General features: G+C 47.7%; 4 protein-coding genes across 9 annotated transcripts; 1 reads left to right on the top strand and 3 right to left on the bottom strand.

The window, feature by feature from the left end:
* Window positions 1-30,618: 30,618 nt before the first annotated feature.
* Window positions 30,619-110,984, bottom strand: tbc1d2 (TBC1 domain family, member 2). 2 transcript variants are annotated; one of them, XM_072517364.1, is made up of 13 exons: window positions 110,040-110,984; window positions 87,470-87,617; window positions 65,410-65,545; window positions 62,944-63,083; window positions 58,628-58,827; window positions 56,059-56,439; window positions 53,079-53,189; window positions 48,283-48,467; window positions 45,926-46,429; window positions 40,746-40,866; window positions 35,495-35,680; window positions 33,720-33,841; window positions 30,619-31,610 (listed from the first exon to the last, which is right to left on the bottom strand). In XM_072517364.1, exons 1-13 carry the CDS (start codon window positions 110,424-110,426, stop codon window positions 31,355-31,357), a joined length of 2,877 nt encoding a protein of 958 aa, XP_072373465.1. In that variant the 5' UTR covers window positions 110,427-110,984; the 3' UTR covers window positions 30,619-31,354. The 2 variants fall into 2 exon arrangements, with proteins under 2 accessions (XP_072373465.1, XP_072373466.1); XM_072517365.1 differs by lacking the exon at window positions 45,926-46,429 and having other exon boundaries at window positions 110,040-110,983.
* Window positions 110,985-126,339: 15,355 nt separating this feature from the next.
* Window positions 126,340-205,269, top strand: elp1 (elongator acetyltransferase complex subunit 1). 5 transcript variants are annotated; one of them, XM_072517361.1, is made up of 38 exons: window positions 126,340-126,417; window positions 126,868-127,055; window positions 128,493-128,659; window positions 130,254-130,406; window positions 131,226-131,307; window positions 134,556-134,636; window positions 136,421-136,506; window positions 138,183-138,282; window positions 139,758-139,848; window positions 141,573-141,696; window positions 149,460-149,565; window positions 150,519-150,749; window positions 152,452-152,622; window positions 154,226-154,325; window positions 156,987-157,163; window positions 158,176-158,282; window positions 159,409-159,518; window positions 161,018-161,071; window positions 161,186-161,291; window positions 161,614-161,729; window positions 164,316-164,389; window positions 166,116-166,194; window positions 169,045-169,124; window positions 169,504-169,635; window positions 177,300-177,385; window positions 178,900-179,048; window positions 179,498-179,621; window positions 181,529-181,626; window positions 184,232-184,433; window positions 185,099-185,160; window positions 189,161-189,223; window positions 192,515-192,575; window positions 192,886-192,999; window positions 193,107-193,218; window positions 196,787-196,914; window positions 201,893-202,047; window positions 203,078-203,156; window positions 204,868-205,269. In XM_072517361.1, the coding sequence occupies exons 3-38, from the start codon at window positions 128,510-128,512 to the stop codon at window positions 204,927-204,929; spliced, it is 4,005 nt and encodes a 1,334-aa protein (XP_072373462.1). In that variant the 5' UTR covers window positions 126,340-126,417; window positions 126,868-127,055; window positions 128,493-128,509; the 3' UTR covers window positions 204,930-205,269. The 5 variants fall into 5 exon arrangements, with proteins under 5 accessions (XP_072373462.1, XP_072373463.1, XP_072373464.1 ...); XM_072517362.1 differs by having other exon boundaries at window positions 126,345-126,461; window positions 159,415-159,518; XM_072517363.1 differs by having other exon boundaries at window positions 126,345-126,461; window positions 177,306-177,385.
* Window positions 205,270-211,672: 6,403 nt separating this feature from the next.
* LOC140429865 (actin-like protein 7B) lies at window positions 211,673-213,105 on the bottom strand. The gene has a single exon (XM_072517358.1). It carries the CDS (start codon window positions 213,056-213,058, stop codon window positions 211,820-211,822), a length of 1,239 nt encoding a protein of 412 aa, XP_072373459.1. The 5' UTR covers window positions 213,059-213,105; the 3' UTR covers window positions 211,673-211,819.
* A 9,625-nt stretch (window positions 213,106-222,730) lies between these two features.
* On the bottom strand, window positions 222,731-224,201 carry LOC140430105 (actin-like protein 7B). The gene has a single exon (XM_072517621.1). The coding sequence runs from the start codon at window positions 224,134-224,136 to the stop codon at window positions 222,871-222,873; it is 1,266 nt and encodes a 421-aa protein (XP_072373722.1). The 5' UTR covers window positions 224,137-224,201; the 3' UTR covers window positions 222,731-222,870.
* Window positions 224,202-247,709: the final 23,508 nt, after the last annotated feature.

Here is a 247,709-nt window from a genome sequence, read left to right as displayed (position 1 = left end):
GCGGCAGGGGGGCGCAATGGTTAGCACTGCTGCCTCACGGCGCCGAGGATCCGGGTTCGATCCCAGCTCTGGGTCACTGTCCCTGAGGAGTTTGCACATTCCCCCCCGTGTCTGCGTGGATCCTCACCCCCACAACCCAAAGATGTGCAGGGTAGGTGAATCGGCCACGCAAAATTGCCCCTTAATTGGAACAAAAAGAATTGGGTGCACTAAATTTATTTAAAAAAAAGAAATGCTGGAGTTACATTGTAGGCGACACAGGATTTAATTTTTTGAAAAGGAGCAATCACCTGGCAGTGCTTGAGGCGTGACGGGCGGGATTCTCTCAGCCCGGGGCCGGGCCGGAGAAACCCCGCGACCGGTGCGAATCGCGCTACGCCGCCCCTACGCCGGCCTCTCTGGCTGGGGGCCTCCTTTCCTACGCGCCGGCCCCTGTAGGTGTGCGCCATGTTGCGTTGGGGCCGGCGCGTTGAAGGGAGCCGCTGCGCATGGGTGCGTTGGCGCCGGTGCCACTGCACTTGCACGGATCCCGCGGCGCCCAGTTCACAACAGCGGCGTGGACCGCTCCAGTGCCGTGCTGGAGAATTGCTGATCCTGAGGCCATGTTGACGCCGTCGAGAAACGCGATGGCGTTTCCGACGGCGACAACACTTAGCCTCAGTATCAGAGAATCCCGCCCCTCACGCCTGCGACCAAATTTGCTTTCAATCTGCCATTTGTTTTCATGGTATTCACGCTGTAATAAGTTACATATTGGACAGCATTAAATATGGCTGAATTGGGAGCTAGCATGGATTGGGCAGGCCGAATGGCCTGTTCCTGTGCTGTATATTCTTTGTGATTCTGTTTAAAGCAGCAATCCAGCACATGTTTTGCCCTGGATGGTGATGGAAACTGCAGGTTGCCCTCCAGAGGTCAAATATGTTCGCTGATGTCGGTCTCCTCATTCTTGCTTCACGATTAGACCCGGGAAAATGAGAAGAGGCTACAAGCCTGATGGTACTATTTTAAAAAGGATGAACAAAAACTGGGACTCACTGTTATCACCTGACAGGAGGCCCAGCAATCTGCAACCTCCGAGTCCCTGTGGCCTCTCCTGAGGACGATCTACCCAGATGAGGTGGGGTTAGGCTACCCCCTTACATCAGAGACTGCTGGGACATAAATACCCCGGCTGGGCTGGGCGGGGGAGATCCTTCGGGGAGTAGGAGGTGTAAATATATAAGGAAATGATTCTAACTGTCTCTACAGTCATTGCTTCCGAGTGATGGCTTGCCTGAGATTTTACATTTACCAATTCATGTACCCAATCCTATATTGGTGACAGGAGAAATCTGACGGAGCCATGGAAATATTGGGACAGGTGGCTTAGTTAAAAAGATAGGCCCTTAGAAGAGAAGGGAGGTTTAAGACACAGTTGCTCATGATGGAGAATGAAAACCAGGGACAAGCAAGAGGCCAGAATTGGAGGAACACAGAGATCTCACTGGGTTTATATTATGACACGGGGTGAGGCCAATATTTATTGTCCATCCCTAATTGCCCTTGAGCTGAATCGCTTCCTCGGCCATTTCGGAGGGCAGTTAAGAGTCAACAGTCACATGCAGGCCAGACCAGGTAAATTTGGCAGATTTCCTTCTCCTTAAAAGGAATTTGTGAACCAGATAGATTTGTACAATAATCAATTATGGGTGAGACCAGCTTTCAATTCATTAACTGGGTTAAAATTCAACTAGCTGCCATGGTGGGATGTAAACCCATGTCTCCAGATCATCAGCCTGGTAGTAATGGCCACTCCCATACCACTATCTCCCCAATAGACTGGAGGACATTACAGATATAGGGGGGGGATTCTCCGAACCCGGCGCCGGGCCGGACAATCGCAGCAACTGCTCCCCGACACCCCGACGCCGGCGTGCGATACTCCGAGGTGCGGACAATCGGCGCCATTTGCGCCGGCGCGTTTGGCGCGGCGCGGGCCGCTGGAATCGGCGGGGCTGCCGATTCTCCAGCCCGGATGGGCCGAGCGGCCGCTCCGACACGGCAAAGTCCCACCGGCGCCGTTCACCCCTGGTCGCTGCCGGTGGGAACTCTGCGGGAACGCTCGGTGGGCGGCCTGTAGCGGGGGGGGGGGGGGGGGGGGGGGGGCTCCTTCACCGGGGGGGGGGGGCCTCCGATGGGGTCTGGCTCCAATCGGCGGGCCGGCCTCTCCCCCCCCCCCCCGGGACTACTTACCGGCGCGGCCGGCCCCTGAACACCGACCCCATGTAAGAAGTTCCCCACGCATGCGCAGGTTGGCGCGACACCCATTCAGCACCACGTAAGGAGGCTGGAGCGGCGCGAACCGCTCCTGCACCGTGTTGGCCCCCTGTGGGGGCCAGAATAGGTCGAGCCCAGGCCCTGTTCGCACTGTCGTGAAACACGACGGCGCGAACAAGTGGCCGCCATATCGGAGAATCGCCCCCAGGGAGTGGGTGAGGCCGTGGACGAAGTTGAAAACAAGAATCCGAATTTTAAAACCCAAACATTGTTCAATAAAGTAAAAGGCTGTCACTACGAGCTTCAGAAAAGGAAGAGCAAATGGGATTTGACAAGACTTTTTGGATGAAATGGACAAATCCAATTTGCATGTCATAGAACATAGAATTTACAGTGCAGAAGGAGGCCATTCGACCCATCAAGCCTGCACCGGCCCTTGGAAAGAGCACCCCACTTAAGCCCACAACTCTGCCCCATACCCGTAACCCAGCAAACCCACCCAACCCCTTTGGACACTAAGGGCAATTTATCATGGCAAATCCACCCAACCTGCATGTCCTTGGACCGTGGGAGGAAACCGGAGCTCCCGGAGTAAACCCACGCAGACACGAGGAGAAGGTGCAGACTCCATGTCAAGAGGCAATTGTCTAACTGTGCGTGCCATAAAACAATCCCCACCATTGTCCTCTGACAGATGAGTCCCACATGGTTATAAAGTTATGTTGCTAAGTCCACCTTTAAAGGTCTCTTATCAATTATCACCTATATAGGTAACTCAAACCTTCACCCCGATTACACAATCTGAGTGTTTCTATTGGGTTAGGGTTAGGGTTAGGGAAATCATTCATTTACCATCAGCTTGCCATTTGGAGAGTAGGTCAACTAATAAGGATTTTTTTATTCATTCGCAAAAAGAGGATGCCGCTGGCCGGGGCAGCATTTATTGCCGATTCCTAATTGGCCTCTAGATGGCGGTGGCGAGCTGCCTTCTTGAACCGCTGTGGTCCATGTGATTTAGACGGGGTTTTCCCAAATTCTTTCAGAGTGTCAGCAGGCTCGGACTAAGACTCGGCATGTTGCTCTCCCGCTGCCCAGCTCAGTCTTTAGTCCAGATTTTCAGGTACACTGAGTAATAAAATGAGTGGGCGTGCTTTATGCCGTCAGTCTGGCATGGCGGAGCCTTATTGAGCCCAGAGATTGGGGCGCTATCTTCAAAAGGGCGCCCTGATTAACCCCCTCCCCTTCCCCCACCAGCCCATGGACACGTAGGACTCCCATCAGAAGCATCAGGAGAGACCGCCCATCCCACTATCACCACAGCACAAGCAACAGGGCAACGCCCACCCCCAACAATGCTAACATTGGGTATCGCCACAACGCCAACAATGGTACATCATCCCCGCACAACACCAACATCGGGGCAACCTCCCCCCTCTGCTCCCCAGCCCGGTGTCTCAAGTGCACGCTCCCCCTCCCCCCCCCCTCACAGGCATCAGCCCCTCCCCGCACATATAAGGGGAACCCCTCCCATGTGGCTGCCCAAAGGCCCACCCGTGACACTTCCCCCTGGCACTGCCAAGGTGGCATGTCCCTCACTCCCCGGAGGCTACGTGTGATGGGCCAGAATAGACGCAGAGATTGAGAAGTTAGCAAGGCAATGCACATGGTACCAGGAACACCAAAAGCTCCCCCCAGCAGCTCCACCTCACCCATGGGAATGACCGGACCGGGATTTTGCGGGGCCTTTTCAAGGGCCGATGTATCTAATCATCCCCGGGGCAAGGGTTCCCCTCGATTAATTCACGTATTTAAATAGCTGTTGTGAACCTTGCTGACATGGTATGAATATTCACTTATCAGGGGATCATGTGGCAGGAGGGGGCTCGCTAAATATTTGTAAATGTATTAAAATGTATTACATGCCCTTTGTGAACATTACATTCTCCGCTAGTCTGGGAAACCCACGACCATCTGCGGGCAATGGCGAATCCACCACAAGGACTATAACCATTAATATTTAACTGAGGACCCCCTGCATTATTGGAAAAAATACAACAAACTCAGTCCAGCAAAAAGTCAGATGTGTTTATTTCTAGGAATGATGGCTCTCCTTTCGCAAATGTAATTTATATTCAACACATATTCAGCAGTATACATCGCTCGCTATGCCCATGAAACCGTACCCAGTCATTCAGTGTTGGTGGCACTCATGGTTCTACGTTGTGGCAGGCTCATTAGATTCCCTGGAACTGCTTCTACACCACACTGCGTCTAAAGTGTAGACAAACCAAACACAGACAGACCAGTGATAAGGTTTGAGCTGCCTCCTTGTATCAAAACACAGGCTGCAGTTTGAATAATGAAGAGCTTGAATCGATACGTTCTCACGTTCGGTTTAGGTCTGTTATCTGCTCTGCAGTCTCTGCTGATCTTCAAGCACTCTCTCTTTGGCAGAGTGCAAATAGAAGAAGTTCCTGGCGTGTCCGATGTGTTCGGCAGTCACAGCTCTGATTTGAATCAGTAATTTATGCGGCTGCACCTTCTTCACTAGAATGCAAATTGCTGAGATTGTCTATATCTGCAGCGTACCTTGTTCTGACCATTATCAATGCAAACAACAGCACGACCTGTTATCAGGCCTGGAGCACCAAGGAAGTGCTACCAAACTTGAATAAATCACTGATTAGGCACCGGCTGGATTACTGTGGCCAAAGTTCTATGATGTGGAGATGCTGGCGTTGGACTGGGCTGAGCACAGTAAAAAGTCTTACAACAGGGGCAGCACGGTGGCGCAGTGGTAGCACTGCAGCCTCACGGCGCCGAGGTCCCAGGTTCGATCCCGGCTCTGGGTCACTGTCGGTGTGGAGTTTGCACATTCTCCCCGTGTCTGCGTGGGTTTCGCCCCCACAACCCAAAAGATGTACAGGGTAGGTGGATTGGCCGCGCTAAATTGCCCCTTCATTGGAAAAAATTAATTGGGTACACTAAAATTAAAAAAAAAAAGAAGTCTTGCAACACCAGGCGTGGTGAATGTAAATACAGTTAATTCACCAGTTATGTTCTATGTTATTAACCCTGTGGGTTTTATCTGTGGGCCATTGTATGGCTTCACCCACAGGAGGAGATGTTGGAGGATGTTGGAGCATGTACTGGCTCTGCCCATGGCTCCGCCCCTTTGAAGGAGTATAAGAGTAGCTGGCCTGTGGGGCTGTCCTCAGTGTGTACCAGTCGCAGGCAGGCAAAGTTGATGGTTAATTAAAACCACTGTTTTACTCCGACACGAGTCCTCGAGTGAATTTATGGTCGCATCACCAGGTTAAAGTCCAAAAGGTTTGTTTCGAGTCACTAGCTTTCGGAGCACTGCTCCTTCATTCACCTGAGGAAGGAGCAGTGCTCCGAAAGCTAGTGAATCGAAACAAACCTGTTGGACTTTAACCTGGTGTTGTAAGACTTCCTATTGGGCCATAATTCTAGGCACTGCACTGTAGGTAGGAGACCAATGGAGGGGTGGGGGAGGAGATTTTTTTGTTATTAATTCATGGGATGTGGGCGTTGCACCCTGTGCCAACATTTATTGCCCATCCCTGAGGGCATTTAAGAGTCAACCAGATTGCTGTAGGTCTGGAGACACTTGTAGACCCAACCAGATAAGGACGGCTCCCTAAATGAACCAGATGGGTTTTTACAACAATTGGTTAATGCCATGATGGGATTCGAACCCATGCCCCCAGAGCATGACCCTGGGTGTCTGGATAACTAAGCCAGTGGCAACACCAGCTCGCCACTGCCTCCCCTAATCATTTGCCAGAATGATACCAGGGATGACGGACTTCAGTTACATGGAGGGATTGAAGAAACTGGGATTGCTCTCCTTAAAGCAGAAAAGGTTCTGGGGGAGATTTGACAGAAGCGCTCAAAATCATGATGTAGTGATCTCTGTATGTGCATGTACATAAAGGATTAATTTGTAATCAGTAGCACCAGATGATCACTAGAGATCCGGACCAACAGAGGTACAACACGTTGTGTGTCGCTCTCTCTTTTGGATGTACTGTGACCAGAACAAAAGTATCAGATTAACTCAGATCTGTAGTTACGCATAGTTACTGCAGATAGATCTTGTTAGCCTTATCACTAGTATCAATGTTAAAGTAAAGAACTCACACAATTATTTTTATAGTTACTCAATAAACCTTTTGTTACGACTGGACGAGTTTGAGTCTTCTTCATCAGTAGATTCAGAAGACCTCATCAGTAACCAAGTTTGAGTAACGCATATTCCACTCCGTATTGTATCAAAACACAAAGAGAAGTGTAAGCAAAGATAATACAGGAGCGTAATAAAAGACATGAAGGGTCTTTGATCGAGTAAATAAGGAGAAACTAGTTCTGTTGGCAAGAGGGTTGGTATCCAGTCCAAACAGATTGAAGATAATCGGCAAAACAGCCAGTAATGATAATGGGGAGAATTCTTTTTCACACAAGAGATTTTTTCAAAATTTAGAGTACCCATTTCTTTTTGTTTCCAATTAAGGGGCAATTTAGCGTGGCCAATCCACCTACCCTGCACATCTTTGTGTTGTGGGGGCGAAACCCACACAAACACGGGGAGAATGTGCAAACTCCACACGGACAGTGACCCAGAGCCGGGATTCGAACCCGGGACCTCGGCGCCGTGAGGCAGCAGTGCTAACCCACTGCGCCACCCTGCAGCCTTAATTCTCAGTGATGTACTTGAATCACAATGTTCCTGTTCACCCTAAGCTCATTATAACATGAGGGTATTAGTCTGCCAAAATATATTCTCGTTGCCAGTGATAGAAAGTTCTAGAACACTAGTCCTCAATTTTGGAGGATCCGTGGGGGCATCTAAAATTCATAAATCGTGGCCAATTCTTTCTTCATTATAAAGGAGTGCTTGTTCCAATCGACATAAAATCATGAGGGGGCGGGACAGAATAGATGTGTAGAAACTGTTCCCATAAATTCATTGCAGTGTTAATGTAAGCCTACTTGTGACAATAAAGCTTATTATTATTATTAAAAGGGTCAAGAACTAGAGGGCACAGATTTAAAGCGATTTGCAAAACACCCGCGGTCCCAGCCGTGTTTGGTTTGAGCGCTGGGCACTGCTGGGCCTACAGCAGGAAACATCTTTCTGTTCATGGACTTTTGGAGAGGAGAGAAATCAGGGTGGGTTAAATTAAACCCCCCTCCTGCCCCCAACACGAGACAGAGGAAAAAGAGAGGAACAGAAAGAAGGGCTTGTGAAAGGCACCTTCTATAGCGTTCTGCTGCTAAGAATGAAAGATTTCACACTTCCTGGCATTAAATTTCATCTGTCGGTCGCCCGCCCATTTCCCCAACCTGTCAATGTCCTCTTCAAATTCCTCCCCGCATTTCACAGTTCACAGGTCGCACATCCTTTATCCAAAAACCTTGGGGCCCATTACGTTTCGATATTCAGACTTTTTCATTTTTTGGATCTATCGCATTGGGCCTGAGGCCTACTTATATTATAGCGTAGGCTAGCTGTAGTCTGGGGGTGGCATGGTGGCGCAGTGATTAGCACTGCTGCCTCACGGCACCGAGGACCCAGGTTGTGTCCGTGTGGAGTTTGCACATTCTCCCGTGTCTGCGTGGGTCTTCAATTGACCCCGAGGTTGCCGGCGATGCGGAGCGGCGGCGGGTTAATGTTCTCCATACTTCAGGATGCCGGAATGCTGACTAGTTGCAGGTGGGTCTCAGAAGTGCTAGTATGCAACCACTCCTTGTACCATGATGTGTTGGGTGTTCTGGATCACAAACAGGTCACCAACACTGGAAGTGGTGCAACTCTATTTTATTATAAGGTTAACTATATTAACATACTTGAATTGTGGGTAAATGCAATACCAGCTTTAACTGTTGACCCTTGCCTAGTCCTAACCAGGTGATGCACTCAGCACATGGTGAATGTCTGTGTTGCAGGCTGTGAGCTCTGTGCTCCGAGCTGGCTGCTACTAGGAAAAGCGGGAACTCTCCTGCCCCCTGTCTTTATAGTGCATGTGCTCTCACTGGTGATTGGCTGCGGTGTTGTGTATGCTGATTGGTCCCACTGCATGTCCATCAGTATGTGTGGGTGTGTCTGCACCATGATATACTGGTGTATATTATGACATTCCCCCTTTTATATAAAGAACATGTGCCTGCGTGACAATAAATATTGTGTAGTGAATGTACCTGATGATGTGTGTGCGTGTTATTGACATGATTATGTACATGAGGCTAATCTATTTACACGGGAAGGTGCCTGGTGCAGAGAAATAGGGTGTCACACCAACAACGGAATGAACATTATATACAAACTACTGGAACGATGAAACAGGATAACAGAACAGATCAAAGAGTCCAACATCGTAAAACTCATAAGTCAAGTCTCTGAGGTGGGCGATGAATTCTGGTTGACCGTCAGGGTGGCACACCACTTGTCTTCTGGATCAATGCTGTGCAGCGACAGCGGCTGGTGGTTTTGATTCGGGGACAGCCTGGTCTTTGTTAAAACAGCGACTGGAAAAGGCTCCCTCGGGTCCTCGGTGTCACTGCTGTGCGGGAGGTCGGAATCGGACTCGGTGAACGTGGGTTGAATTGCCCGAACGTTCCTGCGAAGCTGGCTGAAGCGATGCGAAGTGGCAGGCTGAGCTGCTCGACAGCAGGCAGCATAGTGGCCAAGTCTGCCACAAGGGCAGCACGGTAGCATTGTGGATAGCACAATTGCTTCACAGCTCCATGGTCCCAGGTTCGATTCCGGCTTGGGTCACTGTCTGTGCGGAGTCTGCACATCCTCCCCGTGTGTGCGTGGGTTTCCTCCGGGTGCTCCGGTTTCCTCCCACAGTCCAAAGATGTGCAGGTTAGGTGGATTGGCCATGCTAAATTGCCCTTAGTGTCCAAAATTGCCCTTAGTGGTGGGTGGGGTTACTGGGTTATGGGGATAGGGTGGAGGTGTTGACCTTGGGTAGGGTGCTCTTTCCAAGAGCCGGTGCAGACTCGATGGGCCGAATGGCCTCCTTCTGCACTGTAAATTCTATGAAAATCGTAGGCATTGTCGCGATTTTGCAGGACATTGTCGCTTTAAATGGGCGGAGCCACAGTTGGCGCACATCGTGACATCAGTACACTCGGTGCGCCACCGCGCGTGCGCAGTGTGGTCCTGCATTGTGCGCGCCTGCGCATCACGTTCCTCCACGTCACCGTCCCCTCGTTTGGCGCGTACAAGCGCGGGAGGCTGCGAAAAGCGCGCGAAATGGCCGCCCTCATCTAGGCTGCAGCCTTGGAGGTGTTCAATTGTTTGGATCCATTCCACCTCGTGGGGACCTTGCTGCGCCGTTTCAGCCGCCTGTATGTGGAGTACCGGCTGGTGGCATTTTCATGCAGGACACAGGTCTCAATGGCAGTCACTAGGGTGAGTTGCTTAATTTTGAGGAGCTGCTGACGTAGGGGGTCCGACAGAGCACCAAATCCGATCTGGTCGCCGATCATGGAGTCAGAGATGGGCCCGTAGCTGCAGGACTGCGCAAGGATGCGGAGGTGTGTTAAAAAGGATTGGAAAGGCTCGTCCTTACCCTGCAAGCGCTGCTGGAACAGGTATCTTTCGAAGCTTTCATTGACCTCTATGCTGAAGTGGGTATCGAATTTGAGGAGAACCGTCTTGTACTTTGTCTTGTCCTCGTCGTCTGCGAATGTGAGGGAGTTGAAGATGTGGATGGCGTGTTGCCCCGCCGTGGAGAGGAGCAGAGCAATCTTCCTGGTGTCCGAGGGGTTCTCCCTGTCCGTGGCTTCGAGGAAAGCTGGAAGCGCTGTTTAAAGATCTTCCAATCTCCCCGAGATTGCCGGCGATGCGGAGCGGCGGCAGGTTAATGTTCTCCATACCTCAGGATGCCGGAATGCTGATTAGTTGCAGGTGGGTCTCAGAAGTGCTGGATTGCGGCCACTCCTTGTACCATGATGTGTTGGGTGTTCTGGATCACAAACAGGTCACCAACACTGGAAGTGGTGCAACTCTATTTTATTATGAGGTTAACAATATTAACATACTTGAACTGTGGGTAAATGCAATACCAGCTTTAACTGTTGACCCTTGCCTAGTCCTAACCAGGTGATGCACTCAGCACATGGTGAATGTCTGTGTTGCAGGCTGTGAGCTCTGTGCTCTGAGCTGGCTGCTACTAGAAAGAGCGTGAACTCTCCTGTCCCCTGTCTTTATAGTGCGTGTGCTCTCAATGGTGATTGGCTGCGGTGTTGTGTATGCTGATTGGTCCCACTGCATGTCCATCAGTGTGTGTCTGCACCATAATATACTGGTGTATATTATGACACCCCCCACAACCCAAAGATGTGCAGGGTAGGTGGATTGGCCACGCTAAATTGCCCCTTAATTGGAAAAAATGAATTGGGTACACTAAAATTTTTTTTTTTAAGTACTGACCCTCTAACAGTGCAGCACTCCCTTAGTACTGACAGTGTAGGGGCTGTTTAGCAAAGGGATAAATCGCTGGCTTTGAAAGCAGACCAAGGCAGGCCAGCAGCACGGTTCAATTCCCGTAACAGCCTCCCCGAACAGGCGCCGGAATGTGGCGACTAGGGGCTTCTCACAGTAACTTCATTTGAAGCCTACTTGTGACAATAAGCGATTTTCATTTTCATTTTCAGTGCAGCATTCCCGACAGTGCAGCAGTCCCTCAGTCCTGACCCTCTGACAGTGCGGCACTCCCTCAGTACTGACCCTCTGACAGTGCGGCACTCCCTCAGTCCTGACCCTCTGACAGTGCGGCACTCCCTCAGTACTGACCCTCTGACAGTGCGGCACTCCCTCAGTCCTGACCCTCTGACAGTGCGGCACTCCCTCAGTACTGATCCTCTGACAGTGCGGCACTCCCTCAGTACTGACTCTCTGACAGTGCGGCACTCCCTCAGTCCTGACCCTCTGACAGTGCGGCACTCCCTCAGTACTGATCCTCTGACAGTGCGGCACTCCCTCAGTACTGACTCTCTGACAGTACAGCACTCCCTCAGTACTGACCCTCTGACAGTGCAGCACTCCCTCAGTACTGACACTCTGACAGTGCTGCACTCCCTCAGTACTGACCCTCTGACAGTGCAGCACTCCCTCAGTACTGACCCTCTGACAGTGCGGCACTACCTCAGTACTGACCCTCTGACAGTGCAGCTCTCCCTCAGTACTGACCCACTGACAGTGCTGCACTCCCTCAGTACTGACCCTCTGACAGTGCAGCACTCCCTCAGTACTGACCCTCTGACAGTGCGGCACTCCCTCAGTCCTGACCCTCTGACAGTGCGGCACTCCCTCAGTACTGACCCTCTGACAGTGCGGCACTCCCTCAGTACTGACTCTCTGACAGTACAGCACTCCCTCAGTACTGACCCTCTGACAGTGCGGCACTCCCTCAGTACTGACCCTCTGACAGTGCGGCACTCCCTCAGTACTGACCCTCTGACAATGCGCACTTCCTCAGTACTGACCCTCTGACAGTGCTGCACTCCCTCAGTACTGACCCTCTGATAGTGCAGCACTCCCTCAGTACTGACCCTCTGACAGTGCAGCACTCCCTCAGTACTGACCCTCTGACAGTGCGGCACTCCCTCAGTACTGACCCTCTGACAGTACAGCACTCCCTCAGTACTGACCCTCTGACAATGCGCACTTCCTCAGTACTGACCCTCTGACAGTGCTGCACTCCCTCAGTACTGACCCTCTGACAGTACAGCACTCCCTCAGTACTGACCCTCTGACAGTGCGGCACTCCCTCAGTACTGACCCTCTGACAGTGCGGCACTCCCTCAGTACTGACCCTCTGACAGTGCGGCACTCCCTCAGTACTGACTCTCTGACAGTACAGCACTCCCTCAGTACTGACCCTCTGACAGTGCGGCACTCCCTCAGTACTGACCCTCTGACAGTGCAGCGCTCCCTCAGTACTGACCCTCTGACAGTACAGCACTCCCTCAGTACTGACCCTCTGACAATGCGCACTTCCTCAGTACTGACCCTCTGACAGTGCGGCACTCCCTCAGTAAGTCTCCTTCCTCGCCAGGGCAGAGTGTGCTGTCCACTGAGCCAGACCAGGGTGTAGGTCAACACGGACGACTTCATTATCAGGGAGGTTGAGAATCATAGAGTCATGGGGCGGGATTCTCCAATCCTGCGGCAGAGTGTCCACGCCTTCATAAACGCTGTCGCGTTTTACGACGGCATGAACGGGCTGCTCCCACGACTAATTCTGGCTCCTACCGGGGCCCCGCACGGCGCTGGAGCGGTTTGCACCGCCGCAGCTGCAGTTCCCGGCACGAACTGTGCGCCGTGGGATCCACGCATGCACAGTTGCACTGGCGCCAATGCGCGCATGCGCACTGGCCTCCTTCAACACGCCGGTCCCGACACAGGACTACAGGGGCCGGCGCGGAGGGAAGAAGGCCCCCAGCCTCAGACTCCAGCCCGCCAATCGGTGGGCCCCGATCGCAGGCCAGGCCACATCGGAGCACCCCCCGACCCCGGGGTCGGACCCCCCCTCCCCGCCCACCCCACAGGCCGCCACCCGACCCTTCCACGCCGCGGTCCCGCCAGCCCAATGTGGGTTAGAATGGCGCCAGCGTGACTCGGCTCTTATCTTACGGCCGCTCGGCCCATCCGGGCTGGAGAATTGGCGTGCCGGCCGCATAGAGCGGCCCGCGACTGCTGCCGCGCCAACGACGCTGGCACCAACGGCGCCGATTCTCCGCTCTGAGGAGAATTGCGTGCCGGCGTGGGGTCGGCGTGGCCCGTTTGTGGGGATTCTCCGGCCCGGCCCAGGACTGGGAGAATCCCGCCCATAGAATTTACAGTGCAGAAGGAGGCCATTCGGCCCATTCAATCTGCACTGACCTTTGGAAAGAGCACCCCACTTAAGCCCACTGCTGCACCCTATCCCCGTAACCCAGTAACCCCACCTAAACTTTTTGGACACTTAAGGGCAATTTTTCATGGCCAATCCACCTAACCTGCACATCTTTGGACTGTGGGAGGAAACCGGAGCACCCGGAGGAAACCCACGCAGACACGGGGAGAACGTGCAGACTCCACACAGACAGTGACCCAAGCCGGGAATCGAACCTGGGACCCTGGAGCTGTGACACAACTGTGCTAACCACTGTGCTGCCGTGCTGCCGTGCAACCATGAAGGTGAACACCCAGGAATCATTAGCAAACAGCCACACCCTATCCCTAAATTGGTGGGAAGGCCACTGATGAAGTAGCTAAAGCAAGCTCAGTCCAAAATCAAGTCCTTCACCTTCATCACGTAGCTGCGATCACGGACCTGAGACCACGATTCTGGTGCAACTGAATAATGTGATTAGAGAAAGCATGCTACTGGGAGAATGTGGGGAAAGGAGATGGACTGGGCCTGGTTTGAGTCATGCAGTCAATCCTCGTGGCTCATTGACTAAAATGAAAAGGATTAAATAATGACGTGCAAACAGTGATGTCTGTTAGTTTGAATTTGAATTAAATTTGAATTAGTTTGAAATGGTGGCCACCTGACATTGGAGTGTAGCAAACAGCACCACACAGTGGCGAAAATGCATTTCCTCTTTGTAACTCAATGATCGGAGTACACACCCTCAGTTGTGATCCCGTATAAAAGACACCAAAGACAAGGCACTCATACAATAAGGATCAGGGTGGTGTGAGTGCTGGTGGTTTGGGGCTTGTGGGGGTGGGGCAGGGTGGTCTCATTTGCAAGGTTGGGTTAATGTCCCACTGCAGAAGACTGAGCATAAAGTGGCGGCTTGCACTCCCAGTGCAGTGCAGAGGGAGTGGTGCACAGTCAGTGATGCCGTCTTATCCATAATCTGTTAAAATGAGGTCCTGCCGACTGACACAAGTGGACTAAAAGATCCCGTGGCATTATCTTGAAGAAGAGCAGGGGGAGTTGTCCCTGATGTCCTGGTCAATGTTTATTTCTCAAATCTCTAAAAGTAGAGAGAGGTAGGGCAGCACAGTGGCACAGTGGTTTAGCCCTGCTGCCTCACGGCGCCGAGGTCCCAGGTTCGATCCCGGCTCTGGGTCACTGTCCGTGTGCAGTTTGCGCATTCTCCCCGTGTTTGCGTGGGTTTCGCCCCCACAGCCCAAAGATGTGCAGGTTAGGTGGATTGGCCACGCTAAATTGGCCCTTAATTGGTAAAAATGAATTGGGTACTCTAAGTTTATTTTTAAAAAGTAGATAGAGGTGGCATGGTGGGGCAGTGGTTAGCACTGCTGCCTCACGGCACTGAGGACCCGGGTTCAATCCCGGCGCTGGGTCACTGTCCGTGTGGAGTTTGCACATTGTCCCCGTGTCTGCGTGGGTTTCGCCCCCACAACGCAAAGATGTGCAGGCTAGGTGGATTGGCCACGCTAAACTGCCCCTTAATTGGAAAAATATAATTGGAGGCTCTAAATTTTTTTTTTTAATAGTTTCACAGATTTATAACAAATAATCAAACCTATGTTCATTGATAAATAATCACCTTCAATTATAAAAAAGTTAAAAATTACTTTAAATGAATCAACAATAGTAATGCCTGTTTAAAGGAAAATGGTTTTTAAAAAGTATACGTACCTTTAAAACACTTGTTAAAAAAGTTGCTGTTGTTTTCTATCTATTGTTGAAATGCCTGCCCTCAATGGGATCCCAAGCTGGCTGTGTCATTACCGGACGGGTCTGCACTCCCCCTGCACCGCCCTGGAGCATGCGCAGATCGGGGCGCCAAAGGGAAAGGAAGGTTGGACCCATCATCTGAGCACAGGCAAGTGCACACATTTCTCTATTAACATCGGATGCCCATGGCTTCCCGCTGTTAGCCGGAAGTTAGGGACCAATGTGTCTCGTAGATAACTCATTGTTCAAACACAAACACACAGCAAATTCCAGCTCAATTTTCTGTTGATTCACAATAAGCCAAGCCGCTGGTCTCTCCTCTCCAGAGTGTTCACCAGCCCACCTTCCGAGTAACCAGAGCACCTCCTTGATTATCAGAATCAGTTGACTGAACATTCAGGTTGTAATAACCCTTACAGGGCCCGTAGGGATACGCTAGTCGATCTCTCCGTGGAACTATTGGAAAATGAGCTTCCTGACTAGTGGGCAGGGACCTGCCCAGCTGGGGCTCGTTACCTTGCACTGTGAAGCCGGCCCGGATGGGGACCAGCATTCTAATAGTCCTAACTGGGACTCGGTGTGTGTACTCCGTCGTGTCATAATATACACCAGTATATCATGGTGCAGACACACACACACTGATGGACATGCAGTAGGACCAACCAGCCTACATAACACCGCAGCCAATCACCAGTGAGAGCACAAGCACTATAAAGACAGGGGACAGGAGAGTTCCCGCTCACTCTAGCAGCAGCCAGCTCGGAGCACAGAGCTCACAGCCTGCAACACAGACATTCGCCATGTGCTGAGTGCCTCACCATAGCTAGTGATAGGCGACGGTCCAAAGTTAAGCTGGTATTGCTCATACCCACGTTTACAGTATGTTAGCAAAGTTGAACAGTTAATAAAATAGCGTTACACCACTTCCAGCATTGTTGGCTTGTTTGTGAACCAGAACACCCAACACCGGCCGTAGCGACCATTTTCTTCAACCTGAATTAACTTCTGTTCACTTACCTTCTTGGGCCTCCATACAGTTTAACACTAATGGGCAATGAAATCAACTCCTGGTCATCAGGAGAGAACAATGACTCTAAACACGGCAGAATGGGCACAAAGGTTGCAACAGCGACCATCTAAAGAATAGACTTCCAATTTGCATACTCTCGCCATAGAGGGATGGTGGTGTGGTGGAATATCACTGCTCTGGCACTCCAGAGGCCCAGGCTAATGTCCTGGAGACAGGGGTTCAAATCCCACCATGACAACTGGTGGAATTTACGAAATCTGGAATATAAAACTCGTGACGGTGACCATGATTGTTGTTCAAATCCCACCTGGTTTAGTCATGGAAATCTGCCATCCTTACCTGGTCTGGTCTACATGTGACTCCAGACCCACAGCAATGTGGTTGAGATCCGAAAATTAACAGGCATTGAATAACTCCTTTAAATTAGGTATGTTGTTTGAACCCTTTCTATGAGGAGCTTAGCTGGAGCAGTCTATTCCCACGTTCATGTCTTTTTTTTAAGAATGGAGAAGAATTTAGTGAATTTATCTTTGGTGGTATTTTATTTTCTGTAAAATTATAGTTTTGGTGATAAATAAGGGACAATATTCTGCAACAATTTCCAGCACCACATAATTGAACAATCTTATCGTGTCTCATTGTCCCTCATCAAAAATACACACGTGTATAAAAGCGACACAAAACACTCTGCAATAAAGATTGGACAATTTTACTGATGTCTGTTTGTGTCCTAGTGAACACAGTCCGTGCTCCTTCGAGTAAAATATGTGGTGATGTCAAAAGGTGCCGTATCATTACAGAGTTGAAATGAGATTTATTTTCTACGAACTTGTGCGCCTTGAATGAAGTTGTGATGAATGTGAGGTTTCATCAAATGATTTTCCTCCATACCCCAGCCATTAATCGCCCAACACATCTACTTTTATGATGTATGCTCTTCCTACCCTCATTTGTAGGGGACGCTCCTCCGAGCCCCGCGCCGGGCCGGAGAATCGGAGCGACCACGCCCCGACGCCCCGCCGCCGGGGCGATTCTCCGAGGTGCGGAGAATCGGCGCCATTTGCGCCGGCGCATTTGGCGCGGCGCGGGCCGCTGGAATCGGCGGGGCTGCCGATTCTCCGGCCCGAATGGGCCGAGCGGCCGCTCCGATACGACAGAGTTCTACCGGCGCCGTTCACCCCTGGTTACTGCCGGCGGGAACTCTGCGGGAACGGTCGCGGGCCAGCCTGTGGGGGGGGGGGGGGGGGGGAGGCGGGCTCCTTCACCGGGGGGGGGCCTTTGCTGGGGTCTGGCCCACGATCGGGGCCCACCGATTGGCGGGCCGGCCTCTTCCCCCCCCCCCCGGGCCTACTTCCTGGCACGGCCGGCCCCTGAACACCGACCCCATGTTGGTCAGGGCCGGCGCGCAAAAGAAGTCCACCACGCATGCGCGGGTTGGCGCGGCTCCCATTTGGTGCCGCGTAAGGAGGCTGGAGCGGCGTGAACCGCTCCAGCGCCGTGCTGGCCCCCTGTGGGGGCCAGAAGCGGTTGTGTCCGTGCCCGGTTCGCACTGTCGTGAAACACGACGGCGTTCACGATGGTGCGAACACTTGGGCCCAATATTGGAGAAACGCCCCCGTAATATTTTTATAACTGACAAAGAGAAATTTTCATATCGAAAATATATACCTTTTTTAATGTCCTTATGCTATTTCTCCAACTTTGCACTCAGCAATGTCCTGGGGATTAATCTTCAATTCCTGGGGAATACGGGTCAATGCTGGATGATTGAAATGAAATGAAAATCGCTTGTTGTCACAAGTAGGCTTGAAATGAAGTTACTGTGAGAAGCCCCTAGTCGCCACATTCCGGCGCCTGTTCGGGGAGGCTGGTACGGGAATTGAACCCATGCTGCTGGCCTGCCTTGGTCTGCTTTAAAAGCCATCTTTTTAGCCCTGTGCTAAACCAGCCCCATGTAACATTACTAGAGACAGAAGCAATCCTCTTTAAGGTATCGATAGAGATGACAGATATCCTCACAAGAGGATTTTGTTGTACCACTTGGCAGCATCTTGCATATTTTAAATAGGATTTAAAAAATTATTTTCCAAGAACGTGTTTGCAACAATATTAGTTTCACAATCTTTTGGTATGTGGTCATTCTTCATATTTACAACTGGGTAATAAGAACCAGTGGCATATTTGGCCACACTCCAGTTCTATCCACATCTGATGAACAAATGACATTGAGCAGCTATCAAGGATGAGAACTCTAGTTGACCCTTCTCCTTCCTCTCCTCAGGTACCCTCTCAGGCATTGTGGCACCCATCAGAGTGCTCCCACTGGTGCCAATACTGTTCAGCTTATGCTTGTACTGGGCACCCAATGAGATATGGATTTTAAAAAACCTAATAGAAAACCAGAGACGTAATGGCCGGGATTCTCCGTCGCGAGTCCGTAGCTGGCGAGGACGGGGAATGTGGCGCTCAACCCAAATCTCCCATTCACTGTAACGGAACCTGAGAATCCCGCTGCCGTGGACGGCGAATCCCGCCCAATGAATCACTTGCCCCTGGGCTAAGATGGATATTTTAATCACCACAAGTCAGGTCATTCAGTAGCTAATGGGATAAACAGCATAGCTCAGGGAGATCCCACATTTGATGCTTTAGTGCTGTAACAAATCTCAGCATCTCGGGCTGGGGAAAGTAACAATTCTAATCACTCATCGAGGATTCCTGTTGGAAATTACGCAGATTTCAGTTGAGGGTGGGATCAGGAATGGCTGTGATGCTGTCAATGGTGCAACCTCCTGACAACACCCTGGGCGGGATTCTGTGACCCTGAGGCTAAGTCATCGCGTTTCTCGACGGCGTCAAGACGGCCTCGGGATCAGCAATTCTGGCCCCTACAGGCGGCCAATCCACCTACCCTGCACATCTTTGTGTTGTGGGAGCGAAACCCACGCAGACAGGGGGAGAATGTGCAAACTCCACACGGACAGTGATCCAGAGCCAGGATCGAACCTGGGATCTCGGCGCCGTGAGACTGCAATGCTAACCACTGCGCCAACATGCCGCCCTGTCCAGGGGAAATTAGTGCTTCTGGACAAATGCCGGGTAAATCATTAGGTTGGAACCTCCTCGAGGGATTTCCCAGCCCATCATTGGGCTACTCCCCAAATGCGACGCTGGGGAACCAGGAGATTATGGACAATGTATGAGCAGTGGCGGACTTACATTTTTGGGGCCCTGAAGCTTGAACTGTTATGGGGGCCCCTTCGCAACCAGCAACGAGGTCTGGGTAACCACTGTTATCTTCTTCAATGGGGTTGTTCCACGACAGATCACCACTAATGTTTTAAAAATGTAACCACTACATCTCAGATTGTGATTAAAATTGCTGTACTGGATTATCTCGCATGTCAAAGTCACTGGTGTGAATAAAAATTTCCTATGCCTGATAGTTTTCGAGTTATGGGGGATGAAAATGAGGGAAATGTTATATACATGCATGATGCATCATAGAATGATGAAATAAAACATAGAAAAGACCACAGTCAATATAATATTTTATTTTTGACACCTATGAGAATACATACTACATGAAGCACATTTGACAAAATACTCTTTTTTCTGTTTTTTCTAGCAACATATTCACATAGTTTTGTCATATGAGAGCTTCCTTGCAATGTCATTTTCTAGAGACAATATGCATAAAGAATTTAAGCACTCTTCAGTCATGGTAGACTGAAATTTGTTCTTTATAAAGGATAGCTTTGAAAAATTCCTTTCTGCTTCACAGCTCGTGATAGGCATTGTCAAGTGCAGCTGAAGCGCAGTAGTAATATTGGGGAACACTTCAATTAGGTGTTGCTCACAAATAAGCTGAAGAACTTCTGCGCATTGCATTTTAGATGGCGTGTTTTCTTCTGTGTTCTGGGATTTCCTAAGGTGCAAATATTCTTTGAATTGATAACACTCGTTTACTAATTTGTGGTCAATATCATCTTTGTAATGCGATATTATAAGTTTAATACTGTCCTCATCAATTTCAGAATTGTTCACCAATTCTGAGGGGAACTTGAACCTTTTCGCAATCTGCTCATATGGGTCAATCCTCTTGCGTATCACAATTTTACCATTATTTGAACACTTTTCATAATAAACACCTGTAATTTAACACAAATTCACCCTTTTATTACTTTTTCATAAATACTTGTAATATAGTATTAGCCTAGGCTATGCGGTCATAGCCTACCTTCCATTCACCTCTTCAGAAAAACAATAGGCTTAGGCTAATCTAACACTATTTCACCTTTATTACTTACCTTACTTTTCTAAATATAACATTTATTTTTGAGTAGGGGTAATTAAATATTGTATCCTTATGAACACTTTATTGAAAAAAATTCTTGTCTAGATCGCTATCGCGAGTGCTATCACGTTGAAAATTAACGTCAGCATCATGATTGCCTTTTCAACGGCTCCCCTTTTTTGTTACAACACGTCATCTACTGTTTGTATTTCTGTCATAAATGTTAATAGTGTTTTAAATTATTTATAATTATTTTATATCAAATATATTTAGAATGAAACATCCTTCATTTGAACGTTTTTTCGTTTACAGCTAGCCTACATGATACTTTAATAACCTTTTAATTTTTATTTTAACTGTTATTTTGTATTGAATTACACTATATTATTAATATTATTATTATTTTTTAAAACCCTTCTCATACAGTAGACCCCAAAATTTTAAGCAATGTGGACTAAAGTCGCTTCTGGGGCCCCTCCGGGATTAGGGGCCCTGAAGCTTAAGCTTCATTAGTTTCATAGTAGATCCGCGCCTGTGTATGTGATCATTATTAATGAGGTTTTTAAACACACAGATACACAGAGCAGCATCAGAGTCACCTCAGCTGGTCACGTGGAGTCTATCATGTCGAAAAACGGCGTTGAGATTTCCATGGGAATTTATTTGTGGATGAAATTCTCACAAATGTTTGTTCAGCTGCATTAAATTTGACAATAATAAAAGCACAGATCAGGCCTTGCAGGGTATTTTACACCAATTAAAACTTAGCATGACACATGCGTGACCAAATTCAGAACCGATATCATATTTTTAAAAATTCCAAGGACTTTTTACACCAGGTTCACTGACTGTGCAGCAAGATGCAACAGAAGGTGTTGGCAGTGCGCCTCATTAAGGATTGAGCCCCCTTAATGCTGACAATATGCCGCATATCACGTTTGTCTAATCAGCTCATCACACATGGTCTCCAGGAATAGAAATGTCTATTTTAGGCCTACTGCCATTGAAAACCATCACCTGACTGTTAGGCCACGGGACACAAATCTGGATGGATCCCTCCCGCTCCAAAGGACCTAATTGGCTTGTGAACATTTGAGCTGTGTCCATAATTGGAAGTGGGAGACCACCCAGGAGGGGTAGGTTGGAGGTCAGCCTTGGGGTCTCACCACCTTCATCCTCCCTCTCTATCCCCTCGCCCGCACAACTATTCAAGAAAATGACTGAGATCAGGTGACCATTAAAATATAGACCTGGGACGGCACAGTGGCGCAGTGGTTAGCACTGCTGCCTCACGCCGCTGAGGACCCGGGTTCAATCCTGGCCCTGGGTCACTGTCCGTGTGGAGTTTGCACATTTTCCCCACAACCCAAAGATGTGCAGGGTAGGTGGATTGGCCACTCTATATTACCCCTTAAGTGGGAAAAAAAGAAATTGGGTACTCTAAATTTAAAAACAAAATTATGAAAACATGGACCTATCGAAAAAAGGTAAAACTATCTGGTATCTCATTGTTAGGAGACTGCATTAACAAAAATATAAATTATTATTGGACTGTGTTACATGATAATTTACTCGTATTTCAATATTGCAAACAGTGGGATGTTTGTAAAGGACGGCAGAGTTTTGATCTGATCCATTGGTTGTGAAATTGCTTTGCTCTGTCTATTACTTGTTGCTTATGCTGTCTGGCACACAAGTAGTCCTGGGTTGTAGCTTTACACTTCATTTGCCGGACTGCCTGGTGCTACTCTCCTGCACTCTTCGGGCAGAATTCTCCCATTTTGAGACTAAATGCAGTGGTGGGTGTAATGATATGTGTATAGGCAAGTCACTGAAGGGTTAATTATTACATCGCTGTGTAACTCAAACACTAGAGAGCACCACCACTTCTCCGTATATAAATCAGACCTCAGGGAATGCTGGGTAGTTAGAAGAGTGTTAATAAAGGAGAACGCAAGAGAAAAGCATGAGAAGAAGATGAGGTTAGAGAGAGTTACACAAGGTTATTATTAGTGACGAGTTAGATTATTGATTACTGCTAGACAGATTCAGTATTATTTTATTATTAACTATAGCTCAGTAGAGTGTGCGAACTTCATTTAATTAACCGTTATACAATAAACTAGTTTTATTTCAATCTCATGATTGGTGGATTCTTTGTCATCAACTCGACGGACCATTCTGGAACAAAAGACAAAGAACACGACAGTGGGTGTCTCCAGTGGCACCTTTCTCACTGGCCAGAATGGGGGACTCCGGCACCGGGTTCTGGAATCGGAATCTCATTAATTGTGCACAGGCAAGTCCCACCCCGCCCCCCCCCCCCGCCCCGAGTCACATGGCGAGCCGGCAGCCGATTCGTCCGCGCGTCGTCAGCTGGCGGGTTCAAAGGACCCAGGGCTGTCGGCAATCCTACTTGATAGGAAAGCAAACTATTTGTTGGGCAATAGTAAAATGTGGCGGATGCTGAAAAGGTGAAAGAAAAATAGCAGATTGCTGGAAATGCTCATCAGGTCTGGCGTAGTGCCTGGGCGACAGCTGTAGAGGGAGAAACAGGGTTAATGTTCAAGGTCTGTGGCTTTCCGTCAGAAAGAAAGGAGAGCCAAGACGTCAGAGAGCTGTGGAAACTGGTATAAACATTCTGGGGCCCAGTGCCTTCACAAGAGAGGGAAGAAAATGGGAAAAACAAGCACAGATGTGAATACACACACACTAGCGCACACAAAGTTCCCTAAAGGTCCAGGTCTGTTAAAAATAACACTTTGCAGTTTAACAAAGAAGGTACATCACAGCACTGAGGTTACATCAGCAATGTGACTTTAAGGGTTTTTGAAAATGGGAGTGTACCCTGTCGGCACGGTTACTGAGTGAATGACTCAATGTTTAACTGTACTGTGAATGTGACATTGTGAGATTTGTGTGCAGGTGGAAGTTTGAATCATACAATCATACAATCCCTACAGTGCAGAAGGAGGCCAATCGGCCCATCGAGTCTGCACCGACCCTTTGGAAAAGCACCCACTCTCCAGCCCTATCCCCGTAACCCCACTGAGCCTGTGTAAACCAAGGGGCAATTTAGCAGGGCCAATCCACCTAACCTGCACATCTTTTTTAATAATAATCCTTATTGTCACAAGTAGGCTTGCGTTAACACTACAATGAAGTTACTGTGAAAATCCCCTAGTCGCCACATTCCGGCGCCTGCTCGGGTACAGAGGGAGAATTCAGAATGTCCAAATTACCTAACAGCACGTCTTTCGGGACTTGTGGGAGGAAACCGGAGCGCCCGGAGAAAACCCACGCAGACACGGGGAGAACGTGCAGACTCCGCACAGACAGTGCCCCAAGCCGGGAATCGAACCTGGGACCCTGGAGCTGCGAAGCAACAGTGCTACCCACTGTGCTACCGTGCCACCCATCTTTGGACTGTGGGAGGAAACCGGGCACCCGGAGGAAACCCACGCAGACACAGGGCAAAAGTGCAAACTCCACACTGACAGTCACCCAAGGTCGTAATGGAACCTGGGACCCTGGAGCTGTGAGGCAGCAGTGCTAACCACTGTGCCACCGTGTCGAAGACACCTGAATAAACTGATTCCTGTGTTGAATGTTCAGTGTGCCGGACAAGTGAATATTTCCCAACCGTAGCAACTAAATCATAGTAGCTCTGCAGTGCGATAGCACGAGTCCCAAGCTAGTCCCCTTACATCCAAATACGTGGGCTGACCTTTTAAAAAAAATTTAGAGTACCCAATTCATTTTTTCCAATTAAGGGGCAATTTAGCGTGGCCAATCCACCCACCCTGCACATCTTTGGGTTGTGGCGAAACCCACGCAAACACGGGGAGAATGTGCAAACTCCACACGGACAATGACCCAGGACTGGGATCGAACCCGGGACCTTGGCGCCGTGAGGCAGCAGTGCTAGCTGCTATGCCACCGTGCCGGCCCATGCATTAATCCCTCTTAAAAGAAATATCAAAGTCTCTTTGGAACTGTGTCCCAAATATCAAAACATCATAAAACCATGTTTAGCTCACATTCACGTCATCATTAAGAACACCATTGCCAGGGGCAACAGAGGCATCTCAGGTGCATTGTGACTCTCGACATCTAAGTAACGTAAAACAATATTGCAATGAGGTAATGGCTCCGGGTCCTGATTGGACACACTGACTATGATTGGCAGCTCTGAGTGCAGGCTCTCAGAGACAGTCTTTAACATAACACAATCGGAGTTTGCAAATTTTCCATGCACCCCCCCCCAGCATTGGATAAGTGGGTTTATCAATAAGAAAAATAGCAATTAAAGAGAGACATTTTAAGTTTTACATGTTGTTTATTTCCTGTTTATTCACTTATTTCCCTTTCTTTTATTTTTCCCGTTGCATTTCTGATCCAAAATTTATGGACATATGTTTTTGAGGCAGCATAGAATCATAGAATTTACAGTGCAGAAGGAGGCCATTCGGCCCATCGAGTCTGCACCGGCCCTTGGAAAGAGCACCCTACCTAAGCCCCACACCTCCACCCTATCCCCATAACCCAGTCACCCCACTGAACCTTTTTTGGACACTAAGGGCAATTTCGCGCGGCCAACCCACCTAGCCTGCACATCTTTGGACTGTGGGAGGAAACCGGAGCACCCGGAGGAAACCCACGCAGACACGGGGAGGACGTGCAGACTCCACACAGACAGTGACCCAAGCCAGGAATCGAACCTGGGACCCTGGAGCGGTGAAGCAACTGTGCTAACCACAATGCTACTGTACTGCCCTTTAATTCAAGCAGAAGGAAGCAGTGGCCTGTACCTTTAATTCAAACAGCAGGATCCAGAAGGTGGTGCTGTTTTAGACTGGTGATGGCAGACTGGCCGGCATCAGTGATGACTCAGTTTGATTGATTTTGCTGGTGGCCAATGAATTGGCCCAAAAGGCTGTGCTCTGCCCGGTAACAGGTGGTGATTGGATCAGGTCCCACTGGAATGTTCTCAAGAGCCACGAGGTTCCAGTTTGTTTTCACTTTTGATTCTGCAGCTTGGGTTCTGATCACTTCTCCCCAAAATGATCTGGCTAATCCTCGCCGTAAAGCCACTCTCTCCAGTTAAGTCTGGGTGTCATTCTCTCGAGACTACAAAGGCTTGAAGTCAAACTGACGCAGCATAAGCTGCTTCCTTGATACTCTGACAAAGGAAGGTTCAGACTTGGAGATAGCTTTAACACATTTATTAAACTATTAACAATTCTCCTACTTGGATTCGACTCTCCTGTTAATCCTGCTATAGCTACTCAGACTAACTAACCAGTCTGCTGCAATCCACGTGGTGAGTGTGATGTGTTTCAATCAACCCCGTCTGTACTCATTAAGTGTCTCCACTGGAAAGAGAAAGAGCATGTGTGCCCTGTCCTTTTATATGGGTAGTCCCCTTGTGGTAGTGTCACCTCTGGGTGTGTCTTGACTGCCCATTGGTCATGTCCTATCTTACTGACCTATTGGTTGAATGTTTGTGTGTCATGATGTCTCTGGTGCTCCCTCTAGTGTCTAGCTAGGTGTCATGTATCTACATTAACCCCTTGTGTATTTACAGTGATGCATATCACCACAGCCTTCATACCCTCAACCGAGCATGTCTCCTCCCCCCACTATCCGCTGGTATATACCTGATGTGTTGGCTACCTCCGGGCCTGAGCAGGATAAGAGCAAGGTAGAAGCTGCTTCACCAGAAAAGCTGAAAAGTACGTTTTGACCCAGCTACGCACCTGGGATCCCTGAACCCATCAGCATCTGTAAGCCCACATTATTCCTTCAGTTCCCCCAGGTTAGAGAACTGACCTCTAAAAATAGGTCTCCCACTTTCTCCAGCCCCTTTTCCTTCCACTCCCTAAACCTCACATCCGACCCAGCAGGTCCAAATAGCCGGTTCACACAAATGGGTTTTAGCCTTGAGGCAGCCCTCAAATTAAAATGTTGACGTAGTTGCCTCCAAATTGTTAACGTTGGCATTATCATTGGGTTAGTTGAACGTTTCTTCAGCACCCCCGGTAACGGAGCTGTTACCAATGACCCTCAAGCTTGCTTCCCTCACAAACTCTGCTTACACCCGGACCCAAAGCCCCTCCAAATCCCCGCACTACGCTCGCACCTTTTCAGCATTGGCCGCCCAGTAATAGTCTTGAAAGTTCGGCAAGGCCCCTGCTTGTCTCTCAATCTGGAGCAACGTCCTCCTGATCCTCCTTACCCGCCTAAATAAATCCAGTCACCAGACGGTCGAACTCTCTAAGAAAACACCTTGGGCAAGAATATTGGAAGACACTGGGATAAAAATTAAAATCTGGATAAGATATTCATATTAACCGGTTGCACTCGGCCCGCCAGGGATAGTGGGCGACTGCGCCATCTTTGCAGAACCACCTCGACCTTCCCCACCAGATTCGTGTAGATCTACCTCCGGAGTTTCCCCCAGTTCCTTGCTATCTGGACCCCCAAATGCCGAAAATGACTTCCTGCTAGCCGGAATGGTACTCCCCTAATCCCCCCCTCTCCGCACCGGTGTCCCAACCACCGAGTACTCGCTCTTTTCTATATTTAGCTTGTAGCCAGAAAAGGCCCCAAAAAGGTGCAAGTTCCCCATGTTACCCATGGTCGCCTCCGGATTCCACACGTATAATAGCAAATTGTCGGCCTATAGCGAGACCCTGTGCTCCATCCCTCCTCTAACTATTCTTTCCCAAGTTTTCAAAGTCCTCAGTGCCATAGCTAGTGGCTCTATTGCTAACCCAAACAGCAAAGGGGACATCGGACATCCCTGCCTGGTGCTCCTGTATTGACGAAAGGGCTCAGAAGTCATTTTGTTCGTGCAAACGCTGGCAAATGGGGCTGCATACAACAGCCACGCCCATGCTAAAAAACCAAGCCCAAACCCAAATTTTTCTAATACCGCGGATTGTCCCACTCTACCCGGTCGAACGCTTTCTCCACATCAAGCGAAATTATGATCTCCGGAACCTGACCCTCCCTCAGGATAAGGACCATGTTCAACAGCCGCCTCACATTTGCCGTCAACCTCCGCCCCTTTACAAATCCCGTTTGCTTTCCCCACCACCTCCGGAAGATGGGGCTCCAGTCATAACGCCAACATCCCAGCAACAGCTTCACATCCACATTTAACAGGGACAATATGACCCGCAGTCTGCGGGGTCTTTGTCCTTCAAGAGCAGGGAAGTCGACGCATGCCCCAGCATTGTTTCAGACCACCTCACTCCAAGGAGTCCCTGAACATCCCAACAATAGAGGGGCCAACAGGTCTACAAATTCTTTGTAGAATTCCACCGGGAACCCATTGGGTCCAACTACGTTTAGCACCTCCTGATCTCTTCCAAACCCAGCAGAGTTTCTAGGTCCTCCTGTAACTCCGCCTCCACCTTGGGAAACCCTAAATCCCCCAGGAATTCCACCATATCTCTTCCATCCCGTGGCAGTTCAGACCTGTATAAATTTTCATAGAAGGTCTTAAATGCCTCATTCAACTTCTCCTGGTCCGACACCAGCTCCCCCATCCCGCGCCCTAATCTGGCAATCTCCCTCTCTGCCTCCCGTTTCCTCAGTTGATATGCCAGGAGCCGGCTCGCTTTCTCCCCATATTCATAACTAGACCCTTCAGCTCGCCTCAGCTGTCGCACAGCCCCATTTGTAGAGATCACATCGGCAGTTTTTTTTCTCTCCGCATATAGTTCTGGGGGTGGGCTGTCCGCATACTTTTGATCAACCGCTATAATATCACCTGCCAGCTTTTCCCACTCCCGCTTGCATTCTTGCGATAAATAATTGTGTTTCTACTTACAAACCTGGTGACTGTAATTATTGGGCAACTAAGGGCCAAAGACTTTTGGAATTTGTATAAATATTATTGGTTAATTCACTTGTGTTGTGACTCCGGGGCCTGTGGGGCTGGAATTGACCACACACTAGCCCAGGGTGGTGTAACAATGTATATTAGCCACAGTTTGGATTGTCAACTGTACCCGATTTCTGCCAACTCCAGAAATGTCATCTTGTTCCCAGCAGTGATGAGAACTGCTGATTAGCGTTATAAATTTCTTCACAATAAATATTTCAGTAACTGTTTTGTAGCTTCACCAGGTTGACACCTCATTATTAGATATGCCTGGTGTTGTTCCTGGCGTACCATCCTGCACTCTGCATTGAACCAGGGTTGATCCCCTGGCTGGGTGGTAATGGTAGAGTGGGGGGGGTGCCGGGCCATGAGGTTACAGATTGTGGTTGATACAATTCTGCTGCTGCTGATGGCCCCCAGCGCCTCATGGACGCCCAGTCTTGAGTTGCTAGATCTGTTTGAAGTCTATCCCATTGAGCACGATGGTAGTGCCACACAACGCGATGGAGGGTATCCTCAATGTGAAGATGGGACTTTGTCTCTACAAGGACTGTGTGGTGGTCACTCCTACCGATGCATCTGCAGCAGGCAGGTTGATGAAGGTGAGGTCAAGTACGTTTTTCCCTCTTTTTGGTTCCCTCACCACCTCCCACAGTCCCAGTCTAGAAGACTTTAGGACCCGGCCAGCTGAGTCTCTGGTGGTACTACCAAGCCACTCTTGGCGATGGACATTGAAGTCCCCCACCCAGAATACATTCTGCACCCTTGCCACCCTCAGTGCTTCCTCCAAGTGATGTTCAATATGGAGGAGTACGGATTCATCAGCTGTGAGGGAATGATACGTGGTAATCAGCAAGAAGCCCCCAGATGTTGGTACGGGTAACTTTGCAGGGTGGACAGGGCTGAGTTTGCCATTGCCGTCAATGTTGGGTGGTCTGGCCGGTTCCATTCCTTTGTGTTTTCTTTTTAGCAGTTCTATACAATAGGCTATTTCAGGGGGCAGTTAAGAGTCACCCATATTGCTGTGGGTCTGGAGTCACACGTAGGCCAGACCAGGTAAGGACGGCAGATTTCCTTCCCTAGATGGGTTTTTTACGACAATCCATCAGAATCAGAATTTTTTAAAAATTGAGTTTAAATTCCATCACTGCCATGGTGGGATGCGAACCCTGTCCCCAGAGGATTACCCCGAGTTGCTGGATTACTAGTTCAGCAACAATACCACTGCACCCCTTGGGTGTGGTGCTTTTCCCATGTAGCTGCTGCCCTTGTCCTTCGAAGTGGTAGAGGTTTGGAAGGTGCTGTCAAAGAAGCCTTGATTAGTCGCTGCAGTGTTTCTTGGAGATGGCATACGCTGCTGCTACTGTGCATTAGTGGTGGGGGTGGCAGTGAGTATTTAAGGTTGGATTGGATTGGATTTGTTTATTGTCACGTGTACCGAGGTACAGTGAAAAGTATTTTTTCTGCGAGCAGCTCAACAGATCATTAAGTACATGGGAAGAAAAGGGAAGGAAAGAAAATACATAATAGGGCAACACAACATATACAATGTAACTACATGAGCACTGGCATCGGATGAAGCATACAGGGTGTAGTGTGAATGAGGTCAGTCCATAAGAGGGTCATTTAGGAGCCTGGTGACAGTGGGGAAGAAGCTGTTTTTGAGTCTGTTCGTGCGTGTTCTCAGACTTCTGTATCTCCTGCCCGATGGAAGAAGTTGGAAGAGTGAGTAAGCCGGGTGGGAGGGATCTTTGATTATGCTGCCCGCTTTCCCCAGGCAGCGGGAGGTGTAGATGGAGTCAATGGATGGGAGGCAGGTTCGTGTGATGGACTGGGCTGTGTTCACGACTCTCTGAAGTTTCTTGCGGTCCTGGGCCGAGCAGTTGCCATACCAGGCTGTGATGCAGCCAGATAGGATGCTTGCTATGGTGCATCTGTAAAAGTTGGTAAGGGTTAATGTGAACATGCCGAATTTCCTTAGTTTCCTGTTTAGCTGTTGTGCTTTCTTGGTGGTAGCGTCGACGTGGGTGGACCAGGACAGATTTTTGGAGATGTGCCCCCCTAGGAATTTGAAACTGCTAACCATCTCCACCTCGGCCCCGTTGATGCTAACAGGGGTATGTACAGTACTTTGCTTCCTGAAGTCAATGACCAGCTCTTTAGTTTTGCTGGCATTGAGGGAGAGATTGTTGTCGCTGCACCACTCCACTAGGTTCTCTATCTCCCTCCTGTATTCTGACTCGTCGTTATTCGAGATCCGGCCCACTATGGTCGTATCGTCAGCAAACTTGTAGATGGAGTTGGAACCAAGTTTTGCCACGCAGTCGTGTGTGCACAGCACAATGGTGGGTATCCTCAATGTGAAGATGGGACTTTGTCTCTACAAGGACTGTGTGGTGGTGGAAGGGGTGCCTATCAAGCGGCTTACTTTGTCCTGAACAGTATCGTAATAATACAGATGAGATTAACAGTGAAATTTTTAATGTCATAACTTTTTCAAAATATCTTGTACATGGGGATACAGCCACAATGAGGAATTCAATCCATCCAAACATCTTGGAATTATTTTTGGGTTTAGATTCCTGTCCCACATATGGGCTAATACTCATAACTAGTTTTATAACTAATATCCAACAAGACATTCTGTGTGTACAAATTTATCTGTCGTGTTCTAAATTGGGCTAAAATCAGGCATTAAAATGATAAATAATTCTCCAGTATGAACAAGTGGTTTATAGTCCACTCTCCTCTCATCTCTCGGGACTGGTTTCAACCCAGTTCAGACCAACTGGGTGAAATCTCTTCTCTCTATCAAACATTATATGGAAATGTAGCTGAGGACGCTTGCTCCAGATCCTGGTAAACTTCACTCCAAAACAAGCTGAGATATTTCAAGAGTGCATGGCCTGGTCCCGTTCCCAGGACCATCCGGTGTGAGAACTGAATAAATAGGTTCACAGCGATGCAGGTAACGCTCCCCGAGACTTGGTGAAGTACACCAGGCTTTACTCTGAATCTGGACTTCTGAGCAGGGAGATATGACATTGACGATGATGAACACATGAAAGGTACTTCACATAGTGAAATCGAACAACTTTACTCATGCATGCTACCTTGTAAATGAAGGAAACATGTCTAGCGGAAAGTTATTTCCATTGTTGGAAATCTTGAGTGTTGGAACCTCTTCTTGAAGAGCAAGGTCATGACTTTGAAGATTCACCTGCTGGAAATTGAGGCGACGGCACTCCAGGACGATTCCTTTCGCTTTCGTCCTCATCCTCACTTGCACCGTCAATGGTGACTTTCTGCTCCACTCTTTCGTTCACGTATGCTTCCCGTATGCTTTCCAGCTCGCGTAGCTCAGCCTTGAGTTTCTCCAGGTGCACCGTCCGTCGGTTCTGAAGCAACCTCAAAGGGAATGGGTTCATCTCTTCAAACGCAATGTTCATCAGCTTCCTGCGGGGCACCAAACAATTACTGACCATTTGAGATTATTGAGAAAGGAAAGAACTCGCATTTATAGAATTTATAGAAAGCAGTGCAGAAGGGGGCCTTTCGGTCCATCAGGTCTGCACCCACCCTCCAAAAGAGCATTCGACCCAGGTCCACTCCCACCCACCCTATCCCTGTAACTTAACCTGCACATCCCTGGACACTAAGGGGCAATTTAGCCTGGTCAATCCACCTAACCTGAACATCTCTGGGTCGGGATTCTCCCCTACCCAGCGGGGCGGGGGGTGCTGGCGGGATGGAGTGGCGGGAACCACTCCGGCGCCGGGCCACCCCAAAGGTGCGGATCCGCACCTTTAGGGGCCAAGCCCTCGCCTTGAGGGGCTAGGCCTGCGCCGGAGTGGTTGGCGTGCCGCCGACTGGTGGGAAAAGCCTTTGGCACCACGCCAGCCGGGGCCAAAGGGACTCCGCCGGCCGGCGGAAGTCCGCGCATGCGCGGGAGCATCAGCGGCTGCGCATGCGCAGTGGGGGGGGGTCACTTCCGCGTAGGCCATGGCGGAGGCTATGGCCGAGGCGGAGGGAAAAGAGTGCCCCCACGGCGCAGGCCCGCCTGCAGATCGGTGGGCCCCAATCGCGGGCCAGGCCACCGTGGGGGCACCCCCCGGGGCCAGATCGCCCCGCGCCCCTCCCAGGACCCCGGAGCCCGCCCGCGCCGCCAGTCCCGCCGGTAAGCGAGGTGGTTTAATTCCCGCCGGCAGGACTGGCATGACAGCAGCGGGACTTCGGCCCATCGCGGGCCGGAGAATCGGCGGGGAGGGGGGGGGCTGCCGATCGGCGCGGCACGATTCCCGCCCCCGCCAAATCTCTGGCGCCGGAGAATTCAGCGGCCGGCGGGGCGGTATTCACGCCGCCCCCCGGCGATTCTCCGACCCGGCGGGGGGTCGGAGAATCCCGCCCCTGGACTGTGAGAGGAAACCGGAGCACCCGGAGGAAACCAAGGGGAGAAAATACAAATTCCACACAGTCACCCAAGACTAGAATTGAATCAGGGTCCCTGGTGCGGTGAGGCAGTAGTGCTAACCACTGTGCCACCCTTCTTTCATGACCTCGAGTGTCTGAAAGCATTTGACATCAAATATGGTTCTTTTATTTTAAGTGTAGTGACTGTTGTGATGGAGGAAACACAGCAGTAAATATGTACACAGCAAGCTCCCAAAACAGCACTGTGACAATGACCTGTTCATACGCTTTTGTAATGTTGAATTGGAGCCTGAACTACTGGTGCATGACATCAGGGAGAACACCCCAAATCCTCTTTTTAAAAAGTGCCGTGGGATCCACCTGAGGGACGGTAGAGGAGGCAAGAACAGAAAATCCTGAAAAATCCAGCAGGCCTGACAGCATCTGTGGGGAGAGAAAATCGAGCTAACGTTTTGAGTCTGTATAAGTTGAGCAAAGACCTACTGAGCTTTTCCAGCATTTTCTGTTTTTGTTACAGATGCCAGTCTCCATAGTGTTTTGCTTTAATATTAGGGTAGAGAAATCTTTGGTTTAATATCTCGTCCAAGACATGCTGCCACCAAAAGTCTTTGGGGTTAGACTTGAACCTACAATCTTCTGATTCGGGGACAAGTCCCTCGTGCCACAGCTAACATATCTCAACAACAACTCCTGTGTAGAGGAATGCAGTCCAATGTCCACCTTGGTAGAAATTGGATGGTGTGTGTCGATAATCCCTCTTGCATTTGGTCCAGAAGGTTGTGAGTTCAAGTCCCCCTCCAGGACCATCAACACTGGGGAGGTGCTACATTGTCAGAGATTTCGAATCAGTGATCGCAATATCAAGTTGTAAACAGGCTGTGAGGAATACCAATGCCATTATTATTACGAATTATTTTCTAAACCGGTCGGACGCTTCCCTTGGTGGGTGAGTCTAGAACCCCGGGACACAGTCCGACGCCATTGAAGAATGAGATGAGGAGGAATTTCTTCACAGAAGGTGGTGAATCTTTGGAATTCTCTACCTCAGAGTGCTGTGGAAGAGCAATCATTGAGCGTTTCCAAGGCAGAAATTGTGCACTATTTTGGTCAATTCTAAACAAAGTCAGATCTTACCTTCCGTCAGAAATGTTTTGTGTCAAGCATCCGAGGTAGTCATAAATGGCCAGGTTATCGCTAAGCTTCAGAATTTCTTGCTCATTGTATTTGAAAATTGCGAGTGCATAGCGGAATATAACCTGCAACAACAAAAGACAACATGCTCTCAGTCCTTGTGGTACCTCCGGTTCTTTGTTCAATTATCTTCAATCTGGGCCCTCTCTCTCGTCATTGACTCTGCTGCCAGTTTGGCCACCCAATCCTATCACTTTCTATGCTGCCCTCACTCTCAGTCAATTGTCCACACTTCCAGCAGTCAGGCAAATCAGCAGCCGGCACAGACACGATGGGCCGAATTACCTCCCCCTGTGCTGACTATCCCGCTCTGTAAGTTAATGGATATGGAGAAATGGAGCCAATTGCAGTGTTGCGCCTGGTTCAAATCCGCTAACTCTGGTGTTAATCTCCACACAAGAAACCCATTATCTAACCAATACCCCCAATTCATTATAGAGTCATAGAACATTACAGCGCAGTACAGGCCCTTCGGTGCCTGCAACAGTAGTGGACTCGCCAACACTAAGGGCATTCAAATGGTCATTGGATAGACATATGGACGATAAAGGAGGCCATTCAGCCCACCATGTCACTGCTGGTCCTCTGAAGGAGCAATTCACCTAATGCCACTCGCCGGCCTGCTCCCCAAAGCCCTGCTTTACAGATAGATGTGTAATTCTTGCTTGAGTGCCTCGATTTACCTGATCTCCCAAACTTTCAGGCAGCGCATTCCTGACCCTAAATACTCACGGCTTGAAAAGGTTTCTCCTCCTGTCACCATTGCTTCTTCAGCCAATTATCTGAAATCTGTGTTCTCGATCTTGTTCCTGATCTTGCACCAATGGGAACAGTTTCTCCCCGTCTACTCTGTCCAGGTCCCCTCGTCAAATCTCCTCTCAACCTTCGCTTCTCCGAGGAAAAATAGTCCCAACTTCACGAACCTATTTAATGACTGAAATTCCTCATGCCTGGAACTATTCCCGCAAATCTTTCCTGCACCCCCTCTACTTTCTTCACATCTTTCCTAAAATGCGCTGCCCAGAATGGGACACAATACTGAGGCTCAACTAGTGTTTTATCCAGATTTACCAGTATGTCCTTGCTCCCATACTCTAGGCCCCTATTAAAAAAGCCTCGGGTACAATATGCTTTATTGACTGCTACCAACCCGACTGCCATCTTCAATGTTCTCTGCACATAGCCTCCCAAGACCCTCTGTTCCCCTCCTCTAAAATTGCACCCTTTTGTTCATATTGTCCCTCCGTGTTCTTCTGACCAAAGTGCGGCACTTCACACTTCTCTGCACTGAATTTAATTGGCCACTCGTCCGCCCATTCCACCAGCCTGTCTGTATCTTTTTGAAGTGCTCCGCTATCCTCCTGAAGGTTCACAAAGGTTTCACAAATTTTGAAATTGTGTCCTGTGCGCCGAGGTCGAGGTCACTAAATCCATATCAGGAAGAACAAAGGTCCTAACACTGAACCCTGGGGAACTCGAGAGCAAACCTTCCTCCCGTCTGGAAAACATCCATCAACCACTACTCCCTGTTTCCTGTATCTCAGCCAATTCCATATCCACTACTTTCCTTCAATATTACTTGACCTCCTTTCTAACCCCAATTTGCCGCTTCTTTCCCTTTATGAGACCCTGTTCAATATTCATACATTTTAACTATCAGTTATACCTTCAGAACAGAAGGAAGAACAGAAAGTACAACCTCAAGGCTTGAGTGGTACCTTTGTTCCCTCGTACAGGAATGCATCCCAGACCTTGAGGAGGACGTTACTCTGAAGGCTGTCAACAAAGACAACCAGGAACCAGTTAAACGTGATGTAAGAGAGGTCCACATTATATTGATCAAAGTGAGACATGAGCCGAGGCAGCTTCTCCGACAATAAATCCTTAAACACTCTCTGGTCAACCTGCAATGAGATAAAGAATTAAATGGTCACACAACTCCATTCTTTTTCCAATTTCCAATCATTGGCAAAATTAAGTTCACGATTTCTCCATTACTTTGCATAAATTGACATACTTAAATTGTTCACAGAAGGTGGATAGCAGAGGACAGCGCACTCACAAACAATCAACAAGTCCAGCATAGACTGACACTACATTGAATTGCTTTGAATTTTATAGCATAGAAATAGGCCATTCAGCGCAGTGGCTAGCACTGTGGCTTCACAGCACCAGGGTCCCGGGTTCGATTCCCAGCTTGGGTCACTGTCTGTGCGGAGTCTGCACGTCCTCCCCGTGTCTGCGTGGGTTTCCTCCGGGTTTCCTCCCACAAGTCCTGAAAGACGTGCTGTAAGGTAATTTGGGCATTCTGAATTCTCCCTGTGTACCCGAACAGGCGCCGGAGTGTGGCGACTAGGGGATTTTCACAGTAACTTCATTGCAGTGTTAATGTAAGCCTACTTGTGACCAGAAAGATTATTATTATTATTATTAATGGACCAGTTGGATTATGCTCCACACGAGATTCCTCCCACCCCTCTTCATCTCACCCATCAGCATATCCTTCAGTTCCTTTCTCCCTTATGTGTTTAAAGAACAAAGAACAAAGAAAATTACAGCACAGTAACAGGCCCTTCGGCCCTCCCAGCCTGCGCCGATCCAGATCCTTTATCTAAACCTGTCTTCTATTTTCCAAGGATCTAGCTCCCTCTGTTCCCCACCCGTTCACATATCTGTCTAGATGCATCGTAAATAATGCTATCGTGCCCGCCTCTACCACCTCCGCTGGCAAAGCGTTCCAGGCACCCACCACCCTCTGTGTAAAAAACTTTCCACGCACATCTCCCTTAAACTTTCCCCCTCTCACCTTGAAATCGTGACCCCTTGTAATTGACACCCCCACTCTTGGAAAAAGCTTGTTGCTATCCACACTGTCCATACTTCTCATAATTTTGTAGACCTCAATCAGGTCCCCCCCTCAATCTCCGTCTTTCAACAAAAACAATCCTAATCTACTCAACCGTTTTTCACAGCTAGCACCCTCTATACCAGGCAACATCCTGGTGAACCTCCTCTGCACCCTCTCTAAAGTGTCCACATCCTTCTGGTAATGTGGCGACCAGAACGGCACGCAGTATTCCAAATGTGGCCTAACCAAAGTCCTATACAACTGTAACATGACCTGCCGACTCTTGTACTCAATACCCCGTCCGATGAAAGCAAGCATGCTGTATGCCTTCTTGACCACTCTATCGACCTGCGTTGCCACCTTCAGGGTACAATGGACCTGAACTCCCAGATCTCTCTGTACATCAATTTTCCCCAGGACTCTTCCATTGACCGTATAGTCCGCTCTTGAATTAGATCTTCCAAAATGCATCACCTCGCATTTGCCTGGATTGAACTCCATCTGCCATTTCTCTGCCCAACACTCCAATCTATCTATATTTTGCTGTATTCTCTGACAGTCCTCCTCGCTATCTGCATCTCCACCAATCTTAGTATCATCAGCAAACTTGCTAATCAGACCACCTATACCTTCGTCCAGATCGTTTATGTATATCACAAACAACAGTGGTCCGAGTACGGATCCCTGTGGAGCACCACTAGTCACCTTTCTCCATTATGAGACACTCCCTTCCACCACTACTCTCTGTCTCCTTTTGCCCAGCCAGTTCTTTATCCATCTATCTAGTACACCCTGAACCCCATACGACTTCACTTTTTCCATCAACCTGCCATGGGAAACTTTATCAAACGCCTTACTGAAGTCCATGTATATGACATCTACAGCTTTGTCACTTCCTCAATAAATTCTATTAGGTTTGTAAGACATGACCTTCCCTGCACAAAACCATGCTGCCTATCACTGATAAGTCTATTTTCTTCCAAACGTGAATAGATCCTATCTCTCAGTATCTTCTCCAACAGTTTGCCTACCACTGACGTCAAGCTCACAGGTCTATAATTCCCTGGATTATCCCTGCTACCCTTCTTAAACAAAGGGACAACATTAGCAATTCTCCAGTCCTCCGGGACCTCACCCGTGCTCAAGGATGCTGCAACGATACCTGTTAAGGCCCCAGCTATTTCGTCCCTCGCTTCCCTCAGTAACCTGGGATAGATCCCATCCGGATCTGGGGACTTGTCCACCTTAATGCCTTTTAGAATACCCAAAACTTCCCCCTTCCTTATGCCGACTTGACCTAGAGTATTTAAACATCCATCCCTAGCCTCAACATCCGTCATGTCCCTCTCCTTGGTGAATACCGATGCAAAGTACTCATTAAGAATCTCACCCATTTCCTCTGACTCCACGCATAAATTCCCTCTTTTGTCTTTGAGTGGGCCAATCCTTTCTCTAGTTACCCTCTTGCTCCTTATATATGAATAAATGGCTTTGGGATTTTCCTTAACCCTGTTAGCCAAAGATATTACATAACCCCTTTTAGCCCTCTTTATTGCGCGTTTGAGATTTGTCCTACTTTCCCAATATTGCCCAAAGCTTCATCAGTTTTAAGTCGTCTAGATCTTATGTATTCTTCCTTTTTCATCTTAGCTAGTCTCACAATTCCATCCGTCATCCATGGTTCCCTAATCTTGCCATTTCTATCCATCATTTTCACAGGGACATGTCTGTCCTGCACTCTAATCAACCTTCCTTAAAAGACTCCCACATTTCAAATGTGGATTTACCCTTAAACAGCTGCTCCCAATCTACATTCCCTAGCTCCGGCTGAATTTTGTTATATTTGGTCTTTCCCCAATTTAGCACTCTTCTATTAGGACCACTTTCGTCTTTGTCCATGAGTATTCTAAAACTTACGGAATTGTGATCGCTATTTCCAAAGTAATCACCGACTGAAACTTCAACCACCTGGCCGGGATCATTCCTCAATACCAGGTCCAGTATGGCCCCTTCCCGAGTTGGACTATTTACATACTGCTCTAAAAAACTCTCCTGGATGCTCGTTTCAAATTCTGCTCCATCTACACCTCCAACACTACATGAGTCCCATTCAATGTTGGGGAAGTTAAAATCTCCCATCACGACCACCCTATTGCTCCTCCATTTTTCTATAATCCGACTACATATTTGTACTTCTACTTCACGCTCGCTTTTGGGAGGCCTGTAGTAAAGTCCCAACAATGTTACTGCACCCTTCCTATTTCTTAGCTCTACCCATATTGCCTCAGTGCTCGAATCCTCCATCGTGCCCTCCTTAATCACAGCTGTGATATCATCTTTGACCAGTAATCCAACTCCTCCACCCCTTTTACCTCCCTCTCTATCCCTCCTGAAGCATCTATACCCTGGGATATTTAGTTGCCAGTCTTGCTGTTCCCTCAACCAAGTCTCAGCAATACCAATAACATCATATTCCCAGGTATTAATCCAAGCCCAAAGTTAATCTGCCTTACCTGCTACACTTCTCGCATTGAAACAAATGCACCTCAGACCACCTGTCCCTTTGCGTTCATCAATTCTTCCCTGTCTACTCTTCCCCTTAGTCACATTGAGTTTATTATCTAGTACCTTACTGGCTTTAGTTGCTGCCTCTTTACTGACCTCTAACTTCCTAATCTGGTTCCCATCCCTCTGCCACATTAGTTTAATTTAGCTTTATTCAGCTTCCACTTAAAAGCATCTACAGTATTCACCTCAACCCCACCCTATGGTATCAAGCTCCACATTCTCTTTTTTAAAATAAATTTAGAGTACCCAATTCATTTTTTCCAATTAAGGGGCAATTTAGCGTGGCCAATCCACCTACCCTGCACATCTTTGGGTTGTGGGGGCGAACCCACGCAGACACGGGGAGAATGTGCAAACTCCACACGGACAGTGACCCAGAGCCGGGATCGAACCTGGGACCTCGGCGGCGTGAGGCAGCAGGGCTAACCCACTGCGCTGCCGTGCTGCCCTAAGCTCCACATTCTCACCACTCTCTGAGTAAAACTGCTTATTGAATTTATTAATGATGTGATATTTATGGTCTCTAGCTCTAGACTCTCGCTAACAACGGAAACATCTCTATGTTTAACTGTCAAGTCCACGTATGAGAGCACATAGTCTCCATAGAATCCCTACAGTGCAGAAGGAGGCCATTCGGCCTATCGAGTCTGCACCAGCCCTTGCTCCGACAGAGCACCCTAAAGGCCCAATCCCCCGCCCTATCCCCATCTAACCTTTGGGCAATATCATCACGGCCAATCCACCTTTGGACTGCACATCTTTGGACTGTGGGAGGAAACCGGAGCACCCGGAGGAAACCCACGCAGACACGGGGAGAACGTGCAGACTCTGCACAGACAGTGACCCGACGCCGGAATTGAACCCGGGTCTCTGGCGCTGTGAGGCAGCAGTGCTAACCACTGTGCCGGAGTTCTGTCCAGAATGGAGAATCCAGCCCCTAGTCTCCAACTCTCCGTTGGGAACGTTTGTTGTCGATGTGGGAATGTTGATAATGAATGCAAACTCCCAGCATGGAGTCTTATCAGGGACACATTGGGAAATTACAAGCTAAAAAGCTTTGGACATGAATTGTACCCCAAGGAATATGTGCTCTCACTAACTGGCAAAGGGGTAAACCCTGTCCCTTTGAGGGGGGAACTATAAGGGGGGGATCTTGTAACGCAGTGGGCAAGGTTTAGTGCGCCCTCCGCACACAGTCTTGGACCTTGGATTGTGTCCCTCTGTAATACTCAGTCACGGACAATACTTTGGAAGACCAAGGTCTCATAGTGATGATGCAGATCCTTCAGAAAGCATCACACTCCATTTATCCAACCAATCGCTTGAAGAACCCACTTCAGCCTCGGCCCTTACAAGCATCCGTTCAGATAGAATGTGCACCCGCTGTATCACGGAAACAGGTATTCTTTATAAGTGCTCCAAGGACCTTACTTAAACTATGCCCTTCACCAGCGACAATATAATTAATATCCCTAACTCCTCTCCCACCCCCAAAAATGCTCCAGTACTTGTGAAGAATAGATTTAATTGATCAGAGAGAGACAGGTCCTGACCTGGGAGCCGGTGAGGGTCTTGCTGTAGTAATCCTCTGGCATTATACAGTCAACAATGGCCACGAGACACCAGAAAGCATCCTCCTCTTCTCGCAGGATCAATAACGCAATGGCCGCCAGTCTGTGAAAAGTCATTGTGATATTACTGAACGAGCAACGTCCTTTCTCTCAGTGATTCCCCCTCTTTTCCCTCCTGAGGTTTGCAACATCAGTTCAGATACAGGCCCAGGGTAACAGCACAGCGACAACAAACTGCATTTGTATAGTGCCTTTGATGTATCAAAACATGCTAAAACGCTTCATTGGAACAATCATCAAACAATGATGTTGATGCTGAACCACATTGGGAGATATGAGGACGGGTGATTAGAAGCTCGCTCAAAGAGGTTGGCTTTGGGAAGTCTCTTCAAAGACAAAGTTGGAGTGGGAGACAGACAGAGAGGTTGAGGGAGGAAATTCTAGAGCTTAGAACGTCAGGAGCTGAAAGCCCATGGCGGAGCGAGAAAAGCTCAAAATGCTCAAGAGGCCATAATTGGAGGACTGGGAATGCAATATCATAGAATTTACACCGTAATCTCCAGGCCACCACACATAGCTCCTCACGAGCATCTTCGAGGTCCCCGGGGATTCATTTTTCTGGGATTGTCGGGTCATACTTTGACCCGCCCATGGGATGATCATGTGAGCTCCCCATAGGAGGATACCGTCCTCCTCACTGAGCTCCTGCTGCTTCATGATGTCCCAGTCCCAGCTGCGACGACTACAATGACAGTCCCTGTCCAGGCCGGCTTTTACATAGCACAGTAATGAGCACCAGCTGGGCGGACCTCCACCCACTAGCGGGGAAGCTCGTATTCAACTGGTCCCACGAGGAGATCGATTAGCGTACGCCCATGGGCCTCGTGAGAGTTATCAAAATGTCTTTGAGCAGAAGTCTCCAGCTCAAGCAGTCTGCTTGACAGGATATGGCCTTGGGGCAGCACGGTAGCATAGTGGTTAGCACAATTGCTTCACAGCTCCAGGGTCCCAGGTTCGATTCCCGGCTGGGTCACTGTCTGTGCGGAGTCTGCACATCCTCCCCGTGTGTGCGTGGATTTCCTCCGGGTGCTCCGGTTTCCTCCCACAGTCCAAAGATGTGCAGGTTAGGTGGATTGGCTACGCTAAATTACCCTTAGTGTCCAAAATTGCCCTTAGTGTTGGTTGAGTGTATGGCAGCACGGTGGCGCAGTGGTAGCACTGCAGTCTCACGACACCGAGGTCCCAGGTTCGATCCCGGCCCCGGGTCACTGTCCGTGTGGCGTTTGCACATTCTCCCCTTGTTTGCGTGGGTCTCACCCCCCACGACCCAAAAGATGAGCAGGGTAGATGAATTGGCCACGCTAAATTGCCCCTTAATTGGGAAAAAAGAATTGGGTATTCTATATTTTAAAAATAAGAACCCGAGAGAAGACCGTACGGAAAAACTTGGACCATTGCAAGGGCAGGGAACCCGCCTTGGGAGAGACCACGGCAGGCACATCAATGGCTCCACCGCCCCTTGTGCCGCCATGCAGTCAACAGACACAACCCACCATCGGCCAGACCAACAGGACGGTGACGAGTCAGCCTCGGACATGTAAGTGAGGTTGGGTGAATTGCTTGTGTCGAGCATTAGTAACGACACAAAGGGCTGAATGGCCTCCTTCTGTGCAGTTAAGCGGTCCAATTAATCTTGAGCAAGATATGAGGGGGCCTTGAGACTAAGGAGACCCGCTCCCCCCCGTACGGGGATTGACCCTGGCGAGACCTTGGCGTTATTTCCACTATGTGCTATCCACCTGATCTCACCAGTCACTACTGGTCTATCTTTATACACCTTTGATAAAACAAACACCAATAAATTAAACAAAAGATCAAAGTTGGGAGGGTGTGACAGCCCCTGTGGGGGCACACTAACAGAAAGTCGAAATGTAAAAAGGAAACGTACAAAATCGAAACAAGATCTCATTACCGGGTGTGTTAATGCAGCCCAGTCCTCGCGATACCCACTGTTTGCAGGGTGCCTCAAGCAAGCCAGTGGACACGCTCTGCCTCCAAGGCCACCCGGCCACGGACGTAGCCGCTTAGAGAGGCAGACATTCAGACCAGATAACCCCCTGGACCACCATCTGCCTGGACCTGCCAATGGCCACCTTGTCCAGGCTCAGGAGCAGACTTACGAGGAGGTCCTTCTCCGTCCCACCTCCACACCGGGTGACCGAAGATCAGGGATGTGGGGCTGAAGTACAACCAGACGCTGAGGAGCAGCCCCTTCAAATAATGAAAATGGGGGCTGTACCCCCAGACAATCTACACAAACGTGGAGCAGACTCCCCCCGGCAGCAGAATAAACATGTGGCCCGGGAGTCCGTGAATCACCTTAATCTACGATTACACTGCTGTGTGCAACACGCTCCACAACAGGTCACTGATGGAGAAAGGGAGGTTCCCACTTAGAGAGCTCTTCAGTGAGGACCTCCCCCATCGCCAGAACAGAACGTCAAGAGGAGTCCTGACAGTGGAGGAAGGCAAGAAGGTGGAGGGTGTGTAGCAGCAGGCCGTACAGGATACCCTTCCCTCCACGGCGAATGGGGAGGCATGGAGGGCGAGTCTCTCTTTACAAGTACTCGAGATACTTAACCAATCAATGCTCTTCACCTGTGTATCCATAAACTCAATAGTACAATGAACACACCATTAATACACTCAGCACCTGGCATGAGTCATTATATAACCAATCTTGTATGGGAGGTACTTGGGGCCCCCCCTCTCGCAAGAATGCTGCATTAATTCCAGCATCTGGGGCGGGATTCTTCACTCCCGCGCCGAATGGCCGCGCCGTCGTGAACGCCGTTGAGGTTCACAACGGCGCGAAACGGCCCCGGTCCCGACCGATTCAGGCCCTGACAATGGGCCAGGATTGGGGCTGCGTCATCTACACGCGCCAGGCCTTGTCGCCCGCGTAAAAGCGGCGCCGCATACGTGACGCGGCCGGCGCCGCATAACGGGCGTCATCCGCGCATGCGTGGTTGCCGTCCTCTCTAAGTCCGCCCCACAAGAAGATGGCGGACGGATCTTGCGGGGCCGCGGAAGGAAGGAGGTCCTCCTTCAGAGAGGACGGCCCGACGATCGATAGGCACCGATCGCGGGCCACCCCACATTCCAGGTAAAGCCCAGTGCAGGATCCCCCCCCCCCCCCACCCCCCCCCCCCCCCCGCAGGCCCCCCCCCAGCGTTCACGCACCGCCCACGACTGCAGCGACCAGGTGTGGACAGCGCCGGGGGGAACCCGCCGTTTTGGCCTGGCCGCTCGGCCCATCCGGGCCTCAGAATAGCGGGGGTGCCGGAGAATCGCCATTTTCGGTGTCTCCGGCGATTTTCCAGCCTGCGGCCCGCGGAACTCGACGTGGCCGTTCCCGCCGCTTGGGAGAATCGCGGGAGGGCGTCGGACCGGCGTCCCCGGAAATTTTGGCGGCCCAGGCGATTCTCCCAACCGGCGTGGGAGTGGAGAATCGCGCCCCAGGTGTCCGCTGAGCGGGTGGCACTCTCATCTCAGAGATAAGAGGTTGAGGGTTCAAGTCCCACTCCAGACTCTCGAGTACATAAGCCAGGTTGAACCTCGCAATGCAGCCCCGAGGGAGTGCTGCACTGGCAGAAGTGCCATCTTAGAGATGAGACATTAAACCGAGGCCCTGTCTGTCCTCTCAGGTGGATATAATGGATCCTTGACCACAAAGAAGAGGAGTAGGGCAGCTCACCTTTGTGCCTTGACCAGTATTAATTCCTTAAGCAACGTCGCTAATCAAATATTATTACTGTTTTTTGGAGCTTGCTATGTGCAAATTGAGACACGCAGCTGGGGTACCGGAGAATCTCGCCCCAGTGTATTCCACCTTGAGCCTGGATTTGAATCTATCCCAGTCTGAGGCCATGAAAGATTCCTCCAACTCATTGCGTTGCCCAATCTGCTCCGCATTTCTCTCCCAAAGCCAGAACTGTTGGTGAGGACACTGATCCCACTCACTGGCTTCATTCCCAAGGAACCGTACCGGGGCAGGAGACAAACTCGAGTGGTTCGATCTTGGATTCAGAGAAGAAAGCTTCCTGATGCTAACGGTACCCGGCTGGTCCCTTGCCCATGGGAAGCCCGTCAATCTGCCAGCTCGATGCTGCATTGCAGCGATCACAGTAAACAGGGAGTTAAATAATACCAACTGCTTTGTGCTGGAATATCAGTGAGGAGGGTCTAAACAGGTCTGCAGGAATGACTCAGAATCGATCGATAGGCAACAACAGGAAATGCCGTGACGGTGGGGGTTGGGGGTCCTTTGTCCACATTCTACCCCACACCAATATCCATTCACACATCATTCCTCACCTTGTTCCTATACCACTGGTAGGGGTGGCATCAAGCGGCCCACCCAACAATGGATCAATCGAGGCACTTAAGTGGACAATAAACTCCCACTTAAGAGCTTCATCGGGCCTCCTCTGTGTGGTAATCACCACTGTTGTACATATTAGAAGATGTGTGGTAAGACCCTGTACTACAGGTATGGGGGTAGTCCCTACTGCTGGCTCCGCCCAGTAGGCGGAGTATAAATATGTGTGCTCCCTATACAGCAGCCATTTCACCATCTGCTGTAGGAGGCCACACACCTTAGAGTAATAAAGCCTCAGTTGTATTCAACTCTCGTCTCTGTGCAGTTGATCGTGCATCACTCTGGTATAGGCCCGGCGAGCAGCCATAGGCCGGATTTCCATGTGCCGATCTGGGTTGGCATGGAGAAGCCAACGGCCAGTATGCCACCTCCATTACCAGACCCGGCAACTTCAGGGAGGGCGAGGTGGTGGGGAGGGCGGCAGCAAAGTGAAATCACCCACGTAGTGAGTGAGCTCGGGCAGGGTGACGTGGCTGATGGGAGCCGTGAACAGCTCCATCCTAGCTGGAAGGGGGGGGGGGTGGCGGCAGCAGGGAAGGAAGTCTTTATTTTTTGCGTGATGTTTGTAAACTGGAGGTTTTGACAAAGCCTATCGCGCAGCAATGAACTTTTCGCCACCCATTGATGAAGCCGCCTCCCACCGCTCTAGATGAATCCGGCCCCGAGGGCCTTTATCTCTCTGTCTCGGTGTGTGTATAAAAGTGAGGTTAAGAAGGGATACCTGTTCAGTCCTTGGCAGTACCCGATACTGGGGTTTTGCCAGGAATAGGCCAGCAGTACGCGGCGTAGCTTCTGAACCATCTTGGAGGTCGGAGAGCTGAAGAGTCTGTTGTTGGTCAGAGTCCGGGGAAGATCTAACTCGATCTGCTTGGACGCCGCCTGGTCCTTGTTCTTGCACAGCTTCAGCAGCTCCTGGTAACGCTTCGAATCATGTCGCTCCCTTATGTGCCGAACCCGCCTATTGATGCACCACTTCCAAACGTGCTGCCGGCATTCCTTGAGGATGCCGTTCCGGATCATGGTCTTTAACTCTGGCGATGGCAGAAGCTCACCAAAGCTCCTTCCCGACAGATGGTTTGCCCATTTCACCTGGATGGCCTTCTCCTGACCTTCCTGGTTGGCTATCAGTTGCATGGATTTTTGTTCAAGCGCCCGGATTTTGGCCAAGAGCATTTTGTCCTGCACCGGGGAAGACACCATCTTGAAGCCATATTCATCATACTCACTGGGAGAGGGAGAAAGAAACAGAGATTACTGACGAACGTAACCGCAAGTTAGGAGAGGATAGAAACATTTTTCCAGCTCCGGCAATGCCAATGTCAGCTGTGGTTCAACAAGACGGGAGCTCGCTTTCACTTCAGAGACAGAACATTACAGGTTCAAATCCCACTCCTAGAGACGTGAGCACAAAACATCCAGACCCACCGCTCCCGGTGCAGTGCCGAGGGAGTGCTGCACTGTCAGAGGTTCCGAATCGCGGATGGCATTCAACCAAGGTGGACTTTAAAAAGATTTCACGTTATCAAGGAAAGGCGGGGGAGTTCACGCTGAGCACTGTTGACCCACCAGCCGGCATCCTAAGAAGGCTGGCCGTCACCACAGCGCTGCCTTTGGGATCTTGCTGTGCGCCAGTCGGGCGCTGTGTGGGGCAACTACGGGTCAATAAAGTTGCTCGTTGATTTTACGATTGTTAACGGGCCAGTTGATTGAATTTTGCAATTGTTAATTGAGCTGGTCAGATTGATCTGGTCACACTAGAGGACAGTAAAAAACAGTCACTGTAACCGTCAATTCTTTGAGCAGGACCTAGTTTGCTCAGCATTTCCCCGCTGCAAACACTCGGGTAAACTTCGATTCTCTACACATCGCTGCCTCTGGTGTTTGAGGTCTCCCCGCAACACCGGATGTCCTACATTCCAACAATGCTAACGCTTCAAACGGCCCTCATTGGCTGTAAGGTGCTTCGGGATACCCTGAGGCCATGAAGGATAATCGCAAATCCTTCTTCCTTCGATGAATATTTCCCCCAATTTTAATTGTTGGAAGGTGATCCTGCGAACAAGAAACTGCAAAGAGGCTGTGAGGTGAAGGGATAAATGGAACATCGGACTGCGGCCCCTGAGCCCGACTCCCTGGTCTATCAAAATGGCTCATTGGTGAAACAAGGAATATGCCTCAAATCAGTCACCAGCCATTATCCCGCCTCCTAGTGGAGGGCGGTGGAAATTCCTGTGGGAATGGGACTTAACCAGCTTTCCAGTGTCTGTTTTTCTTAATTATTTCGTGGGGTGAGAGAGTCACTGGCAAGGCAAGCATTTATTTCCCATAACCTATTACCCTCGATAGGATGGTGGTGATGTGCTGGGGGAAAGAGATGCTGGCATAGCTGCTGGCATAGCAATAATATCCGAGGCATTTCAGAGGCCCAGGCTAACGCTCTGGGGTCATGGGTTCAAATCCCACCACGGCAGAATTTAAATTGAATTAAATAATAAATCTGGAACATAAAGCTAGCCTCAGTAATGGCGACCATGAAACTATCATTGATTGCTGTAAAAGCCCACCTGGTTCACTAATGTCCTTTTAGGGAAGGAAATCTGCCGTCCTTACCCGGTGTAGTACCCTCAATAATGACACGAGAGTGTAGAATGGTAAATGACAGCTTTAATAAGCAGAGAACTAGTCAGTGACCGAGACGTGTGCTTACGAGGTGCTGCCTACAGGGCGTCACCTTATATACGGCTCCCTGGTGGGCGGAGCCAGAGGCGGAGTCCCCCAGGGTTCCAAACCCGGGGCATCACCTACATGGTGTTAAGGGTACAGTAACCATTCATCACACCCGGTCTGGCCTACACGTGACTCCAGACCCACAGAAATGTGGTTGACTCGTAACTGCCCCCTATGAAATAGCCGAGCGAGCCACCCAGTTCAGGGGCAATTAGGGGTGGGCAAGAAATGCCGGTCTCGCCAGCGATGCCCGCCTCGTACGGGAGAATGAAGAAACACACTTGGAGGCCCTTCACAGCAAAGAATGAGAGATTTTGCAAATTGGGATGCGCCGTCTCGTTCTCCACTCACTTCAGAAATCCACCAACTTGGTTCCCAGGTTTAGCTTTGACGTCCCATTTCGACTGGTCGGCGATGAGCTGCTTAACCATTTCCTGCTGAGACTCCTCTTGTTTGCTGGCGCTGTCTTGAAGCTTCCGAAGCATCGACAAGTACGTGCTCTCCACCTGGCAGTATTTGGCCTCTAAAGCCGCGCACTACAGCGAGGGAAGAAAGGGATTGAAACATCAGAAACGGTTGCCGAAAGAAAATGTATACAGCTGGCACATTGAACGTCCCGACAGAAAATCAAACTATAGGGCTGGAAGTGAGCACAAAGATCTGAGGGGCAAAGGGATTGGAATGAGGAGGTGAGGGGGAGAAACTGTCTCCATTGGCTGGAGGGCTGGTAACCAAAGGACAGGGGTTTGAGACAATAGAAGATTTGGAATTTCTTTTTGAACACCGAGTTACAATGATCTGAGACACGCTGCCTGAAAAGGTGGCGGAAATTCCTTTCATTAACTTCATTAACTTCAATTTGGGGCAGCACGGTAGCATTGCGGCTAGCACAATTGCTTCACAGCACCAGGGTCCCAGGTTCGATTCCTGGCTTGGGTCACTGTCTGTGCGGAGTCTGCACGTCCTCCCCGTGTGTGTGTGGGTTTCCTCCGGGTGCTCCGGTTTCCTCCCACAGTCCAAAGATGTGCAGGTTAGGTGGATTGGCCATGCTAAATTGCCCTTAGTGTCCAAAATTGCCCTTAGTGTTGGGTGGGATTACTGGGTTATGGGGATAGGGTGGAGGTGTTGACCTTGGGTAGGGTGCTCTTTCCAAGAGCCGGTGCAGACTCGATGGGCCGAATGGCCTCCTTCTGCACTGTAAATTCTATGAAAACACTGTAACAGTTGGGAGGTGTGGCTACGGAAGGGCTGGAGAGAAAGAGATGTGATTTGTTTCAAAAAGGAAACACTAGGTGGACTACGGCTGAAGCACTCTTCGAGGGGACTGCAGAATGTGCAGTGCGAGGAACTTTTACAATTTCCCCACCAGGGGGAAACTGTCTCACACACAAACACTCTCACACACTTCATTCAGCTCCCTCTCAGCCCCTTCCCTTATGACCAGCTGTAGTTCACAAATCGGGGATCAAAACAAAATAAAGGTAAAGAGTTGTGACTTAATCAATAAATTGGCAGCACAATTTCCCAGAGTAACTAGTGAAATGCCACAGGGATCAGTGCTGGGGCCTCAACTATTTACAATGGGCGGCACGGTGGCACAATGGTTGGCACTGCTGCCTCACAGATCCAAGGTCCCAGGTTCGATTCCCACCTCGGGCGACTGTCTGTGTGGAGTTTGACTTTCTCCCCCGTGTCCTCGTCAGTTTCCTCCGGGTGCTCCGGTTTCCTCCCACAGTCCAAAGATGTGCAGGTTAGGTGGATTGGCCAATGATAAATTGGCCATAGTGTCCGAAAGGTTCATTGGAGTTAAGGGGTTACGGTGATAGGGCGGGGCGTGGGTCTAGGTAGCGTGCTCTCTCAGAGGGTCGGTGCAGACTCGATGGGCTGAATGACCTCCTTCTACACTGTAGGGATTCTATGGGCGCGATTTTCCGGCTGCTTTGCGCTCGAGCGAGAGCATATCGCGGCCGGAGAATCCTGGAGTCCTCTCACGAGCTTCCCGGCAGCCTTCGCGTCTCGCGGGATTCACTGAAGTCTGGCGAGGCACTGCCCAGCTGGCGCGCTGCCAAGGTGCCTGGGTAGCACTTCCAGGCTGACTGGATGCCAGTGCAAGGTTGCTGGGTGCCAGGGTGGCCAAAGGTCAGGACCCGACTGGGGCCATGTCTATGAAAGGAGGGTGGAGGGGGAGTTTGAAGCATGGGGGAGAGCAGGGTAGGTAGGGCCCTCTGGGGGGGGGGGGGGGGGGGGCGATGGGTGGAGGTCCTGGAAGGGAGGGGGTGCTGTAAGGGGGATTGGGGTAGCCTGAAGAGGGGACCCCCTAGGGACCCATAGCGGGGTGTCCTCACTTGGGGAATGTGGGGTAGTGTCCATGTGTGTGAGGGGGGTGACATTGCCCATTGGTGGGGGGCCCACAAGCTCACTTAGAGATCGGGGCACCCTTACAAAATGGCGGCCCAAAATCTGAGTTCAGCTCCACCAGTCCTAAAAACAATTGTGGACTAAACTGGTGAAAAACTCCCCAGAACCCAATGACTACGTGTCATTGAATAGCAGCGGGGAACTCCCTGAAAACCCCGGCACAAATTGGGTGGGATTCTGAGACCCACCATCGGGCTGGAGAACCGCCAGGGGGCGGCGTGAATGCCGCACCGACGCCGGCTGCCGAATTCTCTGGCGCCGGTTTTTTGCCAGGGGCGGGAATCGCACCGGGCTGGTCGGGATCCGTTGGCAGCGGCCCCCCCCCCGGCGATTCTCCGCTCCGCGATGGGCCGAGCGGCCGCCCGTTTTCGGCCAGTCCCGCCGGCGTCAATTACACAAGGTTCTTACCAGCGGGACCTGGCTCTGCGGGCGGCCTGCGGAGTCCTCAGGGGGGCGCGGGGGGATCTGGCCCCCCGGGGGGGGGGGGCCACGGTGGCCTGGCCTGCGATCGGGGCCCACCGATTTGTGGGCGGGCCTGTGCCGTGGGGTCACGCTTTCCCTCTGCGCCGGCCGCTGTAAAGCTCCGGCATTGCCGGCGCGGAGAAGAAAGCCCCTGCGCATGCGCAGGAATCACGGCAGCGGTTGTGGGAACACGCTGGCGCTCCTGCGCATGCGCCAACTTGTGCCGGCTGGTGGAGGCCATTCGCCGCCAGTTGGCGCGGCGCCAACCACTCCAGCGCCGGCGTAGCCCCCGAAGGCGCGGAGCATTCCGCACCTTCCCGGCGGCCCGACGCCGGAGTGGTTCACGCCACTCTTCGGCGCCGATACGTCCCGCCCGCCGGATACCGGAGAATCCCGCCCATTAACTTTGAAATTTTGGGGGAGAATCCCGCCCTATATCAATGACCTGGATGAAGGGTCTGACCTGTCTGGTCGCCAAATTTGCTGATGATTTGGAATAAAATTATTTGGAGGCTACAGAAAGATTCTGCAAAGGGATACGGACAGGTTAAGTGAGTGGGCAGAAAATTGGCAGATTGAGCATAATGTGGGAAATGAGAAGTTGCCCACTTTGACAGGAAGAATAAATAAGCAGAGTACTATTTAAATGGACAAACCCTTCAGAATTATGCGGTACAGGGGGACCTGGGGGCCCTTGTACATGAACCACAAACGTTAGCACGTTGGTACATCAAATAATTTGGAAAACAAATGGAATGTTGGCCTTTATTACAAGGGGGATGGAGTATAAAAGTAGGGAAGTCTTTCTTACAACTGTGGGGAGCATTGGGTGTGGCCCCATCTGGACTATAGTCTATGGTTTGGGTCACCTTACTTAAGGAACAATATAGTTGCATTGAAAATAGTTCAGTGAAGGTTCTTTAGGCTATTCCTGGGGTGCGGGGGTTTGTCGTATAAGGGAAGAACAAGTTGTGCCCCTGGAGTTGAGAAGAATGGGGGGTGATCTTCTTGAAACACGAAGGGTTCTGAGATACCTTGACAAGGTGGACGCGGAGAAGATGTTTCTCCTCATGGTAGAATCTAGAACCTGGGGGCACCAGTTGAAAAATAAGGGGTCTACCATTAAGATGGCAAAGGGGAGGAATTTCCACTCTCAGAGGGTCTTCAGTCTCTGGTGTCATGTGAGAGTACCTTTAAGAAATGGGTGTTTAAGAAATGTACCTTTAAGAAATGGGTGTTTATCAGTGATGACAGAGTGTGAGTGGAGCTGGGCTGTCTGTCGGCTTTTTACTTTCGTTTTAGGCTGTTTGCTGCAGGGTGTGTTTTAGTTACGTTTTCAGTGTTGGAGCTGAAGCCAGACAAAGCAGATGTACTGCTGTTCTCTCTGCCATGAAATGACTATCTCTTGATCATTTGGTGAATTCAGAATTATAAATGTTTTCAGTAGTGAATGTAAACCTGATGTGCTTCTGTTAAAAGGTGTTTCTTTTGTCTTCTGGATGTTGTTTGGGATGTTATTAAGGATTACTTAGTGTTGTATTCTTTGGGGGTTGTATTTGAATTGATGGTTGCTAAGATGTTCACTGTATGTTTTAAAAAGGTTAACTTGAGTTCATGGAATAAACATTGTTTTGCTTTAAAAAATACGTTTCCATTTCTGCTGTACCACACCTGTAGAGTGGGCCGTGTGCTCCCCATACCACAATCTATTAAAAGTTGTGGGTCAGGTGAACTCCATGATACACTTTGGGGTTCTCTAAACACTGGCCCATAACATTGGCATTCTGTTCCCCAGAGAGTGGTGGAGGCTGGGTCATTGGAAAGAGGTTTTTAACCAACCAGGGAGTCGAGGGTTATCAGGGGAAAGGCCGGAATGTGGAGTCAATCAGATCAGCCATGATCCTATTGAATGGCTGTGTGGGCTAGAGGGGCCGAATGGCCTACGACTGTTCCTATTTCTTACGGTCCCGGCTGGAAAGCTGTTAGGGAGGGAGTCCCGGTCGCAATGTCTACCCTGGCCTGTCCCACTCAGCCACCCATACCTTGTTAGACGGTTTAGTTGCTGTGAAATGAAGAGTCTAAAGTTCTTGTTCCTTTCCACCAAACACCATTTATTTCACTTCCACAGCCTCTGCCCAAAACTCTTAACATCACACCACCTGACAGAGGCCACCTGAAGCCCCTTTACATATCAGTGTCAATTAATGGATACTTAACATAAAAGAGACAACTAATTGCAATGTCTCTTAACCCATTACTTAACATACCTTCATATCCAGAGCCTTCACCCGATCAGCAGTGGCCTGCCAAAGCTTGGTGACCTGGTAGACCTCAGAGTTTAAGAACTTGTTTTGGGTCCTGTAAGCTTCTTGATCGTCCTGTGGAAAAATAATTCAAATCGGTGACTTCAAAGTAACAACAGTGTATAATTTCTTATTTTTCTTATTTCTTATTTTTCATGGGGGACTTCAATATGCAGGTGGACTGGGTAAATAATGCTGCCAGTGGACCCAAGGAAAGGGAATTCATTGAATATTTACAGGAGGGCTTTTTGGAACAGCTTGTGATGGAGCCCACGAGGGAACAGGCCATTCTGGACTTAGTGTTATGTAATGAGCCAGACTTGATTAAAGATCTTAAAGTAACCCCCCTGTTCAAGAAGGGAACAAGGAAAAAGATGGAAAATTATAGGCCAATTAGCCTAACCTCGGTTGTTGGCAAGATTCTAGAATCCATTGTTAAGGATGAGATTTCTAAATTCTTGGAAGTGCAGGGTCGGATTAGGACAAGTCAGCATGGATTTAGTAAGGGGAGGTCATGCCTGACAAACCTGTTAGAGTTCTTTGAAGAGATAACAAATAGGTTAGACCAAGGAGAGCCAATGGATGTTATCTATCTTGACTTCCAAAAGGCCTTTGATAAGGTGCCTCACGGGAGACTGCTGAGTAAAATAAGGGCCCATGGTATTCGAGGCAAGATACTAACATAGATTGACAATTGGTTGTCAGGCAGAAGGCAGAGAGTTGGGATAAAAGGTTATTTTTCGGAATGGCAACCGGTGACGAGTGGTGTCCCGCAGGGTTCAGTGTTGGGGCCACAGCTGTTCTCTTTATATATTAACGATCTAGATGATGGGACTGGGGGCATTCTGGCTAAGTTTGCCGATGATACAAAGATAGGTGGAGGGGCAGGTAGTATGGAGGAGGTGGGGAGGCTGCAGAAAGATTTAGACAGTTCAGGAGAGTGGTCCAAGAAATGGCTGATGAAATTCAACGTGGGCAAGTGCGAGGTCTTGCACTTTGGAAAAAACAATAGAGGCATGGACTATTTTCTAAACAGTGACAAAATTCATAATGCTGAAGTGCAAAGGGACTTGGGAGTCCTAGTCCAGGATTCTCTCAAGGTAAACTTGCAGGTTGAGTCCGTAATTAAGAAAGCAAATGCAATGTTGTCATTTATCTCAAGAGGCTTGGAATATAAAAGCAGGGATGTACTTCTGAAGCTTTATAAAGCATTAGTTAGGCCCCATTTAGAATACTGTGAGCAATTTTGGGCCCCACACCTCAGGAAGGACATACTGGCACTGGAGCGGGTCCAGCGGAGATTCACACGGATGATCCCAGGAATGGTAGGCCTAACATACGATGAACGTCTGAGGATCCTGGGATTATATTCATTGGAGTTTAGGAGGTTGAGGGGAGATCTAATAGAAACTTACAAGATAATGAATGGCTTAGATAGGGTGGATGTAGGGAAGTTGTTTCCATTAGCAGGGGAGACTAGGACCCGGGGGCACAGCCTTAGAATAAAAGGGAGTCACTTTAGAACAGAGATGAGGAAAGATTTCTTCAGCCAGAGAGTGGTGGGTTTGTGGAATTCATTGCCACAGAGGGTGGTGGAGGCCGGGACGTTGAGTGTCTTTAAGACAGAAGTTGATAAATTCTAGATTTTTCGAGGAATTAAGGGCTATGGAGAGAGAGCGGGTAAATGGAGTTGAAATCAGCCATGATTGAATGGTGGAGTGGACTCGATGGGCCGAATGGCCTTACTTCCGCTCCTATGTCTTATGGTCTTATGAATTTGAAGAAATGCAGCCGTAATTTCTTCAACAAAGAATGTGGGTTTCTTAAAAAGAAAGTATTTTTTAAGCCATCAGAGTAAGTATTGATACAGAATCTCCAGCCCTGGCCTCACTTTAGTTTAAACAGGTTCTTGTTGTTTTTCTCCAGCAAACTCACAACTTTCAAACTAAACTAAATTTTCTCTCAATAAACCCAGTGATTTGGATAGAGTGAAGTCCCCATTGGCATTCAGGTTTTAATTTGGCAAACAACAATAATCTGCATTTATGTAGTGCCTTTCACGGTATGCAGCGCTGATCCCGTGAGATCTCGCAGGGCGTAACAAGCCGGGTAAATCTCACGAGAGGCCTCTCATGAGATTGACCGGCCACGCCGCGACCTGCGTTGGGCGCGGCCACTAGATCGTGCCCTCCATCTCCACTCCTTTAGTGCATTCCTTAAAAACTACCTCTCTGACCAACCTTGTGGTCACCAGATCTCCTGGTGCATCTTGGTGTCAGATTTTGATGGATGATTGCTCCTGCGCAATGCTTTGCGACGTTTTATAACGTTAAATAGTCTGGAAATGAGAGATGGGCCTTTCAAGAGCAAAGAGACATTTCTGTGCACAAGGAGTGACAGAAGTTTGGAACTCTTCTGCCAACTATTCTAGATGTATCTATTGGGATCAAAGGCTCTGGGGAGAAAGCAGGATTATCATAGAATTTACAGTGCAGAAGGAGGCCAATCGGCCCATCGAGTCTGCACCAGCTCTTGGAAAGAGCACCCTACCCAAGGTCAACACCTCCACACCCTATCCCCATAACCCAGTAACCCCACCCAACACTAAGGGCAATTTTGGACACTCAGGGCAATTTAGCATGGCCAATCCACCTAACCTGCACATCTTTGGACTGTGGGAGGAAACCGGAGCACCCGGAGGAAACCCACGCAGACACGGGGAGGACGTGCAGACCCCGCACAGACAGTGACCCAAGCCGGAATCGAACCTGGGACCCTGGAGCTGTGAAGCAATTGTGCTATCCACAATGCTACCGTGCTGCCTTATTGAGGCTATTGAGTTGGATGATCAGCCATGATCGTGATGAATGGCGGAGCAGGCTCAAAGAGCTAAATGGCCTCCTACTGTTACACATGTAAGTTGTGATCAGCAATATCCAATTACCTTTAACTGTGTAATTCTCTCCTCCAGTTTACTCATGGCCTCTGCGGTGAGTTTATTGCAGTTTTCCGGTAGGGTGCTTTCATTGGCCATCTGCTCGGAGAGTTTCAGGATGACCTCCTGCTTGGCGTGGTTCTTCTCCATCAGCAGCTGAGCGTGCTGCTTCAACTCGTCGGTCAGGTCCATCTGCAGCCTCAGGCTCAGCTCCAGCTCCCGCTTCTCCTTCTCCAGCAGGCAGGCCTGGTTTTCCAGCTCCCCGATCTGCCTCACTTTGTGCCGCACCAGCTCCAAGCGGGTGCGCTCGTCGGAGGAGAGGTACGAGGTGCAAGCCCTCTTCTCCCGCTGTGCGGCCTCCAGAGCTCTGTGCAAGAGCCTGACCAATTCCTGCCACAGTAATCAGCAAACGTCAGCGGGCAAACTTTACTATTCTCTCCCCCCCCCCCCATTCTCTCCCACCCCCAAGAAAAACAGGGAAAGCAAATCTTGCAATCCCATCTCAAAAGGAGGAAAAAAACTAAACGAATTAAATTCTGGAGAGAGAGCAGAGCAGGTCAACCAGAATGATACCAGCAATAAGGAATGTTAGTTTATGGGGAAAGATTCGGAATTCGGAAATGACTGTTACTGGTCCGAATGGAGTTCCATTTTAAGGTATGGATGACCAGTTTGGAACAGTGCCAGTTATTTCCCAATTTCTGCTAGTTCGTCCTCCTGAATGAGGATCTCGAATCGACCTCCCTGGGTAAGAGGTCATTAGCCCCTCCCACCTGTAGTAACATCACTGGACTCCAAATCCAGAGGCCATGGCTTAAACCCTGGGGATACGGCAGCTGGTGGAAATTAAAGTAAATTAATAAAAATCTGGAATTGAAAGCTAGTCGCAGTAATGGTGACCATGACAATATCATTGGTTGTTGTAAAAATTCATCCGGTTCACTAATGTCCTTCAGGGAAAAAAATCTGCCTTCTTTACCCGGTCTGGCCTACATGTGATTCCAGACCCACAGCAATGTGGCTGGCTCTTAACTGCCCCCTGAAATAGCCGAGCAAGCCACTCAGTTCAGGGGCAGTTAGTGGTGGGTAACAAGTGCTGGCCTTGAATCCATACAAACCCTACAGTGCCATTCGGCCCATCGAGCCTGCACCGACCCTCTGAAAGAGCACCCTTCCTAGGCCCACCCTCCTGCCCCACCCTTATAACCTAACCTGTAATTCCCTGGAAACTAAGGAACAATTTTGGAATGGTCAATCCACCTAACCTGCACATCTTTGGACTGTGGGAGGAAACCGGAGCACCCGGAGGAAACCCACGCAGACACGGGGAGAAAGTGCAAACTCTGCACAGTCACCCAAGACTGGAATTGAATTTGGGTCCCTGGCGCTGTGAGGCAGCAGTGCTAACCACCGTGCCACCGTGCTGCCCTGCCGCACATTGCCGCTGATGCCCACCATGAAAGAATTTAAAAATGATAAGAATTATTCCAACAGGAACTTATGGCTACAATTGTACAAGGGGATGTGCCTTTCGTGACTTTATCACATCCTGAAGTGCATCAATCGCAGATGACCTGGTGAGTGGGGACGGTAGCCATTTCTTACAGGACAAAAGTAGCAATGGCAATGAAACCACAGCATGAGAAACATTCCTGTTCTGTCCTATGTGGCTGACAGCGGTCATTGCTCAGCGGTTAGCACTCTATCCCCTCTGAATCAGGAGATTGTGGGTTCGAGCTCCATTTGAGATTCTGGAGCAGCATCAAGGGGCTGCGTCACTGCCACAGACACTGTCCTTCAGACGAGACGTCAAACCGTGGCCCCATCGGCCTTCTCAGTCAGACGTCAAAGATCCCAGGGCAAATCATTCTGAAGAAGAATTGAGGTATTCGCCAGGCTGCCCTGAGTCCATATTTATGCCTTAACCAATATCACTGAAAGATAGGATACGGCTATTATCTCAGTATATGTTACGGGAACTTGCGGAGAGCAAATTGGCTCCTCATTCCCTATATTCCAAAGCCACTACATTTTAAACGTTGCCAGTAAAGTGATTTGGGGCGCTATATAAATTTAAGGTCATTTTTTTCAATATCCCTGAAGGACCTGACAAACCATCCAAAGTGAGTGGAGGGGGAAATTGCAGTGACAAAGGGAAAGGAAGGGGCAGTGGGACTAATTGAATTGCCCTTTTGATGCACGATCAATGACCACTAAAGCGAGGTTGTAGTCCAACTGAAGGCTTTAATAAGCTAGATGTTTCCCCCAGCAGCTCAGGTACAGAATGAAGGCTGCTGGGGCGGCATGGGCTCTTATACCCCGCCTAGCAGGGCGGAGCTACCATACATCTTGACCAATAGGAAGCATACAGTTTCTACCAATGGTGCTCCAGCATTACCAGGTACCGTAATACCTCTACTACCACACCTTTAAAGGGCATTGTCTCACTCAGCCAGGTGGCCACCTTCTATACTGTACCAGTCAATGATTCTACAACATCTGAGAAATACAATTCAGGTAGTTTTTCCTCCGATCTCAGTAACCTTGCTCCCATTCCGCGAGTTAACGATTGCCTTACCCTCTGTGCGTTAAGCTCACTGGTAAGTCCCAGGATGTCATTGTATAATCTGGCGGTTTTGTCGGGGGCAATCTCGACCTTCCCGGGGTCCCTCTCCAGAGTCAGCGCAGTGCTATTGTGTCGAATGGTCAGTGATTTCAAACTGCGTCTTGTAAACTTTCGACTTGGCGCCATCTCCCCTTCCTGCTGTGTGCCCCTAACTGTAAAAAAGAAGAACAGGCAAACACTAGATCATTACATATTGCTGTACGCACTGCAACGGCCATTTAACGCCTGGAGGGCCAATCAGTAAGATCACAGTTCCAATGCCTCGAGTGGCAAGTAAATTTAAAACCATCAACACTGGGCTGAACTCCATTTCAGAGGAAAATCAGGAGAAATCTCCCATATTTTTATAGCAGATGCCCCAGTAGATTTAGAGGATGATGCAAGCAGAGGCTATTCGGCCCACCGTACATATATTGATGTTTTGAAAGTGCTCCCTCACCCGTTGCCCTGCAGAGATTCTCCATTTCACAGGGCAGGACGGCGGCGCGGTGGTTAGCACTGCTGCCTCACGGCGCTGAGGTCCCAGGTTCGATCCCGGCCCCGGGTCACTGTCCGTGTGGAGTTTGCGCATTCTCCCTGTGTTTGCGTGGGTTTCACCCACAACCCAAAGATGTGCAGGGTAGGTGGATTGGCCACGCTAAATTGCCCCTTAATTGGAAAAAAGAATTGGGTACTCTAAATTTGTTTAAAAAAAAGAGATTCTCCATTTCACTTATTTATCCAAGTTCCCGAATGAAACTTATTGAATCTGCTTCCACCACCCTTTTTTAAAAATAAATTTACAGTGTCCAATTATTTTTTTTTCCCAATTAAGGGGCAACTTAGCGTGGCCAATCCACCTACCCTGCACATGTTTGGGTTGTGGGGGTGTGACCCACGCAGACACGGGGAGAACGTGCAAACTCCACACGGACAGTGAGGCACGGGCTGGGATTCAAACCCGGGTCCTCAGTACTGCAGTCCCAGTGCTAACCACTGTGCCACATGCCCCCATCTCCTTCCACCATCCTTTCAGTCAATACAATCCAGACAGGGATAGCTCGACTCGGAAAATTGTCTCTCCTCGTGTTTTCTATGGCTGGGTCCCAGGGCAAAGCGTCTAAGGCTCTTCAGGACAGCTCCCCGCAAAAGCCGAAGGAGCAAACACTCTTATCTCCGAGTCGGAACGTTGTGGGTTCAAACCCCGCCCTCCCCACCCAGGCTCACGAGCACAAAGTCCAGGCCGACACTCCAGGCGCAGTGCTGGATTTGAAATACTGATCTGCCCTTTCACGAGGACGTAAAAGACCTTGTGGCACTATTCGAAGAAGAACAGGGGAGTTCGCGCCAGGTGCCTAACTGACATTCATTCCCTCAATCAGCATTTAAAACAACTTTCGGGTGGGTGGTAGATCGCGCCCATTGTCATTCACCTTTTTTTGCGGGACCTTGCTGTGCGCAAATTGGTGGGCGCATTTCTACAATGCAACTGCGACCAGACTTCAGACGTTGTCAGGCACTTTGGGACGTCCCGAGGTCCCCGAAGGTGATAAGTAAATACAAGTCCTTCTTTTATTTTCCTCCCAATCTAACAAAAACTAGCCAACGCTTGAAAGGAGAAGGTTAAAGTCCTGCTTAACCTCAAGCAAGCGTTAACTGTGGCATAGAGTCACTAATTACTAACAAAATGGAACAAGGAGGAGCTAAAGAAAAAAAAAAATCAATATTTAATAGAGGCAGTGTTGAGGTTTTATTTTACACGTGGAATAACAGCATCTGATAATGGGCTTGCTTATTTCTGGAGTTCCATTTGCCATTTAGTAACTCAACAGGGCAGAACTCGAACATCAGTCTTAAGATGCAGATTGCCGGTGGAGGTTTTTTTTATATGCTTGGTAGTTTCCCCAAATATTTCAGAAAACATTTGAAGGTAGCCAGAACGTGACAAATCGATCTTTCTCAATGAAGTGCTGAGAGCCCATCTCAATCGTCTTCTCTTTCCAGCGTGGAGCAGATTTGTTTAGGCCGATATTTGACAAGTTGACCGTCGACTTGTTGTATTGTTACCGCATTGACCAGAATCAAGGGTGCCGAGCAGTGTAAAGATGCTGCGATCGCCAGGATTGTGAGATGCTATGCTCCTAGATTAAATCTACTCCCTCACCAAAAAGACCAACAAGACAGCAGGGTAGCACAGCGGTTAGCACTGTTGCTTCACAGCTCCAGCGTCCCAAGTTTGATTCTCGGCTTGGGTCACTGGCTGTGCGGAGTCTGCACCTTCTCCCCGTGTGTGCGTGGGTTTCCTCCGGGTGCTCCGGTTTCCTCCCACAGTCCAACCATATGCAGGTTAGGTAGATTGGCCATGCTAAATTGCCCCTTAGTGTCCAAAAGGTTAGTTGAGGTTACTGGATTACATTGATAGGGTGGAGGTGTGGGCTTGGGTCGGGTGCTCTTTCCAAGGGCCGGTGCAGACTCGATGGGCCGAATAGCCTCTTTCTGCACTGTAAATTCTATGAATACCTATGACTAGACCATCCCCCCCCCCCCCCCCCCCCCCCACACCCTCCCCCCCTGACTCAAATCCATAGAAACAGGCATCCACAGAACACTGCGAGTGAAAAATTCAAGCTCTTCTGTTCTCCGAAGAAAACCCAAGTGACGGTCTTGAAGTGACGTGGTCAATCCTCAAATCCACAATTGTGGGCCAGGATCTTACCGTCCCGACGTGGCATGTCTCTCCTACCCACCGGCCACCCCCCCCCCCCCCCCCCCCACCCCAACCCCACCAGCGGAGGGGCTCCAACATCCCAGAGGAATAAAATCACCGAGATTGGTTCGCCGGAAAGGATTGGCCGGCCATGATAAATTTCCCCTTAGTGTCCAGGGATGTGCAGGCCGGGGTACGGGATTACAGGGATAGGGCGGGATAGACGGGTGAGTGGACATGGGTAGCGTGCTCTTTCGAAGGGTTGGTGCGGACTCGATGGGATGAATGGCCTCCTTCTGCACTGTAGGGATTGTATGATCCTACGAAAGGATGATCAAATGAAGGAACTGCTGCAGGTGAAAACTGCAGCACGGCTGGGAAACGAGGAGACATCACTCCAGCAGAATAAAGGGAAATTGCAACAGGAACTGTGGAGGATGCAAGGCACATGGTCGGCCAAACAAGCCAGGGAGCTTCAAGCTCATGGTGCTCAGGAGGAAATGCCGAATTTCTCCCAGGCTCTGGCCCTCTCTCACATGGATCCTCACCTTCTCTCAGCGTGACCGGGGATCTCTCGTGATGGATAGGTGCTGAGCACTGTGATTAACCACCCAACCACTATAAAGACAAGCTTCCAGACTGGCTCAAGTGACGTCCAGTACTCTTCAACCCCATAACAGCAGCCGGGGGAATGTAAATTTATTGAATGAATAAATCAGGAATTAAAAGCTATTCTCATTGATGATTATCGTATTGTGGTACCCTCAATAACGACGCTTAGAGTGTAAACGGTAAAGAAGGCTTTAATAGACTAAGAACTATGCTAGAGCCGAGATGTATGCTGACTGCTGCACAGCCCACACGGCAGCCCCTTATATATGGCTCACAGATGGGCGGAGCCAGAGGCGGAGTCCCCAGGGTTCCAAGCCCGGTCTTAAAGGGGACATCACCTTACATGATGACAAGGCAGTAACCGTTCATCACACGTAAATTACCACAGTGTCGTAAATACCTCTCAGGGGAAGAAATTGGCTGTCTTTACCCAGTCTGAGCCCACACACCTCTCCAGACCCACAGCAGTATGGTTACTTCTTAATGGTCCACTGAAATGGTCCAACAAGGGACGGCACGGTGGAGCAGTGGTTAGCCCATCCCAAATTGCCAGACTTGGCCTCAGGACCTTCGAGGTCTAGCAGCAGTGACTCTCAAACAAATGATTCACTTTTAGCCCAGAGGTTAAGTGAATATTTGCTGCCTCAGTGCTGTACAAATCTGCTTCCGGGTGAAGTGTATTTTGACTGAATATATAGAAAACCACACCCGCAGTGATATGTTGTTCACGAGATAGTCCTTCCCAGGTAAATTCTTTCCAAAAAGGTGTGTCACATACCATCTACAGCCCATGGCGAACCCGTTATTAAAAAAGCAAATAAAGACAGATAAATCAATGAAACACAAATAATTGCATTCCTCTGTGTGGTAGGGAGAGGGGGAGGGGAAGCGGAGCTCAACCAGTTATGGAAATATAAAAGGATTCATTTTCGATTTTTTTTTGTCTGGAAGTGTGCGTGCGAGGCCCTACCTGTTGGATCTTCGCCTTTGGTCTGTGACAGGTCTTCAGGAGTCACGTTAGGTGCCTGATTGGTTTCCCCAAAGCATGTCCTACTTTCCCTTAATGCCCTGTTTCCAGAGAACGGAAAGACTGTTTTGGAACCAAAATTCCTGTTTTGGGGGAACGGAACACAAAACAAGCAACAACAAAGAAATGAAAACTCATGGAAGCGGCGATTAGCGTCAATGAACCTTTCAGTCAGCAAAGGACAGAGCAACACAGCCACTATCTAACAGACGCAGAGGATTAAGAATGCAGCATGACGTGAATCAGACCTTACAACCTATCAAAGATGCAAAGGTGCACCAGTCAAAAGTCCATTGGCTTCCCGCGGGATTGGTGGTCAGGGCTGGAAAGCCCCACCCCAAGTTTGAGTTCAGTGTCTTTCACCCAACTGAGTCTAAACCTGCTCAGGGATTTTCCACTTTAGACAGGAGTATGCAAAAAGGATAGTCACAGAATGACAGGACAGAAATAACTGGCCATTTGGCCCAACTGGTATATGTTCCACAAGCACTTCCTTCTTTATCACATTAGCATAACCTTCTATTCCTTCCTCCCTCAAGTGTTTATCTAGTTTCCCCTAGAATGTATCCATACTATTCACCACAACCACTCCCTATGGTAGCGGATTCCCCATTCTCTGGTAAAGACGTTTTTCCTGAACTCTACAGGATTTATTAGTGACAATAAGGGACCTACAACCTTGGGTCATGAGGGGTTGCGGGGGGGGGGGGGGGGGGGGGGAAGACAAGCACCAAATTTCCCACTCCAACACCTATTGCAGAACGGTAGCATAGTGGTTAACACTGTGGCTTCACAGCGCGAGGGTTAGATTCCTGTCTTGGGTCACTGTCTGTGTGGAGTCTACACGTTCTCCCCGTGTCTGTGTGGGTTTCCTCCTGGTGCTCCGGTTTCCTCCCACAAGTCCTGAGAGATGTGCTGTTAGGTAATTTGGACATTCTGAATTCTCCCTCTAGGTACTCGAACAGGCGCCGGAGTGTGGTGACTAGGGGCTTTTCACAGTAACTTCGTTGCAGTGTTAATGTAAGCCTACTTGTGACAATAAAGATTATTATTGCAGTAATATTTTCTTAAACATTCATATGTGTGCACATTAGGTCATAGTAGCGTATTGGTTATGTTGTAGGACTAGCGATCCAGTGACACTTCGTCAAATTTCATCACGGCAGGTGAGGAATTAGAATTCACACAAATTATGACTAGATTGTTGTTAAAAGCCCATCCTGGTTCGCAAACATCCTCTGGGGAAGGAAGTCTGCCATTCTCGACTGGTCTAGCCTAGTTCTATAATAATCTTTATTGTCACAAGTCTGCTTACATTAACACAACCAATGTGGCTGACTCTGAAATGCCGGAAAATGGCCGAGAGAGTCACTCAGTTGTCATGGTGATGGCTCACCGTCACCTTCTCCCAGGGCAATGAGGAAATGCCAGCATTGCCACATCTTGTGAACGCGGGAACAGCTCAACTGATTAACAACCCACCTCACACAGCTGACTAGCTGCCGGTGCTTGCTGGCACCTGGGCCTACTTGAGTAATGTAGTCAAGGGCCGTTGCAAATATTTGAACTGTAGGTTGCCGCTTGCAAGGGGGCAGGAGGACAGTGTCCATTTGAATAATAAAATCTCCAGTGGCAGTCAATGACATAAATATCCAGTGACATATCAGTTTATCTTACGAAGAGAGATTGAGCAGTTTGGGCCGATACTCTCTAGAATTTAGATGAATGAGGGGAGATCAAACTGAGCTATACAAGATGATAAAAGGTATGGATAAAGGTATGGATAAACATGGATCGACATGTTGCTGATGCTTCCACTTGTGGGGCATTCGTGAACGAGAGGTCGCAGTTTAAGGATAAGAGGTAGCAAATTTAAGACGGAGTTGAGGAGAAACTACTCCCAGAGGGTTGTGAATCTGTGGAATTCGCTACCCCAGAGTGTGGTGCATGCTGGGACAGTGAGTACATTTAAGGAGGAGTTAGACCGATTTTTGATTGGTAGTGGGTCGAAGGGTTATGGAGAACGGGCAGGACGGTGGAGTTGAGGCCAGGCTGAGATCAGCCATGATCACATTGAACGGTGGAGCGGGCTCGAGAGGCTAAATTGCCGACTCCTGCTCCTAGGTCATGTGTTCTAAGAAAAAAATATTCGGTCTGATTCCACCTTCCAGCTCTTGGGCTGTAGCCCTGGAGATAACAGCACCTCAAGCACAAATCTGGTGTTCTTGATTAATAAGGGGATTTCTGGATTAATAAGTGGATCACGGGTTACGGGGAGAAGGGACGAGGAACATATCTCCCATGATCGAATGATGGAGCAGACTGGATGGGCTGAATGGCCTAATTCTGCCGCCTTCCCCCCCCCCCCCCCCCCACCATGTGAAAAGCAGAATGACAGCAAACACTTACTGGATTTCCGTCCCCAGGTGCTTGAAAGAGATGTTGTGCAGAGTGGTTGGCTGCAGTGTGACTGGTACAGAAGCTGCCTCCGCTCCCACGTGGTCAGTGGGCGTCTTCACGGGATCCAAGAATTCATCCGTTCCCTCTGAGGAAAGTGAGAAGGTTTCGTCCCCCTCGTTAAAAATGTGCGAACGTGACCGAGCGGCTTACCAGCGGCGGTGGCCGTGTCCAACGCACGCTTGCCGAAACGCTGCTTCCGCCTGCCACTTTCGCAAGCAAGGTTTTCCACAATGTTCCACCACCCAAATCACACCACGGACCACGACATGAGTTTTAAATCTATGAGCAATAACTGCATTATCTCCTTAAAATCAATGTGTAACCCGTGACCCAACCTTTGTTCATGCACCCTCACGAGGAGCAACGTTACCTGGGAATACACAGGAGAGAAAAAGGCCTTTCGGCCCAGCCAGTCCATACTGGTGTTGATGCTCCACTGGAGCCGCCTCCCATCTCTTCTCATCTACATCTATATCGTGACCCATTATTCCCTTCGCCCTCACACGATTTTCTAGTTTCCCCTGAAATGTATCTATAGTATGTGCTTAACCACTTCCTGTGGTGGCGAATTCCGCAGTCTCAGGGTAAAGGAGTTCCCCCTGAATTCCAGCCTGCAAGTTTATTCATGTCCTCCTGGAATTTGTTACAGACCTCCTTAGCATTGACGATCTTCTCCAATTTGGTGGTCATTCCTAAATTTAGAAATGTCCCAGACGCTTGTGAGGTGGTGGGGAGGCTGGGTGGACACGACTGTTTAAAAAAAAAATTTCAAGTACCCAATTATTTTTTTCCCAATTAAGGGGCAATTTAGCGTGGCCCATCCCCCTACCCTGCACATCTTTGGGTTGCGGGGGCGAGACCCACGCAGACACGGGGAGAATGTGCAAACTCCACACGGACAGTGACCCGGGGCCGGGTTCAAACCCGGGTCCTCGGGGCCGTGAGGCATCAGTGCTAACCCACTGCGCCACCAGACACAACTATTAGGGTCGCTGTAGGAACGGAGTCATTCCAATGGGTAGGCTGATACCCAATGCAAAACATTTTTAAATCTTGCATTTATATGGCACCTTTCACAGATGAATTATTGCATCGTATTTACAACCCAGAAACAGGCCATTCAATCCAACAACACCGCAGTAACTCACCAAGGCTCCTTCGGCAGCATCTTCCAAACCCACGACCACTACCATCTAGAAGGACAAGAGCAGCGGATACCTGGGAACCCCACCACCTGGAGGTTCCCCTCCAAGTCACTCACCACCCTGACTTGGAAATATATCGGCCGCTCCTTCACTGTCACTGGGTCAAAATCCTGGAACTCCCTCCCTAACAGCACTGCGGGTGTACCTATTCTTCAAGGACTGCAGCGGGTCAAGAAGGCAGCTCATCACTACCTACTGAAGGGCAACGAGAGATGGGCAATAAATGCTGGCCTAACCAGCGACGCCCACATCCCGGAAATGAATAAAAACAAACCTCCCTGGCAGTGTTTAGGCCGCACACAAGCTCACATTTGAAGTGCAGTCACTGTTGTCACGAGCGAAACGCGGCAGCCATTTTGCACACTGTAAGATCCCATGAGCAGAAACATGACGGTGATCACTGATGATCTGGTTTTAGTGATGTTGGTTTGAGGGAGAGCTATTGGCCCCAGGTCGCCAGGTAAAGCTCCCCAGCACTGGTGACCATGGGATCTTTTGCGTCCACCTGAGGGAACAGACAGGGCTTCGGTTTAACGGCTCATCTAAAAGATGGCACCTCTGGGAGTGCAGCGCCCCCTCAGTACCACACTGGGAGTGTCAGATTAGATCTTGAGGTCACAGATACGAAATGGATCTTAAACGAAATGAAAAAATGATAATCGCTTATTGTCACGAGTAGGCTTCAAATGAAGTTACTGTGAAAAGCCCCTAGTTCCCACATTCCGGCGCCTGTTCGGGGAGGCTGGTACGGGAATTGAACCATGTTGCTGGCCTGTCTTGGTCTGCTTTAAAAGCCAGCGATTTACCCCTGTGCTAAACCAGCCCCAACCGACAACTTCTGACTCAGAGGCAAGAATGTTACCCAGAGAGCGAAGGCTGTACGGTATTGATGCGAAGAAGATATCCGGCATTAAAATACAAAAATGCAAGTTATAAAAAGTAAAGACAATCTAGTTTGATTTTGTGATACATTAATACACTTTGCACCAATGTTAGCGTTGAACAGATTCTACAGACTCACTTACCAGGGGCGGGATTTTCCGTAATCGGCGCGATGTCCGCCGACCGGCGCCAAAAACGGCGCGAATCAGTCGGGCATCCTGCCGCCCCAAAGGTGCGGAATTCTCCACATCTTGAGGGGCCGAGCCCTCACCTTAGGGGGCTAGGCCTGCGCCGGACTGATTTCCGCCCCGCCAGCAGGCAGGAAAGGCTTTTGGTGCCCCGCCAGCCGGCGCGGAAATGACTTTGCCGGGCGGCGCATGTGCGGGAGTGTCAGCAGCCGCTCACGGCATCCCCGCGCATGCGCAGTGGAGGGGGTCTCTTCCGCTTCCGCCGTAGTGGAGACCATGGCGAAGGCGGAAGGAAAAGAGTGCCCCCACGGCACAGGCCCGCCCGCGGGCCAGGCCACCGTGGGGGCACCCCCCGGGGCCAGATCGCCCCACGCCCCGCCCAGGACCCCGGAGCCCGCCCGCGCCGCCTTGTCCCGCCGTCCCAAAGGTGGTTCAATCCACGCTGGTTGGCGTGGGTTGACAGCGGCGGGACTTCGGCCCATCGCGGACCAGAGAATCGCCAGGGGATTCCCGCCGACCGGCGCGATTCCCGCCCCCGCCGAATCACCGGTGGCGGAGAATTCGCGACACGGCGGGGGCGGAATTCACGCCGGCCCCTGGCGATTCTCCGACCCGGTGGGGGCGCGGGGAATCGCACCCCAGGTGTCCAAACGTTTTTATTTATTTATTTATTTTATTATAAATTTAGAATACCCAATTTATTTTTTCCAATTAAGGGGCAAATTAGTGTGGCCAATCCACCTACCCTGCACATCTTTGGGCTGTGGGGGTGAAACCCACGCAAACACGGAGAGAATGTGCAAACTCCACACGGACAGTGACCCAGCGCCGGGATCGAACCTAGGACCTCGGCGCCGTGAGTCATTAATGCTAACCACTTCGCCGCCGTGCTGCCCTCAAACGTATTTATAATAATAATCTTTATCAGTGTCACAAGTAGGCTTACATTGACACTGCAATGAAGTTACTGTGAAAAGCCCCTAGTCGCCACACTCCGGCGCCTGTTCAGGTACACTGAGGAAGAATTCAGAATGTCCAAGCACGTCTTTCGGGACTTGTAGGAGGAAACTGGAGCAGTTGGATGAAACCCACACAGGCACCCTGGGCGAAATTCTCCGGAAACGGCGCGATGTCCGCCGACTGGCGCCCAAAACGGCACAAATCAGACGGGCATCGCGCCGCCCCAAAGGTGCGGAATGCAGAGAGCCCTAACCATAAGGGGCTAGGTTGGCGGCGGACGAATTTCCGCCCCGCCAGCTGTCGGAAACGGCCTTTGGTGCCCCGCCAGCTGGCGCGGAAATGACATCTCCGGGCAGCGCATGCGCGGGAGTGTCAGCGGCCGCTCACGGCATCCCCGCGCATGCGCAGTGGAGGGAGTCTCTTCCGCCTCCGCCATGGTGGAGACCGTGGCGAAGGCGGAAGGGAAAGAGTGTCCCCACGGCACAGGCCCGCCCGCGGATTGGTGGGCACCGATCGCGGGCCAGGCCACCATGGGGGCACCCCCCGGGGCCAGATCGCCCCCCCCCAGGACCCCGGAGCCCGCCCGCGCCGCCTTGTCCCACCGGTAAGGTAGGTGGTTTAATCTACGCCGGCGGGACAGGCATTTTAGCGGCGGGACTTCGGCCCATCCGGGCCGGAGAATCGCGGGGGGGTGGCCCGCCAACCGGCGCGGCGCGATTCCCGCCCCCGCCGAATCACCGGTGCCGGAGACTTCGGCAACCGGCGGGGGCGGGATTCACGCCAGCCCCCGGCGATTCTCCGACCCGGCGGGGGGGTCGGAGAATCTCGCCCCCTATTCCCGTAACCCGATAACGTCACCTAACCTGCTCATCTTTGGACACTAAAGGGCAATTTAGCACGGCCAATCCACCTAACCTGCACATCTTTGGACTGTGGGAGGAAACCGGAACACCCGGAGGAAACCCACGTGCAGACTCCACCCAGACAGTCACCCAAGGCTAGAATTGAACCCGGGTCCCTGGTGCTGTGAGGCAGCAGTGCTAACCACTGTGTCACCATGCTGCCCCTCCACTACTGAAGCACGGTGATTACCATGTGAACCATCCATAAGATGCACTGCAGCAACTCACCAAGGCTCCTTCAACAGCATCTCCCGCACCCATAACCTTTGCCACCGAGAAGGACAAGGGCAGCAGATGCATGGGAACACCACCACCTGCAAGTTCATCTCCAAACCACACGCCATCCTGACTTGGAAATATATCACCGTTCCTCCACGGTCACTGAGTTAGAATTCTTCCCTAACAGCGCTGTGGATATACCTACACCTCACGGATTGCAGCGGTTCAAGAAGGCAGCTCACCACCCCCTTCCCAAGGGCAATTAGGGATGGGCAATAGATGTTGGCCTTAGCAGTAGTGGTCACTTGCCAAGAACGAATAAAATAAAATTATGGTAAATCTCCTCTGCCGCCTCAGTAAGGTCTGACAACATTCCTAAATATTGGTGCCTCTTTTTGGCCACAATACCCCTGCAGAGGCCCAACTTGTGTTCTATAAACAGCATTTTTTGTACTGTAAGCTGCTGTATATAGATCACAAGATGCTGTATACTTTTCAGTAGTGCAGGAAACAGAAAAACAATCATTAACTTATCTATCTAAGTTATTCTTTCCGCAAGTACATTTCCTGGCAGCAGACAAACCCCCCTGTGGTCCGTCCTGCCTAATTCTTACTTCCTGCTGGCTTCTGAAGGGAGGCTAGATTGAAACAATGTCGATAAATTTCCCAAACCCTTTGGAGCTTGATCAAAAATAAATAGAAATTCAAGCGTTTATCTCAAACCAAAATAGAGCTGCCAATCCAGAACATACCTAGAGGCACAGACAGTACATCTCAGGGGCCTCTCACTGGGATGTCAAACTGAAGACACACTTGTCAACTGAACGCAAACCGCTTTTAGCTGAAGGTTGTGTGCGTCAGCGCAAGTCTCATCCACGGTGGGTTCACTGCTGGGTGGCGGCGACATGTAGGACGGTGTTGCGCATTGGGTTGCTCCCGCCAGAGTTATAGGCCCTTTTCATTCGTTTTTTTGTGCGGGGAAAAGTGCGTGAAAAGTTGTCCCTGTCGAGAGTAGTTGGTGGAGGAAGAACCCTGCGGAAAAATCAGGGAGCAAGGATTTGAGCGCCGGTCCGCCAGGAGATTCAAGCACAACAAAGGGTGCGTGGGCAGGGACGATGGCAGAGGTGAGTGAGCCAGGAAGGGCGCCTGTATCACGGCGGATACATTGACCGGGGTGATGGCGGGGGAGTTTGAACGGCCATTCAATTGAGAGGAGAGGCAAGGGAGGGAGATGCTGGAGTCCCTCGAGCATTCGGTGAAGGACTTGATGGCCCCGATAAGGTAGCCGTTCTGAAGAATATCAGACACAGTGCGGGAGCAGGGCGAGGCATTGAAAGGGGTGGAGGAGGCTCTGTAGAAGCATACACTGAAAGATCCAAATACTTTGTCCAGGCGAATTGCAGCGGATCAGCCTACCCATTGGAATGGCTCCTGCCTGAGCACGATGGGGGTGGGGGAAAACTTTCAACCTCCTGCAAAGTCTGGTGCAAGCAGAAAAACCAGACTCAAAAACTTATGGTGAAATGGTGGAGATATTGCAGGGCCACGTCTCACTTAAACATTTGGTCATCGCTGAGAGGTTGAGGTTCCATAAATAGAACCAACAAGATGGTGAATCAGTCACACAATTCACAGCTACTTTGAAGAAATTAGCTGAATTCTGAGAATTTGGAGATGTTGTGGACGACACCATTAGAGACAGACTGGTGTGTGGGCTGAGAGGTGAAGGAGAGCATACACTTTTATACGCCGCCTGCTGTTATCCCAAAAAGGCTGTTAACAGAAAGCAACTTAGCCTAAAGAAGGCTTTAGAAGTCGCGATCTCTATGGAATTAGCAGCTAAGGAAGTGCAACAATTAAGCTCGAGCACTAGAATCCCAAAATGTCGGCTGAGACCTGAACACGGACACGGGTTCGGAATTGCCATCGATGTGCAAAAACTGGGCACACAGCAACTGATGGCTGGAGTAAAGGTGCAAAAGTTGCGGTAAAAAGGGGCACACTGAATCTGCATGTTGGAGAAAGAAACAGCAAGTTTCAAAGAAGAAATAGCAAGAACCAAATACATCAAATAAAAATCAAATGGTGTGAAAAAGGATGTACTGGCCAGTGCGGACTCAACAAGCCGTTACTGGATCACTCCTTTACTGGACAGGCAACTGGTGAAAATGGAGGTGGACACTGGAGCAGCGGTTTCATTGGTTCCAGAGATTGTTTCCCAAGAGAAACTACGACATATTGCCTTAAAATCCTCAAAGATAATGCTAAAAATCTATACAGGGGAAGTAGTTGAGGGGTTGTATTGATGTAAATGTGTAATTAAATGGACAGACGGCAGACTTGCCCTGGCACGTCATTAAGGGTAACTATTCATCCCTAAAGGGGAGAACCTGGCTGAAGAGAATCGGGTTAAACTGGGCCGAGGTGAACCTCATGTCAGAGTGCGATACAGGCCCAAGCAAAAGTCTAAAGGACAGAAAGTAGCAGCTGCTGAAACATTTCTAAAAACAGCCGTAGTTCAGGCTCAGACGGGCAATGCTGGGAGCAAGGTGACAAACGCTCCACATACTGTAACAAATGTGGGTCAGGATCGAGAAACAAAGGGTGACGAGCTAACGGAAGATGCATATGAATGCTTTGACAAAAATGTAGTATGTTTGATGAAGTATATGCAGATTAACATCAATAGTCCCTTGCTATTTCACTCTGTACAGCAGCATCTGAAGTCCAATGAACACACTAGCAGCAAGAACAATTACCGTAATCTGATTTTTCTTAACAAACCAACCCGAAAGGCTAAATTTGACATGTTCTTAAAGAACGAGAACCCTTTTGGAAATCCTCAGGAGCAACAGCTTCAACTGGAGAGGTTAGAGGTTGTATTCCAGAAACAAGAGCCAAAACGTGAGGGTGAATGCGGCGAGAATGAAGACTCGAGGGGAGAGACGCAGGGTCTGACAGAGGCCCCGCCACAATCTGGAGAAGGCAGAGAAGCAGGTAAAGGAGGCACTGGCATGCAGGCTGGAAGGACAGAGGTTGGCAACAGAAAAACAGATCGCAGCCTGGGGCAAGAACCAAAGAGGCTGAAAACAGAGCTTGAGCGAAGTCAGAGAACTCCACCATCCGCAGAACGCCAGCTTCCATCTCACTCCAACTAAGATTCATCCCGGGTGTACCTCGCTCAGCAGAGCGAATGGAAGCTCACGGTGTCTGAAGTGAAAGCTCTGGCAAAGCAGCTGAATCAGGCTTTGCAGCGTGAGAACAGGGCTAAACACTGTGGGAGCTATTCCCCCCACCCCCCACGCCGGGTGGGAGAATTGCCAGGGTGCTGCGCGAATCATGCCACGCCGCCCCGACCCCCGCACGTGATTCTCCCACCCCCCACCCCCCCGGAAACCAGCGGTGCGCGATTCGAACCGGGCCGCTCGGAGAACCGGTGAGCGGCGATTCTCCACCCCTGGTTGCTGCCGGCGGGAACTCTGCGGGAACGCTGGGGGGGGGGGGGGGGGGCGGCCTGTGGGGGGGGGGGGGGGGGGTTCCTTCACCGGGGTGGCCTCCGATGGGGTCTGGCCCGCGATCGGGGCCCACCGATCGGCGGGCTGGCCTCTCCCCCCCCGGGCCTACCTCCTTCCGCGTGCGGCCCCATGTTGGTGAGAGGCTGGCGTGCGTAAGACGTTCCCCGCGCATGCGCAGGATGGCGCGGCCCAACTGCACATACGCAGGATTGGGCTGCCCCAACTGCACATGTGCGGGTTGGCGCGGCGCCAAATGGGGCTGGAGCGGCGTGAACTGCTCCAACGCCGTGCTGACCCCCTGTGGGGGCCAGAATAGGTCGTTCCCGGACCCTGTTCGCGCCGTCGAGAAATCGGCGGCGTTCACGACGGCGCGAACACTTGGCCTCCATATCGGAGAATCACCCCCTGTGTTTTGCAGAAAGATCAGGAAATATTGGCAAGGAACTTGTGAGAAGTGAATACCTGCCATCGTGTTAGCATGGACAGGATCAGTGTCCTACACAGTTCAAACCCAGGATGATGTAATGTACTGAAGACGCACTAGAACAAGGGGCGGGATTCTCTGACCCCCTGCCGGGTCGGAGAATCGCTGGGGGGCGGCACGAATCCCGCCGCCGCTGGTTGCCGAATTCTCTGGTGCCGGGGTTTTGGCGGGGGCGGCTATCGCGCCGCGCCGGTCGGTGGGCGCTGGCAGCGGCCCCACCGGCGATTCTCCGGCCCGCAATCGCGGGGGGATCTGGCCCCAGGGGTTGCCCCCACGGTGGCCTGGCCCGCGATCAGGGGCCCACCGATACGCGGGCGGGCCTGTGCCGTGGGGCACCCTTTCCCTCCGTACCGGCTGCTGTCAACCTCCGCCATGGCCGTTGCGGAGAAGAACCCCCCTGCGCATGCGGGTGGGTCGCGGGCGGGTGTCGGGAGGGTCACGGAGCCGTCCGTCACGGTGCTCCCCGATTGTGAAAATCCACGTGCAACAGCCGCAGCAGCTGGTTTTTAACTATGCCGGTTGCAAGCGGCCTTCAAAATGGCCACGAACCTATAAAACAGTTTGGCCGCACTGCGCATGCGCAAAACTATACGCATGTGCACCGATGATCGGGCACGCATGCACAGTGCGGCCAAATTTTTTTATGTGTTCGTGGCCTTTTGTTTTACAAGTTCGGGGGGGGCCAAAGGGACCCAAAACCATTTCCTCCATTTTTGTCAGCAAACAAACAAGGTAAGAGAAAATGGTGGATCGCGAATGTCAGCTGGCGAGGTTCGCAAAGGTCGGCCAGGTTGGGTCCCGAAGGTTGGCTGGTTGGTAAAAATGGGTCCCCGGAAAAAAATTTTGAAAAACACTGCTCTACTCCCTCAAATTGTCGGCTCATCCTTGACTTCGTCAAATGCGCCCTGCGCATCACATTCAACTGGATCAGCCCCAGCCTCACGAATGAGGTTGAGGCATTCACCCTCCGCAGCACCTCACACCACAGCCCCCCCCCCCCCCCCCTCCAGCACCATCCCCAAATCCTCCTCCCACTTGACATTAACCCTCTCCAGAGATACCATATCAAAGAACAAAGAACAAAGAAATGTACAGCACAGGAACAGGCCCTTCAGCCCTCCAAGCCCGTGCCGACCATGCTGCCCGACTAAACTACAATCTTCTACACTTCCTGGGTCCATATCCCTCTATTCCCATCCTATTCATGTATTTGTCAAGATGCCCCTTAAATGTCACTATCGTCTCTGCTTCCACCACCTCCTCCGGTAGCGAGTTCCAGGCACCCACGACCCTCTGTGTAAAAAACTTGCCTCGTACATCTACTCAAAACCTTGCCCCTCTCACCTTAAACCTATGCCCCCTAGTAATTGACCCCTCTATCCTGGGGAAAAGCCTCTGACTATCCACTCTGTCTATGCCCTTCATAATTTTGTATACCTCTATCAGGTCTCCCCTCAACCTCCTTCGTTCCAGTGAGAACAAACCGAGTTTATTCAACCGCTCCTCATAGCTAATGCCCTCCATGCCAGGCAACATTCTGGTAAATCTCTTCTGCACCCTCTCCAGAGAAACCACATCCTCCTCCAAAATCCACTCATGAATCACCGAAACCTCACATCCATCCTGCCCGGCTCAAAAAAGTAGAGGAAAGTGTTGTATATTCAGCTTCGTTCCTAGTTGAAACAAGGTGACTTTAAGAGTTTGATTATGTGATGTGAATATACATTGGCAGTTTGGGGCAGGATGAAGAGTCAGTCTATCTTTACACCCTGTTGAGTAAACATGATTCCAATAAAGCTGTTGTTTATTTGTACTTTCATAGACTGCAGGCCCACCCTTTAAAAATACCGCATCCTGCTTTTAGTGGAAGACTTTGCTGTAGTGCTAGAGGATCTTGTTTGCAGGTTAAATAGACACTGCACTGTTTGCTGTTTTTTAAAATAAATTTAGAGTACCCAATTATTTTTTTCCTCAATTAAGGGGTAATTTAGCGTGGCCAATCCACCTACCCTGCACATCTTTGGGTTGTGGGGGTGAGACCCATGCAGACACGGGGAGAATGTGCAAACTCCACATGGACGGTGACCCAGAGCCGGGATCGAACCCGGGTCCTCTGCGTCGTGAGGCAGCAGTGCTAAACACTGCTGCCCTTGGACTGTTTGCAGTGGTGAGCTGTTTACGAACAGTGTACCCGCTGAGTAAATGGATTTTATCTGCCACAGGTTAGACAGTTTGCTGCGAGTCTTACTGAGGGTCCCACCCCCATCTCCAGCTCACTAGTCAACAGGCTGCAACCCATCGGCCAACAGTGATGTCAATACTCACTTTGTTCACTAAACTGTTGTTAGACACACGACCCTGTGCATCATCCCGAATCAAGGGACTGCCAGCGATGTTAACACTGTGTGGGTGAGGGTGGCACCGACATGAATAAGCGCCTTGCATGTTAAGACAAGCGAGTCCTACCCAAACACGGTTCAAATGAGTGTGGCGCCTGCTGTGGTTCAGTGGGTAGCACTCGCGAGCCTGAGGATTGTGGGTTCAAGTCCAGCTGTGCAGACTTTTTTTTAGGAATATTTTTATTCAAATTTTTACATATTTTCAACAAACCCCCCCTTACAGAAAAAAGAAAAACAAAGAACACTTAAATAAACATCTTACAACTACATCACGACTTCCCCCCAATATACAAAACCCCCATTAAGCAATAATAAACACAGTAGAAAACACAAAGTACACCCCCCCCCTCTGGGTTGCTGCTGCTGACCACCTCCTAACGCTCCGCTAGAAAGTCTAGGAACGGTTGTCACCGCCTGAAGAACCCTTGCACAGACCCTCTCAAGGCAAATTTTACCCTCTCCAATTTAATGAACCTTGCCATGTCGCTGATCCAGGCTTCCACGCTTGGGGGCCTCGCATCTTTCCACTATAGCAGAATCCTCCCCCGGGCTACCAGGGACGCAAAGGCCAGAATACCGGCCCCTTTCGCCTCCTGCACTCCCGGCTCGTCCGATACCCCAAATAGTGCTAACCCCCAGCTCGGCTTAACCCGGGTGTTCACCACCTTAGACACCGTCCTCGCAATACCCCTCCAGAACCCATCCAGCGCCGGGCACGCCCAGAACATGTGGGTGTGATTTGCTGGGCTCCCCGAGCACCTCCCACGCCTGTCTTCCACCCCAAAGAACCTGGTCAGCCTCGCCCCTGTCATATGCGCTCTGTGAAGAACCTTAAATTGTATCAGGCTAAGCCTGGCGCTAGAGAAGGAAGAATTAACCCTACCCAGGGCGTCCACCCTCGTACCCTCGTGTATCTCCTCCCCAAGCTCCTCCTCCCATTTACCCTTTAGCTCCTCCACCGAGGTCTCCTCCTCCTCCTGCATCTCCTGGTAGATCGCTGAGACCCTGCCCTCTCCAACCCACACCCCCGAGAGCACCCTATCCTGGATCCAGCCTGCTGGAAGCAGCGGGAACTCCCTCACCTGCCGTCTTCCAAATGCCCTTACCTGCATGTACCCGAAGGCATTTCCGGGGGGAAGCCCAAATTTTTCCTCCAGCACCCCAAGGCTCGCAAACGTCCCATCTAAAAACAGGTCCCCCATCCTTCTAATTCCTGCCCTGTGCCAGCTCAGGAACCCTCCATCCATTCTCCCCGGGACGAACCGATGGTTCTCCCGGATCGGGACCAAACTGAAGCCTCTATCTCACCCTTGTGGCGTCTCCACTGTCCCCAAATTTTCAAAGTCGCCGCCCCCACCGGACTCGTGGTGTACCTAGTCGGCGGGAACGGCAGCGGTGCTGTCACTAGCGCTCCCAGAGTCGTGCCCACACAGGACGCCATCTCCAGCCTCTTCCACGCCGCCCCCTCCCCCTCCATTACCCACTTGCGTATCATCGCCACATTGGCAGCCCAGTAATACCCACACAGATTAGGTAACGCTGACCCTCCTCTGTCCCTCCTCCGCTCCAGAAACACCCTTCTCACCCTCGGGGTCTTTTTCGCCCACACGAATCCCATGATGCTCCTGCTGACATGCTTAAAAAAGACCTTAGGGATCAGGATGGGGAGGCACTGGAATACAAAAAGGAACCTCGGGAGCACCGTCATTTTCACCGACTGCACCCCACCCGCCAGGGAGAGTGGCAGCATATCCCACCTTTTAAACTCCTCCTCCATCTGCTCCACCAGTCGCGTCAAGTTGAGCTTGTGTAGGGCACCCCAGCTCCTGGCCACCTGGATCCCCAGGTACCGAAAACTCCTTTCCGCCCTTTTAAATGGAAGCTCGTCTATCCCCCTTCCCTGGTCCCCTGGGTGTACCACGAAGAGCTCACTCTTCCCCACGTTGAGCTTATACGCGGAAAAGTCCCCAAACTCCCTGAGGATCTGCATCACCTCCGGCATCCCCCCACACTGGGTCCGCCACATACAGTAACAGGTCATCGGCATACAACGAAACCCAGTGTTCCTCCCCCGCCCCGGACCAGCCCCCTCCAGTTCCTGGGCTCCCTCAGAGCCATAACCAAAGGCTCAATTGCCAATGCAAATAGCAAGGGGGATAGGGGGCACCCCTGCCTCGTCCCCCGGTACAGCCAAAAGTATTCCGACCTCCACCGATTCATGGCCACACTCGCCACCGGGGCTTCGTAAAGTAGCCACCCCCAGGACACAGTCCTCAATCCTGGTAGCCAACACCTTCGCTAACAGCTTCCCGTCCACGTTGAGGAGAGAGATTGGCCTATACCACCCACACTGTAATGGGTCCTTGTCCCGCTTCAAGATCAGCGAGATCAGCGCCCTGGACATCGTCGGGGGTAGGGCCCCCCCTCCCTCACCTCATTGAAAGTCCTCACTAATAGAGGGCCCAGCAGGTCCATGTACTTCCGGTAAAATTCCACCAGGAACCCATCTGGCCCCGCTGCCTTCCCCGCCTGCATACTTCCCAATGCAGCAGCAACCGAGTTCCCCCACCCCCCTCCCAGCTAGGTCCCCCCCTAGCTGCGTTGCTTCCCCAAAACACTCCCGTAAGTCAGCTGACTCCTGCTGACCCCGGCTACTCCTGCCACTCCATCGACCCCCCAGTGTGGTAGTCTCCCCTACCCCTCGCGTCCATCAGCGGGTGCTCCTCTCCAACACCGCCCTTCCCCCCCGGCCCCGCCCCCTTCCTTCCCTAGCGCAGGAAAAAGCCCGCACTTCCCAGCAAACCGATCCCGCCCTCTCTGGCGCAGCTCCCTTTTGCGGCCTAATCCCAGCTCCCCCACCTCGGGTCTCCCATCTCCCCTCCCCGCAACGGGGCCCCGTCCTTCCAACCACCGACGCCCACACTCTCACAAAATGGTTCACTTCGAACCATTTCACTCTACCCCACCCGGCACCCAAGGAAACAATACAGAACAGAACAGAACATCCCCCAAAGCACAGTAACCACAGTAGCCCCCCGCAACCTCCCCTCACAACCGACCCTCAGTCAGTGTCCAACTTTTCGGTCTGAATAAAGGTCCATGCCTCCTCCGGCATCTCAAAGTAACGATGCCGGTCCTTAAACGTGACCCACAGTCGCGCCGGCTGCAGCATCCCGAATTTCACCCCCTTCCGATGCAGAACCGCCTTAGCTCGATTGTATCCGGCCCTCTTCTTGACCACCTCCGCGCTCCAGTCCTGGTATATGTGGACCTCTGCATTCTCCCACCTCCTTTTTTGCCCATCTTAGGACACACTCCCCGTCCACCAAGCGGTGGAACCGCACCAATACCGCCCGCGGCGGCTCGTTAGACTTGGGCCTCCTCGCCAGGACTCAGTGGGCCCCATCCAGCTCCAGGGGTCTCAGGAAGGCACCCACGCCCATCAACGTGTTCAGCATCGTGACCACATATGCTCCAGCATCCAACCCCTCCACTCCCTCCGGGAGACCCAGAATCCGCAAGTTCTTCCTCCTCGACCGATTCTCCATGTCCTCGAACTTCTCCTGCCATTTCTTATGCATCGCCTCGTGCGCCTCTACCTTCACCGCCAGGCCCAATATCTCGTCCTCTTTCTCCGAGGCCTTCTGCCGCACCTCCCGGATCGCCGCCCCTTGGGCCTTCTGGGTCTCGACAAGCTTGTCAAAGAACAAAGAACAAAGAACAAAGAAATGTACAGCACAGGAACAGGCCCTTCGGCCCTCCAAGCCCGTGCCGACCATACTGCCCGACTAAACTACAATCTTCTACACTTCCTGGGTCCGTATCCTTCTATTCCCATCCTATTCATATATTTGTCAAGATGCCCCTTAAATGTCCCTATCGTCCCTGCCTCCACTACCTCCTCCGGTAGTGAGTTCCAGGCACCCACTACCCTCTGCGTAAAAAACTTGCCTCGTACATCTACTCTAAACTTTGCCCCTCTCACCTTAAACCTATGCCCCCTAGTAATTGACCCCTCTACCCTGGGGAAAAGCCTCTGACTATCCACTCTGTCTATGCCCCTCATTGTCGATCGAAGCCTTCATCGGCTCCAGAAGCTCTGCTTTCAATTCCGCGAAGCAGCGCTTGAGAAACTCCTGCTGTTCCTGCGACCACTGCGCCCATGCTGCCTGGTCTCACCCGCCGCCATCTTGGCTTTCCTCCCTCGCACTTTTCGCTGCACCAGAATTACTTTTTTCACCGTTCCACTCCTGGTCCAATCCATACAGTGCCGGGGAAATCGTACTGTCACCTTCCCACACTGGGAACTGTCGAACAAATGCCGCTGGGGCCCCTAAAAAGAGCCCAAAAGTCTGTTTCTGGCGGGAGCTGCCGAAGGTGTGACTTAGCTCAGCATAGCCGCAACCGGAAGCCGTCCGTGTGGAGACTTGAGCACAAAATCTAGGCTAACGCTCCCAATGCGTAACTGAGGGAATGCTGCACTGCCCTCAGAGAAGATATCAAATGGAGACTCTGTCAGCTTCCTCAGGTGAATGACAAATATCCCACAGTTTATGGGGGCGATTCTCCGATATTGAGGCCAAGTGTTCGCGCCGTTGTGAACGCCATCGCGTTTCACGACGGCGCAAACAGGGCTCGGACACGACCTATTCTGGCCGCGCAATCCTGTGCATGCGCGGGGAACGTCTTACGCACGCCGGCCCCTCACCAACATGCCGCCGGTGTTCTGGGGCTGCGCGCGGAAGGAGGTAGTCCCGGGGGGGGAGAGGCCGGCCCGCCGATCAGTGGGCCCCGATCGCGGGCCAGACCCCATTGGAGGCCACCCTGGTGAAGGAGCCCCCCCACAGACCACCCCCCAGCGTTCCCGCAGAGTTCCCACTGGCAGCGACCTGGGGTGGACGGCTCCGGCGGGAACATTTCGTGTCGTAGCGGCCGCTCAGCCCATCCGGCCAGAGAATCGCTGCTCGCCGGTTCTCCGAGTGGCCCGGTGCGAATCGCGTGCCGCTGGTTTCCGGAGGGTGGGAGAATCGCGTGCGGGGGTCGGGGTGGCGTGGCACAATTCGCGCGGCACCCCGGCGATTCTCCCACCCTGCGTGGGGGGGGGGGGGGGGGGAGAATAGCGCCCAGTATCTTGAAGGGGAACAGGGGAGTTCTCCCTGGTGTCCTGGCCAACATTTATCAACCTTAAAAATAGATTGTCTGGTTGCTGTCACATTGGTGTTTGTTGAAGCTTGCTGTGCGCAAATTGGCTGCTGTGCTTACCACATTATAACAATGTGAGGCAGCAGTGCTAACCACTCAACATGAGCCCAAATGACACCACTGCCTCACAGAGGTACGAATGCCCCACACAAATGGATCAGAGGTCACGTCAGGGCCAACGGGTCAGGAGATGGGGGGCATGGCAGCACAGTGGTTAGCACAGTTGCTTCACAGCTCCAGGGTCCCAGGTTCGATTCCTGGCTTGGATCACTGCTTGTGTGGAGTTTGCACTTTCTCCCCATGTGTGCATGGGTTTCCTCCGGGTGCTCCGGTTTCCTCCCACAGTCAAAGATGTACAGGTTAGGTGGATTGGCCATGCTAAATTGTCCTTAGTGCTCAAAAAGGCTGGGTTGTGTTGGGTGGGGTTACTGGGTTACGGGGATAGGGTGGGGGTGTGGGCTTGGGTGAGGTGCTCTTTCCAGGGGCCAGTGCAGACTCGATGGGCTGAATGGCCTCCTTCTACGACTTCAGATGACCATCCTGCCACGCCAAGGGCTGAGAGGAACCTTTTGTGGTCACATGGCTCACCAATGTAGCATGGGAATTTTTTCTATGGCGTATCTAACACTGGACACCCTAAAATAATTGGGATGGAACGAAATGGCCGGAATCCTCCAGCCGCTGGGATTTCCTGTTCCCATCGGCAGCGCACCCCGCCCGTGGGATTCCCGACAACGTGGGATGGCTTCAATGTGATATCCCATTGACAAGCAGCGGGAAGAGGCAATCCCAGCTCCAGCGGACGGCGCATCACCGAGAAACATGCTGCTGGGGGACCGGAGAATTCTGCCCAATGGTTCCTCTAGTATTCAACTGAGGGTCAGTTGAGTGCCTAGAATCACCAGCAATTGAAGTTGAGCTCCTGAGCAAAGCCAGGAGAAATATCAGAGGAGCTTTAAAAGAAAAAGGCCAAGGTGTTTGGGCTTTGGCTCCTATCTGGGTGCAAATTGAGCTCAGGATTCTGCTAGTTTTAAGAAGGGTTTTTCTTTTAATCAGATTCTTTCGCGCCAACCTCAGTTGGAGACGCCAAATGTGAAATCGTCCATGAACCAGTGCAAATTTTACATTGGAAAACATTCTTTGATACGGTTAACAGAGGTAATATGACGAACGGAGGTGAAAATGAGTTTAACTGCAAAAGTAAGCATTTTAATCAGAGAATCTAGTCAGGCACCACTGAGCTTCAAATCACCGAATATAACTTTAAAAGCTGCACAGGACTGTTGGCTAGATTCGTTTAGGCACAGTGGTGAATATTGGTGAGCTTTTGTTTAATATGTCGTGTTTAAATGCTTTAATTAATTGTGCAAATTAGTGTCTGTGTTTCTCAACAAAAAGCGCTGACTTTGAAGAGTCTCTGCACATGGGTGTTATTAGCAGAGCCACGGAGATTAACTCGATCAATGGATGTGGCCTGTTTGTAGGCAGTTCAGCTCCCAGCACAATCTTCCTTAAGGCAACGAAACGAATCGCAGAAACTCAGTCTGCGCTAAATCCTATTTGTAGTTGAAATTCCACAATCTTTCAATGTCATAGAATTTACAGTGCTGCATGTGCTGCTTTGGCCAATTTCAAGCAAACCGCAGCAAATAAACCAACATAATCGAGCAGAAACTCCCAGCCTACGCATTTTTGTTTTCATTTTAATGTCTTAACAGCAGGGGAGGCATTTTGGCCGATTGTGTCCATGCCAGCTCTCTGTAGAGCAAGCTAGTCATTCGCCCGCTCGATCCCTGCATTTCAATACCACGAGGGGTCTGCGCAGGGTGGATAGAGATTAAACTGTTCCCACTCGTCAGAGGGTCGAGAACGAGGGGGGGACAGAATTAAAGTACATGGCAAAAAAAAAAGGAGTGACACGAGGAAAAGCTTTGTTAGCTTGGCGAGTGTTTAAGGTCATTCCCAGCCTGAGAAGCAAGTTCAATCACAGCACTCAAGAAGGAATTAGATTGTTATCTGACAGGGAAGAATGTGCAGGGTTGCGGGGAGAAGGCGGGAGAATGACACTAAGTGAGTTGCTCACTCGGGGAGCTGGTGCAAACTCAACGGGCCGAGTGGCCTCATTCTGGGCTGTCATCACGCTGCGATTTTGTAAATCTGCAAGTTTATTTCCCTCAAGTGGCCGTTTCGAACCGTTTCACTGTTGTAAAATTCTCGGCAAAGGGCGAGAAAACAAAGAGGCTGTTTGATTAGATGGGGCGGCTGCAGGCAGGAGATCATGCGATGGAGCCTCCAGGAATACGTCCAATCAGAGTTGGCAATCCAAGGCTAGAGTAGAAATATAACCTCGCCCTCAGTCCTCATGAAGTCTGCCAAAGGCTATCTTTCTCTCAAAAGTTGTGAAAGTCTGCAGCAACAACTTGGTGTTTATGGCACATCTTTAATGTCATAAAAAGTCCCAAATGGCTTCACAAGGCTGTATGAGGCAACATTTGACACCAGGCCACAGGAGGAGATATTAGGCAGATGACCAAAAGCTTGGTCAAAGAGGCGGGGTTTTTTTTTAAGGAGAGTCTTAAAGGAGGAAAGACTTTTAGGGAGGGAATTCTAGACCTTGGGATCTCGGCATCTGAATGTAACCCCCATCAAAACAGTGGAGCGATTCAGACCGCGAAGCCTGAATTAGACAAATGCAAATATCTCAGAGGATTGAGGGGCTGTAGGAGATGGCAGAGATAGGGAGGGAAGAGGCTATGCAGGATGTTGAAAGCAAGGATGAGGATTTAGAAGTCAAGGCGTTGCTCGATGTGGTGCCAACGTAGGTCAGCGGGCGCAGGGGTGAAGGGGGATCAAGACTTTGTGCAAGTAAGGATATGGTTTCTGGACGGCCTCCGGTTTCCAGATGACGCAACGTGGGAAGCCAGCCAGGAGTGTAATGAAATAGTCAGGTGTAGGGGTAACAAAGGCATGGGTTAGAGTTCCAGTAGCAGTCAGAGGCTGGACTGGGCAATGATACAGAGAGGGAAATAGGAGAATTTTAGTGACGGAAGTTCACCTTGGGGTCAAATATGACACCAAGTCAGCGAGGAGACTGGGCAGCCTCGGAGAGTTGTTGGGGAGATGGAGGCAGAAACCAAAACATTCAGTTCACAATGTCTTGAGACTCTTAGGGGGTTTGATACCCAGAGGCCCTGTCAGTCTGTCTGGTCATGTAGATGCAAAAGATAATTGAGTGATGTTTAAAGAGCAAGAGAGTCACCCCAACTGTTATTCATTCCATGGTCAACTGCACCAGAACATTTGCAGGGACCAGCTGGTCACAAAAAAGCTGCCGCAATTGCGTTAATGTAATGTGTCAGCCCTGGCTCAGTTGGTAGCACTCGCGCCTCTGAGTCAGAAGGTTGTAGGTTCAAGCCCCATACCAAAGGTTTGAGCGCAAATCTAGGCCCAGACTCCCAGCGTCAGTGCTTAGGGAGTGCTGCACTGTCAGAGACGCCATCTTTCAGATGTTTAGCCGTGACCCTGTCTAACGTGCTCAGGTGTATGTGAAATAAAGTACTTGGCAAAAAAAAGGGAGTGACACGAGGAAAAGCTTTGTTAGCTTGGCGCGTGCCCCTATTTCATCAAAGAGCAGAGCTCTCCCTGTGCCCTGGAAAATATTTACCTCTCATCCATTTACCTGGCAATTAGCGCTGGGCTTGGAGACTTGCAATGTGGCTATCATATTTCCTTCAAAATAAGTGACTACCCTTAAAAAGATAGTTAATTGGCTATGAAGCATTTATAATATCCTGAGATTGTGAAAGGTGCTATACAATTGCAACTTAATTTTAAAACATCCCAACCACATGAACGTTCCCTACCTTTTAACTGGATGACATTTACTTTGTTTGAGCGCCAGTGGTGAGGTTTATAGGGCACCCTGCAGTCACAGCATTGCGTTATATTGTGATTTAAAGGATACTTGTTATTCTTGGAGTTATTAGCCATTTGCAACATGTAGGAAAGGAGAACGATCAGTTCACAGTATATTGTGTCAGCTTACAGAAACAACAAACTACCGACAGCATTTACACAGCGCCTTTGACATAGTACACTGCCCCCAGGCACTTCACAGAGCAGTTACATGAGGAAATATCACAACCAGTGACTAAAAGCTCAGTCAAAGAATTAGGTTTCAAGGAGTGTGTTAAGGGAGGAGAGAGAGGGAGTTGGGGAAGCCAAGAGGATGAGGGAGGAACTTCCAGAGCTTGATTCATTTCAGCTGCCATGACCCGATCTCGCAGGAGATCCACAGTTTGGACATTGACTTAGAATTCATAGAATTTACAGCGCACAAGGAGGCCATTCAGCCCATCGTGTCTGTACCGGCCCTCTGAAACAGCACCCTACCTAGGCCCACTCCTCAGTCCTATCCCCGTAAACCCGTAACCCCAGCTCATCTGTGCATTTCAGGGCACTCGAGGGCACTTTTAGCGCGGCCAGTTAATAATAATTCACCACAGATGGAGGCCATTTTGCCCATCAAGTCCATTCCGACTCTCGCAATTCGGCTAGTCCCACTCCCTAGCCCTTTCTCCATAACCCTGCAAATTGTCTCCCTTCAGCTGCCTATCCAATTCCTTTTTGAGCAGCACGATTGAATTTACCTCCACCACACTCGGTCAATGAATTTCATAGAATTTACAGTGCAGAAGGAGGCCATTCGGCCCATCGAGTCTGCATTAGCTCTTGGAAAGAGCACCCTACCCAACTCCACACCATCGCCATAACCCAGTAACCCCACCCAACACTAAGGGCAATTTTGGACACGAAGGGCAATTTAGCACGGCCAATCTACCTAACCTGCACATCTTTGGACTGTGGGAGGAAACCTGAGCACCCGGAGGAAACCCACGCACACACGGGGAGGATGTGCAGACTCCGCACAGACAGTGACCCAAGCCGGAATCAAACCTGGGACCCTGGAGCTGTGAAGCAATTGTGCTATCCACAATGATACCGTGCTGCCCATGAATTCAACATCCTAACCAATCATTGCATAAAAAGGTTTTTCCCCCTCATGTTTCCATTGCTCCTTTTGCCAATCATTTTAAATCTGTGCCCTCTGCTTCTCAACCCCCCCACCAATGGGAACAGTTTCCCCCTGTCCATTCTGTCCAGGCCCCTCCACTATTTTGAACCGCTCGATCAAATCTCCTCTCAACCTCGTCTTCTCCAAGGAAAAGAGCCCCGGCCTCTCTAACCTAGCCACGTAACTGGAGTCCTTCATCCCTGGAACCATTTCCGCAAATCTCTTCTGCACGTTCTCCGAGGTCTTTACTTCCTGCCTAAGGCTGGGTGCCCAGAATCGGACACAACCTCCAGTTGATGCTGAGCAAGGGTTTCATTCGGGTTCGTTATTACTTCCTTCATTTGGTATCCTATGTGCCTTTTCTATTACGAGGGGTAAGTCTAAACCCGGAGGGGGTATTGTGCCGCAATGGAGGCATCCGTGCCGCTGAGCCAGGTTCGAAACCCACCCTCGGACCTGATGGCCAAGGAGGTGTGTTCATAACGCGACCCAAAAAGAAGTTGAGTGTGTCAACCTGCAAATCCTTGCAACACACACCAACGGCAGGCGGTAAGAGCGGGGGAGACTCCCGGTCAGCCACACTTGATGAGAGAGAGATGGGGAAGCTAAGGGGATTAGGGAGAATATTCCAGAGCTTGAGACCCTCAAGCTATAAGCCTCCGGCGGCCTGTTCTGAGAATAACTCTCCAGGGAAACAGACAGAGGTCTTCCTGCACTAGGTGCGGGAAGAGAATCGGAATCGGAATAAACCCCGGACCCAGTATGCCCTATTAGCCACTCTCTCAACTTGTCCTGGCACCTTCAATGATTTGTGCTCATCTGCTCCCAGATCCCTCTGCTCCTGCACCGGCTTTCCAACCCTTCATTTTTTAAACCGCCTCTTCTTGTCCTTCCTACCAAAACGTGGCCCTTTACTTTTCTCTGCTCGACATTTTACATTCGGCTTTGAAACATTTCAATCTGATAAAGGCTGACATACCTTCTCGTTTGGGTTCTGGCAGTAACTCGGGTTGTCCTGGGGAGATGCTGGGGTTATCGATAACAAGATGATTCTGCTCTTCACTGTGCTCCCAGCGTTTCTGCTGGAGCTGCTGTAACCAGTACATCATGACCTCTCCATTTTTTGCCTGAAAACAAATTAATTTTTTTCATAAAAGGCAAAAGACATTTTCGTTACCCAATCCCTTAATTTCACATTCCTCTAACCCAAATAAATTGTGTACATAAATGCTTTTGGATTTTAACTGAAAAAAAAAATTGTTTTTAAAACAACAATAACTTGCATTTGTATAGCACCATGAACTGTAGAAACACATCCCAAGGTGCTTCGCTGCAGCGACGATCTGACAACATTTGTCACCGAGTCCCAGGATATCAGAGCAGATGGCCGAAAAGATATGTCGTAATGAGCATCTTAGAGGAGGACAGATTGTTGGAGAGGCGAAGAGGTTCAGGGAGGGTATCCCAGAGCTTGCACAAGAGGACAGAATAGGAGGAGTACAGAGGTCTGAGAGTTGGGAGTCTGAGTTAAATTTGAGTCGTTGCTGATGAGGATCTTGGTCAATGAGAACATGGGAATGGGACTTGATGCCATTTGGGACATGTGTCGCAGAGGTATGGGTTTCCAGTTTCCCGCACTGCTTTTAATTACACACACGCACATTGGCTCTGCAATCTTCCGTTCCACATGACTCTGACTTTCAGATTAGTTAGTCAGTATTGACAAGATACAGGGGCTTAATTCCCTTCCTTGTTTCTGCATCAGTGGGAATTCTTGTTAAGCCAATGGGTCAAATCAAAAATTGATACTCTTTGAAGGGTGGCACGGTAACACAGTGGTTAGAATTCTCCCTCAGTGTACCCGAACAGGCGGCAAAATGTGGCGACTAGGGGCTTTTCACAGTAACTTCATTGCAGTGTTAATGCAAGCCTACTTGTGACAATAAAGATTATTAAATTAATGAAGTTACTGTGAAAAGCACCTGTTCGGATACACTGAGGGAGAATTCAGAATGTCCAAATTACCTAATAGCACGTCTTTCAGACTTGTGGGAGGAAACCGGAGGAAACCCACACAGACTCGGGGAGAATGTGCAGACTCCGCACAGACAGTGACCCAAGCCGGGAATCGAACCTGGATCCCTGGCGCTGGGAAGCTATAGTGCTAACCATTGTGCTACCATGAGGCTAGATAGTAACACGAGGAATAGAAGGATAGGTTAAGATAGGGAGAGATGGGAGGAGACATGTGGAACATAGACTGGTTAAGGGTCGACAGGATGGCACAGTGGTCAGCACTCCAGTTTCACAGCACCGGGGACCCGGGTTCGATTCCTACTTCGGGTGACTGTGTGGAGTTTGCACGTTCTCCCCGTGTCTTCGTGGGTTTCCTCCAGATGATCCAGTTTCCTCCCACAGTCCAAAGATGTGCAGGTTAGGTGGATTGGCCATGATGAATTTGCGGGGTTATGGGGATGGGGCAGGAGTGTGGGCTTTGGTAGGGTGCTTTTTTTGAAGGGTTGGTGCAGACTCGATGGGCTGAATGGCCTCCTTCTGCACTGAAAGGATTCTATAGACTGAATGGTCTGTTTCTGTGCTGGGTGTATATTGTAAGTTGGAGTTGGTGTGGAGAGAAGAGAGAAGTTAATTTTAAGACGCACCTCATGAGACATTTCTGCACTTCCTACTTTTAGTTTCCGATCTCTAGCCTCTGTCCTACCCTTTTTGTTTTTGCTTGCGTGACATTTACATTGTGGTTCTAAATGGCATCAGGGGAGTTAAATTGGAAGCATTGAAATTGAGCAATGGACAAATTCAAGTGCCGAGGCTCAATAATAAACATCAATATTGTTTCCAAGAGTTAAATCCAGTTTAGATTAAATATGGCAAGAGGTAATGACGAATGTGATATAAAATAGTTACTTTAGAGATATTAGTTACTGTAATGTAGATATAGGCCGGTCTAATTCTGTTAGTTCACAGACAAAGGATTTCAGAGAGCATGGCAAGAAAAGGGGGAGGGGTGTCCAGTCGATAAGGAGAAAAGGATGCTGGGTAATAGGAGGCCAGAGGGAGGAATGAGAAGAGAGACCATTAGGATGTATGGCCAGGTCAGGAGGGGTATAGGACGACCTATGGGAATCGTGTATGTGAAACTTGATGCCATTTGAATGTGTTGGTAGAGGTTTCTTTGTTCTACAGACATGGTTCTAGTGGCAGAGGATGCTCAGAAACAGCTGGCTGGACTGAAAGAGTGGGTTAGTTAAAGTGTAGAAGTCCAGGAATCAAAATGGTGTCGAGGTACATTTAGAGAATAAAGTTTGCCAAGTACGCACATTGGGAAAAGACCCAACACCCTTCTCCTGCAAACAATTGAAGATAAAATCAGAAGAAAACCAGGTGGGTGGAGAAAATAGTGAACTGAGGAAGGCTTGAGGAGAGCCAAAGAAGAAGCAAGACGATGTGAACTGCCAGGGCTACGGTTATAGTGGACGAACAATGGGGCGGCATGTGGCGCAATGGTTAGCACTGGGACTGCGGCACTGAGGACCCAGGTTCGACGGACCGGCCGAGACGGCTTCACCTAAGATGGAGACCAGCTCCCCCGCGTATTTGACGACTGAAAGCCTGAGTAAAATTCTTGTCGCTGAGCTTGACAAATCCCGACATTGTTCGGCCCTGGAACTGAAAAGTTCTCTGGAAGAATCGCTGGGTCCAATTCGGCCCTCCCTCGAGACTATTCTTCGAGCTGCTGATTCTCACTCCAACACCCGTACCGACATCGAGACGGCCCTCTCGGACAGGAGATGGGGAACCAAAGGCCCTCTAAGTCCCACCGTTTGGGAAAGAATGATGTCAAAAAGGTGACGGATAATTGGAGCCCCTTCACAAAGCCAGTTTGGCCATCAGATATTATACTAGAAATACAATGTTGGAAACGGCATGCCAGTACCTTAGCCGACAGCTTTACCTCTACATTTAAAAGAGAGATAGGCCAGTATGAGCAACATTCTGTTGGGTCTCGGTCTTTTTTGAGTATTAGCAAGATTGAAGCTTGAGTCAGTGTTGGGGGCAGAGAGCCCCGAGAGTTTATAAATTGATTTAGAGTTCCCATTTCTTTTTTTTTCCAATTAAGGGACAATTTAGCGTGGCCAATCCATCTACCCTGCACATCTTTGGGTTGTGAGGTGAGACCCACTCCACACGGCCAGTGACCCGGGGCCGGGATCGAAGCCGGGTCCTCGGCGCCGTGAGGCAGCAGTGCTAACCACTGCGCCACCTGACCAGACCCGAATGAGCAGGTTCTTCCCGGAGGTGGGGGACAAATGTGAATGGTGCCAGATGTTTTGGGCTTGGCCCAAGCTTGCCGGGTTCTGGACAACCTTCTCCGAGGCAATGTCCAAGGTTGTGGGGGTGACGGTGAAGCCATGCCCAATAGTGGCAATCTTCGGGGTATCGGAGAAGCCAGAGCTACACACGGGGAAGGGGGCCGACGTCCTTGCTTTCGCTTCCCGAATCGCACGCAGGAGAATCCTGCTCGGCTGGCGATCGGCAGCACCACCCAAAGCTGCAGACTGGCTCGCGGACCTCTCGGAATTTCTCCACCTGGAGAAGATTAGATACGCCACCCGAGGGTCAGAGGAAGGGTGCTGAAACCAATGGGAGGGGGGAAGGGGGGATATCATTGACCGATCCAGAGGGCAGCAAAATGTACATACAGTTAGTCAAATGAAGGACAAAACAAACCTCTCTGTAAAATAAAGCAAATTAGCGCGGGCAAGAAAAATGTAATGTATAAAGTAACAACTGTTTATAAATATGAGAAAAGCGAATAAAAAGATTTTCAAAAAAATAAAAAATAAAAATTTGCCGACCTCTCGGTTTGCTGCCAAAGTTGAAATGAAACACCTGGCCAACCCACGCTTTACATTATCTGGTGTAATTATTAACACTAAGGTGTGTCTCCTAAAGGAATGCAATATCAGTGTTAAGGCATTGGAGATGTGAAAGCAGTTTGGAACATGCAAGGGCGGTACAGTGGCACAGTGGTTAGCACTGCTGCCTCACAGCTCCAGGGGCTGGAGTTCGATTCCAACCTCGGGTGACTGTCTGTGTGGAGTTTGCACTTTCTCCCCGTGCGGCGTGGGTTTCCTCCGGGTGCTCCGGTTTCCTCCCACACTCCAAAGATGAGCACAGTAAGAAGTCTTACAACACCAGGATAAAGTCCAACAGGTTTGTTTCAAACACTAGCTTTCGGAGCCCAGCTCCTTCCTCAGGTGAATGAAGAGTTATGTTCCAGAAACATATATATAGACAAATTCAAAGATGCAAGATGCACGGAACAGCCACGGGGACCAAATTTGCACCTCAATATGCCAACATCTTCATGAACAAGTTTGAACAAAACCTCCTCACCACACAGGACCTTCAACCGACGTTATACACCACATACATCGATGACATTTTTTTCCTTTGGACCCACGGCGAAGAATCACTGAAACGACTACATGATGACATCACTAAGTTCCATCACACCATCAGACTCACCATGGACTACTCTCCAAAATCATTTGCATTCTTGGACACACTCACCTCCATCAAGGACGGTCATCTCAGCACTTCACTTTACCGCAAGCCCACAGACAACCTCACGATGCTCCACTTCTCCAGCTCCCACCCTAAACACATTAAAGAATCCATCCCCTATGGACAAGCCCTCCGTATACACAGGATCTGCTCAGACGAGGAGGATCGTAACAGACATCTACAGATGCTGAAAGATGCCCTCGTACGAACGGGATATGGCACTCGACTCATCGATCGACAGTTCCAACGCGCCACAGCAAAAAACCGCACCGACCTCCTCAGAAGACAAACACGGGACACAGCCGACAGAGTACCCTTCGTCGTCCAGTACTTTCCTGGAGCAGAGAAACTACGACATCTTCTTCGCAGCCTTCAACACGTCATCGATGAAGATGAACATCTTGCCAAGGTCATCCCCACACCCCCACTACTTGCCTTCAAACAACCGCGCAACCTCAAACAAACCATTATTTGCAGCAAACTACCCAGCCTTCAGAACAGCGACCACGACACCACACAACCCTGCCATGGCAATCTCTGCAAGACGTGCCAGATCATCGACATGTATACCACCATTACACGTGAGAACACCACCTACCAGATACATGGTACATACTCGTGCGACTCGGCCAACGTTGTCTACCTCATACGCTGCAGGAAAGGATGTTCCGAAGCGTGGTACATTGGAGAGACCATGCAGACGCTGCGACAACGAATGAACGGACATCGCGCGACAATCACCAGGCAGGAATGTTCCCTTCCAGTCGGGGAACACTTCAGCAGCCAAGGGCATTCAGCCTCTGATCTCCGGGTAAGCGTTCTCCAAGGCGGCCTTCAGGACGCGCGACAACGCAGAATCGCCGAGCAGAAACTTATAGCCAAGTTCCACACACATGAGTGCGGCCTCAACCAGGACCTTGGATTCATGTCGCATTACATTCATCCCCCACCATCTGGCCTGGGCTTGCGAAATCCAACCAACTGTCCTGGCTTGAGACAATTCACACCTCTTTAACCTGGGGTTACCCCATCTCTGGATCTGTAAAGACTTAATTACCTGCAAATGCTCACACTCTAAGCATTGTCTGGCATCTTTGAATTTGTCTACATATATGTTTCTGGAACATACCTCTTCATTCACCTGAGGAAGGAGCAGTGCTCCGAAAGCTAGTGTTTGAAACAAACCTGTTGGACTTTAACCAGGTGTTGTAAGACTTCTTACTGTGCTCACCCCAGTCCAATGCCGGCATCTCCACTTCAGTCCAAAGATGTGCAGGTTAGGTGGGTTGGCCATGATAAATTGGTCCTAGGTCGGATTACGGGGCTGGTATGGGGTTTGGGCCTAGATAGGGTGCTGTTTCAGAGGGCTGGTGCAGACTCGATGGGCCGAACGGCCTCCTTTTGCACTGTACGGATTCTGTGATTCTAACTGGACCATTCAGCCCCCACCCTCCCTGGAACAATCACTCCACTCCCAAACCGCGCGAACAAAAACCGAACAAGAAGCAAGAAACCTTCAAATGAATAATATCGTAAGTCAAATCCTAAGCTCCACATTCCAAAGAAGACAAGCAGCAGGTATCCCATCTTGCATCGCATCAGTTAACTAAACAACCCCATTAGAGGGTCGAGCCCCCGACATATGAACTAAATTGTGAAATATGCCATTGAAAAGTTACATATTATAGCCACATAGTAAAAGCTCAAATGCATCCCAATAATCAAACAAACCTGTCATAATATACACCAGTATATCATGGTGCAGACACACACACACACTGATGGACATGCAGTGGGACCAATCAGCATACACAACACCGCAGCCAATCACCAGTGAGAGCACACGCACTATAAAGACAGGGGACAGGAGAGTTCCCGCTCATTCTAGTAGCAGCCAGCTCGGAGCACAGAGCTCACAGCCTGCAACACAGACATTCGCCATGTGCTGAGTGCATCACCTGGTTAGGACTAGGCAAGGGTCAACAGTTAAAGCTGGTATTGCATTTACCCACAGTTCAAGTATGTTAATACAGTTAACCTTTTAATAAAATAGAGTTGCACCACTTCCAGTGTTGGTGACCTGTTTGTGATCCAGAACACCCAACACATCAAAACCCTTGGTTATGAGCATATTAAGTGACCAATACACATAGGATTTACAGTGTGGAAGGAGGCCATTTGGCCCATCGAGTCTGCACCGGCCCTTGGAAAGAGCACCCCACTTAAGCCCCCCACCTCCACCTTATCGCCACACCTCATTAACCCCACCTCACCTTTTTGAACACAAAGGTTCAATTTTAGCATGGCCAATCCACCTAACCTGCGCGTCTTTGGACTGTGGGAGGAAACCGGATCACCCGGAGGAAACCCACGCACACACGGGGAGAACGTGCAGACTCCGCACAGACAGTGACCTAAGTTGGAATCGAACCTGGGACCCTGGAGCTGTGAAGCAACCCTCCTAACCACTGTAAGGCTGAGCATATGTAACAACGGTCAAAGGGGACGTTTTATTAATATGGGGACGAAGCCGGCCGCCTCCTGGATCATCAACCCAGGCACCCGTCAGCTTCTTGGGTTAACACTCAGGTCTGTGACTCCTCCCATAATCCCACTGCTGACCCCACTGACATTAACCCGATCTTTGCTTCTATTTACTGTAACCTTTATAAATCAGGACCCACTCGGATAGCGTCGCAAGGACTGACCTTTTAAATAATTTGGACATCCCTTCTGTGGACGATGGTTTGAGCAGTGACTTGGAGGATCCTCAGCGTCTGGATGAGGTAACAAACTGTATTGAATGGATGCAGAATGTCAAGGCCCAGATGCTGAGGGCTTTCCTATCGATTTTTTATAAAGCATTCTCTGCTCAGCTCGCTCTCTTATTACTCGATACGTCCAACGACCCATTATCTCAGGGCTGTCAAGGGCGGCACGGTGGTGTGGTGGTTAGCACTGCTGCCTCACGGCGCCGAGGACCCGGCTTCGATCCCGGCCCCGGGTCACTGTCCGTGTGGACTTTGCACATTCTCCCCGTGTCTGCGTGGGTCTCACCCCTGTGGTGAACCACTGTAATAGGAGATGTGAGGTGGGACCTGCACTACAGGTTCACTGGTAGCTCCTGCCGGCTGGCTCCGCCCACGGACCCAAAGATGTGCAGGGTAGATGGATTGGCCATGCTATACTGTCCCTTAATTGGAAAAAAAAAATTGCGAACTCTAAATCAATTAAAAAAACTCTCGGGGCTCTCTGCCCCCAACACTGACTCAAGCTTCCAACTTGCTAATACTCAAAAAAGACCGAGACCCTACGGAATGTGGCTCATAGCGACCTATATCTCTTTTAAATGTGGAGGTAACGCTGTCGGCTAAAGTGCTGGCATGCCGTTTAGATCATTGTATCTCTAGTATAATATCTGATGGCCAAACTGTCTTTGTGAAGGGGCTCCAATTATCCGTCACCTTCTTGACATCATTCTTTCCCAAACGGTGCGACTGACCCCGAGGTTGTTGTCCCTCTGGATGTGGAGCGGGCCTTTGACCTGGCGAGTGGGGTTATTTGCTTACAATTTGGGGTTTGGCTCAAAAGATTTTTTGGGATTCACCTTCGCTGTACCCCCTGTGTGCAAACTAACTCTCTATACTCAGGGTACATCCTTCTATCCAGAGGAATCTGTCACAAGTGCCCTTTGTCTCCACTCCTTTTTTCCCTGGCGATAGAACCCCTGTCCTTAGCCTTAAAGTCGTCAACGCCGTTAAAGGGCAGCCACCGAACAGGCGTGGAGCACCAGGTGTCCTTATACGCTGATGATCTGCTTTTCTAGATTACTAACCCCATCGCCTGTGTTGGCGACATAATGAATATTCTCAGCACCTTTGGCTATTTCACGGCTATAAATTGAATATCATCAAAAGTGAGTGTTTCCCAATAATGCTATTGCCAAACAAATCCTTCCAGGAACTTTGCGGTTTTGTATATCCAGTTCTGATTTTCACTACTTAACTGTGAACATAACGCACTCTCTTATGTCTCTTAATGAAACAAACTTTACTCGCCTGGTCATCAAAATGAAGGCAGATTTACAGCGCTGGGATAGTTTGCCTCTTTCCTTCACCAGCAGAATTCAATCTATATAGATGAACATTCTACTCAGGTTCTTGTTTCTTTTTCAATGTCCCCCTATCATCTTACCAAAATCATTTTTGTTATGGTAAATAAGTTGATATCAACATTTATCAGGGCAGAAAACCGGAGCTCATGGCGAGGTGGAAGGCCGATGTCGTGGCCTTCGCCTCTCTATGATTGCACAGCGACGCATTTTACTGGAGTGGCGGTCGGCATCGCCACCGGGGGTAGCGGCTTGGTTGGGTGACCTGTACGACTTCCTGCGGCTGGAAAAGATAAAATATGAGCTAAGGAGCTCAGCAGAGGGGTATGAGACAAGGTGGGAGATGTTCGTAACCGCGTTTGGGGAGTTGTTCGTCGCGCCGGGGGGGTGAAAAAGAAGAAACATTGTGCAAATTGTATCAAAGAGAGATACTTCAGAGACCGAGATGGGACGGTGGGCTTGAATTGCATAACCTATTGTACAATCATTGGGCTGCCAATATACTAAAGATTTTAATATGGTGCCACGATCTCAGGGAAACTGGTGTCTTGTGGAAGTGTATTCCTACTGCTCATTCTCTCTTTCTATCTTTATTTATGCCCCTCTGTCCCTTTCTCCTTCTAAATATGCACCGAACCCTGTGGTCATCTCCACTTTAAAAATATGGAAACAATTCTGTCAACACGTTAAACTCACGGCTCCCTCGCTTGTGGGCCCTATTTGTAACAACCACTTATTCTTGCCTTCCAAACTTGACTAAGCCTTTGCCTTTTGGAGGGCATGAGGTCTCGAGTATTTCACTGATATGTTTGCAGATGGGTCCATTGCCAGCTTTAATGAGCTTGCAGCCAAATTTAACCCGCCCCAATCTAGTCTTTACCGCTATTTTCAGGCCAAAGGTTTGTTCATTTTCATTGTATCTCGAATAACGACGGGTCAGAATATAGGAGGGAGTTAGAGAATCGAGTGGAGTTGTGCAGCGACAACAATCTATCCCTCAATGCCAGCAAAACTAAAGAGCTGGTCATTGACTTCAGGAAGCAAAGTACTGTACCCACCCCTGTCAGCATCAATGGGACCGAGGTGGAGATGGTTAACAGTTTCAAATTCCTAGTGTACACATCTCCAAAAATCTGTCTTGGTCCACCCACGTCGACGCTACCACCAAGAAAGCACAACAGCGCCTATACTTCCTCAGGAAACTAAGGCAATTCGGCATGTCCACATTAACTCTTACCAACTTTTACAGATACACCATAGAAAGCATCCTATCAGGCTGCATCACATCCTGGTATGGCAACTGCTCGGCCCAAGTCTGCAAGAAACTTCAGAGAGTTGTGAAACAGCCCAGTCCATCACACGAACCTGCCTCCCATCCATTGACTCCATCTACACCTCCCGCTGCCTGGGGAAAGCGGGCAGCATAATCAAAGACCCCTCCCACCCAGCTTACTCACTCTTCCAACTTCTTCCATCAGGCAGGAGATACAGAATTCTGAGAACACGCACGAACAGACTCAAAAACAGCTTCTTCCCCGCTGTCACCAGACTCCTAAACGACCCTCTTATGGACTAACCTCATTAACACTACACCCCTGTATACTTCACCCGATGCCGGTGTTATGTAGTTACATTGTGTACCTTGTCTTGCCCTGTTATGTATGTCTTTTCATGTATCTGTTGAGCTGCTGATAGAAACATACTTTTCACTGTACCTCGGTACACGTGACAATGAACAAAATCTAATCCAATCCAATTTAAATTGTTTTTTTTGTTTGCGTAGGGAATGTTTGCTTGTCTGTTTACTGGGGAGCGGGGGGGGTAAGGGGGGGGTGGGCTGCTGGAGCCATGTCAATGTATCGTATTGTACTTTGCCTGCTCATTTTCTCTTTTTGAAAACCAATAAAAATAATTTTTTAGAAACATTTACAGCCAGGGACCAATGCCAGAAAGTAATTTGTAAAAAGGCAGGAAACATCTGCTGGAGTCCAGATATTGGAATCATTTCCCTTTTGACATGGTTATTTTTGGAACTGCATATCTTTTTCCTAATTGGGGCGATGAATTGGCGCAATGCTTCACTGAGGAAAAGAAATAGCTGTCTTAAACTTGCACGTTGGAATGTGTAACTGGGTCTAGATTTTAACTTATCACCCCAGGTTGGGGGGGGGGGTGTTGCCGGGGGGGGGGGGGGGGGGGGGGTCCCAGGGGGTGAGCTGCAACACTTCTTTTAGCTGGAAGTAAAAATGGGCACTGTATATAGCTGGCATTGCACCCAGACCTGTCAAATCAGGTTGCTTTCAGATTGGTGCCACTAATTTCACTACCGGTTTCTGGCCACAGTTTCCCTCTACATGATGAAGCAGTGGTGCCACGTTAGAGCCAAGTCTGAAAGAAGCAACTTCAGTCTGTAAGTGAGGTCGAGCCCCATCATGATGTTGTGCCAACTGATGGGAGCAGTGAGCTCGGCACGACGACTTTACTGCAGCGAACGTTTCGTTTCGAGACATTTCCTGGTGTCAAATCAGGCCAGGTTTGGCAGCAGGCCGCATGAGAATTAGGTCCAAAAACGAGGTTCCAAGGGTGTCTTAAAGCACAAGCGAAAGGCGGCGAGCTGGAGGAATTATAGCCCCTTTTTTGTAATTAACAAACGTGTTGACTCATTGTCCTGCTGCAAGAATAAACATGGCAAATTTATTTTTAACCTTACCAGCATCGTTGAGAATTGCTTCACAGGAAAGGTGATGGAAGCTGATTCTCTCGATAATTTAACTAAGGAAATGGAATAGGTATTGGAGGGTCAGGGACTTACTGAGTCACAGACAATAAATGAGGATGTGAGACTTCAGCACGACTATCCTTTCTAAGAGCTGGCACAGGCATGGTGAACGGTCTTTGTCGGTGTTGTAAATTTGTAGGAATTTCCTCGACAATTTCAGCTGCAGCACAAAGACTGGTCTTTGTTAGTGTTTATTGACTCGCAAGCCTTCTTCTACCAATTTTACAGGGAGACGGTGACACACTGGTAATATCACCAGACTTGTAATCCAGAGATCTCGGGGTCAGAGGACACGGGTTTAAACACACCATGGCATATGGTGAAACTTAAAATTCGGTTAACCTAGTCTCGGTAATAGCGCCTGTGAAACTATCAGCGATCGTTATAAAAATCCAGCTGGTTCACTAATGTCCTTTGGGGAAGGAAATCTGCCGTCCTTACCTGGTCTGACCTACATGTGACTCCAGCCCCACAGCAATGTGGTCGACTCTTAACTGCCCTCTGAAATGGCCGAGCGAGACGCTCGGTTCAAGGACATTTAGGGATGGCCAACAAATGCTTCTACCCACATCTCATGAAGAGGATAAATTTGGAAATCTCCATCTATCCTTCTGTTCCTTTTGCCCTCAGGTATTTATCATGTCCGCATGCTAAGTGGGAGAAAAAATCTAAACATTTTCCACCTCCACTGTCTCAGACGCAACCTCAACAACTCAGAGGACCTGGAACAAATTCCTGGAGCACGTCCTCCCCGTGTCTGCGTGGGTTTCCTCCGGGTGCTCCGGTTTCCGTCCACAAGTCCCGAAAGACGTGCCGTTAGGTAATTTGGACATTCTGAATTCTCCCTCTGTGTACCCGAACAGGCGCCGGAGTGTGGCGACTCGGGGCTTTTCACAGTAACTTCATTGCAGTGTGAATGTAAGCCTACTTGTGACAATAAAGAGTATTATTAAATTATTAATTCTATAAACAAAACATTCATTACTAAGCCAACAATGACTGCACTACTTCGCATCTGCACATTTTACCATACTACCCAAATAGCGTTAACGCCAAAATTTGGATTAAAAACTGCCTGTTTATTTATCTAAGTGACGAGTGCACATGGTAAGAAGCTGAGGTCCCAGTTCAGATCCATGAGTAATGCTATTTATCATATCCTGTCAATCAGAAATCATTGGATTTATCCTACTCTCGGAATTCTACCTCCCAAACAATTACTAACCCTTACCATCGCAAGGATATCTTCCATTCAGAGCCTATGGGCATTGCTGGCAAGATCAACATTCGTTGCCCGTCCGGGATTGCTCTCGAGAGGGTGATAGGGAGTCACCTTCTTGAACCGCTGCAGTCCATCTGATGAAGGTGGTCCCACAGAGCTGTTAGAGAGGGAGTTCCAGCCGCTCCGAAGGAACGGGGTTGAATGTCCATGTCCGGTGTGTATCTTCAGTCTGAAACGTGCAGATGGGGGTGTTCAATCCCACCTGCTGTCCTTCTTCATTTTGGCAGTAGAATTCACAGGCTCGGAACGCACTGTTGAAGTAGCCTCGATGAATCGCTGCAGTGCACCTTGTAGACGGAATAATTGTTTCCATTGTGCGCCGGTGGTGGATGGAATGAACATTCAGGGTGGTGGATGGAGTGTTGATCAAGCAGACTGCCTTATCCTGAATGATGTTGAGTTTCTTGAGTGTTGTTGGAGCTGCACTCACTCAAGCAAGTGCAGAGTATTCCATCATACTCCTGACTTGTGCCTTTTAAATGGGAGCCATGATGTGGAGATGCCGCCATTGGACTGGGGTGGGTGCAGTAAGATGTCTTACAACACCAGGTTAAAGTCCAACAGGTTTATTTGGAATCACTAGCTTTCAGAGTGTAGCTTCTTCATCGGAAGGAGCTGCGCTCCGAAAGCTAGTGATTCCAAATAAACCTGTTGGACTTTAACCTGGTGTTGTAAGACTTCTTACTTTTAAATGGTGGAAAGGCTTTGCAGAGTCAGGAGGCGAGTTACTGTCTGCACAATTCCCAGCCTCTAACCTGATCTTGAAGCCATAGTATCTATATGGTGTTATGGGCCAGGGTTTAGAGAACCCCAAAGTGTATCATGGAGTTCACCTGACCCACAACTTTTACTAGATTGTGGTATGGGGAGCACACGGCCCACTCTACAGGAGTGGTACAGCAGAAATGGAAAAGTATTTTTTAAAGCAAAATAATGTTTATTCTATGAACTCAAGTTAACCTTTTTAAAACATACAGTGAACATCTTAGCAACCATCAATTCAAATACAACCCCCAAAGAATACAACACTAAGTAATGCTTTAAACTTTCCTTTTAACATCCATAAGACTTAAAACACCTTTCACCAGAAGCACATTAGGTTTACATTCACTACTGAGAACATTTATAATTCTGAATTCACCAAATGATCAAGAGATAGTCTTTTGATGGCAGAGAGAACAACAGTACGCCTGCTCGGTCTGGCTTCAGCTCCAATGCTGAAAACAAAACTAAAACACACCCTGCAGCAAACAGCCTAAAATGAAAGTAAAAAGCAGACAGACAGCCCAGCTCCACCCACTCTCTGACATCACTGCAGTAGTAAACACCCATTTCTTAAAGGTACTCTCACTACAGATATTTATATACACACCCATTTATAAACACCCATTTCTTAAAGGTACTCTCACATGACAATGGTCAATCAGTTTCTGGTCAATGGTAACTCCCAGGACGTTGATGGTGGGGGAATTCAGTGATGGTGATGCCATTGAATGTCATTGGGAGATGGTTTGATTTTCAATTTGAGTCTCTTCCCTTCAAACTACCTAATCTCAGACTTTCAACATACCCTTTTATTCCCTTTGTTCTCTCATATACTCATGAATTTCCCTTTCAAAGCATGTGAACTATTTGTCTCAACTAGTTCCTGTGGCAGCGTGTTCCACGTGCTACCTACTCCCCGAGTAAGGAAATTGTTCCTTATTTCCATTCTGAATTTATCAGTAATGATAATGATGTTCCCTACTTTTGGATGAGTGGAAATATTCCCTCCACATCTACCCTGTCCATTCTAATCCTAGTCTAAAATCAGGCCTGGCTGCCCTTGCCAGGAATTCTCACCTCCAACGGGCTGAATGGTCTCCTTTCCTGTTGCTCTCATTCTATAAATAATATAAGTACTGCTGAATAAGTGGCCACTTCCAACTTTTCATGGAGTTGTCTTGAGGGAGCCACAGTGAGTGAGACACTTGCTCTCCCCTCTGAATACCGGGTTCAGGTCCATCTGGGTACTCACAGTAGATGTAGGGTGGGGAGAAAGGCAGAGACAGGGAAGAGAGAGCGAGAGCACAGAGAAAGAGAGAGGGAGAGAGTGTGTGTGAAAGAGAGAGAGAAAAGAGAGAGAGAGAGATCCAGAATGCAAGACCTGAAAGGATGGAAGAATGAAATTCCGTAGCAAACATAAATGGGAACTGGCTTTACGACTGTAAAGATTTGCACGGCTATGGGGGAATGAGCCGGAGAGTGGGACTAATTTTATAGTTCTTTCAAAGTGTCAGGACAGGAATGAGTGGTTGAACTGCCTCCTCCTGTGCTGTGCGATAATAAGTAGGACGGATATGGTGGTGAGGAATATAAGTTTCAATATGAAAATACCAGACAGTTAAGAGATTGTTTCTTTTGATTTACTTTGTACAATGCAATGCGAAATGGGCTAACGTTCACCATATAGTCAGATCGATACCTATTAGATTCTTCTGTTTGAACACTGAAGATTAGTGGCAACGTTGAAAGAGATTGGTTTGGACAAATTATTCATGGCAGCAATGTAGAGAACATATTGCACGTCCAGCTGTATCACTTGCATGGACAATGATCGGTTTGTTCATTCCCTATCCGGTTAAGATTTCTCCCAATATTTCAGGAATTATAGCATTGGTAGAATATTTTTCATATCAAAATGCCTCCAGGTATTTAAAATAATGCACACAAAGGAATTCAGTGACTTTGGTCATGTAAGCAACCCAAGCAGCCATCATGGAACAGCCTGATATCCCAGGACGTACCATGGTAAAATGGTCAGCCACATACAAATGGATGGCATTGGCCAAGGTGGTAATGTTGTCCAGGACGCAGAAAATGCTGCTTGCTTTATAATGGCACCGTTGCGTTTTTAATCTCAAAACTAAGCTCAAAAACATGTGGTTTAAACTTTCAGCTGAACAATGACATACCATAGAAAGCATCCTATCTGGCTTCATCACAGCCTGGTATGGCAACTGCTCGGCCCAGGGCCGCAAGAAACTTCAGAGAGTCATGAACACCGCCCAGTCCATCACACAAACCTGCCTCCCATCCATTGACTCCATCTACACCTCCCGCTGCCTGGGGAAAGCGGGCAGCATAATCAAAGATCCCTCCCCCACCCCGGCTTACTCACTCTTCCAACTTCTTCCTTTGGGCAGGAGGTACAAAAGTCGGAGAACATGCACAAAATCGCTGGCTTTGAAAGCAGACCAAGGCAGGCCAGCAGCACGGTTCAATTCCCGTTACAGCCTCCCTGAACAGGCGCCGGAATGTGGGGACTAGGGGCTTTTCACAGTAACTTCATTTGAAGCCTACTTGTGACAATAAGCGATTTTCATTTCATTTTCATTTTTTCAACAGACTCAAAAACAGCTTCTTCCCCACTGTTGCCAGACATCTAAACGACCCTCTTATGGACTGACCTGATTAACACTACACCCTGTATGCTTCACCCGATGCCAGTGTTTATGTAGTTACATTGTGTCCCTGGTGTTGCCCTATTATGTATATTCTTTTTATTTTATTTTATTTTCATGTACTTAATGATCTGTTGAGCTGCTCGCAGAAAAATACTTTTCACTGTACCTCGGTACGCGTGACAATAAACAAATCCAATCCAATTCAAGGCAGAAGAAACCAGAATAAAAATTGATCGTAATTTTAGCAAACCGAACGTTTTCTCACAATTAAAAAAAAAGGGAAAGCAAAACTGATGGTGACACACATTCTTATTTCTGTTGCTTCAAGCATTGCTGTATTGAGTGGAGAGAGATATGATGTTCTGGAAGGCACTGCCTGTAAGGGCAGTGGAAAGAGATTCAATAGCAACTTGCAAAAGGGAGCTGGATATATGTTTCACATTTCTTTCGTCTTTTTAATAAATTTAGAGTACCCAATTCTTCTTTTCCAATTAAGGGGAAATTTAGCGTGGCCAATCCACCTACCCTGCACATCTTTGGGTTGTGGGGGTGAGACCCACGCAGACACGGGGAGAATGTGCAAACTCCACATGGACAGTGACCCGGAGCCGGGATCGAACCCGGGTCCTCGGCACCGTGCTAACCACTGCACCACCGTGCTGCCCGGGATATATATTTCAAAAGGAACAGAGATTTCCCGGCTATGGGCAGAGAATAGGGGGTATGGGACTTAATTGGATAGCTCTTCCAAAGAATCCCGATGGACAGAATGGCCTCCTTCATTGCTGCCTGATTCTAGGAACATGGGCAGGCTGTGTCCCAGCCCAGGGCTGTGACTGCAGACATGCTTAACATTAATGAAGGATAAACAGGATGTGTAAAAAGCTCTGCATACAGTTAACCCCGCCTGCCGCCTGGTACTTCAACATTCAAAGTGTGCGGCTTTGGAGTTGCCCAAACGTATTTAAGTAGCTAGGATTTGGAATGTGCTGACTGATTGGGATTCCAAAAATAATTGGATAAATCCTTAAAGGGAAAAATGAACTGCAGGGATATAGGGAAAGGGGAGGAGTGGAGTGGGCTTCAATTGCTCTTTAAACAAACGGAGGCAGAGTTGACCGCTGAGCCTCCTTCCATGAAGTAAGGTTCTATGTACTACCGTGCCACCCATTAAAAGGGGAATGAGGTCAAAGGGGAACAGGACAAGAATATGGAATTAACATCAAGGAGGATGGCAGCATGGTAGCATTGTGGATAGCACAATTGCTTCACAGCTCCAGGGTCCCAGGTTCGATTCCCTGCTTGGGTCACTGTCTGTGCGGAGTCTGCACATCCTCCCCGTGTGTGCGTGGGTTTCCTCCGGGTGCTCCGGTTTCCTCCCACAGTCCAAAGATGTGCAGGTTGGGTGGATTGGCCATGATAAATTGCCCTTAGTGTCCAAAATTGCCCTTAGTGTTGGGTGGGGTTACTTGGTTATGGGGATAGGGTGGAGGTGTTGACCTTGTGTAGGGTGCTCTTTCCAAGAGCTGGTGCAGACTCGATGGGCCGAATGGCCTCCTTCTGCACTGTAAATTCTATGATAATCTATGATAAACACCCCACGGGAAAGGTTGTGCCGAATGGCCCCTTTCCATATTGTCACTCCTGCGTAATTCTCCAACTCAAGGCCTGCAGTGATTTTGATTTTTTTCAAAGAAAAATATTGCAGAGCAGTTACAAACCTACCCCTTAGCTGGAGCCTCATGTCAGAGTGGATCAGATGGGTGCATACCAATAACAACATGCAAAGTGAATGCTGTATGGAAAAAGTACAACAGCCTTTACATTTCCAATATCCCACAAAGGATGCACACATCATTTCTCCAGTGTGTGTCCAGATTTCCTGAAATCCATGAATGGTGAGTGACTGGGAAATATTTTCATTCAGGAGGGACCTGGCTGGCCATCTATATGATTTACAGAACGTTAACACGCAGGTACACCTAACAATTAAGAAGGCAAATGTTACATTAGCCTTTGCTACAACGGGATTGGAGTTGGAGGGTAGAGGAATCTTACTACAGTTTTGCCGGCCCTTAGTGAGCCACACCATTCTTCTCTAGCCCACAGGGCCTTGGAAGCTTAGTCATTGGATATATTCAATACAGAGATCAGTAGATCTTTGGGTGCCAAGGGAATTAAGGGATATGGGGGTAGTGCAGGAAGGAGGAGAGAAAGGTCACCATATTGAATGGCAGCAGAGGCTAGAAGGGCTGAATGGCCTACTCCAGCTCCTTTTTCTTATATTCTGTTGCCTGTAGGGAAGGCAGTCAACTTACAGTCCTGACCAATTGCATCTTAGTCATGAGAAAGATGCTTCAGCAGCCCATGTAATTTTCCCATCCTCTATCTTCACCTCTAAACTCCTGCCACCCACCTAATTGGTCAGGCTCAACACAGCAATCAGGAGAGAGATGGAAATGTCATTTCCTCATTGGGGACGTAGGAACATAGAAACTAGGAGCAGGAGGCCATTCGGCCCTTTGAGTCTCCTGCGCCATTCAGTATGATCATGGCTGACTGTCTAGCTCAAAGCTGTACTCCCATGCTCTCCCCGCAACCCCTGACGCCTTCCTATCCCAGAGCACTTCCACCTCATTCGAAATGTCATTTTGGTTTTGTTGCTCCAGCAGAGTTTCGCACGAAACCAAGGTGCACGAAAAATCTTGCAGCAAATTAAATGTGGTTAATGCACCACTTCATAAAGTTGTTACTGATAAATAATGCGTTTATTCAGGAAATGATAACCAAAACTTGGAGAGAAGTTTCAGTCTATGTATCACCTGAAAATCAAGGGCGCGATCTTCCAAAAAGGGAACAAAGTCCCTTAGCGAGAGCGTTCAGCATGTGTTTCCCGGCGCTCGCAGTGCCGATAAACGCATGGCTGTAAGTGGCCTGAACGGGGAACACGCGGCCGAGGCCGCACATAGCCCCGTTTTGTACAATGGGAGCTCTGCTCACCGGAACTCCCCAGTGCAGCAAGAGATTGGGATGCCATTTTTAAATGGAGTCCCGACCTCTGAGGGCCCAAAAACAATCCCCGACTTTCCCCCCCCAGCCCAAAAACAATATGGGAGGATCCCCGCTCCCCACACCCCCAACACCCACACCAAGCAGACCCAGCCCTGTAGTGCACGTGCAGAAAATGCCAGCTTGGCACCCTGGCAGTACCAATCTGGCACCCTGGAAATGCCCATGCTAGCTGGCAGTGCCACTAGGGCATCTTGGCAGTGCCACCTGGGCACTTTGGCAGTGCCACCTGGGCACCTTGGCAGTGCCACCTGGGCATCTTGGCCGTGCCAGACTGGGCACCTTGGCAGTGCCAGACTGGCAACCAGGTTGGATTGGATTGGATTTATTTATTTTCACGTTTAGCGAGGCACAGTGAAAAGTATTGTTCTGCGTACAGATCATTCCATACAGGAAAAAAAACATAGGGCAAACATAAAACAGGAGTGTAGTACTACTCAGTAGTGAAGATGTGTGAAGAGATCAGGTCAGTCCATAAGAGGGTCGTTTAGGAGACAGCGGGGAAGAAGCTGATTTTGAATCTGTTAATGCGTGTTCTCAGGTGGCACTGCCAAGGTGCTAGGCTGCCACTGCCAAGGTACCCAGGTGGCACCAGCAGTCCAGGGCACCACCCTGCCCAAAGGGTACACAGCTGGGGGCCTCTGATCCCCTTGAAGACCCCCACGAGTGCCGTTCCATATGGTTGCCGTTTGTGGGGGTCAGTGCTACCATCGCTCTCCTGAGGTCTCTGAAGTGAATGGGTTGGATTCCAAAGCCTCAGGTATCTCCGGAATCGGCACAATAGAGTGAAGCTTACTGCCTCGCTCTAATATACAGATTTGCCGAAAGCTGACCCCACCCATTGTGGGTGGGATTCACATTGCAGCGTCTCATAAGATTGTGTTGAATCTCGCGAAGCATTGCGAGCCGGGTAGATCCCGGGTGTGGGGAGCTGCTTTCCCGGCACAGCGTGGCCATAGGATCGCGCCCTAAATGTTATTCCATCCCATAAAAATTATTTGCTTTCCATATTTCTTGCGAAATAATTCCATGTACCCAACAAGGCTATTATTTGCTTGTGGTGGGTGAAAAATTGGGGGGCAGGTAATAATTGATTTGTGTAGAGTCTGAGTAATTGATTTTCTGATGACCCTCTCAAGAATCATGGGGGAAATCGCTGATTGATTTCCCAGTGTTTTTCGTAGAATATGAGTTCCGGTGGTGAGTGAGCAGAGGTCCACCATTAGCGGGTCAATCCAGACCCAGATCGACAGTTCCCGGTGGTCCCGGGTAGCGTGGGACATTTGTTTTGTTTGTTCCGGTAGTGGTTTTATTTTCAGTTTTAAAGGACCTTCAGGAGATGCTGTCTACGTGCGGAACTTTGGAAATGGCTCCCAATGGACCCCAGGTGTTGTGCTGGAAAAGACTGATCAAGTTTCTTACCAAGTCAAAGTCCAAGGGAAAGTTCTGAAAAACCATCTGGGTTACCTGAGAAGAAGGGAACCCATTCCAGCGTAGAAGGTTTCAGCAGAGGTGACGCCCGTACCTCCGCCAAGCGGACTCAGCCTATGGAGGACCCGAGAGTCTTTGCCGCGCCCCCCCCCCACAACGATGAAGATTCGGAGTCTGAATTGGAGACCGAAGGGATTGATCCTCTGCCAGAGGTTAGGGCCAAAGACGAGCCTCCGCCCGTGACCCTTCGCCACTCAACAAGGAAGCAAAAATCCCCAGTCCGCTTCACTTGCCCTGATCCGGCTCCACCTGTGGCCATTTTGATGCCTAGTGCCAAGCGATGAAAGAGCCCACATTGCCGCGGGACTGAAGGGGTGATTTGGGCATGAGGATGGTGGGGGGGGGGGGGGGGGGGGTTGTGATTACCCTCTCAAGGACCACGGGGGAAATCGCAGATTGACTTCCCTGTCGGCTTTGTAGAATTCGGGTTCTCATGGTGAGCGGGTGGAGGCCGGCCCAGCCGGGGCTTGTTTGCAGGAGCGTTAAATCCAGCTCCCAGACCCGGAGCAGCAGTTCCTGATAGTCCCAGGCTGGGACATTAGTTTTGTGTGCCACAGGAGCAACTTTACTTTCAGTTTAAAATAAACCAGTTTGGCCTTTCATTCCACACTTCCTGGAACTATTCCAGATTTCAAATGCTGCATCGCCTTGCAGAAGTTTGCAAGTTAAGCAGTCATCAGAAATTGCCTTGGAATTTCTTGACGTGGGGAGACAAAACCTGCAATTACTGGAAATCTTTCGGAATATTGCTAAACTTGTGCACTGAATCCAACGCATGTTTCAGAATGCATTTCAGTGAACATTCTGTATTATAAGCCCCGAGGATGGAAACGTCAAGGCAATGAAAATGTTTTCGAGCGCGCAATGAGACATGTTTCTAAGGCCCATCCCAAGCATTAATGCTTCAAATTTGTCAATCCTCCAAACATATTGCAAACTACTAATGTATGTTAGAAAGAGAGAGCGAGAGAGAGCAAGGGAGTGGTGGGGAAACACAGACAGAAACAGGCAGACAGAGGGCCAAGCAGGGGCAGAGTCAGACAGCAGAGATGGGCAGGCAGTAGAGATGACAGGCAGGCAGAGACAGATGGGCAGTGGATGCAGACAGGCAGAGACAGACAGTCAGGAAGAGAGGCAGAGACAAACGGGCAGAGACAGATGAATAGAGAGGCAGACACAGACAGACAGTATCATTGAATCATAGAATTTACAGTGCAGAAGGAGGCCATTTGGCCTATCGGGTCAGCACCGGCCCTTGGAAAGAGCACCCCACTTAAGCCCACGCCACCATCCTATCCCCGTAACCCAGTAACCCCACCTAACTTTTGGACACTAAGGGCAATTTAGCATAGCCAATCCACCTAACCTGCACATCTTTGGACTGTGGGAGGAAACCGGAGGAGCACCCGGAGGAAACCCACGCAGTCACGGGAAGAGAGTGAAAACTCCACACAGTCACCCGATGGGCTGGAATTGAACCCAGGGCCCTGGAGCTGTGAGGCAGCAGTGCTAACCACTAGAGGCAGACACCGGCAGACAGTAGAGACAGGGCAGAAAGATACTCTTCCAGATAGTGAAATCTGATGAGCTTATTTCACAGTCAAATGCCTAATTCTCAAAAAGAGACCACCCCACGTTGGTACCGAAGTGGGTCTGTGAATAAAACAAGTATTCTCATACTTGGGATTTTTTTGTTTGTTTAAAAAAATGCCAGCCCCCAACGGGAATGGGAAATCCCTGATACCACTCAGCAACAATATCCCCCCACTGTAGTTTCACACTCACCATCAGAGTATAATCCTTTGCCGGAGTCATGATTTCAAATGTTCCTTCCTCCGCCTCCAAAGAGTAATTGAAGACAGCCTTTGCCAGGTCGATGCTGCCCAGGGGGTTACAATCCTGGGCGGTTCGGAAGTAATACAGGTGGCAGGTCGTGTGCTCGAAGATGAACCAGCGGGTCTTGAAACCTCTCAACGGCCCCTTGCCCCCCAGCTTGTTGAGGTAGCCGCAGAGCTTCTTGCCCCCGGGCCGCCCCTCAGGCTGGAGCTCCAGGAAGTTGGCCAGGTCATCGGGCTCGCCAGCTTTGCCCGGAGCCCCCTCTTCCCTCGCTGCCCGGCAGCTGGGCTCCTCCGCAGGGCCAGCCGTACCCACCTCCAGAGCGCCTGCCATCATCTACTGCCCAACTGACCCGCACAGCAGCACCCACTGACGGTGAAAGTGCGGGCACTGAGCAATCATCTCACCCAGACCCAGAATGATCACAAACGCGCCAGTCTTCCAGCGCTGAGCAGCTTAACTAACCCACCCCCCTTTGCAAGAAATGAGATCAGGCAGCGCCTGAGAAATGTGCAAATGTAATAAACTCAGCCCAAAATATCCACTTGTCCGAATAAACGAGGAGGGGTTTCCATCTCGGGTGGAGAGAGTTCCATCTCTCAGCGCATGTGGACTTTACTCATCGAGGGAGGTTGGGTCGATTCATAAAAAATACTTCGATCCTCCTTCATCTGTGGCGCTTGATTTTCTCTCCGGGACCCGGAATGAAGTTTTGGCTGCTTCTTCCTTCTGGGTACCCCCCCCCCCACACACACACACACACACACAAACACACCCACAGAAACCCACACAGCACGCCCTTTCCCGGCTACAGGGCGATTTTCCCTCTCCGCCCGCTGTCAGTTTCTCGCCGCTGTCAGTTTCTCCCTCCCCAGTGTTGCCAGCGCGGAAGGGGCGGGTTGCAGACGTTATCATAAAGGGGGGGGGGGGGGACAGGACAGGAGCAAAGGGTTACCGGGGTGACCAAAGGCAACACTCTGGGGCATGAAGGAAGCCCGCACACACCCCACACACACAAACAAAAATGAAAGTTGCCCAATGTCCAGTTGCGAAACTCACAATTCCAGAAAGCCATTTCAAACAAGTCACAACCCAGCACCCAGCAACACTGCCTCCCAGTCTGAGACTCCCCGGTCTCCAGCACGTCTGGGAGCCCGGCTGTGCAGTTGCAACGTATTATAAAGTTATTTCGAAAGAATGAATGCTTCCTGCAGCAAAGAATAATGGTGAATTGGGCAATGCTTCTGCCTCCAGCGTTAACTTCAGAAGGGGGGCAGGTGTCGAGTCTGTTCAAAAGGGCCACAGGGCAGATGCTTTGAACATTAGGCCAGCAGAATGCCATGCTGTGATTGTCAAAGGCGGACACTTTCACTTTCAGCTCAGGCCAGGTTGTACTGGTAAAGGGGGCAGAGGACAAAGAGCAATCCGGAAGGTCGGTGGAGGATGTTTTTCCCTGTCTGGGAAACCTCCAACTTTGTGACTCACAATGCCAGGATAAGGGGTGGGAACCTTGAGGATTGCCTGCCCCACAGGGCTAGCGGTTGGATAGCAGGTGGAAGGGCGGCACGGTAGCACAGCGGTTAACACTGCTGCATCACAGTGCCTGGGTCCCAGGTTCGATTCCCGGCTTGGGTCTCCGTCTGTGCAGAGTCTGCACGTTCTCCCCGTGTTTGCGTGGGTTTCCTCCGGGCGCTCTGGTTTCCTCCCATAAGTCCCTAAGTGAATTGGATATTCTGAATTCTCCCTCTATGTACCCGAACAGGCGCCGGAATGTGGCGACTAGGGGATTTTCACAGTAACTTTGTTGCAGTGTTAATGTAAGCTGACTTAATTGAAGCCTACTTGTGACAATAAGCGATTTTCATGTGACACTAATAAAGATTATTATTATTATAGAGAGTAGATGGGATGGTGAAGGATTGAGAACAAGTGGAGCACAATTGTGATTTTTAGGGGCAATTTAGAGTGGCCAGTGCACCTACCCTGCACATCTTTGGGTTGTGGGGGTGAGACCCACGCAGACATGGGGAGAATGTGCAAACTCCACACGGACAGTGACCCGGGCCCGGGGTTGAACCGGGGTCCTCGGCGCCGTGAGGCAGCAGCACACCAATGTGCCACCGTGCAACCCCGGATGCATGAATCAATTAGTGAAAAAAGCAATAGTGGCTTGAGGAGAAGCTTTTCACACAGTGAGTGGCGAGGGTGTGGAATGGTCTGCCTGACAGATTGGTGGAGACAGGTTCAACTGGGAATTAGATTTGTTAGTTGAAAAGGAAGAATGGGTAGGGTCACTGGGAAGGCGGGGGAATGGAACTAGTGAGTTGCTTATTCAGGGAGCTGGTACAGAAACAATGGGCCAAATGGCCATCTTCTGTGCTGTAACAATAGTGATATCTTGTTGAATGACAGAACTCACTCAAAGGGCCGAATGGCCTGCCCCTGCTCCCATGATAACAATAGTTCCTTTTTCATTTCAGTAAAGCTGGTGGTGGCCATGGAGTGAGTGGTCGCACACTGACTTGAAGGCATTGGTTTGGTCATTTTATACCTGTTAGTGGGGTAGCTCCGGCAGGAAAGTGGGAGAGGTTCACCCCAAGATTGGCATGTCTAGTGGCTACCAGACCCGGCAAAAAACAGTCAAAGACTTGGCTAAAGCCGGCGATACGTGGCACAGTGATCCCGGCCCTGGGTCACTGTCCGTGTGGAGTTTGCACATTCTCCCCGTGTCTGCATGGGTTGCACCCCCACAACCCAAAGATGTGCTGGGTAGGTGGATTGGCCACGCCAATTTGCCCCTTAATTAGAGAAAAAAAAACAATTGGGCACTCTAAATTTACAAAAAAAAAATTTGGCTGAGGAATTGGAGGGGACATGTGGTGCAGGAACAAGGGTGAAAATGGCAGAGGGGGAAGGGTCGGCGCCCGTGGGAAAGATGGAGCGGTTGAAGGCCTTCATCAAGGAGGAATTTTACCACAAAAGAAGGAGGTGCATGGTGACTGGTCGGAGGACATCGAGGGAGCATTAGCACCTCTGCGAGGATTGATGGACCAGGTGGAGAAGTGCCTTGAGGCACAAGAGGTGACGAAACGCAAGGTTGAGAGGGTGACGTCCGACCAGAGCAATCGGATCGTGTCCCTGGAGGCGAATGTGGGAGTTCTGGGGGACCTATGCAAGTTGCTCCGAGTGAAGGTGGAGGTGGTTCATTATTTCAGTTATAATTGCAGTCAGTATGGTACGGTATTCCCAGTTATATTTACAGTCAGTATGGTCAGTATTGCCAGTTATATTTACAGTCAGTATGGTACAGTATGCCTAGTTATAATTACAGTCAGTATGGTACAGTATTCCCAGTTATAATTGCAGCTGGTACAGTATTCCCAGTTATATTTACAGTCAGTATGTTAAAGTATTGCCAGTTATATTTACAGTAAGTATGGTACAGTATTCCCAGTTATAATTGCAGCTGGTACAGTATTCCCAGTTATAATTGCAGCTGGTACAGTATTCCCAGTTATATTTACAGTCAGTACGATACAGTATTGCCAGTTATATTTACAGTCAGTATGGTGATACAGTATTGCCAGTTATTTTACAGTCAGTATGATACAGTATTCCCAGTTATATTTACAGTCAGTATGGTGGTACAGTATTCCCAGTTATATTTACAGTCAGTATGGTGATACAGTATTCGCAGTTATAATTACAGTCAGTATGGTGATACAGTATACCCAGTTATATTTAGTCAGTATGGTAGAGTATTCCCAGTTATATTTACAGTCAGTATGGTGATACAGTATTCCCAGTTATATTTACAGTCAGTATGGTATAGTATTCACAGTTATAATTACAGTCAGTATGGTGATACAGTATTCCCTGTTATATTTACAGTCAGCATGGTATAGTATTCACAGTTATATTTACAGACAGTATGGTGATACAGTATTCACAGTTATATTTACAGTCAGTATGGTATAATATTCACAGTTATAATTACAGTCAGTATGGTGATACAATATTCCCAGTTATATTTACAGTCAGTATGGTATAGTATTCACAGTTATAATTACAGTCAGTATGGTGATACAGTATTTCCAGTTATATTTAGTCAGTATGGTATAGTATTCACAGTTATAATTACAGTCAGTATGGTGATACAGTATTCCCAGTTATATTTACAGTCAGTATGGTATAGTATTCACAGTTATAATTACAGTCAGTATGGTGATACAGTATTCCCAGTTATATTTACAGTCAGTATGGTATAGTATTCCCAGTTATATTTACAGTCAATATGGTGATACAGTATTCCCAGTTATATTTACAGTCAGTATGGTGATACAGCATTCCCAGTTATATTTACAGTCAGTATGGTATAGTATTCACAGTTATAATTACAGTCAGTATGGTGATACAGTATTCCCAGTTATATTTACAGTCAGTAGGGTACAGTATTCCCAGTTATCTTTACAGTCAGTATGGTACAGTATTCCCAGTTATATTTACAGTCAGTATGATACAGAATTCCCAGTTATATTTACAGTCAGTATGATATAGTATTCCCAGTTATATTTACAGTCAATATGGTGATACAGTATTCCCAGTTATATTTACAGTCAGTATGGTGATACAGCATTCCCAGTTATATTTACAGTCAGTATGGTATAGTATTCACAGTTATAATTACAGTCAGTATGGTGATACAATATTCCCAGTTATATTTACAGTCAGTATGGTATAGTATTCACAGTTATAATTACAGTCAGTACGGTGATACAGTATTTCCAGTTATATTTAGTCAGTATGGTATAGTATTCACAGTTATAATTACAGTCAGTATGGTGATACAGTATTCCCAGTTATATTTACAGTCAGTATGGTATAGTATTCACAGTTATAATTACAGTCAGTATGGTGATACAGTATTCCCAGTTATATTTACAGTCAGTATGGTATAGTATTCCCAGTTATATTTACAGTCAATATGGTGATACAGTATTCCCAGTTATATTTACAGTCAGTATGGTGATACAGCATTCCCAGTTATATTTACAGTCAGTATGGTATAGTATTCACAGTTATAATTACAGTCAGTATGGTGATACAGTATTCCCAGTTATATTTACAGTCAGTAGGGTACAGTATTCCCAGTTATCTTTACAGTCAGTATGGTACAGTATTCCCAGTTATATTTACAGTCAGTATGATACAGAATTCCCAATTATATTTACAGTCAGTATGATATAGTATTCACAGTTATATTTACAGTCGGTATGGTACAGTATGCCTAGTTATATTTACAGTCAGTATGGTACAGTATTCCCAGTTATAGTTACAGTCAGTATGGTATAGTATGCCCAGTTATATTTACAGTCAGTATGGTGATACAGTATTCACAGTTATATTTACAATCAGTATGGTATAGTATGCCTAGTTATATTTACAGTCAGTATGGTGATACAGTATTCCCAGTTATATTTACAGTCAGTATGATATAGTATTCACAGTTATATTTACAGTCAGTATGATATAGTATTCACAGTTATATTTACAGTCAGTATGGTATAGTATGCCTAGTTATATTTACAGTCAGTATGGTACAGTATTCACAGTTCTATTTACAGTCAGTATGATACAGAATTCCCAGTTATATTTACAGTCAGTATGGTATAGTATTCACAGTTATATTTACAGTCAGTATGGTATAGTATGCCTAGTTATATTTACAGTCAGTATGGTACAGTATTCCCAGTTATATTTACAGTCAGTATGGTACAGTATTCCCAGTTATATTTACAGTCAGTATGGTACAGTATTCCCAGTTATATTTACAGTCAGTATGGTGATACAGTATTCCCAGTTATATTTACAGTCAGTATGGTACAGTATTCGCAGTTATAATTACAGTCAGTATGGTGATACAGTATTCCCAGTTATATTTACAGTCAGTATGGTACAGTAATCACAGTTATATTTACAGTCAGTATGGTACAGTATTCCCAGTTATATATACAGTCAGTATGGTACAGTATTCACAGTTATATTTACAGTCAGTATGGTACAGTATTCCCAGTTATATTTACAGTCAGTATGATACAGTATTCCCAGTTATATTTACAGTCAGTATGGTACAGTATTCCCAGTTATATTTACAGTCAGTATGGTACAGTATTCCACGTTATATTTACAGTCAGTATGGTGATACAGTATTCGCAGTTATAATTACAGTCAGTGTGGTGATACAGTATTCCCAGTTATATTTACAGTCAGTATGGTACAGTATTCCCAGTTATATTTACAGTCAGTATGGTGATACAGTATTCACAGTTATAATTACAGTCAGTATGGTGATGCAGTATTCCCAGTTATATTTACAGTCAGTATGGTACAGTATTCCCAGTTATATTTAGAGTCAGTATGGTACAGTATGCCCAGTTATATTTACAGTCAGTATGGTGATACAGTATTCACAGTTATAATTACAGTCAGTATGGTGATACAGTATTCCCAGTTATATTTACAGTCAGTATGGTACAGTATTCCCAGTTATATTTACAGTCAGTATGGTACAGTATTCCCAGTTATATTTACAGTCAGTATGGTGATACAGTATTCACAGTTATAATTACAGTCAGTATGGTGATACAGTATTCCCAGTTATATTTACAGTCAGTATGGTACAGTATTCCCAGTTATATTTACAGTCAGTATGGTACAGTATTCCCAGTTATATTTACAGTCAGTATGGTATAGTATTCACAGTTATAATTACAGTCAGTATGGTGATACAGTATTCCCAGTTATATTTAGTCAGTATGGTGATCCAGCATTCCCAGTTATATTTACAGTCAGTATGGTATAGTATTCACAGTTATAATTACAGTCAGTATGGTGATACAGTATTCCCAGTTATATTTACAGTCAGTAGGGTACAGTATTCCCAGTATTCTTTACAGTCAGTATGGTACAGTATTCCCAGTTATATTTACAGTGAGTATGATACAGAATTCCCAGTTATATTTACAGTCAGTATGATATAGTATTCACAGTTATATTTACAGTCAGTATGATACAGTATGCCTAGTTATATTTACAGTCAGTATGGTACAGTATTCCCAGTTATATTTACAGTCAGTATGGTATAGTATGCCTAGTTATATTTACAGTCAGTATGGTACAGTATTCCCAGTTATATTTACAGTCAGTATGGTATAGTATGCCTAGTTATATTTACAGTCAGTATGGTGATACAGTATTCACAGTTATATTTACAATCAGTATGGTATAGTATGCATAGTTATATTTACAGTCAGTATGGTGATACAGTATTCCCAGTTATATTTACAGTCAGTATGATATAGTATTCACAGTTATATTTACAGTCAGTATGATATAGTATTCACAGTTATATTTACAGTCAGTATGGTATAGTATGCCTAGTTATATTTACAGTCAGTATGGTACAGTATTCACAGTTATATTTACAGTCAGTATGATACAGAATTCCCAGTTATATTTACAGTCAGTATGGTATAGTATTCACAGTTATATTTACAGTCAGTATGGTATAGTATGCCTAGTTATATTTACAGTCAGTATGGTACAGTATTCCCAGTTATATTTACAGTCAGTATGGTGATACAGTATTCGCAGTTATAATTACAGTCAGTATGGTGGTACAGTATTCCCAGTTATATTTACAGTCAGTATGGTGATACAGTATTCGCAGTTATAATTACAGTCAGTATGGTGATACAGTATACCCAGTTATATTTAGTCAGTATGGTAGAGTATTCCCAGTTATATTTACAGTCAGTATGGTGATACAGTATTCCCAGTTATATTTACAGTCAGTATGGTATAGTATTCACAGTTATAATTACAGTCAGTATGGTGATACAGTATTCCCTGTTATATTTACAGTCAGCATGGTATTGTATTCACAGTTATATTTACAGTCAGTATGGTATAATATTCACAGTTATAATTACAGTCAGTATGGTGATACAATATTCCCAGTTATATTTACAGTCAGTATGGTATAGTATTCACAGTTATAATTACAGTCAGTATGGTGATACAGTATTTCCAGTTATATTTAGTCAGTATGGTATAGTATTCACAGTTATAATTACAGTCAGTATGGTGATACAGTATTCCCAGTTATATTTACAGTCAGTATGGTATAGTATTCACAGTTATAATTACAGTCAGTATGGTGATACAGTATTCCCAGTTATATTTACAGTCAGTATGGTATAGTATTCCCAGTTATATTTACAGTCAATATGGTGATACAGTATTCCCAGTTATATTTACAGTCAGTATGGTGATACAGCATTCCCAGTTATATTTAAAGTCAGTATGGTATAGTATTCACAGTTATAATTACAGTCAGTATGGTGATACAGTATTCCCAGTTATATTTACAGTCAGTAGGGTACAGTATTCCCAGTTATCTTTACAGTCAGTATGGTACAGTATTCCCAGTTATATTTACAGTCAGTATGATACAGAATTCCCAGTTATATTTACAGTCAGTATGATATAGTATTCCCAGTTATATTTACAGTCAATATGGTGATACAGTATTCCCAGTTATATTTACAGTCAGTATGGTGATACAGCATTCCCAGTTATATTTACAGTCAGTATGGTATAGTATTCACAGTTATATTTACAGTCAGTATGGTGATACAGCATTCCCAGTTATATTTACAGTTAGTATGGTATAATATTCACAGTTATAATTACAGTCAGTATGGTGATACAATATTCCCAGTTATATTTACAGTCAGTATGGTATAGTATTCACAGTTATAATTACAGTCAGTACGGTGATACAGTATTTCCAGTTATATTTAGTCAGTATGGTATAGTATTCACAGTTATAATTACAGTCAGTATGGTGATACAGTATTCCCAGTTATATTTACAGTCAGTATGGTATAGTATTCACAGTTATAATTACAGTCAGTATGGTGATACAGTATTCCCAGTTATATTTACAGTCAGTATGGTATAGTATTCCCAGTTATATTTACAGTCAATATGGTGATACAGTATTCCCAGTTATATTTACAGTCAGTATGGTGATACAGCATTCCCAGTTATATTTACAGTCAGTATGGTATAGTATTCACAGTTATAATTACAGTCAGTATGGTGATACAGTATTCCCAGTTATATTTACAGTCAGTAGGGTACAGTATTCCCAGTATTCTTTACAGTCAGTATGGTACAGTATTCCCAGTTATATTTACAGTCAGTATGATACAGAATTCCCAGTTATATTTACAGTCAGTATGATATAGTATTCACAGTTATATTTACAGTCAGTATGATACAGTATGCCTAGTTATATTTACAGTCAGTATGGTACAGTATTCCCAGTTATATTTACAGTCAGTATGGTACAGTATTCCCAGTTATATTTACAGTCAGTATGGTATAGTATGCCTAGTTATATTTACAGTCAGTATGGTGATACAGTATTCACAGTTATATTTACAATCAGTATGGTATAGTATGCCTAGTTATATTTACAGTCAGTATGGTGATACAGTATTCCCAGTTATATTTACAGTCAGTATGATATAGTATTCACAGTTATATTTACAGTCAGTATGATATCGTATTCACAGTTATATTTACAGTCAGTATGGTATAGTATGCTTAGTTATATTTACAGTCAGTATGGTACAGTATTCACAGTTATATTTACAGTCAGTATGATACAGAATTCCCAGTTATATTTACAGTCAGTATGGTATAGTATTCACAGTTATATTTACAGTCAGTGTGGTATAGTATGCCTAGTTATATTTACAGTCAGTATGGTACAGTATTCCCAGTTATATTTACAGTCAATATGGTACAGTATTCCCAGTTATATTTACAGTCAGTATGGTACAGTATTCCCAGTTATATTTACAGTCAGTATGGTGATATAGTATTCGCAGTTATAATTACAGTCAGTATGGTGATACAGTATTCCCAGTTATATTTACAGTCAGTATGGTACAGTATTCACAGTTATATTTACAGTCAGTATGGTACAGTATTCCCTGTTATATATACAGTCAGTACGGTACAGTATTCCCAGTTATATTTACAGTCAGTATGGTGATACAGTATTCGCAGTTATAATTACAGTCAGTATGGTGATACAGTATTCCCAGTTATATTTACAGTCAGTATGGTACAGTATTCCCAGTTATATTTACAGTCAGTATGGTACAGTATTCCCAGTTATATTTACAGTCAGTATGGTGATACAGTATTCACAGTTATAATTACAGTCAGTATGGTGATACAGTATTCCCAGTTATATTTACAGTCAGTATGGTACAGTATTCCCAGTTATATTTCCAGTCTGTATGGTACAGTATTCCCAGTTATATTTACAGTCAGTATGGTGATACAGTATTCGCAGTTATAATTACAGTCAGTATGGTGATACAGTATTCCCAGTTATATTTACAGTCAGTATGGTGATACAGTATTCGCAGTTATAATTACAGTCAGTATGGTGATACAGTATTCCCAGTTATATTTACAGTCAGTATGGTACAGTATTCCCAGTTATATTTACAGTCAGTATGGTACAGTATTCCCAGTTATATTTACAGTCAGTATGGTGATACAGTATTCGCAGTTATAATTACAGTCAGTATGGTGATACAGTATTCCCAGTTATATTTACAGTCAGTACGGTACAGTATTCCCAGTTATATTTACAGTCAGTATGGTACAGTATGCCCAGTTATATTTACAGTCAGTATGGTGATACAGTATTCACAGTTATAATTACAGTCAGTATGGTGATACAGTATTCCCAGTTATATTTACAGTCAGTATGGTACAGTATTCCCAGTTATATTTACAGTCAGTATGGTACAGTATTCCCAGTTATATTTACAGTCAGTATGGTACAGTATTCCCAGTTATATTTACAGTCAGTATGGTACAGTATTCACAGTTATATTTACAGTCAGTATGATATAGTATTCACAGTTGTATTTACAGTCAGTATGGTACAGTATGCCCAGTTATATTTACAGTCAGTATGGTAGAGTATTCCCAGTTAAAATTACAGTCAGTATGGTACAGTATTCCCAGTTATATTTACAGTCAGTATGGTACAGTATTCACAGTTATATTTACAGTCAGTATGGTACAGTATTCCCAGTTATATTTACAGTCAGTATGGTATAGTATGCCTAGTTATATTTACAGTCAGTATGGTACAGTATTCCCAGCTATATTTACAGTCAGTATGGTACAGTATTCCCAGTTATATTTACAGTCAGTATGGTACAGTATTCACAGTTATATTTACAGTCAGTATGGTACAGTATTCACAGTTATATTTACAGTCAGTGTGATATAGTATTCACAGTTATATTTACAGTCAGTATGGTACAGTATTCCCAGTTATATTTACAGTCAGTATGGTACAGTATTCACAGTTATATTTACAGTCAGTATGGTACAGTATTCACAGTTATATTTACAGTCAGTATGATATAGTATTCACAGTTATATTTACAGTCAGTATGGTACAGTATACCCAGTTATATTTACAGTCAGTATGGTGATACAGTATTCGCAGTTATAATTACAGTCAGTATGGTGATACAGTATTCCCAGTTATATTTACAGTCAGTATGGTACAGTATTCACAGTTATATTTACAGTCAGTATGGTACAGTATTCACAGTTATATTTACAGTCAGTATGATATAGTATTCACAGTTATATTTACAGTCAGTATGGTACAGTATGCCCAGTTATATTTACAGTCAGTATGGTGATACAGTATTCGCAGTTATAATTACAGTCAGTATGGTGATACAGCATTCCCAGTTATATTTACAGTCAGTATGGTATAGTATTCACAGTTATAATTACAGTCAGTATGGTGATACAGTATTCCCAGTTATATTTACAGTCAGTAGGGTACAGTATTCCCAGTTATCTTTACAATCAGTATGGTACAGTATTCCCAGTTATATTTACAGTCAGTATGATACAGAATTCCCAATTATATTTACAGTCAGTATGATATAGTATTCACAGTTATATTTACAGTCGGTATGGTACAGTATGCCTAGATATATTTACAGTCAGTATGGTACAGTATTCCCAGTTATAGTTACAGTCAGTATGGTATAGTATGCCTAGTTATATTTACAGTCAGTATGGTGATACAGTATTCACAGTTATATTTACAATCAGTATGGTATAGTATGCCTAGTTATATTTACAGTCAGTATGGTGATACAGTATTCCCAGTTATATTTACAGTGAGTATGATATAGTATTCACAGTTATATTTATAGTCAGTATGATATAGTATTCACAGTTATATTTACAGTCAGTATGGTATAGTATGCCTAGTTATATTTACAGTCAGTATGGTACAGTATTCACAGTTCTATTTGCAGTCAGTATGATACAGAATTCCCAGTTATATTTACAGTCAGTATGGTATAGCATTCACAGTTATATTTACAGTCAGTATGGTATAGTATGCCTAGTTATATTTACAGTCAGTATGGTACAGTATTCCCAGTTATATTTACAGTCAGTATGGTACAGTATTCCCAGTTATATTTACAGTCAGTATGGTACAGTATTCCCAGTTATATTTACAGTCAGTATGGTGATACAGTATTCGCAGTTATAATTACAGTCAGTATGGTGATACAGTATTCCCAGTTATATTTACAGTCAGTATGGTACAGTAATCACAGTTATATTTACAGTCAGTATGGTACAGTATTCCCAGTTATATATACAGTCAGTATGGTACAGTATTCACAGTTATATTTACAGTCGGTATGGTACAGTATTCCCAGTTATATTTACAGTCAGTATGGTACAGTATTCCCAGTTATATTTACAGTCAGTATGGTACAGTATTCCCAGTTATATTTACAGTCAGTATGGTACAGTAGTCCACGTTATATTTACAGTCAGTATGGTGATACAGTATTCGCAGTTATAATTACAGTCAGTATGGTGATACAGTATTCCCAGTTATATTTACAGTCAGTATGGTACAGTATTCCCAGTTATATTTACAGTCAGTATGGTACAGTATTCCCAGTTATATTTACAGTCAGTATGGTGATACAGTATTCACAGTTATAATTACAGTCAGTATGGTGATACAGTATTCCCAGTTATATTTACAGTCAGTATGGTACAGTATTCCCAGTTATATTTAGAGTCAGTATGGTACAGTATGCCCAGTTATATTTACAGTCAGTATGGTGATACAGTATTCACAGTTATAATTACAGTCAGTATGGTGATACAGTATTCCCAGTTATATTTACAGTCAGTATGGTACAGTATTCCCAGTTATATTTACAGTCAGTATGGTACAGTATTCCCAGTTATATTTACAGTCAGTATGGTGATACAGTATTCACAGTTATAATTACAGTCAGTATGGTGATACAGTATTCCCAGTTATATTTACAGTCAGTATGGTACAGTATTCCCAGTTATATTTACAGTCAGTATGGTACAGTATTCCCAGTTATATTTACAGTCAGTATGGTGATACAGTATTCCCAGTTATATTTACAGTCAGTATGGTATAGTATTCACAGTTATAATTACAGTCAGTATGGTGATACAGTATTCCCAGTTATATTTACAGTCAGTAGGGTACAGTATTCCCAGTATTCTTTACAGTCAGTATGGTACAGTATTCCCAGTTATATTTACAGTCAGTATGATACAGAATTCCCAGTTATATTTACAGTCAGTATGATATAGTATTCACAGTTATATTTACAGTCAGTATGATACAGTATGCCTAGTTATATTTACAGTCAGTATGGTACAGTATTCCCAGTTATATTTACAGTCAGTATGGTATAGTATGCCTAGTTATATTTACAGTCAGTATGGTACAGTATTCCCAGTTATATTTACAGTCAGTATGGTATAGTATGCCTAGTTATATTTACAGTCAGTATGGTGATACAGTATTCACAGTTATATTTACAATCAGTATGGTATAGTATGCCTAGTTATATTTACAGTCAGTATGGTGATACAGTATTCCCAGTTATATTTACAGTCAGTATGATATAGTATTCACAGTTATATTTACAGTCAGTATGATATCGTATTCACAGTTATATTTACAGTCAGTATGGTATAGTATGCCTAGTTATATTTACAGTCAGTATGGTACAGTATTCACAGTTATATTTACAGTCAGTATGATACAGAATTCCCAGTTATATTTACAGTCAGTATGGTATAGTATTCACAGTTATATTTACAGTCAGTGTGGTATAGTATGCCTAGTTATATTTACAGTCAGTATGGTACAGTATTCCCAGTTATATTTACAGTCAGTATGGTACAGTATTCCCAGTTATATTTACAGTCAGTATGGTACAGTATTCCCAGTTATATTTACAGTCAGTATGGTGATATAGTATTCGCAGTTATAATTACAGTCAGTATGGTGATACAGTATTCCCAGTTATATTTACAGTCAGTATGGTACAGTATTCACAGTTATATTTACAGTCAGTATGGTACAGTATTCCCTGTTATATATACAGTCAGTATGGTACAGTATTCCCAGTTATATTTACAGTCAGTATGGTGATACAGTATTCGCAGTTATAATTACAGTCAGTATGGTGATACAGTATTCCCAGTTATATTTACAGTCAGTATGGTACAGTATTCCCAGTTATATTTACAGTCAGTATGGTACAGTATTCCCAGTTATATTTACAGTCAGTATGGTGATACAATATTCACAGTTATAATTACAGTCATTATGGTGATACAGTATTCCCAGTTATATTTACAGTCAGTATGGTACAGTATTCCCAGTTATATTTCCAGTCTGTATGGTACAGTATTCCCAGTTATATTTACAGTCAGTATGGTGATACAGTATTCGCAGTTATAATTACAGTCAGTAAGGTGATACAGTATTCCCAGTTATATTTACAGTCAGTATGGTGATACAGTATTCGCAGTTATAATTACAGTCAGTATGGTGATACAGTATTCCCAGTTATATTTACAGTCAGTATGGTACAGTATTCCCAGTTATATTTACAGTCAGTATGGTACAGTATTCCCAGTTATATTTACAGTCAGTATGGTGATACAGTATTCGCAGTTATAATTACAGTCAGTATGGTGATACAGTATTCCCAGTTATATTTACAGTCAGTATGGTACAGTATTCCCAGTTATATTTACAGTCAGTATGGTACAGTATTCCCAGTTATATTTACAGTCAGTATGGTACAGTATTCCCAGTTATATTTACAGTCAGTATGGTACAGTATTCACAGTTATATTTACAGTCAGTATGATATAGTATTCACAGTTATATTTACAGTCAGTATGGTACAGTATGCCCAGTTATATTTACAGTCAGTATGGTAGAGTATTCCCAGTTAAAATTACAGTCAGTATGGTACAGTATTCCCAGTTATATTTACAGTCAGTATGGTACAGTATTCACAGTTATATTTACAGTCAGTATGATATAGTATTCACAGTTATATTTACAGTCAGTATGGTACAGTATTCACAGTTATATTTACAGTCAGTATGGTACAGTATTCCCAGTTATATTTACAGTCAGTATGGTATAGTATGCCTAGTTATATTTACAGTCAGTATGGTACAGTATTCCCAGTTATATTTACAGTCGGTATGGTACAGTATTCCCAGTTATATTTACAGTCAGTATGGTACAGTATTCACAGTTATATTTACAGTCAGTATGGTACAGTATTCACAGTTATATTTACAGTCAGTGTGATATAGTATTCACAGTTATATTTACAGTCAGTATGGTACAGTATTCCCAGTTATATTTACAGTCAGTATGGTACAGTATTCACAGTTATATTTACAGTCAGTATGGTACAGTATTCACAGTTATATTTACAGTCAGTATGGTACAGTATGCCCAGTTATATTTACAGTCAGTATGGTGATACAGTATTCGCAGTTATAATTACAGTCAGTATGGTGATACAGTATTCCCAGTTATATTTACAGTCAGTATGGTACAGTATTCACAGTTATATTTACAGTCAGTATGGTACAGTATTCACAGTTATATTTACAGTCAGTATGGTACAGTATTCACAGTTAATATTATAGCTGCTGCAGTTCTCGGCTGCAGTGACGCCCCCCGTGCTCCAGGTGGCGGATGTCGGGGAGGAGCGAGTTGTTGTTGGCGGGGTGAGAGGTCAGCCAGCTCCAGCATGGCCGCTGAAGGGGGGGCGAGGAGTCTGGGATTCGCTGCCGGAGTGAAGTGAGGAAATTCCCGGGATTCCAGTGGCTGGAGGAGGCCGCTCGGTGTGTGAGTGAGAGAACCCGGGGATCCCCTCCCCCAGGCAGGCCCACAGCCTCTGGGCGTGTGAGACTGCCCGTTATTTAATGTCTGTGTGGATGCTGTGGTGCGCAGAGACTGGTATTAACACCACCAGTGTCAGCACCATCCTCTGTCATAGAGTCCTGAATGCTGCACAGCACATAGATCCAGGCAGAGTCTGAGCCTGGGGGGGAGGCTTGGGGGTTGAGGGGAGGGGAGGCCTGGGGGTTGGGGGAGGGGTAGGGTGGGTGGGGGGTGAGGCCTGGGGGTTGGGGGAGGGGTGGGGGGTTGGGGGAGGGGTGGGTGAGGCCTGGGGGTGGGTGAAGGGAGAGGAAGGAGAGCCTTTCCAGATGGATTAAAATATAAAATGCATCCCTTCTTCCCTTGTAGTTCCTCAGCGCAACCTGTCCGGCACCTCTTTGGACTGCGAGAGGAAACTGGAGCAGCCGGAGGAGACCCACGCAGGCACGGGGAGAAAGTGCAGACTCCGCGCAGACAGTGACCCGAAGCCGGAATTGAACCCGGATCCCTGGAGCTGTCAGGCTGCAGCGCTGACCACTGTGCCACCCTGCCACAAGGTGACTTGCACTCCGGTTCAGTGGGTTATACTGAGATGGTCGAGAAGTCCAATGCGTGATCTGCATACTCTGCCACATGTGGGGCAGGGCGTGCTTGAAGGGTTGAATAGATGGGATGTGTTCGAAGCTTTGTGCACTCTCTTAGAAGCCTTGACTTCACGTCCGTCCATTACTGAAGGCGGCTTTCGATGTCTTTGGTGCTTTGGGATTTTTTGAGGACAAAGTGTTTCCATTGCCCTGCAAGTTTCCTGCTGCAACCTAATTCCAAACCTGTTGTGACCTAGTTCCAAGTATAGCAGTTGCTTCAGGTGTCTGGTGACATAGAAATGACATGACCTGCCCAGTAGAGCTGGTTTTGAGTGATTAGCGCCTTTATGTTGGCCAAGTTGGCTTGGGAGATACACTCTATTGAACCACCTTTCGTTCCACCATTACCGGTGATACTTCTCCAGTACTTTGATGTGCCTCTTGTTAGTTGTCGTGATATTCTGAAGCATGTAGCACTGAATTCACTGCTGCCAGTAAAACCACAACATTTTTTTCAACATTGAGATCCTGGACCTCAAATATTCTTTTCCTCAGTCAGCCAAAGGGTATATCACCTTGTGCAGCCTTCAGCTCTTGAGTACAGTAATTTGCTTCCAGCTTTCATTTCTGTCTCTCCTTGCACTAACTTTCTCTCTTTTCTCCCCCTCAGCCCCAGCTGACCCAGGTGGCTGTCTATTAGTGAGATTTGATCTGATAGTCGGGAGGTTGTATGACTAATGGATCCAATCCTGGCAACAGTTATCTCCACACGTGGAACAGGGAGGGATACAATCGTGCTAAATACCAGAGTGTACAAGCCCAGATTTTTTTTTGCATCACCTTTTTATTCCAGTGGTACCTGAGGTCAATTGCAGCAATCTAAATGATCTGAATTAACACAGACATCAAACTTGGGTGCTGCATCATGCTCGGGGAAGAAACACTTGTATTAATGCAGCACTTTACTTGACCTCAGAATATCCCAATGCACTTTATGAAATACTTTTTTGAAGTTCAGCAGCTGTTGTATGTAGGAAATGCGGCAATCAATTTGCTCGCAGCAAGCTCCCTCAAATAGCAATGGTATAATGACCGGACAATCTGCTTTATGTGAGGTTGTTTAAGGGGCAAATGTGGGTTCAGGGCATTGAAGTTCTATGTCAATGAGGGCTTTTACATATTAGCCCATTGGAAGTTTTGTTTTCCGTTTAATATTTTAACAATCATGGGAACTTGCAGCACAGATGAGGGCCATTCAGCCCATCAAGCCTGAGCTGGCTATTTGAAAGAACCGTTGTGCCTCATTCTGCACCCCTGCCTTTTGTCAGTGCTGTGTTCTGTGATTCTGTGAATTGTTTGTTAGATATACATTGTGGATCATGTCACTAATTTCGCTCTTGTTTTGAAAAGCCTTCTCTGCACCAGCCATGCGGAACCTGAAATTGCTGCACAGCCTGCACTGCAGCGGGTGGCAGGGTCTGGGCAAACCTCAGTGCCTGACTCTGCGTACGGATACGGGGACGCTGCTTGTGGGATCAGACCTAGGAGTCACAGAACTTGACCCGCACACTGAGCAGGTACGGACTTGTTTTAATATTCTTGGATTTTTATGCAACCTTTTAATATTGATTTGTCTAAGACACCATGTGTTGCAGAGTGATTACTGTCTCTCAGCTCTAGACCTCTCATCTATCGATACATTAATTTTACCGAATTAATGGTAACCCCTATCTATATTAAAATGAGCCCAAAGGTTAAAAATTAGCTTTAATGCCAATAATTGGTCAGATATATGAATGTTGGGAGATTGAAGTGCATTATTCCGTTTTAAGGCACATCACCTGGATAGTGGAATAAGGGCCAGTGTAATACTCATCATTTATGATATAGAAAAGAAAGACTCCTATTTTCACAGTGTCTTTTCACAACCACACAACACCCGAGAACTTTATAGCTGATGAAAAACTTTAGACGTATTGCCTACTGAAAAACTGTGACATCCAGTTTGTGTGCAGACAGCAGGAGTTCATTCTGCTCACTGTGCCACTCTTCGAAAGAGCGATCCAACTAGTCCCATTCCCCCTACTCCTTCCTCATAGCCCCTGCAGTCTTCAAGCCCCTTTACGTCTATTGAATTCCCTTTCGAAAATGACAATTGAAGAGAAATGTTTTCACTTGGAGGGTTGTCAATCTTTTGGAATTCTCTGCCCCAAAGAGCTGTTGAGTGGATTCAAAGCAGAGGTCCAGAGAATTTCTGGGTACGGAGTAAAGTAAGGGACACGGTGCCCGTGCAGGAAGGGGAAATTGAGGTGGAAAATCGGCATGATCTCAATGAATAGCGGAGCAGGCTCAAAGGGCCAAAAGGCCCATTTCTGCTTCTATTTCTTATGTTCTCATGTGGTCAGCATACGCTAGTCAGTGTGAGTCGACAATGGGTTTGAGGAAGAAGTAGTCTCTTACCCAGCATGTGGAGCAGCATGGGGAGTCCTTACCCAGCATGTGGAGCAGCATAGGGAGTCCTTACCCAGCATGTGGAGCAGCATAGGGAGTCCTTACCCAGCATGTGGAGCAGCATGGGGAGTCCTTACCCAGCATGTGGAGCAGCAGAAAACGGTCTCTACTTCCAGCATTGAATGCTTGCATGGCTTAGTCCCGGGGATAATTACGACATACAAAATAGGAGCAGGAGAAGGCCATTCGGCCCCTCGAGCCTGCTCCACCATTCAATAAGATCATGACTGACCTGTTTGTTGTGTTTCGAGTTCCGCTTTCCCAGCAACCCCCCCCCGATAACCTTTGACTCACTTGCCTAACAGGAATCTATCTACCTACGCCTTAAAAATATTCAGTGACCCCCGCCTCCACCGCCTTCTGAGGCAGAGTTCCAAAGTCCGAGAGAAAAACATTTTTTCTCATCTCTGTCCGAAAAGGGCGACTCCTAATTTTAGTGCTCCCTAGTTCTGAATGCTGAGTAAGTTTCAATGCTGCCAAGTTTTAGTTTACAGTATCCACAATGACTTGCAAATGACAGAAGGACTGTGTAATTTTCTAGTTTCACTGTACTGGCCTTTGGCTCTCGATAAGTGAATCATCTTATTCTAATACAGCCTTTAATAGACAAGCTTATTCAAGAAGACTTTGATTCAGGTTCTTTCCTTGCTCCCCTCCCAGGTACTCAGAAAGGTGTCCCTGGTGGAAGAAGCATTTCTCCCTGACGATGGCACAGGCTGTATAGTTGGCATTGAGGATCTGCCAGATCAGGAATCTGTTTGTGTCGCTACTGCATCTGGCGATGTTATACTTTATAATCTAAACTCAAAGCAGGTAAAATTTAGTTTGGTGGTCTTACTTTACTGGGGGAATTAATATTACCTGAAGAATTTGAAGGACAAGGGCAGTAGACACATGGCCAGTCAAAAATCCTGGAACTCTCTCCCGAACAGCACTGTGGGTGCACCTTCACTGGAGTGGCTCAAGAAGGCAGCTCATCACCACCTTCTCAAGGGCAATTAGGGATGGGCAATAAATGCTGGCCTAGCCACATCCTGGGAAAGAATGAAATCATATTTTCAGACATATCTTGATACTAGTCGGATGATGGGTTGCTTTTCTTAAAAATTGAAAGAATCCAGAAAGCTTAAAGAATGCAAAACAGCAACTTGCATTTATTTTTATTTTTTAATTTAGAGTACCCAATTCATTTTTTCCACTTAAGGGGCAATTTAGCATGGCCAATCCACCTACCCTGCACATCTTTGGTTTGTGGGGGCGAAACCCACGCAAACACAGGGTGAATGTGCAAACTCCACGCGGACAGTGACCCAGAGCTGGGATCGCATCTGGGACCTCGGCGCCGTCAGGCAGCAGTGCTAACCACTGCACCACCGTGCTGCCCTCACAACTTGCATGTATGTAGCAGCTTTGACATAGTAAAATATCCCAAGAAGCCCCATTAGCAAACAGAATTTGACACTGAACCACGTAACGCGATGATGGACAAGAGACCAAAAGATTGTCAAAGAGGCTGGTTTTAAGGAGGAGGGAGTAGGGTGGTAGCGGGGATCGTAAAAGAGAGCGAGGAAAGTACATAATGATATAGTGAACAGTGGACATGTTAAAAACTATTTCTGTTAATTTCTTTAGCTGGAATGTGTCGGCAGTGTCGACAGTGGGCTGACCGGAATGAGCTGGAGTCCAGACCAAGAGCTTGTTGTGCTCACCACAGGTATGTGTAAATCTGAAGGGGAATGGGGCTAAGTGAATAGCTTTTTTGGACATGGTGAAGATGCATGGGTGGCCCCATGTCTATACTATAAACACCTAAGAAAGCCACCTCGCTTTTCCCTCTCTGTAAGGATAGTCTAGTTTATTAAATGTCCAACCTGTATGTAGAGTCTCCCGTCCACCCCAGAACTTGTTGGTGGCTAGTACTGCACACCAAATTAAGTCATTGATGTTTACAACATGGTAACAGGCCCAGCTGGTCCATGCTGCCCAGTTTCTATCGCTAAGCTAGTCCCACTTGCCCGCATTTGGCCCATATCCCTCTATACCCACTCTGCCTATGCAACTGTCTAATTGCTTTTTAAAGGACAAAATTGTACCTGCCTCTGGCAGCCCGTTCCAGATGCTCACCACTCTCTGTGAAGAAATTTTCCCTCTGGTCTCTTTAGTATCTCTCCCCTCTCACCTTAAATCTATGCCTTCTAGTTCTAGTCTCCTTTACCTTTGGGGAAGGATGTTGACTATCTACCTTATCGATGCTCCTCATTATTTTGTAGACCTCTATAAGATCACCCCTAAGCCTCCTACGCTCCATGGAAAAAAGTCCCAGCCTCCTCTTATAACTCAGACTAGCAAGTCCTGGTAGCATTGTGCATGAATAATCCATTTGAAAAATTATTTCATGGGATTTTGGCATCACAGGCAAGGCCAGCATTTGTTGCCCATCCCTAATGGCCCTTGAACTGAGGGGCTTGCTCGGCCATTTCAAGGGGCAGTTAATAGCCAACCACATTGCTGTGGGTCTAGAGTCGCATATAGGCCAGGCAGGGTAAGGATGGCAGATTTCCTTCCCTGAAGGACATTAGTGAACCAGATGGGTCTTTACAACAATCAATGATTGTTTCAGGGTCACCATTACTGAGACCAGCTTTCAATTCCAGATTTATTAATTGAATTTAAATTCCACCAGCTGCCGTGGTGAGATTTGAACCCCTGTCCCATTAGCCTGGGCACCTCGATTACTGGTCCAGTGACATTACCATTGCGCCATTATTTGCCTATATTTAATTCCTTTATCTCAGTCTTAATGGACCAAGCTACAGTTTTTGCAATGAATGTGCTGTATCAATTTTTCCTTCAAAATTTCAAAGAGCAAACATGTGCCCTTGCTCCCTCATTAGGGCTACTCCAACTGACTGCCCATATGCAGCTTGACCCAGTTTCCTAAGCAACACAAAAACAACTTGTATTTCTATCACACCTAGAACCCAACAAAAAGTCCCAAGGTGCATCACCAGAACAATCAGCAAACAAATTTAACACCAGGTCACACATTAGGACAAATGACCATAGAAACAAGGAGCAGGTGGAGGCCATTCGGCCCTTCAAGCCTGCTCCGCATGGTCATGTGCTATATCTAACTCCTTGAAAACAGACAGACTTGGTCAAGATGTAGATTACAAGCAGCATCGAAAAGGCGGAGCGAAAGAGGCAGGGAAGTTTAGGGAGGGAATTCCAGAGCTTAGGGCCCAGACAGCTAAGGGTACAATCTCCAAAGGTGGGATAATTAAGATTGAGAATGTACAAGAGGCCAGAGTTGGAGGAATGCAGATACCTTGGAGGGTTGTAGGACTAAACGGGATGACAGAAATCGAGAGGAATTGAGGCAGCAAAGGGCCAATGCAAAAGGCTTGGTCCCACACCCATCACTCAGGGCGGGGGTCAATTTTATTATGTTAACTGATTTTTAACATGTATCAGCACTATGATAAGTTTTGTAACTGTAAGAATGTAGAGTGCCTCCGGCATTGTTTGCTCGTCCACACCAACCATTGCCCGATTATTTAGCTATGTGACCAACATGGATGTCGGGGAAAAAACAGAAATCGCCCAACTTTACCTCGATGGCCTGTCCCACAAGCAAGAGCTAAAATTACCGCACTTGTTAGTTCTGCATGTGACATTTCTTGCAGCTGTAACCATCTGATTTCACTGCTTTCTTACTCTTGCCTGCTTAACCCCTGTCTCTGCTTAGTGGTCAGTGGCCCCTTGACGCACTGCCGGGGGTCTGGAGCGGAGGCCTTGAGCACTTTTAACAGGTTCCCACAGTGCATCAAGAGCATCAGGAATTGAACCTTAACCTTCTCACCCCATGTCCCTCATCCACTCCCAATGCAAGAATATACACCGGTTGTTTTAAAAAGTATATACTTTTGCCTCTCTCGGGCCAGGAAAAAGGTTCAGCCAGGTTTCCGACCGACCCCCCCCCCCCCCCCCCCCCCCCCCCCCCCCCCAAGCCCCTCTCTGAAAATTGTGCGCATGTGTGAGAATGTTGGGCAGGGATAAAATTTTTCTTGGTTACAATTCCAGTTCAAAGTTGTTCATCGAATCCCTACAGTGCAGAAGGAGGCCATTCGGCCCATCGAGTCTGCACCAGCCCTTGGAAAGAGCACCCTACTTAGGACCCCGCCTCCACCCTATCCTCGCAACCCAGTAACCCCTCCGAACCTTTTGGACCCTAAGGGGCAATTTAGCATGGCCAATCCACCTTTCCTGCTGACCTTTGGAGTGTGGGAGGAAACCGGAGCACCCGGCGGAAACCCAAGCTGAACCCACGTTGAACAGCTTTTCAAGGTTCGCATCACTCACTTTGTGTATTAGAAGGGTTAGGCCCTAAAGGGGCACTGGAGAATTATACAGTCATCTTCCTGTATGAGGAAAGGAGGGGGGCAAAATTGTGAGAATAATTTTAATTGGCGCTTTGTTTTAAACCAAAATTTAATGGCAGATGCATCCTGATTGAAGCAAGGGTGGCAATCAATTATTTTTAACACACTTAAAAAGCTTTGCAGTTGAAAATTCTGGTGTATGCCGTATGAAATATTGGATTGGATTGGATTTGTTTATTGTCACATGTACCGAGGTACAGTGAAAAGTATTTTTCTGCGAGCAGCTCAACAGATCATTAAGTACATGAGAAGAAAAGGGAATAAAAGAAACTACATTATAGGGCAACACAATATATACTGTCTCGGAGCAAATAATGATCCCAGAGTGAAATACTTTCACGACAATGGTAGCAAGAGAACAAACACATCAAAGCAACTTTTAAAAATCTAGCTCAGCCGGTTCTATAGAAGCCGAAACTCAAGAAGGCACCTCTCTGCTCCGATGCAGCAAGGGAATTACTTTAACCGTCTTGTTTTGACAAAGCACTGATGCGAGGTTTGAAATTTATTGCCACTGTAGGGCAGGGGACCATCATAATGATGACCAAGGAATTTGATGCAGTTACAGAAGTCGGAATCCACCAGGATGACTTTGGCGAAGGTGAGTGCACTGCCTTGTTTCAAAGATAACTTTTAAGACCTGCCTTTCTAGTCTGTGGAACTCCCGGTCATGTGTAAGTACCTCTGCTAAGATTTAGTGAATAATTCCACACCTTTCTGTCAGAATAACACCAACTTACTTTTGAACTGTCTTGTTCGAAGAAGGTTTGCAACAACTTGTTCAGATTGGATTCTGCATCCTGTCAAAATCCTACTGTCTTTTGTAAAATAATTTCTTTTGGAGAGTCAGTGCAGACTCGATGGGGCGAATATCCTCCTGCTTTATAGGGATTCAATGATTTTACATCAGTGTTCTCCAATCACATTTATAAACAGCCATCATTTTCAGCAGGATGGTAAAAGGTCACCAGGCCAATATGAACCCACTCGCTTATCGATCTCCTTCCTCGTGCACCCACCTTTTTTGATCTTCCTCTTCCCCCCCCCCCCCCCCCCCCCCCCCCTCCCCCAGTTCCTTGTTGAGGCAAGGAGGAGACCCATAGCCAATTCAGGAAACGTGTGACCCCTTAAAAGTGATTGAGTGAGCTTGCAATCCATTGCCTATTTACCAGAATCCTGGATTCCTTCAGTCATGATTTCATTTTCCTACAAATGTTTCAAACCCTTTCTTGAGGAGTTTGCAAGGAGTCAGCCCTTGCCACCATCTCCGAGATGCCGTGCCTCAGGCTGTTCAGAGGAAGATAGAATCGGTGCACATCCAACTCCACAGATTCTATATGTTTTAAATAGACCTCCTCGGTTCCTAGAATTATAGAACTCCCACAGTGCAGAAGGAGGCCATTCGGCCCATCGAGCCTGCACTGACCGTCTGAAAGAGTACCCTACCTAGGCCCGCTCCCCAGCTTTATCTCCATAACCCCACCTAACCTGCACATTTGTGGACGCTACGGGGCAATTTAACATCGTCATTCCACCTAACCTGCACTTCTTTCGACTGTGGGTGGAAACCGGAGCACCCGGAGGAAACCCACGGAGACATGGGGAGAACGTACAAACTCCACACAGACAGTGACCCGAGGTCGTAATTGAACCCGGGTCCCTGGTGCTGTGAGGCAGCAGTGCTAACCACTGTGCCACCATGCTGCCCCAGTAGCCTCTTGGCGTTATGCAAAAACATTCTCTCCACCTGCTTGTTCCCAATGTCCTCAGTAACAGTAAAGACCTGAAGCAGATCCTCTGTCATCCTCTGCCACTACATTTAGATAGTTACATGGGTAAGGTGGGTATAGAGGGTTATGGGCCAAGTGCGGGCAACTGGGACTAGCTTAATGGTAAAAACTGGGCGGCATGGACTGGTTGGGCCGAAGGGCCTGTTTTCATGCTGTAAACTTCTATGATTCTATGATTCTAAAACCAAATCTAAGACACAGCGCGCATCTCCACAGTTTTTCTGGCAGGCAAGTGATGGACCGAATGCCCCCCTCCTGTGCTGTGTGATAGTTTAGTGGCACTAATGCCAGGAATCATCCTTGCTGCCCATTATTGTATGTTCTCTGCAGCCAAACTCGGAAGGGGTGGGGGAATCAACCCAGATTCGTGTGGTGTGCTTTGAGGCTCAACGGTCCACTCTGTGCCTTTACCCTCTGATGAGAAGGTGGTGCCTGGTGCAAAGGTGCTAAGAGAAAGAGGCAATCAATACCGCTGTGGTGAATGTAAACCGCCTCTTCACCTTCTTTGTATGGAAAAAAAATAAGAATGAAATGGCTTATTTGCGACCAGCTGATTTATCTATTATGTGCCTATCAATTATGTTTTTCCTTTCAGGAAAATTCATCACTGTCGGTTGGGGTAAGAAGGAGACGCAGTTCCATGGAACAGAGGGTAAACAAGCAGCTCGTTGTAAGCCAGTAGTGAGTGTTCGGCTGAACTCTTATATCCAGTTGTTCTGTCCCTGGTTCATGTTCAATGAAGTTAATTGCTGTGAACTCTTTATTTTATGGGGCAGGTGTTTGAACAAGTTTCGCTGAGTTATGGAACATAAATACCTTTTAAATTGTGACCTCACAGCTAAGCGAATACGTCAGGGCTACTGACATGGGGCTGGTTTAGCACACTGGGCTAAATCGCTGGTTTTTAAAGCAGACCAAGGCAGGCCAGCAGCACGGTTCAATTCCCGTACCAGCCTCCCCGAACAGGCGCCGGAATGTGGCGACTAGGGGCTTTTCACAGTAACTTCATTGAAGCCTACTTGTGACTAAGCGATTTTCATTTCATTTCATTTTCATTTTCACATGGCGTTGTGAATTAGCACAGAATATAGAATGCTTAAAGCACAGAATGAGGCCATCTGGCCGATTGAGTCCATACTAGCCGTCTTTAGCCAGTCCCACTCCCTGGCACCCTGCAAATCTTTTCTCTTAACGCACTAAGCCACAATTTGAAATGAAAATGAAAATCGCTTATTGTCACAAGTAGACTTCAAATGAAGTTACTGTGAAAAGCCCCTAGTCGCCACATTCCGGCACCTGTTCGGGGAGGCTGGTACAGGAATTGAACCGTGCTGCTGGCCTGCCTTGGTCTGCTTTCAAAGCCAGCGATTTAGCCCTGTGCTAAACCAGCCCCTGCCACCATGGCCCTCTCATGCAGTATATTCCTAACCAGTTGCTGTCTAATGTTCTTCCTCATGTTGCCTTTATGGGGGGAGGGGGGGGGAGGAGGGGCAAGCAGGAAAATGGAGTTAAGGTCAGGGTAAGATCAGCCATCATCTCATTGAATGGCAGAGCAGACCCGATGGGCCAAATGGCCTACTCCTGCTCCGAATTCGTACAATTTGATGTTCTTTTGCCATTCACCGTAACGCTATGTTCTTTGGTTCTGGACCCACCTAATAATGGGGACAGTTTCTATTTATTTTATCCAGAAACCTCATGGTTTTGAACACCGCTCTGTCTGAGCTCTCCAAGCTCTCTGCACTCCTCTAATTCTGGCCTCCTGATTATCCCTGATTTTAATTGTTCCACTGTTGTCTACCGTACCTTCCGTTGCCCAGTTCCGAAGCTCCGGAATTCCCATCCTAAACACCTCTGCTCCTCTTTCCTCCTTGATGATGCCCCTTCCCTATCTCTTTGACCAAGTTTTTGGCCAGCTGTCCTAATCTAACCGTATGTAGTTTGATGTCCAAACTTGCTTCATAATGCTCCTGTGAAGTGCCTTGGGATGTTTTATCACAGGCGCTATATAAGTATTAGTTGTTTGCTGATTACGCGAGATTTCACGGCTAGGTCTAATTCTGCTCTCACCTGTTTTTCACACCCATTCCAAATAGAATAATCCTCTTTTTCCTTTTGTTCTCCCTCCTTATTGTGGGTGCACAGTGGTGACCCCTGCAATGCCACCTTCACTCCCCCTCTCCCCCCCGAGCTCAACTCAAGATAAGCAATCAACTCTTGTGTTTTTACTGCTCTGTACACCTCAGCTACTCACTATCTAAGCAACTAACTTGTGGGACTCTAGTCATGTATGTACTGTACTGCCTTCCCAAATATATTATAGATTCTGTCATGAAATTTCTTATTCTCTTTGACAGGACATTCAGCCAGCATTTCCTTGGGATGATCAGAAGTCACGAGTGACCTGGCGAGGGGATGGACAACTGTTTGCTATCAGTGCCGTTTGTCCTGTGACAGGTATGTATCTGCCGTCAACTTTGACTAACGTTTGGATCGACACTTATAGAATTTACAGTGCAGAAGGAGGCCATTCGGCCCATTGAGTCTGCACTGGCCCTTACAAAGAGCACCCAACTGAAGCCAACGTATCTACCCTATCCCCGGAACCCAGTAACCCCCACTTAACACTTTTTGGACACTAAGGGCAATTTAGCATGGCCAATCCACCTAACCCGCACATCTTTGGACTGTGGGAGGAAACCGGAGCACCCGGATGAAACCCACGCGGTCACGGGGAGAATGTGCAGACTCCGCACAGACAGTGACCCAGCCAGGAATCGAACCTGGGACCCTGGAGCTGGGAAGCAACTGTGCTAACCACTGTGCTGCCCACTTAAAAGGGGAAGTGTAGGCAGAGCTTCTGGGTTGAGTAGGATCCAAGGTCATACACCCAGTGGTAGAAATTCAGAACCAAGTCAACCCAATTTAACAGATTGGGTGATCTAGTCCTGAGACAGAGAAGTTAGCAGTGCTCCAAGCCGACCTGGTTCACAAATGGAAACCAGTGGCTACCTCTGGAGGCAGTAAGCCTGTGCACTAATATCGGTTTCTTCCCATTACTTGTCGTAGAATAATGATGGCACAGAAGGAGGCCATTTGCCTCATTGAGTCTTGTGCAAGGGATGGACTTCTTCCAGCCTATTTGTGAGATTGAGGACCAAACTGCGAGCAAGAGCGGAATTGTTTCTCTCGCAACCCCATACAGCCCTTCGGTCCAAAGCTGTGATGGGTGCAGTTATCCCAGCTGGACTAGCATTGGGAAACCAATCCGTGTTATTTCTGGAATGATGGAAGCTGAATAAACTGCAGCTGGAACTCGGTGCACACCTGAGAATGCCTAAGCATTGGCTCTGCCAACTTGCATCAGAACTCTCTGGCATTGGGTTAACTGGGACTTGTCCCTACAAGGAAAGAGCGTGCATTCCCTGTCAGGAAAATAGAATTGGCGACTCTTCTACATCATATCTGAGGAGCAACCAGTTGGTCAAACAAAAATCATTTTACGCTTGAAAATAATTTCTCGGGTGAGGCAGCCTGCTGAAGATTTGCAGCATTGGGAATCGCTGTGTTGTGGTTGGAAATTGCTGCTCACAATGTTCCTGGGGACACATTTAGGATTGTGGTGGAATCTTTGCGCTTGTCCTTTTCAATAATTAACCTCGATATGAATTTTCGCAAGCCCTCGCAGAAGCTGCCATTTTGCCTCTCTGGTTTGGAAAGAAGGGCAAATGACTTTAATGTAGACTCCGGTGTAAGTTTTCACTGCACTTTGAACAAGGTTTCATGTATTTACTCTTCAGGATATTGAAATATCCTTTTCGTCTTTGATGTTTTTCACCCTCTCATTTTTCATATCTTATACATGTAAGAGCCTTTTATTTTCATAATTTATATAAGTCTGATGTCAGTCCAAATTAAATCTTCTCATGCAGGATCCAGAAAGCTGAGAATATGGAATAGAGAATGCGTGCTCCAGTCAACTAGTGAGTCTGTTAGTGGACTCGAACAGGCCCTGTGCTGGAAGTGAGTAACTTTAATTGCACCCTGATGTTCCTCTGGAAGTTTATAGGTGTTACTCTGTGTGGGTATACTTGCTGTCACTTGGCTAATGCAATTTGGGACAGAATTTGCTGTCAAGCCATTATTACTGCACAAGCCATCCTGCAAATTCAGGCAAGGAAAAGGTATGCACCAAGTTGCCAGAACTGTTTGGTTGATTTATGCCGCATCATTGCTTGCTAAGCGAAGAGCGGCCAGCTTGAGATGGCCTAACCAGCAAATTTGCGCTCACTAAATTTACCAAGTTGCTATCTTACAGGAGATATTCCTCTTCTCCAGAGTTCCTCTGTGGAATATTGACTGCTCATACTTTGATGAAGGAGTTGCACATGGGAAATTTGCACAGAGATGTCCTGTAGCCTGTATTCTCCAACAGGCCTCAGTTCTGTCATTTTACCTCTGGCGTTTAGTAGCTGGTTCGGGATGCAGAACGAGGCCAGCAGCGCCAGTTCAATCCCTGTACTGGCTGAGGTTATTCATGAAGGGCCCGCCTTCTCAACCTTGCCCCTCGCCTGAGGTGTGGTGACCCTTGGGTTAAACCACCACCAGTCAGCTCTCCCCCTCAAAGGGGAAAGCAGCCTACGGTCATCTGGGACTGTGGCAACTTTACCGTACTGTACATTCAACTGAGGTATTAAACAAAGCCTTGCCTGTCCTCTCGGGTGGATGTAAAAGATTGCATAGCACAATTCCAAAGCACATCATTGTCCTGGTAAATATTTATCCGTCAACCAGCGTTTCTCGAACAGATTACTTGGCTGCTATCTCATTGCTGTTTTCTGGTAGCTTGCCATGCACAATCTTCCTGCTGCTTTTCCTACATTACAACAGTGATCATAAAAAGTGCTTCAGTGGTTGTGAAGTGCTTTAGGCCAGATAAATACAGATCTTGTAACTGAGAGCAGAAACTGAGTGAAGATAGGTAGGTGAATAATCCTGCAATCTACCTTCGGGTTACGATGACTTAATAATAATCTTTATTATTGTCACAAGTAGGCTTACATTAACACCGCAATGAAGTTACTGTGAAAATCACCCTGGCCGCCACACTCCGGCGCCTGTTCGGGTACACAGAGAGAATTCAGAGTGTCCAATTCACCTGACCAGCACGTCTTTCGGGACTTGGCCCTCCAGAACGCTATATAATCTATTTCTCAAATCGTTTGCTTTTAACCCTGCTGAGGTTTGATGTGAACTCTGTTACAATTGAACAATTTAAAACATTTTTTATATAAATCCCATCAGTGGTATTCAGCAGTGGCCCAGGCTCAAAAGATTGTGTGTTCACGCCTCCCCAATATTGGTGCATCTTTTGGACTGGCATTGGTAGACGGCTGAGTTTTCTGTATTCTTTGTGAGCAGTAACCTCATTCTGAACCATGTATTAGTCTGGCATGTCTCGCCGAGCACAACCAACATCCGTCCCTTACAGACACCGCAGCTGTTGATCAGAGTCACACAAATTCCACACTTCGAGTTACACACTGCTGCCGTACTGTGATTAGATTGAAAGGGTGCTTTGTTTTGGATGTATACACTACTTTTGTTGGAAATAAGAAGTTATTTGTCCATAAACAGGAACCTAAATTTTCCATGGTCGTGATATTTATTTTGAAATGAAATGTGAGATATCTGGGACTTCATTGTAATCCGCGTGTGTGTTTTCCGTTGCAACATTCCACTGCTAGACCATCAGGGAACTTGATTGCATCCACACAGCGAAAGCTTAACAAGCACGACGTTGTCTTCTTCGAACAGAATGGTTTACAGCACGGAGAGTTTTCGCTTCCTTTTGACAAAGGCCAAGTTAAGGCAAGTACTGGACGTTCCTTTCCCCCCTTTGAACTTTCTCCCCTTTGAACCTTCTCCCCTTTCCATGGGTACTCTGTCCGGATGATCTTTTAAGATTTGACTGTGGGCATCATCGTCCTTATCTGAAACCCCCACCTCCCCTCCCCTATCCGTGCACAGTGACGTAACCTGACTACCCGTCAATGTAGCGAACCCTAACCAATGTTTCCTACCCTAGCCAAGAAATAAGGACAATGATGATATTGTCCCAGCACCCTACAGAAATTGGTTTGACTAAGCACAGTGCCTATTGTGTCAGCCAATGAATTAGACGTAGGTGGGATGTACAGCATGACTGATAGAAAACACGCATGTGACAAATATTTATCAAACAGCCTATTTAAACAGCGCACCACAGCAGTCTATCGAGTTGAATTAAGAAAAGGCCGTTACAAACTGCAGCAACATCTCCTGATAAAAGCGGTGTGATTTCTCCACCAAAATACAGTGAGTGGAGAGCGATAACACAAATTATGTGCATTAAGCCAATCCCATGGTCTCCAGGGATGATTAATGGGGTGTCACCCAACAGTGATATCCATATATGCAGCCAACAGAGCGCAGACAGATGATCATGTTTTGCTTGCTCACCATATGGTGGACTAGTCGACTGAGCCATCTTTGTCAAAGAACAAAGAAAAGTACAGCACAAGAACAGGCCCTTCGGCCCTCCATGCCTCTGCCGGTCATGTTCCCCTCACTAAAAACAAAACATTCTGCCCTCACTCGGCCTATATCCCTCTATTTCCTCCCTATTCATGTACCCATCCAGCTGCCTCCCTACTCATGTACCCATCCAGATGCCTCTTAAATGTTGCTAATATGCCTGCTTCCATCACATCCTCTGGCAGCGCGTTCCAGACACCCACCACTCTCTTGTAATAGTGTTTCAAATATCCTGCAAGATTTTGTGTAATTAGATTTTTAACTTTCGGATATCTGAATGACAGCATCCTTTGGTGTCTGGTTAATTTCTAACGTGGTGAATAGACTGGGAATTGCATTTGTAGCGTGAAGTATCGTTAAGAACGGAAATACCCATTTACCCTGATTTAACTTCAATTATGGAACATTTTTGCATTTCTTCTTTTTATTTAAGAAATTGCAATTGGGTTGTTAACACAGTGGCTACATCTGTCGATTAGTTTACTGGTGTTCTTCATGTGTATTACTGATTTCTCAGTTTTTTTGGTGAAATTCTTCACATGACTGTTCACCCTTATTTTGCCTTTTTTCTGTTTTTTTGGAGCACCAAAGCTTCACCCCCTCATTTCCCCCCCCCCCCCCCTCCCAATCCCTCGTTAATATTATTACCTGTGCTATGAAACAGTATATGCTACAACATTTTGGTTTGTGGGCGGCGCAGTGATTAGCACTGCTGCCTCACGATGCTGAGGACACAGGTTTGATCCCAGGTCACTGTCCTTGTGGGGTTTGCACATTCTCCCCGTGTCTGCATGAGTCTCACCCCCACAACCTGAAGATGTGCAGGGTAGGTGATTGGCCATGCTAAATTGCACCTAATTGGGAAAGAAAAATTGGATACTCTAAATTTTTTTAAAAATGTTTTGGTTTGTATCAGATTGAGGTTGGAATAAGATACAATTTGTACATCACCTCGGATCTGATTATATGCTGAAATTCAAACCCATGTTACATACCACTCTTAAAATGCAAGAAGATAAGTTTATTGGTTTAGATTGGATTATATTGTGTTTCATCATATGAAAAGGCAGTAATAAGGAATACATTATTCTTTGTAAGCATATAGTTGATATTGAGGAAGACTGCAGCAAAATAATACTACTTTATTGTCACAAGTAGGCGTACATTAACACTGCAATGAAGTTACTGTGGAAAGCCCCTAGCCACCACACTCCAGCGCCTGTTCGAGTACACAGAGGGAGAATTTAGAATGTCCAAATTACGTAACAGCATGTCTTTTGGGACTTGTGGAAGGAAGCCGGGGCACCCAGAGGAAACCCACGCAGACACAGGGAGAATGTGCAGACTCCACACAGGCAGGGACCCAAGCCGGGAATCAAACCTGGGACCCTGGAGTTGTGATGCAGCTGTGCTAACCATTGTGCTACCGTGCTGCCCACAAAAGTGCTTTGTTGGACTCGTCCAGGGTGACACTGTTAGCAAACCTGCTGAGCGGTTGTGTAAATGCAAGGGAATTTGTTTAGAACATAGAACATAGAACAATACAGCGCAGTACAGGCCCTTCGGCCCACGATGTTGCACCGAAACAAAAGCCATCTAACCTACACTATGCCATTATCATCCATATGTTTATCCAATAAACTTTTAAATGCCCTCAATGTTGGCGAGTTCACTACTGTAGCAGGTAGGGCATTCCACGGCCTCACTACTCTTTGCGTGAAGAACCTACCTCTGACCTCTGTCCTATATCTATTACCCCTCAGTTTAAAGTTATGTCCCCTCGTGCCAGCCATATCCATCCGCGGGAGAAGGCTCTCACTGTCCACCCTATCCAACCCCCTGATCATTTTGTATGCCTCTATTAAGTCTCCTCTTAACCTTCTTCTCTCCAACGAAAACAACCTCAAGTCCATCAGCCTTTCCTCATAAGATTTTCCCTCCATACCAGGCAACATCCTGGGAAATCTCCTCTGCACCCGCTCCAAAGCCTCCACGTCCTTCCTATAATGCGGTGACCAGAACTGTACGCAATACTCCAAATGCGGCCGTACCAGAGTTCTGTACAGCTGCAACATGACCTCCCGACTCCGGAACTCAATCCCTCTACCAATAAAGGCCAACACTCCATAGGCCTTCTTCACAACCCTATCAACCTGGGTGGCAACTTTCAGGGATCTATGTACATGGACACCTAGATCCCTCTGCTCATCCACACTTTCAAGAACTTTACCATTAGCCAAATATTCCGCATTCCTGTTATTCCTTCCAAAGTGAATCACCTCACACTTCTCTACATTAAACTCCATTTGCCACCTCTCAGCCCAGCTCTGCAGCTTATCTATATCCCTCTGTAACCTGCTACATCCTTCCACACTATCGACAACACCACCGACTTTAGTATCGTCTGCAAATTCACTCACCCACCCTTCTGCGCCTTCCTCTAGGTCATTGATAAAAATGGCAAACAGCAACGGCCCCAGAACAGATCCTTGTGGTACTCCACTTGTGACTGTACTCCATTCTGAACATTTCCCATCAACCACCACCCTCTGTCTTCTTTCAGCTAGCCAATTTCTGATCCACATCTCTAAATCACCCTCAATCCCCAGCCTCCGTATTTTTTGCAATAGCCTACCGTGGGGAACCTTATCAAACGCTTTGCTGAAATCCATATACACCACATCAACTGCTCTACCCTCGTCTACCTGTTCAGTCACCTTCTCAAAGAACTCAATAAGGTTTGTGAGGCATGACCTACCCTTCACAAAGCCATGCTGACTATCCCTGATCATATTATTCCTATCTAGATGATTATAAATCTTGTCTCTTATAATCCCCTCTAAGACTTTACCCACTACAGACGTGAGGCTCACCGGTCCATAGTTGCCGGGGTTGTCTCTGCTCCCCTTTTTGAACAAAGGGACCACATTTGCTGTCCTCCAGTCCTCTGGCACTATTCCTGTAGCCAATGATGACATAAAAATCAAAGCCAAAGGTCCAGCAATCTCTTCCCTGGCCTCCCAGAGAATCCTAGGATAAATCCCATCAGGTCCCGGGGACTTATCTATTTTCAGCCTGTCCAGAATTGCCAACACCTCTTCCCTACGTACCTCAATGCCATCTATTCTATTAGCCTGGGGCTCAGCATTCTCCTCCACAACATTATCTTTTTCCTGAGTGAATACTGACGAAAAATATTCATTTAGTATCTCGCCTATCTCTTCAGACTCCACACACAATTTCCCATCCCTGTCCTTGACTGGTCCTACTCTTTCCCTAGTCATTCGCTTATTCCTGACATACCTATAGAAAGCTTTTGGGTTTTCCTTGATCCTTCCTGCCAAATACTTCTCATGTCCCCTCCTTGCTCGTCTTAGCTCTCTCTTTAGATCCTTCCTCACTACCTATCCATCACCCCAACCGAAACTTCACACCTCATCTTCACATAGGCCTCCTTCTTCCTCTTAACAAGAGACTCCACTTCCTTGGTAAACCACGGTTCCCTCGCTCGACGCCTTCCTCCCTGTCTGACCGGTACATACTTATCAAGAACACGCAGTAGCTGATCCTTGAACAAGCCCCACTTATCCAGTGTGCCCAACACTTGCAGCCTACTTCTCCACCTTATCCCCCCCCAAGTCACGTCTAATGGCATCATAATTGCCCTTCCCCCAGCTATAACTCTTGCCCTGCGGTGTATACTTAACCCTTTCCATCATTAACGTAAACGTCACCGAAGTGTGGTCACTGTCCCCAAAGTGCTCTCCTACCTCCAAATCCAACACCTGGCCTGGTTCATTACCCAAAACCAAATCCAACGTGGCCTCGCCTCTTGTTGGCCTGTCAACATATTGTTTCAGGAAACCCTCCTGCACACACTGTACAAAAAACGACCCATCTATTGTACTCGAACTATATCTATTCCAGTCAATATTTGGAAAGTTAAAGTCTCCCATAATAACTACCCTGTTACTTTCGCTCTTATCCAGAATCATCTTCGCCATCCTTTCCTCTACATCCCTAGAACTATTAGGGGGCCTATAAAAAACTCCCAACAGGGTGACCTCTCCTTTCCTGTTTCTAACTTCAGCCCATACTACCTCGGAAGAAGAGTCCCCATCTAGCATCCTCTCCGCCACCGTAATACTGCTCTTGACTAGCAGCGCCACACCTCCCCCTCTTTTGCCTCCTTCTCTGAGCTTACTAAAACACCTAAACCCCGGAACCTGCAACATCCATTCCTGTCCCTGCTCTATCCATGTCTCCGAAATGGCCACAACATCGAAGTCCCAGGTACCAACCCATGCTGCCAGTTCCCCTACCTTGTTTCGTATACTCCTGGCATTGAAGTAGACACACTTCAAACCACCTACCTGAACACTGGCCCCCTCCTGCGACGTCAAATCTGTGCTCCTGACCTCTATACTCTCATTCTCCCTTACCCTAAAACTACAATCCAGGTTCCCATGCCCCTGCTGCATTAGTTTAAACCCCCCCCAAAGAGCACTAACAAATCTCCCCCCCAGGATATTTGTGCCCCTCAGGTTCAGATGTAGACCATCCTGTCTGTAGAGGTCCCACCTTCCCCAGAAAGAGCCCCAGTTATCCAGAAATCTGAATCCCTCCCGCCTGCACCATCCCTGTAGCCACGTGTTTAAATGCTCTCTCTCCCTATTCCTCATCTCACTATCACGTGGCACGGGCAACAACCCAGAGATAACAACTCTGTTTGTTCTAGTTCTGAGCTTCCATCCTAGCTCCCTGAAAGCCTGCCTGACATCCTTGTCCCCTTTCCTACCTATGTCGTTAGTGCCAATGTGGACCACGACTTGGGGCTGCTCCCCCTCCCCCCTAAGGACCCGGAAAACACGATCCGAGACATCACGTACCCTTGCACCTGGGAGGCAACATACCAAACGTGAGTCTCTCACGCTCCCACAAAATCTCCTATCTGTGCCCCTGACTATAGAGTCCCCAATTACTAATGCTCTGCTCCTCTCCCCCCTTCCCTTCTGAGCAACAGGGACAGACTCCGTGCCAGAGGCCCGTACCCCATGGCTTACCCCTGGTAAGTCGTCCCCCCCACAAGTATCCAAAGCGGTATACTTGTTTCTCAGGGGAACGGCCGCAGGGGATCCCTGCACTGACTGCTTTTTCCCAGTCCCTCTTACAGTTACCCACCTATCTCCAATCTTTGGTGTAACTAATTCCCTGAAGCTGCTATCTATGACCCCCTCTGCCTCCCGAATGATCCGAAGTTCTTCCAACTCCAGCTCCAGTTCCCTAACTCGGTCTTGGAGGAGCTGGAGATGGCAGCACTTCCTGCAGGTAAAATCAGCAGGGACACTAACTGCATCCCTCACCTCAAACATCCTGCAGGAGGAACATTGCACTCCCTTCCCTGCCATTCCTCTAACTTTCTACCAAGATCTGGCTAACAACTAAATTACATTTTTATAAAAAAATAATAATAATATAATAAAATATGGTACTTACCTCAGACCAATGGGTTTTATTATTAGGTTAGAGGAGGAGGGCGGGTGGGAGACACTACACGTGTAGTGTCTCGGGTTTCCTCTCCACCAGAATTTATTGGTGAGGGTCTTCCCAGACGTCCGCGGGTCGACTTCCTGTTCCCGCCTAAAACACTAATTTAAAAAAAAAAAAAATTCTCAGCTCCTGCTGAAATTGACTAACCAGCCAGCTCCACTCCCGCCAAAATCGACTGGCCTGCCCCTGCAATGACAAGTGCTTTTAAAGGACAGACTTACCTCCCAGCAACCACTTCCGCACTGCTCCCGCTGAAACTGACTCACCAGCTGTTCTCACGCCGAAATCGACTGCTTTACATGGAATCATCTTCATAGAAAGAGGAAGAAGATCACCTACTCTTTGGAAAATATGAGTCTAAACAGTGGTAGAAGCACAGAGTGATTAAGGGTTACAGATTCATGAATCATTGAGCTAACAAATCCATCACGTGTGCAAGCAAAGCATGTGGCTTCCTTTATAGAGGACTAGAACTCAAAAACAGGATTTATGTTAAAACTTATAGGGAACCTTGGTTAGAGCACTGTATGAGTACCGTGTAGAATTCTAGTCTGCACATTACAGAAAGGATGTGGGGACACTGGAGAAACCGCAATGATGAACTGAAACTGCGTGGGTACAACAACCTGGAAAGATGGAACATGCTTCAGAGGGGGTGACGGTGTTTCGCTAGTGAAGATAGGGAGGTCTCAAATGGAAGCCTCCCAAGTTATGAAAGGATTCTGTGGTGTAGGCATGGAAATGTTACCATTTGTCGGTATATGTAAAACTAGGGACCATCAATGCAAGATGGTTACTAATACATCCAATAGGCAACTCTGGAGTATTGTCTTTACCCAGAGCGTGGTGAGAATGTGGAACTCTGTACCATAGGGAAATAGTCATGGGGAAGTCATCCGGCTGTTCAACATCCCAGTGTGGGGTGGATTCAATCCCGTTAACAGCAGCGGGACCAGAGGATCCAGTCGCTAGCGGGCTGCCTCCTGTCACCAAGAAACAGGTCACGAGGAGGTCCGAGAATCTCGCCCGAAGAGTCATAGAGCTTTACAGCACAGAAAGAGACCCTTCGGCCCATCGTGTTTGTGCCGGTCATCAAGCACCCATCTATTCTAACTCCATTTACAGCACTTGGTCCGTAACCTTGTACTCTATGGCGTTTCAAGTGCTCATCTGAGGCAGAGATGCATTTAAGGAGAAGCTAAATAAGACCAGGAGAGAGAAAGGAATAGAAGGATCTGCCCTCAGCCTCGTGTGGAGCATAATTATTCTGCTTCTGTGCTGTACGTTCTACATAACATTCGCAAAAAGCATTGAGATTTATTGCTGACATATTTAAGATGTCATTGGCTTTATCTAACCTGCTCTCACGCTACTGTCCGAATCAGACAATGAACTTGGTCACATTAAAAAGAAAGCGTAGTTATATTCCTAACCTGTCGATTTTCTGCACTTAGTTGGAGATAATCTGTATGCTGCTGCTGACTGGCTTGGCTTTTACTGTTGGTTAGGTCAATGAGATGGTCTGGAACAGTGACTCCACTGTGCTGGCAGTCTGGCTGGAGGATTTGAGATCAACGGGTGAAGGGATCAAAGACGTCCATCAAAATACATACGGTAATAGGTTATCTTCCAGACGCTCTGGAGTGGGGGAGGGGGGGGGGGGTTGTACTTTGCCCCCCATCTAACATCCTGTATCCAAGCAGAACATCAATTTGATTTTAACAAATTCTTCTGTTCTCTCTGCTTTACGATATGTCTGAAGATTGACTGCCTGAATATTACTTAGACTGCCAAGCCAGACCAAAATTCTGATGTTAAAATAATTATGGCTTAGAATCATAAAACCGCGTAAGAGGCCATTGGGCCTATCACGTTGTGCTAGCTCTTTAAAAGAGCTGTCCAAATGGTCTCGTACTCTTTCCACTTTCAAGTATTTATCCAATTAAAAATGACTAATAAATCTATCACCATCCTGCCCTTCCAGGCTGCACATTCTAGGCCTTCATAACTCACTGCATAAAAAAAGAAAATTTCTCTTCACCTCCCCTCCTGCTCTTTCGCCAGTTGACTTAAATCTGGGTCCTCTGGTTACCAATCCTGGGAAACAATGCATCTGCACGTATTGGATCAAATCCTCGTATAACTTTGAACCTCAAAACTGCGGCTGGTTGTGGTATTAGTGGATCAGCTCCTCGTTGAGTACTGCTGGTTTTCATCAATCCAAAAAAGTAATAGTAATGGATCCGTGCCATATGATCCCATTTGCAGTGTTATCCCCACTGAGAGTTATTGATCACTTAGCTAGGATCATGTTGTGGAGTGGTTGTTGGGGACGGGGTGCATCTGTGGCTGTCACAAGTCTATAATCTGGGCAGCCTGCCTCCTAAATCGGGTGGAGTGTTAGTGAGCCTATTTTGTGCATCACCTTGTCTCCAGATGCCCCACGTCTAAGTCATTGTTTTAAGAGAAAAAAGTGCCATGCTTTCTGATTGGATATGATTGCAGCTTTAACCTTGGACTCAGCAATTAAGCAACACTCGGCTGTTTTTATTCTTGTTGTCTTGCAGTTCAGTTGTGGACAGTGGGCAACTACCACTGGTACCTGAAGCAGAGCCTGCATTTTGGTGGAGACCGGGCGGAACGGATTGTATCCCTAATGTGGGATCCCGAGAGTCCCTATCGACTGCACGTGCTCTGCAGTGAGTGGCTTTACCTGTCCTTTAACTGGCATTGGACCATTGATCGAAGTACAGGAGAAGAGAGCAGTGACTTTGCTAACGTAGCTGTGATTGATGGAGGTAATCGTTTTCTTTGAGCCTGAGAATTGATGCTTGTATTGTGGGTAAATTTTAAGCATTGATGTGTGTAACCCATCATCTTGTACTAACCTTAAGTGGAGCCATTTGAACTGAAAATACCCCCACCCCCATCATTCTGACTGTCATACTGTCACAAGCATAATCCGTTCCACATAAAAGCAGCACTGCTAAGTACGTGTTTCGAATAGGAGTGAATCAAGCTATTCCCTTCAAATCTATTTATTTGTTTCGCTTTGAAATGAGGAATGTAAGACTGAGCAGCCAAGTGAATAATACAATTGTACAGCACCGAGATAGGTCACCATTGTACCCTTTGGAAAGAGCTCTCCAGTTGGACCCTCACCCCATAGCCTCGCAACTTGTCCCTCATTAAATATTTACCCAGTTCTCTTTCTGAAAGTGGCTATTGCTTCGAATGCCCTTTTGGGCAGTGCATTGCAAAGCACAACAATTTGTTGTGGAAAATCGTTTCTCCTTCTCTACATTCCCCCACCCCACCTCGTTTCCCAGAATGATTCTTTTGATCAAAATGCTCAGGGTTTACTCGGGAATTAGTGCTGCCAATATGGCAGCAGTTGCTAAAGCAACTCCCAGACAAGGGAAGGATAAAATCTGAGCAGGCGCTGTGCCTCCGATGGTTAACCCATCATCTGGAAAATGCTTGGGTGTCGACATAAGGCACGAACAACGTGCAAACGTAACTGTGATGCACTGCTTGCCGTTCATCGCAGTTACTGATTCAGGACATGTGATCACTTGGGTAAGGTTCCAGAGATGCTAAGGCTGTGGAACCATGCTCCAGCCTGAAACATTGGCACCGCGAGGAAAGGTGGAAACGGGCTTGAGGAATTCTAATGACGAGGGAACCCATGCTCATCAGCTGAGATGTTGTCTGAATAAGTCATTGCTCTTTGTGGGAGCTTGCTGTGTGCCAATTGGCTGCTGTGTTCCCTACATTACGTGACCAGACTTCAAAAGTACTTTGGCTGTTTAGGATGTCCTACGGTCTCGAATAGCACTGTATAAATGCATCTTTTTCTGTTTTACTTTGTTTAACCTGTCACGCTGCGGAAGGTACTGTGCATTGATTTATCGGTTTCTTAGCACACCTTTTCGAAACAATTTCTGCCTGTGAGTTATTTCTGGCATTAGCCAGTAATGCAAGATCTCATTCTTTAAGAGATGTGGCCGCAGGCGTCTAGGCCAGCATTTTTATTGCCTCTCTCTAATTGCCCTTGAGGAGGTGGTGGTGAGGTGATGATGCAAGAAATACTTATTTTCTTGACAAAACCAACCTTCTCAACAGGATTCGGGTTAACACCCGAAGGTACTTGTATGTCAGTGAGAAACAGCATTAGCAGTTCACCAAATGGCTGCCAGACCTGCTGAGTGTTTCCAGCGTTTTCAATTTCTATTTCAGATTTCCAACATCTGCAGTACTTTGACTTTGCACTTGCCTAATTTCATGCCAAAACATTTTGGCAGGCAGTGGATTACTGATTATCATGAGTGCTAGTATATTCAACCAGAGAATATTTAGAGATTTTAGTTTTCTGGTACACCAACTGAGATTGAAACATGAAAATCTCAGGACTCATCAGTGACATAAAATCTAGCACTTTTTAATTTAATTTTTGTTTGATTTAAGTAATACTTGTTTTCCTTTTCTTGGTATTGGCAGATAAAGTATTGGTGACACCTTTTCGCCAAACAGTAGTGCCTCCGCCAATGTGTGCATATCAGCTGCAGCTGCCCTGTGCTGTGAATCAGGTTGCATTCTCGGCAGATCCACAGAGGAGCAATGATATTGCAATCCTGACAACAGATAGCCGGATTTCAGTCTACCAGGCTGGTGAGCATACATGGCTAGTGACCCTCTGCTTTCTTGCAGCAGGTTTTAAATGAGCGGAAAAGAAATGTCTCGATTTTGTGCTAATAAGTAAACAGACAATACATAAAAGGCCATTCATTCCACCGCCCCATTGCTTCCACACAGTAAGTGCCGTCCACTCTGTCACGGACAATAACACAATTCATTTAATCTTTTGAGGAAAGACTCCCAAGATTTTGTCCTGTGCCCTCTCCAACTAAATTGAGCAAAAATTCAGAATGCTGCATAGAATCTACAGAAACATACCATTCACTGTTTATGTGCCAGACAAGCCTCTTCCCACCTTGTCCTCTCGCTGGATAAGCATATCATTCTATTACCTTTCTGTCCAATGCTTCTCTAGCTTCCACAGTGATTAGCACTGCTGCTTCACAGCGCCAGGGTCCCAGGTTCGATTCCCGGCTTGGGTCACTGTCTGTGCGGAGTCTGCACGTTCTTCCCTTGTCTGCGTGGGTTTCCTCCGGGTGCTCCGGTTTCCTCCCACATGTCCCAAAAGACGTGTTGTTTGGTAATTTGGACATTCTGAATTCTCCCTCTGTGTACCCGAACAGGCGCCGGAATGTGGCGACTATGGGATTTTCACAGTAACTTCATTGCAGTGTTAATGTAAGCCTACTTGAGACAATAATAAAGATTATTATTATCTATGCTTCAACCACTCCCTGTGGAGGCATGTTCCACATTCTCACCACTCTCTGGGTAAAGTATTTGCTGAATTCCTCAGTGGATTTATTAATGACTGTCTTATATTTAGAGCCCCTAGTTTTTGATATCACCACAATTGGTAACATCTTCACATTGAGCACCTTCATTATTTTAAAGACATATATCAAGTTATCACTCAGTCTCCTCTTTCCTGGAGAAAAGGGCTCCCAAGCCTGTTCTGTCTTTCCTGATTGTAATAACCTGGGAGTTGAGGTATTTTTCTTGTAAATCTCTTTTGTGCCTTTTATATCTGCCGATCCTTGAAATCTACATTACTTAATAATTTATTCTTGTTAGCTGCAGTGGCTGACTATTCGACAGGCTCGACAGAACATTTTACAATTATCCCTACCCATAATTGAATCGAAATGACTAGTCGATAGCTAAGTGGGTAGTCAAAAAAAATCTGAGTTCAAGCTCTATTCAAGACTTCACGAGCACATGGTCTAGGCTGACGTTTCAGTGTCACGCCAAGAGGGTGCTGCACTGCTGGTGTGCCTTTTGAGTGAGTTGTTAAGCTGCACCGGCCCTCTCAGGCGGGTATAAAAGATTGCACGGCACTATTCCAGCAAAGACACGAGTTGTCCTAGTGATATTGATCCCTCGGCCAACAATGCTCAAATAGATTATCCGATCATTATCATATTGCTGTTTGTGGAAGCTTGCTGTGTATAAATTGGCAGCCGCATTTCCATACATTTTAACATTGACAACAATTCAGAAATATTTTATTGACTGCGAAGTGACTTGGGAAGTCAAAAAACACCCTATATAAATGTTTTGATTAACAAAATATACAATTATTCTGGATGATTAAAAGAATTTTGAATTAGATTTTTATTTTTGTTTTCTTGAGCAGGTGATGGTGTGAATGAGGATTCTGAAATTAAAGTTGGTGCTGGCGATGGAAGTGGATCGAAGAAACGCATCACAATCCCCAAACTGGTAAAAACATACAGGTTTGTTTAATTTGGTGGTATTGCTCTTCCATGAACTACTTGTGCTTTATACAATTCGTGCCTAGCTGGTTTTATGCCAGAAGATGGGGATGCGGTGATATTATCAATGTTAATCCCTTGTAATGCTCTGGGAACCTCGGTTCGAATCCCACCTTGGCAGGTGGTGAACTTTGAATTTGATTTTTTTCAAAACCTGATGATGCCTATGAAATAATTGACGATTGTCGTCAAACCATCAAGCTCACTAATGCCCCTGAGGGAAAGAAATCGACCATCCTTGCCTGTCCTGACCTACGTGTGACTCCAGAACCACAGCAGTGTGATCGACCTTTATCTGCCCCCTGAAATGGCCCAGCAAGCCACTCAGTTCAAGGGCAGCCAGGAATGGGCAATAAATGCTGGGACTTTCCAACATTGCCCACATCCCATGAATGGACTTTTTTTTTTAAATGTGGCTGTGAAAATTACCATTAGTGGGTCACCGAGGTGACTCACCTTCAGTGGATGTAGAATATCTTTCGTCATGAGTGAGGAACATTGGTTTACGCTTCCCCCTGTTTGGTCTTTAGCTGCCCATTGATAATGCAGATCCTCAATTTTAACCGCTCCAACATTGCTGGCTCTGCTTCCTGTTGCCTGGGTCCTAAGCCCTGGAATTCCCTCCCTAAACCTCTCTGCCTCTCAGATACTCCTTGGAACCCAGTTTAATATCTCCCCCCCCCCTCCCCCATGTGGCCCAGAGTCCAGATTTATTTGATTAAGTCCGTTTGAAATGCCTTGAGACTTTCGAGGTGCTATATAAATGCAAGTTGTTGCTGTCACCTTCCATAAGGTAGGCAAGTGCCCTGTAAATTGCATTTCCTACAGCGACCTTGCCTGCCTGAGTGATGCTGGTGTTAAAAGGGTTAACTTATGAGGACGGGTTACATAGCAGAGGCTCCCCTTCCCTTGAATATAGAGGTGATCTAATTAAAGTGTTTAAGAAAGGATTTGTTAGGATAGATAGAGAGAAGCTGTTTTCTCTGGTGGGGTGGGGTTCCAAAACAAGGGGAGCCAAGCCATTCTGCAGTGATTCCAGGAAGCACTTATTCACACAAAGGGGAAGGGAACTCTCGACCAAGCAACCGGCGCTCAATCGGAAATCTCAAAGCTGAGGTTGGTAGAGCTTTGCCATGCAGGGGTGTTAAGGATTATGGAACCAAGGCAGGTAGATGGGATTAGGACACAGACCAGCCGTCGTCTCACTGAATGGCGGAACAGATTGGGGGAGGCTGAATGGCTTCCTCCTGTTCTTGTGCTCCTGAACCTGCTGGCAAAAGCAGAATGGGCTGAATGGCCTTGTGTGCTGTGTCATTCTATGGACCTAATTTCTGATGATAATATGACTAAATGACTTGATTCTCTACTTGCTGCATCAAGCACCAAACTCCGAACAGCTGTTAGCACATTTCTGACATAACTTAGACGCCAGGCAAGAGAGACAGCCCGCCACTACCGAATATCGAAACTCATAAACCATAAACTCATAATGATTCGAACAGGCAAGCACATTTCGGAACGATCATAGAACATAGAACATTACAGCGCAGTACAGGCCCTTCGGCACTCGATGTTGCGCCGACCCCTTTTGTAGAGTCAGAGAACGCAAAACAACTCACCACCACTCCTTCGACAGCACCATTAAAAACCCAAACTGAGACTTCCAACCCACCCCGGAGCTACTCCACAAGCCAAGCACCGCACATTTTCACTGTTTTGGAGTATGTTACAAACTACATACTATCCTGTGCACTAAGAATGTAACAGAACAATTGCTTGCTAGTGCAGAACTTGGACATTGCTGAAGAGAGACACATTGCTGAAGCTTTTCTTCTTGCACTCATCAGGACAAACACAAGAATGCCAAATTTCAAACGACCACAATAATTTATACCGCAGGAGGAAACGGTGCTGATTGCTTGACAAATCAATTCTGATCGATTGGCTGAAGTGTTGCAATGGAGAAAGCAACAGATAACTGTTGGCTCAGACCTTACTGAACTAGCCCCCCGCTTGCAAAACCCGAAGCTAAACATCTGCTGGATGTGATTCCATGATTGGGCAGCACTTGCTAAACAATCCTGAGTGCGCTAATAGCTACATCAACAACCGATTTAAGACAGTCGGACGAGCTCATAACGTGGCTCCTTTACACTTTCTAGATGTGCAGGACCCATTCTCTGCAAACAAAAGGAATATGTTCAAGCCATGTGCCTTTTTTGAATTACCGTGAGGAGCCTATAGTTCCCTGTTGTTTTCTCCATTGCAATGCCTCAGCCACTCAGAGTCGATTTGCCAGAGAATCTTTATTTCATGGTAGTGCAAATTGTTATTGTTTGAAATTTGACATTCTCGCGCGCAAGACAATAGCTTCAGCAACATGTCACTCTTTCCAGAAATATGAAATGTGAGTGATCCGATGCATTGTAACCAAACAAGCAAGAGAAAAAACATATTGAAATATGAACATCACTAAAGCTTTCCCAACTAATTAGCACAAAAATTAAATTTGGAAACATAATTTGTGCCCAAGGCGTTAATTTTGGATCAACTGTTTTAAAAAATAATGATTAACTTTTAATCAATTTTGGTTCTAACTTTTTGTTTTTGTGGAAATGACAGAATTAAGTTTGAAGAAGGAGCTAGTGAGCCCCTGAACCCATTGAAGTTGCGAATGATTACCTGGGTGAAGGAGAATACATTTCTGGCTCTGTGTCAAGGTCCCAGGACATCACAATCTGTTGTCTGTCAGCTGGTAACTTCATCAGAGGAGTCTCAGGAGGGAGAGATTAAGATCAGGTATGGAATCTGACCCATTTCGGAAGGATCATCCTTTTGTAGAGTCCGAGAACGCAAAACAACTCTCCACCACTCCTTCGACAGCACCATAAATACCCATAACGTTTACACCTAGCAGGACAAGGACAGCAGATGCTTGGGAACACCACCACTCTCCAAGACACACACCACACTGTCTTGGGACTATATCGCCATTCCTTCACTGTCAAAATCCTGGAACTCCCTTCCTAATAGCACTGTGCATGTTTCTACGACACATGGACTGCAGCAGTTCAGGAAGGCAGCACACCGCAACCTCAAGGGTAATTAGGGATGGGCAATAAATGCTGGCCTAACCACATCCCATGAACAAATAAAACAATAAACAAGCAATCCTAATCATACTGGAATTCTCAAATTGCAGAGTTCATAGTTTTGCAGCATTCCAGAAGTGCAGTATTTGCAATTTGTGGAATTGCTGCGGTTATGATATTTACAAAAGCTTTAATCTCAGGCTGTTGGGATAGCTGGGATAAGGCGACTTATTTTTAATTTAATGAGTGAAGTGATTATTGAGGTTATATTGTGAAATTTGAAATACATGCCATTTTAAAAGCATGACTCCATTGTTTCCCTCCTGATTTTCCGCCCACACCCTGACCTGGAATGTCCACACAGTGCGGTGTACCAGAATTAAATCTCTTGCGTTAAGTCCAGCTAATTGGAATAAATCAATAATTCTTTTAACTCCGCAAATGCTCCTCTCACATACGTATAGCAAAATATCTTATTGTATCTGTTTGTACAGGGTTTAACGTACAAATATAAACTGGAAATGCACAGCAAGCCATGCAGCACCGTGTTGCCAGACCTGCTAAGTATTTCCTGTTCTGATTTCAGATATCCGCATGCGCAGTGTTTTTGTCTTTTATAATGCGGTATCAAATACTGTCCTTCAATTCTAACCCTGCGAACCATGACAGTGTTGCTTTCTGCTACATCTTTGTGATAATAGTGTTGTTAATGTTTCCAGGTCTCCTGTAATCGTGGATGGCCACGTAATCAACCTGTGCCACAACCAGAAGACCCAGACTGTTGCTTTGGTGCTTTCCAGTGGGCAGATTCTAAGATACTTCTGGGGTTTGTGAATTTCTAATTAAGTAACATGGCGACTGTTTTATCATCTGCCAGTAACCAGTCCTTGGGAATTTGAGCTTCTATTAGGAGTACAATTTGAGCGAGAGTGAGAAATCATGGTCCCTCTCTCCCTCTTTCCTCCCCCCCCCCCCCCCAAATTTAATTTTGGAAATAAAAAAGGGCCAGTTTGATTTGCAGTACTGTTCTTGGTGCTAATTGCATTGAAATAATGCCAGTAAAGCTGTTGTTAGGATGTGAACTTTCTGTTTTGTCATTAAGTTGCTGATGTAGTGCGTAACTTCCTGATACTTGCCTTTTCATCTAGCTTAGAGAATTCTTGCTCACAAACCCATAACTTCATTTGAAACCTACTTGTGACAATAAGCGATTTTCAATTAATTTCATTTTTCATTTTCATTTTGAAGCTATTTATTAATCTGTCTTATTCAAATTCGGGCCTGTCTTTAGCTTCTAAAGAGAGATCATAGAATCCTCACAGTGCAGAAGGAGGCCATTCAGCCCATCAAGTCTGCACCAATCCTCTGAAAGAGCACCCTACCTAGGCCCAAACCCCCACCCTATTCCTGGAACTCCATCTAGGGGCAATTTAGCATGGCCAATCCACCTAACCGTATACTGTGGGAGGAAACCGGAGCAGTCGGAGGAATCCCACGCTGACGTGGGGAGAACGTGCAAACTCCACACAGACAGTTACCAAGGCCAGAATTGAACCCGGATCCTGGCACTGAGGCAGCAGTGCTAACTACCGTGCCACCCCTTTGCAGAGTTACAGATGTGGGGAGAGGGGGAATGGTGCTAAAAGCCTGCGCGTGTTTATTTTCTAAACAATAGACCTATATCACTCCACCATTGGCACCATACATTCAGTTACCTGAGCCTTAAGGTCCAGAATTCAGTCGCTAAACTGCTTTGACTCGTGATGTCTTGCTCTCACTCTCTTCCTTTAAGACACTCTCAAAAATCTTCCTCTTTGACCAAATTTTTACTCACCTGCCGTAAATACTTCCTTAGTGGCTCTGTCAAATTTTGATCATTTTGGGACAACACGCTTGAGGATACCGTGCAGATGTTGCTGTTGTCTATATTAAGATTTCAATGTCTCCTTCAGCCACAGATTCCTCTGAGTCATGTGTGAAACCCTGGAAGTCAGCTACTGGATGTTTGGTGCAATTTCCTCAGCCTTGTATTGAGACAGCTCTATGTCCTGTCGATGCAGAGGTAAGAGGGTTTATCTTTCGCTGACATGGTTTTTTTTCCTCCACCTGAAAGCATCGGCTCTGAAGAAGAGTCACACGGACTGGAAACGTTAACTCTTTCTCTCTCTCTCTCTTCACCCATGCTGCCAAACCAGATGAGGTGGATTGGCCATGCTAAATTGCCCCTTAGTGTCCGAAAGGTTAGGTGGAGTTACTGGGTTACAGGGATAGGGTGGGAAAGTGGGCCTGGGTAGAATGCTCTTTCAGAGAAACATTGCAGACTCGATGGGCCAAATGGCATCCTTCCACACTGTAGCGATTCTGTGACCTGCTGGGTTTATCCAACATTTCCTGTTTTTGTTTCAAGTTTCTAACATTCACAGTGTTTTGTTTTTATATTATAAGAGCATCAGCTGTTTGCCACAGCACTGCCCCAGAGGCATCAGGTACAATCTGAATCCTCATGCAGAAGGTCATTCTCAATGGGCATGCCTGAACACGGAGTTTCTGCAGGCTGTTTGACATAGTGGGGAGGGATGCCTGATCCAACCCCCATCCAACTTCCACGTGTGCTTCCAACTGTAGGCACCGAACAGCATTGGTGAGAGAAATCTATCTCTCCTTAATTGAAAATGAAATGAAAATAGGGCCCTTCTTGCCAAATATCGGAGATAACAAACTTATCAAAACCTCAGACCTACCTGTTTTTTACGGTTCAGCCACTTATTTCATTCCTCTTCTCTTCAGCAGTCCCTCGGGATTGAGGATGGCTTACTTCCACTCCAGTTTGATGGGTTCCGAGAGGGTTGATAAGTCTGAAAGCACGATCTGCAGACTCTGCCACATGTGGGGCAGGGCAGGTAGTGTTCGAAGGGCAGGGTAGATGAATTGTTTGGAGGTTTGTGCAGGTTCCCAACATAGTCTCTCGATTTGCTCGGTGCCTTCCTGAACAACCCTTCTCCATTCTGGTCAGTCGCAAGCCAGGAACTCCCATATGTTTCACCTCTTCCCGGATCCTTTGAGGACATAAGAACTAGGAGCAGGAGTAGGCCATCTGGCCCCTCAAGCCTGCTCCGCCATTCAATGAGATCATGGCTGATCTTTTGTAGAATCAGCTCCACTTTCCGGCCCGATCACCATAACCCTTAATCCCTTTATTCTTCAAAAAACTATCTATCTTTATCTTTAAAAAACATTTAATGAAGGAGCCTCTACTGCTTCACTGGGCAAGGAATTCCATAGATTCACAACCCTTTGGGTGAAGAAGTTCCTCCTAAACTCAGTCCTAAATCTACTTCCCCTTATTTTGAAGCTATGCCCCCTAGTTCTGCTTTCACCCGCCAGTGGAAACAACCTGCCCGCATCTATCCTATCTATTGGTGTCTATCAGTGACATCCCTAAAGTGTTTCCACTGTCTCTTATTTCATTAACAAATGGATGCAATGATTGGGTTATTTAATTGTTTCAAGCATCTGCACCTAAAATTGAGCTTACTGCTTCCTGTCTGATCTCCCCTCTAGCAAATGGTCTTGGGTCTGACAGAAAGATCTCGTTTTTTCATTAACAATTTGGAGGTATGTTGAATTCTTTTTAAGGAGTTTTATTTTAAAGCATTTGAGGTTGGGTTTTTTTTGGTAAATTTAAAGCAAATTTAAAAATTACTTTTGGGGTGTTTGCATTCTGAACAGATTGCCTCCAACGTCACCTCATTTGTTGTGTGCGATGAGTTCCTGCTATTTACGACCCATTCACACACCTGTCGCTGTCTCAATCTTAGGACTACTTCATTAAAAGGTGAGTGTGTAAAACACAGTAAACTGGATTCAGGTGCTCAAAGATCAGTATTATTAGACTGCTTGGAGTTTTGTTTGTCATCAGAAGGGAAAATTGTAGTTGCTACCCACCGCCCTGTGTCGAATAACGTTTTTGTCGCCAATCCTGATGCAAGTTTAAGTATCTCTGTGAATTCTATTTAAGCAATCTTTATACCCGATGCAAAATCGGTAAAACTAGCTCTTCTTTGCAATCCGGACACTGTAGGACCTTGCTGTTTATGCCTGTGCTTTTAAGACTTTGACCGCCTAAGACTGATTGAATTTGTTGTCTCCACAAGCAGTTTTGTCGCACCTTTCAAGCAGTGATTCCCAGCCAAACGATGAAACAGTCCGTAGAGTGGAGAGAGGTTCTCGCATTGTGACTGTTGTACCCCAGGACACCAAACTTCTCCTTCAGGTCAGTAGTGGCATTACTGAAATGAGTTGCTGTCCTTCCTCGCGTCCATAGTGCAGCAGCCAGGAGAAGGGGTATGGTAACTGGGAGCAAAACTGAAATGCCAGCCGTTGTTTTAAAGAAAGAAATAACATCCCTTTGAGGTTGTGAATTAGCTTTAATGCCAAATAACTGGTGTACGCTACACAAGTGGGAAGAATCCAACACCTGCAACATCACAGCAAATTTTCCCTTTGGTTTCTAGATTTTCGTACAAAGAGAAGTGGAAATAGAATCATAGAATTTACAATGCAGAAGGAGGCCATTCGGGCCATCGAGTCTGCACCGGCCCTTGGAAAGAGCACCCTACCTAAGCCCATACCTCCACCCTATCCCCACACCTCCACCCTGTCCCTGAAACCTCATCTGACCTTTTTGGTCACTAAGGGCAATTTATCACGGCCAATCCACCTAACCTCCACGTCTTTGGACTGTGGGAGGAAACGGGAGCACCCGGAGGAAACCCACGCAGACACGGGGAGAACGTGCAGACTCCGCACTGACAGTCACCCAAGCCGGGAATCGAACCTGGGACCCTGGAGCTGTGAAGCAACTGTGCTAACCACTGTGTTACCGTGCTGCCCCAAACCTGGAGCTCTCTTCCTCACAAAGCTCCTGATGCTGGGAGTCAATTGAAATGTATCAGAACAATGATTGTTAGAATTTTTGTTAGGTGAGGGTATTAAGGGTTACAGAAGTAAGGTCGAGTTAAGATACAGATCACCAGTGATCTGACTGAATGGCAGAACAGGCTTGAGAGGCTTGTCCATATGATTCCAAACTGGAATAACATAATAACATAATTCTTAATGACAAAATACCAATCTTCTGCCAACTATTACCCAGAGCATCAGCAGCATCTGGTAGATAATTGAATGGCATAACACACTTGAAGGAGTGACTGATCTACTCCTGTTCTTCTGATCACTTGAACAGGATATAGCACAGTGTTTTGCCTGTCTTCCTACATTCAAGAGAAAGAATGGAAATCCTCAAAGAATCAGGAAATCCTCAAAGAATCATTGCAGTGCAGAAGGAGGCCATTTGGCCCATCGGGTCTGCACCGACCTTCTGAAAGAACACCCTACAAAGACCCACTCCCCCACCCTATCCCCGTAACCCTACCTAACCTGCACATCTTTGTACCGTGGGGGGAAACCAGAGCATCCGGAGGAAACCCACGCAGACACGGGAAGAATGGGCAAAATCCACAGTCACCCAAGTCTGGAATTTAGCCCTGGTCCCTGGCGCTGTGAGGCAGCAGTGCTAACCACTGTGCCGTCCCTCAAAGACTCGTGTGTATCGCGAAGGAGTGGAAACCCATGTGTTTTATGGAGCATTGTAATATTGTGTTCAGGGGCCTGAGTGGCCAGAATTAATGGCTGAGACCCTGGGTGAGTATATGAATTAGGAAGAAGAGTAGGCCCATCGGCCCCTCGAACCTACTCCGCCATTTATTAAGATCATGGCTGATCTAATTGTGGCCTCAACTCCACATTCTGGCCATCCTCCGAATACCCTTGACTTCCTTGCTAGTCAAGAATCTTATCTACCACTGCCGTAAAAATATTCAGTGACCCTGCCTCCACCGAGGAAGGGAGTTCGAAAGTCCCTCGGGGAGAAAAACTCTAATAATCTCCATCTCAACTGGGAGACCCCTCATTTTTGAACTGGGCTGTGACACAGAGATGGACTGAGGAGAACGTTGCTCTCTCATACTGCTTTGCGTCCGGATTCTCATTTAAGGAGTATTGGAATTAATTTCATGAAACATGTTCATCACAATAAGCTCCACGTATCCATGAAAAATGTCTGAGTTGGCCCAAAAGTTCAAATTTTGCTATCCTTATTTGCATCTGTTATAAGCGTGGAGTGAAAGAACAATTAGGAGTATAATCCTTTTTTTAAAAATTTAGAGTACCCAATTAATTTTTTCCAATTAAGGGTCAATTTAGCGTGGTCAATCCACCTACCCTGCACATCATTGGGTTGTGGGGGTGAGACCCATGCAAACACGGGGAGAACGTGCAAACTCCACACGGACAGTGACCCAGGGCTGGGATGGAACCTGGGACCTCGGCGCCGTGAGGCAGCAGTGCTAACCACTGTGTCACTGTGCCGCCCTTTCGGAGTGGTGAGTGTCATTTCCCGACTCAACCCTGCTTCTTCATAGACTGTTTAAAATCACATTTATTTTTTCTACAACAACTTACATTTATATAGTGCAGTTAATGTAGGAAAACACCCAAGATGCTTCACAGGATTATTATCAAACACAATTTGACACTGAGCCATGTACGGAGGTATTAGGACAGGTGACTTGGTTAAAGAGAGAGGTTTTAAGGCACATTTTAAAGGCGAATAGAGAGGCAGAGCGGTTCAGGGAAGGAATTCCAGAGCTAAGGGTCTCCGCAGTTGAGGGCATGACCGCCACTGGTGGAGCAATGGAAACCGGTGTGTGAGAGAGCAAAATTGGAGGAGCGTGGAGTCCTTGTAAGGGTTGGAGGATCATATTTGGAATAAATTGTCAGATTTCTGTTCTTTGTGCAGATGCCGCGTGGGAACCTGGAAGTCGTACACCACCGTGCATTGGTACTGGCACAGGTGCGAAAATATCTGGACAGGTCTGTAGATCATTAACCCGAACTAAAATCAGAGTTGAAGCTGTGGACAATTTTCAGATACTACAATGGTTGACTGTTACAACCCTCTGGGAAGCTATCATTGTTCTCCTTAGAGCAGAGAGGGTTAAGGGGCGATGCAACAGAAGCGTTCAAAGCTATGAAGGTATTGATAGAACATGGAGAAGGTGATTCCGCTGGCAGATGGGTCAGCAACCAGAGGACATACATTTGGGTGGCACAGCGGTTAGCACTGCTGCCTCACAGCACCAGGGACCTGGGTTCGATTCTGACCCTGAGTGACGGAGTGGAGTTTGCACGTTCTCCCCATGTCTGTGCGGGTTTCCACCGGGTGTTCCGTTTCCCCTCCACAGTGCAAAGATGCGCAGGTTAGGTAGATTGGCCATGATAAAATTGCCCCTTAGTGTCCAAAGGTTGGGTGGGGTTACAGGGATTGGAGGGGACCATCGGCCGAGGTAGGGTGCTCTTTTGGAGGGTCAGTGCAGACTCGATGGAGTGAATGGCCTCCTTCCACACTGTGTGGATTCTGTGACCGAGGAGCTGAGGGTGCAGGAGAATTTCATTTACTCAAGAGTGTTGTGATCTGGACTACCTGTGCACTCCCTTAAAGGTTAGTGGAAGAAGATTGAATAGCAACTTCCGAAAAGGAAAAATGCTTGGAAAGAGAAAATTAGTGTGTAGGAAAGGTGTAAGGGATGGGGGACAAATTCATCAGCTCTTCCAAAGAGCCAGCACAGACATGATGGGCCAGATGGCTTCCTGTGTAGTTAAGATTCTGTGTTTAGAGTAACCGATGAATAGGAAATGTGTCAATGTTGAAGGTCTAATCCACTGGGGGGAAACATTTGTGAGAAAATGGGAGAAGCTGTAGATTGGAAAATTATTGTAAATAATGGTACACTTCTGTGAGGAGGCACTAAGGAGTAGAGTCACCAATCTCTGCTGACACCGGTTAATGTCAGTTAATAAAAGGTCTAGAATAACCTTCCAGGAATGGTGTCTGGCTCAGAGAGACATGGAGAAGAAAAGAACTAATGGAGAGAAACCTGTCCATTGTGGTCACTCCAGAGACTGACCAACTGTTTTATTTTGCGGTTGTCCTCGGTTCGAAGTATCAATGTACGTAGAATGGGGAATTTTACCCAATATCCACAGGAACAGAAAACTACTTCGCAACGGGTCTGAGCTGTTCAAGTGTTCATTCCCAGAGATAGAGGGCTTTCTCTGCTGCTGTGCATGCTGGGTAACGAGTTAACCATTCCTTGGGAACTATTCCTTTCATTAAACCCATTACCGCCTTGTGCCTACACTGACATTGTGAGAATTGGGGTGCAAGGTGAAGTGCCCAGTGATCCCGACTCAGTGAAGGGTCCAGATATTGCAGCTTTGCCACAGGCTACCTCCCGTTTTAAATTGTAAAAGGGCTTGGTGCACTGAAGGCTGTCCATAGTTTGTAATTTGCAAGTATCCATGAATTAAGAGTGCACGTTCTGTATCTCACCACGCACGTTACTTGGGGTCTCAATGTTCTTTGCAAATATCCTTTCATAGAGATTTCAATAAGTGGCCAATTTTTTTGCAAATGTCCTTTTATGTAGATTTCACTGCCTTAATAAAAGAGGGGGAAATGTTGTAAATTTTAATGAAGTGATTACTGCTGCATGAGATAATTGCTGTTCATTCAACCTGTTCATTCCCTTTTAATTAGGCTTCAGTACAAGGAAGCCTTTGAATGTATGAGGAAGCTGAGAATAAATCTCAATCTCATCCATGATCACAACCCGAAGGTGAGTAACTTGATCAAACCTTTTTAAACAACTTTTATCCTGTTTACCATGATGCCATGTCCCTCACTGAGGGGAGGAGATTGGTCCTTCCTGCGCATTAACTGATTAATGGAAGATGTGTTTTTGGCAGTTTGATTCTCTTGGTCCTTCTCTTTCCCACGGAAAGTAAATCTGGCACCAATATCTGCACCTAGTCATGCATTTGTAAGGTGAATAAAGGCTCCTCGAGCACAGTGAAGCAGAATCTCTTTGTCGTTGAAGTAGCTGTCTTCGGTGATATGATCCTCGGAGTTATAAACACACCATGTGCTGTAGATTGAGTAGGAAAGAAAAGCATTGCATTTATCCTTTCAGGATTTCAGGACGACCCAAAACACTTTACAGCCAAATAAGTTCTTTTGACGTTTAGTCACTGTTGAAACATAGATAATGTGGAAGTCAATGAGCACAGCAAGGCTACCCAAAACTCAACATGATAGAATCTACAGCACGGAAACAAACTAAGCAGCATGGTAGCACAGCGGTTATCACAGTTGCTTCACCACTCCAGGGTTCCAGGTTCGATTCCTGGCTTGGATCATGTCTGTGCGGAGTCTGCACGTCCTCCCCGTGCCTGGTTGGGTTTCCTCCGGGGTGCTCCGGTTTCCTCCCACAGTCCAAAGATGTGCGGGTTAGGTGGATTGGCCATGCTAAATTGCCCTTAGTGTCCAAAAAGGTTAAATGGGGTTATGGGGATAGGGTGGAGGCGTGGGCTTGAGTGGGGTGCGCTTTCCAAGGGCCGGTGCAGACTCAATTCGCCGAATGGCCTCCTTCTGCACTGTCAAATCTATGAAAATCTACTCAGGCTTACTGGTCCATGCTGGTCTCATATTTTTCACACAAGCTTCCTCCCAGCCTTCTTCATCTCACTATACCAGCAAATCCTTCTATTATTTTGTTCTTCATCCAGTTTCCTCTTAAATGCAACTATGCTGTTAGCCTCAACCACTCCATTTGGTAGCATCTTTCACATTCTGGGTAAAGAATTATGGCCTGAATTCTCTATTGGATTTGTTAGTGACTGATATTTATGACCCCTCGTTTTGGACTTCCCCCAACAAGTGGAGACATCTTCCCTATGCCTACCCTGTCAAACCCCTTCACAAACATTAAGACCTATTAATTGACTTCTCGGTCATCTTTAGAGGAAAGAGCACCAGTTTGTTCCACGTTTTCTGTAAGTATAACTTCTTGGTTCTGATATCATCCTTTAAAAAAAATGTTTTCATCTTCTTCAGTGCCTCTTTTATCTTTACAACACCAGGTTAAAGTCCCAACAGGTTTGTTTCGAATCACTAGCTTTCGGAGCGCAGCTCCTTCTTCGGGTGAGTGAAGAGGTGGGTTCCACGACCACATGTATAGACAAAGTCAATGATGCAAGATGATAAACAATCCTGTCCTCCGAAGCTGCTGCTCTCTCCGAATGAAGATTGAGCTTTACACAGACTAAAACCTCCTGCTGTCTTGAACATCTTTGCTCCGTCTGGACCTGTAAAGACTTAATTATCTGCAAAGACTCGCATTCAAAGTATCATCTTGCATCATTGACTTTGTCTATATATGTTTGTGGAGCCCACCTCTTCACTCACCCGAGGAAGGAGCTGCTCTCCGAAAGCTAGTGATTTGAAACAAACCTGTTGGACTTTAACCTGGTGTTGTAAGACTTCTTACTGTGCACACTCCACTCCAATGCCGGCATCTCCACATCTTTTATCCTTACAATATTATACTTGGAACTGTACACAGTGTGATCTAACCAAGTTTCAATACATGTTTACAGACGTCTTTGATAATGGCTGATTAATTTATTTTAATGATGTTGGTCGAGGGATGAATATTGGCCAGAACACTGGGGAGAGCTCCCCTTGCTCTTCACAATATTGCTATGAGATCTTTTATATCCAGCAGAGCGAGCAGCTGAGGCATTGGTTTAACGTATCATCTGAAAGATCCACTATAACAGTGTAGGACTCCCTCAATACTGCACTAGCAGTCAGAATCGATTCTGTACATTCCAATTATCAGATCAAGCGAAACCATTGAATGTTCAGATGTCCTCACCCGCTATCAAGTCATCGTATCTCCTTACTTAAGAAAGAACGTAAATGTGTCGTAAGCAGTTCCGAGAATTTTACTAGACTAATAACTGGAATGGACGGATTGTCTTGAGGGGAGGTTGGACAGGTTAGGCATGTGTCGGCTGGAAGTTAGAAGAGTAAGAAGAGGCAACTTGGTTGAAACATAACATCCGAGAGGTCTTGACAGGGTGGACGTGGAGAGGATGTTTCCTCTTGTGGTAGAATCTAGAACCAGGGGTCACCAATTTAAGACAGAAATGAAGAGAAATGTTTTTCTCTCAGATTCGTTGGGACTCTCTTCCTCAAAAGGCAGTGGAAGCAGAGTCTTTGAATATTTTTACGGCAAAGCTAGATAGATTCTTGAGAAAGTGGGTGAAAGGTGGGAATGTGGAGTTACGGTTACAATCCGATTAAATATGATCTTATTGAATGGCGGAACCGGTTCAAAGGGCTTCTGCTCCTAATGCGCATGTTCATATCTGGGAACTTAATAGTGACTGGCTGAAGATTCATTTTGCAACTTTAACCAGTATAAACCATTTTCTGAATGTGAAAAAAAGAATCCTATTCCGTATACATCGGTTGTAGCAGAGAAAATGTTTAATTGATCCAGAACATGACTAAATGCACTGCACTGCTCTAAGGACGCAAATGGAATCAACACAGTGGCATACGTTGACTGGGAGTTTGTCCAGAGTTGCATTTATTTTACCAATACATCTGTTATCTTCAGGGATTTCTGGAAAATTTGGAGAACTTTGTGAAACAGATCGAGTCCATAAATTACATCAACTTGTTCCTGACTGAATTGAAGTAAGTGTCATTAAAAGAAAAAAATGGAACTTTAATTTATGTAATACTGTTGCGGGCAAGCGTTGTGGGGCAGGGAATGGGGGGAGGGGTACCGGGGCTGGGAGCAGCGGGGTGGGGGGTGGACGTGGATGTTTAAGGTGGTGGGTGGGGATTGCATTTCTTCCTCATTGTAGCAGGCATTCTGGGTTGTGAGCAGAGCTTCCGGGTCTGTCCTGATAGCACCAGACAACCAAGTGCACTTGGTCCTCTAGCGCATCATGTAGGCACTCGTTACCATCAGATGTTCATTCAGGGAAAATCAGTTTCTTGCCACATATTTTTTTAAAATCTGAATCAAAGAGAGAGGATCTGTTCTACATAAACTTCTCTTCTTTTCCAGAGAGGAAGATGTCACCAAAACAATGTACCCATACCTCCCCAGCTCATCAACTTCAGTACATGAGGTTGGGACTAAAGTGAACACAGTCTGTGACGCACTCCGAACTACAATGGAGAGAATCAATCCTCACAAGTAAGAAAGGGTGGTATTATCTAGCGCCTTGCATGCTCTGTGATGGCCCGAACCCTTTGCAACCAATTGAGTTTCTTTTTAAAGAGTAGTTACTGTTGTAGGAATTGCTGCAGCCAATTTGCTCATTGCAATGTGATAATAACCAGCTAATCAGTTACTTGTTACTGCTAGTTGAGGGATAAATGTTTAGCTTGGGACACCAGGGAGGACAATCCTGCTTTGCTTTAAAATACTGGCATGGGATCTTTTACTTTGAACCGAGGGAGAAGAGAGGACCTTAGTTGGACATCTCATCTGAAAGACAGCAATGCCGACACTGCAGCAGTCCCTCACTTCTGCACCAGGAGTGTCAACCCAGATTATATCCTCGAGTCTCTGGACTGGGACTCGAACCCACAACCTACTGACTCAGCCAGTGTGCTTCGCACCGAGCCGCTGCTGACACTAACGCTAATGGATAGAGGATTGGCTGATTGGCAGAAGGCAGAGAGTGGGGATAAAGGGGTCTTTTTCAGGATGGCAGCCGGTGACTAGTGGTGTGTCTCAGGGGTCTGTGCTGGGGCCACAACTTTTCACAATATACATTAATGATCTGGAAGAAGGAACTGAAGGCACTGTTGCTAAGTTTGCAGATGATACACAGATCTGTAGAGGGACAGGTAGTATTGAGGATGCAAGGGGGCTTCAGAAGAATTTGGACAAGCTAGGAGAGTGGGCAATGAAGTGGCAAATGAAGTACAATGTGGAAAAGGTTATGCACTTTAGAAGGAGGAATTTAGGCATATTTTCTAAATGGGGAAATCAGAAGTACAAAGGGACTTGGGAGTCCTTGTTCACGATTCTCTTAAGGTTACTGTGCAGGTTCAGTCAGCAGTTAAGAAGGCAAATGCAATGTTAGCATTCATGTCAAGAGGGCTAGAATACAAGACCAGGGATGTACTTCTGAGGCTGTGTAAAGCTCTGGTCAGACCCCATTTGGAGTATTGTGAGCAGTTTTGGGCCCCGTATCTAAGGAAGGATGTGCTGGCCGTGGAAAGGGTCCAGGGGAGGTTCACAAGAATGATCCCTGGAATGAAGAACTTGTATGAGGAACGGTTGAGGACTCTGGGTCTGTACTCGTTGGAGTTTAGAAGGATGAAGGGGGATCTTATTGAAACTTACAGGATACTGCGAGGCCTGGATAGAGTGGACGTGGAGAGGATGTTTCCTCTTGGAGGAAAAACTAGAACCAGAGGACAACATCTCAGACTAAAGGGACGATCCTTTAAAACAGAGATGAGGAGGAATTTCTTCAGCCAGAGGGAGAGATGAGGAGGAATTTCTTCAGCCAGAGGGTGGTGAATCTGTGGAACTCTTTGCCGCAGAAGACTGTGGGGACCAAATCATTGAGTAAATATAAGACAGAGATAGATAGGTTCTTGATTAATAATGGGTTCAGGGGTTATGGGGAGAAGGCAGGAGAATGGGGGTGAGAAAATGTCAGCCATGATTGAATGGAGGAGACTTCCGGGTGCGGCTATGCAGAGCTAGGTCGCATATTCGGCAGCTCCTGCTTGGAACGGACTTTTAGGCTCTTTTACAGGGCCCCCACGGCATTTGTTTGACATTTCCCGGTGTGGGAAGAAGGCTGCAATATTCCCCCGACAGTGTCCCCCAGGAAGTGTATGTCTCTGGGTTGCCAGACACGGCAGAAACGGTAAAACATTTGGCTGCAACTGCAGGATAAACAGGGCCTCTTCCAGCATGCAGGCGGGGGAAGGGCAAGCTTAAAGCTGCAAGCTGACCTGAGGGCCTGTATCAAAGGTGAATTCTAGCAGCAGAGGGAACAACTGTGAAAAGACCTCATCAAGGCCACTGAAGGGACTTCCGGTTACGGTGATGCCTAGCTAGCCGCACGCTTCGGCGGCTCCAGCTCCGACGGACCTTCGGGCTCTTTTAAGAGCCCCAACGGGGAATTTTTCGACGACGCAACCCGGTGTGGGGTGTGTGAGCAGGGAGTCTCTCCCCCCCCCCCCCCCAAACGAAGGAGGAAAAAACCGGCGGCGGCGGCTGCAGCGCGAGGAATCGTCGACCAAAGGGTCAGAAAGAGAGAAGTACAAGATGGCGGCGGAGAAAGCGCAGGCGACATGGGGGCCTGAGCAGGATGAAATTGTGAGACGGTGCGTGGAGCTGCTGAAGAGGGAGGTGCTGACCCCATTGCTACAGGCAATTGAGGGGCTCAAGGAGACATTAAAGACCCAGGAGACAGAGCTCCGCGTGGTGGAACAGAAGGTGACAGATATTGAGGACGAGATCCTGGGCCTGGCGGTTAAGTCACAGACGCACGAGGCACTTCATAAAAAGTACTGAAAGGATCGAAGCCCTAGAAAATGGAGCGCGAAGGAAGAACCTTCGGATACTGGGTCTCCCTGAGGGTGTGGAAGGAGTGGACTGTGGAGCGTACGCAAGTACGATGCTGAGCTCACTGATGGGTGCTGAGGCCCCTACGGGCCCCTTGGAGGTGGAGTGGGCAAATCGGATTCCGGCGAGAAGACCAAAAGCGGGAGAACCACCCAGGGCGATAATCGTGCGATTTTACCGCCTTAAGGATAGAGAAGAGGTCCTGAGATGGGCTAAAAAGGTGCGGAGTAGCAGATGGGAGAATGCTGTGGTACGGATATACCAGGATTGGAGTGCGGAGGTGGCGAGAAGGAGGGCGAGGTTCAACCGAGCCAAAGAGGTGTTGCATAAAAGGAAGGTGAAGTTCGGGATGCTGCAGCCGGCAAGACTATGGGTCACGTATCAGGAGAGACACCATTATTTCGAGACGGCGAAGGAAGCATGGACCTTCATCAAAGAAGAGAAATTGGATCGGAACTGAGGGACTAATGCTGCAGGAAATGTTATTGTTAATGTTATGGTTGAAGTTAATTGAGAAGTAAATTGGGAAGGGGGGAGACATTGGGGAAATGTGGGCGCCGGTGAGGGGGGAAAGACGGGACAAAGTTGGAGAATGGGGAAGGGGAGGGGGAGGGGAAAGGGAGCTGCGCCATAAGAGGCGGGTCAGGTAAAGGGATGTTCCCGCGCCAGAAAGAATAAGGCGGGAAGACAGGCGCAAGGCGGATGGGAGTTCCCCACACGGGGGGGTCGAGGAGTGAGCAGGAGTAGCCGGGGTCAGTTGAAGTCAGCTGACTTACGGAAGTAATATGGGGGAAGCAATCATGCTAGAAAGAGATCTAGCGGGGAGAGGGAGGGGGGGGGGGGGGACAACTGGGTTGCTGCTGCGGAAATCCAAAAGGAAATGGCTAAAGAGTGGGTGGGCGGGGATGGTGTGCGACGCTGGGGGAGCGAGCGGGAGCGCGGAGGCGGGATATGGGACTGGCCTAGAGAAGGTAATGGCTAGTCGACACGGGAGGGGGGCAGGTAGCCCCCTAGTGAGGCTGATCATGTGGAACGTGAGAGGCCTGAACGGACCGATAAAAAGGGCCCGAGTGCTCGCGCATTTGAAAGGACTAAGGGCAGACGTGGTTATGCTCCAAGAAACGCACCTAAAGGTGGCGGACCAAGTTAGGCTAAGGAAAGGATGGGTGGGACAGGTGTTCCACTCCGGACTGGACGCAAAGAATAGAGGGGAGGCCATTTTGGTGGGGAAACGGGTAGCATTTGAAGCAAAGAACATCGTAGCAGATAGCGGAGGTAGATATGTAATGGTGAGTGGCAGGCTGGAGGGAATGGAGGTCGTGTTGGTTAATGTGTATGCCCCAAACTGGGACGATGCGGGATTTATGAGACGGATGCTGGGGCGTATACCGGACCTGGAGGTAGGAAACTTGATTTTAGGAGGGAACTTTAATACGGTGCTGGACCCGGGGCTAGATAGATCCAGCTCAAGGACCGGAAGAAGGCCGGCAGCGGCCAAGGTACTTAAGGGGTTTATGGACCAAATGGGGGGAGTGGATCCATGGCGATTTCTTAGACCTAGGGCTAGGAAGTTTTCCTTCTTCTCCCATGTCCATAAAGTGTACTCCCGGATAGATTTTTTTGTTTTGGGAAGGTCGTTGATCTCTAGGGTGGAAGAAGCTGAGAACTCAGCCATAGCGGTTTCGGATCATGCCCCACATTGGGTGGACCTGGAATTAGGAGAGGAAAGGGAGCAGAGAACACTCTGGCGATTAGATGTGGGACTGATGGCGGATGAGGGAGTGTGTGCAAGAGTGCGGGGGTGTATTGAGAGATACCTGGAGGTCAATGACGACGGCGAGGTCCCTGTGGGAGTGGTATGGGAAGCACTAAAAGCGGTGGTCAGAGGAGAGCTGATCTCCATTGGGGCCCACAAAAGGAAAACAGAGGCCAAGGAAAGGGAAAGATTACTGGAGGAGATTTTAAGGGTGGATAGGGAATTTGCAGAGACCCCGGAGGAGGAATTGTACAGGGAGAGGAGACGACTCCAGATGGAATTTGACCTTCTGACCACCAGAAAGGTGGAGGTACTGTGGAGGAAGGCACAGGGGAGGAGGTATGAATATGGGGAAAAGGCTAGTCGCCTGTTGGCTCATCAATTGCGAAAGAGGGCAGCAGCGAGGGAGATAGGAGGAATTAGAGACGAAAGGGGAGACACGGTGCGAAGGGCAGGAAAGATAAATGAGGTGTTCAAGACCTTCTATGAGGAACAAGCCCCAGAGGGAGAGGAGGGGATGCGGCAGTTCCTGGACCAATTGAGGTTCCCGAAAGTGGAGGAGCGGGGGGTGGTAGGCCTGGGGGCACCGATTGGGGTGGACGAGGTTATTAAGGGACTGGGAAGCAGGAAAGGCCCCAGGACCAGACGGGTTCCCGGTGGAGTATTACAGAAAATATGTGGACTTGTTGGCCCCGTTGATGGTGAGGACGTTCAATGAGGCCAGGAAAGGGGGGACTCTACCCCCGACGATGTCGGAGGCGACGATATTGTTAATTTTGAAGAGGGATAAAGATCCGTTGCAGTGCGGGTCCTATAGACCCATTTCATTATTGAACGTGGACGCCAAATTGTTGGCAAAGGTACTGGCATCGAGGATAGAGGACTGTGTCCCGGGGGTGGTGCACGAAGACCAGACAGGGTTCGTAAAAGGGAGACAACTGAATGTTAACGTGCAACGACTATTAGGGGTGATAATGATGCCCCCAGTGGAGGGGGAGGCAGAGATAGTGGCGGCAATGGACGCAGAGAAGGCATTTGATAGGGTGGAGTGGGAGTATTTATGGGAAGTGTTAAGGAGGTTTGGGTTTGGGAACGGGTTTATTAGCTGGGTTAGACTTCTTTATGGGGCTCCAACGGCAAGCGTAGTTACAGGTCGACATAGATCGGAGTATTTCCGACTATATAGGGGAACAAGACAGGGATGCCCGCTGTCTCCATTGTTGTTCGCGTTGGCAATTGAACCTCTGGCCATGGCGTTGAGAGACTCCAGGAAATGGAGAGGGGTGACTAGAGGGGGAGAAGAACACCGAGTCTCGTTATACGCAGATGACCTATTGCTATACGTGTCGGACCCAGCGGGGGGGATGACAGAGGTTATGCGAATCTTGAGGAGGTTCGGGGAATTTTCGGGGTATAGATTAAACATGGGGAAGAGTGAATTATATGTGATACATCCAGGGGACTTAATCTGACACGGCTGGTAGAACAAATGGAGGAGGACTTTAAGAGGTGGGACATGCAGCCTCTATCGCTGGCGGGCAGGGTGCAAGCAATTAAGATGATGGTCCTCCCGAGGTTCTTATTTGTATTTCAATGTCTCCCTATACTAATCACCAAGACCTTTTTTAATAAAATAGACAGGAGCATCACGAGCTTCGTGTGGGCAGGGAAAGTTCCGAGAGTAAGGAGGGGGTTCCTTCAGCGTAGTAGGGACAGAGGAGGATTGGCACTACCGAACTTGGGCGATTACTATTGGGCCGCCAATGTGGCAATGATACGTAAATGGAGGGTGAGGGAGCGGCGTGGAAAAGACTGGAGAGAAAGTCCTGTAAAGGGACGAGTTTAGAGGCACTGGTGACGGCGCCGCTACCGATCTCACCTAAAAAGTTTACCACGAACCCGGTGGTGGCGGCAACATTGAATATCTGGGGACAGTGGAGGCGACAGAGAGGGGTGCGGGGAGCCCTGGTGTGGTCCCCAATCAGGAACAACCATAGGTTCGCCCCAGGAAGAATGGATGGAGGATTTCAGAGCTGGTACCAGTTGGGAATTAGGAGGGTGGGAGATTTATTTATAGATGGGACTTTTGCGAGCTTGGGAGCATTGGAGGAAAAGTATAAGTTGCCCCGGGGAAATTTCTTGTGATATATGCAGGTGAGGGCGTTTACTAGACAACAGGTGAGGGAATTTCCGTTGCTCCCGACACAGGGGATACAGGACAGGGTGCTTTCAGGGGTGTGGGTCGGAGAGGGCAAGGTGTCAGAGATTTACCGAGAGATGAGGGAAGAGGGGGAGGAGTCGGTGGGCGAACTACAAGGAAAGTGGGAAGAAGAGCTAGGGGAGGAGATAGAGGAGGGTATGTGGGCTGATGCCCTAAGCAGGGTAAATTCCTCTTCCTCATGCGCCAGGCTTAGCCTGATTCAATTTAAGGTGCTACATAGAGCACACATAACGGGAGCAAGATTGAGCAGGTTCTTTGGAGTGGAGGACAAATGTGGGAGGTGTGGCGGGAGCCCGGCAAACCACGCACATATGTTTTGGGCGTGCCCAGCACTGGAAGGGTATTGGAAGGGAGTGACGGGAGTGATTTCGCGGGTGGTGAAGGCCCGGGTCAAACCAGGCTGGGGGTTAGCTCTATTTGGAGTGGCGGAAGAGCCGGGAGTGCAGGAGGCGAAAGAGGCCGACGTTGTGGCCTTTGCGTCCCTAGTAGCCCGGCGCAGGATCCTACTCATGTGGAAGGAGGCAAAACCCCCCGGACTGGAGGCCTGGGTAAATGATATGGCGGGGTTCATTAAACTGGAGCAGATAAAGTTTGCCCTGAGAGGATCGGCTCAAGGGTTCACCAGGCGGTGGCAGCCATTTCTCGACTACCTAGGGGAACGTTAGAGGGAAGACAGATAACCAGCAGCAGCAACCCAGGGGGAAGGAGGGGGGGGGTGGGGGGGTTAGTTTAGTTTAGGTCAAAGATAAAGGGGTTTTGTTACTTGTGTATTGTTAAAAATGTCTGTATTGTTATTGTTGCGTTTGCTTTGTAAGAGGGGAAAAATTGTTGTTTGGGAAAAAAATTTCAATAAAACATATTTTTTTTAAAAATGATTGAATGGAGGAGCAGACTTGATGGGCGAGTGGCCTAATTCTGCTCCTATGTCTTATGGTTGTGTTTGCCGAAATGGGATGAATTCTGGTATTCCACCTGCCCAATGGGGTGCCCCTAAGGAGCAGAGGCTGGAGGGCCAGCAGTTTTATTCCTAACGCGCTTTGCCCATAGGCCCTCAGTGAGGTTGCAATGTCATTCAATCCACTTAATCAGTAACTTGAGGACAGTAACGTACCAACCTTTAAATCCTTGTGGAAAGCACCAACATCTTTGTCTTTCTTTTGAAGGACGATTGCAATGCTTTGGAATGCCCATTCCTTTGTATGCATTTCTAATTGTTTTTTAAAATGGACTCATGACTGTAAATTATTCCTTGCAAAATGTCTTTCACTTACCTATTACTTTTCACAGATACAGTTTGTCAATACTGACTTGTCACGTGCGAAAACGTACTCCAGAACTGGAAACTGCTCTTCAGAAAGTCCATGAACTGAGAGGTAACATTGATGTCGTTTTGACAAAAGTTGACTTGTATCCTCATGCTTTCCTGATGTAATTCTGTGAGTTGGCAATATCATTATGCCCACAGAGGCCAGTTCATTGAAATCAATAACAAGAGGGCTTCAGATGTCAGATGCAGATCTCACTGGATGACCCCCTCCTGCTGTTATGTTCCGAAAAGTCTTTCCTCTCCTGCAAAATGCAATGGACCTTTCATTTATATTCTGTAAATCAAGGGAGATGTGCATTTGCAATGTATTGTAATTATTTGTGTACTGAAATGTTCATTATTGTGCAATCCTCTTGTTATTTTATACATTTTAAAAATTGCATTGATAGTCTATAATATATTATGAATTATGAAAACGTATTTAATTTGTATCGTCGCCAGCAGCCCTGATGATTTTTCAATAAACCAATTTTCTATCCATCTCCGTAGCATGGCTCTGTTACCTCCCAGAAATAATTAGAATTCTGCCCTTCTTGCCTCCTCTAGAGGTGCGATGCTGCAACCGTTGAACCGATACAGATAAAATGTGCATCAATTTCTCCCAAATAACTAAGCAAGTTTTGGGAGTTTTGGAAGAATATATGTAATATATCCCTGAGTTGTTAAACGGGTGGATGTCAGCCCTGGCCATTCTTAGTTCCTTCACAGAATGATACAGAATTTGTAACACAGAAACAGGTCACCGGCCCAACTGGTCCATGCTGCCGTTTATGCTTCTCAGGAGCACCCTATCTTTCCGTTTCTTTCTCCCTCACGTGCCTATCCATCTTTCACTTGGACACCCATACTATTCACAAGAACTACATGTGGTAGAAGAATTCCACTTTTTGGGGAAAGCAGTTTCTCCTGAATCCCTTACTGAATTTATCAGTAACTGTTATATATTGATGGCACTGTTATTCCTAAAGTAGGGTTGCCTACAACTGTTCTTTATAAAAGAGGTTTAAAAATGGCCCTTCACTGCGCCTTGTAACAAAGCAAGCCAGCGCTAGCACGATGGGTCGAATGGTCTCATCGTATCATAAAATCACTACGGTGCAAAGGAGACCATTCGGCCATTTGCGTCTGCACCAACCCTCCGCAAGAACACTCCACCAAGACCAACTCCCCAGCCCACCGCGCCCTATCCCCTTTACCTAACCTGCACATCTCTGGACACTAAGGGGCAATTTAGCTCGGCCAATCCACCCAACTTGCACATCTCTGGACTGTGGGAGGAAACCGGAGCACTCGGAGGAAACCCACGCAGACACGGCGAGAAAGTGCAAACTCCACACAGACAATCATCTGAGGTCAGAATTGAACGTGGGTCCCTGGTGCTGTGAGGCAGCAGTGCTAACCACTGTGCTGCCGTGCCGTCTCCTTCTGTGCTGTAGCATTCTCTAATTCAACACCTCTCTACAACTTGTCCTGAGACTTTCCACAGAGAATTTGCAAGTAAATTAAAATGAGAGTGCTGCTCCCTTGTTTCTGACCATCACTCATTATTACACATTGCAGTGGATCCTCCATCTGACCCCGAGGCAGTCAGTGCCGAAGAGGCACTGAAATATCTCCTCTTCCTGGTAGATGTGAACGAACTATACGACTATGCGGTGGGCACGTACGACTTTGACCTCGTGATGATGGTGGCAGAGAAATCGCAAAAGGTTGGCATGTTTGTTTGCTTATTCCAAAACTCCGTGTTGTTTTAGGGCAGATATTTTATTCATGGACCCATAGACGTTTATAGCACAGAAAGAAGCCATTCGGCCCATCGTGTCCAGATGGGTCGACAAAGATCTGGCTGCCCATAGCCCTGGAGGTTATGGCAGCGCAAGTAAATATCTAATTACTTCAGAAACTCTCTGACTCAACCATCCTTGCTGACTTCTGTGGGGCAGCAGTGAACAAAGTAGGCAAGACATCAAAAATACTCAAAATGTTAAATTAGAAAAGCTGGTGGCTGTTTGAATAAGGTCCACACTAAGGGTTTGGAGGGCTAAATAGTCTACTCCTGTTCCTATGTTCCCATTGGTATTAATTAAAATGAAGCTCTGAAGCTGATCCTGAGCATGTTTTGGTTGATGCGCGTGTGAATGTTATTCTCTTGTTCCAGGATCCTAAGGAATATCTGCCGTTTTTGAACAATCTGAAGAAAATGGAGACCAACTACCAGCGCTACACCATAGATAAATATTTGAAACGATACAAAAAAGCTCTCGGCCACCTCAGTAAATGTGGTAAGTGCAACTTCAGGGCGTCAAGTACAATTGGGATTTCCCACTTTAGTAGCTCGATTGCGAAATTAGCACGGTGGGCGTCGCTGACTTATTCCCAAGGAATTTGTCACTCGGGATAACATCCTGTGCACTTGTTCGTACATGTGTGGAGGAGAAAGAGAGCATTGGCTTTGAAAACTATTTTTTGGCGTGTGACCATATTTGGTGTTGCAAAGGAAGCTCTGTTGAATCTTGTTCTACCAATCGACTTTTTTTTGACGTGCATGTATGTGGACTTCACTTACATGAGTTCATAAATCGAAACCTGGTTTTGTTAAATTTATGCAACTAGCTTCATGAGTTCCACATGACTAAGTCTGCCAATACTATGAATCATTATCAAGTCAGTAAACATAGTTTGTATTGCATGCAATAATAGGTATCTGCAATGTAACAACAACAAGTTGTTTTTATGCAGCACTGTTTAATGTGTGAAAAGATCCCAAGGTACTTCACAGGGCCACAATCCGACATAATTCGGCAACAAGACACATATGGAAATATTTGGTGGAAGTCAAAGAGTTAGGTTTTCCGGAGCACCTTAAAAGAGGAAGAGAGTTGGAGAGTTCTAGGGAGGGACTTCCAGAACCTAGGGCTTCAGGCTAATAAAAGTAAGGCTGCCATTGTGGAGCGACTACAGTGAGGATGAGAAAGAGGTCAGAATTAGAGGAATGCAGACATCTTGGAGGGTAGTCGGGCTGAAGGAGGTTACAGAGATAAGGAGAGTTGAGGCCATGGAGGGATTAGAAAAGGGGGGCAGGAATTTTAAATTTGAAGCTTTGTCAGTCAGCAGCTCAGGGTAAACAGGACTCTGTACAAGTTAGGGTACGAGCAGCAGATTTTTCGATGAGCTCGAGTTTATGGAGGGGCCGACCAGGAGATTTTTGGAATAATCAAGTCGGGAGGTAACAAAGGAATGGTTGAGGGTATCAGCAGTGGCTGAGCTGAGACAAGGGCAGTAATTCTCTGACTACACCTGGATAAATAAAGATGGAGCAAGACGAGGATAGTCTCACCTAGCTGCACATCGGAGGGAAGAAATTGGAAGGTCACCGTGTGAAGAGAAATGAGGAAGGATCGTTTACCAAGCTCACAGACACATAGTTTGCCATTTTTGACATTGTTCAGGGCTGTTTCATTGTTGCGGACAGGACGAAAACCTGACTGGAGGGTTTCAGACATGGATGCGGATTTGGGATGTGAAAGCACACTCAAAGATTTCAGAATTGAACGGGAGGTCGGAGATAGAGTGGTAGATTGCGAGGACAGAGTGATAAAGGCTGGATTTTTTTTTTTGACAGACTGGGGTAGGACCTGAGGATGTAGAGTGAGACTAGAACAAAAATAGTTCATAACTGTCCATGGACTGCTGTAATCGGTTCATAGCCTGGGAAATCGCTTACCCCTATGTTAATGTTTATAATGCACAACATTTCTTATTTCATGAGGGGCTCTTTATACCACCTGTGTGTCATCAGATGAAGTGAACACACTCTTATCAATAACATCTGCAAAATAGAACCAGCTGTTGTAGTGTCTGCATTGAGGATTTATTGCAAAATTCTGTATCTAGTATATGTTTTGATAATTAATGAACGGGATTGAGATGGTTGAGTATCACGTGCTACAGACGATAGTGTTGGGGGAACGCAGAGGGATACTCTTGACTGCCATGTAAAAATTTAAAGTCTGCTTTTCTTTTCCTTCCATCCCTATGGAGACACAGCACCTTTTCTTGGTGTCTTGTGAATGAGGAATTGCGCTGGAGTCATAACCCACATTTTATTCCTCCTCCGTACTTTTGTATGGTTTGATGTGCAAACGCAGCGCAGTATTGCATCCACTCAGCTGATGTTGCTTTCTTTCAGGTCCTCAGCATTTCACTGAGCTTCTTAACTTGGTAAAAGACCAACAGATGTACAATGAAGCCTTGAAGTTATTCCCAGTAAACAGCCTGGGATACAAGGTATGATATAAATTTTGAGTCTTGACAGCAATCACCGAGCCTTATTAAAGTTCAGGGAATTGTTAAAGAAATTGTTAAGGAAATAAAACCTCAGCCAAACTATTGACGTTTACTGAGGAGCATCACCGTCAGTCCTCGGAACCAATTGCACCCTTTTTCCTGGCCAGCCTGAATGAAAGTGTTCATAACCTCAGTGAATTGGTCGACCCTGAGCCGAGCTTCCATATCTCTCTACCACGCAGACCAGCAACCTCCACCTCCATGGTGTCATCTGTCTCCTCTCCGACGGTGACCCGTCAGCCTCTGAAACCTATGTCCGTGTCTTTCTGTTCCAGATTTGACAGTTCCAATGATCTGCAGGCTGGCCTCGCATTCCCCACTCTCTCTGTAGACTTCACATCATTCAAAATCCTGCTGGATGTATCCTATCTCCACCAGTCCAAAGATGCACAGGTTAGGTGGATTGGCCATTCTAAATTGCCCTTAGTGTCCAAAAAGGTTAGGTGGGGTTACGGGGATAAAGGGGATGGGGTGGAGCCGTGGGGTGCTATTTCCAAGGGCCGGTGCAGACTCGATGGGCTGAATGGCCTCCTTCTGTACTATAAATTCTATGATTCCACCATCTCCTGACCGCGTTGACCTACTCTGGCTCGCATTCCCCCGACATTTCAGCTTTCAGATCCTCATCCTCATGTTTAAATCCCTTCATGGTTCCCTCTCTTTCTCTGGAATCTCGTCTAGTCCCCTACAACCCTGTCTCCAACCTCTACAGTTTCAGATTCAGGCTTCTTGTACGTTGCACTTTTTTTTCCACCATGCTATTTGCAGCTATGTTTTCAGCCACATAGGCCCCAATTGTTATCCATATCACTGCCACAACCTCCGTCTTCACCTTTTTTAAGCCTACCTCTTCGACCAGACATAGAATATAGAACGATACAGCGCAGTACAGGCCCTTCGGCCCACGATGTTGCACCGAAACAAAAGCCATCTAACCTAACTATGCCATTATCATCCATATGCTTATCCAATAAACTTTTAAATGCCCTCAATGTTGGCGAGTTCACTACTGTTGCAGGTAGGGCATTCCACGGCCTCACCACTCTTTGCGTAAAGAACCTACCTCTGACCTCTGTCCTATATCTATTACCCCTCAGTTTAAGGCTATGTCCCCTCGTGCTATCCATTTCCATCCGCGGGAGAAGGCTCTCACTGTCCACCCTATCTAACCCCCTGATCATTTTGTATGCCTCTATTAAGTCTCCTCTTAACCTTCTTCTCTCCAACGAAAACAACCTCAAGTCCATCAGCCTTTCCTCATAAGATTTTCCCTCCATACCAGGCAACATCTTGGGAAATCTCCTCTGCACCCACTCCAAAGCCTCCACGTCCTTCCTATAATGCGGTGACCAGAACTGACATGCGTAGAATGCAATCTGTTGCTTAATAGCCTGCAATGGATTAATTAGAAGATAGTTTTCAGAGCCAGGCAGTGAAGCAAAGACAAGAAAGTTACAGAAGTTGGAGCCAAATAGAGGAGGAATATTTTTTTTGTTAGAGTTAGATGAACTTTCGGTTTTCTGAGTAAATATCTTCGTACATAGCAGTGAGAGTATAATTCTTTACTATTCACTCGTGGGGTGTGGGCATTGCTGGCTGGGCCAGCATTTATTGACAATCCCTAATTGCCCTTGAACTCAATGTCTTGCTAATTCTGAGATGCAAAAATCAATAATAGTTATGGATGGAGAATAGGCTATTTGCTTTTTACATTGGCACGTTCCCAATTTGGGCCCAATGATATTTGGTAACTTGCTGTGAAAGCTCACCAAGGATATGGGACACTTGTCTTTTTTAGTTGAGGCACAGATTACAAAAGCAGGGAGGTCATGTTGGAGTTGTACAGAGCTTTGGTGAGGCCACAGCTGGAGCACTGTGTGCAATTCTAGTCGCCACATTATAGAAAGGATGTGATTGCACTGGCGAGGGTACAGAGAAGATTCACCAGGATGTTGCCTGGGATGGAACATTTTAGTTATGAAGAGAGGTTGGATAGACTTGGGTTGTTTTCTCTGGAGCAGGGTGACCTGATTGAGTTGTACAAGATTATGAGGGGCATGGACAGGTGGATTAGAGAGCAGTTGTTCCCCTTAGTTGAAGAGTCAGTCATGAGGGGAAACACGTTAAAGTTGAGGGGCATGAGGTTTAGGAGGGATCTAAAATCTTTTTACCCAGAAGGTGGTGACGGTCTGGAACGCACTGCTTGGGAGGGTGGTCGAGGCGGGTTGCCTCACATCCTTTAAAAAGTACCTGGACGAGTACTTGGCAGGTAATAACATTCAAGGCTATTGGCCAACTGCTGGCAAATGAGATTAGGTAGGTAGGGCAGATGTCTTCCATGTGTCGGTGCAAACTTGATTCGTCCAGGCATAAACAACAGCGCAGATCACTTTGGGCAAACAGGCTGTTTCTGTGCGGTTTTACTTCGTATCTCTGTGTAACACTTGATCAGTGAAAATGGAGCACGCTCCTCAAATTTTGCTGATGAGGTCACTAATTCAGGGAGTCAGCTCTGAGCCTGCTTTTGGTTCTCTTCTCATTGCAGGACATTAGTATTGCTTACGGCGAGTATCTCAGCGAGAAGCATTACTACGAGCAGGCGGGTCTGATCTTTGCACGATGCGGGGAGTGTGAAAAGGCACTGGGAGCCTTCCTGCTATGCAACAGTTGGCAGCAGGTTTTCTGCATGGTGTCTCGGCTCCATTTCACTGAGGACAAAGTAGTTGGCATGGCACAGACCATCGCAGGTAAGCACTGCTTGTCTTAAAGAGTGTGGTGGGTCTGAATACTGGAGTCTAGGTTGGACTGATGGGATGGAAGTTTATTTTCTGGCTCTGCTTTTATCTTATGTATATCTTATGTGAGGTGAGCTTAGAGTGTGCCATAGGAACAGAAGGAGGCGATTCCACCTTCCAAACCCGTTAAGCATTGAATTAGACCAGGGTTGGTCTGTATCTTAACTCCATTTATCCCCTCTATTCGAAAACCCTTAATACCTTTTCCAATTTTTTCAATTGACCTTCTGTCTACCATCAGCCTCCACAGCTTTGTGTGGAGAGAATTCCAGATTTCTACCACTCTTTACGTGAAGAATTGCTTCCTGAAATTACCCCTGAATGGCCTAATTTTTAAGTGTCAGTCACTGTCCTGTAGATGCGTCAGTGTCCAGGAAATCATGCCTGCTACAGTGTGAAATGTGCATGTCACACTGGTGCAACTCTTGAGTCTACGTTAAGGAACTTATACTGAGAGGCTGACTTAACCAAGATTGCGGCAATGGTTATAAAACATGGGACAATATTCCATCAAACACATGACATCTCTCACCTTGATGAGCTCAAATATATATACTTTTTTAATTAAAATATCACAAGCTACATTAAGTCAGATGTCTGCTTGTGCTTTTTCCCAGGGAGATTGACGGAGCAGCAGAGATATTCCGAAGCGGCCATAGTCCTAGAGCAGTATGCTAAGGTAAATTTACTTTGCACCGACCTCCTTTGGCAAAGAATGCAAAGAGGTGGTCTCGATTTCACCAGCAAACGAGTGTTGTTGCAGAGTCACTGTTGGAGACGCTGAACCTTAAATATTAAATCTCCTATCAAGTGGTTCTGAAATGTCGCATTCTTCTACAGCTACCATTTTAGAACAAAGCACAGGAACAGGCCCTTCGGCCCTCCAACCCAGCGCCGACCATGGTACCAGCCTAAACTAAAGCCGTATGTACTTACGGAGTCTGTATCCTTCCATTCCCACCTTATTCATATATTTGTCTAGATGCCCCTTAAATGCCGCTATCGTACCTGCTCCCACCATCTCTCCAGGCAGCACGTTCCATATATTTACCACCCTCTGTGTATTAAAAAAAAACTTGCCTCACACATCAATTCTAAACTTTTCCCACGCACTTAAAACCTATGTCCGCTAATACTTGACTCTCCTACCCTAGGAAAGAGCATCTGACTATCCACCCTGTCCATGCCACTCATAATCTTGTAGACCTCTATCAGGTCACCTCTCAACCTCCGTTGTTCCAGTGAGAACAGACCGAGTTTATCTCCTCTCCTCATAGCTAATGGCCGATAATGTTTCCCGAATAAATCTAGAAAGCCATGGGCTTTGGCGTGATGTGCAAGAGTTTAGCAATTTGTTCGATTTAATGTGTGTGTCACTGAGTCTCCTGCCACTACAAGATGGCCACCAATACTCCTCTTACATAGGTGTGGACAATGATGTCCCAATGCCAGCAACCCCCCGTCTTTTAAAAAAGCTTCTGTGGAGACGGCTGGAGCAGGAGTTCAAGTTCAACTGAAGTCCGGGCAAAACGTCGTTCAGGGCAATTAAGGTAAATAGCTGCCTCTCCAGTCACCACTGCAACAAATTGATGCATTTTCAAATTCATGAAACTGGACACATTGATCTAAGGGGCAGAGAAGGTGTTGAAGATTAATTTCAATGTCAGAGCTGACAATGCTTTGGGTGTGTGACAGACATTGTTGGGCGCCATGTGAGTTCTTTTTTTAATTGGTTTGGAGACGGGTTCTCGTCCTGGTGTTTTTTGTTACAGTGTCTGTAGTGTGTGCGCGGATGTCATTTAACAGACTAGTTCCTGTTTGAGTCCAATTCTAACTCTTAATTACGTTTTCCTCCATTATGTGAATAGTGCTGCAGGCTTGCACTGGTTTTGAGAAATGTTTCTTTCAAATTTCTGGTCACAATGTACAATCTGCCTTGAACCATTGGACTGGGGCGCTATTTTGGAATGTCATTTAAAAAAGAATTGCTTTTTTTTAAAATCCCGTGATATTTTAAGGTGATCTGCTCTGCAGAAGAGTCATGGGGAACTCGAAACATTAGCACTGTTTCTCTTTCCTCAGATGCTGCAGACCTGCTGAGTTTTCCAATTTTTTTCTGGTTTTATTTAAGAGTGGTAACTTGGTGCAGTTTGACTACTGGGTTTATCACACAAAACACTTTTGAATTAGTGTCCAGGGCATCTCGATTTTAAAAGAGAGAAAATGCCTAAGTCAATTGTCCGTACAGTTATGTTGCAGTAGTCCGTTTCGTAAAAGCTTTGAAAGTACGGTCTGTTACTTTAGTTCTGCCCAAAAGAACTGGTTTCATTTGGAAGCTACCTCAGAGGACCACAGAAGGCCATAATTAATGGAAACTTGACACGAGAGTCTGGCCAATCTTGTGGCTAGGGCTTGCTTCCAGTGTAGTGTTTTTTAAGCTAATGCACAACATTGCAAAATCAATTTACTATCTGTGTAATTTGCATTGGTTTTCCGTGTGTATTTTTTGCACTGGTTTGGCCAATTGATGATTTATTGAACTCAGCAGAAGGGAATGCAACCAAGCAAAAATTCCAGGCCGAAGTGTTAGGATCCCAGTTGGTGTTATAACTGTACAGGAAGAGCCCAGAATGGAACCCTGGCTCAAAAGACCATAACTTTTACTTTTTTTTAGAAAATGTGGAGGAACAGAGTCACAGGTCCGCTAATTAGTTTTTAACGTGAAGAAAAAAACATTTATTAAACATGAAAAGTTGGATTATTATATTTTATTCTCCCTTTAGCTTCACAAATACATACAGATTTAAAGATTAACACGGATTACAAAGTACATCTTAAGCTACAATGGTCTGATTAACACAAAAAGTCTCTTTAAAGCACACAAGATGGCTGTGGTCTAGTACACGCTCTGAACCCAAGTTCGTGTCTGGTTTTCCCCTCCCAATCTCCCCAGGTGATTGTCACATGAGAGTTCCCAAACTCCACTCCCAAAACACACATTAAAATCTTCTCTCATAATAATGTTTTCCCTTGGCTGTTTTCATTCTGAAATCCACTCCAGGATTTACAAATGTCATTTCCAAACAAAGTTTCCACTGCACCTTTAAGAGGGAATCCAGTCCAGGATTTCACACCAACCCCTTTAGGATTTATTTTTGTCTTGACTGATGTGCAAACCACTTACAATTGCTTTAACTTTCAATTCCATACTGTATTAAAATGGTATCAAACTTTCCACGTACTTCTGAAGTATACTGTAGCACTTTAAATCTAGATACTGTGATTGTCTCTATAACTCCGAACGCCTTGTTTGGTCTTCCTTGAATTCTTCTGAACAATACCTTGGTCTCTGTTGACTTAACTCCAAAATTCTGAGATACTCTTTCTGTCCCAATTCCCTGGTTATCTGGACTGTAACTTGTACTTTCGGAAGTCTGCCTCTGGTCAGCTCCAGTCCTGTCCTGTCTCTCTTCTGGCAGAGTTCAGAGATGTTCGCTTCCTGAGATCTTGTCTCCAACTGCTCACAAATTCAACTAAAACTTTATAAGCTTTTTACCTTACCACGTGCTTATGCTTTTTGTTTATCTTTCATGCCATAACCCTCTCTTAAATACAATAGAAATGCAATTGGAATTGGGCGGGCGGGTGGGAGGCAGCCGCACATTGGAGGGCTCCCACTCGGGAACAGAATTTTTGGGGTTTTAATGCCCGGTCCCAGGGGCAACGGAGGCTGAAAAAGTTGTAGAAATACTTAATTTAACTAGGTTCGCATCCACATCCCAACAAGCAATCGTAAATTCAAAACAGCTGAGATAGGACCCAATTAGCATATTGGGGTCAGCTCTGGGCTCCACACCTTTAAGCATTGAGACCTTTGGGAGGATGCAGAGGAAATTTACCAGAATGGTACCAGAGATGAAAAACTTCAGCTCCTTAGTGCGAGTAGAGGATCCGGTAAAGCAGAGAAGGTTAGGGGAAGATGTGATGGAGGTGTACAAATATTCTGGAGTGTTTTGAGAACAAGTAAGGAGAAACTTTTCCAGTGGCTGGCGGTTCGATAGCCAAATTATGCAGATTTGAAATAATTGGAAAACGAACCGGGATGTTGGTGGGTTTATGCAGCAAGTGAATGTACGGGTGGTGGAGGCACTTTCAGGAGGATATTGATTAACCACTTGAAGGGAAAGAATTCACAGGGATACGGAGAAAAGACTAATTAACTAGCATAACCAAAGAGCTGTCAAAGGTATTTAGGCCGACTGGCCACCTCCTTTGCCGTATGATTCTATACACCTCCACCTGGCTCTCTCCTCGAGCCTTGCATTGAGTGCATTCAGTAGTTTTAGGCTGATTTTCATACATTGTTTTGGCTGGACCTGGATCCTGCGGAATGTCCTCCATTTCCCTGGGATATGGTCCTGACCTAGTTCAATTCTGGGACTGTGTGTGGCGTGCCTTCTCTAAGAATGAAGGGAACCTTTTTCAGCTTGTGTGACAGTTTTATAGAAATATGCTTTAATCCTGAATTTAAAAGTCATTTTCGATTGAATGTCATGCATTTGGGAAATAATCCCATTCTGTGTACCCATTCTTGCCTAAAGGACAGTCAGGCATTCACTTCTTGCAATGAATTTGTTTAAAAACTTAGTTCTTGTTAATATGTTTAACTCTCACAACAGGATTATGAAGAAGCCATTACGTCACTTCTTCAAGGTGCGGCCTGGGAAGAATCACTGCGACTGGTAATGATTTTAAATAACGTTTTGTTTAAGGTGGTTGATTTATGGGGGTTCACGCATCTTTAATTACCATTTCCTGGGTTCTTTTTTTCAGTTTTACCTGATCAAGGCGAAAAATATAATTTGCATCATTTCAATTAGTTTATACACGTCTGTACACTTTAAAGAAATAAACCTGTGTTCTAATTCTGGGGCTCACAGTTGTGCTGAGATACATCCCATCCTCCAGGAACTTGTTCAAAATCTTGTGATTTGCCATCCTGATGACTCGGTTCACTAGCATTATGTGTATTTTACAGTTGGGTATTGCAGTCCGGGACAGCTCGTTTATCCAAGATGGTTATAACTCAAATTAAGTGAATTGGTTACACCATTATTCTCTTTGGAGCATTTTATGAACACATTAAAATCACTACCTGCAGTACAGACATCTGTTGGTCGCTACCATTCATGTGTCAACACATACTGATTCTCTCTCAAAAAAATGCTTCATTTAAATCCTTAATTACAGTATGTATGTGAGCATTTGTTACATTGCAAATTACTGGATTACTCAGACTTCAAAACGTTTGTGTGATGTTTTAATCTCTAATCCATCTCACAGCAGCCTGATTTAAAGAAGGTTTATCTTGACTCCGTCCTGCTTGATGTGACGTTTAACGATCCTTTAATTTTAAAATGCATCTGTGAAGCAATTAGTGTGAGGGTTACAGGATACAGAGCAAGGCTACGATTACACACGCACTGCAACATCAAAAAGTAGTCCGACCAGGCTGTCATACAGGGCAACATCTCTAGAGCAGGTGCTTTCTCTGTCTTTGGGATAATTGTGCAATGATTTCCTCGCTGTGTCCAATCCCCTTTATGACTTTCTGGGATCAACATTGAGTTCAGTAATTTTCCATTGTAACCAATGTTCCCGTTTTCCTTAGACAGCAGTTTCTGCCAATTATTCTATTGTTGCCATTTGCAGCTCCTCAAAATCAATCCTGGAGTTTCCTCCCTAACAGCACTGTGGGTGTACCTACACCACATGGATTGCAGTAGTTCAAGAAACTGACTCATTACAGTAGTAGAGCAGGTGGATACAGCGGTTAAGAAAGCATATGGTATACATGCCTTTATTAGCCGAGGCATAGAGTTTAAGAGCAGGGAGGATATGCTGGAACTGTATAAAACGTTGGTTAGGCCACAGCTGGAGTATTGTGGCAGTTCTGGAATCCACATAACAGGAGGGATGTGATTGCCACTGGAAAGGGTGCAGAGGAGATTTACCAGGACGTTGCCTGGGCTGGAGAGTTTTAGCTATGAAGAGAGATTGGATAGACTGGGGTTGTTTTCCATGGAGCAGAGGAGACTGAGGGGGGACATGATTGAGATGTATAAAATGATGAGGGACTTAGATAGAGTAGACAGGAAGAAACTTTTCCCCTTGGTGGAGGGATCAATGGCCGGGGGGCACAGATTTAAGGTGTGGGGCAGGAGGTTTAGAGGGGATGTGGGAAAAACCTTTTCACCCAGAGGGTGGTGGGAGTCTGGAACTCGCTGCCTGAAAGGGTGATGGAGGCAGAGACCCTCGTAACAGTATTTAGGTGTGCACTTGCGGTGCTAAGGCAGCCAAGGCGATGGGCCAAGTGCTGGAAAAAGGGATTAGAATAGTTAGGTTGTTTTTGACCGGCGCAGACGCGATGGGCTGAAGTGCCTTTCCTCTGCTGTAGACCTCTAGGACCACCTTCTCACAAGCAATTAGGGATGGGCAATAAATGCTGGTCTGGTCAGCAATGCCCACATCCCATGAAATAATAACTTTTAAAAATATTTATTTCTTGTCCCATCACTGCCCAATTTGGTTGACACTATCATCCCTTTTCTCATCTAACCTCTCCAGCCTTCCACTCCACCCGCAGACATTGCCTTTTGGTCTTTGCTCCGTTCCCCACCTGTCCCTGCCCCTGAACCTGCTTGAAGAAACTGGACACCTCTAACCTCTGCCAAGTCTGACAAAAGATTGTAGACCTGAAGCATTAACTCAGTTTCTCTCGCCACAGATGCCGCTTGATCTGCTGAGTGTTTCCAGACTTTTCTGGTTTTATTTCTAATTCTCTTCCAGCTCACTGCCTCCCACCTTAACCCAGACCAACCCCAGTTTCTCGTGCTCAAGCATGAAATGGAATCTCCTAATCAGTCTCAGCGTGCCAGCTCTGATCCCCACCCACGATCCGGTGTATCTTACTGAGGCCCCATGCTATAAAAAAGAATAAAAACTTCAGCCAATACAAATTCAGCAAAACAGTGAAAAGGAATGCAGGTGAATTGGAAACAAGCAATCGGGGCAGAAAGATAGAAAGGGAAATGAGTGGTACAGAGGAAATAATGAGAGAATATGAAAATCAGAAAGAAAGAGCAGCAAACTAAAAGGTTACGGAATAATTGGAGAGTGAAACAGACATTTATAGGAATTTTTAAAAACCTCCTTAGTGTTCAGTGCCAGGAGATCATCACATTTCATAGGTTTGCACAATAGTAAATACTTGCATTAGCTGTCGTGGGTATAACAACAAACCAGCTTGCATTTATATACCGCCTTTCACAACCTCAGGACGCCCTAAAACACGTTGCAGCCAATTCAGTACTTTTAAAGTTTATAATAATAATCTGTTAGTGTCACAAGTAGGCTTACATTAACACTGCAATGAAGTTACTGTGAAAAGCCCCTAGTCGCCACATTCCGCCGCCTGTTCGGGTACACCGAGGGAGAATTCAGAATGTCCAATTCACCTAACAAGCACGTCTTTCGGGACCTGTGGGAGGAAACCGGAGCACCCTGCGGAAACCCACGCAGACACGGGGAGAACATGCAGACGCCGCACAGACAGTGAGCCAAGCCGGGAATTGTACCTGGGTCCCTGGCGCTGTGAAGCAACAGTGCTAACCACTGTGCTACTATGCCACCCAGTCTCTGAGATGAAGAGGGGAAAATGGCAGCCAGTCAAACACAGCAAGCTCCCACGAAATGCAATATGATAATATTCAGATAATCAGCTCAGCAATGTTGATTGAGTGATAAATATTGGATGGAATCTTCCGGTCCTGCCAACGGCACCCCCCCGCCGCGAATTTCCCAACGGAGTGCGGTGGATTCAATGGGCAATCCCATTTACAGCGGCGGGCCCAGAGGATCCGGCCAACGCTGGGCGGCCTCCCACCGGTGAGAAACAGAGAGGCCAGAGAAAGAACCTTGCCCGATATTGTCTCAAATTTTAAAAATGGAACAAATTTCTCTTCTTTTCCTAGATCTACAAGTACAACAGGGCAGATATCTTGGAAACGAACCTGAAACCTTCCATATTGGAAGGTAGGTGATGTGTTCTCTACTTTTGTGAAATCCTCCATGGGTGAATTGCAGTTCAGTCACGAACAAAGTGGGTGATGGGAACTTTCCATTCTCAGATTCATGGAAACTTTGCTGAATAGCCTTTCTTGCTGGTGTGCGGAATCTGAAATGGTTGTGGTACCACCTCAGTCGGGAGTTGACCCTGAAGTGGTTGAATGCTAATATTTTACAAATAACTGATAAATCAAAGGGATTTTGTAAAAGGGCATCTAGTGGAAAGGGGAAAATTCTAATTACAGATGTGTTGAATCAAACGTTTTTTCTCCTTCAGCTCATAGTAACCACATGGAATTCCTAGACACCCAGAAAACCTTATTTATGCGTCATAAATCTCGGCTGGTGGTTGTTCGTGAAATTAAAGAGAAAGAACAGGATGGATTTTTAGGTAAGTGCAACAAATCCCTCACTTAAGCACACAACTTTCATAAGTGTAATATTGATTTAAAAAGAGCTAGAAATTGTGACTGCTCTGTCTTAACTGTCTTATTTTAGATGAGGAGATGGCTAATGGGCCGGACTCAGATCTATATTCAGAAGCTAGCAGTATGCGGTCAGCCAGCGGAATAAGCTCCAAATATTCGCACAGTAACTCTAGGATCTCAGCGTAAGTTTGAAATGAATAGACCTGACAAGGTTTCCATTTCTTCACTGTCAATGCCCGTCTGCACAAAGTAAAGCATCTGACTTTAAAGTGGATTGGCGATGTGACGAATTTCATGGTGTGATCAGAGTAACACAGTAAGTAAGAGAAGAAAGACTGGATTTTAGCAAGATACTGGCGGCGTGGTGGGTAGCACTGCTCCCTCACAGCGCCAGCGACCTGAGTTCATTCCAGCCTTGGGTGACTGTGTGGAGTTTGCACTTTCTCCCCTTGTCTGCACGAGTTTCCTCCGGGTGCTCCGGTGTCCTCTCACAGTCCAAAGATTTGTGGGTTAGGTGGATTGGCCATGTTAAATTGCCCCCTTAGTGTCCAGAACATAGGAATTCGGAGCAGAAGTCGGCAATTCAGCCCTTCGAGCCTGCCCCGCCATTCAATCAGATCGTGGCTGATCTTGTCCTGGTCTCAAAGTCACTTCTCTACTTGTACCCCATATCCCTTTAACCTGTTTTTTATCAAAAATATATCTAACTCCCTCTTGAAACCATTTAATGATTCGGATGCCACCGCAGTATCGGTCAGCGAGTTCCACAAATTCACCACCCTCTGCGAGAAGTAGTGCCTTCTCATCTCAGTTTTAAATCTACCGCCTCTTAACATATATCTGTGACTTCTCGTTCTAGATTGCCCCACAAGGGGGAACATTTACTTTATCAATCCCTTTTAGTATTTTATACACCTCGATCAGATCCCCTCTCATCCTTCTAAACTCCAGCGAGTATAAACCCAAACTGTTTAATCTCTCCACATAAGTTAACCCTTTCATCCCCGGAATCAATCTGGTGAACCTCCTCTGAACTGCTTCCAATGCAACCACATCCTTCCCCAAATAAGGGCACCAAAACTGGACGTAATACTCCAAATGTGGTGTTGCCAACCAGCAAATGAGCTGAACCGGCCCCCAAGGAAATGGGGAACAGCTTGATACCGCCATTGGCACAAGACATGACACAGCAGTGTACACTCTCGTATACAAGAACCAGTAAGCCAATATATAGACTCGCCACACAACTGACCACTCTCCTCTCCAGCCAAACAAGAGGCACCACACAGACCCCGCCAACTTAACCATTTTCCACCAAGGAAACCCCCATTGACGAGGAGAAGAAGAATCGTCAGAACACCCACCAACGGGGTATCTTGGGAATGAATACAACTCTTCCCTCTTTTCCCCCCAACAAGATAAGGAAACCCCCGAGATTTAAATAAAATAAATCTGAGCCTATGTCAGCACCTCTCCCACCCAGATAAAGAAAGGAAACCCCCAGAGAGAGAGGAACACCTGGATTAGCCTCAAGGATTCTTACACCATGCCGAGACTGGCAGTACACAAACCTCACTCCGCTCCAGCCTCGTCAGAAGCACCATTTGGGCCCTGCTGTCACTGGAAAGCTTAAACCACATTCCCACAAGGAAATCTCACCGACAAAGAATCATCAAGATACCCATCAACAGGATATCTCTGGGAGAAATGCAACTCTTCCCCTCCGTTGATAGAATTTACAGTGCAGGAGGAGGCTATTCGGCCCATCGAGTCTGCACCGACCCTTGGAAAGAGCACCTTACTTAAGCCCACACCTACACCCTATCCTCGTAACCCAATAACCCCACCTAATCTTTTTGGCCACTAAGGGAAATTTAGCATGGCCAATCCACCTAACCTGCACATCTTTGGAGTGTGGGAGGAAACCGGAGCACCCGGAGGAAACCCACGCAGACACGGGGAGAACGTGCAGACTCCGCACTGACAGTGACCCAAGCCGGGAATCGAACCTGGAACCCTGGAGCTGTGAAATGAAAATGAAATGAAAATTGCTTATTGTCACAAGTAGGCTTCAAATGAAGTTACTGTGAAAAGCCCCTAGTCGCCACATTCCGGCGCCTGTTCGGGGAGGCTGGTACAGGAATTGAACCACGCTGCTGGCCTGCCGTGGTCTGCTTTCAAAGCCAGCGATTTAGCCCTGTGCTAAACCAGCCCCAGTTCAGCAACAGTGCTAACCACTGTGCTACTGTGCATCCTGACAAAATAAGGGACCCCCCCCCCCCCCCCCCCCCCACAGAATTAAATATAGCAACTCTGCACTTCACCTATCCAGAAAAAGAAAAAAAAACGCAGAGAGAGAGGAACACCAGAATTAGCCAATAGACGTGGACTAGCAACGTGCACTTTCACAGAAAGGATACCAGGAACAGAACAGGGATACCGCCGTCCCCGTCCCCCCTCCCAGAGGAGCCTAACACTCAAGAAGAAGGGCGGTCTGTAAGTCCCTATGTAAGACCACTTGGAGGACGGCTACATAGTTCTCCATTCAGCTTACTCTCCAACCGAAGAAAGATTTGACATTACTGAACTGAAGGAGTCAGACTCACTCTGAGGTTCTGCAGCTAACAGGATCTACATCTCTTGGGGGAACAAAATCGCAAGAGGGAGAGTAGTCCAGAAGCCCCCAAAAGGGGGCATTGCTGAGGAGGGTGGCCTACTCCCCTACCAACGTACTCTCCACCTGACCTCGGATAAACGTAGTTACTACTGCCCTAACCTACTCAGTCGAGCTAAACTAAGATCGGCGACACACTAGAATAGGGGCCGACAGGCCAGGGATACTCACATCACTCTTATACATTGAACAAAGCAAACTACCCTTGTCTCTCGGCACCCCAGAAGGTGCCACTTAGACCCAGCCATCAACAAGATTTCACCCATTTCCCCTCAACACAGCAACCCTAACAACAGGATGATATGCCTACCACACATTCCATGAACCAAGTAATCAAGTAACCTCAGTCACAGCCACGTGAATTTAAAAGACCAACCCTGGAAAGGCTAGATATCCCAGGATTAATCAACCATGCCCGGCGTGCACCAGTAAATATTTCCCCTGACTCCAACAACACCAGAGGCACCAACTACAGAAACATAAAACAAACCCAGTCTTTTCCAAGATACATGATCTGTCTGTACTTTCACATGAGACAAGCAAGGATTCCATAATCTCAAAATAACGAAGTACAGAAGAAAAACATGACACTAATAGTTCTAATGGGGGTCTTCCTCACTCACAATGTGGACTTATAAGGCCATACCAACCACCTCCACACCAAACCACCTACCCGTCACCCTGCTGTGGCACTACACCTTATCTGTCTATTATCCATAAGACAGTGCCTCCAACAGTGTGGTATTCCCTCAATATTGCACTGGGGTTGGCAGCCTAGATTTTTGTGCTTGGGTCTCTGGACTGGGACATAAATCCACAGCACGTAATAATAATAATCTTTATTGTCACAATTAGGCTCACTGCAATGAAGTTACTGTGAATATCCTTCCTGTCACATCCTTCTGTCTCTGAGACAGAGCACTACTCTTTGAGTAATGACTGAAGAGAGTATTTATCATTGGTAGAAATATATTTTTTTTTAGTTGATGTCTCTGTAAGCCTGTATTAAGACAGCAGTAACAGTGAGAGTCTATGAACTAGGGTGTGACGATATTGTGCATGTGATATTATCACAGGCGAAGTTCAAAGAACCGTCGTAAAGCGGAGCGGAAGAGGCACAGCTTGAAGGAGGGAAGTCCGTTGGAGGACGTGGCACTGTTGGAAGCATTGGGAGGAATTATATGCACCTTGGACAAATTAACCGGTATTCCTAGTCCCACTTCTATCAATTCATCATGTAAACATAACACTGGATTTCCTTTGCAGATGTTCCGTGTGTGATCAGGGAGTTTTATTTCCTCAGCTCCTTAATGCTCCAAGGACTAACCCTTGACATAAAAACAATCCCCAAAAAGTTTTCTGTGAGTTTAAAACACCTATCATTTCTGAAATGATCACAGAACAGCAGGAATCCACTGTCATCAGTATCATGGAATGCATTCCTTCAATCTCCAAAGCTAATTCTGTGGCAGCGATTCAGCCAGCAATATATTCCAGGATGAGAATCCTTAATCCGTACATCCGAAAACCGAACACGTCGAAAAACACAATGTTTTTTGAACAGCTATGCAGTTAATTTGTATGCTAATAAAGCAATGTAATATATATAAAGTGTTAACGGTAAGAAGTGGGGTATGGGAGTTGGCAAATGGAGAAACGATCCAGCATTTATAGACTATAGCTAGCCTAAGTTTAGGCTATGCTAATATAAGTACCTAGGCTTACCATGTGTACTGGTAGATCCAAAAGCCAATAATATTTGAAAAGCGAAACACAATTGGCCCCAACAGTTTGGGATAAAGGATACTCGAGCTGTATATTTTGCTATGGTGAGGCGTTTTCAGAACCCCAAAATGTATCATGGAGTTCAACCAACCTCTCCCTTTAATGGATTTGTTGCTTTTCCGAGCACGTGGCTTTTTCCCTAGGTGTGGGATTACAATTATGGACATGTGGGTTTTTAAACACAAAACACTGTTTATTCCATGAACTCAATTTAACATCTTAAATAAACATTGGATCTCTTAACACCCCTTACTTTAAAGATAACTCAGAAAATATTGCAACAGTAAATAACTCCTTAAAATGTTCCTTCAAACTTCCAAGAGACTTAACACCTTTAAACAGTATCACATCAGGTTAAAGGATACATATATTTTCTGTAGAATGGCAGAGATATATTAGCTTGGGTGACTTCAGCTCCAGCACCTTGCTTTCTTCCTGCAAACTGCAAAAACTAAACTGCAAAACGGCTGACCTGACCTCAGCCCCACCCACTCTCTGACATCACTGTTTTCTTAAAGGTACATTGCTTAAACATCCATGTCTTGAAAGGTACCCTCACATGTCAATTTATATACTGCAGACCATTCCTGTTAAGAGATAGCACTTATTTTCCTTGGAACAACATTCTTAATGGGAGAATGGCAGTGAAGTGTTCAAATTTAATCACCCTGGGTGGCACATTCTCAACTTGCCCGTGATCGCAATGGATGTTTGAAAGGCCTTTGGATATAGTTATTCAGAACCCTTCTAAAGGGTAGCTCTGATTATCGGCATTGCTTTGAATTCTCTTTTTCTCTTTAAAAGGATAAAATAATTGGTTCCTACTTCCATTTTATTGCTGAATTTTAATTACGACCATACCAGATTTTGACTTTTTTTTAGTTGGTATATTAAAATCTTTATTATCTGGCATGCCCAGAGAATGTTTGGCGCTGGTTAATCAGAAATGCCGGATTACATTACTCTGGAGACAAGACAAGATGCGGTATATCTTTGTTCAGGCACAGTAACCAAAACGGACCCAATAATTTAGTCATTTCAATGTAAAACCCAAGAACATCTTCTGCAGATTTATAATCTATTATTATTAATTTTACTGGCTTTTGAAAAAAAACAAATCAAGCTGTCAGAAGCTGCGGCCAGTAGAGAATTCCAGTTGGTAGAGAGCCGGATACACAAGCTTTGCTATATTCATAGAAACCGAGAAAAGAAGATCAGGAGGAGGCCGTTTCACCATTCAATATGACTTTGGCTGATCATCCGACTCCGTAATCTGTTCCCGCTTTACCCTCCATATCCTTGGATCCCCTTCGCCCCAAGTGCTTTTTTTAACTGCCATTTGAAAACATATAATGTTTTGACTTCTACTGCTTTCCGTGGTAGCAAATTCCACAGGCCAACTCTGGGTGAAGAACGTTCTCCTCATCTTTGTCCTAAATGGTCTACCCTGTATCATCAGACTGTGACCCCTGGTTCTGGACACCCCCACCATCGGGAACATCCTTCCTGCATCTACCCTGTCTCGTCGTGTTAGCATTTTATAGGTTCCGATGAGATTGCCACATCATTCTTCTAAACTCCAGCGAATATAATCCTAACCGACTTAATCTCTTCTCGTACATCAGTCCCGCCATCTCAGGGATCAGCCTGGTAAACCTTTGCTGCACTCCCTCCATAGCTAGAACACTCTCCTCGGATAAGACCAAAACTGCACACAATACTCCAGGTGTAGTCTCACCAAGGCCCTGTAAAACTGCAGCAAGACATTCCTACTCCTGTACTCTTATCATCTCTCTATGAAGGACAACATACCATTTGCCTTTACCGCCTGCTGCACCTGCATGCTTACCTTCAGCAACTGGTGTACAAGGATACCCAGGACTCGTTGCACATTCCCCTCTCTCAATTTACAGCCATTCAGATAATAATCTACCTTCCTGTTTTTGCTACCGGCTAACCTCATGTTTATCCACGTTGTATTGCATCTGCTATGCATTTTTCCACTCACTCAGCTTGTCCAAATCATACTGAAACATCTCTGCATCCTCCTCACAGCTCGCCCTCCCAACCAACTTTGCAAAATTTGGAGATATTACAGTTAGTCTCTCTCCTAAATATTTTGTATATATTCTGAATAGCTGAGGTCCCAGCACTGATCCCGGAGGTACCCCACTAGTCACTGCCTGCCATTCGGAAAAAGACCCGTTTGTTCCTACTCTTTGTTTCATGTCTGCCAGCCTGTTTTCTACCCATCTCAATACATTACCCGCAATCCCATGCGCTTTACAATTACATGCTAATCTCTTAGGTGGGACTTTGTTGAAAGCCTTCTGAAAGTCCCAATAAACCACATCCACTGGCTCCCCCTCATCAACTCTACTAGTCACTTCCTCAAAGAATTCCAATAGATTTGTCAAGCATGATTTCCCTTTCGTAAATGCATGCCGAGTCTGTCCAATCCTGTCACTCTTTTCCAAATGCTCTGCTACGCAATCTTTTATAATGGACTCTAGCGTTTTCCCCACTAGCTACGTCAAGCTGACTGGTCTATAATTCTCTGTTTTCTCTCTACCACCTTTTGTAAGTAGTGGAGTTACATTAGCTGCTCTTCAATCTGTAGGAACTGTTCCAGAGTCTATAGAATCTTGGAAGGTGACCACCGATGCATCCACTATTTCTTGGACCACTTCCATAAATACTCTGGGATGTAGATTATCTGCCCCTGGAGATTTATCAGCCTTCAATTCCATCAATTTCCCCAACACCATTTCTGTATGAATACTGATTTCCTTCAGTTCCTCCCTCTCACTAAACCCTGTGTTCCCCAATATTTCTGGTATATTATTTGTGTCCTCTTTGAAGACAGAACCAAAGTGTATATTTAGTTGGTGAGCCATTTGTTCCCATTATAAATTCTCGTTTTTCTGACTGTAAGGGACCTACATTTGTCTTCAATCTTTTTCTCTTCGCATACCTGTAGAAACATTTACAGTCAGTTTTACTCTTGTACGCTATATTTCCCTTCTTAATCAATCCCTTGATCCTCCTTTGCTGAATTTTAAACTTCTCCCAATCCTCAGGTCTGTTGATTTTTCTGGCCAATTTGTCTGCTTCTTCCTTGGATCAAATACTACCTCTAATTTCCCCTTGAAGCCATGGTTTGGCCACCTTTCCCATTTTTACCTTTGTGCCAGACCGGAATAAACAGTTGTTGCAGTTCACCCATGCGTTCTTTGTCAGGCTTCAGGTGCCATTTGCCATTGTCTATCTACCGTAATCCCTTTTTAAAAAGTAAATTTAAGAGTACCCAATTAATTTTTTCCAATTAAGGGGCAATTTAGCGTGACCAATCCACCTAGCCTGCACATCTTTGGGTTATGGGGGCGAAACCCACGCAGACACGGGGAGAATGGGCAAACTCCACACTTACAGTGACTCAGAGCCGGGATCGAACCTGGGACCTCAGCAGTGCCGTAATCCCTTTAAGTAATGTTTGCTCCTTAGTGTTTCTCAACTCTATCCATACAGATTCCACATTGTCAAAGCTTAATATCCTTTTACACTAATGTGTTAATTTCCTCTAACCGGCAGTGCCTTTTCCTTTTTGTCTATCCTTCCTAAATACTGAATACCCTCAATGTTCAATTCCCATCCCTGGTCACCCTGTGGATATGTGTCTGTAGCTCTGTCCATATCATACTCGTTTACATCTATTTGCGCGATTAATTCATCCACGTTATTGCGAATACTCCGTGTGAAGGAAAAGGGGGGCGGAATTAGTTACATTTATATAGTTACATCAATATAGTTACATTATGACATCAGGAAATCACATGGCAAATAGCTGCCAATGAAATCCTTTTATAATGTCTAAGTATTGTTGAAATGTAGGCATGGCAGCCAATTTGCACACAGCATGCAATGTGATTATTCGCCATAACGTTTGTTCTTTTTTTAGTGATGTTATTTGAGGGATAAATATTGGTCAGAATACTGAGGAGTCCTCCATTTCTCTTCTTCGAAATACCGTGGAAATGTTTACATCTACCTGAGAGAGCAAGCAGGGCCTCGGTGTCATGTTTCACCCAATAAATGGCACCTCCGACAGTACAATACTCCCTCAGTACCGCACTGGGAATGTCAGCTTGGACTCTGTGTTCAAATCTCTGCAGTGGGAGTACCTCCTGATTCAAGAGGCGGGTGTGCTACCCACTGAACTACAGATGGCACCCTGCCGTTCATTATCCTCCCTTTTTAATATTAGTTTTAGTAATGTCAGCATTTTTGATGCATAAACTGATTTACTCCTTTATCATCTTTATGCTTTCTGTTTTCTCGCTGTCTTGTAAATGATAGGTTCTTGAAAATAAATTAACTGTGGTTCTCTCCGTCTCCAGGTGAAGTGCACAGATTGCTGAAAGTTCTGGTCCTTTTTGGATATGACGTTCTGGCTTCGGAGCTGCAGCGGTCTCTGGAGGATGCCCTTCGAGTGGTGGAGAAATCCATCCCTGATATCTGGCAGCCTGACCTGAAGAAGGCAGCTGCCTGTCCAGTAAGTGAAGTAACAATGCTATTAGCCAGTAACACAGCCAATGTTTCCTTTATTTCCCCAGTGCATGTCTTGGCTTCAGGTGCCATTTGCCATTCGGCTTAAAATCCAATCTCCCCATCACAGAAATTACAGAACCTCTTTGCAGCAGAGAATGGGAAAGAAAGATGCAGATTTCCACTATCCTGTGTGAGGATGTGCTTCCATACATGAGCCTGAATGACCTGGTCCCAATTTTAATGTCATGCCCCCTCGTTCTGGACTCCCCCAACCAGAGGAAATAATTCCTCTTTATCTGCCCTATCAGATCCTTCAATTATCTCAAACACAACACAGTTCTATCAACTCTCAAACCCCTATACTCGAGGGAACATTGTAGAGGAAGCTGAAGTTATTGATTTTCTCTTTGCATTTGTAATCGTTAAGACCCCAATCTTTTTATCTCACATTTTAATTAAAAATCCTCCCAAAACCATAAAACACATTTTCACCTAGCTCGGCAGAAGTGAACATTTTTGTGGGCGAGGGATTATTTTCACACAAAGAGGAAGAGAAGTTAAACGCAGGTAGTAATAATGTGCAAAGACTTGGAAATCCCTGGTATAGCAAACATTCGATCTTGATTGTTCAGACGTGGGAAGCTTGAGAGTTGGTGTTGGAGAGCTCTTCCCACAGGCAGGGAAAAGGTCGAAAAGTTGGGGGGGAGTTACCCCGAGCCACTCTTGCAAAAATTCCACAGGTTGTTGCACGAGTGACGGAGACCAGGATAGAGATCAGCCATGGTTTAATTAAAAGGTGGGCTAGGCTTGATCGAGGGGCTGAATGGCCTCCTCCTTTTGGCATGAAATGCATCAACTCTTATCTAAATTGAATGAAGAAGAAATAATATACACAAGGAAATTTTCTATCCTTCTGTTGTATTAAGTATACTGTTTGGTATTTTCAATATATTTAAATTGTGTGTATAGTGGGGGGTGGTATTGGTGAAATAGAGATTGCCATTTCAAAACATTTTTTGATTTGTTTGTTGTAGGTTCTTGGTCCTGATTCGACTGCAAATAGCATCACTGCTTCCTTCGGGCACCTGAGGAATGGGGCGGTACCTCATCAAGGTCTGTGTGAGGCATATCATTCAGTGGCACTTGTAGCAAAACGTTGGGAGTAAAGCTCCATAAAAAGTTGTTCACATACATATACCGTTTTGAGAAGGCAAGACTTTATTTAGAAACAGGCCTTCCCTTGCAGCGCAATTATTTTACTCTGAAAGGCAATTTTTAAAATGACTTGGGATTTAGAATCTTTCACAATCTCAAGAATCTCCCAAAAAGTTTTACATCTAATGGAATACTTTTAAGTGCAATCGCTGTTGCAATGTAGGAAACGCAGCAAGCTCCCACAGACAATGTGGTAGAAACAGAGGAGCAGCATGTTTATTGGATCCTCTGTTTTCGGTGTTGGTTGAGAAATGAACATTGGCCAGGACACTTTAATAAAAGCAAAATACTGCAGATGCTGGAAATCTGAAATAAAAGCAGAATGTTCTGGAAATACTCAACAGGTCTGGCAGCAACGGTGGAGAGAGAAAAAGAGTTAGCATTTTGAGTTGAATATGACGACTCTTCAGGTCTGAACTGAACGTCAGTTCTGAAGCCAGTCATAGTTGACTCGAAATGTAACTGGTTCTCTCTCCACTAATGCTGCCAGACCTGCTGTATTTCCAGTTTTAATTACAGCAGAGGGGAGTCCTGATGATCTCTAATCGCCATCTGAGAGGGCAAATGCGGCCTTTGTTTAGTGTCTCATCCAAAAGTTAGCACCTAGCACCCGGGGGTGTTCCCTAGATTATGCACTTGAGCAGAAAACACAGTAATATTTGGAATATAAGATGTAGCTCTCTGTATAAAACATTACTAGAAATTATTGGATTGGATTGGATTTGTTTATTGTCACATGTACCGAGGTACAGTGAAACGGTACACAATGTAAATACATAGACACTGGCATCGGGTGAAGCATACAGGAGTGTAGTATTAATCAGATCCGTCCATAAGAGGGTCGTTTAGGAGTTTGGTAACAGCGGGGAAGAAGCTGTTTTTGAATCTGTTTGTGCGTGTTCTCAGACTTCTGTATCTCCTGCCCGATGGAAGAAGTTGGCAGAGTGAGTAAGCCGGGTGGGAGGGGTCTTTGATTATGCTGCCCGCTTCCCCCAGGCAGCGGGAGGTGTAGACGGTCAATGGATGGGAGGCGGGTTTGTGTGATGGACTGGGCTGTGTTCACGACTCTCTTGAAGTTTCTTGCGGGCTTGAAGAGAGTGAATTGTTATAAGTGTCATTCTGAACATCCGAGCATTTCGGAAGAATTGTGATTTTATTTGAAAATCCATTTTATTCTGTATTTCTTGAAGGGGTGGTTTAATATTTTACAAAAGCTGTGAGTGCTGACATTGAAGTAGCTGGTGAGAGGAGTGAATGAAACCTGCCCAAGTCAATGTGCAGTGTTGAAATGATACAATCTCTGAACTTCCCACTGTTCTTGTCAATGTCTTTATTCCTCTGAGGTTTAGTTCCTCTGATCAACTTCTCCGAGGTGTCGCCCATTATTGTTCATCATGATAATGAACGGATTGGAGCAAATCAATAAAAATAAGGTCACACTTGCTTATTCCAGCTGGGTGAAATACATTTTTTAAAAGACTAAAAATCGAGTTGGGTTTTTTATCTAGGGTAACCTGGTAAGAAAGGATCTGTTGGTGACACGCTATCACTTCTCATTGTACTGATCCATTACTAATGTCTGACTTTTTCTTTCTCCCCCCTCTCCCAGATGAAATTTTTGACCCTCCTAAACTCAATAAGAATGTACAGTGGAAGCTAAATATTCTGTGAAGGGACGCCATTGCGCTGCGATGCAATCTCTGGATCGTCCATTACAGCACCACACGCACATCTGTCAGTGTCGAGCAATCCAAAGGCGAAGGCTTGTGAAAAGGGATAGCCACGGGTGAATGGCCATCAGGATGCCACCAGCTGCAGAATTATGACTGAGCACACGACTGCGTCATTGCGACAATCAGAACCGACAAACTTGTATTTGGAACTGGCGCACCTGTAACCAGAGGGCAAGAGATGCTCCTGCCAATGTTGTATAGTTTGGTTACAACGGTGATTTCAGTGTGAAATGATTTTGAACAATTTAATTGTCATATAAAAAAACCTATTGAAAATCTTGATGTAGTAGATATTACTTTCTTGTCATATTTCAGAGATGCATGTGGGAAAGGAACATATGATTATAGAATTTACAGTGCAGAAGGAGGCCATTCGGCCCATCGAGTCTGCACCAGCTCTTTGAAAGAGCACCCTACCCAAGCCCACACCTCCACCCTATCCCCATAATCCAGTAATCCCACCCAACACGAAGAGCAATTTTGGACACTAAGGGCAATTTAGCATGGCCAATCCACCTAACCTGCACATCTTTGGACTGTGGGAGGAAACCGGAGCACCCGGAGGAAACCCACGCAGACACTGGGAGAACGTGCAGACTCCGCACAGACAGTGACCCAAGCCGGGAATCGGACCTGGGACCCTGGAGCTGTGAAGCAATTGTGCTAACCACTATGCTACTGTGCTGCCCATTATGAGCGACTTTAATCTGCATCTCGATTGGGTGACGCAAATTAGTCCCAGGACAATAAGAGGAGGAATTTCTGGAGTGTATATGGGATGGTTTTCTGGACCAGTATTTTGAGGGACCAACAAGGGAATCTTGGACTGGGTATTGTGCAATGAGAAAGGATTCGATGGCAATCTAGTTGAGAGAACCCTTTGGGATGAGTGACCATAATATGGTAGAATTCCTTATCAAGGTGAATAGTGAGGTAGTTGAGTCTGAGACCAAGGTCCTGAACCTCAATAAAGGTAACTATGATGGTATGAGGTATGAGCTGACTATGACGGACTGGGAAACATTACTGAAAAGGACAGCGGACAGGCAATGGCAGATATTCAAGGAACGAATAGGTGAACTCCCAAAGTAATTTATTCCTATTTGGTACAAGAGTAGCAAGGGAACTGTGGCCAAACCATGGCTTACAAGGGAAATTAGTATTAAATTCAAAGAAGAGGCATACAAATTAGCTAGAAAAAGCAATAGACCTGAGGATTGGGAACAGTTTATAATTCAGCCAAGGCAGACCAAGGGATTGATGAAGGGGAAAATACAATTTGAAAGTAAGTTAGCTGGGAACATAAAAACTGACTGTAAAGGTTTCTACAGGAATGTAAAGAGAAAAAGATTAATTAAAAACTAATGTAGGCCCCTTACAGTCAGAAACGGAATTCATAACCGGGAACAAAGAAATGGCTGAGGAACTAAATTCATACTTCGCTTCTGTCTTCACAAAGGAAGACACAGATAATGTACCGGAAGTTCTGAGAAACACAAGGTTTAGTGAGGAGCTGAAATAAATTATTAGTAAAGAAATGGTTTTGGGGAAATTAATGGGATTGAAGGTGGCCAAATCTCCAGGACCTGGTGATATTCGTCCCAGAGTACATAAGGCAGTGGCCCTATATAATAATCTTTATTATTGTCACAAGTAGGCTGACATAAACATTGCAATGAAGTTACTGTGAAAGAAATAGTAGACCCATTGGTGGTCATTTTCCAAAATTCTTTGAACTCTAGAATGGTTCTTACAATTGGAGGATAACGAATGTAACCCCACTATTCAAAAAGGGAGGTAGAGAGAAAACAGGGAACTATAGACCAGTGAGCCTAAAGTCGGTAGTAGGGAAGTTGCTGGAGTCAATTATCAAGGATTGCATTTGAAAGCCGTGGCGTAATCAGAAAACGTCAGCATGGATTTACGAAAGGAAAATCATGCTTGACATATCTAGAATTCTGGATGTGGTTTATTTAGACTTTCAGAAGGCTTTTGACAAGGTCTCACATAGCAGATTAATATGTAAAGTTAAAGTGCATGGGATTGCGGGTAGTAGATGGATAGAAAGCTGGTTAGCACAGGAAGCAAAACGTTGAATGAAATGGGTCTTTTTCTGATTGGCAGGCAGTGAATAGTGGGGTATCGCAGGGATCTGTGCTAGGACCCCAACTGTTCACCTTATATATTAATGTTTTGGAAAAAGGAACTAAACGTATGATCTCCAAATTTGAAGATGATCCAAAGTTGCGTGGGTGAGCTTTGAGGAGGAAGCAGAGATGCTTCAGTTGGATTGGGACAGGCTGAGTGAGTGGGCACATGCATGGCAGATGCAGTAAATTTGTGGATAAATGTGAGGTTATTCACTTTGGTTGCAAAAATAGGAAGGCAGATTATTATTTGAATGGGTGTAAATTGAGAGGTGGATACTCAGCAAGACCTTGATGTCCTCGTGCATCACTCGCTGAAAGTAAGTGCGCAGGTACAGCAGGCAGTAAAGAAGGCAAATGGTATGTTGGCCTTCATAGCGAGAGGGTAGAGATGTTTTACTGCAATTGTATAGGGCATTGGTGGTGCCGCACCTGGACTATTGTGTGCAGTCTTGGTGTCCTTATCTGAGGAAGGATATTCTTGTGGAGGAAGTGCAGCGAAGGTTTACCGGGCTGATTCCTGGGATGTCAGGACTTTTTTTTATTTGTTCATGGGATGTGGGCCTCGCTAGCTGGGCCAACATTTATCACCCATCCCTAATTGCCCTTGAAGGAACAGTTAAGAGTCAACCACATTGCTGTGGGTCTGGAGTCACATGTAGGCCAGACCAGGTAAGGTGGCAGATTTACTTCCCTAAAGGGCATTAGTGAACCAGGTGGGTTTTTACAACAATTGGCAATGGTTTCGTGGATATCATACGATTTTTAATTCCAAATTTTTATTGAATTCAAATTTCACCATCTGCAGGGGCGGGTTTTGGACTCGGGTCCCCAGAGCATTATCCTGGGTTTCTGGTTTACTAGTCCAGTGACAATACCACTACCCTACTGTCATATGAGGAGAGTCTAAGTCGGTTAGGATTATATTCATATGAGTTTAGAAGAGTGAGAGGGGATCTCATAACTTATAAAATTCTAACAGAATTAGGGTAGATTCAGAAAGAATGTTCCCGATGGTGGGGGCATCCAGAATTAGGGGTCATAGTTTGAGGATAAGGGGTAAACTTTTTAAGACTGAGGTGAGGAGAAATGTCTTCACCCGGAGAGTGGTGAATCTGTGGAATTTGCTACCACAGAAAGTAGTTGAGGCCAAAACATTGTGTAATTTCAAGGAATTAGATATGAAAATCGCTTGTCACAAGTAGGCTTCAAATGAAGTTACTGTGAAAAGCCCCTAGTCGCCACATTCCGGCACCTATCGAACATCCCTGTCCTCTTCGAGGAGCGCCCCAGGATAGGCCGTTGGCTCTTGGGGGATAAGGGGTGTCCACTGAGGACCTGGTGAATTACCCAGTACGGAGGCTGGAGACCGAAGCGGAGGCCCGGTGCAGCCACCTGAGCTGTCATTGAGCGTGGAACTCCTCAAGATGCGCTTCCGATGCATAGACTGCTCCAGTTGTGCACGCTAGTGCACCACCCAGAGGGTCGCCTACTTTGTTGTGGTCTGCTGTGCCTCCACAACCTCGCACAGCAGCAGGTTGAGGAGCTGCAAGTTGGTGACGGGGAACATGTGGCGACTGAGGAGCCAGACCAGCAGGGGCTTTAGACGAGGACGGGGAGGAACCTGAGGCCCTGCAGGACAGCGATAGCAGTGAGAGTCCAGCAAGTCTGGATGGCCAGAGAGGCCCTCATACTTGCCTGCTTCACTTAGGACATGGCCTGGTCCGTCATCGCAACCTTACACACCCACCACCCCCATTTCCCACCCACCCAGGGTATGTCACAACACTCCAGGGTGCTGGGATTGTGTCAGCACTGTCAGAGGGTCACTGTCGAGGGCAAGGGGATGATAACTCACTGAGCGGTACTCAATGCCTTAATCTGACCCCTGCCTGAGTGCTCGCTCATGCCCATCACCTCCACGCAGTAATGCATTGTGGAAGAAAGTGACAGTTGCATCCTATTGGTTGTGCACAAGGGAGTTTATTGTTCAATATAGGTCCCCACTCTCCCGATGGTGCACCACCCCGAACGCCCTCCCCCGGTGTCCTCAGTGATCTTCGATGTGCTTTGCCCTCCTAGCTCTACCTCTATGTCTAGGTGTCTCCCCAGGACGCACATGTGAGGTGGAGGCAGCCAGTTGCTTACCTCGTCCCGTGGCCTTCGATGTCCCTGGCGGGTGTCCTCAGAGGCCGGAGGGACCCGGCTCACTTGTCGATGGCACATGCATAGCCGTGCCGCCCTGTCCCGTTTCCTGATCCCGAGAAGCAGCCTCATCAGAGGGGTGGACGGGGGGTAGGAGAAGCCGGTGGCCACCGTCATCACTCTATGGGATGGGCGTGGGTAGGCACCGAGAGCCCCCTCCTCCCAGGTGGTGCCCATAGGGCACTGGGATCCACCTTGGGATGGAGGGGCAGCTGGTTTGAGCCCCTGCATCATCTGGCTCTTCCAGCCCTGGCGGTTCCCCAATGTCTGCATCATTGTGTCGATGTCCTCGGCAATGCTCCTCAGTGACTGGGCTAGGCTCTGCAGCGCCTCAGCAATGCCCACCTGCATCTGTGGATGAGGTGCAAATCTAGCGGTGCTGCTTTATCCTGGATGGTTAGGCTTCTTTTTTTAAAAAATGTTTTTAATGAGGAATGTTTGTAATATACAGAACAATGATATGCGTTGTCATACATTTAAAACAAAAGAAAAACTATATATATACATTGGTCGACTTATTTAGATCAATTATGTTACATTATTTACAGTGGTTACAGCTTGCTTTTTGTTTTCCGGTAGGTGTTTGGTTCTAGTTGGGTCCACTGCTCCCCCTCCCCACTTTCTTCCTGACTCCCCTCCCCATCCGGCATGCCTTCTTTCCTCGTCAGCTCTTACGTCCTGTTTCAGTTGGGTTGGTGTGATGCCATGTACCCATGCCTCTTTATTCCCCCCCCCCCCCCCCCCTCCCTCTCATTGTCATACTGTGGCTATCCTCTCCCTTCCTTTGGTTTATGGCTACAAACAACCCTTGGAACTGGGTGAATGGCTCCCATGGTCTGTGGAAGCATTCTTCCAACCCCGACTGGCGAATTTAATTTTCTCCATCTGGAGAAATTCCGATAGATCGGACAGCCAGTCTGCAACTTTGGGTGGTGAGGTGTCGAGCTTCTTGCATGTTCTTGGAGCTGCACTCATCCAGGCAAGTGGAGAATATTCCATTACACTCCTGACTTGTGCTTTATAGATGGTGGACAGGCTTTGGGGCAGGGGTCAGGAGGTGAGTAACTGCAGGATTCCTAGTCTTTGACCTGCTCTGGTAGGCACAGTATTTATATAATGATAATCTTTATTATTGTCACAAGTAGGCTTACATTAAACACTGCAATGAAGTTACTGTGAAAATCCCCTATTCGCCACACTCCGGCACCTGTTCGGGTACAGAGGGAGAATTCAGAATGTCCAATCCACCTAACAAGCATGTTTTTCGAGACTTGTGGGAGGAAATCGGAGCACCCGGAGGAAACCATCGCAGACACGGGGAGAACGTGTAGACTCCGCACAGACATTGACTCAAGCGGGGATCAAATCCGGGACCCTGGCATATGGCTAGTCCAGTTCAGTTTCTGATCAGTGGTAACTTCCAGGATGTTGATAGTGGCAACTACCAACGTTTTAAGCACAATTGTACATTGGTTTTCATGTTGGCTTACATTTTTTACAGCAGTATTTACAGTATTCTGAGCAAATAGTTTTGCATTGTGTTTTACAGTATGTGTACAGGGTTCGATTTCCTCTGATCCATTTATTTTGTTTGTACCACAAGCTTGTGTGATGTTGCTGACTGTTAGCTCAGCTTTCAGCCAGAACCAAAATATCTCTGGGCAGCTCTGGCTTTGCAAGATCGACCAATCCAGATGGAGTCAATCTGACTCTTCAGGACGTTACTCATTGATAATGCCAGCAGGGAGAGAGAGGCCAAGATATCTGAAAGAAAAGAGCTATCAATTGTGGATTTTGCTTAAAATGGTTTGAAAAAACAACACATCATCCAGAGGCACGGATCCAGAGACCGATGTGCACATGGGGTGACCTTCTACACCAGGTCCTTTTTAAAATAATCGTTATTTTCCAAATAAGGGGCAATTCAGTGTCATAAGCAGACTTACATTAACACTGCAATGAAGTTACTGTGAAAATCCCCTTGTCGCCACACTCCGGCGCCTGTTCGGGTACCCAGAGGGAGAATTCTGAACGTCCCATTCATCTAACAAGCACGTCTTTCAGGACTTGTGGGAGGAAACAGGAGCACCCGGAGGAAACCCACGCAGACACGGGGGAGAACATTCAGACGCCCAACACGGACAAGCCACCCGGGGCCGGGGATCGAACCAGGGGTCGTCGGCACCACGAGGCGGCAGCGCTAACCACTGCGCCGCCGTGCCGTCCTTTCTGTGCCAGGTCGGCTTCTGAGTGCACAGAGGGTAAACTTTCGAGGGGGAGAGGACAGGAGGGGGGGGGGGGGGGTCCCCAAGAAAACAGACCCAACAGCTCGTTTGGAAATGCTTTATTACAGCAAATTACTGTTAAATGTTGCGGGGGGGAGAGGACTTGCTAGTTAGAAGTGATCGTGATAAATCTGATGTGTTATAAAGTCGGAAACGATTAAACTATGGGATGGATTGGGGGGATAAATCCTTCAAAAACACTTGCGGTAGATCACGAAGGGCCCCCGCTCGTCGTAGTCCCTCTTGCGGACCCAGAGCTGCTGGAAGGACTTGAGGGAGGCCATGATGGAGCCGCCCAGCCACACCGAGTAGCGGCGCTCGGGGATGGCGTGCACGATGGGGTTCATGCCCTGCTCCATCTTGTTCATCTCCCGCTGCAGGCGCTCGGTGAAGCCGTCGAAGAGGGTGGAGCCGCCGCACAGCAGGATGTTGTGGTACATCTCGTACTTGAGGTTGCTGTCGCACAGGTCGAGGCTGTGCAGCGCCAGCGAGTGGACGCCCGGCTCCTTGGAGCCCAGCAGCGAGGGGTTGAAGAGGGCCTCGGGGCAGCGGAAGCGCTCCTTGCCCACGGCGATGAGGTGGCCGTCGGGCAGCTCGTACTCCACCAGGCAGTCGTTGGCGTCGAGCGCCAGGTCGCGCTCGAAGTTGAGCGCCGTGTAGCAGCACTTCTTCTTGATGTCCTCCACGATGTGGAGCCCCCTGTCGGTGAAGCGGTGGCCGGCCTCGTTGAGCATGCGCAGCAGGTAGTCGTTCAGGTCGGCGCCGCCGTAGTCGGCGCGCCCGGTCACGTGCGGCATGTTGTAGCCCTCGTGCACGGGCACGGCGTGCGTGACGCCGTGGCCGCACTCCAGCACCAGGCCGGTGGTGCGGCCGTACGAGTACAGGCTCAGGATGGACTGGTAGGCGATGTGCATGGCGGGCACGCTGAAGGTCTCGAAGAGCAGCTCGGCCATCTTCTCGCGGTTGGTGGTGGGGCTGAGCGGCGGGTCGGCCAGCATGATGGCGTGCTCCTCGGGCGCGATGCGCATCACGGACTGGAAGAGGTGGGCCCAGATGGCCTCCACCGCCTCCCAGTCCACCACGATGCCGTGGCGCAGCGGGCTGACCAGCTTGAGCGGCTGCTCCGAGCGCGCCAGCTCGTCGCCCACGTAGTTCTCCTGGCGGTTGTCGCCCGTCTTGGCGCTCATCTGCAGCGGGCGGCCCACCACCGAGGAGAGGACGGCGGCCGGCCGCGGCTGCCCGGCGTAGCCCGCCTTGCAGTAGCCCGTGCCCATGTCGATCATCACCGAGCGGATCTCCTTCAGCACCTTGACGCCACGGGCCGAGCGCCCGCCCTGCGACAGCTGCGAGCTGGATTTGTGCGGCGTGGCGGGCGGCGGGGTGCCCGTGACCGCCTTCCTCGCCGGCTGGCCCAGCGGCCTGGTCACCATCCTCCTCCTGGGCCTCCTCTCCTCCTCCTCCTGGCCCGCGGCGCGCGTCCTGGGTTCCAGTCTCCTTCCCCCCCCCTCCCCTCAACACACCCTCCCCTCCCCTCAACACACCCTCCCCTCAACACACCCTCACACAAACCGGCCGGAGAGACACGCAATACGCCCGGCCCGCCCGCCGCTAACCTTTTTGTAAGCGGCCCGCCGTTGTCACCAGGGCGACCGGACACTGGGCTATTGGCGGGTCACCTCTCCCCTCACACCCGCTCCCTCAGTGACGAGCGGCGGGCACAGTGACGCCCGGCTTTCAATCCCCCCCAAATATGTGCAACTTTCACCGGTGCACATGCTCCAGACATGTGGGTTAACGAGGGCTGCAGCCTTCTGCAAACAAAATACTATCTTCACATTCTCTCCTCCATCTCAAACTGGCCTCCGATGATGCGGTTCAATAATGAACCTTTAAATATATAATTCAGTCATTCCCCCTGATGGCCTGGTCGGGCCACCTGGCCCCTTGTCGAAAAGAAGTCCCAACCGGTTTATTTAGAATCACTAGCTTTCCGAGCGCAGCTCCTTCACTTCGCCTGGTCAAGGAGCTACGCTCCGAAAGCTAGTGATTCCGAATAAACCGTTGGACTTTAACCTGGTGCTGTCAGAGTTCTTACTGTGCCTGCCCCAGTCCAACGCAGTCACCTCCACATCCTAAAACAACCACGGATCATCATATTGCAATGGAGGAATTGAGCCATCAACTCAAGTTATGTCATTATGGAAGGCAAATGCATCAATTGCGTTTGATGACAATTTTTCAAGTTGAGATAAATCCGGCTTTTTTTTTAGATAAATTTGTTCAAGGGATGTGGGCCGGGCCAGCATTTGTGTCCAACCCCAAGAGCATTTAATGGTCAACACATTGCTGGGGTTCTGGAGTCCCGTGTCGGCCAGACCACGTGAGGACGACAGATTTCCCTCAAAGACGTTAGTGAACCGGATGGGTTTTTAATAATAATCTTTATTAGTGTCACAACTAGGCTTACATTAACACTGCAATGAAGTTACTGCAAAAGTCCTCCACACGCCGGCACCTGTCCGGGTAGACAAGAGAGAGATTTCAGAATGTCCAATTCACCTAACAAGCACGTCTTTCGGAACTTGTGGAGGAAACTGGAACACCCAAAGGAAACCCACACAGACACGGGGAGAACGTGCAGACTCCGCACAGACGGCGACCCAAGCCAGGAATCGAACCCCTGGCGTGCTAACCATGCCGCCCATAACAATCAGCAATGGCTGAATGGTCATCATTAGACTTTCAATTCCACATTTTTATTGAATTCAAATTTTGCCATCTGCCATGGCGGGATTTGAACCCAGGTCCCCTGGAGCATGAATCTGGATTACCAGTCCAGCAGCAATACCACTATGCCATTGCTTAACATAGGGTGTACTGCTGGTGCTACCCTCATCAGACAATTAGAGCTCTGTGCCCAACCAGTCCATGCTGGCTCATTGTCAAGCAATTAATCCCAGTAGCCCCAAAACTTTATTTCCCTCCAGTGCCCATCCAATTTCCTTCTGAAATCATCGATCATCCACAGCTTCGAGGCAGCAAGTTATAGATCATTACCACTCGCTGGGTGCAAAGGATGTTTTCGCTCATTTTACCCCCACGGTGTTTCTCTCTTGCCCAAATCATTCAATCTGCGATGAGGCCAACCCCCTGCTCTAAATTATTGTTTAGTATACATCTCATGGAACAATAAACTATTTTCTAATACTGTATTGGACATGTTAACGTTACCCCCTTGCAGTTATATCCATTTCCTGGATGAAGGGTAAAATGCTAACTAACTCTAGTCATTCTATGCAACCGCACAATATTGCAACTCCCCAATGGATTAATTGTGCTGTGTTTTGTGATACAGAACTATCCAGGCTAGTGATTATTTGTGTGCAATAATTCCATTGTCCGACATCCAGTATTGGATGAGTAGAAACTTTCTCCCATTAAATACCTATTGTGATAATTTTCTTTAGTCCCTGTTATACTATTATTCGTAAAGAGCTAGGAACTAATTGTTCTGTGAAGACCTATCTCAGGGTGCCACATTTTACTGCTGCACTGCAGTTATTTGTTGAGGAATACTGTATCAGTTTGCCAGCTTCATGGGAAGATGCAAGAAATACACTCGCTGAAGCTCCCAGCATTTTTGGTCTAGAGCTGTGATTATTTTGAGTTCTGGGAACCAGAAGACATAACACGGGGGCAGGGACTCTCAGTGAGTAAAAACCCAAACGTTTTCATTTAATTTAATGCCAAATTCAATTACAGCCCAGATTTGTGGCAGAGGGAAAAACTGAATGAACTATGCAAAAAACAAAATGGCTGCTACTGCAGCAATAATAATCAATATAATCTTTATTAGTGTCACAAATAGGCTTACATTAACACTGCAATAAAGTTACTGTGAAAATCTCCTAGTCGCCATACTCTGGCACCTGTCGGGTACACAGGGAAAATTCACAATGTCCAAATCATCTAACAGCGCATCTTTAGGGACTTGTGGGAGGAAACCGGAGCACCCGGAGGAAACCCACGCAGACATGGGGAGAACGTGGAGACTGTGCAGAGACAGTGACCAAACCGGGAATCGAACCCGGGTCCCTAGCGCTGTGAAGCAACAGTGCTAACCATTGTGCTGCCAGCCCACAATGAATTGAGAAGCTGATGATATAGGAGCATTTGGGAAGTTCAAACCAAAGTGTAGACTATGTATTCAGTAGCTTGCGAAATGATATTAGTGAAGAGGAAAAGGTTAGCTACTTTTCAGGGTTAGGCGAGAAAGGGTTAAATTTGTTTAATAACTGGGAGTTGAGTGGGGGTGACAGAAATAACCCAAAAAATCTTTTGAAAAATTCAGCACACATCTCCAACCAAAATTAAACCATTGGATCAACCGATATGAATTTCAAGTCCTGAGGCAGGAATCAGGTGAGCCTGTTGATAATTTCTTAGATTGAAAAATGTATGTTTAAGGACACAGATGAAAGGCTGCTCTATCCACTCATTTGGGGCTCCGCACAAGCTGAAGTGCAAAAAGATTTAATTGGAAAGGACAAGCGCACCATATTGCAGGCTGTACTCACTGCCAGAGAACTATTAAGTTGCGCAGTAAGAAGTCTTACAACACCAGGTTAAAGTCCAACAGGTTTGTTTCGATGTCACTAGCTTTCGGAGCGCTGCTCCTTCCTCAGGTGAATGAAGAGGTATGTTCCAGAAACACATATATAGACAAATTCAAAGATGCCAAACAATGCTTGGAATGCAACCATTAGCAGGTGATTAAATCTTTACAGACCCAGAGGTGGGGTAACCCCAGGTTAAAGAGGTGTGAATTGTATCAAACCAGGACAGTTGGTAGGATTTCGCAGGCCAGGTGGTGGGGGATGAATGTAATGCGACATGAATCCCAGGTCCCGGTTGAGGCCGCACTCATGTGTGCGAAACTTGGCTATAAGTTTCTGCTCGGCGATTCTGCGTTGCCGCGCGTCCTGAAGGCCGCCTTGGAGAACGCTTACCCGGAGATCAGAGGCTGAATGCCCTTGACTGCTGAAGTGTTCCCCGACTGGAAGGGAACATTCCTGCCTGGTGATTGTTGCGTGATGTCCGTTCATTCGTTGTCGCAGCGTCTGCATGGTCTCGCCAATGTACCACGCTTCGGGACATCCTTTCCTGCAGCGTATGAGGTAGACAACGTTGGCCGAGTCGCACGAGTATTTACCGCGTACCTGGTGGGTGGTGTTCTCACGTGTCTTGCGAGTTGACAGGTGAGGACGCTGAATAGCCAAACAGCTAGCTTTCAGTTAAGTCGAGAAAGGCAACATGGTTGAAGTAGTGAAACGGTGACAAAAGAGTGCACACCAGACAGAAAGCTGTGCAAGAGCTGTGGACAACAATATGAGATCTCTCACAGAAGAAATTGGCCCACGTATATATAAACTGCAGAGTTAGTGGAAAGTTAAATCACTGGAAAAAGATGAGCAGAGCAAAGAAACAAAAGGGTAATTGAGTGATATGAACAAAGAACAAAGTGGGTTTCCTCCGGGTGCTCCGGTTTCCTCCCACAAGTCCCTAAAGATGCGCTGTTAGATGATTTGGACATTGTGAATGCAACGGAGCAACAAGACAAATGGGAAGTAAAAGGAACTAAAACATCCATATCCTGGGAGGTGACAGTAATTCTGAGGACGTAATAGACATTAGAACCATGAAATGGCTGGTTGCAGAAAAAAGAAATAAACAACCATTCAGATCACAAAAGAGAGTGAAAAGAAAACCCACCACCATAAATCTGAAGCTGAAGATTGATAACTGGAGCACAGAGCATCATCTCGTTCAGACTATATCAGTAGACCTGTCCTGAAAATGTTAAAGAAAGTGGTTAACCAAGGCAAGTTGCTCTGAAATGGAGCCATGTTGTGCTAATGGCATACAGGAGAATTGAAATTTGACAGCTAGGAAAACCAAATTCAGGGGTCCACACAAAAAAAAAGATGTTAACTATGTCACTGAAACAGATGGTCCTGCTATCCTGGGGTGGGTATTTGCAAAGAGATGAAGTTTAACACAGTGGACCAAGAGATATAAGATCCAACATTGAGTGAACATAGCCCCGCCAAAACTGTCAAATTACAGAGGAGACCAGGAAAGAAAAATTAAAAATGCTCTCAACAAGTGATCCAGGTGGGCAGCACGGTGGCGCAGTGGCTAGTGCTGCTCCTCAAGGCGCCGAGGACCCGGGTTTGATCTTTGTCCCAGGTCACTGTCGGTGTGGAATTTGCACACTCTCCCCGTGTCTGCGTAGGCCTCACCCCCACTACCCAAAGATGTGCAGGGTAGGTGGATTGGCCATGCTAAGTTGCCCATAATTGGAAAATATTTCTAAAAAGTGAGCCAACAGTATGGCAATACTGGTTTATCAAACGTGACATCTAGAAGATGGTTTCCTGCTAATTGGATACAAAATTTTCATATCCAAAATTATCCAGAAGATGTTACAGTTAAATGAAAATACAGATTGGAATAGCAGTAATCTAGTATATAGATATTGTGTTGATACTAGGTAACTTTAATAGATCAAGCAGAAACTGGGAAGAAAGTAAAAATGTTCCTAGAGCAAATGTCAGTTGAGTGTGGGAAATATTTATGGTTGCACAGGATGTTCCAAGGGAGGAACCAATAGGATGTACACTGTCATGCAGGAAGCCTGTGATTTGTGTACATGACGACGGGCACTATGTACGTGACTGGGAGTAGTGCCCTGAGTTTGCAAGTGTAACTATAGTCGCGTGGAATGCAATTCCCAGAGTTCCTCCTGCAACTCTGAATGTGGGTTCTCTCCCTATGTACACCTAAATAAAATGATCATTGAACTATCCACTGAGCCTACACGATATCCACTACAGATACAAGTAGGCCACATGGGAATCGAGAAGTGTAAACTCAGATACAGATCAACTGTATACTGAATAGGCATCGATAAAGGTGTTGGAAGAACGGTGTCCACATGCAATGATTGGCAGCAGTTCAGAAATACACAACAGAAAGAAGGTGAAAGCTACTGAAGCAGCACCTAGACAATGGGAACTGATTTATTCATAAATCCTCGGGAGTATCTCACAGTTGCAGACTCCTACACAAAGTTTTCTTTTATCTGAAATATGAAAGATTTGAGAGTCGCAGCAATCAGATCAACGGTACGAGTTCTATTCACTGAGCAAGGGACTCCTTAAAGAATACACGGCAAAGGAACTCAATTCATCTCCGCTGAATAGAATGGGTTCAACATCATTACCCTGTCACTCCATTATCCAAGAGGAGATGGGTTTATAGAAAGGCACATCCAGACAGGCAAAAGAACCCTCATGGAATGCCAAGACAAAGGAATTCCCAAACTTTGCCATAAATCAATTTGACCTACACCTCAAAGCTGATATGAAATCACCAAAGAGCTGTTAAATGGAAGAGAATATAACAACACCTCTGCCAAGCAACATACTCCCTCCAGTCACCATGAGGAAGCAAGAAAACAACTTAATTAAGCACAGGTAAAAGGTCAACACCTCAACAAGCATGGTAAGTCATTATCTGAGCTATTGAAATGACAGACTTTACATGTACAGGATTCAATCATAACCTGGAACCCAGCAGAAGTTGGTGTAGCTGAGGGTCTAAGATCATACATCATTGAGACCAAAATTAGTGAGCAAATGAGAAGGAACAGAATCCATATTGACCCCCTGCACCTGAGCTAGAAAAGCAGAAAAGATCCCAACCAGACCACCAACATTGCTCTGACCAATGAGACAACATCACCAGCAAAATCAGTCGTGACTCTACACCAGGAGCAACATGCATAACATCATCTGTGCAGTGTGCCCTATCTGAGAGTGATGAGTGCCAAATACACAAACAAGATGGAGACACAACATCCAAACACCAAAGTGATATGGTCAATAATGTTTTTAGGGGGAAAAAACAAACAATAAAAGACTCAAGGTATTCAGTTTATTTATAAGAGTTGATTGTTAAAGCTTCTTTAGTATAGAGAGAAGAAAATGATTGGAACAGTTATATTGATATAAATACACCTTTTAAAGAAAGTGGGATGTTATATTCACATAGAGCTAAGAACTAATTGGGCAAGCTAATGGGGCTAAAGGTAGAAAAGTCTCCTGGCCGTGATGGGATGCATCCCAGAGTGTTAAAAGAGATGGCTAGGGAAATTGTAAACGCACTGATAATTTATCAAAATTCACTAGACTCTGGGGTGGTCCCAGAGGATTGGAACGTAGCAATCGTGACACCACTGTTTAAAAAAGGAGGTCGGCAGAAAGCGGGTAATTATAGGCCGGTAAGCTTAACTTCGGTTGTAGGGAAAATGCTGGAATCTATCATTAAGGAGGAAATAGCGGGGCACCTGGAGGGAAATTGTCCCATTGGGCAGACGCAGCATGGGTTCATAAAGGGTAGGTCGGGTCTGACTAATTTGGTAGAATTTTTTGAGGACGTTACCAGTGCAGTAGATAACGGGGAGCCAATGGATGTGGTATATCTGGATTTCCAGAAAGCTTTTGACAAGGTGCCACACAAAAGGTTGCTGCATAAACTAAAGATGCATGGCATTGAGAGTAAAGTGGTAGCATGGGTAGATGATTGGTTAACTAACAGAAAGCAGAGAGTGGGGATAAATGGGTGTTTCTCTGGTTGGCAACTTGTAACTAGTGGGGTCCCTCAAGGATCAGTGTTGGGCCCGCAGTTGTTCACAATTTACATAGATGATTTGGAGTTGGGGACCAAGTGCAATGTGTCAAAGTTTGCAGACGACACTAAGATGAGTGGTAAAGCAAAAAGTGCAGAGGATACCGGAAGTCTGCAGAAGGATTTGGATAGGTTAGGTGAATGGGCTAGGGTCTGGCAGATGGAATTCAATGTTGCCAAGTGTGAGGCTATCCATTTTGGGAGGAATAACAGCAGAATGGATTATTATTTAAACGGTAAGATGTTTAAAACATGCTGCTGTGCAGAGGGACCTGGATGTGCTGGTGCACGAGTCGCAAAAAGTTGGTGTGCAGGTGCTAATCGAGAAGGCTAATCGAGTTTTGTCTTTCATTGCTAGAGGGACGGAGTTCAAGACTAGGGAGGTTATGCTGCAATTGTATAGGGTGTTGGTGAGGCCACATCTGCAGTATTGTGTTCAGTTTTGGTCTCCTTACCTGAGAAAGGACATATTGGCACTGGAGGGAGTGCAGAGGAGATTCACTAGGTTGATCCCAGAGTTGAGGGGATTAGATTATGACGAGAGGTTGAGTAGACTGGGACTGTACTCATTGGAGTTTAGAAGGATGCGGGGGGATCTTATTGAAACATATAAAATTATGAAGGGAATAGATAGGATAGATGCGGGCAGGTTGTTTCCATTGGTAGGGGAAAGCAGAACTAGGGGGCATAGCCTCAAAATAAGGGGAAGTAGATTTAGGACCGAGTTTAGGAGGAACTTCTTCACCCAAAGGGTTGTGAATCTCTGGAATTCCTTGCCCAGTGAAGCAGTTGAGGCTCCTTTAAACGTTTTTAAGAAAAAGATAGATACCTTTCTAAAGAATAAAGGGATTCGGGGATATGGTGTTCGGGCCGGAGAGTGGAGCTGAGTCCACAAAGATCAGCCATGATCTCATTAAATGGCGGAGCAGGCTCGAGGGGCCAGATGGCCTACTCCTGTTCCTAGTTCTTATGTTATGTTGATATATATCCCAGGATGCCTCATTTATTGTTGCACTACAGTCATGTGACAACTAACGGGTGGAATCTTGTGGAGCCAACAGGCTGGAGAGTCATTGCGAGCCCCCCACACTGCCTCTTTTGAAAAGGTCTGCTGTAACCTGTGCCACTCGGTATCATGGACCCATGGAGGGGAGTTGAGGGAGGTTCTCCTTTGCTTTAATACTCAGCAGTACCACAGAGGAGGTAATGGCTGCTGCTGGTATTACACTCACCCAAAGCTGATGGAGAAGAGGCCCGTGCGCAGGTGAGTGGTGGCAAGGACGGTGTGTGGGTGTCACAGGGTGGTGGTTATGGGGTGGGGCAGAACAGGAAGGACAGAGAGGTGGCTCTCAGTAGCTCCCCCTCCCCGCCCCACCTTCTGCCAGGTCTCTCAGTCAGGCACTGAGTGCCCATCCACCCCAGGAGCCTGCAAGCAAACATGCCACGGTTTGCTTGTCATGTCCTTCACATGGTGAGTCTGCCTTAATTGGTGGCGGGGTGGGAAAGCTCTTTCCAGAGTCAATTGGAATGCGACAATAAAAGGTGGGTAGTTAAAACCCAGTAAAACAATCTAAATTGTAATAGTATTTAAATCAACATCCATGAACATTATCAGAAGAAGATGAAACGTTTAGCTGATGCATTGGCCTGTTCAGACTATGGACAGAACAATTGACTATCTACATTGGTCTAAGCATCATGCAGACTAGCCAGACCCAAGTACACTTCTGGTCTCGTTACAGTTCACATGCACATCTAGAGTTGCCAAAACCCTCCAGGATTGGCCTGGAGTTTACAGGAATTGTTGAGAAAAATCATAGGGGCATTAAAATAGATTTTTTGTGTGTAATTTTCTTTGAATATTTCATTTGACCTGATATTGAAAATGGGAGGCTAACTGCCAAGCAGTATTTTGCTCTCATTAGTGTAGAAAGGCAATATGTGATAAGGGTGGATGTGTTGGTCAATTATGAAAATGAAAAATGCAAATCGCTTGTCACAAGTAGGCTTCAAATGAAGTTACTGTGAAACGCCCCTAGTCGCCACATTCCGGCGCCTGTTCGGGGAGGCTGTTATGGGAATTGAACCGTGCTGCTGGCCTGCCTTGGTCTGCTTTCAAAGCCAGCGATTTAGCCCTGTGCTAAACAGCCCCAGTAATGGCTGGATTTGGGGGGGGGGGGGGTCAATCACGCGATGAAACCTCCAGGAATACATTTAATCACCGTTGGCAACCCTATGCACACTCTACAGCCTTAATTCCCAAAGTCAAAAGATCCCAGTGGATTCCAAGCCAAAACCTTAGTTTCAATCACATCTCAACTCCCATCACCATATCATCCATTTCAATAATCTCACAAGTTATAAGACTTTATTATGTTTCCATGGTTTTAAAACAATTTTCTCCAATTAATTTAAGTTACATTCAACAATGGAAACCTGCAATATGTTTTTTGTTTAAAAGAAAAGGTCAAAAGTGTTCAAAACTTCAGCTTCAGAAACATTTCCTATAGATGGCCAGTGGTCCGCGCTCATCATAATCCTTTTTGCTAACCCAAAGTTGTTGGAAGGATTTGAGGCAGGATAGGATTGACCCTCCATACCAGACTGAATATCTCCTCTCAGGAATTGCTTGCACTTGTGGGTTCATATCCTGCACAAGTTTCCTTAATTCCTTCTGGAAACGAACGCGGAATCCGGAGAACATGGTCGAGCCTCCACAGAGGAGGATGTTTTTGTACATTTCCTCGAGCAGGCTAGGGTCACATTTATTGATGATGTTCAGAGCCATTGTGTGCAGCCCAGCCTCTCTGGAGCCCATGAGCGATGGATTGAAGAGGGCCTCGGGACATTTGATCCTTTCTTTACCAACTGTGATAATCTTACCATCTGGAAGCTCGTAGTGTGCTGTGTACTCTTTAGTCTCACTACGCATTTCACTATCAAAGTCAATAGCAGTGTAACAATACTCCTGTTTGATCTGCTCCACCAAATGATAGTCACTGGCACATATCTTGTGACCACTGTGGTTGATAAGTTTGAGCAAGTACTTGGTGAGGTCGCATCCCCCATAGTCGACGGTGGCAGTGATGTGGGGCATAATATAACCTTCATGGATGGGGACCACACAACTTGAGCCATAGCCGCTTTCTACCACCAACCCACCAGTGCACCCATAGGCATAGATGGAGAGCAGCGACTGCCTGGTGATGTGAATGGCTGGGATGCTGAAGGCCTCAAAGAGGAGCTCAGCCGTCCTCTCGCGGTTAGTAACGGGGCTGAGGGGTGGGTCGGCCACCAGCACGGCGTGGTCCTCGGGCCGCACCTTCAGCTCCTTCTCGAAGATGTAGCACAGGAGAGCCTCGGCGCCAGTCCAATCCACCACGATGCCATGCCGGAGGGGGTTGATGAGCCGCAGCTCAAAGGGGGCTCTCAGCTCACTGCCCACAAAGTTCTCCTGCCGGTTATCCCCGGTCTTGGCGCTTCGCTGCATGGGCCTACCCACCGTGGAAGAGATGACCACTGAAGGCCTGGCCTGGCCACCGAACCCTGCTTTGAAGTAGCCCGTGCCCATGTCAATCATCAGTGCCCTGATCTCCTTGATCACCCTGGCAGGATTGATGCTCTGGCTGTCTATTGAGGAGAAGGACGGCATCCTGGGCTCTGATCTCACCGACTGAGTGGTATTCGAGGGGTATTTCCTGCAGAGAACCCCGATGGGTAAAGAACATTTCCGAATGTGTAAATTCGATGATTTCATGGCTCTTTCTGTTTCGATTATGTCCTTACATTTGCAAAAGAAACCCTACCCTCTTCAGTGGCTACCTTTCGTAGTTAAGATGGGATAACAATGCTGTTTCTCTCCCGATTATTACCTTTGTGCTGTTACTATGCGCGTCAGACAGCGGGGCCATTATCAAGTCATATCACACGTTGATCTGATACTCCTGTCCAAGTTGGGTTTTTTGGGGTGAATTTAGTGGCTGATGCCCCCACCTCCGGTTTACCGGCGACACTATCTCAGAATTGTGATGGGAAGGTCAACCCCACATGAGCCCACACCATGTCCACCTCTCATTCTGCTGCATTAGAATTGCTGCCGGTGACTTGGTTCGTCTTAAACCCTGCCAAAGGGAAGTTGCTGCCGCTGAATTTAGCAGACAGGGCGAACCGCAGACACCGGAGAAAAGTATTTTTCTTTTTAAATACATTTATTTCGGTGCGGATGGCAATAAGTAACGGCCAGGGTAAGTGCTCGCACTTCCATAGCGACCTTTCACCACCCCAGTATGTCCCAAAGGCGCTTCATTAGGTAGGAGGTTCGGCAGCTAACGTGCGCACAGCAAGATCCCACACACAGCGACCAATCCATCTGTTTTAGTAATGGTTGGGGGATTTAGACTGGCAGGACAACAGATTGTGGCGTCCTGTTATTGTCACTGGACTAGAAATCCAGAGACCCAGGGTAATGCTCTGGGGAGCCGGGTTGCAATCATAGAATTCCTACAGTGCAGAGGGAGTCCATTCAGCCCATCGAGGCTGCATCGGCCCTTGGAAAGAGCACCCTATTTAATCCCACGCCTACACCCTTAGCCCCGTAACCCCACTTAACCTTTTGGACACTAGGGGGCAACTTATCACAGCCAATCCACCGAACCTGCACATCTTTGGACTGTGGGAGGAAACCGGAGCACCCGGAGGAAACCTCCACAGACGCGGGGAGAAAGTACAGACTCCACACAGACAGTCACCCGAGGCAAGAATTGAACCCTGGAGCTGTGAGGCAGCAGTGCTAACCACCGTGCAGCCCACCGGGTCATTTGGTGAAATTTTAATTCAATAAATACTTGGAATTAAAAGTCTAATGATGACCATGAAACCATTGTTGAGCGTTGTAAAAACCCATATGGTTCACTAATGTTCTTCAGGAAAGGAAATCTGCGACTTCCGGTTGCGGCGATGACCAGCTGAGTCGCACGTTTCGGCACCTCCCGTTTTAACGGACTTTTGGGCTCTTATCGGGAGCCCCAACGGAAATTTTTCACGGCCAAACTCAGTGTGAGGCGATAAAGGAAGGAGTCCCCCCGGGTGTGGATGGAAAGAAGCGATAGTAGTGGCCAGATTGCGGAGGATCCTCTGGAGCAGCGGCAGAGAAGAGAAGGGAGATGCAAGATGGCGGCTGAGGGAGCCCAGATGGTATGGGGCCCAGAACAGCAGGAGTTCCTCCGGCGATGTGTGGAGGAGCTCAAGAAGGAGGTGCTGGCGCCGATGTTGCTGGCGATTGAGGGATTGAAGGAGAAGCAAAAGACCCAGGAGGTGGAGCTCCGTGGAGTGAAGGCAAAGGCAGCCGAGAATGAAGACGAGATACAGGGCTTGGTGGTGAAGACGGAGACGCACGAGGCACTACATAAGAGGTGCATAGAAAGGCTGGAAGCCCTGGAAAATAGCTCGAGGAGGAAGAATTTAAGGATATTGCGTCTTCCCGAAGGGTCAGAGGGAGCGGCTGTTGGGGCGTATGTGAGTACGATGCTCCATACTTTAATGGGAGCTGAGGCCCCGACGGGCCCCCTGGAAGTGGAGGGAGCATACCGGGTCCTCGTGAGAAGACCGAAGGCAGGGGAAATACCGCGAGCAATAGTGGTGAGGTTCCACCGCTACAAAGACAGAGAGATGGTCCTGAGAGAGGTAAGAAGACATGGAGTAGCAGGTGGGAGAACGCGGTGATCCGCGTGTATCAAGATTGGAGTGCGGAGGTGGCGAGAAGGAGGGCGAGTTTCAATCGGGCCAAGGCGGTGCTCCACAGGAAAAAAGTGAAATTTGGAATGTTGCAGCCGGCAAGACTGTGGGTTACACACCAGGGCAAACACCACTACTTCGAGACGGCGGAGGAGGCGTGGGCATTTATTCAAGAAGAGAAGTTGGACTAGATTTGAGGAATGGATGTTTGGAAAGAAGTAGCGAGGAATTGTAAAGGGGGGAGAGGGGGAGGGCTTATCTGTAAAAATGTTAGACGGGAGAATTGTTTCTCCCCCACCCCCAGAGGGGGGGGACACACACGAAGAAATGTGGGCGCCGGTGGGGAAGGGGAGAGGGAACTGCGCCATTAGGGGCGGGGCCGAGAGGGAAGCGCGGGCTTTTCTCCCGCGCTACGGAAATTATGGCGGGAAAAGTGGGCGCAGGAAGGAAGGGGGCCCCACACGCAGGGAGGCCAAGGGTAAACGGGGGAAGCCGAGGTCAGCCAGAGTTTGCTGACTCCCGGAAGCAATATGGGGGGAGCAATCAAGCTAGAAGGGAATCTAGCGGGGGGGGGGGGGGGGGAATTAACTAGGTTGCTGCTGCTGAGGGTAAGGGGGAGCTGATATGGGATGGAATGGTCGGGACGGGAGGGCGCCGTCTGGGGGACAAACGGGTGCGTGGGACCCGGGTGAGGAGCTGGTTTAAAAAAGGGGATGGCTAGGCGACGACGGGGGGGCGGGGGGGTAAAGGGCCCCCCAACCCGGTTGATCACGTGGAACGTGAGAGGGTTGAACAGGCCGATTAAGAGGGCAAGGGTATTTGCGCACCTAAAGAAACTAAAGGCAGACGTGGTCATGCTTCAGGAGACGCACCTGAAAGTGGCGGATCAGGTCAGATTAAGGAAAGGATGGGTGGGACAGGTTTTCCACTCAGGATTAGATGCGAAAAATAGAGGGGTGGTAATACTGGTGGGGAAACGGGTACTGTTTGAGGCTAAGACCATAGTGGCGGACAGTGGGGGCAGGTACGTGATGGTGAGTGGCAGATTGCAAGGTGAGGCGGTGGTGCTGGTGAACGTATATGCCCCTAACTGGGATGACGTGGGTTTTATGAAGCGTATGTTGGGGCGCATCCCGGACCTAGAGATGGGAAATTTGGTATTGGGGGGGGACTTCAACATGGTGCTGGACCCAGGGTTGGACCGGTCCAGATCTAGGACCGGGAGGAGGCCGGCAGCGGCCAAGGTGCTTAAGGGGTTTATGGAGCAGATGGGAGGAGTAGATCCCTGGAGATTTGCTAGACCGAGGAGTAAGGAGTTTTCCTTCTTCTCCCACGTCCATAAAGTATACTCCCGGATAGACTTTTTTGTCCTGGGAAGGGCGCTGATCCTGAAAGTGGCAGGAACGGAATATTCGGCTATAGCCGTTTCAGATCACGCCCCACACGGTGGATCTGGATCTAGGAGAGGAGAAGGAGCAGCGCCCACTTTGGAGATTAGACATGGGACTGTTGGCAGATGAGGGGGTATGTGGAAGGGTGAGGGGATGTATTGAAAGGTACATAGAGGTCAACGATGATGGAGAGGTCCAGGTGGGAGTAGTATGGGAGGCGCTGAAAACGGTGGTTAGGGGGGAGCTGATTTCCATAAGAGCCCACAAGGGGAAAGAAGAGGGTAAAGAAAGGGAGAGACTGATCGGGGAGATTCTGAGGGTGGACAGGCAATATGTGGAGGCCCCGGATGAAGGGTTATACAGGGAAAGACGGAGACTACAGACGGAGTTTGACCTGCTGACCACGGGTAAGGCGGAGACGCAGTGGAGGAAGGCACAGGGAATACAATACGAGTATGGGGAAAAGGCGAGCTGACTGCTGGCCCAACAACTTAGGAAGAGGGGGGCGGCGAGAGAGATCGGAGGAATTGGGGACGGGGAGGGAAGGATGGAACAGAGGGCGGAGAGGGTGAACGGGGTGTTTAAGTCATTATATGAGAGGCTGTATAAGTCCCAACCCCCAGAGGGGAAAGAGGGAATGATGCACTTCTTGGACCAGTTGGAGTTCCCGAGGGTTGAGGTGCAGGAGGTGACAGGTCTGGGAGCGCAGATTGAGGTGGAGGAGGTGGTAAAAGGAATCGGGAACATGTAGGCAGGAAAGGCCCCGGGACCAGATGGGTTCCCGGTGGAATTTTACGGTACTGACCCCACTCCTGGCGAGAACCTTCAATGAGGCTAAGGAAAGGGGGACACTACCCCCGACGATGTCGGAGGCGACGATATCGTTGATCCTGAAACGAGACAAAGACCCGCTGCAGTGCGGGTCATACAGGCCCATCTCCCTCCTAAATGTAGACGCCAAGTTACTGACCAAGGTGATGGCGTCTAGGATAGAGGACTGTGTCCCAGGGGTGGTACATGACGACCAGACAGGGTTTGTTAAAGGGAGGCAATTGAATGCCAACATACGAAGGTTGCTGGGGGTATTGATGATGCCCCCACCGGAGGGGGAGGCGGAGATAGTGGTGGCGATGGATGCAGAGAAGGCATTCGATAGAGTGGAGTGGGACTACCTGTGGGAGGTACTGAAGAGATTTGGATTTGGAGAGGGGTTCATCAGATGGGTTCAGCTCCTGTACGGGGCCCCGGTGGCAAGCGTGATTACAAACAGGCAACGATCCGACTATTTCCGATTACATAGGGGCACAAGACAGGGGTGTCCCTTGTCCCTGTTACTGTTCGCGTTGGCAATCGAGCCATTGGCCATAGCGCTGAGGGGCTCTAGGAAGTGGAGAGGGGTGCTTAGAGGAGGAGAGGAACAGCGGGTGTCATTATATGCGGATGATCTGCTGCTATATGTGACGGACCTAGTGGAGGGGATGCCTGAGATAATGCAGACACTCAGGGAGTTTGGAGAGTTCTCGGGATACAAATTGAACATGGGAAAGAGTGAACTATTTGTGATGCACCCCGGGGAACAGGGCAGGGGAATAGACGATCTGCCGCTGAGGAGAGTAGCAAGGGACTTTCGATATCTAGGGATCCAGGTGGCTAGGAACTGGGGAACCTTGCATAAACTTAACTTGACACGACAGATAGAGCAGATGGAGGAGGACTTTAAAAGGTGGGACATGGTGCCCCTGTCATTGGCGGGTAGGGTACAGGCGGTCAAAATGGTGGTCCTCCCGAGGTTTCTTTTCGTGTTTCAGTGCCTCCCCATACTGATTACAAAGGCCTTCTTCAAGAAAGTGGATAGGAGTATTATGAGCTTTGTGTGGGCTGGAAAGACCCCAAGGGTAAAGAGGGGGTTCCTGCAGCGTAGGAGGGACAGAGGGGGACTGGCACTGCCGAGCCTGAGTGATTACTATTGGGCCGCCAACGTGTCTATGATATGTAAGTGGATGAGGGAAGAATAAGGAGCGGTGTGGAAAAGGCTGGAGATGGCGTCCTGTAGGGGAACAAGTTTAAATGCACTGGCGACAGCGCCGTTACCGTTTTCCCCGAAAAAATACACCACAAACCCAGTGGTGGTGGCGACTTTGAAGATTTGGGGGCAGTGGAGACAACATGGGGTGACGGGTGCCTCGGGGTGGTCCCCGATAAGGAACAACCACAGGTTCGTCCCGGGAAGGATAGATGGGGGATTCCAATGTTGGCAACGAGCAGGAATTGTGAAATTGAAGGACTTGTTCTTGGACGGGACGTTCGCGAGTCTGGGAGCACTGGTAGAAAAATACGAGTTGCCACCTGGGAATGCCTTTCGTTAATGCAAGTGAGGGCATTTGCAAGGCAACAGGTGAGGGAATTTCCGCAGCTCCCGGCGCAGGGGATCCAGGACAGAGTGATCTCGGGGGCATGGGTCGGTGATGGTAAAGTGTCCAAAATATACAGGGAAATGAGAGACGAGGGGGAGACGATGGTAGAGGAGCTAAAGGGTAAATGGGAGGAGGAGCTGGGGGAAGAGATTGAGGGGGGGGCTGTGGGCAGATGCCCTAAGTAGGGTAAATTCCTCGTCCTCGTGTGCCAGGCTCAGCCTGATCCAATTCAAGGTTCTACACAGGGCGCATATGACGGGAGCAAGGCTGAGTAGATTTTTTGGAGTGGAGGATAGGTGCGGGAGGTGCGCGGGAAGCCCGGCAAACCACACCCACATGTTTTGGTCATGTCCGGTATTGCATGGGTTCTGGGTGGGTGTGGCAAGAGTGATCTCAAAGGTGGTGGGAGTCCGGGTCGAACCAAGCTGGGGGTTGGCTATATTTGGGGTTACAGAAGAGCCGGGAGTGCAGGAGGCGAGAGAGGCCGATGTTTTGGCCTTTGCGTCCCTAGTAGCCCGGCGAAGGATTCTACTAATGTGGAAAGAAGCTAAACCCCCGGGCGTGGAGGCCTGGATAAACGACATGGCAGGGTTTATAAAATTGGAGCGAATAAAGTACGCACTAAGAGGTTCGGCTCAGGGGTTCACCAGGCGGTGGCAACCGTTCCTTGACTATCTTGCAGAGCGATAAGGGAAAACAGGAAAGACAGCAGCAGCAACCCAGGGGGGGGGGGGGGGGGGGGGAGGGTACATGTGGGTCCTTGGGGTTTTTTTTTTGTTCTTTTCCATGTTAGTTGTTCATAATTATATTTATTTTTTCAATGTTACTATTTATTTTTCTGTACTTGTTAGTTAATATATTGTTTAAATAACGGTCAATGTACATTTTGTTACAACGTTGTAAAAATGGAAAATTCTTTTTGATCGAAAAACTTTAATAAAATATATTTTTTTTTAAAAAGGAAAGGAAATCTGCCGTCCTTACTTGGTCTGACCGATATCTGACTCCAGACATTTCTTATCTCTCACGCCCTTTCTGAAAATTCTTCCACAAGACCCACTCATTTCTCTCTTCACTCCCAAAACCCTCTGAAATGGCTCAGCAAGTGACTCAGTTCAAGGGCAATTAGGGATGGGCACCAAATGCTGGTCTTGCCTGTGAAAGAATAGAAACAAAATAAGCGCTTCCCGGATCATCTTTGAATTACCATAGAGCAGAAGTCTTCAGGGAATAGTGAATAAATCTGGGTATACTGTGCTTTTAAAAGCAGGACCAAAGGGCATCACGGTAGCATGGTGGTTAGCACAATTGCTTCACAGCTCCAGGGTCCCAGGTTCGATTGCCGGCTTGGTTCACTGTCTGTGCGGAGTTTGCACGTTCTCCCCGTGTGTGCGTGGGTTTCCTCCGGGTGCTCCGGTTTCCTCCCACAGTCCAAAGATGTGCAGGTTAGGTGGATTGGCCATGCTAAATTGCCCTTAAGTGTTCCAAATTGCCCTTAGTGTTGGGTGGGGTTACTGGGTTATGGGGATAGGGTGGAGATGTGGGCCTGGGTAGGGTGCTCTTTCCAAGAGCCGGTGCAGACTCGATGGGCCGAATGGCCTCCTTCTGCACTGTAAATTCTATAATTCCGCCTTGAATAAATTCACTGACCCAGACTCCACTGCTCTCTGTGGAAGAGAATTCCACAGACTAACAACCATTTGAGCAAGAAAAATTCTCCTCATCTCTGCCTTAAAAGGGAGACGTCTTATTCTTAAACTGTGCCTCACGTTCTAGTCTCCCTCGCAAGAGGAAACATCCTCTGGGTATCCACCCTTTCAAATCCTCTCAGGATCTTATATGTTCCAACCAATAAGATCACCTCTCGTTCTTCTAAACTCCAATGGGTGTAAGCCCAACCTGTTCAACCTTTCTTCATAATATAAACATTTCATTTGTGAACTAAACCTTTTTCACTGCATCTGCTCTGCACCACCGATCCCCACAGCTCGCCCCGCCACGCCCTCCCCTTCACCAGCTCACTAACTCAAACCTCCTCAGCTTCAAAGCCCTAACTCCCTCTAGGTTTCCCCTCCTATCTCCCCGTGCCCCTTCTGAACTCAATTGCTCCACACAAGACCCACTGCTTTCTCCCTTCATTCCCAGTCCCCAGATCCTGGTATCCACACAACTCCCTGCCCTCACCACCCCTTCAAAACAGCCATCGTCCTCCATTTGGCAGAATACCCACCCCACATCGAGTGCAACAGTTCAAGCAGGTGGCTCGCCGCCACCTTCACAAGAGCTACTCAACAGCAACATCCCATGAAAGGATTTTCAAGAAACACCCTTGGCCACCATGTCTGTCAAACTATTGACGCGCCTCCAAAACTTGTTTTCCTATTCATAATTGTTGAACATGGTCTCCTAGATGTGTGGTCTCCTCTTCTGCATCTCCAGCTGGGTCAGCGTTTGTTGACCATCCCTAATTTCCCTTGAACTGGGTGGCTTACTAGGTCATTTCAGGGGGGCTATTAAGCGTCAACCACACTGCTATAGGTCTGGAATCACATGTAGGCTGGACCAAGTAAGGACAGTAGATTTCCTCCCCTAAAGAGATTGTTCTTTTTTACAACAATCAATGATAGTTTCATGGTCACTATTACAGAGTCTAAGTTTATTTATTTTTTAATTTACCCAACTATTTTTTCTCCAATTAAGGGGCAATTTAGCTTGGCCAATCCACTTAGCCTGCACATCTTTGGGTTGTGGGGGTGAAACCCATGTAGACATGGGGAGAATGTGCAAACTCCACACGGACTGCGACCCAGGGCTGGGATTCAAACCCGGGATTCAAGTCCAAGTGCTAATCACTGCGCCACATGCCACCCCGAGTCTAGGTTTATTAACTGAATTTAAATTCCACCAGCTGCCATGGTGGAATTTGAACCCTTGTCCCCAAATCATTGACCGGTGCCTCTGGGTTATTAATCCAGCGACGTTACCAATTCGCTGCCCTCTCCCCCAATTAATTGCTTTCTGTGAGACAGTGATACACTATCTCTCTTCATCTTCTCCGTAATGGTTGACAACACCATCCTGTTCAATTATCTCTCTCTCCTATTACGACCCCAGACCAGACCCCAATGGTGGCCAGGATATTGGATAGAAACCCCATTATTTAATTTTAATTTTGTAAGACTGAGGAACGGATACCTCACTCCAGAAATGTGTTCACACAAAATAGGGGTATGGTATATTAAATCAAACTTTATTACTGACACAGTATTAAAATATCACACATGAAAAAAAGCTTACAATTACCCCTTACACAATGCTAATAAATACAATGAATAGAGTAACCCTTAACTGCTCTCTTTATTCCCACTCATACAATAAAAGTATCTCAACTCACAATCCATTTTCAAATACCGTTAGCACTCAGGAATACCTGCTGTACAGAGATATCTGGATACTCTACTTTGAGACTTGGAAGAGGTAGACCTGAATCTTGTCAGAACATTGCAGGATTTCTAGCTGAAGTCTTCAGAAACTGTCTTCGTGATTTGACTTCCATCTGCAGAACCAACGGAAAACTCCTGTCTGTCTCAACTCACGGCCTATCCTGTTCACAGGTAAATTCTGTTTCAGGTCTGTTGCCAGTCAAATCTTTAACTGAACTGCAGTGAGAGCAGATGCTTGACGTCTGCTCACATCCCAATCTTAAACTCAACTAAAACTGCGTTTCTGCAAAATGCCTGATAACTTAGCTCCTCACATTAATCACATCATTTTACCAAGCTGAAACGCATGTATCTAATTAACCCCACAGGGAATTTGTATCTAACTCCACAGGGAATCCACTTAATCCAAACAAAACTCCATTAGCCCAGCATTTACAATGTGTTAATGGCACCCTGGCTTCCAAAACCTCTCAAACCATGGGCGTCATTCTCCGACCCCCCAGCAGGTCGGAGAATGGCCGTTGGCCGCCGTGAATCCTGCCCCCGCCGGTTGCCGAAGTCTCCGAAGGGAGAAAAGTCGGCGGGCCGTTAATGGCGCCGCTGACTTCGGAGAATGGCACGGGTCTGTGCAAGGCAGCCGATTTTCGGCCTGCCGATATTCTCCCTTCCGGATGGGCCGAAGTCCCGTCGACGTGATGACCGTTCACGTCAACGTAAATCAAACCTCCTTTTCATCGGCGTGACCCTGTGCTCCAGGTTCACGCCGACCAGCGTGGAGGTGAGTGACGGCCTGGGGGGTTGGCCGCTGGGCAGGCGATGGCGTGGCCGCAGTCTGAATGTGTGGGGAGAGGTGTGTCTCGAGTTTGTGTGTGTGTGCGGCGGGGGGGGGGTGGTTAGAGTGGGCTGGGCTCCGGGGGAGTGCCGGGAGGGGGGTCCGTGCCGGGGAGGAGGTTGGGGTCCGTGCCGGGGAGGGGGATGGGGGGTCCGTGCCGGGGAGGAGGTTGGGGGGGGTCCGTGCCGGGGAGGAGGTTGGGGTCCGGGGAGGGGGATGGGGGGTGCGTGCCGGGGAGGAGGTTGGGGGGGTCCATGCCGGGGAGGGGGATGGGGGGGGTCCGTGCCAGGGAGGGGGATGGGGGGGTCCGTGCCAGGGAGGAGGTTGGGGTCCGTGCCGGGGAGGAGGTTGCGGGGGTCCGTGCCGGGGAGGGGGATCCGTGTCGGGGAGGAGGTTGGGGTCCGTGCCGGGGAGGAGGTTGGGCGGGGTCCGGGGAGGGGGATGGGGGGTCCGTGCCGGGGAGGAGGTTGGGGTCCGTGCCGGGGATGGGGGGGGGGCCGTGCTGGGGAGGGGGATGGGGGGTCCGTGCCAGGGAGGAGGTTGGGGTCCGTGCCGGGGAGGAGGTTGGGGTCCGTGCCGGGGAGGGGGATGGGGGGGCCCGGGGAGGGGGATGGGGGGTCCGTGCCGGGGAGGAGGTTGGGGTCCGTGCCGGGGAGGGGGATAGGGGGGTCCGTGCCGGGGAGGGGGGGTGCAAGGGCAAGTGAGTTGGTCCACCTGGCCAGGTGCCAGCCTCCAACAGTTGGACCCATGCGGTCCATGCCACCTGGCTGGGGGGAAGGAGGGGATATGGGCAATGATGACATGTCGTCGTTCCCCCCCCCCCCCCCCCCCCCCCCCCAACCAGGCCGTCATGTTTTCCGATCATCCAGCGATGTTGGCCGCCGTGGCGGCAGCCGCTAATGTCCATGTTGCCCTGGATGAGGAGGAGCGTGCCAGAGAGGTGGCGCAGGCTGCCGCAGAGGGGCAGGCGGCAGCCGCCCAGACTGGAGGGACACCTGACCGACAGGACAAGGAGGGGGAGGAGGACATCGCGGCCCCACGGCAACGGAGGCACCCGAGGGCACCCCGTGTGTACCGGCCCCGGCAGTCATACCAGGACCTCATGGACCGGGAATGCAGGAGGAGACTCCGGATGAGGCGGGAAACCGTGGCACACATCTGCCACCTGCTGGCACACCTGTCACCGCGTGGCACTGGCGGGGGACACCCTCTCCCCGTGTCCGTCAAGGTTACGGTGACCCTGAACTTTTATGCAACGGGGTCATTCCAGGCACCGAGTGGGGACCTGTCCGGCATATCGCAGGCATCGGTGCATCCGGGCAGTGACATGCCCTATATGCCATGGCGCACCGCTACATCCGCTTCCCTGTGGACCGGGCCAGCCAAGATGCCCGGGCCGTGGGCTTCTCTGCCGTGGCCGGGTTTCCCATGGTCCAGGGCGCGATTGATGGGATGCACGTCGCCGTGCGGCCACTTGCAGATAACAGGGCCGTGTTCACCAATAGGGAGGGGACCTATTCGATGAACGTACAGGTGGTCTGCGACCACCGCATGATGATCCTGCAAGTCTGCGCCCGTTACCCAGGCAGTGTACATGACTCATACGTGTTGTCGCGGTCATCCATCCCCAGCATGTACGAGGGACGCCATCCCCGGCTGAGGGGCTGGTTGCTGGGCGACAGGGGCTACCCATTGCGATTGTGGCTGATGACGCCTATACGGAGGCCACGCAATGAGGCGGAGAACTGCTACAATGATGCCCATGTAGCAACAAGGGGAGTGATAAGAGAGGTGCTTTGGCGTTCTGAAGATGCGTTTCAGGTGCCTGGACCTCTCTGGGGGCGCCCTCCAGTATCGGTCAGATAGGGTCGGCCGCATCATTGTGGTGTGCTGCGTCCAGCACAACATAGCCCAGCAGAGGGGCGATGTGCCGCAGGCAGAGGAGGGCGGAGTGGAGGAGCAGCAGGAAGAGGCGCAGTCCTCCCAGATGAGGGGGATGGGGGCAATGGTCAGGGCAGACGGGGTACACACAGGCGGGTGGCTGTCCACCGTTACCGGCTGGCCCAGCGGGCACGGACAGACTGATAGCCGCCCGCTTCACTGACTAGATGGGCGTGGGAATCGGGTAGTATGGCCACAGACCGCACACCATGACAACAGCCGACCACCCACACCCCACACCCATCCACCCACCCAGCACCCTCACCCCCCTCCCCAACCCCACCCGCATGCACACCAGCCCCCCCCCCCGGCTCACACAGTTGCGGGTGGACGCGTGTCTATTGCAGGCCATGGAGGATGATGACAACCCGCCCTGCGGTGAGCTCCTGGCTCCACATCGTTGGACTATGTCTGACCCATGGCCACAGTACCACCATCCACCCGGACCATCCCTGCATGCGGCTGTGACACTGCAGCGCACGGTCCCGTCCTCTGCCCGGGGGGAAGTTGATGGCGGCCCAGGGGGAACGGGGCAGACTCACCTGGGGCTGAGGTAAGACCACCCCTCACACACACACTTGCGCTCAACGTACATGACACCCCCGCATGCTTTGGACAGAGCAGAAAGGCAGCTTCTGTAGGTGTAACATTGACTTTAATAACCAAAGGAGTTCATGCACGTGCCCTAGCCCCTAAAACTCATCTGTGCCCTGCACCCGTGCCAACTTACTCAGTGTCTAATTGTTTGACCTTACGGGCCCTTTGACTACGTCTACGTGGTTCCCCAGACGGTACAGCAGAACTGGAGGTGGACTCCTGTGATTCCTGCCCTCTGACACTGGATCCCTTTGGCTGCCGTTTCCTGGGGCGTCCTGGCCTCGATGGGCCAGGCTGCAGCCCGGGCGACTGGGATGGCGAGCTGCCAGCCTGTCCTGCCCGTTGCACACCCGATGCACCTGGGACGGAAGGGGGGGGGGGAGTCCGAGGTGTCGCGGTGTTCCCGGACCTCCCCTACAGGGGGAGCCGGGACGGACCACATCACCTCCTCCTCCCTCGGGGTGCCCGATGGCCCCCAGGCCTCTACATGGGTGGGGGATGCGAACGGACTGGCCATCCGACGCCCCCCCGACATCTGGCGCTGCCAGTCCTGGAGGCCCGTGCTGGTATCGACAGGGGTCTGCAGGTTTGCAGCCATGGAGCCCAGGGGGTTGGCAAACCCTGTCTGTGACTGTGCGACGCCGGCTCGCACATGGCCACTGGCGCCGATGCCCTCAGCGATGGCCTGCAGAGACTGGGCCATGGCCTGCAGAGACTGGGCTATGGTGTTGAGCGCCTCTGCCATCTGGCGCTGGCACTGGCCCATGGCCTCCTGTGAGAGGGCAGCCATGTCCTGGGCCACAGACGCCGCCTGCACGGAAAGCCCCAGGCCTCGCAAACCGTTCCCCATGTCTGACACCGGCGCACCCATTGCCTCCACCGCGGACGCCACCCGTGCGATGTCGGCCTGGGTGGCACGTATGACCGGCACCACTTCCAGCTCCTGGATGCGGGTGGACTCCTCCACCTGCGACTGCAGCCGCCGCAAGCCGGCCGTCACCCTCTTCGCTCGTCTCCGGGTCGGTGGTTGCATCGGATCTATGTGTGGGTGTGGAAATTCCAGGAACCCGGGATCCATCTGGGCGGCAGATGTTCGCTTGGGCTGGGCTGCCCTCCGACCGCCCGGCCCCTCTGCTGCTCCTACCTCCACCTGCTGTACCGGGACGGCTGTGTTGTGCGCACCAGTGAGTGTACCAGACGCCTCATCACTAAAGTGCCCAACCGAGCTGAGTGTTTCTGCGATGGTGGAGGGTGTTGGTGACAGCAGTGGCGTTGTGTCGTGCTCTTCGTCCCACTCTGAGTCCATGGCACTTTGGGGTGGGGGTTCGTCTCCACCCATCCACTCTGAGTCACTGTCCGGTATTTCGTCTTCCTGGGTAGTGCTGTCCCGGGTAGGGGTGTCCTGGGCAGTGCTGTCCCGGGTAGTGGTGTCCTGGGTAGTGGTGACCTGGGTAGTGGTGTCCTGGGTAGTGGTGTCCTGGGTAGTGGTGTCCTGGCTCGGATGTGACGGGGGCCTGTGGCTGCCCCCCTCGTCGCTCCCGCACGTGACGGGGGTGTCGTCTCCCTGTTGCTCCAGGTCTCTCCGTCTCCCGTGGTGTCCGAGGGGCATCCTGCGGGCGTTGCATGCTAGAGGGTCCGGGTCTCTCTGTCTCCCATGGCTTCCGAGGGGCATCCTGCGGGCGTCGCATGCTAGAGGGTCCGGGTCTCTCTGTCTCCCGTGGCCTCCGAGGGGCATCCTGCGAGCGTCGCATGCTAGAGGGTCCGGGTCTCTCTGTCTCCCGTGGCCTCCGAGGGGCATCCTGCGGGCGTCGCATGCTAGAGGGTCCGGGTCTCTCTGTCTCCCGTGGCCTCCGAGGGGCATCCTGCGGGCGTCGCATGCTAGAGGGTCCGGGTCTCTCTGTCTCCCGTGGCCTCCGAGGGGCATCCTGCGGGCGGTCTGCATCTGCGGGGATGGGTGCCTGGACATTTGCTCCTGCGATACACAATGAAGCATGCATGGTTAGACACGCAGGCAGTGATCAGGTGATATGGGGGAGGGGGATATAGGGAAGGGGGGATATGGGGACGGGCTGTCGGTGGCTCACTTGCTAGTACGCCCCCGACCTCTGCATCAGCAACCTCCCGGTCGTCAGGTCCGCCAGCCAGTTCCAGGGCCCTTTCCTCGTGTTCGGTCAGTGGCCTCTCATCAGCGGGGCCTCCTCCAGTCCTCACATGCTCCCTATTGTTGTGTGCGCGCTTCTCCTGTTGGGGGGTGGGGGTGGTGGCAGGGGTAAAAGGCAACAGTGTTAGGCAGGTATATGAATGCACGCCATCGGTTGCGCGTGCATTGCAGAGGTGAAGGATAGGGCTGGATTCACTTGAGGATATGGGGGAGGGGGGGATATGGGGGAGGGGGGATATGGGGAGGAGGGATATGGGGGAGGGGGGATATGGGGAGGGGGGATATGGGGGAGGGGGGATATGGGGGAGGGGGGATATGGGGAGGGGGGATATGGGGGAGGAGGGATATGGGGGAGGGGGGATATGGGGAGGGGGGATATGGGGAGGGGGGATATGGGGGAGGGGGGATATGGGGAGGGGGGATATGGGGGAGGGGGGATATGGGGGAGGGGGATATGGGGGAGGGGGGATATGGGGGAGGGGGGATATGGGGAGGGGGGATATGGGGGAGGGGGATATGGGGAGGGGGGATATGGGGGATATGGGGGAGGGGGGATATGGGGGAGGGGGGATATGGGGGATATGGGGGAGGGGGGATATGGGGGAGGCCCACCCTGCCTGCTCTGACGAGGTCGTTCACCTTCTTGTGGCACTGGGTGCCTGTCCGTGGTGTCAGGGCCACAGCGGTGACGGCCTCTGCCACTTCCCTCCACAGACGCCGGCTGTGGCATGGGGCAACTCTGCGGCCGTGCCCGGGATATAGGGCGTCCCTCCTCTGCTCCACCGCATCCAGGAGCGCCTCCACATCCCGTGACTCGAACCTCGGGGCTGAGCGGCGGCCAGCCATCCAGTCGGGTGTTCCGGTCGGGTGTTCCGGTCGGGTGGGGGGAGCAGCGCGGCCTTATGAGCCGTCACGCCGTGCGGCGCGTATGACGCTGCACGGCGTCAACCACTGCGCAAGCGCGGATCCCGTTACGTCACTGCTAGCCCATTTCGGGCCGGAGACTTTCGACCCATTTTTCTGACGTGATGCAAGTCGGATTTGCGCCGTTTTTTGCGCCGATCGGCGGATTTTGCGCCGATAACGGAGAATTTTGCCCCACGAATCTTTAAAAGCACTACTGCAGCCGTCACACACTAACCCAGGCACTTAACCCTTACTGCACCAAATAACATATAATACAATGTATCTGTAATTCCTATATTCATCACACTCAATTTTTAAATTATAAATTTCGAGTACTCAATTATTTTTTTGCAATTAAGGGGTAATTTACAAGGAACAAAGAAAAGTACAGCACAGGAACAGGCCCTTCGGCCCCCCAAGCCCGTGCTGACCATGCTGCCCGCCTAAACTAAAATCTTCTACACTTCCGGGGTCCGTATCCCTCTATTTCCATCCTATTCATGTCTTTGTCAAGATGCCCCTTAAATGTCACTATCGTCCCTGCTTCCACCACCTCCTCCGGCAGCGAGTTCCAGGCACCCACTATTCTCTGTGTAAACAGAGATTTAGTGTGGCCAATCCACCTACCCTGCACATCTTTGGGTCATGGATGTGAAACCCATGCAGACATGGGGAGAATGTGCAAACTCCACACAGACAGTGACTCGGGGCTGGGATCAAACCCGGGTCCTCAGCGCTGTAGGCAGCAGTGCTAACCACTGCACCACCTTGCCGTCCTATCACTCTCAATGAGCTCATTGGAACTATTTTTATTTTATTGTACTCTTGTCCAGTCATAGGTACCTCAAAGCCTCTTGTCCCACCTTTGGGGCACTGACCACATCCTACTCAGCCCCCTCCCCCCCACCGTAAATTAATATTCTCTTCTTTCTAATCACCTCCATGTTCTTTTGCCTCACCATCTCCAAATAGTCCTGTAATGATAACCCCAGCCAAAACCCTCAATTTCCTCTGACTCCTATCTGATCCTTCACCCAGCTCTTGGCAGCCACCTGGTGGGCACATAGCTCTGAAATTCCGTACCTAAATCCATCCACCTTCTGTGACCATATTTTGGTAGCCCAGTCCTGTTATCTCCTTTGTAGACTTTACTGCCATTTGTTATCATGTGTCCCTCAGTGAAACACCATGGGACATTTTTCTTTGCTAAAGACGTTTTTTAAGTACAAATTGAAAATTGGGTGCCAGAGCGATAATAAAGCAATAGTTATGACAGCAAAAACGTGACAAGTATCAAAATAAACTTCAGCATAGAACTTGCCAATCAGAGGTCTATGGGTTATCACAGAACAATACTGTACATGGTGGCACGGTGCTTAGTACCATTGCTGCACAATGCCAGGGACCCAAATTCAAGTTTGGCCTTGAGCGACTGTATGGAGTTTGCACTTTCTCCCTGTGATTGCATGGGTTTCCTCCGGGTCCCATAGTCCAAAGATGTGCAGGTTAGATGGATTGTCCATGCTGAATTGTCCTTTAGTGTCCAAAGATGTGCAGGTTAGGTGAGGTTACGGGGATAGGCTGGGGGAGGGAATCTAGGAATGTGCTCTTTCGGAGGGTTGGTGCATACTCGATGGGCCAAATTGGCTCCTCCTTCCCTGTAGGGATTCTATGGAGAAGACCACTTGGCCTGTCCAAGCTCTATGAAAGAGTTAGCCGATCAGCGCCATCCCCCCTCTCACCCGCTCTTTCCCCATAGCCCTGTAATTGTTTCTCCTTCAAATATTTATCCAATTTCCTTTTGAAAGTCATTATGTCTCAGGCAATTTTAAATGCTCAGCTACCGCCGCAATTACCTGTTTTCGTATTTTGTCAGGCAATGTTAACTGCAATGTTTTTGCCAAATCTAAAAGCCTTTTTTAGTTTCTGTTTGTAAGGTTTTGCGTGTGACCTTCTCCACCCCCAAAAACTTCTGAGCCTCTGAAAGAGCCATTGTCCACAACACACTCCCTACTTAAACTGGAATACAACATCTGAAAAGCAAACACAAATATGCTCACCCCTCACTGTCTTTAAGTTCACTAAGCCAACCCAATCACGAAAGATAGATTTTTAAATCCCGGACAAGCCCCCAATTTGTTATGGGCCATGGTTTAGAAAACTCCAAAGTTTATCATGGAGTTCACCTGACCTACAACTATTTATTGATTTTGGTTACGATGAGCACAAGGGCCTACTTTTCAGGTGTTATTCAACAGAGGCCTTAAGCACTTTTAATCAAAAACAAGCTTTATTCTACGAGTTTAGTTAACATTTTTATAAACACACACACTAAGCATTTTCATCAACTTCCAAGATAAATACCCCTCACAGCTACAGTAATCCGTGTATAACCCTTAATATTTTCCCCCTTTAACTGTCCCAATTTAATAAGAAGATCCCATAAACCAGTACCCCCTTTTCAAAGGTGTGGCCCAGCACACAGCACTCAAGACCTGGGGCTAAATTCTCCCCCAACGGCGCGATGTCCGCCGACTGGCGCCAAAAACGGCGCCAATCAGACGGGCATTGCGCCGTCCCAAAGGTGCGGAATGCCCCAACATTGAGGGGCTAGGCCGGCGCCGGAGGGATTTCCGCCCCGCCAGCTGGCGGAAATGGTGTTTGTTGCCCCGCCATCTGGCAGAAATGGCGTTTGTTGCCCCGCCAGCTGGCGCGGAAATGCGGCGCATGCGCGGGAGCGTCAGCGGCCGCCGACAGTTTCCCGCGCATGCGCAGTGGGGAGAGTCTCTTCCACCTCCGCCATGGTGGAGGCGGTGGCGGAGGCGGAAGGGAAAGAGTGCCCCCACGGCACAGGCCTGCCCGCGGATCGGTGGGCCCCGATCGCAGGCCAGGCCACTGTGGGGGCACCCCCCGGGGTCAGATCGCCCCACGCCCCCCCCAGGACCCCGGAGCCCGCCCACGCCACGTGGTCCCGCCGGTAAATACCAGCTTTGATTTACGCCGGCGGGACAGGCAATTTCTGGGCGGGACTTCGGCCCATTCGGGCCGGAGAATTGAGCGGGGGATCCCGCCAACCGGCGCGGCCCGATTCCTGCCCCCGCCCAATCTCCGGTACCGGAGACTTTGGCGGGGGCGGGGGCGGGATTCACGGCGGCCAACGGCCATTCTCCGACCCGGCGGGGGGTGGAGAATGACGCCCCTGGTTTAGATACTCTTGTTTCCTTTCCAAAACAGCAGGTTTAAATTTCTTCCATAAAGCAATTATTTATTTTCAAGTTATCAAGCAGTATGGAAACAGCTTTTAAAATGAAGATAGAGAGACAGGCTAAGATACTTCTCTGTCTGAGTACGGCAGCCAAATGTGAAAATGAAAGCAAAACTCAGAGCCCCAAACCAAAGCGAAAGTAAAACCAACTCCCAGAGCCACAGCCCAGCTCCACCACACATTGAAGTCATGTGATAAGACCAAAACATTTCTTAAAGGGACACTCCCATGACAATAGTCCCGGCTGGGACTGTGACTGTTGCTTAATTTCTTAAGTTGCTTAATGATTGGTCAGCACATGCTAAACAATCTCGAGTGTACTAATAGCTACACCAACAACCAATTTAAGTCAGGACCCGCTCACTGCAACCAAAGGAATATGTTCAAGCCTTGCACCTTTTATGTTACCCAGGAGATTTGGGAGCCTATAGTTTCCTAGCTGTGAGTAGGAAATAAACTACTTTTGATTCATCTTTTCGGGACTCTTCATTGACTGGAATATTGATGATGAGGATAAAATGGAACTATAGATGATGCTGTTGGCCATTCAGACTACGCCTGGTTCTCAATGCAAAGGAGCAAGATTTGCACGGTTTCAAACATGCCGCTCTTTGGTAGACTCAACCCGTTTTATGCAAGAATGGAAGACTGGTTCAGTACGTGGAGCAGATGCGATATTTCTTCAGGGCAAACGCTATTACTGGGGAAGGTGGCCAGAAGATAGTTCTTTTGACCACCTCTGGGGCCCCCACTTTCAGCACCATAAAGAGCCTATATGCGGCCCCTGACTCCAAGACATTTGAGGAATTGGTGGCACTTGTGACAAACTATTATGACCCCAAGCCATCAGTCATTGTCCAAACGTACCGATTTAATATGGCCAAGAGAACCCGGTTTACTGAGTTTCTTGCACCATTACGCAAACTGGCAGAACACTGCGACTACGTGCCATCCCTACCTGAGATGCTACGTGACCGCTTGTATGCGGTGTAAACAATATGGCGATTCCATGATTGGTCAGCACATGCTAAACAATCTCGAGTGTACTAATAGCTGCACCAACAACCAATTTAAGTTGGGACTCGTTCACTGCAATCTAAAGGAATATGTTCAAGCCTTGCGCCTTTTATGTTACCCAGGAGCTTTGGGAGCCTATAGTTTCCTGTTGCGTTCTCCATGGCAAAGTCTTGACCTATCAGTGTTGACTCACTAACAAATCAGCTCTCCTTTTCACCTGTAGTATAAATTGTCATAATCGTTTGAAATTTGGCATTCTTGTGTTTGTCTTGATGAGTACGCTTCGGCAACATGTCTCTCTTTCCAGCAATATTCAAACTTTGTAATTGTCAAGTCTGGAGGTAATGAAGACATGGACGAGGGTTTCAGCATCAGATGAGCTGACGCAGGATTGGACATAGGGAATATTAGAGGTGGAAATTCATGGCCTTAGTGATAACACAAATATGTGCTGTCACGAACCATGCTGATGGTATCTACGAGGGTATCCCAATTCGGAATACCGGTTTGTGGAGGTGTATAATTCTGGTTTGTTTTGGAATGGTGTGAGGAGACAAGTAAAAATCCAGTGAGACTAATAAGCCCAACCATCGTGTAACAATTAGTAATGGTTATTAATTAAATTAAAGACAAATATACTCAAACAGGCCCACCATACTCTAGGACAATTAAGTATATGAATCAATAAACGCACACACAAATTATATAGAACGTACCCCTTGTTCCAAACTATAGCTATGACCTCTGATCTCAAGATTTCCCTTTTACCCAAACAATATCCAAATTTAAGTAAATCTATAAGTTGAATGCAGATTATAATTACCACAATGCAGTGAGGATAGTCAAGTCTGGTAAATGTCTTTTCCTGGCCCAGCAAAGATAATTAAACTGTCTCTATGAAGGTTTCTGCATGACCTTAGCTTTAAGACTTAAGTACTAGTTTAGGATCCTGGCTGTTAGATTTCCAACTCGCCTCTCTGGCTGTTACGTGTAAACTTCTTATCTGCTTCTGAGGGTGCTGGCGACTATATACCATTTGTCTAGACGCCAGAATCTTGTTACTTTTAAAATTGCATCTCATTATGTATTTTGAATGCTGGCTACTGCTGCCACCCTGGACCACTGCTACACGAATGTCAAAGGTGCCTCTACCATTCCATTCCTCGATCACACTCTGGCAAATCCGACCACAAGTAGGTACTCCTACCTCCGGCTTACAAACAGCAACTCAAGCGTGCTGAGTCAGTCAAGAAAACCGTGCAGTGCTGGTCCGAGGCATCATAGGATATCCTCCACGACTGCTTGGTGTCAGTGGACTGGTCCATATTCAAGGCTGCGGCAGCAAACCTGGACAGGTACGCAACCACCATCACAGACTTCATCAGTAAGTCTGTCAAGGACTGTGTACCAAAGAAGATAATACGGATGTTCCCCAATCAGAAACCCTGGCTCAACCAAAGGGTTCACTCCCTGCTGCAGTCCCGGACAGAGGCGTTCAAGTCTGATGACCCTGACCTATTTAAGAAATCCAGGTGCAATGTATGTAAAGCCATCAGTGACGCCAAAAGACAATACAGGATCAAACTAGAGTCCCAGGCCAACGACACAAACCCACAAAGTCTATGGCAGGGCTTACACAAGATTAAGGGCTACAAAGCAAGGCCAAGCGGAATCTCTGGGGCTTGAGCATCCCTCTCCGATGAACTGAACAAGTTCTATGCCCACTTTGAACAGACAGCCAATACATCAGTGCCACCTGCCCCAAACAGCCCTGGACACAACCATACCCACTATTACAGACTCAGAGGTAAGAGCTGCCTTCTTGAAAGTGAACCTGCGGAAAGTGATGGGCCCTGACGGAATCCCTGGGCGAGTACTCAGATCCTGCGCAGACCAGCTGGTGATTGTATTTGCAAACATCTTCAACAGATCACTTGTCCGGTCCGAGGTTCCCACCTCCTTCAAGAAGACCACCATGATACCAGTACCAAAGAAGAACAAGGTAGCGTGCCTCAACGACTACCCGACCAGTGGCCCTGACATCTAGTATCATGAAATGCTTCGAGCGGCTAATCATGAGACAGATCAATGCCAGCCTCCCAGACGGTCTCGATCCATTGCAGTCTGCCTTATCACCGCAACCGGTCCACAGCAGATGCTATCTCCCTGGCACTACAATCAACACACAAACACCTTGACAACAAGGAGTCCTATGTCAGACATTAGAACTAGGAGCAGGAATAGGCCATCTGGCCCTTCGAGCCTGCTCCGCCATTCAATGAGATCATGGCTGATCTTTTGTGGACTCAGCTCCACTTTCCGGCCCGAACACCATAACCCTTAATCCCTTTATTCTTCAAAAAAACGACCTATCTTTATCTTGAAAGCATTTAATGAAGGAGCCTCAACTGCTTCACTGGACAACGAATTCCATAGATTCACAACCCTTTGGGTGAAGAAGTTCCTCCAAAGCTCAGTCCTAAATCTACTTCCCCTTATTTTGAGGCTATGCCCCCTATTGTTGCAGATTGCTGCTCATGGACTACAGCTCTGCCTTCAATACCATTATCCTGATAAGACTAATAACCAAACTCTACAATCTTGGATTTGACCCCTCCCTGTGCAGCTGGAACCTTGACTTCCTCACCAACAGACTGCAATCTGTCGGAATATGTAACAGCACCTCCTTGAACTTGGCTGGTTGATATGCTGCAATTGGTCGCACATAGGCTGGTCCAAAAGAGGCCGCTCCCTAGTGCGCAGGGCTTCTTATCCTTCTTCTCTTTTGTGCCCTTTTGGGCGGTCCTAACTTCAGATCCAATGGATCGATAGGATTTTGATCACCCTCATTGATCGTGGCCAATTAAGGGGCGGATACCTCGGTGGCTGGGCGGGTCCCAGCTGTCATTGTCCCAGGCACGTAGGCCTTTCCAAATAAGGGGAAGTGGCGCCAGTTCGTCTGCTGCTGTTGCCATTCCTTGATTCGAGTTCCGTTGTCCTGGGGGAAATGGTGATTGACTTTATTAAAATAAATTTAGAGTACCCAATTCATTTTCTCCAATTGCATGGTCAGTCCACCTAACCTGCACATCTTTGGACTGTGGGAGGAAACCGGAGCACCTGGAGGAAACCCATGCAGACACGGGGAGAACGTGCAAACTTCGCACAGACAGTGACCCAAGCCGGGAATCAAATCTGGGACCCTGGAGCTGTGAAGCAACAATGCTAACCACTATGCTACCGTGCTGCCCAAATGGGTGATAGCTTTAAGCTTCTGGGGTTCACCATCACTAACAGTCTGTCCTGGTCCACTCACTCGGGTCTTCAGACTTCTGTATCTTCTGCCCGATGGAAGGGTCTGAAAGAGGGCAAAGCCTGGGTGCGAGGGGTTTCTGACAATGCTGTCTGCCTTCCTGAGGCAGCGAAAGGTGTAGACAGAATCAATGGGAGGGTGCAAGCTTGTGTGATGCATTGTTCACCACAGTCTGCAGTTTCTTGCAATCTTAGACTTGGGCCGAGCAGTTGCCATACCAAGCTGTGATGCAACAGTCAAGAAAGCCCAACAACGTCTCTACTTCCTACGGAAGCTAAAGAAATTTGGCATGTCTGCATCGACTCACAAACTTCTAC

This window comes from Scyliorhinus torazame, chromosome 9 (genome assembly GCF_047496885.1).
Source record: "Scyliorhinus torazame isolate Kashiwa2021f chromosome 9, sScyTor2.1, whole genome shotgun sequence".
NCBI classification, from domain to species: domain Eukaryota; kingdom Metazoa; phylum Chordata; class Chondrichthyes; order Carcharhiniformes; family Scyliorhinidae; genus Scyliorhinus; species Scyliorhinus torazame.
The sequence above is the reverse complement of the archived record's forward strand: the minus strand, read 5'-3'. Positions and strand labels throughout refer to the sequence as shown.

Bases quoted from the DNA above. Each gene is read 5' to 3' on its own strand.
- tbc1d2 (XM_072517364.1), bottom strand. From the start codon at position 110,426: ATGATGGCAGGCGCTCTGGAGGTGGGTACGGCTGGCCCTGCGGAGGAG. The intron at 53,190-56,058 runs GTAATTGGATAT...ATTTTTCCACAG, and splicing joins AGAGAATTACACAGTTAAAG to GACGATCAAGAAGCTTACAG. The intron at 35,681-40,745 runs GTCAGGACCTGT...ATCTCATTGCAG, and splicing joins AGACCCTCACCGGCTCCCAG to GTTGACCAGAGAGTGTTTAA.
- elp1 (XM_072517361.1), top strand. From the start codon at position 128,510: ATGCGGAACCTGAAATTGCTGCACAGCCTGCACTGCAGCGGGTGGCAG. The intron at 161,292-161,613 runs GTGAGTGTGTAA...CTCCACAAGCAG, and splicing joins TAGGACTACTTCATTAAAAG to TTTTGTCGCACCTTTCAAGC. The intron at 169,125-169,503 runs GTAAGTGTCATT...CTTCTTTTCCAG, and splicing joins TTGTTCCTGACTGAATTGAA to AGAGGAAGATGTCACCAAAA.
- LOC140429865 (XM_072517358.1), bottom strand. From the start codon at position 213,058: ATGGTGACCAGGCCGCTGGGCCAGCCGGCGAGGAAGGCGGTCACGGGC.
- LOC140430105 (XM_072517621.1), bottom strand. From the start codon at position 224,136: ATGAAATCATCGAATTTACACATTCGGAAATGTTCTTTACCCATCGGG.